Source organism: Silurus aristotelis (genome assembly GCF_946808225.1).
Source record: "Silurus aristotelis genome assembly, chromosome: 2".
NCBI classification, from domain to species: domain Eukaryota; kingdom Metazoa; phylum Chordata; class Actinopteri; order Siluriformes; family Siluridae; genus Silurus; species Silurus aristotelis.
The window spans coordinates 33,576,651-33,861,647 of record NC_139575.1 but is presented as its reverse complement, the minus strand read 5'-3'; the positions used below and the strand labels follow the sequence as shown (position 1 = coordinate 33,861,647).

At 37.1% G+C, this 284,997-nt stretch overlaps 5 protein-coding genes across 5 annotated transcripts; 1 reads left to right on the top strand and 4 right to left on the bottom strand.

The window, feature by feature from the left end:
- Window positions 1–18,315: 18,315 nt before the first annotated feature.
- On the bottom strand, window positions 18,316–36,201 carry cacng1a (calcium channel, voltage-dependent, gamma subunit 1a). The gene is made up of 4 exons (XM_083521904.1): window positions 35,734–36,201; window positions 25,191–25,265; window positions 21,087–21,224; window positions 18,316–20,643 (listed from the first exon to the last, which is right to left on the bottom strand). The coding sequence occupies exons 1-4, from the start codon at window positions 35,966–35,968 to the stop codon at window positions 20,411–20,413; spliced, it is 681 nt and encodes a 226-aa protein (XP_083378030.1). The 5' UTR covers window positions 35,969–36,201; the 3' UTR covers window positions 18,316–20,410.
- A 5,364-nt stretch (window positions 36,202–41,565) lies between these two features.
- On the bottom strand, window positions 41,566–53,210 carry cacng4a (calcium channel, voltage-dependent, gamma subunit 4a). The gene is made up of 4 exons (XM_083522500.1): window positions 52,838–53,210; window positions 44,339–44,422; window positions 42,378–42,518; window positions 41,566–42,222 (listed from the first exon to the last, which is right to left on the bottom strand). The coding sequence occupies exons 1-4, from the start codon at window positions 53,064–53,066 to the stop codon at window positions 41,699–41,701; spliced, it is 978 nt and encodes a 325-aa protein (XP_083378626.1). The 5' UTR covers window positions 53,067–53,210; the 3' UTR covers window positions 41,566–41,698.
- A 14,744-nt stretch (window positions 53,211–67,954) lies between these two features.
- On the bottom strand, window positions 67,955–85,116 carry cacng5a (calcium channel, voltage-dependent, gamma subunit 5a). Its single transcript, XM_083522534.1, has 6 exons — window positions 84,829–85,116; window positions 73,677–73,916; window positions 72,099–72,185; window positions 69,372–69,512; window positions 68,354–68,499; window positions 67,955–68,263 (listed from the first exon to the last, which is right to left on the bottom strand). Exons 2-6 carry the CDS (start codon window positions 73,870–73,872, stop codon window positions 68,012–68,014), a joined length of 822 nt encoding a protein of 273 aa, XP_083378660.1. The 5' UTR covers window positions 73,873–73,916; window positions 84,829–85,116; the 3' UTR covers window positions 67,955–68,011.
- A 10,006-nt stretch (window positions 85,117–95,122) lies between these two features.
- On the bottom strand, window positions 95,123–236,719 carry prkcaa (protein kinase C, alpha, a). Its single transcript, XM_083522404.1, has 17 exons — window positions 236,281–236,719; window positions 234,254–234,285; window positions 185,933–186,015; window positions 145,678–145,789; window positions 145,377–145,505; window positions 133,008–133,164; window positions 132,645–132,779; window positions 132,254–132,347; window positions 126,003–126,143; window positions 125,424–125,597; window positions 123,921–124,012; window positions 122,936–122,998; window positions 121,036–121,174; window positions 113,900–113,980; window positions 111,641–111,748; window positions 104,157–104,297; window positions 95,123–96,537 (listed from the first exon to the last, which is right to left on the bottom strand). Exons 1-17 carry the CDS (start codon window positions 236,439–236,441, stop codon window positions 96,373–96,375), a joined length of 2,007 nt encoding a protein of 668 aa, XP_083378530.1. The 5' UTR covers window positions 236,442–236,719; the 3' UTR covers window positions 95,123–96,372.
- A 4,602-nt stretch (window positions 236,720–241,321) lies between these two features.
- On the top strand, window positions 241,322–252,374 carry LOC310715788 (beta-2-glycoprotein 1-like). Its single transcript, XM_083522488.1, has 8 exons — window positions 241,322–241,485; window positions 243,369–243,545; window positions 244,758–244,854; window positions 246,415–246,491; window positions 246,577–246,765; window positions 247,001–247,180; window positions 250,376–250,573; window positions 252,163–252,374. Exons 1-8 carry the CDS (start codon window positions 241,410–241,412, stop codon window positions 252,228–252,230), a joined length of 1,062 nt encoding a protein of 353 aa, XP_083378614.1. The 5' UTR covers window positions 241,322–241,409; the 3' UTR covers window positions 252,231–252,374.
- Window positions 252,375–284,997: the final 32,623 nt, after the last annotated feature.

Here is a 284,997-nt window from a genome sequence, read left to right as displayed (position 1 = left end):
ATTAAATATTCTTATGTGTCATTCAATATATTCAGAGTTTTCATTCAATATATTCTGCATCCATTCGATATAATCAGCATGTTTATTCAATATATTCAGAATCTTTATTAAATATATTTAGAATTCATTCAATAATTTCATATTTTATATGAATACTACGAACTTTATTTTTGACGGCTTTGCTTAAAAGTAAAAGAAACCTTTAATTTGTGTTAACTTTTAGTTGTCACTCTGAATTGGCATATGCCTCCTCTAGTCTTAACCTCCTGATAGTAAACATTAAAAATTAAGGAAAAAACAAGCTAATAATCTTGTTCAGTGTACTACACACTGTATAAGTCACAGCCTTGTTTGCTTATACTTCTTTCTTGTACCATATATTCTCCTAGTATCTACAGTATATTCTTAAGAAACAAGCAACAAAAAATAATCCTATTTATGTCTGCTTTTGTATCTGTTCATTCAAAATATATTTTTTTACAAATTCAGTTCATAATTTGTCCTGATACAAAATTATAATTAGATGAAGATATTATAAAGGACGGTTTCGTTAACCTTTTGACTCACACAAGTCCATGACTCATACAAGTATTTTGCAAAACAGCGGCATGAGCACGTGTGGGATGTGATTTGAAAGAGAGTGCAGTTCCTCTCATTAATTGAGAGGTGTTGTTTTCCTCCTTCTTCTCCTCTTCCTCCTCCTCTTCCTCCTCCTACTCCTCCTCTTCCTCCCGGGGAAAAGGTTAACGAAATCAGCATCATTGCCAACCCCCTGCATGCACACAGCTCAGACTGGATTTAATGAGATGGGCTTTCAGAGTACTACCACTTCCAATACACACACACACACACACACACACACACACACACACACACACACACACACACACAAACGCACACAACACAATGTTGAAATATTCTCCTAAGTAAAGGTCAGTGAGTGTCCCTCACACAAAACATGCAGTTGCTTGGCAGCTGCACTGGGTTCGGTTTGCAAATAACTGACCGTAAATAATTTTTCCACCATAATGAAGTACGTTTTTAATCAAGGCTTCACAGAGAAATTATCTTTCCTTGGTGGATTCAATCGAGAGCTCTTGTTTGAACGTTTTCATTCATTTCAATAATCTCAATATTCCGCTGGATAATGCGGTTATTTGTTTTTTTATACTTCGAGTGAATTAAATGCAGATGAGATGATGTACCACCCTGGGAAGTGTCCTCTTGATGGTGCAGGTCAACAGTTTTCTTCAAGGGCCCAAACTGGTTCTGTGTCATATCTGAAATTGAAATGTACACCCTTCTGTTCAGATTTGCTTCAACAAAGCTTTCAATAAGGTGTCCATTTTAACAATACCTTTAATTTCTTTCTTTATTTTTTCTTAAATGTTTCTAGAAATTCCATCTATAACATTCTTTCTAAGCAACTCTAACAAGAGGAATCGCACAACTTAATAGGGAAATGTTACATTTGTTACATGACTGATTTATTACGATTTATTCTATACGTTACCTGAGCGTCTGTACATCTTGTTTTCTGTCGCATGCCAGGTACAGAAATGACCTCATAATTTTTTTTCATTTAAAGGAGGAAAAAATGTCTTTGCTGCAATTCATTCAGTGCAGTATATGCTATATGGTGTATAAGTGTTAAAGAAAATTCACTGAAGGGCAGACTGCTGAACCAATTCATTTGTAAAAAAAAAAGGTCTAAAAACATTGTTTGTTTTAGCAACTCTTTATTTGTTTTCTCACCTAGGGAAATTTAACATAATGTTCACAGAAACCTGGCACCCTATATTGATTCACTTTACATTCTGAGCGAAGGAAGCCGTAAATGCCGTCTTTATATACGTCAGTGTATGTCATTATGATGCACATGTCCCAATGTAATTTTATTCAGGAAGCTCAAGAAACAAATAGAGTCTACTTTGGTTTAAACTTCAGGTGGTAGCTTGTGGGAAAAAAAAAAATCATTAGCGGTCAAGCATATCTGGTTTTAACAGCCATTGCTTTTGATCCATCTTTTCCGGACCCAATTTCAAAACACATTCAGCTGCGCCTGGACTTCGCTCATGCCTCACTCGTTTTTTGATGCCAGTCACCTTTCTCTCTGTGGGAAAGCCATTTTGTAGCCGTCCCCGTTTCCTGTGGCCGCAGCGATGTGCCCTCATTATTCCTTCACAGAGCACTGCAATTCTCTCCCCTCCCTACTCTCTCCGCTCTCTCCTGTGGACTTCATTTCATTATTGCATGTTTTCCTTCAGCAAATGAGCTCGCCATAAATTACATACTGCCTTTAAAATTGCATGAAAGCAAACATTGTATAAATAATGCATTATTTCATACACTATGTGCATGTGTAAATTACTGCTGCCATATAGTAATAATACTGGACAAAATATACATTGTGTACTGATTTGCACTCAAATACAGAAGATGAAATGGACGGAACACAAAAAAGAAACCACGTCATCTTATATAACATATATAAAAAATTAAAGATGCTATAGAAATACATTACTGGGATTGGGCAGATAATCAGGTCCAGACCAATACATATAGAGAAAGAGAGCATAATTGTTGGTGTTTTGTTCTCTGGAGCAATATAAAAGGATGTGTCAGTTTGAAGATTATGTTACGACACCTCCAGACAGACAGAGGGCACCCTCTTCTGAGCTTTGAACCCCTTTTTCTACTGCTTTGATTTCCTGTTTGTATTGTATACAAGCACCTTCTATAGTTAAGGACAAAGAAGTATTACATTTACATTTACACTGACGCCATTTAGCACATGCAATTATCCTGAGGACGTACAAAAGTGCTTTCATGACTCTATCAATGAATAAATCAACAGGTTCACTAGGTTGCAAACTTAGGACACCATCAGCCTAATCTTTTTGGGAGGAATTATAGCACTTAAGAAAAAACGACATATCAGAGAAAATAAATGCTAGTAAAAGTGTTTCGGGAAGAGGTAGGTCTTCACTCGTTGTTTAAAGATACTGCGGCAGTGACTCAGCTGTTTGGGTATCTATAGGGAAGTTCACCACCTCAGTGCAAGAACAGAAACGAGTCTTGATTTATACCAATGGTGGGAATATCGTTTTAGGTAATTAGTTCTTTGAATCTTGTTCATCAAAATGAACAAATTCTTCATTTCGTTCCTTTGATTCTTCAATCAAAAAAAATGATTAAATCACTCTTTGAGACGACTCGTTCTTCTGAGTTACATTAAAGCCGGTTTGTCCATGTGAGGCTTCTCTATGTCTGAATTGTCTGGAATGTTTTATGACCTTTTGCTTGGCCTAGTTTTTGTCTCTATCTAGCTTTTTTTCCTCAGTAAATGTTAATCACTGACATTTTCCTGGTATTTTTTGTGTTTTTTGATCACCTCTCTGATTTTGGAGTGTGTCTATGGATGTGTTAATTGATACGACTAATTGTCCTGGTCGGGACCCTGCCTGGTTTGACTTTTCCTTTTGTAAATACACCTTGTCCTAATGGAACCTGACTTTGTTTCTCTGAGCTCTCAGTTACAGTACACAACACATGTGTGGTGTAAGAACATGTTCATTAATATCAACCTACAGTGTTTATATATTCATCTTTAGTACCTGCCTGGGCAGTAAATACAGACACCACCATCAAGCTGCCTGCTACATATTCAATTCATTTCAGTCCTGGTTGAGTCCAAATCAGTTTTGTGATTACTTTAAGGCCATGCCCACACTCATTCATTTTTAATTTGAAAAAATTTTTCTCTCAGTTTTAGCCTTTCACACTGACAGGTCATTTTTATTGAAAGGAAATGGAGGCTTTTGAAAACACATGGCGGATTTGAGTCATGCTATGTGACGGTGCCTTTCCTCGACATTGCCACAAAGTTTCAAAGAGCTAGAAATTAGAAATGATGCCGGTCTAATCGTTTAACGTTTTACTCATGCGCAGTACAGGGACATAAGCATTTTCAGATGTTTTCAGTGTAGATGAGCAACTTTTCAGAAATGATTGAAAATTATAGTGTGAACGCGGAACGTTTTCTGATGAGAACACAGTTTTTAAATGTATCCGGATTAGTGTAAACATAGCCATAGTTTGTTGATTTGCTGCCGCTGGACTCTGGTTCTCTTGTACTGACCTTTTTACCTGAGCATCCTTGATACAATATCAATACTAGTAAAAACTTTTGAAACACTTTCTGATACAATAATTTCTCCCATGGAGCCGTCTTGACCTTTAATTCCACAAATGTCTGCTGCTTTTCCTTCATTTTGGACTAATAAAAGAAACAAGACGTATAACAAGTTTTTTACTTTGTTGTTTGTTTCTCCATATTACTGTTTCTTTAATATATCCTTATAGATTTCAGAACTCTGTTTCTAGATAACTTGCATAAGTTAAATTTGCAGGTTTGTTTCTATCCCTGATACAAGGTTCCCTGGTGGTCTAGTGGTTAGGATGCGGCGCTCTCACCGCTGCAGCCCGGGTTTGATCCCCGGTCAGGAAACCAACCCCAGCCATTAGGGTTGCATATGCCTTTGTGCCGGTCCCAAGCCCGGGTTGCGTTAGGAAGGGCATCCAGCGTAAAAACATGTGCCAAATCAAACTTGCGGCTGGTCCACTGTGGCGACCCCTAATGGGAGAAGCCGAAAGAAAGAAAGTTTCTATCCCTGATACAAAAATATTCCAGAGGAATTACCCCAAATTTTTCTGTTTTTTTTTTTTTTTTATATATACAGTGTTACTTGTTAGCACTGCATGTCATGTACTGTATTATTAAAGAAACTATTTTAAACAAAATTTTTATATTTTGAACAAAAAAGGGCTTTTTTTTACTGAAATCATACCGAAGTTCTTATTTTAATTTCAACAACAATAAGGAGACAAGGAGATACCTTGTGGGTCCTGCTTGTCTTACTCTAAAGAAAACGGGTGTATATTGTGTGTATTGCAAATAAATGCCAAATTGTCCTCTGGAGTAAACTTTAGGAAGTGTTGAGTAAAAAAAATAATCATGAGCAGTCAAGCATATCTGATTTAAAAGTCAATTATGCTTTTCCTTCATTTTCAGCTAATTGCAAGATCAGGACTGAGTATATTTTGCTGTGTGATGTGAAAATACGTGTCATTTAGAAAAACATTATTTCTAACAGCTAATCCTGGCAAATGTACTGTTAACCTTATGAAATGCCTGCTGAAAGCTGATTGCTATGTCTTGTTTTGGATGCTAGAGTCCCCCATTGTCCCCTCACGGCCAGACCAGTCTCACGCCATTTTGCGATAAGTATTTTTGGTGCCCCCGCCAAAGTTTTCATTCTGATGAGGTATTGTTTTTTTTCTCATTTGTTATTGATTTTTTAATCTTCGAACACAAAAACACAACATTTAGGCGGGAGATTTTATCCTTGTTTTTATTGCTTTATATTCGTTAAGCTTTTCGCTTAGGAGGGAAGGAACCGTCAATGGTTCCTTCCAGTCCAAATACAGAAAAACATATTCTCCCGGTTTATTCAAAAAGACTGCGTTAATTTTAGACACACATATTTATTACATTACCCATACCCTAACCCTAACCGTATATTTTCTGCCGTATTCTATGAAATAATTGGGGAAAAAAGATTGCCTTTGACATTTCTGTCAGCATTACCCACTGCCTCGATTGCTATGGAGACTGAGCCAGACAGAGCCAGTCGTGCTAAATGACATGAAAAAAGAGGGAAAATCGTGTCCATGAACACGAATCAATAGATTACAGTTTGTGTCTATATCACGAAATGCTGTGAGACTGTGTTGTGTCTGGTAACTGTCATTGTTGCCACCTGTATCTCAAGTAATGCTGTTGTTGTATCCTCTCTTTTTGCCTCAAGGATCCATTTTTTTTTAGTTTACTTCAAACGAGAATTTTGAAATGAAGTTTTTTTCAGTGACATTTGCCTTTTTATTATTATTATTATTATATATATATATATATACAGTGGGTACGGAAAGTATTCAGACCCCCTTAAATTTTTCACTTTTTGTTATATTGCAGCCATTTGCTAAAATCATTTAAGTTCATTTCTTTTCCTCATGAATGTACACATAGCACCCTATATTGACAGAAAAACACAGAATTGTTGACCTTTTTGCAGATTTATTAAAAAAGAAAAACTGAAATATCACATGGTCCTAAGTATTCAGACCCTTTGCTGTGACACTCATATATTTAACTCAGGTGCTTTCCATTTCTTCTGATCATCCTTGAGATGGTTCTACACCTTCATTTGAGTCCAGAAATTTTTGATTATACTGATTGGACTTGATTAGGAAAGCCACACACCTGTTTATATAAGACCTTACAGATCACAATGCATGTCAGAGCAAATGAGAATCATTAAGGTCAAAGGAACTGCCTGAAGAGCTCAGAGACAGAATTGTGGCAAGGCACAGATCTGGCCAAGGTTCCAAAAAAATTTCTGCTGCACTTAAGGTTCCTAAGAGCACAGTGGCCTCCATAATCCTCAAATGGAAGACGTTTGGGACGACCAGAACCCTTCCTAGAGCTGGCCGTCCGGCCAAACTGAGCTATCGGGGGAGAAGAGCCTTGGTAAGAGAGGTAAAGAAGAACCCAAAGATCACTGTGGCTGAGCTCCAGAGATGCAGTCGGGAGATGGGAGAAAGTTGTAGAAAGTCAACCATCACTGCAGCCCTTCACCAGTGGGGCTTTATAGCAGAGTGGCCCGACGGAAGCCTTTCCTCAGTGCAGGACACATGAAAACCCGCATGGAGTTCTCCAAGATGGTGAGAAATAAGATTCTCTGGTCTGATGAGACCAAGATAGAACTTTTTGGCCTTAATTCTAAGCGGTATGTGTGGAGAAAACCAGGCACTGCTCATCACCTGTCCAGTACAGTCTCAACAATGAAGCATGGTGGTGGCAGCATCATGCTGTGGGGGTGTTTTTCAGCTGCAGGGACAGGACGACTGGTTGCAATCAAGGGAAAGATGAATGCGGCCAAGCACAGGGATATCCTGGACAAAAACCTTCTCCAGAGTGCTCTGGACCTCAGACTGGGCCGAAGGTTTACCTTCCAACAAGACAATGACCCTAAGCACACAGCTAAAATAACGAAGGAGTGGCTTCACAACAACTCTGTGACTGTTCTTGAATGGCCCAGCCAGAGCCCTGACTTAAACCCAATTGAGCATCTCTGGAGAGACCTAAAAATGGCTGTCCACCAACGTTTACCGTCCAACCTGACAGAACTGGAGAGGACCTGCAAGGAGGAATGGCAGAGGATCCCCAAATCCAGGTGTGAAAGACTTGTTGCATCTTTCCCAAAAAGACTCCTGGCTGTATTAGATCAAAAGGGGGCTTCTACTTAATACTGAGCAAAGGGTCTGAATACTTAGGACCATGTGATATTTCAGTTTTTCTTTTTTAATAAATCTGCAACAGTGTCAACAATTCTGTGTTTTTCTGTCAATATAGGGTGCTATGTGTACATTAATGAGAAAAAGAAATGAACTTAAATGATTTTAGCAAATGCCACAAAATAAAAAAGAGTGAAAAATTTAAAGGGGGCTGAATACTTTCCGTACCCACTGTATATATATATATATATATATATATATATATATATATATATATATATATATATATATATATAACATTTTGTTGTACGATGTAACAAGTATGGATGATTGATTGTGTTATTTGTTAAAGGTGCTTGAACCCCAAAAATTGGCACTTCTTTTTGTATTTATTTATCATTCTCATTGTTGTTTTTATTGTTGCCTCTAAAACCTCCTGTTTAGTGATCCTAGGGTGTAATGAGGTTTTTGTTTAATTCAAATAATAAAACTTAATGAACAATAATTATTTTTAATGATGTAATTATTTGGCCCAGCATGCCTCTTTTAAGGGACCTGAAGACCTTGCTACTGGCCATTTTGGCAACTGTACATGTTGAATGATTGGATGTTTATTCAAGCAGCATGGGTTTCAGGAAAAGTAGAAGGTTTTGCTAATTTGTTAGACAAAACTAATCAGAAGTCATCTCTTCACATGGTGTTATTGTATGCAGTAGAGGTTTAACCTGGTACACTGAATATATATAAAAAAAAAAGAATAAAATGAATTGTTAATACAAAAAATTTATATATATATATATATATATATATATATATATATATATATATATATATATATATATATATATATATACTGTATATGTTTAGCATCTCTTTCATTATGTTGTTTTTTTATTAGTTTTACTTTCATGTGTGAAGCTGGTTTTTAAATGTGTGTGAGAGAGAGAGAGAGAAAAAGAGAGAGAGAGATAGAGATAGCTATTGTCACAGACCGTTTGCCTCTGTAAGATCAAACAGCGTGCGTCTACAACCCGTCGAGCAGCTCGATCGGGAGACTGCAGCCCCAAAACATCAATCCGTTCATCCCACTGCCTCAAACTGCTCACACACAACAAGCAGAATATTTAAAGAACTCTTTCTTTTGAAGAACCATGTATTAACATGGCTGAAAAGCATAAAAAATACATTTATTTCTCTGTTATATGCAGATGACAAATCAATTTAAATAGTCACAGCCTGTGTGCTACTGTACTGTACACAAATTAGCAAGTCATTCTTTTTTATTATATTACTCAGGAATATCGAGTTGTCTCAGAGAGTGATTTCGCATTAGCAACGTGTGTCCTACATTAATAGTTTGTATGTTAAAACTGCATAAACACTGCACAGTGAGAAGAACTTATCAGTTCACCTCCTAAGTAAATGAGTCATTTTATTGTCACGTGACTGCCACAAAGGCTCTGTACAGGTAACAACAGAGGTGGGAAGTAACGGAGTACAAATACTTCGTTACTGTACTTAAGTAGATTTTTTTGGTATCAGTACTTTACTCCACTATTTATTTTTCAGACAACTTTTTACTTTTACTCCTTACATTTTTACACAAATATCTGTACTTTTTACTTCTTACATTTTCAAAACAGACTCGCTACTTTAGTTTTAATCCATTAATTTGGTGAATTTTTTTTTTTTTTTTCCCTGCGTGCCAATTTCAGCCGAACAACCGATTTCCTGTCATTTCCTGTCTTTTTCAATCCACTGGTAAATAAAGTCCTGTCTCTCACTCACCACAGATGTAGACTAGTTTATGGAGCTAAGAATCAGCAGGCAGAAGGCAGTAAGAAGTTTAGGGTTAATGTGGATGAGACAGAGGGAGTCAGTGATGTAAACATGACTGAGAACAGACACATTATATGTGTATGTATGTATGTACAGTGGTACCCCGCTTATCGACTTTAATCCGTTCCTTAAAACTGGTCGAAATGCGAAAAGGTCGAAGAGCGAATGTAATTATCCCATAAGAAATAATGGAAAACCAATAATCCGTTCCCGACCTCCACCGATACCCATTTATTAACAATTTTTGCCCTGTTTTTAGCAGTATTAATACTAAATAATACAGGTACATAAAAAATACTCTATATAATTGTTATGCAGCGTAATGAGCGGAGGCAAAGCCGGAGCACAGTTCGCTTTGGTTTAACGAAAACGAGTTTAACACAAACACACACACACACACGCAAATTTCGGTCTAAAAACTGTTTGCTAAGCGAAAAGGTCGATGTCCGAGCCGGTGGATAAGCGGGGTACCACTGTATATGTATATTTGGCTGTAAAAATTAAAAACATTTTAAACGGCACGAAATTTTATTAACGCTATCAATTCAGTGCGCATTTCTGTTTCACCATTTTTATAAAAAATTTAAATACATAAATAAATAACTAAATAAAAAAGAGGCGAAATTTAAACCTTTGGCAAAAAATACATTTATCCACGACGTCCTTTCTTTACTTAGTTCTAAAATAAATAAATAAACTCCAGATGAAAATATTTTTAATCAGTAAACTTTTGTTTTATTTATACGCCAAGTCTCAAATCAAACACCAAAATCCGCCATGATTCACACCATTAACCCTCTAGGTGGCGTTTTGTGGGGTTTTCCCTCATAATGGCGACACAAACTTAAATTACTGTCTTTATTGAACGTACAGATAAAAAAATTACATCATTCAAATCTATAAAATGTCTATAATTTTCTATATATAAGCTTCCTGACTTGACTTGAAGAGGTGCAGTTTCTCCGGTATCACCTCATTAACTGTCCGTGTGGAAACATAGCAAAGGCTCTTAATGATGTCCACACATCTCTGCACTGATATAGCCTTTATATTTAATCACTGTACATATACTTACATATATATCACATGCTGTAAATATGATACATGTTTAACACCTCCAAGCTGCCAGTTTTGGGCACCTGAGCAAGCCCTTAACTCACTACTGCTCATTTAGTAAATGAGATCATTAAGAGTCGCTCGGGATAAACACTCCCAACAGGAAGTGGCTATATCTCGCTATCTTTGTCTCTCTATTTTCTCTATCTAATTGTCTCTGTGCCTCTTTTAGTAAATGTCTCTGTCTCACTGTATATGTCTCTCTCTTGCTGTCTTTCTCACTCTTTGTAAAGCTGTGTCTGTGTCTCTTTGTCTTTGTCTCTGTCTTTCCTGCTTATTTACATGTCTAACAAAGTTTTGAGTTTTGAAGTAATGCCATTAGTGATCTATGATGAAAGACTTCCCTGGTTCGATTCTTACCTCTAGTTTCATATTTAACATTATAAGAAGTTTTTAAAAGCAGAACAATAAAAGGTCATTAAAATTGGTTGCTGGTAAATCATGGTATATCAGTGGTGCAGGTGTTGGAGATGTGGTTCTTGTACCTGAGTCACTTCTCATAGACTTCTGGTTACCGAGAGAATGGAAAGGAAGGAGAAGTTTTGACTTTCTACCATCATGATCCAAGAGAAAACACTGGTCTCCTAACTATAGAAAAGCCAAGAGTCCAATAAGCAAAGACTTGTTTGCCTCTCCTGTGTTGGTGTAATGGTCAGTGAAGTGGTTGCTGCTGTCTGACTCACCTGGTTCGATTCCTACCGCTTAGCTTTCCTTTAAATTGTTTAAAAAGTTTTAAAAAAAGAACCAGAAAAGGTCCTAAAAATCAGGTTCTTGCAGGAGATCCTGTGGCTCAATTGGAAGAGCTTTGCCTCTGGGTTGAGAGGTTGCCGGTTCAAACCCCGGCCAGGGCTCAAAGTTAAGAGTGTGGAAGGTGTCAGGAATGGCTGCGTGGAAGGTTGGATGTGGTTGTGGATTCGGAGGGTGTATCCCAAAGCAGGGGGGCAATATCCGGGCATCTGCCCCCCCAGCATCTGAGAAGCTGAAAACAGGGGGTTATGAAGCAAAAACGTCCAAAAAAGTATCGACTTAGTTTTGCATATATAGGGAAAAATTCTGCAAAAAACCTATCACCCTTACTTTTTCTGAGGCTGTGAAGCAGCAGGTCTTCACAACCTTTGTTCACAGTCAACCAGTCCATTGCTCACCACACACTACTTTCCACACAGCTTACCCAGTGTGGGGACAAGCCAGATTCGAACCAGCAACCTCTGAGCTCAGAGGCAAGGCTTTTATCACAAAGCCATCAAGTCCCACAACACACCTTCTTTTTTTTGGGGGTTTATCCTTCGTTTCATGCTTCAGAGCAAGAAATTCAGACCAGACAGAAACACAGAAAGCAGGATTCGAACCCTGAACCCCACCAACAGCGAAATACCAGTCTTAACCCACTGAACCATTGGGAACGACAGGCTGCGACGATTGTTTAGAGCAGGTCTATCTTTTCTTTCAAACCATCAACATAAGAATATAATGCTAAAGACAGACGTAGGAAGCAAACACATATCATGACTAGCAGAGACAAAGCAGGATTTGAACCCTGATTCACACCATTAGCAAGGCACCAGCATTAACCCACTGAACCATCAGGAAGGACAAGCTAGAAAGCTTGTTTAGAGCAGGTCTATCTTTCTTTTTGAGCCATCAAAACAAGAATATGAAGGTGTAGGAATCAGGAATTTAACCTACCTCATGACTAGCAGACAGAAAGCCAGGTTTGAACCCTGACCACCAACATTAGCAAAGTACCAGCCTTACCCCACTAAGCCATCAGAAAAAACAGGATGGGAAGCTTGATTAGAGCAGGTCTATCATTCTTTTCAAACCATCAACACAAGAATTTAACGATAAAGAAAGATGTAGGAAGCAAATACAGATGTAAGTAGCACAAGTGGAACCTACATTGTAACTAGCAGGAAAAAAGCAGGATTCGAACCATGATCCCCACCACCAGCGAGATACCAACGTTAACCCATTTAACTATCGGTGAGGACAGGCTGGGAAGCTTGTTTAGAGCAGGTCTATCTTTCTTTTTAACCTATTAAAAACAAAAATCTATCGCTAAAGAAAGATGTAGGAAGTGAATCCTGATCGTGACTGGCAGGCAGAAACCAGGATTCGAACCCCGAACCCCACCAAAAGCAAGACACCTGATTTAATCCACTGACCCATCAGGGAAGACAGGCCAGGAAGTTTGTTTAGAGCAGGTCTATCTACCTTTAAACCATCAATACAAGAATATAAAGCCTATAAAGATTCAAACCCTGATCCTCAATATCAAGTCAAGTCAAGTCAAGAGGCTTTTATTGTCATTTCTACTATACACAGTGGTACACAGTACACAGTAAAAACGAGACAACGTTCCTCCTGAACCCTGGAGCTACACTAAACAACAACAAGCTACATAAAGTGCATCGAGTGCAACCTAGTGAGAACAGTGCAGACAAAAAACATTACAGACAGTGCAGACAGAAAACACAAGACAACACAAGACACAAAACCTGAGATAGCGCCAACTAGTAAACCTACTGTATACTCTGAATATACAGTACTGTATAAGGAGAACTGTAAAAACTATACCCGGGACTGAATATAAACAGACACAAGGTAGTGCAAAAAACAGCAGCAGTCAAGAGGTGCAAAAGACAGAATGTAAACAGTGTAGTACGGTAGAGTATAAATAATAATAAATAAATGATGGTGCAATGGGCTGAGATGAGTAATGAGTGTGTGTCGAGTGTTAAGTCTAGGACTTCAGTGAGGCACCAGCCTTAACCCAATGAACCATGGAAGAGATCAGATTGGGAAGCATGTTTAGATGAGGCACCAGCCTTAAAACACTGAGCCACCACTGCTGAAAAGCATGTGTGCTTTTTTGGAGGGTTCATACTTTGTTTCATGCCAGCGCAGTAAGAAAGAAGGCATGTAGGACTGGCTTTGAAACCTTATCACCAGCATGGACTATATTAAGGACCATGTTCAGGCACAAGCCTTAACCCACTGAGCTACCACAGAAGTGCTTTTTTTTCTTTTTTTGGTGGAGTTATCTTTCATTAAAGACCAGGAAATCAAGAAATTAATCCAACAAAGAAAGGACAAAATTGAAATGTTTTTAGAGTGGACAAGGTCCAGAAGTTTTATTTACCAACACAGCAACCAGCACGACCAGGAATCAAACTCTCAAACTCATCTATCTATCTATCTATCTATCTATCTATCTATCTATCTATCTATCTATCTATCTATCTATCTATCTATCTATCTATCTATCTATCTATCTATCTATCTATCTATCTATCTATCTATCTATCTAATATGGTGAGGTCCAGTTAACAGCTAAAACATAAATTAAACAAAATACTTCTGCTGAGAAACCACTTAAGATTAGCATCACACTAATTTCACAACAGGGGTTTTTCTAACACACAGTTAATACAACTCTAATGCTGCACAGGTGTGTGTTCATCATTCCGACGTGTTCCTGGTTCAGACTGCTTAAAAGGCTCACCAGGAAGTGATATGATTTGGCTTTCAGATGAAAACAGCAGCAGTGCACTTTAGAGCTGTGTTTTGACATGCAAGTAGCATGGGCAACCTGAAAAACCATTTAATATCCTTATTAACACCATCGAAATGCAAGAAAATTGAATGATGGAAACGTTTTTTTTGGACACAACTGGCATATATAGCCTGGTGTATGTTGAGGAAGGGGAGGAGGTATCTCAGATCCCTGCTGTTCAACCAACATGCCACTATATTACTTATTAGATACATATATTACTTCTTTAGTCAATCTCATCAATTACTCGGTGCTATACAACAATTAAATTGGTATAGATTAGCACCCCATCAAGTTTTACAATCAAATATAAAAAAAAATCATGAATCCTGTTAGTTCATTATAAATCATTAAATACTTCTGCTAATATTTTAGTTTATGCACCAGCTATATGTGCACTGGAACATGAATTATCCTGAAAAAACTGTAGCATTGCGAATGACTTGATAAGCATACAGGCCCTACCTCAGTAACAATATTACAACATGAAGTAAAGTAATCAATGAGTTGATTTATTTGTTGCCCTAGAGAATTTGAACTCTATATAATTTTTGAACAAAAACATGACAAGGTAAGTGTTAGTGTTAAGACTGGCTTCACACTGGTTCCCTAAACACATTCCTATGTTGTCTGTTCAGTGTCTATAGGATCTTTATGAGTATGTAAGGCACAGGGAATGTCTTTGTTTGGGCTCACACATCTCTGGTTACTATGTCTTCTTAACCAATCAGGGACAGTTTTAGGTCAGGTTTTTTCCAGTGTGTATATAATTTTGTCTGTAATCTGCAATAAACTGAAGAAGAACATTTGCACCATTCTGTGTGCTGTGCGATTCTTCCCTGATTAGAAAAGGCACCACGGGCATCGTAGATAGCATGGGAAACCTCTCCAAGAATCGAGTTTTGTTTGGGCCTGATTAAAATCTAACAGTAAGTTTCACTATTTCAACCACATTCATTTTTCTATAATTAACTAAATGTTCGTTTATAAATCAAATACAATAGCTAACATAAATTGTGTATTTACATAATATTTAATTCTGATTAGTTCATTAGGACATTATGTAGTGTTTGTCACACAGTGTATGCCAGAGGACCCCAACCACCTGCTTATAACCCAATACTGGGCCATGGAAAAACTGGTAGCAACATTCTGGAGAAAATGTCTAAATGTATCTAGATATGACACTGTATTATTTCAATTTATACACAATTTCAGAAAACTTCATATCCACACTTGCAGCAAATTGTTAATATGGGTGTCAAACAAACATCCCTTTAAAGTTTTTTGGAGAAGGAGCTAAGATGGTATGAGGTGAGCCAAAAGATGGTGATAACAAAGAGCTACTCAAGAGGAAAAGAACAAAAAAAAAAAAAATAGACAATTACCGACAATATGACTCACATCTGAAATACAGTTTTATCTCTATATCTCTCTCTATTTTTTATACAGTTCTTTTTTTGGTAAATCATAACATCCACTAAACCTGGGCCATCTTCACAGCAAAGTCAAGCAATTGGAGTGAATTAATGTCAATGTATCCGGCATTACAAGTAAAATTCTTGCTATCAGTAAATATTATGTATTTATAGTATTTTCTTCCTACTTTTTATATACCGAATGATGTTTTCAGGCAAAATGCTGTATTTTGGGCTGAGATTTAGATAAAAAAGACAAATTACTTTTTACATAAAAACATTAAAAATGATACACATTATACACTTCATTATGTCAGTTACATATATGAAATAGCATTTCAAGAAGCAAAGAAAAAAATAACCCACTTGAGTGAATGGTTGGCTGCTTACAGTACTTCCAATTGAAAAATAATTCAGAAACGTTTGAATAATTTCCTTTTATATATTATGATATTATACCATACCTTCCTAGTATTTTTTCCATGATTCATGAAAAAGAATTTTATCCTATTTCCATTTTAACAGTTGCTAATCTCTAAAATGTGTATGTTTATCATTTACACTCCCATCCAACAGATGATTTCCGATTATAATTTTTTTGCTTACTGCCTACTTTTTAAATACCTCAGGTTTTGACAGATCTGGAAAAAAGCAGAATTTTCTATCATGCACATGGTTTAAGAAATTATTTTCAAACTATTTTTTTTTTACGTATTTATATCAACTGATGCATTCAAGGTTATTATAAGATATGTGGTAAAAGAGACATGTGATTGTTTTTAGTAAGAGTTTAATATAGGTGTGTGTTGTATTTTAAAATCCAATGCATGTACTCTAATTTTGAGTTTTGCTTGGCTGCTACCTTGGCCAGGTCTCTCTTATCAAAGAGAGGAACTTCTGGTCAAACAAATGTAAAATAAAATAAAAAATTTATTTATCTAATATAAGTTTTTCATGATCTTTATTTGGATGAATTTTACATGATTTAAAGCCATCAGAGGCCAGAGGTTTCCTGCAGAGACACACAGGCTTTGAAAGTTGGCGGTCTCTCCCTCGGGGAGTGTGAATTACCTGATTCTTGTTCATTGTAATTCCATATAGTCAGGCCCCGGTACTGCCGATTGCGCTGATGTTTGATTCATTGGCCTTTATTATTGTCGTGATTGCGTTCTCTGTGTGTCACTAGGCCCATTGTGAATGGGCGTGATTAGAAATGGGTGAAACCTAAAGAAGAATCACATGACTGCTGACGTCACTAGGCCTATTGTGAATAGGTGTGATTGGAAAAGTGCAAAACCTAAAGAAGAACCACATGACTTTTTTTCTGTGGGTTGGATTTTGTGAAATGCCTCTAAAGAAAAAAAAAAACACATAAGTATTCCCCTTTAAATATTTGTAGTTTTCTCAAAAAGTCATGATTTTGTGTAATTGACCTGTGCCATGTATGAGATTATAAGCCGCACCTGATTTTTAGAGATGTTTGCATTTTATACATTGATTTGTCTATCTTATATCTGAGATTCCATGCACAAATGTATATAAGCGACGTCTCGCTTTCCCAACAATGCATGACCTCTTTTTATCACCACGATGATAAATGACAATTATAACAATCATCTTGTCTATGTACTTAATCTGCTTTCAGACCCCTGGACGTTTCGTTTCTTTGAGGCGGACATGCCAGTTTCAATTAAAATGTCAATCAATTCAAATTTCCCAAGAAAGTTTGTGTAACTTGCACACGCCCAACTTCTTTCACATGCTTGTCAATCTCAGTAATACTAGACGTGTGAATTGTGAGCTTTAACTGAGCAAATCTTTTTGGCATCCACTCTTTTTTAGAAGGGTACATTAAATTGCAAGCAAGCGCATGCTCAAGCAAGCATAATCTGATGTCAATTAAATAGGTCTATGACTTGTATATGGCTAATATTTAATATGCATTTTGCATGAGATTGAATTGAAAAAATAAATGCCAGGGCCGCCTTATGTAAAAATATCCTAGCCAGGCTTTTGTACATATTCCATGAGAAGTTCTATCAGACTGTACGACTGTCAGACTGTTGAAATGAGATCATGAAAATATTTACCTGCTTTGACATCATCAGACAGCATGGAAAGGTAAATACAGACATATATACTTGTGAATACCTGCCAAAAAATTGGCAGATGATTTTTCTGAAAGGAGCTACAGAAATCTGCATCATGCACATGAGCTTAAAAGTATGAACTGTTCCTTTTATGCTTGTCTTAACAAAATATGAAGCACCAAGTATTTCTACTTGAACATGCAAAGCCTATGAAAACTATCCAGAACCTGATTTATTCCAACATATCATTACATAGAAATGGTAATTGTGTGTTATAAAATGACCAAAAGGCAAGTATTAACTTTTCAGAAGCCCATGAACTAATCTATGGTAAGAAAAAAAGCAATATTGTTTAAATCGTCAATCTTCCACTAGAGCCGAATTACACAATAATTTTTCATTTACAGTGGAATTGCACACATCACTTTTCAAACTTTAGGAGCATTAGACGTTTGTCAAGTCTCAGGAAAGCATGATTCTGACCTTGTTCCCATATTTGCTTGTATGGCATTCACCAAGGAACCTTTTCAATTTTACAGTTACTGTCTGACACCACGTACAAATTATTGATGTATGAAACGATACTCTAAAAAAGAATGAACCTGCATGCCAGCTTCTGTATTGAATTGAAATAAAAAGCAGTTGCATAAGAAGTTTTTGATGGGTAAACAGATGTAAAGTTTGAACTTTTAAGTTAATTTTGAACACAGCCTTCTGGATAACAGAGAATAAATGTCAAAATCTAATAAAGGAAGTGTTTTTAGATATGACAAACTCTATAAAAAAATATAGCAAAAAATTAATAAATAAATAATCTTCTTTACTAGCATATATTGAAAATGATATGGATTATGCAGACACAGAATAACCAAGGGATTACTGGTTTCATATAGAGAGAATTATATGAGTTATAAGAAATGATGGAAGAAAGAAAACAGAATTATTTGAAAGAAAAATGCCCCATGGAACAGAAAAAGTCTGATTCCAATGGGCTGCATTTATTTTCCGATAGAAATTCATAACATAGGATGCATACATCAAAAATGTTCACAATGGCAAATACATATTATTTGGTGCATAACTACAATATATCTGAAAACTTTCAGTTTAACCATGCACATAATCAAATGAATGAAAAAAAAGAAGTCTACACTTCTGATTTTCTCTACTTTACTATATTAAACTAATGAGAAAAGACATCTAAAAGAGTCTTCAGTAAGTAATACATGGATTATATATTAATTTCAGTCTGCAGAGGTCATCACACAGCTCTCAGAAAGGATCAGACCAGTTCAGTCTATTTTTCAGAGGAGGAGGAGGGAGATAAATAGAAGTGACAGCAGTTAACTAATAGTAAAAAATATCTACAAGCTTCATGCATGCTACCAGATAATACACTGCACCAAGCCTGGTTAAATGTTGAGTTTAATTAGATAGATTTCAGCAAGAAAATCAGCAAATAGCTTCATACATACAGGAGTGTAAAAAAAATAGTTCATTGCTATTATGTTTTCTATCGCTCACTATCTAATAGTATAACGCATGCATAGATGAGAATATCACTGTGAATATATGAGTTCATTTCGAATGATATTTCATTTTAAGGCACGGATTTCAAATTCAAAGGAGTTAAGAACGTTCCAAAGTGCCTATGTGTGAAGAATACTAAAAATAGTGACCTTCTGAACTGGAAGCATTTAAGATTAGCATTAAATGTGATTGGAAGACTTGCTGGGCAGGTGAGGCTGAATTGGCACTGCAGCTATAGAGAACTAGCCATTCTTTTTAATACTCCAAACTCCAGAAGAGAGAGAAAAAAGATAGCATTTGTGTTCACACCTGCCAGAACTGAAAGCACTCCAAAATTTCTGGCCAGACATTCAGAGGCCATGGCGAACTGCATATTAGCATTCTGTTCAGTGCCCAAAGCAGAGACACAGATCTAGTGTGTCTCAAAACAAGGCTAGCATAGAGGACTTGTACAAACATGTCCACAAATCTGCAACTTGCTATAATCGAGGTGGAAAAAAATAGAAACAGAATGCACAATCACTTTATAGATAAGGTCAGTTTAGTTAATGTTATGTTCAGCATTTAGAATCTTATTGCTTTTAAAAATAAAAAAAAAAGGTCTATGAGTTCCTGACAGCTTTAAAGCTACAGACGGTTTGTATATGTACAGAAAAAACACAGAACACATATGAAAAGCATAAATCTATTCCATCAAGTCAATTGCTTGGCGGTAATATATAGATTTAGACCATGATGGTACAGTTTTCTTTCGTTTTACAAAATTTCCTTAGGTAGAATCGCTGCACGTCAAGGATTTTTACCAACCACAGCCCACAAATTGCGTCCAACTCTTACTGACCTGTTGGTACGACCAGGCAACAATTTCAGCAAAGTCGGGGGTAAATAAATATGAGAAATGATTTAGCATTCCAAAATTTAATAAGAACTTTGACATGCTAATGCATTTTGGGATGATTGGAGCAATGTTTATATTCCGAATTTGATTTGAAGCAATGTTGCCAGAGTAAAAAAGGCATTAAACAGAGTATATCATTTTGTGACAGACAAGGATGAAACCAACATGCTATTACTATGCTAAAGAAGTTGTTTAATCATTTTTAAATATGTATGCCTGTCTATAGTCAAATTAAATCTATACATGTTTGTCTCCTATAGTAAACACGAAATGGAAAACTGCCCAATCCTGCACGGTTAAAATTGCGTAGCAGCTCGTTGCCAATCAAATGCGATTAAACTGAAGGACATGTTCCTTTGACATTAAATACAATCATTGTAGCATGTTTACATGTTACGTTTCATCTTACATCCGTTCTATTATAATAACCATTCATTATTAAGCATCAAACAATGTAATTCAGGGAGGTTCGAATCCCAAAGCCCATTGAACACAATATCAAAAAGAATACTCCAGTATTATGAAAATCCAAATTAGCTGTGTTTCTATGAGCCCCATGATTCCATGCAGCGGTGGCAAAACAATGCAGATTTCTCATAGCCTGGCTTTATCCAATGTGCTCTGGTTCTGCATCCATGCAGGTCTCCCATGGGTTCTTAGGCATTTGGGGCATGGAGAGGACAAGGAGAACGATCCCACTGAGAAAGAGGAAGACGAAGGCCGTGCAGGCGCAGGCAAAAGACCAGGAGTAGTGGTACTCAATCCAGATGGTGTCCTCACTCTCAATCATCCTCTTTACGGACTGCCTCATCACTTCCACCGAAATGATAGCACATACACCTGTGTGCAAAAGAGGGGGATAGTGATAAAGGAGAAAGAGGTAGGAAGTGAAATAATGGGCAATCTCTGACTGAACTTATGCAATAAATGAAAAAATAAAAACGGTGCATTTCTTTTTTTCAAAATTAGAAACTGTGTTGACTGTTAAAATGGACTTGGTACCATCAGGTAATATTATAATACTCAAGGCATTTTGTGTACATTGTGTAAATGTTGTAGTTGCCCAAAAAGACGTTTATTATATACTGTAATTTGAAAGTTAATAAAATTAATAATTCAATTGTCTCCCCTATTTGGGAAAAGCCTTGTGAGTAAAGTTCTCCCATGAAGCTAAGTGCCAAATCTGCACAAAACTTACACCATATGTGTTAATAATTTCAATATTATTTAAAAAATGTAAGAAAATTCATTATGAAAAGATATCCAGACACTTGTTGTCTTACCAGCAAATGCAAAGAACATTCCAGCAGGTTTGTGGAGATAGTCCTTGCCTTTCCTCAGAGATGCCAGAATGCACAGAGATCCCAGAATAATGAAGGCCAGACTGAAAACAGCAATCGCTGCTGCTGAGATGTTGTACTCTAAAATAAAGTCATTAAAATAAAATATGTTTTAAAATGATTCATAATATAATTCATATACAGGTAATTAATTGCTATGAAAAAACACCATATGGCATTATAATGAATAGAAATCTTCATATCCTGGTCAGTAGATCCTGAATTCTTGGATCCCGAAAACATTGAAAACAATGCAAGATTACACCCAACTTGGAATAGCAGGCAATATCAGAGCATCATAAACATCTATTCACACACTCATTCACACGTATAGGGTTAATCCACCTCCTGCTTATTTTCGTGTGGTGGCAGGAAACTAGAGAAACCTGCTTTGAAATGTGGAGAACGTGCTAAAGTCCACACAGACTGTAAACTGAGCTCAGGATATCTGTGGGGCTGCAACACAACTCACTGTGAATCTGAGACCAAATATGACGGGAATGAAATTGTGCTAAAGTTACTGAAAAAATTTTTAGATATCAAAAATTTATCATTGAAGAGTTGATATCAGTTTTTGACTATAAAAAAAACATCGGTTATGCAATGCACGAGTGCGACGTGTCTGGAACGCCACATGGAACGTCTGAACTCCTTTGTTTTCTTGTATCTTTTATGTTACCTTTATTTAATCACGTAACACAAAAACACCTTTTATAAAGGGCATATATACAGTGTTACTAATTACTGCTAATAAATGAATTATAATATGAGTCAAAATTAACAAATATACATGTAATAGCTGTTTATGCCTTTGAAGTCTAAAAGACTAAAATACATTTATGCATGCAACAGACTTCATTACAGAGTGTTTATTACACATTATACATGATAATTACTTATTATGCCTTATTTAACAATTCATAAGTTAAAATAGCTATGAAGTGTAATGCATGGTCATGTATAGGCACTAAACTTATACATTTCCAACTTTATAACCTCGTTATATCGGTAAAGTTGCTTTGGGACAATGTCCATTGTTAAAAGTGCATTGTTAAAACTGAATTGAATTAAATATAAATGTGTTATAAATGTGATATGAATTTTATACTATATATACAAAAATATTGAGCCCATATGACTTTTCCATACATATGTGCTTCATCCCCAACTGTTACCCCAAAGTTAGAAGCACACAACTATATAAAATGTCTTTGTGATTATGGTTTGGTAGAATTAAATATCCCTGTACATAAAGCACACTTCATGAAGATGTAGTTTTCATGGGTTGGGGTGAAAGATCTTAAATAGCCTATAGAGCTTTGGCCTCAACCCTATTGAACACCTTTGGGATGAATCAGAACGTTGCCTACACCCAAATTTCCAAATCTCCACAAGCACACTCCAAAATCTAGTGGAACATCTACCCTGAAGAGTGGAGGTTATTCTAACAGTAAACAGAGACTAAATGTGGAATGGGATGTTTAAAAAGTAGAATCTTATGGTCAGATGTCCACAAACCTTTTGCCATATAGTATAATTCAGTACACATTAACCAAACAGGAACCTAAATACATGATCAGATAAAGCAATATTTATTCAAATATTCCAGATTAAGTCAAATCATACAGTAGGATGACTTTGTGGCTCATGTGCACGAAAAAATGCTGGAAGCACAAACTCTGTCAGATGCTTATGGATCTGTGAAATCAAGAATTCAGATTGAGCATGACAGACACATCGCTTGCTTTAGAGCAATTCTTCCTCTTCAGACCACTGAGGCAGATCCTCAGCAGATTGTATGCGCTTAAGGCACGATCTACGGAATTATTACAGAATGGTGTTTTTTTGTGCTAATTATTACAGCAGCATCTGCCACTTATGGCTACTTAGACAAATCATTTCTTCAGACGACAAGCTTTGCTGTTGCTAACGATATACCGACTGAAGTTCACACACTTTACTGAGATTGATTTTAGTTCACCAAAATAATAACGTGCTGTCTTTATAGTGTAAGTGTTCATTTTTCAGCAGTGAAGGTCCTCTGAGCAGTGCAGTGTAAGCTTTAGGGTGTATTTCCAGCTATATTACAAGTTCAGACGGAATATAACATGCACAAGCGCTGAGAGAATAATAAAATAATCAAGAAGACAGAATGCTATGCTAACTACCAGGCTCAGCCTCATCACCCAGAAAACCCACTAACGCCATTCGCTGAGGCATGAGAATTGTTCATCACACCCCCTGCCACGATCCCCTTAGGGACAGTGTTCAAGATTACAAATTACATCCTGCATTGCAATGTTCACGTGTCTTTTACATGAACAAAACTTACTCTGCATGAATCTATACATTTAAAGTTGTTCAATTTATTAACAGAGTTGAGTTGAATGCATAAAGTAAGGATTTAAATACAGAAATGTTCAGAGGTTTTCTGACCTCAGACTTCATTCCAGACTTTAAGCAGTATTCAGATGATATTGAAGAAATCCAGTGCTCTGTCCGAGTCATGTGATTCCAGTAATGAAGTAAATGTAATTCGTTACTGTACTTAAGCAGCTTTTTTCCACGTGTCTGTGTTAAATGAAGTATTTCCATTTGGGAAGACTTTTAGTTTAACTTCACTACATTATAAAGTCAAATATCTCACTTTTTTTCTCAACGACATTTTTATTTACAGTATGAGTGGATTATAACTGGTCAAACACACAGCAAGTCAACAATCAAACCAGAGCATGTGTTATGTTTTGAACTTGATTTGATTGGCACTTGGTGGTTTCTAATTAGCACAAACATACCGTTCAGCATCAGTTTAACAGCAAGCAGAATATTTTGAGAAGAATAAATGAAAGGAAGAAACTCCCGACTCGAACTTGCCACAACACCTGTGGCCTTATTTGCACGATTTTATTAAAGTAGTTAAAAAAAAAGGTTTTGGGCTAATGACCATTTTAATACATATCAATCAGTGTTTGGCTTATTAATATAATTTTATTAATAGATTGGTGTGCTAAGAGTAACATTTGAGTCTTTTCACATAAATTAATTTGATTAAGCAAAGAGTCTTGTGACAAAAATGATAATACGGTAGATTTTAACTACTGTAGCTCTACTTGAACTCAAGTACATGGTTAGTATTGCAGTTATTTAGAGCACATAATAATTGAATGTCTTGTAATAAAAAATAAATAAAATACAAAAATACAAAATGATAGGACATGCTGGATCACGTGCTATATTGCAAGCTCCTAAATAATGTGTGGAAGATATTCAAACAAAAAGTTGATTACAACTAGGAGTATTCATGCAGCATTACAGTTATTCTAATGCTTGCCATATATTCATTCAAATATCATAGTATTTGTCTATTTTTCTTACATTTAATCTACTTTTTAAAATATAATAAGCTACATTTTATGTTAAATAGCGAAAAAAAAAAATCCTGTTTTCCTTTTCTCTTATTTTCTTTTTATTTATGTTTAAGAGTGGTCTAGATGCATGTCAGATGCTTCTGTGCAAGAAACAAATCTAAGAAGGTACGAACTACAAGCAGACCTCTGTATGTGGTCCTTTGTCCAAGCTAAAGTGCTTCGAAAACCTATTAACCTACAACTAAAAGTCAAGTGCAATGAGAATGATCCTTGCTGGACCCGAGGATCTGAGATCTCCCCTAGTGAGTAAAGAGCATTCTGGAAAACCGGCATGTCAAAAATCGGAGTTATCTCTCCAAAGTGAGCCACTTGTTTCAAGAGTCTACTTGAGTCTGTTGTCAGTCGCAATTGAACACTAGCAATTGGATCGACACTTCAGGTATGAGGATGATTGCTTTGCTTGGAAATGTTCGACTTTATAGAATCATATTCTTTGGATCTTATCTTATCTGTATTGTTTTGACATAACAAAATACGTTAGCTAGACAATTAGCTATAATGACTCATAGATGGGCCACTGTAGATTGAGAACACACTCCCAAACCTTATATTATTAGCCTTCCAGTTCAATGGACATTCGAGTGGATTCGAATCTCCTCTCTCATACAGATATTCTTACCTCTTTGTGTTTTAACCTCGAATATCTCTGAGTCTTGTCCAGGAGTGAAGTGTCTGAAGTAGGAACAGTTGACCTCTGTGAGTAAAAAAATACAAAAGGACAGAAGAACGCTGTTACTGGAGAATTATTACAAACATAAAATGCATAGACATACTGTATGATAGATAGATAGATAGATAGATAGATAGATAGATAGATAGATAGATAGATAGATAGATAGATAGATAGATAGATAGATAGATAGATAGATAGATGTTGTACCTACTGTGGGAGCATGATATAACATTTGAATCTCTGCTAATCTATCTATCTATCTATCTATCTATCTATCTATCTATCTATCTATCTATCTATCTATCTATCTATCTATCTATCTATCTATCTATCTATCTGTCTGTCTGTCTGTCTGTCTGTCTGTCTGTCTGTCTGTCTGTCTGTCTGTCTGTCTGTCTGCTTGCTTATGCACAGGGAAATTGAATGCTACTGCATCCTAGACATCATATAAAATTGTGTGCCTCTAACTTTGTTGTCCTAACACTTTTGTAAAAATATTTAGGGAGTAAACAACTGGTCAGTTTAGACTCCTTTTTTTTTTTTACATACCATGTCATATTGTTCATAATTATGATTTTGATCTTTGTCTTGGTTTTTGCATCTATTTACTGCCTTTTTTCATACAGTTCTAAAAAATATATAACATTATAAAATAATAATGTGATAATTGCATTTAAATTATATATATATATATATATATATATATATATATATATATATATATATATATATATATATATACATATATATATATATATATATATATATATATATATATATATATATATATATATATATAAAAGTATGTATAGTAAAGTGCACCCAGAACTGTCTCTGCCACCTGACCCATATCACATTATCAGTAAGACAACCATTTCAGTTTGCCATGTTTGCTTTCAGTCAAAGCCTTATAAATTGTCTAAATTAAATAAGCAACAAAACATCCAATACCACCATTTCCTGAAGCGTTTCATTCCTATTGCAATACACTGTGTGCTTACACAATTTGTATTTGTTAAAAAAAGAACATAACATCCATTTAAAGTTACATTTAATATTGGGAAACATGCACAAAACAAGTACCTATTATCACTTACGCTATTATAGCTATAAACGTTGTCACACATTTAGAGCTTTACCTCCCTTAACTGAAGACTCCTTCTAAAAATGTGATAATGCCTCAACATGAAAAAAGCATACTCATATCAACAATGGCACAGTACTCACACTGAATGTACTGCTGTCCAAGCACCTGTTCTTGAATATTATTCAACATCTACTGACTAATCAAATTCAGGAATAATTATGCTGTGGTAGAAATAATATCAACTAATGATGTTTGATGCTATTTATATTTGAATGGATAGGATCACACCGATCAAACCAGCACTTATGACTAAGTCTTCTATTTCATAGCTCTATTTTAGGACTCCGCACTCCTCTCAGCTGTAAAATCATGAACATTTTATGCATTTAAACTCTTCAAGAAAGGAAATATGATCCAGTGCAAGACACTGAGACTCTATGAACACCACCAGCACCATGACACTTGGGGAACATTGAACACATAGCAATTTGTACTTGTCAATGCCTTTTAGAGCCCTACCCATACAGACAGTACTCAAGGCTGCTGACAAGTGTTAAACCCACTGCGGCTAAATATTTACCATCTGAAAATGTGATTACAATAGATGTAAGTGGCAAAGTAAGACTGGCAATATTAGCAGAAAATATTAACAAAGTAGGTCCTTTAGTGGAAGTAGGTGAGAGCTGTGCCAAGTACACAACAACTGGTGAGTAAAAATTATTAAAATTATAATATAAATAAATGCAAAAGTCATATTATTAATTTTTAAAACAAATTCTACACTACTCATCTTATTTTATTAGATTTTAACTTTAAGTTTATTTTTAATCGCAAATAATTCTGCTTAATTCTTTGCATTTAGACAAAAACAAGACAATTTAAAGGTTGCTTAAAAAACATAAAAACAGGTTTACAGTATGCTTCTTTATCTACTTTTAGCATGTATTTCATAACCTCAGAATGAGAAATATTAGATTTGGTGTGTTATAATAGCCTCCACTGTTCTGAGAAGATGTTCCACTAGACTTAGTGTGGATGTGAAGATTTGTACTCATTTAGCCAAAGTGTGTTAGTAAAGTCAGGTATTGATGTAGGGTGAGGAGGCCTGGGGTGCACTCAGCATTCAAGTTTATGCCAAATGTGTTCAATAGGGTTGATGTCAGAGCTCTATAGCAGGCTACTCAAGAATTTCCTCTCCCATGTAAACCAGATCTTCATGATGCTGGCTTTGTGCACAGGGGAGTTGTCATGCTGGAACATTTTACGGTCTCTTAGTTTAAGTGAGGAGAAAATATTCAATGCCACCGTGTCCAAAAACATCCTGTACAATTGTGTGCCTCCAATTTTGTGGTTAAGGATATTGCAGGAAAATCTGGGTGTCCCAATACTTTTGTCCCTAATGTGTATATTAAGACAATTTTCAGTATGTGGTGCAAACCAACTTTTCCAACTCTGCCAACCTTGTGTCAGTTAACACAAGTATGAGGCTAAATACACAATTCAGATACATTAGTGTACTTCTGTTGAATATCAGGTCATTTTTTTTTCAAACCCAAACTGATTTAAGAGATGAAGGATTGTACCAGGTAATTATTTTATTTAGATTCCAGACAAATTAATCCATAGCAATAATCATTACTGACTTAAATAAATTTTGTATTTTTTTCTTTTTTACAAACCTGCAGTCAAATTGTCTGTGAACTGCGTTCTTTCATGGATGGTTAAACCAGTTGCAGTTTGCTGTGTAATCGATCTGAGTCCCACAGATTTTCAATGCAGCATGCTGGGTGTGGCAGCAGCTGCCAATGCTATTTTGAACCAAACATTGTAAATCCTGTGTTGCGATTTAATTAATGTTCTTCCCATGTTGTCTAGCACACACATTACATTCATATTTCAAGCTTGTATTTCTATTTAAAGAAACATCTGGGTTTTCATGTCCCTCTTTTTATGGCTTAAGCCATTCTTGCAAATAAATTGTCATTTTTATGTTGTGAGAAAATGTCCCATTCCATACAGTCTTTTGGATTTTCCACTGTTTTTTAGTATTTATCATAAAACATTCTGTTTTTACTTGTTTACCATTCCTGCAATAGATTCCTCAAACACAGTACTGGTACCATCTGGGGAATAGACCTACAGGCAACAAACCGATAAACCCAACAAGGTCAAACTAAGTGCAGAAGTGAATAAGCTGCATGACAGAAAGTCTTGTTTTCCTTCCACACAGAGCACTAAGGTAATAAAATGGACAAAACAAATAATGCCCTGTTTATTGTACCAGGCAAGACAGAACTCTTTTGTAATTATGTAGTCAAATTAATTGACCAAAGTGTCACTGCAGCATGTATTTTAGCAGGTTATTTATTAGCCACCGGGTACTGCTGGTTATTTGGAGCACATGTGGGTGGTAAAATTTTAGGAGCACGTCTGGCTATACAAAGAAATGGCTAAATAAACCATAGCCCAGTTAATGCGTTAATGTTTTATGTGGTGTTGGTTTTAGTGGCCATCTTCAAGGCAGCAAACCATTTTGTTATACACTCACCAAGGCTAAAAATAAATAATAGAGTCTGACCCAAATTTGCGTCTATATTCTGAGGTTTCAGTGGGCTTATTTTGATCTCAGATCAGGCTAAATCTTAAGCCAAGATATGCTAAAAGCGTTTGCACCAACACTGATATCACATTGGTTTTATACTGACTACACATCGGATCAACACTAAGCCTCCTTTGAGCCAGCACTGATCCTTTACTGGCAACCGAATGGTTGAAAAAAGGAGAAAGCTCTAAGTTCCTAATTTGTGTTCCTTTAAAACTGGGTAAATGAGGCACCGACAAGTGCAATGAACCTTTCTGCAGTTCAGTTGAAGCAAAAAACCTGGGTCCTTAACCGTCTTAACACCAGCAAGTAAATATGAGAAGAACTTTAACTCCCAGACTGAAGTCCAGTAAGCCTTGTCATTCCTCAACATCGCCGTTGAATTCGGTATTTTTATAATTTTTTTTGTTTTTCACATCATCTGGATATTTTGCAGTGTATTTTCATTTATTACTAAAGAGAGAAAAGAGATCCACCTGAGTTTCATGCCAAGGCCTAGGGTCTCTTGCTATCTTGCTACTTGAGGCCTAAACCAAGGATTCTTCTGTTTTGCTAGTTCCACCTTAACAAGGAAACGAGAAAGCCCATGTATGCCAAAGAAAAACAGGTACCACCCACCTACGGGAGAGGAGGTTCTTATGTTGTCTGATTTCGGTGCATCAAACTAGGTTTTTCTTCCCGTCTGAACTAGGTATAAAGGTGTATTCTGATCTTTGCACATGACTTCATTGAACCACTGGCATGTTGGGTCTCTGATCCTCTTGACACTTTCATCGCCATTTTCATCAATCCACTGTTATACAGGTTTCTGTTTCTCTAAATCTATGCAGGTTTTCTAAACTCCCTTTGCTAACTAGTTTTCCCAAACGTCCAGGTACTTTTGCTGACTCACTGTAAGTTCCTTGGTCAGGTACCCAGTATCATGGAACTGGTGTCGGTGGTGCCTTGTCAGTGTTCCGTTTGTTTGTTTTTTTTGGTCATTGGTTTTCTTTTCTGCTACCTCTTCTGTGTTACTGTCTCTATCTGATATTTAATTATCTGACAATTATTGTCTGATCGTACATTTTGTTCTGTTAAATTTGACTTTATCGTACCATGTTATATTTTACATTAAAACTCTCTACTTTGAAATGACCCCTGTAATAAACTAGAATAGAATGATTTTTGGTTTGCCCTTTATAAAACTCTAAGCACCCACACTTCAGGCGTTTATACGTTACTGCTGGTATGTTCAGTTGTGGATGTCAGTCAGCATATGTCACCTAAAGCTAAAGCTCAAACTTCTGCTGCATCTCTTGCTGGACCTTTACATAAAATTTTATGACTTTGGCAGACACCCTTATCCAGTGTGTCTTGTAGAAATGCTTTGAAGTCTCCATCAATAAGTACATACTGACACTATTTCACTAGGTCATATGCTAAGAATACCAGTCTGTTGGGGAGATACTGTGATATAGAAAGTAAAGCAACAAACTACACTTTTTTGTTTTAATTAAAGTGCTACTTGAAGTATTTTAAAATCCGGTAGGTATTTAGTCATTGTTTGAAGACCTCCAACTGTTCAGCTGTTCAGACATTTAGAGGAAGTTTATTTCACCACCCAGGTGCCAAAACAGAGAAGAGTCTTGATGCATGCATTCCTTGTACCCCTGCAGACAGCTGACTATTTACACAGTCTAAATTTGGGCTTTGGAATTGTACTGCTCTCATACCCTTGCTGTATGCATTCAAAAATTGCTTAGCACAACCTACCAGAAAGGTTAGAATCAGAACATATCCTGTCACACTTCAGATAGGAAATCATTTATTTGAAACACTTTTGCAATCCAAGTTATTCTGACTGATTGCAGGCCAAGAATTTTTGTCATGTTCTATTAAAAGGTCATTCATTTATCAATTTGTTCATCAGCTTGTTTAAGTGTCGAGGTTCACTACTTTGTTGACGTATTTTACCACATCATACACTATATCATATAACAGGTCAGTTAAAAAGTCTCACAATTCTACTGGTTCAAGAATCAAGAATCTTGAAAAGATTATTAGCTAGGTTTGGGAATTTGTTGGAAATATTTGTTAAAAAAAGCTAATATTCCAATTCACTGTCTATGCTTAAGTACTTTATCGCTATTCTCACAACTAAACACCCAGGGGGGCACCAAGGGCCTTGCTCAAGGGCCCAAGATTGGCAACCTGGTATGGCCATGAATTGAACCACAAACCCAGGATCCAAAGTCCAAAGCCTTTTTTAAACAATGCATGAATTTTAAACGAGTCATGTATGTATGGCATATTTTAGTAACAAAGTAAATATGTTTTATGAATTTTTATGATTTAATCTATTAATCTAATTTATGAATTTATAAATTGTATGATTTAATCTCATCACTATAATTCCTCCACAATTCCAGCAACCATTGTGGTTCACTGCTTCATTGTGGTTTAATACTTCCAAACAAGCAAAGCTTTGGTCTGATTGACCAACTTGCTTGGATTTTTGCCTTTGTGTGTTTTACAACTTGCAATTAATACGCTGTGTTAAGTAATTTCAGTTCAGGCCAAGACTGAATACTTACAAAAGTCTTAAGTAAAGTCATATCTTAGGCAAATTTCTCTTTCACAATGCTGTTATAGCAACACTCTATATCTCTGTACACCCTACTATAGAAGAGTACACAATATGCATTTCCAGGTATTTTTAAAACCATAACAATATTCTAGCAAAAATGTAGTTCTAGGAAACAGTACTTTCTTATATGGCACTGCATAGAATAAATCCAGAAATGTTTACAAAAAAACACTAAGCCACACCCTCTAGACTTTTGGCATATAAGTCACGCATACACTTATAATTAAATTTTGTTCACTAGAGATGATATAGACAATATCATAATATTTTTTATTATTATTCATTTTGTCTATATTGAAAATGCTGATGTGGTTCTCAGATGGCACTATCATCTTTTCTTTATCTGTTCTGATTACCCAGATGAAAGTGTGATTAAGGTGTGCTGTGGGTCTAACCTGGCTGATTTCGTTTTTTAATATGAGGGACAAAACTTCATTCAGGGTCATGGTGGAGCTTTAAGGGTGGAAGCTTTTTTAGGAAAATAAAGTGTCACTTTGGATGTGTATGCAGGACACTGTAGATACACAAAGTTAAAACACTCATACACAAAATTATTCACACTTAGAGGCAATTAGGTGTAGACAATCCAGTCTCATGGATGATTTTGGGAGAAAACCACAAGCCTAGATAACCTATAGTACAGAAACACAAGAAGAACATACAGTGTGAACTGAGCCCATCAAGTCAGGACCTTTAAGGAGGCAACTATCCCTTCAAACCACCAACATACACATATTGTATTGTAGGACGGAGAGGGGCTTAACTTAATTTACAGGCATAATGAAAGACAAATTTGTTTCCTGATTGGCTGGATGTTCTCATAAATGGGAGATTTCTGGGTGCTTTTTTTTTTCTTTCTGAGAATCTGAATATATTGACAGTTTGCACAATGTGAGGAAAACTTCAGACAATTAGGATCCATTAACAGTTCCAGATTCTCATCACTAAAATAACATACGTTTGTTTCATGAAACAAATTTTGACACGTATTACATGAGAAGTGCTGCAGGGGTGTTCGAAATATTGGGATGATTTCCAAGACATGTTTCACATGGTTTATGATTATCACATTATTACAGCAATACATTTGTGACAGTGGCATGTTAGGGCACAAGGGATTGTTCTAGCCAGTGAACATATGGTGTTTAAGCCCTATAAGCCCATCTACAGGGCCACCCATGTTCCAATTATGTGTAATGATGCACCCACTGTGAAACAAACCCTAGAGTATTTTAAGTTGAATTACTGAGATGACCGGGTGGCTAAACTTTTCAAACAAGTCTTGACATCGTCTTTTTTTAAGTAGAAAAGTGTGCATGCTGGTAAAGGAATTTACATGCCTAGCCATAAGGGACACTGGGTTGAAAAGTTAGATTTGGATAATTTGGATAATTTAAACAGAATACACAGCTGAACTCTGGTATTATGTAAAAATGGATACAAATTTACTGTATATATAAAGATGCTGTAATAAGGTTTCACCCTGATTTATAGAGAAATTTTAATCTGTATATGATTTTCTTTCATTTGCTTATATCTTTAAAGTAATGTTTGTTGTAAAGAATACTTTTTTGCTTTTAAGGTCGAAACTGAAAAGAGAGATTGAGTTACTTACAACAGGTGCCTTGGTAGACCTGTTGTCACCTCTAACAAACCCAGTTCAGGCCAGAAGAAACAGAAATAAACAACTTTGTAATCTATAGCTAATAGTAAGTACTTTAATAACTTCAAACTCTATAAAAGACACAAATTCAAAATGGTGTTATTTATTTTATTTTTTTTTTATCATTGTTAGCATGACTGAACACCCAGTTCTACTTCTTACTATACCAAAATTACTCTTGACAGTTTTTTTCAGACATGGTATCTTTTTTCTTGGCTCACCTTTCCTCTCTTTTACATCCTGTCTGTCTCTATTTCCTTCTAGCTTATCTTTTTTCCCCCCTCTATTTGCTCTTTATGTGGCTGTTTCACATGCTTGTCTGGATTTGTGCCTGAGGTAATACAGGGTGAGAATGCAAACAGGCAAGGGAGCGTCTACATCATTTAACTTCTATTCCAGAAGGCACCATGAACCCTTGATGTTTTCTCAGTTAAAGAACATTTGTTGGTGGACCTGTAACTTATAAGACACAATGTAAAACAGTATTTTCACACAGTTGAAACTGTGTTCTTGCTTGTGTTTTCTTCTTTCTTATTGATAAAAATTCATTGTTTACATGCAATTTACATCCACCAGATATAATTTATTAAAACCTGAAAAACATCCAAGATACTCCCAGAAGTCTATAAATAATTGCTATTTATTGTTACTAGCAGGTTCTCAATAAAGACTCATAAAACCCTGTATATTGACACCTGCTTTAAAACCTCTCATTTTGTATAGTGCTATTACAGATATAATCTCTTTCAACAAATGGAGCAATCTCGTTTGACCACATCACATAAACTTTTATCTAATCCAGAAAACTGGATAATTGTAAAGCTCTGGTTATATGTATGATAAGAGAGTGTGCTGCCTGTTAGCAGAAGCCTTTTAGCTCTTCTTTTAGAGGGTTAAAAATAATAGTAAGGTATTTCTGCTAATGGAGGTCATTCAAGAAAGGGATAAATGTAAGGGTAAGGTCACCTGGCTTTGCTAGTGCATTAATGGATATGCTACGGTTTGGAAACTCAAGCCACTTGCTAATTACTGTTTTACTTCGCACAAGCAAACGACTTAGCTCGAGTGGAATGTGGCTAAATGCTGAGAGTATTTGTCCCAGTATCATGTATAGCTTGACAATGTCACATGTGACATGCTAGTCTGTGACTGCATGGATTTTAGACCACCCAAAAAAGCCTATTTGGCTCTTTAGCACACATGAAAGGTTATGCCACAGCATTGCCAACATGTCTGCCGCTTCATCACGGATTAGATATCTCCGACCTGAATAACGATAATAATAAATCACTGACTCAACAACATGCAGACTCGTAAGGAAGCAATAGGTTTAAACATGCTAGCAAATAACTATAAAACACGTGCCCAAAACATGTAGACAGGTCAAAACATGGAAACAGTACTGCTGTAATGAGCAGCCTTGTCACTTTAGCACGAGCACCAAATACTTTTATGATTGCAAGCCACATTGCTGATGCATGTGCGTATTAGCAAATCGCTTACTATGAAATGCTGAATCCCAGATCTAAACCTTTGAACCAAATGTCTGTTAGACATAGATTTACAATCTTTACCCTGTAGTAAAGATTGTAGTAATGTTTGTTGTAAAGAATACTTTTTTGCTAAATTCATTTGAGAAATGGATTGTAGACCTTATTCCTCTATGGTACTAAAATAATTATTAAAGAAATAGTTAAGAGAAAAGGCATTAATACACTCCTTCACTTCATACTTTCTGTAAATCAGGTCATTCATTATTCTTACACATATACTGTATACTTATGTGCTACATCTGGGTACAATTCTTTGTAGACACGTAGCTTCCTCTGCCAAACTAGCTACACAATAAACTAACGTAGCTAGGACTAATAGAAGTTTATCACACCAAAAAATCCTTAGAGTAAATATTTGTCTGATGGGACCTAGCATTCTCTGTAATATTACATAGGCATGCTAATGTACAGGTGATATGTAAATTGGTGCAAAGTTAGCCAAGCAAACAATAAACTCTTAACATGTCTTAGCTGATCCAGGGGGTCTAATAAATGCATTATATTTAACAAATCATTTAGCTAATTGCCAAACGATAGCAATGTTAATATTGATTTAGGTACAGGCAGTCCTGGAGATGGAGATGTGTTCTGATGACTCCATTGTAACTTGAAAACAACAAGTCGAGAGTCTTAAAAAACGGTAATCAGTATATCAGTATTTAATAAGTTAACAAATTATAGTACATAATTTAGCTAAACAGGGCAATGTACAGTGGCATACTGTATAAACTATACAGTATATATGTATGTGGTAGCGGGTGACACGTGCCGGGTCGTGAGTGGAGAGCGGTTCATACGCTATTACATTTGCTTGCCGCGCAAACTTGAATATTTGTACAATTTTGTCATCACATTCGTCATTGTAAGATTTCTAAATCTTAAGTGGAACCATAATAAATGGTGAATGTAAAAAAATAGCAGACATATAACATGATTAACTCACACCAGCAAGACTTACCTCCTGGCAGACTGAGTGGTCCACATCCTTGATTAACAGTCTCTGGATCGTCAATGTAAATGACCTTCTTGCAGAGCCTCCACAATCCGAAGTGGGCTGCCTCACAGGTACTGTTGACCTTGTCTACCTGGTGGCTTAACACAGCCCAGTGATCGGTCACCACTGCTGTAAACATGCACACTATGCCTATCAGGATGACCACATATGTGATCTTCACCTTTGTGCTCTTTTGCATGGCGCCTCACGTTTTTCCTTGTTATCCTGGCGAAAGAAACACAACTGGGCGACCCAGAATCGGCCTTGTGTACGCTCTGGGGATGAGCGAATGGATATAGTCAGCTTGGCCCTAGTGGTCTTTAGTTCGACAGACTTGATGCAGCACTGTGCGTGAGGACTGATTACGAGAGCCAAATGGCAGTGGCATTGATTTACACAGGGCCTTTGAAGCGGCCTGCAGCTGTTGAGATACATCAGGAAAGTTGATGACCGTGCCGGCTGTCTCATACATGCAAGCTTAAGGGAGGGGGACAGGGAATGAACCGAGCTTCTATAAATGTGTGGTGAAACATGGAGTCAGCCAGTTGGCTTCTCACATTTCATAAGCGTGGGCAGGGGTGTGGTTGCCCATGCGAAGTGAACAAACACACAAATAAAAGTGGAAAATCCACCATACGCTATTACGCTATTTAGCTTTATTAATATATTTGTATCTAGATTTAATATCCATAAAATCTTCACTACATGATGTCTCATGAGTCAGAACAATTCCAGTACAATTCCTGTACAAGTTGTGGATTCCCTGCTTAAACCTGAATCATCTTATTTGTTACCAGGGTTTAGTGTGTAATATTTCTTTCATGACTACCTATGGATGTGTTATTTATGTTGTCAAATACATGTGTGAATGTGTGAAATGTGTGAAAATGAGTCTTGAATCATCTCTAGATCGTTACCCTTATTAAATATGCAATGAGTTATTAATAAACATGGCCTTAGACTGTATCTTGGCAAAGAATGTCTTGGGTAAATTACTAAGTTTCTAGAAATGGGAAAATTGGATTGAATTTGGCTCGAGACATATTAAAACCAGCAATGGTGTTTCTTTTGAAGCTTGTTGAAGCGTATATGCTCATTTCCTTATCAAATACCGATACCAATGGTGTCACCATTTGATCCTGTCTCCACATGGATTGCTTCATCACTTTAAATTCAGGAATTTTAAATATAAATACTAAAATATCATGTTGGAATCCTGTAGTTTGTTTCTAGGTGACTCATTCTGTTTACCTATGCATTACACTGACAAGTTTTTCATTGTATTTCTTGCCATGTCTGACTATAGTATAGCAGACATATGGCCCAAAGTCTATGGTAAGTTGTGGCTGCATATGCAGATCGACAAGTGTAAGTAATTTTAATAATATGAAAATCGTTTTATAAAAAATATAAGTGCTCCCTTTAAACTTTCACTTTAAAGTATTTGCCTTCAAATTTACTTAAATATCCAAAGTGTTATGATTTATTATCTCTATAATGTTCCTATTATTGTTTTTTGCTTAAATAATGTTCTTGCTTAATCAACTCAGTTTATGTTAAAAGACTGTAATGTTGCTCTTAGCACACCTATTAATAGAATTATATGAATAAGTCAAAAACTAGTGATATAAATTTAAAATGTCATAGGTTTAAAACCTTCTTTTAAACTACGAAAAAAATCATGCAATAAGGCAAATGGTGTTGTGACAAGTTAGAGTCAGGAGATTCTTTTATCATTTATTACTCTCAAAATGCTATGCTTGTTAATAAACAGATGATGAATTGTATTTTCATGCCAAGTAGATACCACGACGCAGCAATCAAAATAAGTTCAAAACAGAGCGTGCGCTCTACCCTGATTGGGGGCTTGCTGCGTGCTTGACAAGTTTTTATCCACTCATAACTAAAAAGGAACAACTGATATCTGACTAAAAGCTACTTTAGTACAGTAACGAATTACATTTACTTCTTTACTGTCCACCACTGCTTTACAAATTACAAATTTAGAACCTTTGCTTTACAAAGCTGTTCATTCTCACCAAGAAAACAAGTCACCAGTTCCATAGGACAAGGCCCTGGTGGTCTTCCATATAACTGTAATGACTAATGTAATTATTTCAAAACTGTAATGTTGCACCATATAATTTTCGAAATCTTCAACATGCAGGGTTTCTAAACATCCTACTGTACCAATCCTGCCTGCAATACTGAGGCCAGAAAACAATCCTGCTAAAGGGCAAACTGAACGAAAACGTGCCCAGAAATTTAATTTGAAATGTCACAAGGAGTTCTGTAAAGGAGTGTGCTGACTGTTCAGAATATATGGGTATTAAATTAAACCATCTCCAGATCTTTACCCTCATTAAAAATGCAATGTTATTAATAAACATGAATATGCAGAAACTAAAACTGGCCTTAGACTGTGTCTTGGAAAACATGACTTGGGTGATTGACTAAACTAATAGGGGAAACGGTCAAATTGGAGAAAATGTGGGTCTAGACATATCAAAACCATCAACGCTAATCTCTCCAAAGTAGCTTTGGTACAACAAGTAAACTCAGTTGCAGCTTTACAGTATTCCAGATTGCCAGAGTGGTTTCCTTTAAAACGAGTTTTAAGCGTATATGCGCATTTCCTTATCAAATACCAATATCAACGTTCTCCCAATTTGAACCTGTTTCCACATGGATTACTCTGTCACTCAGAATTCAGGAAGATGATTCATAAATACAAAAATATCATCTTTGAATTCTTTAGTTCCTTGCTAGATGCCTTAATCTGTTCACAACAACATTACACTGATGTAGACATGTAGCCCAAAGTTTATGGTGAGTAATAGCTGCATATTCAGATCGACAAGTAATTTGCTGAATTTATGAATAAATGAATTCATTTATGAATTTCATAAATAAAATGATGGAATAAAATCAGGTACTGATGTAGGTGAGGTGAGGAGGCCTGGGGTGCAAGCAGTGTTCTTATTTATCCCAAAGATGTTCAGTAGGGTTGAGGTCAGGGCTCTATAGCAGGCCACTCAAGATCTTCAATTTCAATTATATTTTCATAGATCTGGCATTGAGTACAGGGTCACTGTCATGCTACAGTATCAAAGGTTTGGGTCTCCAAGTTCAAGTGAAAGGAACATTAAATGCTGCAGCATCCAGATACATCCTATACAATTGTGTGCCTCCAAATTTGTGCTAAGAGTTTGGTGAAAAACCAAGTATAGCTGGAAAAGTCAGTTGCCCAGGTGATTTTGTCCATTGCTGTATCTACATTTTTATTCAATGGGGCTAATGTGATTTTCGGCTGGCACCAGTTCAGACAGTTAACAGGTAAAATCTGTCAACATTTTTCCGTCCCTTAAATGTGACTAAAGGTGTATGCATTTTTTTTTCTGTGAGTAAAAACATCTTACAGCTACCAGTTTACTATAGTACTTAATTGATCATAATTCATGTGTCATTATTTAAATTGATCTCAAACAGGCTTCATTCCAGCATCAGACTCAGATAAGTAGTTCAGACGAGGTACTGCATGCTGTGTAACAGATGATAATACAGATTCAATTGAAACATTCATTATTTTCAGACAAATTTATCTCATTCTGCTGGGAACCTGGTGATGAATCGATGGTCAGAGAGATCATAACAATAATATCTTTGTTTTTTTTCTCCTTTTTTATTTACGTTGACTACAGTCAGGAAAAGCAGACAAAATCACACCATAATGCACATATCAAATCTTCCACAAAAAAAATATTATGCACTGTAAATGTGTTATCAATTAACAGAAAGGAGCTGCACTAAATTACAACCATGACCGTGTCTTCTTTCTTTTCTTTTCTTTTTTCTTTTTTTTGCTGTTGCTGTTACACAGTTGTTAAAAAAAAGGTAGTTTAGTAGTTCCAGGAAGAGCTAACAAACTAGAAGGGTGTTGTCATTTGCTGGGTCTCTAGCAAAATGTAGGCTACTTTGGAATCATATGGAGGTGCTGTAGTGTTTATTAACTGTTGCCATGACAATAACTGGTGGGAATAGAAAGATATTTCATCCGGTAATGCCATTACGATATGAGACAATTTCCCAGCATCCACAGAGAAAACAACAACTGTCCATGTTTTGATTGATCACAGCAATAACATTATAACAAATCGACTTCTTGGCAGTTATAACATCACGGCAGCGTCCTCGGTCTAAAAAGTTATCATCAGTAAGTTTTTTTCAGGGCAGACATCTTTGAGAGATGCTGCACTCGACTCAGCGTCGTGTTTTTCAGCACTGAAGTACATTAATTCGCCACCCTGTGGATGCTCTAATGCATTATGGGGTGCTGCTGAATGGACTCTGTGTTGTAAGGCAATCAGGCTTGCTTCATTAGTCAAATGCACCTTTTTTCTAGCATGGTGTGTCAAGACATATAAGCAGCCAACGACACAGCAGGAGCAAATTAGCCACGTGTTCGACCATATGTCCCAACACAAAACGGCAGATTAGAGACTACGACTCGTAGATTCATCAACAGTGCTTCGAGATCGGTCCAAGGAAAAGGATTACAGGTTATTTTTATAGGTTACAGCCAATTACTATTAAATTCCCTGAGCAAAAACTCCACATAATTTACTTTGTGACTTTATTTTTAAGGTTGTTTTCAAATCGAACGGAATGTATAAGACAAAATCCCTTCACATCAGCAGAAGTGTCAAAAAATGTAAACATCAGAAGTAAACAAAATGGCAGTGGTTCAAAGTACAAAATGGCTTCTTTGACTGGCTAAAAAAATCTCCTAAACAAGGGCAAGGACCTGAATAAGCACCTTTCAAGCTTCCCTTTTTTATGCTGTCTCACCCAAAATTCACAAAAGATGTATTGTGGCAAATGATGGCCATGTCTGGACAATCATTGCTGGACACGTCTGAGCTGCGTATGAGAAGGTGCAACAGGACAATTTAATGTTGATATGCATTTTCTTGCATATTGTTTGTTTGTTTGTTTGATTGTTTGAAAAAGTTAAGCTAGATCTGTTTAATGTATAATTGCTAAAGGAATAAACCTTTATTGAGAGTTCCTTTTAACCACATTACCTCCTCTAAGCCACACCTTATCTTACTCTCCCTGCTTAGTTTCTTATATAATACCCTCCCTCTCTCTTTATATCTATATATCTATGTATCTATATATCTATATATCTATATATATCTATAAACCCCACAATAGTAGGTGCATAGGTACTTTTGCAAAACTTTTAGTGTGATGGTCTGGATGTAACGTCCAAAAGTCAAAAGAAGAACAGCTAATATAAAGTTTTGCTTGCTCTTGATTACTCATTTTTTACCCATAGTGATCTGCCAGCTGTCATTTCCATAACTGTTCAATAAAACAGTGAAAAACGAATATGTTTGTATTTCTTTTGTTTTCACATGTTGACATGAAAAGTAGTATCATAGCATATAAACACTTAGGAACCAAGGGTTAGATGATCATGACATCTTTGTATTTTGTGAGAACAAGTGGCTGCAATAAGGACGCTTCACTGACACACACTCTAATCTCTAATGTCGCTGGGGTGGGTTGAAAATCTTTCACTGAGGTGTCCAGTGTGAATTGGCCTTGAGTGTCAAACATAACGACACAAGGATCACATAAAAATACTCAAACAATTCTGAGAGAATATTTCAATATTTCAATATTCATATAAAGTGCATTGAAATATTGCTACTTGGACTCCAGACTGTGCCTATGAATATACAGTATGAAACCCTGAGCCAAAATCTGACTCAGAAAATGCTACAAAGTTCTATTAGTTATCTCTAAATCATGTGTTAAAGAAACATTGCTCCCTCAAATCAATGCTTCAAACTCAGCCTCTGTGATACTTCCCAATGCCACCATGATTATCAGCCATCTTTAACCAGAACTCATGTGCTGTTCAAACAGGCGTGGTCCTGCGGTTAACGCCGTCTTTTGCAGCTTTGGCGAAGCAGTTGTGAACTTGCAGAAAGTTAGGTGGATCTGGGTATGGCCCGAGTGCGCCTCCCGACCTCAGTTGATGCTCTCGACCTAGAGTGTACATAGAGATGTCACCTAGAGGAAGTGCTGACGCCACCATCTTCCGTCCGACTGGCGAGTTGTCGCGAGACGGCTCGGTGGAATGCGAGCTAGAGCGAGAGCGCCGCCTGCGCTGCCGGTAGCTTGGGATCCGCATGTATGGTGACGAAGACGAGGGGCCGCTTTTCAGAAAGTTGCGCCGTTTGACGTGGACCTCCTTGTTTCTCTCAATGTAGATGTTCACAGCGAGGACCCCGATGGCTTCGGCCACGATGAATGACAATGCACCGGAGTAAAAGGACCAACCGTAGTAGTACTGGTACTTCTTGTCTTCGCCTTTCTTGTCGCTGGGGTCACCGGCGTTGCTCGAGATATACACGATGATTCCTATGATGTTGCTCAGACCTGGGAAAAAAAACAAAAACAACACTACATATTTAATATATGGAATACTTTCAAAGCAAAAAGTAATTGTACAATGTAAAAAGCTGACTTTATTGACGCTCAGGCTGTTGGTTGTACTTTTATGAACGTACCACAGAGTTCCTTAAAAGTTTTACCTGCAGCCACAAATAAGATGCCAGCGCTAAGAAGAATGTTGTTCCAGCCACTGTAAACCCGTCCTACAGCCACACACACTCCTCCCAGCAGCAACAGGATAGTGCTCAGGATGGGGAAAAGACTGGATGCTCGCACGATCCCTACCCATACAAATAATCACATCAGATTCTCCAGAGCTGAGCTGATCCATTTCAACCCACTACCATATGGTTCAACAACATCTCATCCAAGATAATTAGATTTCTGATACACCGACCAGGCATAACATTGACATTATAACATTATGACCAGTGAAGTAAATAACAATGAATATCTCTGCTTTATGGCAACTGTTAGTGAGTGGGATATATTAGACATCTAGTGAACATTTTGTCCTCAAAGTTGTTGTGTTAGAAACAGGAAAAATGGGCAAGCTTAAGGATTTGAGTGAGTCTGACGAGGGCCAAATTATGATGTCTAGACGACTGGGTCAGAGCATCTCCAAAACTGCAGCTCTTGTAGGCTTTTCATGGTCTGCAGTGGTCAGAATCTATCAAAAGTGGTCCAAGGAAGTAACAGTGGTGACATAGGCACATTGATGCACGTGGGGAGCGAAGGCCGGTCCGTGTGGTCCAACAGACGAGCTCCTGTAGATCAAATTGCTTAAGAAGTCAATTCTGTTAATGCTTTAAGGGTCAGAACTGTTTTGGCAGCAAAAGGGAAACAACACAATATTAGGCAGGTGGTGATGAATGGTCATAAGGTTATGGCTAAGCAGTGTATTTTATGGTGTAAGGGGCATGAACCTTCTAATTCGTTACATTTAGTACCAACCATGGACAAGTGACATCAGGAGAGAAAAACATCTTTTTTTTTTCTTGTTTGAAATTGCAAATAACTGCAATGAGATTACAAATAAAATTGATTTGCTGTACATTCAAGAAAACAGTCTGGATCAATAGGACAGTATTGTAAAGTAGAAACCAGATCAGATATACACACAGGTCTATACTATGCAGAAATATGGCACTATGTTGGATGTACATAGTGTGTATAGATGTATAATGTATGATTATTAATAATCCTTTTAAAAATCCAAGCTTAACTGTGCTAATCAGGCAACACATTTAATATTAATATAAAGTTAACCCATTGCATTGACTATGTTAGTTGGAATTAATGCAGTAGTTTGTTTGTATTTGTAATATTTAATTGGATTTAAATATTGAATATGTCATTTTTTTCCTTCATGTTTTCAGACTTTTTTCAGAAACACAATTTATATCTGAAAACCCATTTGCTAAGATAATAAAATAAAAAGAAGCAAGCTAAAGATGAATTGAGAGCAGGTATACTGCAAACCCATCCAGAATGGAATCCACCATTTGTCCTGTACTTACTTCATTCATAGAAAGTCACAGCTGTTACACGTAACTAATTCCTATACACACATACATTTTGCAGACTTTTGCATTTTCTTGTTTGTATTTAGATTTGAAATTCTTTGTCCTTTTTTTTTTAATTCTAAATCTTTAAATATGATGTACATACTATTAAAATATCCTAAATGTATACTTAATTTCCTCTGCCAGGTTCCAACTTTCATACTTTGTACAGTATTGACTGTATAGTATTTAAAATTTCTTTCTAAAAGGTCACTGACAACTGAAGATTTCAGAGGTTCATTAACCTTCTCACTCTATACAATTATATGGCCCATTGGTTTTCATACAGTGTCACAAAATCTATATTGTGTCCAGTACATCCCAAAAAAATGAATGACCGGAAATAACTCTGATGTGTCTTGAATTTAAAAATAGAAAAACATTGATTTTTATAAATTCTCTTAATCATGACCTGGTCAAATCAAATTTTCTGCTTATTCATTCATGTCTGTTATGAAAAGAGGTTCATTTACTCCTTCATTGATGTGACTGTGAAAGGAAAAAAATACAATGGAGGGGAAGAAGGGCAGACTTACGCAGGATGTACTCAGAGCTGTCTGTGTCATAGTCATTATCCTCAGGGAAGTGATTGATCCGGTAACAGCTTCCTTTGTTGATTCCTGTGAGTCACATACAGCGGCAATCAGACGCAGTAACCGTGATTCGGCAATAATGTACAATAGTCACACTATCTGCTCTGTCCCAATCCCCCCCCAACTCCACCCCACCCCACCCTTCGCTCCTTAACAACACCAGCATACACTTTATGGCTTCTTTTCTGTACATTCATGGTTGCAATTAACTGGAATGTTCATTCCAGCATGTATCACCTCGTAATGTGAAGCTTTTTATATGGGTGAGGGGGTAATTGTGCTGATTCTAGTAAGCATCCATTGAGTGGCAGTTCCTAATTGATGTGAGAAGTTAGTAGAAAATGGCCAGACAGATTTGAGCTGACAGAAAGGCTACTGTACCTCAAATAATCACTCTTATAAACAGTGGTGAGTAGAAACACCTCAAAAAGCACAACATTGCAAAACCATGGATGGTCTAAAACAGCAGAAGACCACGGCATTCTGGAATGCTTTTTTGCTCAGCACGATTGTAGAGTGTGGTTATTTGGGTTAAAATAGCGCTTCTGGCATCTAAAACCATCACTCTCCTCCTGTTTTTACCAGTCAGGAGTGAACTTTTTCTCTGAAAGTGGCCTGTGTATAAGAAAATGGAGAACAGATACATTTGCATTTGTTTAAATCTGATTCCCAACATAATGTTTTTCAAAAATTTTATATTTTGACCAATCATATTAAAGAAGCCACATTTCCTTACTGCATACTGCATTCAACTAACACTGCTTCCTTCCTGGAAAATTACAATAATGCCTAGCTAGCTGTGTTACACTAGGAACACTGGTTTTCTGGGAAGTCCTTAATGCAGCTGTCATGTTCTACTGATCTAAACTTGCTTAATATTTTAAAATCTGGCTTTAACCTTTTTAGCCCTGATGTGTGCACTCTATAATGCATGTGAGTACATTTAAATTTTCAATTCACCTAGCTTTCTATTCGGTGCTTGCTGTTTCTATATGGCAGTATACGCCATGAAACGAAAGGCAGTACTCGGGTGAAAAGTGTTTTATTAAGGTTTCTGAGCCACAACAAACCTTCACAACAGTTCCAGAGTACCTTAGGGTTGATTTTACAGCCTCTGAAAAAAAACTGTACTGGACTAATAAACACAGTTGCACCAGAATATATGACTTTATGTGTTTCAATAATGTTTCCGACATCGCTTCAAAATCTCCTATAGGTGTTGGGGACGGGTTTTGGTCATTGTAAAGCCTGTAGAAATTTACTGAGCTATCCCATTGGTCCCTGTGGGTGGAGCCATGTTCATTTAATTCTTTTATGGTAAAAAAGGGAATAAAAATAACAAACAAATATAAGGCACTGCTCAGCTCTGAAATCGTTGTTGGATGCGTGACTGTAATTGGTCAGAATGGTGCTGACTACAAAGCATTCTTACTGTTTAATGTGCTAAATAAAATTAATATGAATATATTAATTTATAAATAATAAATATAATATACCGCTCTCCGTGCAGCACGTAAATTCTCACGTAAAAATAAAGAGCAAGTGGCATCAGTGAGAAGCCTCTAGAGGCCGTTGTTGTAATGACAGTGGACAAGAAGCCGGTATGGATTTTTGCTAAGAGCTAATAGTTTCAGCAATTAACCCAAAAGAGATTAATACGTGGACCTACATTGTTCTGCTAATTAGGCTTTACGTTTAATCAAGTGTAGCATGCTAATGCAGGTGAGATGAAACACACAAAACCAAAATAAGTGCTGTCTATTTCTTTAGTTATTCGACAGAGATTGTTGTAGAAACGACTCAAAGTCATGGGTTTTGCTTCCCGAAGGTAATGGCTTTAATTATCAATCAACAAAAACCTGAGCTGGATCAGGTCAGGCTTTGCTGAAGATCAGGCATTCATGAGGTTGAATGAGATCCCTTACCACTCAGATTTTTAGAGAGTTTCAGTATGACGATTATGGTCCTGGACTACATTTCTTATCAGCAAGTGCACCCTCACACGCCATGTCACATGATCTCTGCATCTGTATCACATTTTCTTGCTAATAGCACATGTAAATACATTATATAGTTTGTGTTTGTAGCCACATGACCATTGTATTTTTCAAGCAGGGAAGATGTTTCACTAGATTTTGGAGTGTGCTTGTGGAGATTTGTGCTCATTCAGCCACAAGGGTTTTCATGTTAATCCCATTGGTGTTCAGTAGGGTTGAGGTCAGAGCTCTATAGCAGGACACCTAAGATCTTCCACTCCAATCCATGTATCATGGAGCTCGCTTTGTGCACAGGAGCTTTGTCATGCTGTAACAGGTTTGAATCTTCTAGTTCAAGCGAAGGGAGCATTTAATGCTACCACATCCAAAAACATCTTGTAGAATTGTGTGCTTTCAACTGCAGAACCACATGGCTGGAAAAGTCAGTCGTCCCAATACTTGTGTCCATAAAGTGTAATTCTCACCATTGACAAAATTCTGTCTCTCTCATATCATCAAGCTTTATTAAATCCTACTTTCAACCTGAAATCTCAGGTAAAGATTGGATCGGTTTCCCCGGTAATATCCTGGACTGATGCATGGGTTCAAATCTCTGCTGTTATTAAATAGAACACACGCACTCTCTTTTCCCATCTTTTAAAAACAGATAGCAACAATAATAATGAGTGTTTAAGGAATTCTGATGGCGCACTATATTAATATTAAGGGGATAAACTGGCCATGCGGATGCACCATTTACAAAAAAAAAAAAAAAAAAAGCTGTGCTATTGATAAAGCGCTGACAAACAAATTACAATTGTCAATGAACAAACCTCATTGTCTACGGTCATTTAATAATCTAATAAATGAAATAAAAGTGATTATTGTGAGGTAGAAGAGTATTACACAAGTGTTTTGTGTGTGCAGAAGTAAAAAAAATTAAAAAAATGATTTACCGTACACTCATTTAATTCTCCATTAACAGATGCATCATATATTTTTCTATCCACTTACACTTCTATTCACATTTTCAAAATTTGATCACTTAGCACGGAAGCCCTAAGAGGCTATAAGCTTTTGGACACATTTACATTTGCGGCATTTAGCTGACGTTTTTGTCCAGTGCAACGTACAAAAGTTATTTGAGTCTCGAGCAATGAATAAATCTACACTGGAACGCTAGATTACAAACTTAATATAAATCAGACTATAACTCTTGATTTTTACAAAGCAAACTTGGAAAGTGCTCATTTAAGTGTTTCAGGGAGAGAAAGGTCTTCAACCCTCGCTTAACAGAGAAGAGCCAATCTAATGGACACCTGAAGATTCATATGCGCTTTTTAAACATAATTTTACACATTTAGTTCCCCTAAAGAGAGTTCCACTAGATCGAGTGTGTTTGTAGAGATGATGCTTGTTGTCATTGTGTTTATCAATAAATTTGGTAAATTAAATATCGTTTTTTTTAATAGAACATCTTTTGATCCAATGATTAGTACATATACATATGTACACATACACTACAGTATAGTACACTATAGTACAGTACAATATAGTCTGGTAAATAAAAGAATTGTATTTTACACTATAGTATAGTAAAGTATAGTATAGTACAATATAGTCTGGTAAATGTGGAATGCAGTTAAAGTTTTTATTAAAAGAAACAAGCTGGTTACATTGTTCCACTGTTACCATTATTTTGGAAACTGAAAGCACACACGTTAAGCATACAATGTATAATGAAAGTATAGTTGTCAAAAATGTCGTAGTTTAGTTCATTTTTGTTTACACCTTTTCTGTTTAATGTTTATTGTATCATATACTGTAATAAAAAGGGGAGGGGATTAAAGAATGTAGAATGTAAATTTAGCTGTTTGCTGTAGACAAAAATAATTGAGCATCAATATCAAAGTATCTGTAAAACTGTATTGTGACCATGCTTATTATTTAAATATAAATAAAATGTCATTGTAATTGAATTAATACTAATTGTGTGTGTATGTGTGTAGTAACAGTAGTATTTTAAGGAAAAGTAGTACTGTAAAATAGTTTAATAAAATGAATGTATTTTATAAGTGTAGGCTTGGATCAATTGAAATTCATCTAGATAAATTATTAATTAAAACTCATGCATGTGTGAAACCGGTTTAATCTTTCCATTGGTTTACCATGGTGAACCACACGACTGGCAGATGCTAATAATTCTTGCATGGGGTCCGAAGAAGAGATGCTGAAGTTTCTTTATCAGCGTTACGCACGTTTGGAAATACAAGCAATGAAGCAGCACGACCGGATGCTGCTAGGAAGTAGTGAGTCATTAGAGGGTCGTTAGCGTGAGCATGTTGTGTCAATTACACCATACAACAATCAATTTTATTACAACCCCTGTCTGCACTCTAGGGGAGTTTCCATAGCAATTGGAAACCTGTGGTTGCTGGGCAACAGCATCAACTAGTAGAAAGCCAAGGGGTGAGTGGGGGACTGCAGAATGTTTTGTGGATCTTTGAGGATCTCTTTTGATGTCTGAAAAAAATCAGTAATAATTAATACACTGCCCAAATAATAACAATAATTTATAAAAGAAAGAAATGTAAAGAAATCAATTAAAAACAAATCAAAGATAGCAAAGGAACAATAACATTTTAAAAGTTTGTATAGTATATTAGTGTGGACATTTTATTAGGTATACAGGTATAATAATATTAGCTCCTTTATGAATTACATTATCCATACAAGTGCACAGTTTAAACAATATTTAACATTTATTTATTGACTGTAGTCCACTGAATTGCTGTTTTCTGGTATTTATGTAGAGTCTACATAAATACCAGAAAAAATACCAGGTATCTAAAAACCTCCAAATAATATTACTAATGTATACTGTAGACAATTATTTTTACAATCTAATAACTCTACAGTTATTATTTTTTATTTAAACATATTTCTCTATAAGCAACTTAAACTAAACGATTAACTAGCAACTACAATTTAATTCCAATCCAACTGAGAACATTTTGACAGCCTGTTTGACTATAAAGTAAATTGATCAGGTTTATATATTTATTGTAATATTGCATGTGTATATCAAATAATCTGATCAAAGCTTGTCATTGATGAACTCCCACTTAGCTAGCAAGGTTTTAACCATGTTTACGCAAGCTCTATTTCACTATTTTACCTTCATCCTTATCCGACACAACCACTGCAGGATTAAGGTAAGCAAGATTAAAAATCTATTAAATTCACCTCTATTTGTATAGCACTTTTAACAATGGACATTTTGGAAAGCAGTTTTACAGAAGTAATAGATTGAGAAAACAATTTTTTAATTTATCCCTATAGGTTTATAATCCAAGCAAGCAAGAGGTGACAAAAAAACTCCAGAGGAAGGAAACTTTGTGAAAAACATAATAAGTCTGGATAATTTGCGGAAGATTCTAAATAAGTCCATTCTATAACTGTAATATATGGCCAAAATTCTGCAACACAATTTTTTTAGGTGAAATAAATGTACGGTTTCCTAAACATTGGCATTATAATAAGTATATTATACACAGAAATAACTATGTAAATTATTTTCATTTGAAAAATGTGTACATACTGCATCTCCTGATGGGTTTTTCCAGACCAACACACACATCTGGTCAGTGGTGGTCCTATGGTAGTTCATTGGAGTTAAGAATGTTATCAAAATGTCCAGAGCACAGAGATGAACTGGAGTTATCGAAATGTATATTTACAAGAGACTTGGCCAATGACTGGAGAAGACAAAGCCATGTTTAAAAACAAACACAAGACATTAATATTTTATGTTTCTGTCTGACATTTTGGTCAACTACAAAAAAAACCCCTGTTATCACATGACATGGTTTTTGTAGTGCATTTTTAACAATGAACTTTACATAATGAAGCTTTACATACATAGATTTCGTATTATGCCATAAATTAGCTACTTTGTGTTCATCCCTACTGAGCGAACCAGTGGCATCAGTGGCTCTCTGAGATGCTACACAGAACAAATCGTGAGAGGAACCAGACTCAAATGTGAACTTATCCTCATCTGGGTGACACCAAATGTCCATTATTATAGTTGTTACCTCAACATCATTGTTGAGGTTATCATCAGTTCACTGATAAGTGCTTGTAGGCAAAATTAACTCTGACTCTGGATAATCAATATCCAATTTCTCCAAGTCTTAAAGCTTTAGAATGGCAAACTAACTATAAAAACATTTATTTGTTAAAGTTTTATATACATGTTTTTAAAAAATACACAATAAATATGTATATGTAACAGTATTAGCCCGGGTGTATTTTGGTAGCTAATGTCAGCGAACTTTGCATGAATTATTATAGTTAGATACATGACATGTGCTTAATAAGTGAACTTTTTGAACTTGAGAGGTGCGTGTGCTTGATCAGAAAGGTGTGCAGTATGTTCAAATGTATATTATTATTGCTAAGAAGAAATTAGCATATGAATAGATACATTGAAAGTACAATTGTTGATTCTTTTGCTAACCAGTAAAATGAAAAAAGCTGGAAAAATATGTACAACATGAATTTAAACAATGGTTTAAGACGTGACTGCAGGACGGAATTTTCCTGTTTGGAAAAAGCAGGTTTGTTTTTACTTGACCCTCCGGTTAGTCAGTTTATAGACCACTCCCTACAGACTTTCACTCCGCCCACTGCCAACATGCTCATACTGCAATCTAGTGCTCATAAAAAAATAAAATAAAAAAATAAAAATTAAAAAACAGTATCTACCATTAGTATCATTATGAGCTGGACTTTGTGTGTTTGTGTTGTGTATGGTGTGCACAGAAAAACAGAAACGTTTATTTTTTCGTTCCTCGTCAATGAACAGTTTTTCAGGGTCACAGTGAAGCCACAGTCACCTGAGGAACACTTCATGTGACAGTGTAAGTGTAATGCCAGTCCATTACACAGCATCACACACTTATTTTATTTTAGGTTCATCCGTACATATTAAATGTTCTTTTGGAAAATGCACAGAAATTTACTATCACATGACAGTCGGCAACAATTTTAGCTAGCATTTTTTTTTTATATGTTAACATACAGAAGCATAACTTTTAATTTGCAATAAATCTACATACAAATGCAGTTCACCATTTTGAGAAGCTAAATATCAGCCATATCTATAATGATTGCCAGCTTTCTGACAGTTTAGGCACAACAAACCTTCAAAAACATGTGCTTATGCCTTGAAAGTGAACATCCTTGCTAAGTCCTAGCTAATTTTTTTTCTTGTTTCTGTTCTTCTGGTCTTGTTCTTCATTATGGATCAATGTACTGTAAGCCTATAAACCTGTTGTTTTATGCTGTCCAATATCACAAAAATAAATATGAAAATATACCAAATTGAATTGAATTCTCCGTGAACTATGTCGAATTGAGGAATCTGAGGCAGGCTAAAAATCTTTGCTGGATCTTATCAGCTTCCACCTGACAAATTTCACGAAATCTATATCTTTAGCATCTTTAAGCTAAAATAAACTTTTTTTTTTCGTTTTAAGGAAATCACTTCCGACTTCCTATTTTACTAACATACAGAGAAGTACACAAAATACTTTAAAAAATAAATTTCTAATGAGTTATTGGTTATTTATTAAGATTTCGGTTTGTCCCCTGGTGGTCTAGTGGTTAAGATGCAGCGCTCCCACCGCTGCGACCCGGGTTCGATTCCCGGTCAGGGAACCATCCCCAGCCACTCTTAGTGCCGGTCCCAAGCCTGGATAAATTGGGGAGGGTTGCGTTAGGAAGGGCATCCAGCGTAAAACATGTGCCAAATCAAACGTGCGGAGGATCCGCTGTGGCGACCCCTAACGGGAGAAGCCGAAAAGAAAGTTTTAGTTTTATTAAGATTTCGGTTTGTTTAATAAAAAAGGACAGAATAATCAGGCTCTCTCTGGGTCTGGAGATGGCACCGGGGGGCAGCACTGATGGCTTACAGCTCCAGGATGCCATGTTTTGTACTTGAATTATAGTCTCTGAGGTCCCCTGTTTTCTTTCCAGGTCCCCACAAACATGCAGGAAGAAAGATAGTGTGTGTGTGTGTGTGTGTGTGTGTGTGTGTGTGTGTGTGTGTGTGTGTGTGTGTGTGTGTGTGTGTGTGTGTGTGTGACAGAGAAAGACAATGATGCCATGTGATAGTGACTGGTGTCCCATTGAGGTTGTATTCCCACCTTACACTCATCTACTCACCAGAAAAAAAGTGTTTGCTATATACTTTTGCAGGAGGTGTTTGGTGTGTTTTTATGTTTTTGAGATGGAGCAAATGGAAATTTCAGTCCGTTTTTCTATGTGGTATAGGGGGGGAAAAAAAGCTCTTTACCCATAGACACTATTAAATTCAGAGTGGAAATCTTTGGAATTTTGGAGTTTTCAACCAATCAATGAATCAATCTGTCAATCGATGAATTGCAAAATCCAAAATTACCTTCAATGCAGCAGATCCTCCAGAGTCCAGAGTGGGTCAGGTCTCCTTTTGTCTTTTTGGACTGCAGCAGGTTGTCCGCTTCGTCCGCGCTGCCGTTGGTGGCGTTGCACACGTAGGCGCGCGAGTAGAGCCAGTAGTCCGTGCTGATGGCCACCGTCATGAGGCTGAAGGCGACGAACGCGCCCAGAGCCGTGAGAAGTGTCTGAACGCCGCGGTCACAGCGAGCCATGTCAGCGGACTCATGCTCATCCGGCACGCGCTGGCATCAGCAAGTCCTGGCGCGCGCGTCTGATTCCGCTCCTCCTTGAACCCCGCGGACGCAGAGCGCACGCACGTGCCGAGATCTCAGTCCTCAACCTGCTGCCAAGCTCTCGAAGCGAGCGCGACGGCTCTCGGCGCACGTGCACGGTCCTGTCCGTTCCGTGAAAGTACGGAAGCAAAACTTCTCACCACGGAGAACGACGCTCTCCTCTGCGCGCTCGCGCTCCCGTTTCCGAACACCCTTTTTGCTTTCGCGATCTGCGCGCGCGCTCGAGTGCCGACAAATCGCTTTGCTGATTCGATCCTTTCAGAGTGAGTCCTGCCACTTGACTTCAGGCAGGACGAGCAAGAGTTTTATTATCTGCTGCTCAGTCTTAAACCTTACTGTATGTCCTCGAAAAGACTGGTCCTCCCACTGTCTATTTTACTGGGAACACTGGGGACACATGGAAAGTCATGCACTTAGCAATGTAATCTTGAAGCAAGACAATGCATACACTTATAAATGCATACAAGAAGTAATCTTAAGGATCCCCAGGGATTTCCCAATTCAACACTGAATTTATGAATGAATGAAAAAACAAGTAGACATCATGTGAGCATCAGTAACCCCTCTTTCATTAAAGAGGACAAAAGAGAACAGACAAGAATCTTAACCCGAAAATCATTTGTTACAATGGTAATGAGCAGAAAAGAACTGAATGGTCACTAATTTTTTTAAACAATAATATATGCAATATAATATATAAATATATACATATATATTATACATTTAATATTTGGTATATAATTCCCATGGGTTTATGCTTTACAGTATTACTATATTACTATATTATAATACATTACTATACCCTCCTGGACCAAAAACCTGTATATGCTCAAAATGTCAAAAATGTAAAGCTTTAATGGTTTTAAAATTAAAACAATGATTGTGAAATCATACTAAACAAACTGATAAAGTAACTTATTATGGGATACGTTTTTCCCTTTAATTTCTTTAAATGTTAAAAGAAATCATGTAAATTTCCATTCAGTGTTGATGTTTGGAGTTTGGGAGCGAACTCAGACATTTTACATCAAACATTTGAATCATAGTCATGTTTAAAAAATTTTTGCCCAAGAAGACTGTATAAGTACATTTCAACTTGCTGTGGCAAAAGAAAACAACCAAATGGTGGCACGATTTGAGCTTCCAATTTTGCCCAAGACTGCAGTCTATATAACATTTATTTAATGCTAAAAAAAAAACACAATTATTTTTAATTATTCAGTCGTGGGACTGAACCACTAGACTATCTTGAATGTGTCCTGAGCATTTAGAATTTTAGATTATGTCTATAATTAAATATATCACTGGAGGTTCATGTGGAATTATAAATAATTGCATGAGTAGATTTAATTGCATACCGATCAGTTATGAGAGAAATGTCTCTCCGGCAAGATTAGAGATCTCAAAAAGTATATATTTTTAAAATTTTCTGAATTAGTTTTAGAGTCTACATTACTGTCTTCTGTTTTTTAACCAGTAAATCAGAATTCGGAATATTATTCATTTTCACTTAGGATTTAATGAATATGAATATGAAAGTTTATTTCTGTATTCCAGAGCAGTACATTCGAGGAACCATCCTTTCAAGCATTATCTAACAATGTGAATTCAATAAATAAATTACAAACTTAAAAAAAAACTAAAAAAGAGTCAGATTGGCCAAAACATTTAACAACCCCCTTCTCTGCTACCACAGCAAGCTGCTCCAGCCCCACCTCTCTCTGCACTGCTATCAGCTCACAGCCTACCCACAACACACCTAACCTTTCCCCCATACCCATACAGCCCCCTACAGAAGCCCAGGTGAGAATGGTCTGAGCCTGAAGCTGGGGAAAGTGCCACAGCTGTGAAAGACATCCTGCAAGATACCTGTAGCAAAGATGTTGTGCCCAAAAGACTTTGGGGACTACAGACCAGTAGCACTGACCTCACATCTGATAAAGATGTTGGAGAGTTTGGTGCTTGCTCATCTCCGACCTCTGGTAAGCCCATCAATGGATCCACTTCAGTTTGCCACCAGCCTGGGATTGGAGTGGAAGACGCTGTCACATGCTTTCACACCTGGAAAAGGCTGGGAGCTCAGTGAGAGTCATGTTTTTTTACTTTTCTAGTACTCTTAACACCATCCAACCTGCGCTCCTGAGGGATAAGCTGGTGTACATGTGAGTGGACCATCATCTGTCTAGCTGGATACTGGATTACCTCACAGACCGACTACAGAGAACGGTTCTGGCCTCGTTCCTCTTCACCATCTACACTGCAGAATTCATGTTCAGCTCAGCAACCTGTCACCTGCAGAGGTTCTCTGATGACTCTGTCACTGTCGGCCAGATCACGGATGATGATGACAGGGAGTACAGAAGACTGATCCAGAACTTTGTGGACTGGTGCCAACAGAGATGCCTCCAGATAAATGTGGAGGTACACAAAAGAACAGCTGGTGGATTTCCGTTGGCACAAATGAACTTCACTCTCACCAGGGAAAGGACATTGTGAGAGTGGACTCTTACAAATATATGGGTGTTCATCTGAACAGCAAACTGGACTGGACAGATAATACTGAGGCAATTTACAAAAAAGGAAAGAGCAGATTCTTTTGTCTAAGGAGACAATTTTTTTTTGAGTGCAGGGAGAGCTACTGAAGACCTTTTTTGAGTCTGTGGTGGTCTCTTCTACAGTATGTGCCATCTTCTATGGGGTGGTCTGCTGGTGCAGCAGCATCTCTACTGCAGACAGGAAGAGACCGGACAAGCTGATCAGGAAGGCCAGCTCAGTCCTGGGGATTCCCCTGGACACTGTACAGAAGGTGGAAGAAAGGAGGATGGTAGCTAAACTATCATCATTGTTGGGAAACGACTCTCACCCACTGTATCAATCAATCAATCAATCAATCAATCAATCAATCAATCAATCAATCAATCAATCAATCAATCAATCAATCAATCAATCAATCAATCAATCAATCAATCTCTCTCTCTCTCTCTCTCTCTCTCTCTCTCTCTCTCTCTCTCTCTCTCTCTCTCTCTCTATCTATCTATCTATCTATCTATCTATCTATCTATCTATCTATCTATCTATCTATCTATCTATCTATCTATCAGAGCTGCTCCCAGTAAACAGGTCACCAAAATACACAACTGGGCAATAACAAAGTTTTTGTGCAATAACACTAATTTATATATATTTTTTTGCAATATGTTTGAAAGCGTAACTACTTTTCTTTTTCTTTTGTATTTATACACTGTGATGTATAAACTTGTATTATGTCTCTACTTTTATATATTTTCACATTTCTCTAAATGTGTAAGTCTTTTCACCTGATTGATTCTTTGGTGAGTCTCATATAAAGTGTCAAGAAACACACATTTTACTACTTGAGCCAAAGCCATGGGATGCTATCACACATAAAAAGGCACAGAAAGACAGATACCTTTAGAACAATTACTAGTTTTGCTATGGTTTAAGCTAATTTAGTGATTTATGATTGATTTCAATGCCAGTTTTCTGATGCTAATGGTATTTTATAGTTCACCCAAAGACATCAGTGGACCTCTTTTAAGAAGCCAGCACAATGCCAGTTCTTGATTTTACTTACACCTTTGAGGCTAAATGACCACAAACCTGCACAAGCACACTCCAAAATCTAGTGAAACATATTCTTTAGTGTATTATAACTGCAAATGGTGATTACATGTGGAATAGGATGTCCAAAAAGCACATACCGATGTCATGCACAGGTGTCCTGTGTTTTATTTATATAATGTTTATCATGAATCTAGACAGTCCCAAAATCATCTACCAGGGATATGCATGCGTATATATACAGTATATATAAGACCTAAGGTCAGGATGTAATAATGTGTATTCCGCACATAAGTTTTGTGTCAACAGTAACTGTTTACATCGTCTCACCTTCACCTCGATGCTTAAACCGAAAACAGGAATTTCTATGGCATTACTATTGCAATCTAAACCATAGCCTCATCTCCGGTCCAGAGCTAAACGAGGATGAGGCGCTTAGTGTCTTCAGAATTCTAATGATCGTCTCCCTCCTGCTTCTTTGCCTAGCATTGCACCAGAGAGCAAGCTAGTTTGTAAAATACACAGGGGGATAAAAACCTATAACAGTACTACAAATTAGACCAGAATTAAATATTGTTGGTGTGTATAAGCGCAAATGTGTGAGGTTTTCTTTAAACCTCATTGTTTACACAACCCCTAACAGGTCCTTTTTCTCGACTGCGAGAAAGTAATCAGAGCAGACAGAAAGAGACAGTGACTGCTGTGTCTGCTAACACTCTGAATCGTGTTCCTCGCACAGAGGCCCCCCAGTTCCTGCCACTCTGGATTGCTTCCATGTCCCCAAGGGAAAAAAGCGCCCACACCGCCAAATCAGCCGGGCTCACACAGCTGAGACGCGACGCATCCTTTATAAACTTCCACGCCGGGTGACGTGCATCAGCCTCGTCTGCGATAATATCTGAGAAAATAATGGAAGCTTCAGGCCACGTGTGCTTCACCTCAATATGTACACTAATCTTTTATGGAACGGTGACTCAAATGATTACTGTCAACGCTCCACAGAGAGTCACATCGCATTAGACGGAAATGCTTGGCATGTCTCAGGTCTCCGCAGAAGACACGAGGAGAGGAAGGAGGAGAAGATGGAAATGGCAAGCTATGAATACGAGGGTGTGTTGTTGCTTATTCATTGTTTGATTTCAGAAGTAATTAACATCGGATTGAAACATTTCATATCAGCTTGGATATGAACAGATTTATTGTTCATTTGCCACGACTTTTGGTGTTCATAACTCACATAGTTTGTGAGGAAAAATATGAAACAAGAGGCGTTAACATTGGCCTTAAATAAACTGCGTCAAATAGTTTGCAGATGGTCTCAGAGTTACGATGGTTTAACTTACTATTTTCTTACTATTATCTCACGATGACGATAGCAATACGAAAAAAAAAAAAAAAAAAAACTTTTAAAATTCACATGGCAGCATATATACTGTAGCAGCGTATGCTCCGCCCTGCTACATACTTATATACTATATACTTTATACAGTATGGTAGTGTACGTTGCTCTGTTTTGCTAAATGATGTACTGTAATTTGTTTAATTATTAACAAATTACAGTATTACTCATTGTAATACTTATGGTATTTTTAAGTTTAAATGGGGTCATCAGAACGCATCTACATCGTAAGGTGGGCACAAACTTTTAATATTTTATAAGCATTTGTTTCGAATACAACTTGAATTTTTGCAGTTTTTAAGTTCAAAACTCAACAAAACTGATGATTTGTTCAGCATTAAAACAAAAACATGCTCCTGAGGTACCAGTGACCAGTGTTTCTGCCCCTCTCCTCTGCTCGGATCTGCAAGCTTTGTCTGCCTCTGGATAATGTTTTCTTCAATTGGAGGCCGCTGGGGATGGTTCCACACCAACGGCCTGGGGATCCATGAAATTACTAAGTAACACAGGAGCTTTGAGGATGGATTTGCCACACTGACTCAGGACTACAGTTTGCATTTGATCAGCATCACTGCACACGTCAACATCGTTTAGCTGTAATAAATGGACATTCTGTGTCACCCAGATGAGGAAGGGTTCCCTCTTGAGTCTGGTTCCTCTGAAGGTTTCTTTTGCCACAGTCGCCACCGGGTTGGCTCGTTACAGAAAAGCTTAGACTTATAAAAAAAAACCAATGTAATTAATTCTTTCTTACCACATAATCTGTGTAAAGCTGCTTTGAGACAATGTCCATTGTTAAACCTGCTATACAAATAAAAATGAATTGAATTGAACTGAATTAAATTGATTTGAAATAATCAAATGTTAGACGTAATATTATGTTTACTGTTAGTATACAAACATGGACAAAAGTTTGTGGACACCTGAACTTAGGATTTGTATGTGATTTTTTAAACCTCTCATTCTTCATTCAGTCCCCATTTGCTGTTAGAATAACCTCCACTCTTCTGGGAAGATTTTTCACTAGATTTTGGAGTGTGCTTGTGGAGATTTGTGCCCATTTAGCCAAAAGGGTGTCAATAAACTCAGGCACTAAAGTAGGGTGAGGAGGTCTGGAGTGCAGTCTGAGTTTCAGCATTGCCTCTAACCTTGTGGTAACAGTTTGGAAAATAATGTAGGACTTGGAAGAGTCAAGTGTCCTAATACTTTTTTTCCATATGGTGTATTTAATGTTAACTTGGTTATGCGCTTTAAGTGATTACAAATGCACTGCCGGATTACCTTCTATTGTTATAATCTTCCAAGATCAATCATTATTGATTTGAAATTTGACGTTACAAAGCTCTGAAAGCTCTGGAGAGTCCTTCTACACATTTTCAATAAGCATAAAAAAAAAATCTATAATTATTTTTTAGGACAATTTATATTTTTAAGTACAAATGATATCATATTTTATGATGACCTGCTGTTAAAAATCCATCTGACTAATCAGAATTAAGAATTTCGCATATACGTTGTATACACTTTATAAAATAAATATATAAACACGTCTGTTTTCCAATTTCAGCTAATTATCACGTGGAAATGTGTGTGGAAACAGGAAGAACACAAAACCTGTGCAATTCATGTCAGTTCAAGTTTAGTGGAGAACCTTTTAATATAAATTTGACTAGCATTTTTTTTCTACCAAAGCTAGTAAGAACAACTGTACTTCATAATCTATATGAATTGTTTTTTTTGGACACCAGACAGAAGCAGACAGTTAGTCCCCATTCACTGTTATAATAAGCTCCATTCTTCTGGGACGATGTTCTACCAGATTTTGGAGTGTGCTTGTGGAGATTTCTTTCATTGTCATTCAGCCACAAGAGTGTTAGTAAAATCAGATACTGATGAAGGGTGAGGAGGTCTGGGGTGTAGTAATTTATGTGTGTCAATCATCCATACATTTTGTAATAATTTAATTTATTTTTATATTTTTTGTTCATTTATTAATTTCTTTATTCATCATTTGATTTGTTGTTTGTTCTTTTATTCCTTTATTCATTCATCTATTCAATCATACGTTCTTTCATTCATTCACATTGTTGAATGTGAGCTTTTACTCACAGGCTGAAAATAAAAGATGGCTATGCCTAATGCAACAGACATTTAACAAAATGATAACACTACAGTACATGCCCAGAGTTTCATTCATTCCTTGTAAATGTATATGCAGTGTATGTTAGTCATTAAGTATGGTTAAAGTATGAACTGATTATAAATATAATTTTTTTCTGCAAAAAGTCAATGTTTCTTCCTGCTTCTTTCTTCTACAATACAAAATGAAATATAAACCTGCAGTAGTTCATGTACCAGAACACTAGAGGGACGCAGAGGATCATTTAAAGGCTTTAACTTTCCCTATTTATGGGGAAAGAAATGGACTCACCGAACTGCAAATACAATACACTTAATCCTGCTCATCTGGGGAATTGTAATCAATTTTCAATTAATTTTTAATAGAACTAAGCTATGGTTGTGTCGAGCCAGTTGTGACTTGTTGAGTTTGGTTGAGGTCAGAGCTCTATAACATGCCAGTCAAGATCTTCCAATACAACCCATGTGAACCATATTCTAATGTAGTGCTTTGTGCACAGTGATATTGTCATGCTGGTTCAATTAGAAGGAAATTTTTTGATGCTACTGCAATTAATGCTATTGCAACTTTATGGTAATAGTTTGGGAAAGAACCACTTGAAAAGTCAGTCACAATACTTTTGTTCCTCTTAGTATAGTATAGTATAGTATAGTATAGTATAGTATAGTGTAATAGCATATAGTATAGTATCTTCTTTTTCTTTTGGCTTCTCCTATTAGGGGTCGCCACAGCGGATCATCTGTCTCCATTCCACCCTGTACTCTACATCTGCCTCTTTCACACCAACTACCTGCATGTCTTCCTTCACCACATCCATGAACCTCCTCCTTGGCCTTCCTTTTTTCCTCCTTCCTGGTGGCTCCATCCCCAGCATTCTCCTACCGAAATAACCCATGTCCCTTCTCTGCACATGTCCAAACCATCTCAATCTTGCCTCTCTCACCTTGTCTCCAAAATGTCCCACATGCGCTGTCCCTCTAATAAACTCATTCCTAAAGAGTATAGTATAGTATAATAGAGTATAGAACAGTGTAGTATAGTATAGTATTGTATTGTATAGTATAGTACAGTATAATAGAGTATAGAACAGTGTAATATAGTATTGTATAGTATAGTATAGTACAGTATAATAGAGTATAGTATAGTGTAGTATTGTATAATAGAGTATAGAACAGTGTAGTAAAGTATTGTATAGTATAGTATAGTACAGTATAATAGAGTATAGTATAGTGTAGTATTGTATAATAGAGTATAGAACAGTGTAGTAAAGTATTGTATAGTATAGTATAGTACAGTATAATAGAGTATAGTATAGTGTAGTATTGTATAATAGAGTATAGAACAGTGTAGTAAAGTATTGTATAGTATAGTATAGTACAGTATAATAGAGTATAGTATAGTGTAGTATTGTATAATAGAGTATAGAACAGTGTAGTATAGTATTGTATAGTATAGTATAGTACAGTATAATAGAGTATAGTATAGTGTAGTATTGTATAATAGAGTATAGAACAGTGTAGTATAGTATTGTATAGTATAGTATAGTACAGTATAATAGAGTATAGTATAGTGTAGTATTGTATAATAGAGTATAGAACAGTGTAGTATAGTATTGTATAGTATAGTATAGTACAGTATAATAGAGTATAGTATAGTGTAGTATTGTATAATAGAGTATAGAACAGTGTAGTAAAGTATTGTATAGTATAGTATAGTACAGTATAATAGAGTATAGTATAGTGTAGTATTGTATAATAGAGTATAGAACAGTGTAGTATAGTATTGTATAGTATAGTATAGTACAGTATAATAGAGTATAGTATAGTATAGTGTAGTATTGTATAGTATAGTATAATAGAGTATTGTACAGTATAATAGAGTATAGTATAATATAATAGAGTACAGTGTAGTATAGTACAGTATAATAGAGTATAGTATAGTGTAGTATTATATAATAGAGTATAGCATAGTATAATATAGTACAGTGTAGTATAGTACAGTATAATAGAGTATAGTATAGCGTAGTATTATATAATATAGTATAATATAGTACAGTGTAGTATAGTACAGTATAATAGAGTATAGTATAGTATAGTACAGTATAATAGAGTATAGTATAGTATAGTACAGTATAATAGAGTATAGTATAGTGTAGTATTGTATAATAGAGTATAGAACAGTGTAGTATAGTATTGTATAGTATAGTATAGTATAGTACAGTATAATAGAGTATAGTATAGTGTAGTATTGTATAGTATAGTATAATAGAGTATAGTACAGTATAATAGAGTATAGTATAGTATAATAGAGTATAGTACAGTATAATAGAGTATAGTATAATATAATAGAGTACAGTGTAGGATAGTACAGTATAATAGAGTATAGTATAGTGTAGTATTGTATAGTATAGTATAATAGAGTATAGTACAGTATAATAGAGTATAGTATAGTATAATAGAGTATAGTACAGTATAATAGAGTATAGTATAATATAATAGAGTACAGTGTAGGATAGTACAGTATAATAGAGTATAGTATAGTGTAGTATTATATAATAGAGTATAGCATAGTATAATATAGTACAGTGTAGTATAGTACAGTATAATAGAGTATAGTATAGTATAGTGTAGTATTATATAATAGAGTATGGTATAATATAGTACAGTGTAGTATAGTACAGTATAATATAGTATAGTATAGTATAGCGTAGTATTATATAATAGAGTATAGTATAGTGTAGTATTATATAATAGAGTATAGCATAGTATAATATAGTACAGTGTAGTATAGTACAGTATAATAGAGTATAGTATAGTATAGCGTAGTATTATATAATAGAGTTTGGTATAATATAGTACAGTGTAGTATAGTACAGTATAATATAGTATAGTATAGCGTAGTATTATATAATAGAGTATGGTATAATATAGTACAGTGTAGTATAGTACAGTATAATAGAGTATAGTATAGTATTATATAATAGAGTATAGTATAGTATAGCATTGTACAGTATAGTATAATAGAGTATGGTATAGTATGGTATAGAATAGTATAGTACAGTATAATAGAGTATATTTTATTACCTGATCCTGTAACAAAACTGCTACAGAAATTGCAAGCCATTAAGCCCTTGCTTCCCAATGCGCCTCATGGTGCTGGAGGAATAAAAAATATATATATAGTACAGGGTTATCCAAAAAGAATGAACCGATATCATGATGCATTGCTTCGGTTCTCATGCATCATCATTGAATAAGTCAGTGACAATTTGAAAGAGGAGTTATCTAAGTTGATTGTGAGTATAATACTTGGGACATGGCTGGAGTTTTGTATTTCTTTTCCTTAATAAAGTATTGCGTAATAAAATCGGTTCATTCTTTTTGATTAACCCTGTATAATATAGTACATTATGTTATAGTGTAGTATTGTTTAGTATGGATAGTGATTTGTTAGAAAGTATTAGCTCCCTGTTACTTGGTAAACATGCCTGAAGTAACAACTACTCATATTTTGACAGAATAGTAGTTTTATTTCAGCTCTACTGTACAATAACACACAGAATGGAAACGTGTACAAACACACTACGCTGTACAGCAGGATTGTGTTCACTGCACTCCAGTGTCCAAGGCTAAAACGTGTAAAGCTCACATTTTCTACAGTACATGGCAAATGTATACAGTATCACATGTACAAACATCTGTTTTTTGCTATACACTGACTCAGTAGCTACAGATCTGAACATCCAAAAACAAATTGTTCCATATAAAATGCTCCATTTTATTTACACATTGAACTGAATTCATACAAAAGAAATCTACTGGAAAGAAAAACCAAATACAATATGAGTAATGTGAGAATAAAAAAATTAAATGGTGCATCATGTCCTTACTAACACATGCCACATGGATCATTCACAGCTTAAATATGACCACGTTTGGAGAAAAGGCCATGAATGTTTACATGTGTATAGTCACCTAAAGTGTTTGTTAAGCTGGTAGTCAGGAATCTGAACATCTAAATAAGTGTAGTATTTTTTTATCAATAGGCAGGGAGGCAGAATCTACTCCCTGGACCGATTTGAGTTTTTAAAGGCCCTACAGTTTCTCGCAGATGTTTCTGCTATGCAAATGTAACACAAAGCTTAATGAAAGAAATTAATTAAGAAAAAAAAAAAAGAAAAAGAATAACACAATTTTACACATACCCCAAATTTTGCAAGCACGAAATAAACACTTGCTTCAAATGACTTAAAATATATTTTTATACATAATTTTGCAAATTAGAATATAACTACATTACCATCCATATCATTTCCAGCTTTACAGTTCTGTCTTTAGATTTTAAAAAGCCGGGCTTAAGCGGATTCAAGGGAGATTCAAGTTTATCAATTCTTACGATTCAATGATTTGTTAGCATCATAATCCTTGTAGCTCCAGTAAGGGAATAATAACTTTTATCAAACATTTAGGAAGGGGACCATACTTTAAAACTATTCTTGTGTAACTCGTTAGCTACCAATCCTCACAAGTCAACATATGAATTCCTGAAAATGAAAAGCATGAAGATTTTTGGTTGGACCACATTAGCAGTCAGGTATCTGCAAAAAAGTACATGCTTACATCAAAAAATTGTTAATATTTAAAATGTGTATAAACATAAATCTGCAAATATAAACAACTTATAAAATCAACTGATTTGCACAGACGTGACAATTTCTAAAAAAAAAAAAAAAAAAAAAAAAACCTGTCGAAAAATAGCAAAAGAAGCAGACAAGTTTTGAATCATTTACAGTGCATCCAGAAAGTATTCACAGCGCTTCACTTTTCCCACATTTTGGTATGTTACAGTGTTAATTCAAAATGGTTTCAATTAATGATTTTTCCTCAAAATTCTCCAAACAATACCCCAAAATGATAGAGTGAAAGAAGTTTGTTTGAAATCTTTGCAAATGTATATATATAAAAAAAAAAAAAAAAAAAAATGAAAGAAATCATGTCTATAAGTATTTACAGCTTTTGCTCAATACTTTGTTGAAGCTCCTTTGGCACCAATTACAGCTGTAAGTCTTGGGTTTGATGCTACAAGCTATACACCTATTTTTGGGCAGTTTCTCCCATTTTCCTTTGCAGAACCTCTCAAGTTACATCAGGTAGGATGGGGAGCATCAGTGAAGATGAACCATTTCCCCAGTCTGAGGTCCAGAGCACTGCATATTGCTGCATTCATCTTTCCTCAATCCTGAGAAGTCATCCCTGTAGTTCACTATAGGAATGGCAATGGCAAGTTAATGAGCAGTGCCTGGTTTTCTCCAGACATGATGCTTGGCATTCGGGCCAAAGAGTTCAATCTTTGTTTCAAGAGAATTTCTTTTTTTTTTTTTTACTCCAGGTGGGCCGTCATGTGCCTTTTACTGAGGAGTGGTTCCAGACTAGACACTGTACCATACAGACTTGATTGGTGGAGTGCTGCAGAGATGGTTGTTCTTCTAGAAGGTTCTCCCCTCTCTACAGAGAAGCGCTGGAGCTCTTTCAGAGTGACCATCGGGTTCTTGGTCACCTACCTGACTAAGGCCTTTCTCTCCTGAGTTTTGTCCGGGCAGCCCACACAAGGAAGAGTCCCAGTGGTTCCAAACCTTTTCCATTTACAGATGATGGAGGCCACTGTGCTCATTAGAACAGAATTCCCCAGATCTATGCCTCAATACACCTTTGGACTTGATGGCTTGGTTTGTGTTTTGACATGCACTGTTAACTGTGGGACCTGATATAGACAGGTGTGTGCCTTTCCACTGAATTTACCAAAGGGTGGACTCCAATCCAGTTGTAGAAACATCTCAAGGATAATTGGTAGTAACAGGATGCACCTAAGCTTAATTTTGAGTGTCATGGGAGAGGTTGTGAATACTTATCAAGTCAAGTTTATTTCTATAGCGCGTTGTCATTATGGGGTATTGTTTGTAGAATTTTGAGGAAAATAATGATTTAATCCTTTTTTAAAATAAGGCTGTAACATGATGAAGTACTGTGAATACTTTCCAAGTGCACTGTACGAAAACTGGGTGAAGTCGCACTTTAGTAGGAACTATAGATTTCTTTATTTCTTTATTTACTTTTATATTTTCTGTCTCTCTAAAATATTTCCAATATATTCAGAATCTTATTCTGTGAATTAAATAAACATATTACGCACTTAATTCAAATAATACCATAGAAACTGCAATAATCTGTACATTCGTCCTATAAATATCTGCAGATAAAGAATCTGCTCAGTCACTTTAATACAATCCATCAGACAGGTAAAGTGCAAAAAAACCAAAAAAAACGTTTTAGCTTCAGGGAGTATGTGACAAATAACATTACTGTGACTAATTCAGAAAAGTTTTACAATAAGACCTACAAAGCAAGAGGTAACAGAGTCAAGGCCATGCTGTAGATTTGTAGCTAATACATCACAATCCCTACTTTCTCTGTTCGAGTGGTAGTAAAATACGATCCAATCAGATAACAAAGAGCTGAAGACTCTGTTTCCCGAAACAGACCCGCTCTCATGTGGTCCGCATACATGTTTAAATGTTCAGACATCAATGTTCTGATCTAACTGCACTCTTAAACTCACGCTGGACAACTCAGAAGCTTAGATAACTCATAACAGATGTTGTGTCTGGGATGTTTAGTATTTATTCACAGTTGCCCAGGTATCGTTTAAAAAGAAAATACATTTAATTCATTTATTTGGTATGTAGCTTTGTTGAAGCTTAATGCAGTATTTTTAAGACCTTTGAGTCAGAACATAAAAGAGAAGAAAAACTCTAGCCAGGCTCCAATAAATCTTGAACAAATCAAAATGTGATAATCATAAACTCTTTGTGTGTATCAATGCATTTAATTAGTGAACTAGAAGACCACACATTAAGTTATTTTATGTTATATGTAGCAACCATTTTTCTTCCCAAGCAACCAAAACATGTGGTCTGGAAGGACAAATTATTTTGACTAGAATGGCACCAATAACGTTCTTACAGTAAGTCACGTTCTAGAGGTCTAGGGTCCCCTTAATTAATGACTCTTTAGGGCAGACTCACATGTCCTAGTTTGAGAAACACTCCCAGTTACTGTATTTAGACAATGATGGCTGTATATTGAGATATTTTTAGAGGACAGTCAATTTGTACTCCTAGACAAGCTGCACATTGACTACTCTAACCAAGTTTCCTTTCTATAGCCTGAGAAGATTTACTAAAATGGTTGCTGGAATGTAAGGGGTGTACTCAAGTTTGTAAGACACTGTATATCCTAGCATTTCTCGCCATTCAGAATATAAGAACACTCGTTTTTCCCTTTCTCATAATTCGAACAAACAGTATAGGTACCAGTTTGATATCAATTGTAGTAAGAAATTCTAAAACATAAAGCCTTCTAAAAAACTAAATGTCTCAGAAAAAGGCAAAGGCTCTGTGAACAAATCTGCTAAAAGCTAGCATGACTAAAAGCTATTCTGTAGGACTGAAACAAGAGGCTCACTGGAATAGATAATACCTCTTCTTCTTCTTAAAAAAAAATTGTATACTCATTTCAACTAACTGTGTCAAGTCAACCTTTACTGTGTGTGTGTGTGTGTGTGTGTGTGAGTGAGTGAGTGAGTGAGTGAGTGAGTGAGTGAGTGAGTGAGTGAGTGTGTGTGTGTGTGTGTGTGTGTGTGTGTGTGTGTGTGTGTGTGTGTGTGTGTGTGTGTGAGAGAGCTCGCTTAGCAGGGGGAGGAGGAAATATGCTCAGGACACTTGAGCAAAGCGGGGTAGTTAGAGCTCATCTGAAGCGAGGCTTCGCTGGAGATGTCTGACGGACTGCGTCCTCGTGTCCAGGCGTCCGGGTGAAGAAACTGAGCCGAGTAATCAGAGCAGTTACTGAGACGCGGCCCGTAGAAATTTGAGTGCGGCCGGTACATCTCTTCCGCCGTGTATCGTTTCATGAACAGGTAGACCGACATCACGCCCGCCGCCTGCAGGAACGTCATAGAAATATCAGAGGAAAGCCAGGTTTACTAAACACGAGAATAAATGTAATGAAATGGAGAGCTGAGCTGGGTTACCTCAGTGAGCAGGAAGGAAATGGCAGCGAAGGCGAAAGACCATCCGTATTTGTAGCTGAAGTAGGCTTCGTTTGTCTTAGTTCGGTTTAGCATCTCATCGTTGATGTTGGAGATATATAACACCAGACCAACTACTAGAGACAGACCTGGATTAAAGAAACACCAGAATGATGGTTTGCTCTCTGACACTAGCCTTTTCCCACCAATCACAGCACAGCAAGTCATTACTTGTTAAACAGTTCGCATCCTTTTACTTTATTTTACTAAATGTTGTCCAGGAGAACCTAGTTACTCATTTTCAAGAATATTAAAGAAACTAGCATTATCTGATACATTGTATATTATTTTATAGGACAGTGGCTATTTGACAAATTGATAGCCGATTTTGTTGATCCCACATCATGAAATATGAAACTTACCAATTTAAACTTTTAAATTACAAAAAACTATTCGAAAGGTGTTGAATTGTGAGATGAAAAAAAGGCACTGCTAAAAAAGTAAAAAGAAAGGTTATATACACCAATCAGGCAAACATAATGACTACCTGCCTAATATGTTGGTCCCCCTTTTGCTGCCCAAACAGTTCTGACCCATCGAACATTCACAGCATTAACTTCCTCAGCAATTTGAGATACAGGAGCTCGTCTGTTGGACCGGAAAACACGGGCCAGATTTTCCTCACCACTGTCCTTGGAACACTTTTGATAGATACTGACCACCGCAGACTGGTAACAGCCCACAAGAGCTGCAGTTTTGGAGATGCTCTGACCCAGTCGTCTAGACATCACAATTTGTCAAACTCGCTCAAATCCTCACGCTTGCCCATTTTTCCTGCTTCTAACACATCAACTTTGAGAACAAAATGTCCACTTGCTGCCTAATAAATCCCACCCACTAACAGGTGACATGATAAAGAGATAAATCAGTGTTATTCACTTAATCGTTATGTTATAATGTCATAATGTTATGCCTGATCGGTGTTTGTATGAATACAGGTTTTGTTCGGCTGTTCTGCTACCTGAGAGAATGAAGAAGATTCCGGAGACGAACGCTAGGATGGTGCGGTGGGGTCGGATATGACCGATGTTGCTCAGGACAAAGCCGATGAACATGAAAAACAGACTGACCAGTGGGAACGGCGTGGCCGAGCGGATCATCTCTGGACACACGCAGACACACAGAGGAGGAAACCTACATTATTATTAATGTTTGGCACACTGACAGGCTTGAAAAGGATTTAAAGGGTGAAGTCTTCTTGTGATTGGCACACATAAATGGGAAGAATGGGAGAGCATTAACATACTTTAAATTCATTACATTTAAAGTGAAAATATATATTTTTTACACTTTCAGTGCATATACTTACTTGGGTAAATTTAAGATATTAGTGGCAGTATACTGTGTAGTTTTGTGCACTGGCAGAAAACACATCTAAGCCTTCAGTGGTGTCCTGCCTGAGGCAATCCACCTCTCAAATCCATCATTATCATGCCACGGCTATAGAAACCATCAATATTATACAGAAATGCAGTATAACAGAGCGCTGCACCACAGACAGGTATCTCATGAATGAATGCTAAAGCATGAAACCCAATGCACAATTCAACAAGTCTCCTTTCACCACCTGCAATGCATCATTTCTAGCAGAACATTAATATTAACGAGTAAAAAAACCTCCATGCATTTCATGTATTTCTGCTGTGTATCATGGTTTTCCTGCGGTTTTGAAATGAAGGCAAATTGTGTGTTTTTGTGCCAATTTTACAGGAAAGGATACGCAAACGCACAGTATAAATGGTTCAAAAACATGTTTGACAATTGATTTCCTTGAAATGTCCGTCTTGAAAATGTTCTTGTAAGTATTTGTTAATTTCGTCCCCTTTGTCAGTCGTTGTGGAATGAAAAAAGGGCTATTAAATCCACATAAATGTATTTAAGCTTGTGCAGTTTGCTACAGATGCCGTTGTTATTGTACACCTGCTAGATGGCCCCAGTGCCATCAAATTTGATTGGTAAAAGCAAGTGCTGATTGTGAAGGTTTGTGGCAGATGTCTTTGATTCTGGCAACATGTGATGTAGTGGCCGAAATCTGATTGGACAGAAACCTCAACGTAAACAGACATTCCTTGTACAGCGCACCTGAGGAAAATGCTATGCAATAAAATGTGTCAGTAATTCTGATTCAGAGAAGGTCATGTTGGCCTTTGATATATGCAAATCATTTTCAAAAAAAACAAAGTGGAGTTAAAATTCAGGGACCACCGGGAACGCATGAAGCACTAAAGCTTTAAATCCTAACTGCTCAACTCAGGCACTATGGATAAAAGCATGATCGATGTAATTAATAAGCAAAAAGATATATTTAATGTAGATAAACCTGAGCCTGTATAAATAAGACATGCACTTCTTCATTTATAAATGCACTGTTCAATCTGGCTATTCATGGGTGTCATGATGTACATTGAAATCCCAGTGGAAAATAGTTTTTCATGGATAATGTAGATTACAATTCCTATCTGTGCATGCGAGGAAGTGCACGTAGGCTTAGTGTGTTAACATTTATTATTCTTCAGCCTCAGCGCACAGGTATAAATAGCATTTCCCCTGTGGGCCATGTTACAAAGCTATACATATGTACAGCATGTAAACGGCATCCACACTTATAGCACCACCTGTAGCTTGCTTGAAATAACTTCAGGTCCAACCTGGAGGCATAATTATCATTTGCTGTTATGCTGGATTTAATTATAGTAGGCTTTATTGTGTGGCGTTATCAGGGAAAGAAGAAAGAGCAGGACAATAACTTTGGAAGCAAAGCTATTTACTAGTTAATTGTCAGATTCGCTGACTTACGTTTTATATACATTATCCCACAAAAGTGAGTACACCTTTCACATTTCAGCAACCATTTTATTCTATGTTCCCAATGGACAATACTATAGAAATGAAACTTGGATATATTTTATAGTAATCAACGTGCAGTTTGTATAGCAGTACAGATTAAATGTCCTCTAGAAAAAATTTTACATACAGCCATTACTGTCAAAATAACGTACAACAAAAGTAAGTACACCCTAATTGAACATGTCAAAACTGTGTCCAAAGTGTCAATAATTTGTGTAAGCACTACTGTTATTCAGCACTGCCGTAATCCGCCTGGGTATGGAATTCACCAGAGCTGCACAGGTTGTTGCTGGGATCCTCTTCCACTCCTCTATAATGACATTACGGAGCTGCTGAATTGTAGACCCCGGGTGCTTCTCCACCTTCCGCTTGAGGAAACCCCACAGGTGCTCAATAGGGTTCAGGTCTGGATACATACTTGGTCACACACACTAATTACGATCTATGAGGGTGGTGCAGATGTGGCTGCAGTGAAAGGAGACTTGTTCAATCGTGTTTATTAGGTTTCTGCCTTTAGTTATGGCATTAATTCGCGCTGCATGAGATACCCGTCTGTGATGCTCTGTTATACTGCATTTCTGTATAATATTGATGGTTTCTATTGTCGTGACATTTGTAGAACAGCATGTCTCGGATAAAAAGGCTAATATTAAGGATGATTTGAAAAACTAGCTAAAGGATTATATAGCCCAATATTTCTTATCCAGATCATTAACAGTTATTTACTGAGTACAGCTAATGTTTAGCATGTCGATTGATATGTGTGTGTGTGTTATGTGTATCCTGACTCACTTGAAACACTAAACAACCTTGGCAGGATAAAGCCAGTAGTGGCACTTACTCAGAACACTGACTGTGGACTCGGATGTCATCTGGACATTCATAGGCATGACATACTCGATGGTGAAGCAACGATCCTTCTCTTTTCCTAAAACACAGCATCCAAACAAGTCGCATCACATCAACAATATCTAAACCGGATTGCACTGTTAATCACAATGACTTCTATAAGATGGACATTTCATGTTCCTAGTAAACACTTAGGTTAGGACAATCTCTGAAAATGGAAGCATTTGAAGGCAGAAACGATGCTTCAGTATTATAGCCCATAGCTGCACTAGATTAAGAAAAAAAACGAAATAAATAGAAAGAAAAAAAGAAATGTAGGAGGCCTGGTGGTGAAATGAAATACGGCAATGATTTATAAATGGATTCCATGAACTACAAAATAGATTCATAATGCTTTTGATTGCACCGCACCGGCAGGTGATCAGTTCTTAATTTAAATGATGTGTTGCTTGTTTTACACAGCCAGATGTTCTAAAGGTTAAGGTGGGTTGAGTGCATGTGCGTGTGTGACAAAGTGCAGTCATTACTACAGGTCTAAATGATTTCCTATTACAACAAACTAGACCACTGTGCACACAGGGTTTGCAATAAAAAAAAAACAGTAGACAAACTGCGTAACACTCAAATATATTTTTTCATCAGTCTTTGATTAAGCTCTTGCAGTCTTTGACTTCACGCAGTTTAACTGACTTTAAAAATAAATGGTGGTGCGAATAAAATGCCATAGTTTAAGTAACAGTGATAATTAAGCTCCATTCAAATTGAGCATTTTTTCACCTTATCAGAGTCTTTTAAAGTATAACAATTCACTCTCAAATGAACCATTATTTTGTGTTCAGATTCACTTTTAACAGTTGTTAATGGGAGACCATGAGGTACAATTCGTTTTTTTGCACACAAAGACATAATAAAGAAGATATAATCGGGGAAAAATGAAGCACTAAATCGGTTTCATTAAAACATACTATAATCCTTGTGGTTTTATCACATTCCTTTGGGCACAAGCACAGAACAAGACAGGTGCTTGAGAGTTCTCTGTGTAGGGCTGTGTGGTATTTTATCTAAGAAGAAACTTCACTTGCTGGCCAGATACACAGCACACCAAGATTAGGAATCACAGCTTTAGTAAGTTGTCTTTAAATTTAGTGTTTAAAACCTGGAAACCTTTTAATATTGTACCAACAGACACTTGAGGGACTTATTGAACTGTAGAGGAACATACTATTTCACAGCAGAGTTACAGAGATTGAAAATAAAGCAAAAGGAGAAGATTCAGAAGGATGCCACTGTTTCTTTTGAAGATAAATTGCACAGTGTGCAGTTTAAACAGAAATGAAATGTGAATGTGTTGTTATAGTCTGCGCATCATGTGATGTTTGCCTTGCCATTATGATTTGTTATCTGATAACATTTAGGAGGTGACTGCCTATAGGCTGCACTGTTGACAAAATAAAAATCCTTCCAAAAAATTACCAGCGAAGTGCACTGTGTGAGTTTCATCGGAACGATATATTGTAGATGGAAATGGTGCCAGACCCTGAACAAAGATTAGGTACAAAAACAATCTCACCTGCAAGGAAACAGACTCTCCAGAGGCCTGAGTGGAGAGACATGCGCATCTCACTGCTCTGGTTGAGGGGCATAATGATTCCCTCCTCCAGGTAAAGCCAGTAGTCCGTGCTGACAGCGATTCCCAACAGGCCCAGACTGCACACAGCAAACACGCTGCTTAGCAGCATCAGAGCCTTCCTCCCACACACACTCATCACCTCGGCTCCAGCAGGGGGGCAGCACGTACAGGACCAGGGACCTGCGGCGGAGCATATATACAGAACATGTGAGTCATACTTTTAACAGGCATTAAGTCAGGTCAAGTCAATCACCAAATATGTCTATATCACGATCATTGCTTTCATGAACAACAATATGTAAGACTTTTAATTCACGATTGAAAGGGTACAGTGTGGATGGAGAGGTTTTTTGCCTCATCCACAAAATGTTGCTCGAATCTGATTCAGAGAAACAAATTTAAAAGAGTGCTAAATGTACATTGTGCACACGCATTAAGATTTCGAGACCTCTATTTAGTGCTACATTACCCAGTAAATTGAATCACCTGTGTAGATTATATATGCATTCCTGGGCACTTTACCAGCATTTACTTCTAAATATTGCCTTTATGTTTGTATAAAGGGTTAGGTGGTTCCCACACATCTGTGCTCATAAAACTCTGATGTGTTTGGCTTTAATGGTTTTCCATTCAGTTCAGTTCATCGAGTGTATCCTCTGCTGTCTCTGCGTGGGAATATAAACATTGTTTATGCAAAGTGAACCATGTGGACTTGCTGCTGATGGGTGATGCTTCGTTGCCGGTGCGGTTCAATGGCTTGCCTTGTCTGAGGGAGCTGTGCCTCAATAACCCGCTGACACAGAAAGCTTCGAGTCCATTTATAGACTGATAAATCCTGTAATGTGTATTTTAAAAATAGGTATAATATAGTAGTGGTGTAAAAGAGGTCACCATAAAAGGTTACAAAGAGCATTGTCAAACAGGTCACATCACATTACGCAATATTTTGTCTTTCTGAATATAATTCTGGCTCTAACACCCCCCTTGGCGTGGGTCACAGAGAAACGACAAACACTTCTCTGGGGACTAAAACAACCAGAGCTTGTCTTGGTTTGTGTCTAAGGGTTGAGTCATGTAGTGATAACAGGAATCAAACCTGACATGACCCAATTCGAGCAATTGACCCAAGCATGTCACGCATTTTCGGTAGGCCTTCATGGGCATTTGAGCTCATTAACTGGGAAAAGAGAAAATATTGGCTATGTGTTGAATATTATCAATGTATTATTAATAGTTATCGTGAATATAATGATTATTTTTTTTAATCATGCAAAAGCAGCACATATGTTTGGATATATACACCAATCAGGCAGACATTTATGGTCACCGATCATGCATAAGATTATGAGCACCTGCCTAATATTGTGTTGGTCCCACTTTTGGTGCCAAAACAGTACTGATCTATAAGACATTAACAGCATTAACTTCTTCAGCAATTTGAGCTACAGGAGCTCGTCTGTTGGATCGGATCACACAGGCCATCCTCCTGATGTGCATCACCTTGGCTGCCCCTGTCGCCGGTTCACCATTGTTCCTTTCTTGGACCACTGTTGAGACCACTGCAGACCGGGAACACCCTGCAAGAGCTACAGTTTTGGGGATGCTCTCAGTTCTAGACCCAGTCGTGTAGCCATTACAAATTGTCAAACTTGCTCAAATTCTTACGCTTGCCCATTTTTCAGCATTCTATAATACTTTTACTAGGCTTTCATCTGTGCCATAATACATGGCCCTCTCTAAATATTTAGTTTTTTTGGTCTATCTCAATTTGTACAGCATAAAACTCAATTAGACAAAACAGAAAACTATCGAACATGCTTATTTGGCTTCACCAAACAGTGCAGTAATTAAGAGAGCGGCTGTTGTACATGAACTTGTCCATGTTAGATGATAAATGTAAGATACTATTTAAAATAATGACTGATAATCATCCATAAAAATAAAAAAATTTCCACACACCCCTACCAAACTGGACTATTTAAAGACTTTCTACTGCAGGTGTCAGTCACCATTAAAAAAAAAGAACCCTTGGAAGAACAGGACATAATGAACAGCTATAAGACTTTCAACACAATCTCTTCACAGAAGTCACATTTTGAAGAAAACTGTTAGTTAGATTTCACTGCTGTGACAGCTGACAAGAAGTCACACATAGGTCAAGTGTGCAAACTTCACTTTTGGACTCTGCAGCAGCGGAAAAAACTTATTCTCTGGAGTACAGAATCACACTTCTTTGTCTGCCAGTCCAACAGATCATTCTGTATTTGGCAAATTACTAGAGTGCAACCTGCCTCAGTGTTTGATGGCAACTATAAAGAGTGTTGGAAGAACAATGATCTGCGGCTGTTTTTATATAATTCATGTGAGGCTTGTGATTGCCGGTGATGATAAAACCTAACGACGCAGCAGGCCTAGATGAAACTTAGTGGTTGCAGTTACAACGTGCCAGTTTTTGCGTGCACAAGCCAAGTTCCTTAAAAAAATAATATAAGCTACATAACTTGGGCAGCACGAGGCTGCATGCACAGTCACACGAAGCACCGACTTTCAGAAGTCAGTGTGCCGAAAGGCATAGTCCAGTGTGCATCGGGAGCTGTGCTAATCTGACCACTTGCATCACCATGTCACCATGAGCACCTACGCTACTCGCCAGATTTGGCTCCTGCGGATTTTTCCATTTCCCGAAAATGAAGATTCGTCTCAAAGGTCTCCGTTTTGATACCATTGCTGAAAGTAAGGTCTTAATTAAGACTTGCTCATTAGCTCCAAGGTAGGCAACAGAAGGTTGTGAGCTTTAGAGATTGTGAGTCATCTATTCCCTATACTCTTTATCGCAGGCTATGCTAATCAAATCAAAGCCTCATAACAGAGCATCTTTATAGTGAAACCATGGTGACCATTTGGGGCTGCATAAATCACTGACCAGGTGGGTGTTAGACCACTGAGAGGAAACGGGTTTTTATAGAGCAATGCCAAATGTTGGAAGTTGTTTTTCTGTCTATACAAATGCTATAAACTAAATCGAAGTGACTTTTTAGTCAATGCTCTCTATCTGTGGATATGGGATCTGGCTAGCTGATTGACTTCCTACTTCTCTGTGTGTTTATGTGCGAGGTTTCAGAGTTGAAAGAATGCCACAGCAGATGCAACCACTCATTGCCAAAGAATTTCATTTTAATAAATCGTGCCTATCCTGAATGAACTACACCAAAACCAAATATGTACTGCATTAAAGGTAATGTGTCAAGTAAATATCTTCCCCACTGGTGTCTGCTGTAATCCAATGTTGACTAACAAAGTTTAGTTTTCTCAAGCTCCTGCTACAGTAGCTGTCCACTGCGTTTTGGAGTTAAGTTTCTTCTGTTCATTGCAGTAGTTCATCTTGCTGCCATCTAAAGTGGGTGAAGCTTTCTATTTAAGGCAGTCTGTTTATCTCAAGCATTAACTGATGGCAACAAAACACCCAATTAATCTTAAAATAAAAAGTACTGTAATAGCTTCCTGACACGGACATGCGCATTTCCGAACTTTCTGCATGCTTTGAATGTGTATCTGCACAGCCGAAATCACAAAACATAGCATGGTTCTGAATAGCAAATCAGAGGCATTAGTACTGGCCAGTTCAATGCCCCTTAGGAGGCTGTATTTATATTCAGCATGCTGCTCTTTGTGTTTATGGTCTCATACTGTGGATCACAGTCTCAGTTTGATCTCCCATTCTCTCAGTTCCGGCTCTGTATCTCGGTGCATTAATGTTGCAAAGGCCTTTTTTGTGGAGGCTTTAGAATCCTATGCTATTCTCTCGCTGAATATCAATGCTAGCAGCTTATTATTGACAAATGGGATCCTCACTAAGTGGTTCCAGATGGTTTGTATTTATGTCCTTTAAATCCTACATAGAGGAAGTGGAATATCTGTTTCACTTGTGTTTTACTGTCTGGTTAAAATGTATTCAAAATAATGGTTTACGAAAGCTTTGCACTCCAGAAGCGGTGAAATATTTCATTTGCCTGCAGGTGATGTTTCTTCTATGAAATAGTATGTCTGGTCTTAGTAGACTACAGAGGCAGGTCTGATTCCTGCATGGTATTTAATTACAGAAATGTAGGCAAGAACTGGCCATATTATGATGAGGAATGTAACAGCTTTTCTGCCTTGCTTGTTTCCTCTATGAGCTACACACAAGAAGTCATTTGATGCATGCAGTAAACTATAATCAGGGTGGATGATATGTTTCTATATGACAGGACATTAATGGTTTTGAAATGTTTTGATCAATTGACAGATATTTCAATTACTTATATGATGAAGAATAACAAAAATTTTAACTGAAGTTTAACAATCCATTGTATGAATTTTTAAGGGAGGTGGTAACTCAGTGGTTAAGGCTCTGTGTTACTGAGCAGAAAGTCTGGGTTCAAACCCTGGTCTTGGCAAACTGTTATTCTTGGAGCCCCTAAGAGGCCTTTAACCTCAGTGCTCTAGGAGTGCTGGATCATGGCAGACCATTGCTGGGATCTACAAAGAAAGAATTTCACTGTGCTGTAAAGTACATGTGACAAGTAAAAAAACACCATTTTTAAAGCAGTGATGGTTTACTGGTTAAGGCTCTGGCTTACTGAGCATAAGGTCAGGGGTTCATTCCGCAGCACTGCAAAGCTGCCACTTGTTGGGCCCTTGAGCACAGCACTTAACCCTCTCTACTTCCAATACCATGTATGTCCTTGCATCTGACCTTGCACTGGGATATGTAAAATTGGGGAGGTGGTAGCTCAGTGGTTCAGCCTCTGGGTTACTGATTGGACAGTTGGTGGTTCAAGTCTCTGTGTTGCCAAGCTTCCACACTTGGGCACTGTACCATGGCTGATTTGTGCTTCCTTGAAAAAAGAATGTCACTGTGCTGTAATTTATATGCTCATATTTGTAGACTGGTATGGGTTGATGAATATAGGTGTATCTGTAGCTCCAGAGGTTATATGTCAAAGAACCCTCATCATTCTAATATGAAAGGAATTTGCTCGACTGCTTAAAACCAAAAGAATGACAAAAACTTATAGCAAAAGAAAAACAAAAATATTTTGCTCATTGTTATATGTGTGACATCACAACTATCACTTTGTGGGGGTTGTAATTCAATGTGTTTCTGATGAAGAGAGAGAGAGAGAGAGAGAGAGAGAGAGAAAAAGAGAGAGAGAGAGAGAGAGAGAGAGAGAGAGAGAGAGAGAGAGAGAGAGAGAGAGAGAGAGAGAGAGAGAGAGAGAGAGAGAGAGAGAGAGAGGAGCTCATTTCCACACAGGGTGTGGGTTTTCCTCTCTGGCTCTTGGCCTGCGAAATGGGTCAGGACAATTTCAGGTCAATAAGACACACACACACACACACACACACACACACACACACACACACACACACACACACACACACACACACACACACACACACCAGCTTTAATTAAAAGCACCAAAACTTCAGCAGCTCTGCCCAATTCTCTTTAACCATGTCGATGACGGAAAGAATTCCAAATCTAGAGGAGATGGGAAAATGTTAAGGAAAAAGCCCCAGGGATGCTAAACCTGGAGGTTAATAATGCAAAAACAGGATAAAGCTTCCTGGACAAACAGCTCGGTCTGTTCATAACGTTGTAAATATGTGCCTGGTTATTTTTAGTTAACTCCATGAAGCGCAAAACAGTTTAAGGCTTTGATAATAAGCTTGTTTTGCTCATTTCCTAGAGACAAACAGAGATGAGCTTTTGACCTATTTCCTGGGCCTTTAAATGTAAAGGCAAGCTCCATGCCAACAGCACTATTATTAGTTCTTCAATATGACCAGCGATGGTCGTTTGCATGGTATGTAATTGTATCTGAGGAGACAGAAATGTATTGATACTGGTTATAGAAATGGTTATTTAGACCTCGGCAGGTAATAGGTATCGATCCAATGCTGACTTCAGTTTACAGCAAAAAATAACATTTCTAACTGAAAAAATAAGCTCAATATCACCCAGAGAGCTGCTGGACCCATAGAGATATTGAACCAGCAGCTTGATGATTCTCACCTTTGTGTGATAACACAGAGTTTACTTATGTGTGCTTTGTTGGTCCTATTAGGGGGGAAAAACATGAATCAGAGAGGATGAGAAACAGAGCTGACACTTGAAAAGGTTGCACACATGGTCGCATAATCTTGGAAAGTGTTCATATACTTGAGCTAAACAAAAGCTTGGAAATATCAAGACAGTTCTTGTTTTATTCTTATTAATGTATTTCCTTTAAGTGTTAGCAAAATTCTAAAAAAGGTCCACCAAGTGGTAGCCCTGTGGTTAAAGTGTTGGACTACTGATCGAAAGGTCGTAAAAAAATTGGCAACCTTTAAGCTGAATTTTTATTTTTGGTAAGAGGGCAAAGTCCGCAGGAGCCAAATCTGGCAAGTTGGGTGGATGTGGAAGAGAGATAATACTGTTTCTGGTGAGAAACTCGGTGTTCGGAGCAGTTTGGTGACAGGGTGTTCTAACTTGCTGTCCATGTCGCAGATGTGGTAATGCACATGGTCAGAATAGCACCAGTTGCACAGCTGGTGTACATACGTTGATGTTTTTTGGCACACTGTCTTATGAAGGTTGGTGCTCCCTGTGGCTGTGCGTGCAGCTTTGTGCTGCCATCTGCTGGCATGTTACAAAACTAGTCTCAAACCTTTTTGATACCACCTCGAAGATATTTCCATGAATGCATTCAAAATAATCAGGTTAAATTTATTTCTATTGCAGCTTTTCAAATTTGTAGAAATAAAGGGAATTATGTGTATTTATTCCTGGTGAGCAGCCTGGGTGACTGTGGCAAGGGAAAACCCTTAGATGTTATGAGGAAAAAACCTTGAGAGGAACCAGACTCAAAAGGCGAACATCCTCATTTGGATGATCTCGAGTGTGATTATAAATCATGAAAAACAATACAAAACACAGGTAAGTGAGAACTACAAAGAGCACCAGAGTGTGTGATTATGAGTAATGTCCCTACATAACTCCTGTCCTACAGCCGTATACAGTCAGTTGACATCCAATTTATAAAATAGCTCTACAACTGAGATCATCAGTCATTTATGGTAGTAAATAAAAAAGGCATATTGCAGACACATAAAAACTCTGGTCAGATGAGACAAAAGTCTTTTTTTTTTTAGGTTTAAACCCCAAGCAAAATGTCAGAAAAACATAAGGTAGTAATAATTGGCTGTATAAGTCCATCTCTTATGATGAATCATCGAGGACCTTGTAGAAATCTTGTTTTTTTTTTTTTTAATGCACATAAACTTACACAAAGGTTCACTTTTTAGCACGACAACAACCCAAAGAATACAACCAAGATAATGCTAGCTTGGCTTTGTGACAATGTCCTTGAGTGGCTTGGCCAAAGCCCAGACTTAAAAATCATAGAAAATTGGCAGGAAGAGTAAAAATTGCCAGTTCATGAAAACTTCCCATTCAATCTGACAGAAGCAACAAGAGAAACTGTCCAAATCCAGGTGCACAAAGCTTGGCAAGACTTTGGCAAGCCTAATGAACACTTAGAACCGAAATTGCTTTAAAAGCGACTTTTATAAAGTAGTAATTAATTAATATGGAAATGTACTTTACAGCAAAGTAAACAAGTAATCTATAAGACAATAATTTGCATGAACTGACCTACACAATCACATATGGGTACTGTACATATGTTTATGTGTGAACTTAGAATCTACAGTCACCCTCCTTTCTGTTGCATCTGCCAGTTCCACTGTTAACGTGCATCAGTGTGACTCCTCTGACTTACACACACTCAAACAAATATACAGAGTACATACCAAAATGGCAGGCTGCTTTAAACCATGACATGACTGTCATGAAGATTAATGCTTGAACATCAGTCTAGCTCTTCACTTCACAAACAAGCATCAGTCTTTTACCCACTATGAATATGAAAATATGTCCATGAAACATTTACATGAAATAGAGCTACATCAGACTGAGTGTTATAAATAAATCGATATAACTTTAAAACCAATAGACACAGTTCAATAAAGCAATGAGGAAGACTCATTCATTTTAGTCTACTCGGCAAAAACAATTCCCACTGTGATAAGCTAAGACGCAGGTATAAGTCTCGACAGTAACCCTGATCACACTGTACAATGTCTTTAAACATTTATGAAACAATAAGTATACTTAGTCTTTCTTTCTCTCTCCCTCTCTCTTTCCCTCTCTCTTTCTCTGTTGGGTTAAACCTGCTTCTGTGGTACAAGTGACCAGTTTTCCTGTTCCCTTCTAATTTTCGGACCTGCTGGATTCATCCCAGCGCCCTACCTCTGGACAGAATTCTCATCAATTGGAGTCCAGTCTGCAGCTGGGAATGGTTCCACATCGACAGCCTAAAGATCCATGAAGTTGTCAAGAACGTTGAGGATGGATTTGAAATGTAATTAATATTAAGTTCTGCATTACCTGCATTATTCTGCATTCTCTGCATTTACCTATCACTAAACAGCACACCTCAACAATGATGGAACTGTAATGAATGGATATTCGGTCCCACTCAGATGAGGGTCGGTTTCCTTTTGAGTCTGGTTCCTCTCAAGGTTTCTGCCTCATGTCGTCTTAAGGTATTTTGCCACTGGCTCGCTCATTAGAGATAAATTCAAATTATTAGGAACAAACCTATAGGCACTAAACTTACACTCTTTAACATAATCGTATAACCTTTTTTTATCTGAGTAAAGCTGCTTTTAAACAATGTCTATTGTTAAAAGCGCAATACAAATAAAAGTAAATTGAAATGAATAAGATCAGCACCTGGAAAGCTCTAGAAAGTTGGAGAGCTCTGGCATCTGTATTTCTTTACCATTTTTGTAAATGATGATGATGAAAACTAGAATTCAGAAGAGCTTAAGTAAAGAATGCATCATAAAAACCTTTGATAAGCAGGCAGGGGTGGTGGCAAATACCCAAAGTTCCATTGATTTTAATATTAGTAATTTCTCGTACACACCAATGCATGTTTTCACTGAGCTAAACAGAGACTCCAAGTGCCATTGATGCTACTGTTTTTGATCAATACGACCAAATAATACATGGACACACAAGTGATGATCATACAGTATATATGCTTTGATCTCTCGGTGGAAAAAGACCACCATAGGACCCTGGGAGGGTTATTATTCTGACCACTGGAGTTCCTACAACATAAATGTGGCACAGCACATACTGATGTAATTACCCAGACCAGTTTACTTCATACAATAGGGTTGTTTCTTTCAGATTCTTTAATACTGACTTCTGTTCCAGACCTTGTTACAAATCACCACATTGCTGATAGCACATGGGTGCTACGCTTTTTCTACTCAGTCTATGACATTTGACTCTCCAAAGCTGACAGACAGTGTAGCAAAAAGAAGAAATACTTCTTCGCAAGAAAGCACTTTACAGGCACAGTATACATGTAAATGTACACAACCCTATCTTTCTATAAGCAGATTTTAAACATTGTTCTATATGATATTTTTTCCTACTCATTTTACCATACCACGTACCATGCACTGTATAAACCTGCTTTGACTTTGAGAATTAAAAAAATATGAATATAAGTAGGCTGGGAACAATGCAGTTTTAATTAACAAATATTTGTAAATAGAATTAAGTCAACATCCTTATTTGTCCATTCTTGTATTAGCCCTGCATTTAGTCTCTCATCCTGCATTCAGCTAATTGCACATATATGCCTGAGATGGGATAAACCTAAACAGTTTTGTTTGGCAACTGAAGGTTGCTGAATTTTATTTGTTTATCATCTCATATTCAGTATATTTATAATTTCTGCTTAACTTTGCTGGACCAATGCCATGTCTGCACCAAGTCTAGGTCACTGTCCATGGTGCTGAAATGGATTCATAGGCATACCTTTGGCACTAAAGCCCTTTTGCAAAACATAATCAATAATAGTTTTTATGCTGCATTAGCATGCGTGTAGATAATGGCAGCCTGAGGGGCTTACATCTCCAATATAATCCTCCAAATTTTTTGCTCAAAGGTTTTTGTGACTGCTGAATCTTCACAAATGGAATATATATATATATATATATATATATATATATATATATATATATATATATATATATATATATATACACACTGATCACATTTTATGTTTTATGTTCAAGTTCAACTTTTCCTTAATTGAAAACCTTGAATGAAGTAATATTTAATGATGTTTACATTTTCATATAATCTGTTAATTAGCACAAATATGTATAAGTCTGAATAAGGCTTTTCTTGGGATATTTAGACCTTTTTTATGCATTTATATTTTACAACTTATTTCCAATATAATCTGCCTCACCATGATGCCATGGCAACAAGACCTTCATATCAATGTAAGCACAATGGCCAAACACACACATTATATATATATATATATATATATATATATATATATATATATATATATATATATAAACAAATAATAAAATATATATACCAAACAAAGAAATAAACAGCAACTGGCTGCAACTAGATAAACAAGTGGAATAGCAGCCAGAATTCTTACATCTCCAATATGATCCTCCAAAATAATAAACAAAAGCTTATTTCTACCTGCCTAAACTAATCTTCATGAATGGACTAATATATTCTCTGTGAAATATTTTATTTAATTTGTCAATTAGCATAAATGCACAGAAGTCTGAATATGGATATATGCATTTCTGCAACATATTTCCTATTTAAACTGCCTCATAATGCCATAGCAAAAAAGATGTTAATATCAATGTAAGCACAATGACAATCTCAGTTTCTATACTCTCTCTCTCTCTCTCTCTCTCTCTCTCTCTCTCTCTCTCTCTCTCTCGATAGATAGATAGATTTTCTGTTCAAAAATACTTAAATTGAGTTTTATTGTGCAAAAAAAGTGCAACTAGTTCAAGCTACTTAATATGTATAATTGCATGTGTAATTAAATCATATATAGTGTCATAGTAGATGCAAACGAGATGAAAATCGTTTAACCTGCTAATTAGGTATTAATGCAATACTTCTGCGTGCAGATGAGTATAAACATACAGAATCGCATACCTTCAGTACTGTCGGTCGGAGCGTTTGAAATGCGCGTGTCGTCCCCTCCGCGTGCGCCTTTCACTTGGGTGTTCGCGTGCCGAAATCTAAACAGAAAACGGGAGCGCGCGGCGTCTTCTCCGAGGCGTGTGAACGGAAACTATGGCGAATTTGCGCAGTTCGGGTTTTGTTCATATAATCATTGATAATATTTGTCGAAGTTCTCAAAGCGAAAAACCGTGGAAGTGAAACTGCGTGAAGTTCTACACACTGTGGCACGCACGAGGCGGGGAGTGGAGTGCACGCGCATCGCCTGCACGGCTTTCCTGCCACTTTTTTTTCTTGCTCTCTCAGTGTCACGTGGTTTTAACACTTCTGCCAGTCAGGATAGTTCACATATGAAGGTGTGAGTAAATAAACTGATTGGAAAAGTTGTTAGATGGAAATTGTATTAATAATAATAATAATAATAATAATAATAATAATAATAATAATAATAATAATCAGTGGTAGTGCAATAAACATCTAGTCCTTCAGTGGTACAGTGTCTGTCATATTGATAGTCTGATCATAATGCGTTTCTGTTTCTGTCATAATGACACCACTGCGATAAACCAGTACAGAAGTGCAGTATAACAGAGCACTGCATCACAAACATCACAAGTATCACATGCAGTGAGAATGAATGCCATTAGTACAGCAAGAAACCCAATAAACCCAATTCAACAAATCTGCTTTCACTGCAGTCACATCTACACCACCAGCATACATCATCTCGAGCAGAAGCATCATATTAATCTTATAAAATGACATGAAATACAGTCCAACTTGAGGGATCTAAGACCATGGAAACCCCAGGAATTATGTTTTTTTTCTGATTTGAAAATACCTGATTAGTGTTTTTTGTGTGTTATGCCTTATTAGTGTATGGCTATAAGTACATGATATTTATGAGAGTTAATAAAACATGACATTTTCATGCCGCTCTTTTTTTGTTGTTTAATAATAATAAAACTTTCCTATCCTGTAACACTTTTTTGCATTGTGCCTGTCAAAAACTGCCCAACCACAACACATAATACGTTTCTCACATTTGGGGTGGAAATGTTTTCCCTCACACCTGTCCAAACGTTTTAGTGGATGAAGCAGTTTTAAAGTGAGGTTCTGAGACCTTCAGGGTTTTGTGGAGCATTGCCAAACCACAATAACTTCACTACATCAACATGATGTCAGGTAGCATGGGGGAAAATTGTATGCTTACAAAACTGAAATTTGAGAAAACATATTTCGATTTACATGTGGAGCCTAATATAGTTTAATCAGGTTCAGATTGATGTATGAAATGATCTATTAAACCCATAACACTTTTGGTTCGGTTTTCTACAGCACACGTATTTCATTTGGTTTGAAATTTGAAAGTGCGATTGCGTTCACACCTGCCCAAACAAATCAGACTAAGACCAGATTGATACAAACAGACTACCGACAAGATATATATATATATATATATATATATATATATATATATATATATATATATATATATATATATATATATATATATATATATATATATACACATACACACACACATATATGGTATTGGTGATGATAGTATTGATAATAATGTTATGGGTGGGAAGTAAACAATAGGAAACACTATATCTGATAACAATTGAATAAACAAACAAACTAGTAGCATATTTAACGCCCCTGAGTGGTATCATGTATCCTGTCTAGTTCGTCCATTATTACCAGTTTATCATCAAGTGTCCAATCATGACAATGGTTTGTCTGCAACATAAAATTCAACATGCAAAAAAAATCTTTCAATTTGATCTACAACTGCTTCAGAAAAAATGGTTGTTTACAATATTATAAATAGATAGGTACTGAATAACTTGCTACTTGTCCAATCTAGCAATATTAACTACATACTTGCTGGACTTATTTGACAAATTTGACTGCAGACCTAAACAGTAATGGAAGTTGATACTTGTTTTCTGAAAAAAACAAAAAACAAATGCTAATTGTTTTTATTCTCATTTGCATATTTAAATAAATGCCATACCCTGTATACCTTCATGGGACAGTAGATTACTGACACTTACCAAAGGCTTACTGGAAACTGAAAACAACAATATCTGAACAAACGGTTAAGGATTCCTTTAATGAGTGGCCTACAATAAATATTGTACTAAAGCAGCTCACCAAAGCAGTGAGTGGACCATTATGGTCACACTTTTACTGTACAATTCCTCCTGGTACATAAAAGCATTTTGTTTTAATTAAATATTATTTGCTTTAAATTACAGATTAGACGTGAATGTTTATGTTTCACATTATTTCTATAACATTTTTAGTGCTGACCTTTTTATACTTGACATGAAAGTTTGTATCACAAACAATAATTTCAATCACGGTTTACATAAGTCACATGAAATCTAATTTCTAACACATTTCATGAATGATGTTTTGGATTGTCTGCAGTCCACTGGTCCACCTGAAGAGGTAGTAGCTTACTGTTGAAGGCATTGGATTTTGGCCGTGAAGGTTGTGAGTTCAAGCTGGAGTTCAGTGATGTTCCATAAATGGCTGATTAAAAGTACCGTTATCGATTTATATTACATTTAAAAGATATTTACCCCATGAAAATCCTAAATGATTGTGAAACCTTTAAGCATACTCTCTGACACTTGTCTTTTTTTGGCTTCACACCTATCTATTTATTTTAGTCATACAGACAGCGTATCAAACTGATGATGCAGCATATTCACAAACAGCTAAACATGAATAAATGTATAAATCGTAGGCGGCAGGATATTTGTATCCCCTGGCAATGCAGATTTCAATTTGGGCCATTAGAAACCATCAGAATTATAGCCTTTCTGTCAAAAGATGAGGCCAGTGCTGTAGTGGATATCTATATTTAGAAGTCACTGCTGAGGCAGTAACATATTACCCATGATTTAATACCATATGCTGTGCTAGCAGTTTTTTTGCACATAAATAAATAAATAACAAAAAAAAGGTTCTCTCTTATATTTGCTCTTATAACACAAACTATGCTGTAGTAAAAGGAGGGGATTTAAATATGATTGATCTACTTTAATATTTTTTAGGTTTGTCTCCTCATACTCAGTATTTTTTCTAAAAGATTTGGAATTATTGACTTTTCAGGGTTGGCGTTCCGACAAGAACTTTTCAGCAGTTTCTACATTATTTTGTAATAATTTTTTTCCAACACTACGACAAAAGGGAGTCTGACTGGCAACATAATATAAATTCTCTTGTTTTTTTGTTTTTTTATCCCAGGAGAGGTGGTTGGTTGTGGCCACTTGCTCCTTGAGTTGACTAACCACCCAACTGAGCTTTAATTTTGTTAGTTACTCACATCAAATTCGCTTCTTTCTTCAGATGCAGGACTCCGTGAACCATCTCAGTTGGAGCTTGGCGTCTTTTCTGTACCCTGAAATGACTGAAAATTTGACACTTTAAAACCTATAAGATTTAAAATTCAATATCAAAAATACACATTCTCACACAAATACAGTAATAAAGCGTATAAAAACCTGCAATACTCAGGGATTGACTCTTTTTGTGCTCCCTTTCACAGGCACCAATGTGTATATAAAAGTTTCAAGAGTTGTGAAATGAGTCGCTAAATATTTTAGCACAGTCTGCTGGAATTGTTTGAGAGTTGGCATTTAACATTTTGATCAAAAATCTGGCACCATGTCCAAAAGAATATACATGGCGTATGTGGTAGTTATTATGTATTAAGTAATAAACTGAAAGGTGGGTAATATACAATTGTATGATCTACACTATATACTTTCGGGCATTAGACAAAGACGGCATTTCCTTGCTGAGAAGGTATCTTCTAGATCTGACCTGCTTGCTAGTAAGAAAAGCTTTTAAAATAGAAATGCTGCTTATGTAGCTAGCATGTTGGGATAACACCACTGTAAACCCTCAGCTCTATACCTGGATTAGATTCCCCACATTAGCTTCACCTTAACCTATAAAATCGATTTTCAAAAGTTTTTTAAGGATAAGAACAATTTAAACCTGATAAGTCTTGAGAAAGTTGTGGTGTTACATGGTAGGACAACAGAATCCTTGAGTGATCAATGTTAACATCATTAAATAATTTTTTTTTGAGTTAAATTAAAGTCATAGACTCTTAAAATTACTTTAAATGGTTTAGCATTATAGTTACTCAAATGTCAAAAGCTCTTTGGACATCTCTTAGTTAGCACAAACACATCCACACCTATTTAGTTTATCAGTATTTACTGCTTCTAAGTTGGATTTACACTAGGATTAACACTGTTCATAATCTTCAGGATCTTGTTCAATATGGTTTGTCAAACCATTGATTTATGGCAAGTCAGACAAGCTAAAGATAATGATATACAAAATTAAATGAATAGATAATGATAGTACTGTGTGTACAGAAAAATTTATGAGAAGATATGGTTTTACAGCAGCAGATGTACAGGTGAGGTGATTTATTTAAGGTTTAATTTATTTTATCTGTCACATCAGACAGACTACATTTTGCCAAAACATGGGTGAAATGCCAATTATGATTTGACAATTAATACAATATACAGTATAAAGATTTTCTCAGCAAACTGCCAGCCAAACTATAGTGTTGAAAAAACTAGAAAAAATATTTTAAAGATTTTGTACAAAATTATCAATCAGAGATAGTAAGTTTTACCAAAGTACTGCAAAAAGAAATCTCAGAAAAGTGGCCAAAAAGTTTTTTTGCTGTAAGCGGGATCATAGGATATTAAAAGGTTTTGGGTATCATTAAGCTAGCAAAAATGTAGCTTCAAATTTTGGTTAGTAACATATACATAGAAATAAATAACATAAAAAATGCAAATGTGCTGGAGTACACGGCACTACAGCAGCAATAATAATAATAATAAAAAAACAGACAATAGAAAAACATAATAAATCAATCCACAAATCAATCATATTTAACCTGCACCAATACAGCAATTAAAGAAGGAGTGGTTTAGGGACTTGCTCAAAGGCCCAACAGTGCCAGTTTGGGTCTTGAACCCCTTACTTTCTGATCAGGAATCCAGAGCCTCATCCATCTAGCCACCAATTTCCAATTGATGTTACAATAAATAATTTAGAGGCCCTTCATTGTTTAATAAATGAAGTCAAAGAATCACACCTCATGCAGCCGTAGACAGAATGAATAGAAAGCAGATTCAAAATGGTGTTTTATTTCTCATACTTTATTTGCAGTATCATACATTAGGTACAGATATCAATGGTTATATCTGAAGGTGTGGACTCGGGGAAAGAAAAGGAGGCAAACCAACAGACACAATTACAAATTTTTAATAAAGTGGATCAGGCATCAGTATATACAATCACAGAGAGGTGAGAGTGTTACGTGGCATTTGAACATGCCTTCATCAGAAAGTCAGAGATTAAACCTTAGGCCTTATATTCATCCTGATCATGGAAGTGTTCATGCTGCTTTCTAAAAATATATAAACAGATGAAGACAAAAAAAAAAAAAAGAATAAAAAGGAGAATCTGGTGTGAGAGGATTTTAAACATAAGTAAAAAAAACAAAACAAAAAAACCCCCAAAAAACAAAACCAATCAGAATTAGTGTTTAACTGGGTTCTTCTCTTGAGCTGAAATCCTTTCAGAAGAAATAGTTTTCCATTCCCTGCTTTTGGATAGCTTTTATTTTAAAATCTATTTTTGTAGCAAAAGTTTTTTTTTCTCAATATTCCAAGAAAGTTAATATAAATTGTAATCTATTTAAATATTTTCTCTGATTTATAATATATTCTAAAGTATAAAGTTACTTTTTTTATTAAGTAATACAGTATAAGTGAGATATATAACACCATATTTCATAAGTTGCTCTTTTTTGCACTTTTTGGTGGATGGCAGAATTAGTTTTAAAATCTATTTTTTCATTAAAAGAAATGTTTAGTTGTAAACGAAATAAAAAATGTTTTCGAAAAGTTTTTCATAACTTACATATTTTTAAATGTGTCCTTTTGAGCATTGCTATTTTACATTCTTATTTTTGAAAAAAATTATTGGGACACTTACTTTTAACATTTGACCATTCGAGCAGAATAGATAAAAACACCACTTCTCGCACTTCCTCCAGTTACATCGTCACAAAAAAACGAAAGAAAAAGAGCAGGTTGTCTGACTCATCCTAAAGTGCACTCGAGTTTGCCAGTTAAAAAGTGTTTCGAGAAGCTGTATCAGATTTAGAACAGAAGCGGAATTTCTTTATGTATGGCGGAGACACAGTGTGAGGAGAACAGTGCATGCGGGAACAGGAGAATTAGTATTCAGTATAGGAAACCAAAAAGAAGACAAACATTTTCCCCACACATGCATATACATACACACATGCAGGCATACACACACATACACAATCAGAGGCTGGGGGATGATCTGATCGCTAGGTAAGGCAAGATGGGATTTTTCATCACTTTAAAATAGCAGAACAAGCAAAGCAACAACATTGAAGAAATCAGAAAGCTCACGCCCACGCAGCCTGCACACTCCGCAATGCTATCGGCACTGTGGTGGAATAATTATCCCCTCTGACTCCAGAGGCTTGTTCACACAGAGGAATATGGCTGAAAGTGTCTACCACACACAGTTTGTACATAAACAAACACTTACACGTGGTGGTGGAGAATACAAATGTTAGTGCAACATTGCTATCATCGGGCTCAGTTATCGGCTTGGCACTGCTGAGGGACGACGGCTGACGACCGATGGAGAAAACAAAATTCATATGGTGTACATGTATAACACGTAGGATGATAATAAGATATACGAATATTAATGGTAGGCATGTGCCAATATTTTAAATCATGATAAATGTCTAACATTGTATTACTGTCATCTGCAAGCACAATCTCTTTTTTTCAAGCTAAAATCGAGAAATATGTTTCCTAAAAAGACGTTAAGCCAGACTTTGCTTCTTTCCCAACATGACAGTGAAACACACCTTTAAAGGAAAGTACTATTTACCCTCTTCCACATACTTGAGCTCATACCTGAACATGACTGGCAAGAGACTGACACGGTAAAAATGATACCATCCCTCCCACTTCTATAAGATAATGCTGCTTTTTGAACCGTCAGAATTTGTTCTCCCAAAGATATGGCGAATTATTTTCTGCTGTGCCACTGGACAATAAGAATAGCATGGTTTGTATTATGTTTAGGCAACGTGCAAGCGATTCCATAATTCTACTTTTCCAGGACTACATACTGGGGGAAGAGGCTTAATGAGATAAGAGACATCATTAGCTGGAAAATTAGATTTATATAACTTTGAGGTAATTTTTTATTATCAAAATGTAAAGGCAATTAGAACGGTACAATTTGTGGCATTAGCATAATACAGATAAAACCTAACAAAACTAAGTTCAATACGTGAGCTTGGTGGCAGAGCACATCTTGTTTTTAATTGACAAAAAAAAAAAAAAACTTGTTAAGATTTCGGACAGAGACTACATTTCCTAGCAGCAACACCACTTCCATATCTCGATCACGTGATCATACACCCCTGAATTCAATTAACTGCTGATTTGCTATTTTATATTGTTTACATCATAGTATTCATAGTCCCCCATGGTTGTTGAGAGTCTTGTTCCATGATTCAGGTTGTTCTTTATTTTTTTGTCGCTGTGTTTTGTCTTTCTTTCTTTCTTATTTTTTACTGAGATTTTATACTTTAAAAAAAATTATTCAAAATTATTTGCTTTTACGCCTAAATTCCTCGTTATTACATAAACGAATGATAATAGATGCAGCCCTTCCTGCCCACCCAGCTGAGGATGCTGAAGGTGAAGGAGTCGCTGCCTAGCTAAATTCCTTCTTTGTTAAAATCCCATCAATTCAGAAGCATTTGATTGAAATCCCCAGCACTTTAAATGATAAAGCAAAACAATGTTGGTGTGGAAGTATAAAAACCCCATCATAGTCATACCAATTTACAAGCTACACGAGGAAAATCATTCTTTTCGCAATCTTTCTTATTCTCTAATCATTGTGTGTAGCATCATATCATAATTACTGACAAACAAGTGCCAGTTAATGATTCAAAATAATTTTTTACTGGCATATGAAGGAGCTGTATTTCCAAACTTTTATCAAGTTGACATATTTTCCCAAAGATTGTGCTGAAATCAAGCCTATATTTTATTATTTATCAGATGACGAGAACAAAAAAATTTATAGGTGAAATGGGATTTCATTAGCAAAATGTCAGGGGATCTAAATTACGGTGGCAAAACGGTTAAAAATGTTACAAATTCCCTACGGCCTGGCAGTTTGAAGAATCCACACAATACAAATTAGGTATAAGACCAAAAAAAATTTAACATTTTCTTTTAAGACTTGACAGAAGATAAAAAACATCGTATTACATAAGCTATCATTTTTTATCCCGCCACATTAAGTCCATGCTGTGTGATCTGGAATGCTTTAGTCATCATGCACATTGTGTATATATATATATATATATATATATATATATATATATATATATATATATATATATTATTTATTTCCATGCAGCCTGGAAAAGTCACAGTAACCGCAGGACCACAGCAGCCAATCAGCTCACACTCTACAACCACATATACCATTTACAAACCATATAGCATTTTCCAGACATGTTTGGAAACATACGCAGGGTTTGTTTATTAAGCGTCTGTCATGCTACCTTTTTTTTTTTTTTTTTTTTTTTTAGAAGTTGTGATGTTTGTCAATTACACAAATATGTAACTGTGTTTTTTGTTTTCTTACATTATACATACACTACTGTTCAAAAGTCTGTATTTAAGTCTCCAAAACGTAATAAAATTTTTTAATCTATAAAATAATCCTAAATCTTTTTTTAGAAAACTGAACAACATTATCTGTCTGGAATAACCAACAATAAACTAACTAACTTACTTTTTTTTTTTTTTTTTTTTTTACGATTATTGTGAAATGATTGTTAGTTTTTCCAGATACATAATGTTTTAAAGATGTATTTGTATGTATATTTTAAAGTATGTAATTTTGGACAGTGGCAATTGAAAAGCTCCCTGGTGTTTTGGGACTTCTGCTCTAAAAAAAAAACAATTCCATTATATTAATTTATATTTAATTATACAATATATTTAATAAATGTGCCCCCTCAAAATTCTGTAATCAATATCAAACGAATACATACTCAATAAAAACTTCTGGAAATAAATTTCTGGTGTCTGGTAAATGTAATATCTGTTAACTAAATTGTGTATAAAAAAAAAAAAAAAAACAATTTAATATATATATATATATATATATATATATATATATATATATATATATATATATATATATATATATATATATATATATATATATAAAGAATATAGAGAATAATGAACTCTTGGAAAAAACAAAAAAAATAACTTTTTTCTTATTATTTTGATGGCATCTCATACACATGTCCTTTGTAGCTTTTGTGTTAAAAAGTACATGCTACATGATTGGATCTTAAGGACCACTATTGAACTGTAAATAACTTGTGGAAAAACAGCAATACACACAGCTTTCCATATAATTACAAAATATGCATGTTTAATGCTACCAATGTATCAACAGAAAAATGTTTTTGAATTAAGTTTACTATCGATTTTTTTCTGATGTTTGTGATATTAAAACGTCATGTCATGTGATTACAAACGTTTGAACAGTAGTGCAGTAGAGTAGTTTATATACAGGTCTATAAAAAGCTTTAATTAGCAAGTAAACATTTATAAGGGACATGAAAATCAGGACTAAAAAGGTTCCTAAAGCATTTAGTTTGTTTCCCTAAAGTTAACATCGGCTGATTGAAACTCGTGCAAGGACAGAAACTCGATTGCTCTAGGGAACGTCATAAAAACACATTCAGTTGTTGGTATAAAAATGTTCAAGTCGATACTCACTCTCTCGTTTTGTCTCTCTATCTCTCGCATTTATTTCAATTTTTTTAAATAACCTAAAAGTATTTACAAAATTATTAATACACTGCTGTAAGATTTGATTAAATGATTGCTAGTAGGTCAAAAATTAAAAATTAAAAGAATTGAAAATCAAGGTAGAAAGATGATTTCAGCAAGAATATATATATATATATATATATATATATATATATATATATATATATATATATATATATATATATTGCTCTATAATACTCTGTTGTTATTAGAATTTAGAAGCATGCAACACAGCACTTGCGAAGAAGGATATGCAAACACTTTAAACCGTCTTCATTTATCGGAAATTTCATTAAAAAAAAGCATGGTATGATCCACAAATCCCATAAGAATGACATGTTTGGCAGTTTGTGTTATTGACAATAAGTTCTCTTTTTTTTTAAAGAAAAAAAAAAATGAGGAAGAATTTGTAAGGAAGTCTTTGCATCTCCTTACAAATTCCTGATAATAATATGAATATCTCGATCTGGTTTCACAATTTGTGCACGATTTGTGAAGACTACAAAGATATTAAGCAGCGTCATGTTAGAAATACTAAAACCGAATAACGCTTTTGCTCATTTGAAACCAAAAATCGAAAAAAATAAACTGATCTATAGATATGGTGATACTGAAAACAAACGATAAAATTGATCTATTCAAACCGTCCACAGGAATACTACCATGCCATTCAGTCTGCCTGCCTGTCATTCAGTTCATAAGCTAATTCTCCATCTTGTCTGTGAGGTTTTCTCAGGTGCAGTACTACCTGGTTTAGCTTCTGTGTCAACAATTGGCTTTTATTTATTGGTACCATAAGCATAGGCTTAAATAATTGAAAACAAACCTATTGTATGTTTTCTAAAAATGATCAGATATAGTGATCTAATTTTGGATGGTCGCACCACTTCCAAAATAAAGATTGTTCAAGCGTCAATCAAAGTTCTTGGGTCAATCACACTTCGGATCAGTCAGCAAGACCAGTAAATTATATTTGTGCCAGTTGTGATAAGTATTAGGTCTGATAAAACCTGATTCAAAATTGGATAATTCCATAATGTAGCTCTAGAAATAAGGGTCAATCAGAACTTTTGAAGAAAAAAAACAAATAGCGCAAGTGCTAATCAACAAAACTGGTAACTGACATGTCAGTGGTGAAAAGAATTAGTCTAATAGAACCCTACAATATGCTGTGTATTTGGGGAAACCTGGTTTGGAGAACACTATAACCACTAGAAAGCACAAAAAAAAAAAAAGCGTGACCCAACACAACCTCATATTTCATTCCTTCATGATATTAAAGTGATAAGTTTATAGTAAAAACATTCGTACTCGACAGCAACAAGCCAAGTGCTTTTAGTAGGAACCCTTGGACTGGCCTACAACTAAAATGATGGACAGAATAATTAAAAAATCCTAGAAAAGAGAAAGTAATAAAGAATGGTTGGATTTGAAGTAACAATATTTTGGGAAAAAGACTAAGCATAAGTCATTTGGGCATTGTGTAGATGGAGTTACTCTTAAAGGGAGCCTCGATTCACATTCATACGCTGTTGGTGAGGGACGGGTGGATAAACTGCGGGTTGATGAAGGAGAAGCCGTCAAACTCGGACTGGTCAATGTTTGCGATAACAAGCTCATCTGGAGGAGTGAGCTGAGGCTGTGTGCGCGTGAAGAACTTGTCGAAGTTTTCAGCACCTTTCCCACACTGCAGAGAGAGAGAGAGAGAGAGAGAGAGAGAGAGAGAGAGAGAGAGAGAGAGAGAGAGATCACAGCTCTGTAAAATTACATGCTCAACATAAATTAAATTTACTGTATTTCTCATATAATTTTCTGCATTATTTTTTTTTGTACGTTTGTCCTATAGTGGCACAATGCGATTCTACCACTGTTCTTAATGAGTCATATTCAATTGAATTTATATCACTATTATTTAATTAACATTTTGTATTTTATTATTATTATTATGCATTTTTCTCTCCATCATGTCTGACACCATCCACGACCTCCACATTATTTCTGTGTACTTTATATACCGCATTTTTTAATGGAAACATTCATGTTTAAAACTTAAAATTTAGAGCAGAAGAGAAAGAATTAGTGAAATATAGTGTGAGAGAGAGAGAGAGAGAATGTGAGAGAATGTGAGAGAGGGGGGGCAGAAAGAGAAAGAAGGAAATCTAACGAAAGAGACAGAGTGCAAGAGTAAGGGGAAAAGAAATACAGAGAAAGAGAGAGAAATCTATTGTCAGAGAGTGAACAAGAGTGAGGGGAGAGAGAGAAAGAGAGTGTAGAAAAGTGAGTTGGAAAGAAACAGAGAGCTGATAAGAGATAGCAAGAGAAAGGGAGAAAAGAAAGCTGGCAAAAGAGAAAGAGAGAGAGAGAGAGAAAGAGAAAGAGAGAGAGAAAGAGAAAGAGAAAGAGAGAGAGAGAGAGAGAGAGAGAGAGAGAGAGAGAGAGAGAGAGAGAGAGAGAAATGAGGAGCAGGTGTGAGTCAAAAAGACTAATATGTACTTTTAGACACAAATTAAAAAAGTTGAAAAAGAAATTGGAAAAATAATATGCACACATACGTATATAAATTGATTAAAAATGTAGAATATTATCGAATAATTTTCTTAATTATTTGTCTCTTTCTCTCTCTTACTCTCGCTTTGTTCTAACAAACACAGAGGAAGTACGGTAGCCATCTTGGCGTCATGGTAACCATCATTCACTCAAAAGTACAACTAGTAGAAAACAATTAGACAAAATATACAAATAAGGTCAGACCAGATGCCATCCTGAACCTCCTCATATAATATAAAAATAAACATATCACGTTTTCAGCTTAAAGCACTTCATCTTTAGCATCTCTCGTTTCTAAATTTAGATCAATAAGCGACAGAGCTACAAACACTGCACTGTTCTCCTGATGGCTACAGTTTGCAAATGACACATTACATGCTTCATCTCTTTTCACCTGGAGTCTAATACATTAGCGTGAGCTACACGTCTGCCAGCAGAGGCTCAGGTGCGGTGAGCAACGTGCCAGTCATTTGTGAAGCTCATGTCTGACACAATTCCTCCAAACTCAACATAATCATGCAATTTGCGTTATTGCATACTGTACAGTTTATACTGTGGATTTGGGGCAGCTCACAATTGCACGTACCTCATCAAAGATCGTGGCACAAATCAAGTTAGACTTGCATGAAAGTGCATGGATCTTTTGTCTAGACCCCTTTTGCCACAATTTTGCTCTTTCAGTTTGAGTGACACAGTGGGCGTTTTTGATAATATTGATCTCTCCATAGACCTGTGTGTCCAAATTATCTATGTTTAAAAAAAAACTAATAAATATACAGTAGGTCACAGGTAAAAAGTGACAGCTTTATCCAAACCCATACTGAAGAACCCTTTTCTTCGTAACAGACTCTTTCAGGTTAATCATACATTGAGGCCATGGAGGTAAAGTGTATTGACTATAGTTTTCATGCTTTTTAGCATGATCAATTCTTTTCTTCTGAGTCAATCCACTTTTTATATGAAATGCAATATCATGATTTCTTTTCCTGTGTAGATTTCTTAAGTTAATACGAATGTCTGGTCACCATTTCATGTGAATCGCTGCATTGGAACTGTATTTGATATTATACAATAAATTGGTTATGTCTAATTAAATCCCCCAATGTAAATCCACAAAGGCTTTTAATTGTTAATAACAATATTATAATAATTTGGGAGAAAAATATTTTCTGTAACCCATGGCCATATACATCGTAATACTATATTAGAAATAACATATTTCTTCTATTGTCTGAATAAAAATAAGTAGTTTTACAGAAGAAAAACACAAGCAAACAACACAAAATCACAACACAGCAGAGAATCCCAGGTGAAACACTCTCTCTCACTCTCTCTCTCACTCTCTCTCTCTCTCTCTCTCTCTCTCTCTCTCTCTCTCTCTCTCTCTCTTGTCCTCTAAAGGAAAAGTTAGAATGGGAGTTGGTTAGGAAGGGTAAAAAGAAGAACAGACTGAATGCAAGACGCAAGAAAAAGACGACAATAACTGAGATGCCGTTTTCTTTGTCAAGCTGCCAGACTCTATAAGATGTGAAACTGGAGACGAGACAGAAATAGCCAACGCTTTCCTTTTCCTTCCTTCCTCCCTTTCTGCATCCATGACAACAGATGGGAATGAAAGTGCTTGGCAAAAAAAAAAAAAAAAAAAAAAAAAAGCCTTAGAGCTGAAGTTGTTTCTAAGAACTGGATGTGAAAATTATTCCAAATAATAAGGTTTCAACAACCTCATTGAGATGTGGAAGCTAAAGAAACTGACCTGAATCGGTCGCCTTGTGTTAGGCTCTTCAGAAATAAAAGTGAAAAATGAAAGAAGGACTGAGGTGTTAAAAGAATGAAAAGTCTAGGTTTAAATCTATATGTAAAAATTATTTTTTTCAATCGTAAAATTTTTTTTTAAAAACGCAATCTTTATATATTCAACCTACAAAAGAAAACCAACATCCAAAATTCCCGTTTGAATATGTTTAGTTAATATCAGAGCTGCCCAAACTAGGGCCTGTCATGCCATATACAAGACTCATCTCCATAGTATACTGACTTTATCAGAAGGTTGGCTGTAGCCCAAATCTGAAAAACCTTTACAAAATAAGGAGCAGCTTAATGGATTACATTAGAGGTTACTGCTATTACAGACACATGACTGCATTGCTTACTGCCTGAATAGTTGTATTGGGCATTGAACTCTGTTGTAGTATCTTCTTTTTCTTCTTTCAGCTGCTCCCATTAGGGGTCACCACAGCGGATCATCCGTCTCCATACCACCCTGTCCTCTACATCTGCCTCTTTCACACCAACCACCTGCATGTCCTCCCTCACCACATCCATGAACCTCCTTCTTGGCCTTCCTCTTTTCCTTCTACCTGGTGGCTCCATCCTCAGCATTCTCCTACCAATATAACTCATGTCCCTCCGCCCTCACCTTGTCACCAAAACATCCTACATGCGCTGTCCCTCTAATAAACTCATTTCTAATCCTGTCTATCATCGTCACTCCCAACGAAGACCTCAACATCTTCAGCTCTGCTACCTCCAGCTCCACCTCCTGTCTTTTACTCAATGCCACTGTCTCTAATCCATACATCACCACAGGTCTCACCACAGTCCTATAAACTTTCCCTTTCACTCTCGCAGATACTCTTCTATCACAAATCACTCCACCCTGCCTGCACTTTTTTCTTCACTTCTCTTCACAGGTTGTGCAACTGTATTGAACTAATATCTTATCATTCTCTACACCCTGGGACCATATTTTCCCCCCCACAATAAACAAAAACAACAAAAAAACCCCAAAAAACATTATTATTTCTGGAAATTTAAAAAGAAGCAAAACCACCAAACAACACTAAATATGATGAAATGGTTTGGAGTGGAAGATCTTGAGTGGCTTGCTATAGAGCTCTAACCTCTGCCCTACTGATCACCTTTGGGATGAATTGGAATGTTGACTGCACTCCAGGCCTCCTTATAATACATTAGCACCTGACCTTACTAATACTCTTGAGGGTGAACGAGCACAAATCTCCATAATCACACTTATTTAGTGGAACATATCCACAGAAGAGTGGAGGTTATTTTAACTGCAAATGGGGAATAAATGTGGAATGGGATGTTCAAAAAGCAAATATGACTCTTAAGGTCAGATGTCCACCATTTCTTTGTCTATATATTGTATGTAGCCTGATGACTAGCATAAAGCAAAGCTTTGACCTAATTTCAACCCAGCTTCCTCATTCTCATCCACATCTAGAGGCATCCAGCTAACCACGTCAAGGACACTCGAACCTGATTTGTATGATAAATGACTTCATCTCCATTAAATAGTTATTCTGTGTAAGAGATTTCTTTAATAGTCTGGGAAAGCAAACAAAAAAATAAATACACAACTGCTTTCCCCACAAGTGAAGAAAAAAGATTCAGATTTATTAGGACATTAAAAACCAACCACTTTAGCTTCACAGAGAAGCGTCCATTAATGTGTACTGAAAGATGTCAATGGAAAATGACTCATCAGAAAGCTAATATAAGACGAAGACATACTGTTACCATGACCATGAACAGCTGAACAGAACTGAACTTTTACATGGGGACAATGACCAGATAAATATACAATATCATCAAAAATATGTGGACACCTGATCATAAGATTTATACAGTATGTGATTTTTTAACATCAAATTCCAAATTTTTTGTAATAACCTTCACTCTTTCAGCTAAATGTTTGGAGAAACAAACTGTCCAGATGCCTGGAGTGTGTAAAGCTGTTGCTCATGCTAAGGCAGGACTTTCAAATGAAAATCTAATAATAGTTTGTACATTTGTATATTTGGTTAATCAAATAATCAAAAGGTACATGCATGTGCTTCCGAACGTACATATCATCAAAAAACACAAATTATTTCTTCATCATGGCACCTGTTAGTGGGTGGGATATATCAGGCAGCAAGTGAACATTTTGTTCTAAAAGTTGATGTGTTAAAAGCAGGACAAATGGGCAAGCATTAGGATTTGAGCGAATTTGACAAATTGTTATGTCTAGACGTCTGGGTCAGAGCATCTCCTAAACTGCAGCTCTTGTGGGCTGTTCCCAGTCTGCAGTGGTCAGTATCTATTAAAAATGCTCTAAGGAGGGAACAATGTTGTTATGTTGCAGCCTGATACTATATTGTTTAAAGGTGATTATTTTTCTCATTAATCTACACTCAGTACTCCATAATGACAAAGTGAAAACAGAATTCTAGGAAGTTCTGTGATTTTTTTGTTTTTTATAAAAAAAACTGAAATTTCACATGCACATAAGTATTCAGACTCATGCATACTTATTTACTTAGTATGTACTTATTAATATTTAGTACTTAGTTAAAGCTCCTTCGGCAGCAAAATAAAACAAAAAATACTGACGTTGGTGTGAATACTTTCTGAATGCACTGTATATGTGTGTGTGTGTGTGTGTGTTTGTGTGTGTGTTGTTTTACTCACATCTTTTGACTCCTTAATAATCAACCGATTTATATTTATTATAAAACCCAATAATATACATAAATGATTAATGCACTCTACTACCACTCCATCTGAGAGTCAAAAATAAAATGAGGTCGTATTGAGTTGAAATAGATTTGGGTTCTGATCCAGCTCTCATTTCTTCAAGAAACACACACACGCACACAAACACACACACATGACTGAACCACAAAACTTTCCTGGGAGGAAGAAATCTGTTACCCAGCATTCACACTAAAAAGTGACAAGAGATCATTTCGATTCTATGCCAGTTTGCTTGGTTGAGCAGCAAATCAAACTGAGGTCTTTTTGTTTTTATGCAAACAATAAAGGATTTAAAATAATTACCATTATAAATTTGTTAGGAAAATTGTAACCATATTGTATATTTTTTCAATTCAATAAATTCATTGTTACTTTATTATAAATTCTTAGGAATTTTATTCCTCTATTTCAAAAATTTACAAATAAAAAAATAGTGTTTATATAATAACACTAATAAATATCATTTATAATTTGATAATTTATATAACATATTTTGTTTAATTTTTAAGCTGAAAAAAATATATATACATTAGGCATTGAATTCTGTTATAACATTAAATGGGATTGTTTTTTTATATTTATATTGTACTATTTATATATATTTTATATTTATACTACCGTATTTTCCGGACTATAAGCCGCTACTTTTTTCGCCACGCTTTGAACCCTGCGGCTTAAACAACGAAGCGGGTTTTTCCTGGTTTCACAAACTTCAAGCCAAAAAACTGAGCCCCATAACATTAGACCAATGAAATTGCCGAATGGGTTCAGGTGAACCAATGAAATTCTTTATATTAAACCGCGCTCCCACTGAATCGAGCCGTACCACATCATAAATATGGATGATGTTCCTCTGACGTTTGACCTGCCGCTCACTCGGACTGTCTACAGAAAATTCGAATCATTCGTCACGCTGAAAACAACCGGGCATGAAAACACACTTCACCTGTGTTCTGAGCTGCACGGCATCAGGAGAAAAGCTTCACCGATGGTGATTTTTAAACGCACGACGATGCCAAAAGTTAAACTCCAGAGAGAAATAGTTGTGAAAGGAAGGAGGAAGACAGTGAACAATGACTTTCTTGGTAGGCTACTGTTTAGATACAAGCCGTGTAATAGACAGTCTTTCGTTAAAGCCTGTGTAAAGTTCATTAGTTTCAATGTAGACAGGTGCGGCTTATGTGCAAAATAAAAATCTTTGTCAAATTCAGTGGGTGGGGCTTATATTTGGGTGCGCTTAATAGTCCAGAAATTACGGTAATTGTAAGTTATATAGGTTACTGTTTTCAAGCAGAGTCATGTTTTCTATTTATTTATTTTAATCTTATAAAGTAATAAATGAGAATAACCATGACAATAATTCATAATATATGATTATTCATATATACATTATACAGTATATACTGATACTCCAGATTGCACTATATTTATTGCACATACTGTATATAATAGCCTCTTTATTTTGCATTCTCAATATCATTTTGCACATATGTGTATAACCTTTGAATAAACTCTGTATACAATATCTCTAGTTTGGTTTTTGATCCTTCATAGAAAACAGATTGGCAACTCTGCTTTGTATTTGTAATTTATTAAATATGTATTTCCCTTCATTTGTATCTGTTTTTTCCTCATTTCTTTTGTATGTCACAGACTATTCAATGAAAACAATTCTCTGCTTTTTGTATGGTGTGTGGTTATGTATGTAAATTTGTCACTGTATATTGCATGTAAAGCAGAGGTTCGGGTTGGTCATCGCCAAGCCTTTCTATAATACAGCAGACGTCTGAAAACAATGACGATAATGTCTGTGTCATCACTCAGTGAGGAAAAAAAAATGTGTGCTGAACTCCAGGCGATAGTTTTGCTGATGTTCCTGACTAAAGTGAGCTCTGTACGGAGTCTTTATAAGAAATCAGGTCAGTAAGACCCATAATTTACACTTCACCCCATTTTGGCATGGCTGGCTTTTGTTCTTTGATTGCTGCATTTGTCACTAAGACAGATGCTTATGGACCAACAATCTCTGACCACAGACCCATACAGACTGCTTCCAGGAGCACACAGACATACACACACTTGACAAATTTGACTCTTTCGCCATGTTACCTTTATTAAATCAATTTGTTTTTGCAGAATTCAAAAAGAAGTGTGTGTTACAATGATATTTAAGCTGTAATTACTGTAATGTACATTAATGTGTGGGTTTGTTCTACTTACCACTTTGGGCTTGAATGGAGGCTGAACCTCTCTGTTCTCCAGTCGCTCCCAGTCGATGCGGCGGAAGAACGCATGCTCACGCACGTCCCGATCCCCCTCTGATCCACAGCCTAGACGCTTGGAAGGGTGCTTTGTCATTAGCTGAAATAAGGTACAGTTTATCAAAGACATGTTTTTTCTCATACACACACATAAATAGACAAATGTTTGTGGACACCTGACCAATATATTAGTACAGTATGTGCTTTTGAGCATTTCTTTCCACATCTGCTGTTATAATAACCTTCAGTCTTCTGCCAAGTTGTCTCACAAGATCTTAGAGTGTGCTTGTGGAAATTTGTGATCATTCAGCCACAAAGGTGTTGGTAAAGTCAAGTACTACTGTACGATGAGAAGGCCTGGGGGCAGTCAGCGTTCCAAGTTTAATAGGGTTAAATTAGAGCTCTATAGCAGGCTACTCAAGATATACCACTCCAGCCCATGTAAACCATATCTTCACGAAGCTGGTTTTGTGCATTGTCATGCTGGAACAGGTTTGGGTCTCCTTTTTATGCTCCCACATTGAAAGACATCCCATACGAATTGGGGAAGAACCACATATGGCTGAAAAAGTCAGGTGTCCCAATACGTTTGTCCATATATGTATACAGTAGATACCTTATATGATCAAAGCAAATGGAAATGACAAGAAATGAGGACTGGAGTAATAGATGGCACACATATCGCCAGAAATTCACCCTTTTCAGAGAAAGATGTTTACCATATATAGTGATTTAAAGGCTTTTTTTTCTTTATTTGTGTGGCTGTGAAAGAGTAGGGTAATACAATGTGCCAGACTGATCAGCTTCTATTGCATGCACGCGTGCCGACTTTTCAGTGTGTAATTCCAGTACAGAATTCCCAGGAAACAAAACAAACAGAAACAGAGCTCGTACCGCGATATGAAGCCATAAAACTACCGCCTAAAAATAAATTACTGTGCTTTTGCCTCTCAGAATATTGCAGTAAGGTTTCTGAGGGACGAAAGCTCTTAGAGGGGAGTGATTGCATCATCTGAATAAACAAACAAGCACATACAGGGAGCGAGGACGTGTAACGTCCGATTTTTCATCATAAAGCAGCAGCACTTGCATTAGCGGAGTACAATTTCTACACAAAACCTCAGTGATTCAAGAGAACAGAACAGCACAGAAACGTATGTGAGGTTATACTGAGTAACCCTTACAAGTCACCTATAATTTGGTGTTAATACAATGGTCTGTCTGATTTTGATTGGCTGAGAGATGTGTTCAACCCATCGCTTGCACAGGTAGCTCAGGTCAGTTGAAGCAATATTCTAAATTCATGTGCTGCTGTAACCATAGTAACCTACAATTAGAGTTACATACAGCTATTATAAAGATTTCCTAACTACTGTACTGAGATATTTTACCTACACTATATGGACAAAAGTACTGGGACAACTGGTCTTTCCTGCCATATGTTGTTTTTCTTCAAACTGACTACCAGGTAAAGGCAATGCCCCTGTGCAGTAAATGAGTGCATGGTCTGGAGAGGGAGATCTTGAGTGGTCTGCTATAGAGCTCTATTCTAAACAATATTGAACACCTTTGGGATGAATTGGAACGCTGACTGCACGCCAGAACTCTTACATCAGTACCTGACTTTAACACTTGCATCCATCCATGGTTCTTTGCATCCATCATGTATGGAATTCATGTATTGCAAACCTAGCTGTGGAAAAATCTTTAGACATATAAGTGTTGTTAAGTTCTATAATTCAGATTTGTCTGATAAAGTAGTTACAGGTTTCCATTAATGCATCTGTTCAAATATTACAGTTTTTTTAATAGCAATGAACATATTGGTGTGTAAGGCAGATCTTGAACATAAAAATAAAAAAAAAGTCAATAATGAATACATTCTTTATTTATAATAGATTATAATTGTATTCGATTATCATAATAATAAATATAAAGATATCTGAAAGGAGATTCCAGTAGGAAAATCTTCTAGATGGAGTCTGTGTGAGATTGGGTTTTGCGGTTTCCTGTTATGACAAAACATACATTGTGGAACATTCGATGTAACTATAAACAGTTAGAACATATACAGAATTAATCTTTGATAAACAAAAAAGTTAAATTATTGCTAAATCATCAATGTATAGAAGAGGACTAAAAATATATATACATAGGATGTGCATGAAACATCGTTTTAGAAACAGTAACTTTACTTAACACCACCCTGTTAATTTACTTTACTTCCTACAGTATATATAAATTATAAATTATATATATATATCATAATGGCCTACTATTAAACAAACTGCCAACCAGCTGTAAGAGCAGTGTAACAGGCAAAAACATCTACCGCTCTCTATCTCCTGCAGTCTTTTCTTTTCTTCCTCCGTGTGCCTGACACTGCTGTTAAACCCAGCCTGATAGCTGAGATAATTCACAGTTATTTTCTCAGTCTGCATTGAGTCTCGTGTTTAAAAGCAGAGCTGAAAATGGAGTTCTCCAGCTGAGTGCACACAGACATACACAATGCCTTAATCAGGCATCAGTCAGAGCACTGCATGCAGTAGAAGTCAATGTATATAAAGCCCCGCGGAGTCAAAGGGAGAACAGATATTAATAAAATGAGCACATGCATGATAATATATGATATATATGGCAAAAGTCACGTTTGGTGTCCTGATGATTTACACCCTAATTACTTAAAAACGTTTACACGAATATTGTGTCCTTATGCTCTATGTTAATGATAATTAAACACACATTTGCATCCACATTTGTTCGTGCCCATGATGATTAAAACATTAAAAAGTATTAATTTAAGGTACATTTAGAACAGATAAAAAGGTGCGATTAAGTTGCGATTAATCACGAGTTAACTCATGGCTATCATGGATTTATCACGATTTATAATATTTAATATAAACCTAAATTAACAATAAAAAGTGTTACTTTTTTTTTTTTTTTTTTTAACTCTTTACTCTAGAATTTTTACTCTTTTCATTTTTCTCTTTAAAATTCGGTCACATGCCTCGTTTCATACTCCAGCCAGCACTTCCTTATTATACAAAAGCTACTAACTGAGGAGGGTGAAGGCTAACACATGCCTTCTTCAAAACAAATGAGGCAAACCTAAAACATTTTTATTTTTTTCAAACTACTGCTCATTTTGTATTATGATCTTGTGTAATACCAAAAAGAAAGAAGTGATCTACTCTCATGTGCATGCACCAGGCAGACCAGACAGAGTCCATTGGCTAGTGTCTGTGTTTTTAGTAAAAAATTTCCGAACATACTGTAGAATTTGTATTCATTGGAATAGGACGACATGAGTTTAAAAAAATTGAGAAAAACATTCAAATGGATGATCGACATATAAAAACAACCTCATTTCAAAATGCAACATATTCTCCATCAGACCAACCATTAAATAAAAACTAGAATAATTAAATGTTTACCACTTAGTTTTAGGCAGTATATTACTGAAAACACTGCTGATAAATGAAACGGATGACATTATAGAGTTATGGCTCGGCACTTAAAGATGACTACAAAGTTCAAATTCCAAGGACTGCGACTGTTGAGTTCTTTTAAAGCACTTAAGCTGTGCTCTGATATGTGCTTGGACTGGATTCGGCCTCATTTGTAAGTCGATTTGAATAAAAGCGCCTGCCAAATTAATTGATAAAATGTCTCGCTTGCTCTTAAAACCCCTCCAAGCAAAAATAATGGAAGTGACTACCAGGCATGAGCTCAAGGTAATAATTTAACTGGACAAATTCAAATGTGCTGTTAGATCTGCATATTAAATTCATAGTATGGCTCCAAAACAAATTCATATTAAATAAGTGCTATAAATGGGCAATTAATTTTTTATTAGAGATGGGTGCTGGAACAGAACCCAAGGTTTAATTCTTAAATAAAAGGAACTCTGAGGTTCAGTCAGCATGCTAATTTATCAAAGATGTTCAATAGGCTTGAGGTCAGAGCTTAATAGAAAGCCAAAGAATGGAACAACATGATTTTTAAGTAAAAGAAAAATGTAATGCTAGCACATACAAAGACATCCTATACAATATGCTTTTGTCCATGTAGTGTAGTTTTAGACATCTAAATAATTTTGGAATGTTCCCTTCAGAGTATTTGGAACACCTACATTATTTACGTAGAACTGAATTAAAAATGTATGCATAAATACAATCGTCTGGAAAAAAAATGCCTATTATCAGAATCCTAGTGTTCATATGTGTTCCAAACCCATCCATCCGAGTCTCTGACAGACCCACATCTGTGTGAAAAGCCTGCATGAACTGTGTTTTTGTGCTGAAGGGACACAGCAAGAACTCCAGGTAAAAACACATCTGGTTTTTTTGTAGTTGTTTTGAAAAATGCTCTTTGCAGAACAAAGACCAGCATGTACCATTTTGATACACACGACTCAACATCAGTATGAATCCATATCTGAGGCAAAATCGATGAGTTGAGTTCTCCCGTACTTTCTCCAACGGCTTGCACGAGGCCGTGTTTTTTTTGGGTCAGGCTTCTAACAGCCAATATGTATCCATTATTGCAGCTGGACTCAGAAGAACTGTGCAGCATGAGCACACGCTCGGCATTAATGGCTCCAAATGAGCGAAAACAGATGAACTTTATGACATCTTGGTAAGTAGGTAGTGACAGAATGCACGAGTTAGGAGAAAAACAAGAAGAGAGAGGAGGAATATCAAAGTAAAGAGAAATCTGACTGTAGATTTACTAAACATTAAAAGGTAGTGTGATGTGGTCTGACATGAAGGTGACGTTACTGTTACCACCTGAGGATTTTTTTTTAATAATGGCAAGTCCTGAAACGATTCATTTTACCAAATACAGTATATTAAATTTTTCCCTTCATTACATAACATGTTTTACCCTTTATTAAGGTCAATAATTTTTTTTTTTACATAAGCTATCGCAGATATAAACAGTTATTCCCTCACCAATGTTTTCACGCTTAATTTTGAATTATAATTATAATTTATTAGAATTAAGTATTAGGAGCTGTAAAGCATAAGGCACTCGGTCCTGAAGACTTAACTGTGGTGGAAAACCTACAGCTTCACCTCTAACTTTGTAGAACAAAGTGCTGATACTGGAGGCACCATTCCAAGGATGTTAAATAACCATGTCCTTATAAAAAGTCATATCAACTTACAGTACATACAATTTAAATACATTGTTCCTTGTGACAACCAGCATGTTAATGTAAATGTATGATATTCCTTGCAGATGGAACTACTTCCAGAACTACAATCTTTTCGACAACTTCTGAACAATCAGATTTGAGAATTCAACAATAATTTCATTTACTATTTATTACAATTATTTTTAGAGTTCTTCTAAAGGAGAAAATCGATTGGTTGCGATGAAAGACGTAGAGAATTAAGGTGTTTCAAACACTCTAACCCCTGAGCTAGAAGTCTTTCAGCTTGTCATACTAAAACACCCACATCCTGAATGTTTACCTGACAAGTCAGGAATGATGCTTTCAGCACTTACTGCCGAGGCACCAACATTGTTGTGAAGAAAATCCTAGCAAGTATAGCGGGCATAGCAGGCCACGTGTCAGCAGATGTAAGGATTTCATAGTAACAAAAAATTATTGACTGCAATCTTTCAAACTGATTGAAATTATAAGCAACCAAATACAGAATTCACATAAGAATTATGTGTAGTGAAAGATACACTATATGGACAACATTTTGTGAACACCTGGCCATTAGATTCATATAAATTTTTTTTTAACATCTCATTTAACATTTAGTGAAGTGCTCATTCAGCCACAAGAACATAAGTAAAGTCAGGTACTGATGTTGGGTGAGGAGGCCTGGGGTGCAGATAAGAGCATTTATAGCATGGCACTCAAGAGCTTACATTCCAACCCTTTGTGCCCAGGAACAGGTTTAGTTTTCCTAGTTCATGTGAATGTAAAATTGAATGCTACTGCATCCAAAGACATTGTATACAATTGTGTGCCTCCAACTTTGTAGTAACAGTTTGGGAAATTACCATACAGTATATGTCAAGGCTGCTGTCCCAATACATTTATCCATATAGTGTATTTATTGTTGTTAAATCAAATAATAATTCAATTTATGCAAAATAAAAAGGCCATATTTATCATTTTTCTACACATTCCACCCATTTAAATTTTGTTTAAAAATCCACTCAGACCCAACCAGATTTATTTTTGTAAGACAGAGTTATCAAGGGATACCACTGAGTTGCACAGTATGATAATTAGACATGGTGTGATTCTGGGAAGAGGCCAAGCTCAAACTGGCTAAAAAAAGCTTTTAATGATCTTCACAATAAATCATTTGTAAGAAAATGAGCAAGTGTAAAACAAACACACTCCAGAGACTCTCCTATGCGACCATTTGCTTATTTACTTTTGCTACAGTGAGGAAAAAGCTACGGCAGGGACATTTCCTTAAATAGTCACATTGTATGCAAAAGTAAAATCATGAGAGGAATCTCTTCAAAGGTCCTGAAGGATCTTACTCATTACTTGACTTTCCTCCAAGCTTGACTCCATGCTCATAAAGGGAACCAGGATTTATAGAGTAGAAACATTTTTTTTCCACTGATTCTTTGTTAAAACCAGGAGTATATGTATTACATTAATCAGAAAATATTAAAAGTATAACTCGCCTTCTAGTTTTTTTTTTTATTGGCCCCCATGACTGAGGTCCATGACAGCAACTGTCCTTTTCCACAGAATTTTATTTGCGTTCTATTCTGAAAGCTCTAGGATTCAAAAAAGCGTAGTTTTCATGCGGCTCCCACGTGGCCATGTGGCCAAAAATAGCAAAAGGTTTTCTTTAAAAAGTATGTGTTGAGATAGGAAATGGCGTATACACTAACCAAGAAGCAGGTATCTATTAAATAAAGAATCGAAATACCACAATCTAAGGGCGTTTAGTACCAAGTAAGTGCCATTTACTACCACAATTTTGTACATTACGAGTTTTCTGATTTTCCTGATTGTGATCCGATTTGTGAAAACATGAGTTACTAATTTTACAGTCTGTGGATCAGGAAATTTTCTCCAACTGTTTCATCACGCCCAAGTTCTAATAATTCATTGCTATATTTGGCTAATAAAGATCTACGTATATTGTATGTGTTTAGTTTTTGCTGGCTAGGCAAAAAAAAAAAAAATCAATGCAGAAAATCTGATATATGCTGAGCTTCCAGTTTTTTACACACTATACAGTACATACAATCCATGGCTATATTTTTATCAAGATTGATTTCTGTGTACCGTGCATCAACGTGTAGGTACAGTATACACAGTAACTACTAAATGCAGACCTTTTGTAAGTAGTTCTCAATGTTTTCTAGTCTAAATTCCATATGAACATGTTTAAACACGTACTGAGGAATGAATAAAACAAAGTGCATGTGTGTTGTTGCACTCACTCCTTTGCAGATGGACACGGCTTCTTTGGACAAGGATTTAGGGTAGGACACGTTGTGCTCCATGATGGACTGGAAGAGCTCGTCCTCGTCTTCACCGTCGAAAGGTGGCTAAAAAAGGACAAAATGAAAAACTATTTACAAAAGGCAATTCAATGCAAAGCAATTTGCAGAATAGCTCAAATTTGTTTTGAGATAAAATGAAATAAAAAAGTACAAATCACTGTTGCAAGAAAGGAACAAAACCCTCGTACAGTAAATGCAAGAAAACTATGAACTTCAGGGATGTACTATTATATGCATTATATCACCCTATTTGTTGATCTATGTTCTGTAAAATAGCACCGCTATTCATGTTTTATTACTTAAAAACAATTTATAGATTTGAAATTATAACTCATATAACCTTATAAATATCCCATTAAAAGATTACCTACATGCAGCCTAGAAAACATACCCCTGTCCTTTTCATGATACTATGATAAAATACTTTGTGGTTGAAAAGAGCCATTAGCCGTGTGTGTAAAAGGAAAAAACAGAGCGAGAGAGAGCATTGATGTTTCAACAATGAAAGGTGACGTAGAGGTTATTAGGTAGAGCAGCATTCATTCTAAAAATATCCCATGTCACATATAGCTCTGTGTGTATGGAAGTAATCAATAGAAAGTACTGATTAAGTATACAGCATTGTATGGGCACCAAAAATAGTCAAATGGAAGTGAAAGACACACTAGATTGGGATTACAAACCTGTTTCTAAATATAGGAAATACGGTTCTCTTTGTTGCAGGTCAGCATTTAGGTTTGAGAACATGAACGTCCAGGGTTAATTTATTATAACAATTTTTGCAGACGTAACATCTTGATGCTGACTTTGATTTGCCTCAGTCAATAAGATTTTTTTTTCTGAAAAGCCAGTCTTAGTAGTATCAATAAAAAAGAAAAGACAAAACAATAAGGTAAAAATAGACAAATACAAAAACATGCTGCTGAAGACGATCTCAACTCAATCTACAGATTCTGTAAAAAGTGAGGTAAACTACTTGCTGTGACAAAGTGTATACTGAAAAATGGCGTAAATTCATGGTGTAAATGTATATCGCCTCCACCCAAAATACATAACATACTGTACATCAACAAGATCCTACATATAATATCTGAATGTAGATCTAATTTATAAAAATGCCAACACCAAAAATATCCCTGTTTAACCTCACCTACACCCAAAATATCCCTGTTTAGCATCACCTACACCCAAAATATCCTGCCTTAACATCACTTTTACCCAAAATATCCATGTCCAACATCACCTATATTTAAAATAGTTCTACCCAATATCATTTACACCAAAAATATCCCTGTCCAAAACCACCTACACCCAAATAAACATAGTTACCTTCATCTACACCCAAATTGGACCTTCTCAATGTCAATTACAATATATACGACCAATTTTTCATAAAAAAAGAACGATAATAAAATCAAATAAAGCTGTGTATTCATCACAGATATCATAGATAATACCAATGTTAATTATGAATATCCTATGACAGTCAATTTACACCAACCGGGCATAACATTATGGCCACCTGCGTAATATTGTGTTGGTCCACCAAAACAGTTCGAGCATTAACAGCATTAACGTCCTCAGCAGTTTGAGCTACAGGGGCCCGTCTGTTGGATTGGACGATGGCCTCGGGTGCCCGTGACCCTCTATACCACTGTTCCTTTATTGGACCACTTTTGATAGATACTGACCACTGCAGTCCCGGTACAGGCCACAAGAGCTGCGGTCTAGGAGATGCTCTGAACCAGTCTTCTGGCCAAAGTCTAGCATGGTCTGCTCAAGTCTTACGTTTGCCCCTTTTTCCTGTTTCTAACACATAACTTTGAGGACAAAATGTTTACTTGCTGCCTAATATATCCCACTCACTAACAGGTGCCATGATAAAGAGATAATCAGAGTTTACGATTCATAATGTTTTAATGTCATAATGTTATACCTGATCTGTGCATAATTATTTATTCCTGAGGAAATGGTTCGGGTGTTATTCGCATACGTGAGGTACTTTGAAGCAATCACTCATTAGGGTTGCATGTTTGATTTGAAAAATACAGTACAAGAATGTTCATGGTAAAAGATTTTATACAACTTTCAATTCATAAATGAATAAATGGCTGTTATTAAAATAAAACGTTCACCGAACACTCCTTCCAAATGATGAACATGTGGTGAGTGGTACTTTTGGAAGTTTTGTCTTACCTGTCCAGCCAGCATCTCGTATAGCAGTACACCGTATGCCCACCAATCCACAGAGCGCCCGTATGGCTGGTACGCAATGATCTGCACACACAAAATATACAGAATCTCTATGTACTTATGGTTTAACAAAATAACACGATAATAAGATGACACCAGACTACACTTGTCTTTACTAGTTATTGTTTTCTGCCTTTTCAGCAAAGAGGTCCTTATTTCAATTTTATCATCTGCTCAAGCACACAATCACATCATGTATACATTACTTAAGCAGGCTCCAAATGAACTTGCACACTTACAATTATAAGTAAATGCATTCTGTAACGGAAAGATCCCTTTAAAAGTGATTAAAGAATTCATAAACATATCAAACATGAAAGTACTGGATCAAAATAGACCACAGAGAGTGAGCAGAAAAAACTACATCATCAGAAATGGAAACTCTCCTGGATATGCTTTTGTACAGAATAATGAGGAAAATAGTCTAGATAACAAGCTTTTTGAAGTATCTTGAAGGACCTGATACAGTGCTTCTGGAGAGAATTAATATACCCCTGTTCAACATCACCTTCACCCAAAACAACCCTGCCCATCATCACCTAAACCCAAAAAAGCCCTGTCCAACATCATCTACACTTAATATACCCCTGTTTAACATCACCTTTACCCAAAACAACCCTGCCCATCATCTCCTACACCCAACATAGACCTGCCCAACATCATCTACACTTAATATACCCCTGTTCAACATCACCTTTACCCAAAACAACCCTGCCCATCATCACCTACACCCAAAATTGACCCGCCCAACATCATCTACACTTAATATACCCCTGTTCAACATCACCTTTACCCAAAACAACCCTGCCCATCATCACGTAAATCCAAAATAGACCCGCCCAACATCATCTACACTTAATATACCCCTGTTCAACATCACCTTTACCCAAAACAACCCTGCCCATCATCACGTAAATCCAAAATAGACCCGCCCAACATCATCTACACTTAATATACCCCTGTTCAACATCAGCTTCACCAAAAACAACCCTGCCCATTATCACCTAAATCCAAAATAGCCCTGCCCAACATCATCTACACCTAATATACCCCTTTTCAACATCAGCTTCACCCAAAACAACCCTGCCCATCATCACCTACACCCAAAATAGACCTGCCCAACATCATCTACACTTAATATACCCCTGTTCAACATCACCTTTACCCAAAACAACCCTGCCCATCATCACCTACACCCAAAATAGACCTGCCCAACATCATCTACACTTAATATACCCCTGTTCAACATCACCTTTACCCAAAACAACCCTGCCCATCATCACCTACACCCAAAATAGACCTGCCCAACATCATCTACACTTAATATACCCCTGTTCAACATCACCTTTACCCAAAACAACCCTGCCCATCATCACCTACACCCAAAATAGACCTGCCCAACATCATCTACACTTAATATACCCCTGTTCAACATCACCTTTACCCAAAACAACCCTGCCCATCATCACGCAAATCCAAAATAGCCCTGCCCAAAATCATCTACACTTAATATACCCCTGTTCAACATCACCTTTACCCAAAACAACCCTGCCCATCATCACCTAAATCCAAAATAGCCCTGCCCAACATCATCTACACTTAATATACCCCTGTTTAACATCACCTTTACCCAAAACAACCCTGCCCATCATCACCTACACCCAAAATAGACCTGCCCAACATCATTTACAGCTAAAATAGCCTTGCCCACCATCATCTACACCAAAAACACCCCGTCCCAACATCACCTACACTCAAAATAGCCCCACCCATCATCACCTATACCTTAAATATCAATATCCCTTATGACCTACAACCAAAACAGCTATCAACATATGCCTATTGTATGCTATGTGATCACTTATTAGATCAATTTTACATTTATTTTCTGACTCCCACTTGCTTTACAAGGCAGACCTCAATGTGTGGCACTAAAGGGCATTCGACTTAACCGTCACTACACAACCCCGGTAGATTAACATGAACTGGTTATCTAATATTGTCCAGAATAAAAACAAAACATACTTAGATTGCCTGCCTATACTACCCACAGCTGGAATCAACTCACTAAAGATCAGTTATGTTCCCAGACTTTGTTCCCAGAAAAGGAAAAAATCTCTCTCTTTTTTTGAAACCTTTCATCAAAACCGCAGGCTCTGTGCTACAATCCTGTATCTGTTTTGCTTTTTCTTTCTAATCATCGTGACCTCTTTTTATCACTATCTTTTATATATTTAAATTGTATTTTTATTTTTTGTCATCTCCCGTATGTTTTATGTAAAAACACACCACAAACTCGCTTTATCATTAACGTCCGCTTTTGCTGCTTGCCATTCAAATGTTCTGGGCGTTGAGCCAGAGCACAACGAGTAGCTTTGTAAGCCTCTGAAAGAACAGAAAAAGTGAACTTTGCTTTTTAAAGCCAACGATGGCAATTATCCAAGCGGCCTCGGAAGACGCTCTTCTGTCACACCGGTTTAGACACTTTTTAGGCATGTCGTGTTTTCGTTATAAAATGCTTCCTTTCTCCGAACCAAAACACCTGCATTTAAAACATCTTCGAGGTTTAACAAGGTTAACACTGGAAATAAATGAGTTTGAGCAGAAAAACGGTGACAAAACTGCTCAAATTTATAAAATAAACACAATTTTTCTGAAATTCACAAAATATATTTTGCCAAAACATTTATTAGCTTGTGTATAGTAAATAAAGAAGCTATTACTCTCCTTAAAGTCTGTTTAGCTACTCTGTATTTTGAGACATAAAAGTAGCAGGTGACGATCTTCACTTGCTTCACATTGTTCTGGAAGAAAGTTGCATTTTTCAGTCAGATGTGAAAAAACGCTGGTGATGCAGTAAAATTCAAAAGAGATAATAATGGCATCCTGGCGACTTCCAGACAGTGGAACTCGAATCGGCTTGATTTTTCATTATTATTTTTGGGTTCCAGTGTCGAATTTAATTTATTTCTTCATATCTGGTGTATTCAACAATACAATAAAATCACGAATGGCTCTGAAGCTGTATGCAACATTGTGCATCTTACTGTCCATGTAGGGAATTAAACCTTTCTGATTAGAACATTAACTGGCTTTTTTCCTGGACTTACAGCTGTGTTATATGTTGTCTGCAATTAAATGTAATGGTGTGTGTGTGTGTGTGAAGAAAAGCATTGAAGCACTGAATGGTCATAGGGGTGTATATTTTTATAAAATGTCATATTCCTCTATTACTCCAACATACAATGTTCTAACAAAAGGTTTGGCTTATATATTTATCTTTAAATAATTTATTTCAATAATGAATTAACTAATGATTTATTTTTGTAAGTTCAGATGTGACATTGCTAATGCTCTATTAACCATTCATATAGCTTCTAAAGCACTATTCCTCTAACATCTGTCATTTCAGTGCTATTTTTCTAGTTTTAAGTTGTCTTTGGAAAAAAAAAAAGCTACAGTGCTCTGGACTAGATTGGTGAAAAAGCAAATAGACACTAATAGAGTGTATCTCAAGGACTCAAAAGAAGAAGATCGATGCTCTGCTCAGCCTCAGGTCTTGTCCATCTGTCAGCAACATGACAGCTCAAGGAATAAACATGCCGTGGAGATCCACATAGGACCCCATCTGTCAATATGTTGAATAAAAAACTTCTTATGAAGACGCTTTACACTTTGAACCCACATCAGCGTTTTGGTTTTTGTTTCAGAAGACAAGCTATCGATCAGTAATGAATCATAACACGGCTGAAGGAGTCATAATCATGCACGAATGGTACGTAGATTACCGAGCGTGTTAAATTGGTGCCCTAGTCGCTTGATCAGACATGATTCTATGTGACACGCAAAGACCTTCCTGTCAAGTCGCTGCTGGACATGTGTGCGTAGGTGATGCCGAACAGAAGAGAAAGAAAAACAGATGAAGAGGGGGTTTTAAACAAGAGATCTGAGTTGGCTTCAGAAAGAGCTGCATGAAGAAGACATGAATCTACAACTGTGGGCAAATTTAAAAAAAAATGTGTGTGTAGAAGCCGGTAAACAGAACAAAAAGGGAAACAGATAAAGGATGGGTTTTAATTAAGAGATCTGACTTCAAATAGTTCATAAAGAAGACAGATCTAAGTGAGCAAATTTGAAGAAAATGTTCTTTGAGTGCTCTGAAAAAAATAACATTGGTGTTAACCATGCTGTAGATTTGGTCCTGCTTGGATTGACAAACCTAAACTTTCAATGTCTTATAATAAAACCTTTGTCGATCCATGCTTGTTGTCTTGAGCTCTTCTGCTTGCTTCATGCTCTATGTTCCAAGTTTTGGATATTGTTTCTTTGTCTCATTGTTTCGGATTTTTTGTTTATTTTTGTCATTTTGCATCGCAAAGAAACAAATCCTCATTTGCCCTTTCACATAATTACCTCACAAAAACGCAAGTTAAGCCTATGTACAAATGCTAATTAGCTGAGAATGTAAAATGGGAGGTGCAGTGGCTAATAAGCAATTTATAAGTTGTGTCTTAAATTTGAAAAAAATTGTTATGAGTGAACGAAGTGGATAAATTTCGTTATAACTGATTTTTTTAATACATCTAAAGAAATTGGAGCTACTAAAAGTATGTAAAATTATAATATAATAAATATATAGTATATTATTATAAAGTATATTTTATAATTATAAATTACATGTATGAACAAAAATAGCACTGAATATTAACATACATAGCTTCAATCCAGATTCACTATATGGACAATAAGATTCAAATATGCTTTTTGAACATGCCATTCGACATTTAGTCCCTATCTGATGTTATAATAATCTCCACTTTTCTGAGAAGATGTTCCACTCGATTTTGGAGTGTGATCATAAAGATTTGTCGCAAGGGTGTTAGTAAAGTCAGGTTTCTCTATCACTCTATAGCAGGCCACTCAAGATCTTCCAGTCTAACCCATGTAAACTATATCTTCATGGGGCTTTCTTTGTGTATAGGGGCATTGCCATGCTGGAGCAGGTTTAGGTCTTCTACCATAATTTAAGTGAAAAGAAAATGTAATGCTACAGCATTCAAGAACATCCTATACAATTGTGTGCCTCTAACTTTGTGTAACAGTTTGACAAAGAAGCACACATGGCTGGAAAAGTCAGGTGTCCCAATACATTTGTGCATAGAGTGTATACTCAGTTGGAAAAATTACATTCTATACTTTTAGAGAATGACCAGGAACCTAACGTAATCATGTATTATTATTATTATTATTATTAATATATATATATATATATATATATATATATATATATATATATATATATATATATATATATATATATATATATATATGAACCAATAAAGTACAGTTCAACTCACAATTTGTATATTCTCTTAATGAAATACATTTTCTACTTCAGGGCTGCTGGATAAACATGGAACATATGATTTACTCTGTATACAGGACACAACACCAACCAGGAAAGAAATAAAGCTGTGTCTTCTGGAAAACAGGACTGAAAGTTGCTGAAACTGCATCTTCTCAAATCAATACCAAACCATGTGAGGAACAAACTTTTCACTTAAACATGCATCCTCAGGGAAATTTGAAAGAGACGTGTGAGACGTGGACCTGAACATGCATGGAAGGTGTGTGTGTGTGTGTGTGTGTGTGTGTGTGTGTGTGTGTGTGTGTGAGAGAGAGAGAGATACTGTAGGTACAGAGGTACATAAAAAATACTTCATGTTTCCTTCTCCTTCCCTCACCCAGAATTCCATATGGCTCACATGGCTAGAAGGCAAATTAAGTGTCTTTGTGGCCTGTCACACTACATCATGTGACAGTTCTGGATCATACAGCTCAGAATACAGTAGAATGGGAGGGCGTTAATGTAGGATTCTGTACATCATTGTGATGAAACACAAACACACCACATAGCAGGGTACAATGAAGCAAACACCAAACACCAGCAACCCCCCCCCCCCTTTATTTAACAATGCAGGCCGGTTAATGTGCGGAATAAATAAACCTCTATCGAACTAAGACTGACAGTAAAAAAATACATGTAGCAAATCCAATAACCTTCAGTTCACTTGATGATGATTAACCTGAAACAATGCCAGATGCTTTGGTTTTCTGTTTGTATGTGTGTGTGTGTGTGTGTGTGTGTGTGTGTGTGTGTGTGTGTGTGTGTGTTCAGCTCAGACAATATGTGGTGAGAAGTTTGAGAACGTTGGTGTCTTTATCTTGTGCGTCTGTCAGTGTAGATAAAGCTCATTCACTTCCTTCTTCACTCATTTACTCACTGGCTTCCTCACTTGGACATTCACATAATCACTCACCTGGGTGTATCCTTCACTTACTCAGTCCTCACTCATTTATTCACTGGCATCACTTTTTCTGATCAGTGACTTACTTGTACACTCATTCATTCAATTGCATTACCCTAAGATTCATTTACTCGTTTTCACTGCAATGCTCTTATTCACTGACTCACTCATATTAGTGATTTACATCACCCACTCACTTATATCACTCATTCACATGCACTCACTCACCCACTCTTTTATTTTACTCATTCACTCACCCATACATTCACTTACAACTATCACCCATACATTCATTCACTCGTCTACTCACTCAAACTCACTCGTTCACTGACATGACTCATTCATACACTCGCAGTGTATGCACATAATCACTCACTCACTCACTCACTCACTCACTCACTCACTCACTCACTCACTCACTCACCCAAAATCAGTCGTCTACTCACTTATCTGCTCACTTACTTACTAATGCACTCTCTCATTGATTCACTCACACGTGCAGTGTATATCTTGTAATACACCATAGGCCAGTACAAAGTAGGAGGGGCATTGAAGGCTACATACCATCTTTCCATGTCGAAATTACATTTAATATTTGAAAATGTTGACAATAAATAGAAAACCTGGCGTATACTAAATCACAAATCAATCCTCTGCATTAGGATGTCGTTTCGATTATCCTGGAAAACATCTCTATTTACAACCATGTAAAATATGTCAATGCAATGATTTGAGACCCACAGTAGTGAAGAATGATTCTAGGTCCCTTACCTCTGGTGCGATGTAGTCGGGTGTTCCACAGAATGTGCGGGTTGATACTCCATCATATATGCTCTCCTTACACATGCCAAAGTCTGCAATCTTGATGTGTCCCTCAGCGTCCAGCATCACATTGTCCAGTTTCAGGTCTCTGAAAGAACAATCACATACATAGTCATTTACACAGAGCAGTATCACAACTAGCTTATTTATGTTACAAGATGTAATGCAATGCAGCTTATTCGTAGTTTAAAAATTTTACTATTTGCTATGTTTATGTTGGTGAAAATAAATAAACGTGATTTTAAGTAAGTAATTAGCCATCATTACCAGCAAATGTTAAAAAAAATCTATGAATATGACAAATGTTTCTCAGTAAACGTGATTCTGTCTCGAAATTACAAACAAGCGATGATTAGCAGAATTCAACCATGAAAATGCACTAATGTGACTGAACATCCTCTCAAAAACTATGTATGACTGTTTTATGTTAACTAACTGAAATATATGTAACTCAATGTAACTCAATAGCAGAGATATAAAATATATGAAAAAATTTCCTCTAAAAAAAAAAAATGCACTGAGTCTTTTTTAGCATGACTAACTAGATCACATTAGCAGTGATTATTATGAAAATGTATGAACACTTCACAGAATTCCCAATAAGTCTTGTGAAACTGTCTCATTATGGTAAACATGCTAGCGTTAGAAATTATGAGTAGAATATTTTCAGAAACTCGCAAAATCTTCTCAGAAATTCTGACTTTATCTTGATAGTGAAATAGCTAGCATGAAAAAAAGTGAGTATGAATATTAATAAATAATTAATTTTAAAAAAATCCTGTCAGAATGTAGTAATAATAAGAAAAATCCTGTCAGAATGTAGTAATAATAAGAAAAATCCTGTCAGAATGGACCATAACAAAGAATTGGACACAATGAGCAGTGACAATTCTGGATATTTCTTAATAGATTTTGGTCAGAAATCTATTTAAATGGGGTAAAAAATCTCTTTATATAACTAGCAAACAATAACAGTGAAGAAAAATGTACAGTATAACTGTGTTAAATTCCTCACAGAAATCTGGTTAAACTGTTTTATGATAGCTAACTAGCAAAAATTATTTTTTCTATGAATCCGGTCATCCTGTCTCATAATAATCAACTAGCTAACAACAACAGTTGCCAATAAACATATATTTACTATAAAACATGTATTTTAATCTTAAATTCCCTTTCAGAAATCTGGTCAGATTGTCTCTTTAATGCTAGCATGAACAAAAATGATTATTAATATAAAGGCTTTGACTGAGTCTCTCAGTGCATCTGCTAGAAAATAAAACAAGAAGTAATGAAATCATGCAGTAAATTAAGAAAAAGGTTTTTGAACGAGTGCATAGAGGACATCCAATGTGAATCTGCTAAAAGGCTTAATAAATCTCTCTCTTTTTCTGGCTATGTAGAGACAGACGTGCATATTTTTGCTGAGGTACAGTATGTGTGTAACAGGGTGTGTATGCGTGCTCTATTTCTCTTGGTCTACTGAGCATATGGGAATTAAAAAAGAGCTGAAATGAGCAGAACAGCTGTACCAGGAGACACAGATCGCACACATAACACACATACATACAGAGTGTTCAGAATGATGGAGAATCACAGCTGGGAAAAACGGCATTAAAGCTAAAGAGGCTTTACTGCCACAAGTATGGCACATGACATTTAAGTTAGACAGAGAGTAAATGCTGGAACTGGTGGTTGCAATCATGTATATACAGGGAGCGCTGTGTCTTTTTACCACCCAAAATCTGATACAGATATGTTTTTTTCGCTCAGCTACAATAATGCAAGTGGGTGGAAATTCAAACATAAAAACACACAGTAGCAACACACGACTATGTGCATGCTTTGTCACCTGTATATTATTCCCTTCTTGTGCAAGAAGAACAGCCCGACAGCGATCTCTGCTGCGTAAAACCTGTAATCACACACACACACACACACACACACACACACACACACACACACAGCAATCAGCTTTTCTGCAAAGAATGACCTGAGGTAATCACGGCCAATCAGCAGGCTTCATGAGTTATGAATATGACATAAATACGTTATATAAACGTAAAAAAAAAATGCCTGTTTAGGCTTTTATTTAATAACTAAATGCTAACTATTGCACAAAGTAGGTAGTCCTAAAAATTGATAATATAAGTAAAATATTAATTTATATTTATGTTTTTTTAACAATTTATTTACAAAGTATATCTGCCTTAATAGAGCACATGCTTAATATATATATATATATATATATATATATATATATATATATATATATATATATATATATATATATATATATATATATATATACATACATACACACACAATTTCTCATTTGCTCTTATAAAGACCTCGACTCCTCTGGGAAGATGTTGCACTAGATTTTAGAGTGTGCTGGTGGAGATTTGTGCTCATTTCGTTAGTAAGATCATGTAGAGTGACGACACCTGGAGTGTGTTTATCAGAAACGTGTTCAGTAGGGTTGAGTTTAGAGCTCTGTAGCAGGTCACTCAAGATCTTTTTCTCAAACCCATGTAGCCCATAACTTCTTGGGGCTTACTTTGGCCACAGGTGCATTGTCACGCTTGAACAGGTTTGGGTCTCCTAGTTCAAGTGAATCTCATGCTACCGGCCCCAAAGACAATATACAGTTGTGTGCTTCCAACTTTGAAAAACAATGACATATTCCTGGAAAATTCAGATGTCCCAATAATTTTGTCCATATAGTGTTATTCAAAACAGGGATCAAGAAAATATTGGTGGTCAAGCGATTCGCATATTACATTGCAGTCCATGTTTAAAACAGGATCAAGAAGTCAAAAATGCACACAGCTTACACTGCCTGAGGCTCCTTAAATTTGCCCACTTGCTGAATGTGATACATGAGATCTCCACCATTGACGTACTCCATCACAAAATACAGACGGTCCTAAAAAAGAAAAGAAGAAGAGGAAGTCATCTTGGCAGGCGTAGCAGGGACCAGCTGTTAATGGAAGAAGTACTAGCGTAGAAAGAGTGTGTTATGGAATGAATGTGTGCACCTGTGTGTGGTTACTAATTAAGTATAGTTAAAAGCCGCTTTAGCTCTTTTAATACTGCCATAACCCTACAATAAGAATAATCTTAACTGCCAAATTCAGAAAATTTAACTCTTCCCTTTTCCATCATGCTCAACACACCCATGTGATTATGGTGATCAGTATGAAATGAAATTCTAGATCATTATAGACCATTCTGGAGGAACGTATTTAATGAAAACCCAAATCATGCCTACACTGCGAGCTTATTTCAATCGCCGGCGATAATCAGGACGATTAAATGTGCTTTTCGAAAACAATTTGGCAGAGAAGAGGTTTGTTTTGGAGAGACCAGACATCATCATCCTTATCATCATGCTTTAATTTGAAGCAAAGCTGAAGGCTGCAGTGAGTGACAGATGGAGAGGCACAACACAAACGCCTACATCTAGACGTCCACAGATTCTCACTCTTCAGTAAAAAGATTCAATATTTAAAATGTCTTTGTCCAGGTAGGAAATATGTGTAAAAACAAAAAATTGTGATTGTGTTAATAAACACTATTTACACCAATCAGGCATAACATTATGACCACCTGCCTAATATTGGGTAGGTCCCCCTTTTGCTGCCAAAACACTTCTGAGCCGTAGATTTAACAACATTAACTTCAGCAATTTGAGCTACAGAAGCTTGTCTGTTGGATCGGACCACAGCCTTCTCTCTCTCTTTGCGTGAATCAATGAGCCTCGGCCGCCCGTGACCCTGTCGCCGGTTCACCACTGTTTCTTTTTGGAGCGCGTTTGATAAATACTGAGCACTGCAGACTGGAAACATGCCCCGAGAGCTGCAGTTTTGAAGATGTCCTGACCCAGTCGTCTAGCCATCAGAATTTGGCACTTCAAAGTTTGCTCAAATGCTTATGCCGCCTATTTCTCCTGCTTCTAACACATTAACTTTGAGGGAGAAAATGTTCACTTGCTGCCTAATATATCTCCCTCTCACTAACAGGTGCCATGATGAAGAGATAATCAGTGTTAGTCACTCACCAGTCATAATGTTATGCCTGGTGTATGATGCAGTGGGCTCTGGGTCTGGCGTGACAGTTCTTATCCATGATTTCTTTTCAAAACTACACTTAGACCTTCACCACTGATGACTTGTCAGGTCTTACTAATAGATCCCAGGCAGGACTTTTACCCCTCAGATCTCGAACAGAATGCCTATTCAAGCTTTTACCCAAATATCCTGTGCATTCCTTACCTGCAATACACCAGATAATCAGATCTTTGGCCACAGATTATTGGCTCTCTGTTGAAACCTTACCACAGTCTGGAAGCAGGAGTGAAGCTGGGTAAGAAACGGGGGTTTGTCCTGTTGTGCCAACACCCTTTTCTCCACCATGGTGCACTCCACATCATCATCCTGGATCACGACATCTTTCTTTAGAATCTTTATCGCATACAGTTCTTCTGTGTTCTTCATTTCTGCTAGCATCACCTGAAGCAAAAAAACGCAATGTGGTGCTCAGAGTACATAGGGACTGTCACATTTGAAGACATACCAGACCAGAAGCAAAGACAAGACAAAAGTAATGAAATCTGGTTTATCTGATATCCACAGATCATAGAAAAACTCGAGCTTGTATTTAATGATTGCATCAGAGTCTGGTGCTAATTACTTCAAAACTCTTTTTCCCAGAGGAACCTAAGATTTCTGCTGGCTGCGGAGAAGCAAATCTGTATATAGCTAGTTCATGCCCTTACTATGCTGACTAATTCTTTTCTGTTATAAATAAAATCTCTCCCCATACACTTGTTTATATTTAAAAAATAACTTTTTTTTGTGAAAAATATACTGTAAATCAGCTCTTTTTTTGAGCATGCTTTTATTGTTTGTACCAACCTTCCCGAAGCTCCCCTTCCCCAACACGGCCAGAAAGTTAAAGTCGGTGAGCCTAACATGGTCCAAATTAGTGGAGGGCAAACTGGTCCTGTTGTCATCAATAGGGGTGGTGGCCTTCTTACCAGGACCAAACTTGGCTTTCTGCATGCAAAAATACAAAGAAAAATAAAGGTAGAGTAATAAGCTGAATCTACAAATCATCTTGATGGAAAATAGTCACCTCGAGTCATGCTTGATCTAGTAAAAGACAGGATTAGACAACTTGCAAATTCTGGCACACGGACTTAACCTGTGTTTGCAACATGCCCTTGCAGACATCCATAGACAGCTGGGATATTTGTAAAGGTACGGCAGATGATCAATAGTGGACGAAGAACACAAACCGTGTATTTGTGTTGAAATAAATGATGATAAAAAAATTATGTTTTATGATACAAAATAAACTGAATGATATCAATGAGTCAAACACTGATTGATGTCTATTAAAGTTATGCAAATGAGGCCAGAGTTTTTTTTGGCGAGTTCGAGTCAGGAGTTTCTTCCATCGTTTATTCCTCTCAAAATGTCCTGCTTGCTGTTGAACTGATGCTGAACTGTACGTTCTTGCTAAATACACACCACAAAGCGGCAATCGAAAGAAAACTCTCGACCCTGATTGGTGGCTTGCTGCGGTTACTTTTTTATCCACTTAATAAAAAGCAACAAATTATTTAGCAAAATGTAGTTGAGTAAAGTATACTTAAGTGCAGCGACGAATGACATTTACTTTGTTACTGTCCACCACCGCCGAAAATAAAAGAAGATTCATTAAATGGGAAGTGATGATGGAGCAGTTGAAGGACGAAAGACAAGCTGAATTAAAATGATTTTTAATCCCAATTCTTTCCATTCTAGATGAGTCTACCAAATGTATCTAGTTTTCATAATGTCATGTCAAGAGCAATTGAACATACTTGAAAGAAAGTCTTATGCAGATCTCTCTCTGACCAAGCAAACTCCAGAAGTCAAAACTGTAGTGTTCAGGTTAAAGTGGGACCTCAGAGTTAAAACATTGAGCTTCTGATTGAAAGATTGTAAGTTCAAAACCCTGTGCCACTACTGAATCTATTCAACTGCACATTTGTATAAATATGATGATTGTTAAGGTGCTCTGAATAAGGGCATCTGCCAAATGCCCTAAACGTCATGTAAATCCAAGCACTTTTATTGGTCGTGTTTACATTTACATTAAAACCATAGGATGTTGGCTTAGGCTTCAACAAATGGAAAAGCCCACAACGAGCATGTTTGAAACACTTCAACTTAAGGGTTAATCTGAGCAAACACAAAGTTTTGGATGCAAAAACACTACTTGTTGAGGTGTACTATAACACTGCTTGACAGGCAAAACACTTGCTTTCTGGGTTCACCCTTCATCCAGGAGGTTTTAAAGTGAAAGCTTGAACCGCAAACATCTCCGCATCAACACCCAGCCTTACCATGAGACTCTCCTTGGATGGGACACACTGATGGACTCAAGAACTTTGGAAAAGTTCAGGTGGATACATCTGTGGCCTGCTAATGAATTCTACACAGCAACCTACTATTCAACTGAATGTTATTTTACTGTCATTTTCATGACTTCACCTTTAGGTTATTGCAGATCTTTTAAGATAATTAATTGCCTAAATCTGAACTTTCCTCTGATTCCAAATGAGGGCAGGTTCGGAAAACCTTCCTCAATCCTTTCCTAAAGTCAGACTGTAAACCCTACACCTCTGCTTGACGTATTGACTTTTTTTATATTCCTAATACTGTCTCCTAACACACATTCACGAATAATTGTGTAATGCTGTATATTTCTACGGATGGTCTACATGTCGTCGCTGGAACACCTTAACGCCGCACCATAAGTCGGTCACCAGTGGATTCGGCGCTGTGAATGGTAGCAGGCAAAGAAACGAACCTGTCAGTTGAAAGCCGTTTACACACAATGCCATTAAATAGCGTATCGGTAAACACGGTCATCAACGTGCCGTTGTGCCTCGAAGCCGCCTGTGTTTTAGCGCTGAGGAAAACATTGCCCGAGCAATCGCTGCTCTTTAACGTCGACATGCAGAACGATTTTATGGATTCAATGGTTGTGAAATATCTTCTTTTTTTTTCAGAGCAATGCAAAGCTCCAGAGACCATGCAGAACTGCAAACAGCCACAAACAAAACACTATGACACGACAGCATGAAACTGTCGATCAGCTTGGAAATCGTCACACCGTTTTTGGACTTGTCTTAGCTTTAGCTCATTCCCAGTCACATCTACGAAGCTTGAAAGCTTTTTGTTTAGTAAAGCATTTAAAGCAGAGCTTGTACTCTAAATGCTGTCATGATGCAGGTCAGGCTGACTTCCAACCCACGACCAAGCTCTCTCTCTCTCTCTCTCTCTCTCTCTCTCTCTCTCTCTCTCTCTCTCTCTCTCTCTCTCTCTCTTCTCTCTCACCTTTTTGAGATCTCCTTTTGTTTTATCCTGCAATCACAGGACAGTGATAAGCAGATAAACCCCCACACACATGCACAAATATATAAACTCACAATTTGTTTATACAAATAAAATGCATGAACTTCCAAGAAGCTTAAAAAATGTTGCTATTTGAATTTAATGTGTTGTACATGTGTGTAATATGTTGAAGATTTAGGCCCAAAAGCTTTAGAAGGAAATAAGGACTAAAGCGTAACATTTATTATAGAATGCTGTGCTTTTTAATCACTTTATAGTTACATTCAAATTTACTGCAATCATGGACCTTATGTTTTCGCACCATCTGCTCACAAATGCACTTTGGGATGTTACCATGCAACCGGATGATTGTACGGTCCTCTTTTATAGTGGAAAACATTGACAATGTAGACTCTCATAAATTTTGTTGAGACCTCCTGCTTATTGTTTAACGTAACTTATGTGCAAATCCCTGTGAAGAAGTTGTTAATATAAAAACTGACCAATTGCAATCAAGACATGAAGCCAAGTTTACAATTGAGCCTTTCTACATTGTTTAGCATCAAACAATGCAAATGCTGACATCTAGTGGACAATTGAATAATCTCTTACCATGGTAGCAAAATCTTTTTATCCACAAACTCTGTGTAGATCTCAAACTCTCTCTCATTATTTGACTTCAAAAGAGGCAGTTCACGATGGGATGGATGTAAAGCATGTGCTTTCCCACACATTATTTTTTATTTTTTATATTAGTTCTAGATTTCTAAAAGAGGTTTTACTTGAGTAAAGTAACCACCAGGGTGCGGAACAAAGGCTGTTCCTAGTGTCTGAGAAATGCTCATATCTTTTATTCAGTTAGAAATTTCAGTCCATAACTGAGCAAGGAAAACTGAAAGGAAGCGTTGCATGAGTTGTCCTTGGTAATGAGCATATTGCTTCGAAACTGAAACTGGCTCAATATTTCTCATTTACTAGATCTAGACAGTCAATTCAGATAATTAAGCATGTTTTTGGTTTTTTTTGCACAGAAATCATTTTCTGCACTTCTTCCCCCTAACCGTACTGAAATTGAACCAAGCCGTGACTTAAAAACTTGTGTATGTACGGAACCTTGAATTTTGTGTACCGTTATAACACCAACTTCTCAATTTCATCTATATATCTATAAATATATATATATATATATACATATACATACACTGAAATTGAGAACTATAGTAATACAGTATCTCTGGTTAATAAGCCCTTTAACGAAATAGCTATTGTACAGTGTACTGTCACAATGTGTGCTTGTCTATGTGTGTGTATGGGTGGGTGGGTGGTGGGGGGGGGGGGGGGGGGGTCAAAAGAAGGTAATGTACAAATGTGTGCTTGAAAAGAAAGTACAGGGACTGCAGTGTTGCCATGGAAACAGGCAGTCAAGAAAACACACACCCTTAAGGCCCATTCAGCCAACACTAAAACCTTGAAACATGTCGAAGTTAAAGACAGACTGGCTGCTCTTTCTGGGCTCCGATGCGGCAAAGCGATTAGCCAGTAGTCATTTTCCCAGTGTTGTGGTCAGATCCTGTACATTCAAGAGGCTCTTCGGGTGGTAGAATCTTTTCATGTAACACGTGAACCAAATGTTAAGTTCCTACAATCTTTTTTTTGTTGTAAGGGTTTGAGCATGTTGTTTTAAAAACCTCACAAATATTACTGAAAATCCAAGGCAATTCTTTGAGAAGCAGCATACTGCAACGTGTAATGAAGCATCATTGATATGTGTGTGCGTGTGCACCTAGAGAGCCATAGTGATGACACCCCCCCCCCCCCTCCAATCAGACCTGGCCATTAGAGTGCATAGTGGTGAAGCCCTTTATTGCAAGTTCCCCCATGTGGATAAACATTATGATGCTCAGTGCAGATGGGGTCTACTAATCTGCAGAAAGATGCTCCACACAGTACCTTAGCTTCGTTTCGGAGCCTGTTCGCATGCGCGCAATTAAACCCGACAAAAACGCAACACATTATTCCAAACACAAAAACCTGACATTATTTCCCACTGCACTTGCTGCTCTTCAGTAATCCTATAATAAGGTGCGTTTGTATGTGTGTATGCACCTAAAGGGGTATTGACATAAATGTTTTATTCTTCTACCATTTAAGTGGCATTTTCCACCTCCAGAGCCTTCATCAGATCTTCTCCACTGTGAAGGCACTCAAGAGAGCCGCTCAAACATTTAAGTGCCATAGAGGCATGCTGGAGATTTTTTCCCACCTTATTGACTCTAATTGTGTTGTGATAGAAGAGTATCTGCGAGAGTGAAAGATCTCTTCAAGCCCACTCCAAAATCTAGTGGAACATCTTCCCATAAGAGTGAAGGTCTTTATTAGAAATTAGGGACTGAAAGAGAAATTGTATGTTCAGAAAGCACATATGAATCTTATAGCGTATATGTCAGATGACTTTACTAACAATCTACTAAAATCTAGTGGAACATCTTCCCAGAAGAGTGGAGGTCTTTATAACAGCAAATGAGAACTAAATGTGGAATGCGAAGTGCGTAAAGCACATACTGTACGAATGTTAAAGTCAGGAGTTTACAAACTTGTGTAAGTCAGGTAACGTGTATATTGTAGATGTAGGGTGAGGAGGCCTGGGGTGACGTCAGCATCCCAAAGGTCTTCAATAGGGTTAAGGTCATAGCTCTGTAGCATATAGAAGAAGATCATGTAGAAGATCTTCTATTCCAACCCATGTCAACCATATCTTCATAGATTCAATGCTGGAACAGGTTCCAGTCTCCTAGTTTTTCCAAATAAAAAATTGACTTCTACCACATCCAAAGACATCCGTGGGCATTCCAGTTTGTGCTAACAATTTGGGGAAGAAACTCATAACTGATAAAGCCAGGTGTCTCCATCATACCCACATAGTGTATCAATACGTGCTATAACAGACCTGGTGTTTACTTCATGTATTCTGAATAAAAGTATTCGGAGTATTGACTCATTTATAGCTCACGCTGTAAGACGAGAAAGCTATTATACCTAGAAATGGAATGACGCGCATTGTGTTTGACACGGCGCTCGCCTAACTCTCAGCCCTCGCCGTTTCTAGATAATACCTGCATTTATCTTCACGTTTAATAAGCCAACTTCTTCGCCAATGTTTATACCACGTTGATGAAATATTAAATGCATTGTCATCGTTCAACATCGCCGGGGAAATAAAACGACGCTTTTTCAATGACGACGTGTTACGCCGAGCTCGCGTGACTGATGGGCTTATTTAGCGTCGCCTTTACAGACCGTGAAAGATGATCATGGCTGCCGTCAAACGTCCTCAAGGAACTCAGACGGGATAAATGACTCCTTTTTCCCCCTTTCAAGTTCAGTGACAAAGGAGTGACAAAAAAAAAAAAAAAGCGAAGAGCAGTTATATACAAATGGATGGAAAGTGAAAGAAGAAGAATGCTCTGGATGCTCTATTATTATAACAGTATTTACTTTCCCAGCCGTATGTTGTCCTTCCACATATGTGATAGAAGATTCCTTTTAACTAGAAAACCAAACCTGTTTTAATGCAACAATGACACTGCACAAAAAGTCAGCTGTATGAAAATATGCTTTACATGGGTTAGATCTTGAGTAGCCTGCTATAGAGCTTGAACCCAAATAAACCTTTGGGATAAATTGGAAGGCTGACTGCACTCCAGGTCTCCTCACCTCACCTACATCAGTACCTACATTTAATCATTTTATATATTCAAGCTAGTGCAATCAGATCTCACCTCAAACTTCTCCCTGAGCTCCACGTTCCCGTCATCTTCTTCTGAGATTGGCACGTTGTAATACTCGCCCTCTTCCTCATTCAACATTTTAAACCTAGTACAAACACACACACACACACACACACACACACACATATCGACATCATAAATATTGCATATTACAATTGTTTCAGACTCTCAGCCACCTACACACTTAATCAAAACTAATGAGGCTGAGATGCAAAATTATCAGGCTTGATTATAGGAAGGATCAGGGAGGGACACACACACACACACACACACACACACACACACACACACACACACACACACACACACACACACACACACACACACACACACACACACACACACACACACACACACACACACACACAAACAAAATCCTCACCAGCCACATGCTGGACACTTTATAAGCTCAGATACGCCAAAGGACATAGAACCCATGAAGTCATTCCTGGTGGTTCTGTCCCAATCCCAAACCTCCACTGAAAGCCTGCGGTCCTTATCTGTGGGTTTCAGTTTACTACAAACACACACAAACAAATACACACACACACAATTCACGTGTGTTACATTAAATAATTTGCACACAAAACATTTTTGATTGAGTCTTTAATACAGTAGAATAGATGCGAAGTCCATGTCTGCGGTTCACTTTGGGACATTACTAGTGTTCTGAATAGATTCATGCCGGATGTGACACGTTTTTACTACATTTATGTCTCGTTGGTGTGTTTTGTTTTTCACTTACAAGTTGAAGGACTCGTTCCAGGTGGGGTTGAGCGAGGAGCGGATAGTCCTGGTCTTCTGCTTGGTCTCGTTTTTTGGGTCGGGGATGAGCTTGAGCTTCACGTACGGGTCGGACAAGCCATTGGGGTCCATCGGGATCAGGTTCCTAGCCTCGCCCACTGCAAAAGGTCAACATGTGACAAAGTCTATGTCGCACCAGGAGACAAAGAATATATAACCCTACTAAATATAACCCTACTTTAGTTTATCTAATCAACTCAAATCGAAGCCTTTCAAAGATGTTTTTTTTTTTTTACATAGAATAAGTTGAGTAAAAGACAGGAGTTGGAGCTGGAGGTAGCAGAGCTGAAGATGTTGAGGTTTTCGTTGGGAGTGATGAGGATGGACAGGATTAGAAATTACTTAGAGGGACAGCGCATGTAGGACGTTTTGGAGACAAGGTGAGGGAGGCGAGATCGAGATGGTTTGGACATGTGCAGAGGAGGAACATGGGATACATCGGTAGTAGAATGCCGAGGATGGAGCTGTAGAGGACAGGGGGTACGGAGATGGATGATCCGCTGTGGCGACCCCTAATGGTAGCAGCCGTAAGAAGAAGACTCGGACAAATATACTGGGAGATTAATTTCTGTAAAACATGCAGTATATGACTACATTCGAATCGATTCACATTGCCGGCTTTACTGTTTTGAAAGGATTGGATTCTAAAATGAATTTTAATGAATGAAAAGACTAAAATGAATAAAATATGCAAAACAACATGCATCATTATTCCTGGACTCTGTGGCTTTACTCATGTCCAGTTCTTCCAGCTCTAGTGTTTGCTTGGTTCAAGCCCTTACAACTCTAGTTCTGGGTTTTCACCAGCACTTACAGCTTTTGTTCTTAGTTATAAAAAGGCTTAGAACTGTGGTTCTTTGTTATACCTAATCCTTTCAGCCCAGCCTTTACTACACTGGTTCTTGGTTGTGTCCTGAATTTATATCTTTAGCTCTTGTTTAAACCAAAGCCTTACAGCTCTAGTTGTTAGATCAGTCTTTACAGCTTTACTCTTGGTGATAAATACTCGTCAGAGCAGAGGTTCGTAGCAGCAACCAACATCTACAGCTCTTATATTTGAAACTGGGCAGCCTGTACAGCTCTATTTCTTGGTCACCTACCGTTAAACGCTTGATAAATTGGTTATGCCAATATTGTGCAATATTAAATCCAAATGACGTGATCCAAAGCAGGTCATATTCTTTGCCAACTAAGCCATTTACTATAAACTAGCACAAATGCATCAACTCTCAAAAAGTAGAAAAGGTTATACTCTCAACGAAAGACAAGCTCCAAGATGTCAGAAGCTAATATCTCCTTCTGCTTTAATTTCTGATTGTGAAGAACTGTAAGTTAGAAAACGCTGATACATTGCAGTCAGGAAAGCAAATTGTTCAAATGTAATGGATAAACAGCTAATTAAATAAAATACAATTTCCTGGGCAGCTGTTCTTAATGTACATTTTGTTTGGTTAGTGCACACAAACTATTGCTAGCAGGATCACATGCTTGGTATACAAATACAAATAATGCACACAAGGCGGTTGCACACACGCCTACATTTTAGATGCAGAATGCTTAATGTCAGGTAACATCCTATTCTATAACACAGAACGCAAGAGGAAACACAGGCCTCATTTACAAGAACAAACCTGACTGGAAACACTACAAGTGCAAGAAGAGCATTAGGACCTGCTTACAAAACCAATGTACACCTCATGGCACCACGTTTTTTGTTACACAATTTGAAATTACAAAATGTCCAGGTAGAATGTCCTAAAAGCTAAAAGACTGCCTTAGGACATGTAGCGCACTTTACACAGTCGTCTGCCTGAACCCACACAAAGGTTAGTTTTGAATATTTAAAACTTCACACTGAAAATGGCTAAATGCAAAGCAGTGGTGCCCTGTTAGCCTTTGTTATGCCTGCGAAGCACAAACCAGGACATGTGGAATGCGAAATGCACACACATACTGTAAGTGGGAATAATGAGTGCGATGAGCGCAGTGATGACCCTGTGGTTAAGGCTTTGAGTTTAAATCCCACCACCACCGAGCTGCCATTAGGAGGTTTATGAGCGAGGCACTTAACATTGGAAAAGCTTCAGTCATATCAATGTAAATGTACAGGGTGCAAACAAGTACTACTACGCTGTAGCAGGGCTTGCGAACATGACACGATGTCACTGCTTAAAATCACAACTTTAGAACCAGAATTCATCAGAATTAGAACCAGAACACTTTATCGATCCACTAAGGAAATTGGTGGGTTTCTCACAGTAATATATATATATACATACATTAAGTGAAATGAAATGTGTAGCAGCAGTGAAACATGGCGGAGAAGTCTGACTACTGTACAATGATACAGTAGGTAATGCATGACATTGTGGACGGATGTAGTGTAGCTTTGTTTCAGTTCTAGATTATGTACAGTCTTTCCAGTTCTTGGACACGTCCAGTCTTTTTTGTGCTTTTTGTTCTAACTTTTGTTTAGTCCCAGTATTTACATTTGAATTCTTGGTCAAGGTTTCTGCAGCTGGATAATTCTATTCTTTATTTCATTTTAAGATCTATTTATAGTCACAGTCTTTACTCATAATTCTTAGTAGGTTTCAGTCATTGAAGAGCTCATTTTAGTTAGTCACAGTATTTACATTCTAGCTCTTGATTAATCTACAGTAGTAAAGGTGCTACTAAGTTAGTCCCAGTCTTTAAGTCTTTAGAACTCTGAATCCTGGTTATTCTTTTTCTACAGATACTAGAATCCTGGTTAGATTCCTCAGTCTATAGGGCTCCAATTCTAAATTAGTCTCAGTCTGGAACTATCTAATTCCTGGTCAGTTTTAGACTTTAATACTCAATTTCCTGGTTGTTGTCAGTCTTTACAGCTCTCACTATTGGTTAATCTCAGTATGTATGGCTCTACTTTAGGGTTAGTCTCAGTCTATAGGCCAGGTTCGGCATTAGTTTTCTTAGGCTTTTGGTTAGTTTTAGTACTTAAGGCCCTACTTTTTGTTGCATCCCAGTCTGTAAGGATTTATCTCTTGGTTAAGTTCCTAAGTCTTTGTTATAGCCAGTATTTAAGTTCTAATTCTTAGTCTCAGCTGTCATGACACCTGCTATTACTATAATGTATAATGTTTAATACTCTAATTCCTTGATTATACCTTTAAACCTCTTTACAGTAGGCCTACTGTAATTGTTAGCTTAACACATTAATTCATGGTGATTCTTAGTACTTACTGTGTGATGAACAATGGGTTACATAATCTTGAAACATTCTCGTAGTCCACCTTTAGATCCTTTTGAAAAATTGAACAAATAAACTAACAAGCTAAAATCACACAACGACAGTATTATAAAATTGATTGTGTATTAAATACACCACTTGCAAAGATCAGCTTGTGTTGGCGGTTGTTAAACAGCACCTTTTCTCTTTTACATCCATACATTGGATATACACTATGCACGGAGTTAAAATAAAGATGCACCAGTATCTGGAAATTGAGCTGTAAGAAATCAGTATGTACACTTGTACTGCAGAATTAACACACTGGATATGTGGAGCAATAGCAATTTAATGTAGCAGTTTATTGCAATACTCAGAAGCTAAAATTTCCTCCAACACTACAAAATAGTTTTACTCCTCATAGTAAACTAGTGACATGGGAATGAAGTGTGACATGACACCCGTCTTTACAAACCTATAAATGCAAACGCACAGTCACATCGACCAACCCATACTGTATTTAAATCACCATGCAAACGAAATGGTTTTGTCTCACACTTTTGCCATTATTTGACCAACAGGAGGAGCTCCATCCCTCCATTTCGTTACAAGAGCTTCATTCAGGACAAAGACCACTCTCTTCCCAGCAGGTTTTTCTTTTTTGCACTCCCTCTATCTGAGCCAGTCCAGGCAGATCATAAATTCAAATTTGTGGACAAATGCAGCTATCAGACGATTCCTAGCAAGCATGATATTGGCTTTTTGACAAATGCACAAGATATTCTTTCTTTTTTTAAAACTGTGCAAATTACAAAACTCCATCATGAGTGTTTATGTGCATACTAAAAAGTCAGGCTTAATTTTTTTTTTACATGGGCTGCTTTCTATCTACATCACCCTCTAACACACCCTCAAACTGTACCCCAAACTTTAGCCTGAAATGTATTGTATAATAAAGTCAACCCTTAAGCAAGGAAGAATATGCATTTCAAGTCCGACAAACAAACAGCTCAAAATGTAAAGAGAAAAGCCTACTGAATCTCCAGAGACCCATTTCTGAAATGTTTGTCATCCTACTCGTCTAAAAATGTCTTAGAAACTCGTCACTAAGCCAACTTTCTGAAAGTCATGTACCCATGCCATAGCCTGTGACCAAAAAGAGCTCGATGTCTTGCCCGGAGGCTTAAAAGGGAACTCATAAACATGCATTAAAATGTAAAAATGTTTAGTTTAAACAGAATCCGAGTGCTCATACGGTGCAGCGAAATGCAAATTTGAACAAACATACTTATAGACAAGCACGGTTCCTGGTAATGTGTGATATGTGTGTACTTAACTAACAGCAGGAAATACATCAGCATTATGAGGTGAGAAGAGCTACACTCAGGGACTCGGAGCTGCACTCAGAAACTTCAAAACATGACGACTCGATGACTTTTAAACCTCTCTGAATGCACCGTAGATCAATTAACTTTGTAAAAAAAAAAAAATAAATAATGAAAAAAATAATAATAATAATAATAGGTTGGGTTTTTTTTAAATAAAAATCTAATGCTCAGTGGTTATGGGAAAACATTTATGAATTTGAAGCAAAATTAAATTGTATATCTTGAAGATTATACACTAGAAAGCAATATAATCTGGACAGTGGACAATAGGGGTATAGGGTATGAAGTCCATAGACACTATGTGCAACAGGATACATGAATTGCTAACATTAATGCACGTTAATTATATTATTATTATTATTATTATTATTATTTATAATTAATTTTCAAATTTCTGACTATATACAAATCTTATAAGTGGGTGGAGGTGGGAGCTTCATTGTTAAAGCGTTGGACTCTGAATCCAAAGGTTGTTCAAATCCCAGCCTCCCCAAGGTGCTACTCTTGGGCCCCTAAAGTTTTTTGAATAAGATAACTGTAAGTATGTCTGAATAAGGATGTCTGACAAAAACCTTAAATGTAAATGTCATAAGTGGTATAACCAGGTGTTTGGGCTCCATTCCATTGTTAGTTACAGCTGTAAGGAGACTAACTTTTGATTATCATTGAAAGGAAAAGATCTTATTTGGAACATTAACAGATAGTGGTAGACGTGGGGTCTTTTTTTGTGCTTACAGTAAATTAGAAAACTTAGTAATTGTAAAAATGGCCAACTAACACTATCCCAGAAGATGCAAGCAAACTTGACAAAATTATTAGAACACGACTTTTTCAGCCATATTCGGTTTGTTACCATAATTGAATAAAATGTTTTTGGATTAAATCTTCCCTTCACTTGAACCAGCAGATCCAAACCTGTTCCAGCATCAAAATGTCCCTGTGCACAAAGCCAGCTCAATGAAGTAATGGCTTCTTTGTGTTGGAGTGAAACATCGTGATTGACCTGATATATGAAGCTCGGACCTCAAACCTATCAAACACTTTTGGGATGAACTGGAACGTTGACTGCATCCCAGATCTGCTCACCTCACCTACATCACTACCTGACTTTACTGACACCCTTGTTGCTGAATGACAATGACACAAATCTCAACAAGCACACTTCAAAAATCTAATGGAACATCTTCCCAGAAGAGTGGAGGTTATTATAACAGCAAATGGGGACTAAATGTGGAACGGGATGCTCAAAAAGAATATATGAATCTTACAATCAGGTGACAAACTTTTGTGCATGTACTGTGTATCATGACACTAAATATATGTAAAGGAAATATACAAATACAGAAAGATACATACAGACAGACAGACATACAGACAGATAGATAGATGAAGGCAGCAAGATAAAAATCAGCGAGACAGAATGAGTTGCTGAAGTACTACAAGCTGCAAAGATGCAGCCAACTCATGTAGTGTCAAAGCTGTTGAAAATGCTGCACACAAGAACGAACAACTGGAGCATTCAACAAGAACCCAAGACACGGCAGGAGAATCAGCACAAACTACAGCCTCTTGAATGAGCCTTTATTCTAATGTTTACTGTAAAACAAGGCACGCTTGTTGGCTGTCCGTAGGTGTGCTGTTTTGGTGTGTGTGTGTGTGTGTGTGTGTGTGTGTGTGTGTGTTTGCGAACGTGTGCAGCAGAATGTGACCCCATGCCGCACTTTAATATGCTCGAACCCTGTTAAGATTCGTGGGATTTTTTTGCACTTTGGAATGCGGTCATGTGGCCCACATTTGTGTAGCATGTTTTATGTTGTATCTCATATTAAACTCATTGTTTTGTAGCGAAGGACAATTTGTCATTCGTGGAGAGCGTGAAGTCATCGGGAGATGGGCGACAGATGCAAGCGAGGAAGCAAGAAAGAACATAAGTACCCATGAATGTGTAAAAAAAGCATGTATATGTGTGGTACTGCTTTAGCAGCTGGATAGATTCATGAAAGAAGTCTGGCAATTTAACATTTCACTTGAGAGGACAGAGTTCGCCAAATCTCCGCGAGATGCTTCGACCTCACTTGATCCCGCGGAGGAATGTCGAAAGCCGTGTTCTTCAAAGGAAATGAAATTGGTGTAAAGAGCAGCCATTGGAAAGCTTGTGTGTGTGTGTGTGTGTGTGTGTGTGTGTGTGTGTGTGTGTGGTCTAAGAGACAGAGAGCGCAGGAGTTTCCCGAAAACACCATCAACCAGCGGTGCAAGCTTCACTTTAGATACTCCTGGGTTATTGCTCTCTTAAGCTTTCGGGAAATATTTTGATCACATAACAGCATGAATCTGCTGCTCACTTTGAGCCTTCGAATGATATTGCTTGTGTATCGTACCTTTGCAAGTGACCAGAGCAAGAAAGGGAAGCAGATTCAGGCCAGTTGTGTGTGTGTGGTTCTCACATTGTGGTTCTAAATATAACAGGTTCACATACACTAGTAGAGTTATTGCAATTTTGTATATATATGTGTGTGTGTGTGTGTGTATATATACTTTAGATATTAAGAGTTCACTTACACTAGTACAGTACTTGTATTTGTGTGTGTGTGTGTGTGTGTGTGTGTGTGTGTGTGTGTGTGTGTGTGTGTGTGTGCCTGTCTGTCTCTTAAATCGTAGCTCTAAATATTAATAGATTACCTAAACTAGAACAGTACTTGTATTGTGTGTGTGTGTGTGTGTTTGTCTGTGTGTGTGTGTTTCTTAAATCGTGGCTCTAAATATTAAATACAATAGTACAGTAATTGTAAGTTTGTGTGTGTGTGTGTGTGTGTGTGTGTGTGTGTGTGTGTGTGTGTGTGTGTGTGTGTATACAGTATGTGCTTTGAATATTAAGAGTTCACTTACACTAGTAGAGTAATTGTAGTGTGTGTGTGTGTGTGTGTGTGTGAGAGTGTATATACAGTATGTGCTTTAAAAGAGTTTATTACACTAATACAGTACTTGTATTCTGTTAAAATACACCATATGGACCACCATAAGGTTTGTGGACACACGACCATCAGATGTAAAGCATATCTTCATGGAGCTGGCTTTGTGTACAGGGGTTTAGGTCTCCAAGTTCAAATGAAGAAAAAATTAAATAATACTGCATCCAAAGACTCCTTATACAATTGTGTGGCTCCAATTTTGTGCTAACAGTTTGGGGAGGGACGAAGTCAGGAGCCCCAATACTTTTCCCCATATACAGTCGTGTGACTGGGATCACACATTTTTCTTCATATGTTTGATTTGAGCATTTAATGAAAATCTTGACCCCTATCTGCAGGATGTTATTCATTGTCCTGCTGCAACGTGATTGGCTGCTTCTATAATTGCATGAATGTTCCTAATAAATTGGCCAGTAAAGTGTCTGACATTTTGCTAGTAAATGAAATAGTGTATAGGCAATATACCCTGAGATCCCAGCAATAGTAAAAAACATGCTTTGTCAACAAGTACACTGATGACAGTACACACACACACACACACACACACACACACACACACACACACACACACACACACACACACACACACAAACAAACAAACAAACACACACAGTTTGACTGGTCTATTCTTACATTCATCAGTTTGACATGTTGCTAATGGCATTTTGTCCCCCAGTCTGCAAATGTCAGTCACACTAAATCACACCACACAGCGGTTTGTGTGTGTGTGTGTGTGTGTGTGTGTGTGTGTGTGTGTGTGTGTGTGTGTGTGTGTGTGTGTCTCTTTGTGTGCGCTTGTATTGTGAAATAAACATTAAAAGGGTTTTGAAACAGCTATGATTTGCTATAGTACAACATAGTAAACAAAACACATTCCTGAAATAACAGTGCACTGTGTTTTTGTGTGTGTGTTTGGTGTGTGTGTGTGTCTGTGTGTGTGTGTGCATGCGTGTGTGTTTGTGTCCTCTAAATAGTGCAATAAGTTCAGATACACTGTGTGAATTGTATGTAGTGCACACACACACACACACACACACACACACACACACACACACACACACACACACACACACACACACACACACACACACACACACAGTATGCATCACCAGAGGGAAAGACACTGATGGCCTTACACTGTTTACTCAACTCCAGTCCAATACTGTGTGTTTGTGTGTGTGCATATGTGTGTGTTTGTGTGTGTATATGTGTGTGTTTGTGTCTAATTCTGGCTTAAAATCTTACAATGAGCCCTGTTACACTGTGTGTGTATTGTGTGTGTACACTCTTTGTATGTGTATGTGTGTGTGTGTGTGCGTGCGTGTGTATGTTAGCCCCAATGCCGGATGCCTATTGACATAATTTTATACATAAAATTGTTCTCCTTAGGGCACTACATGAAAACGCACACACGCACACAAAAGTGGAGTAAACTGTGTAAGGTCAGCAGTGTCTTCTATGACCTTATAATTTCCCCTCTGGTGATATGTGAGTTTGTGTGTGTGTGTTTCTTAAATCGTGGCTCTAAATATTAAATACAATAGTACAGTAATTGTAACTTTGTGTGTGTGTGTGTGTGTGTATATACAGTATGTGCTTTGAATATTAAGAGTTCACTTACACTAGTAGAGTAATTGTAGTGTGTGTGTGTGTGTGTGTGTGTGTGTGTGTGTGTGTGTGTGTGTGTGTGTGTGTGTGTGTGTAATAGGGGAATAAGACTGGTTTAGTAAAAATGTATAGAAAGAAAAAGTACAGAGCTGGATTCAATGCTGTAATACAGAATGTGAAGACAACACTCATCAAGATGTAAGCTGTACTCTACTGTATACTTGAGTCAGAATGTTGATCTTCAAACGTACACGAGTTTCTGCAGACAAATTGCACGCAAACGTTTTCTTCTCCAGAGACTAGGCCGGTACTACGGCAGCATTGTATTTGCATGTAAAAAAATACAAACAATTCAAGATTACGTGATCAAAGTCGCAGAAATATGAGAATAAAGTCGTAATATATTATAAATATAATATTTTTTGAAAAGAAAGTTGCTTGCTGTTGTTCAACTACTTCAGAGTTCGATTTCTTTGATCATCATCCTATTAGTCTCATAAGAAACAGCATATCCACTTGGAATAGCATGCAGTTGTAACCACTGATATCCTCAGCGTCGACCACTGGTCACCATTTCCGACTGCACACAAGAGACATTTTCCTCAAAGTGTGTCTGAATATTTCTTCTGAATAAATTCTTAAATTAAGACAAAGAATTTCCTAATTGCTAAAACCGAAAGTCGGATTTAACCAAATGCTCAACAACTTTATTCTTGGAATATTTCGACTTTATTCTCATAATTTCGACTTTATCCTCAAAATAATTCCCGTGCTGCTACGAGATCTCGTAATCTTTGACTTTTGTTCTTTTTTTTACATGACACTTAAACGGTGTGGTACGAGCCACGGAAGATAAACCTGAAACAAAAAAAGCCTTCGTGACCGAGGTATTTCGTTCATCCATGAATGACACCTCGTGCTTTTTTACCTCTGTCTATTTATACTGAATGTTTGCGTGACAAGTGACTTCCTGTAATCGCTTACATTAAGAACGGCTGCTCAATCATACATAAATTAAAAAATACATAAATAAAAAATTTTTGTATAGGAAAATGTTAATACCTTCAACTCCTTCCAGGAAAAATAAAAGTATATAGAAAAAGAAAATTTTTTATAAAATAATGTCATCATTTCTGAGAATATTTCAGAAATTATTACCATTGCAAAATTCACTATATGGACAAAAGATTGACAACCAACCATAAGATTTGTGTCCCAATTTGCTGTTATAATAGTGTTGTTATAATAGGGTGTTAGTAAAATCAGGTTCTGAGGTAAATGAGCTGAGGAGGCCTGGGGTACAGTCAGAGTTTATGTTCATCCAATAAGTGTTTAACAGGGTCAAGGTCAGTGTTCTATAGCAGGCCAATCAAGATCTTCCAATGCAAACCCTGTTAACCATATCGTCATGGAGTAAGGCCTTTAACCCCATAACTACTCAGTTGTGATAATAAGATAAAATTATATAAATGTAAATGGTAACAGTTTGGGCAAAAAACACATATGGCTGAAAATGTCAGGTGTCCCAATAATTATGGCCAAATAGTGTACATTGTAAATTCTTTAGGGATGTCATAAAATATTGAAATATCGATTATTGGGCTTCTTTGAGACTTCCCAGGTATAGGAATACACTGCAGCAGTGAGTATTATATTTGGGAAGTAAGAATACAAATGAATAATCATCACCACAAAAAAAAAATTCACGATACCTGAAAAAAGCTTCGATCCTCTGGCTAGTAAAATTTATTTGTAACATTTTCAGGTATGTAACGTGAATGTGAGTGAAAATATTTTACAGACACTATATTCTGTGTTTAAAACAATTCTGCCCATATTTGAACGTATATTGTGTGTAATGTGTGTCTAATTAGAAGGATCTACAGGTCAGAGAGTCCTACCGATCGATTCCGCTTTAAACACAAACGCACACAAACGCGCACACACACACACAAACACACACACACACACACACACACACTCACACTCACACTCACACACACACTCACACACACACACACACACACACACACACACACACACACACACACACACACACTACTCTGGAGGGTTTTTATCCCCGGATTTTCCTAAAGGCTTTAAGTTGGATCTCATCAGTATTTTATTTTTCTATTTGGGGGTTTTTTCATCTGTTTTTGTTTTTTTCAGTGGTTTGTTGTGTCTGGGTGCATCTGGGAGACAACAACCATTTACAAGGAGAAACTTTTTGTAGTTTAAAAAAAAAAAACCAAATAATTCATTACTATTTGAGAACAATTTGTTATAATACTTAAAGTGAAAATCTTAAAATTATTTTTTCTATTACTGTTGCACAAATTACAACATTCTATCTCATGTTGCCTTTCTGCCCTGTTATGGTCACTTTTCAATTAATAACCTTCTGTGTTTACCTTATACTGTATTATTTGTCACATTTGTCACTGTATGTTGCACTTTTGCAATATTATGGGCTGTATATAGCTGTCAATCGATTATAATATTCACGATTAATCGCACAATTGTCATAGGTTACCTTGTGATTAATCGCAACTTAATCAAATATGGACGCTTTATACAAATGTATGTTTATTATTAGTGAAACCGGACTCAACATAGACCATGGAGACAAAATCATGTAAATGGTATAAAGTAATTATGGTGTTTTGAATTACGTAAATCATCAGGGCAGCAAACGGAACTTTTGCTATGTTTCCACACGGACAGTTTTAATTGACGGATGTGTGCATCATGGGAGGATTTTGCTTGAATTGAGACTTAGGGAATCATCGGTGGAGTTTTTATATATATATATATATATATATATATATATATATATATATATATATATATATATATATATATATATATATATATTTAAATTAAGAATGGACAAAGTGAATATTTCCCTGCACAATGCCAATAAAGTTGAATCTAAATCTATAATCTAAATCTGCTACCTATTAATTACATGACACATTGTTGTGAACCATGTTAGTTTCTTTCATCACTTATGTTATAGCAGCTGTAAACAGATGTGTGAGCTGCAGGTATAAGAGATGCGTTCTTTTTTTATAGAAGTAATAAATGCTGTTATAGATAATTATGTTATAGATACGTTTTTTCTCAGCTCTGACCTGTAACATGTAGCTCTTCTCCTCTCACGTCAATCTTCAGGAAGATTCGCCCCCGCCGTTCCGTGTGGTCTGTCCCGCACAGGCTTGGCACATTGAGGACACACTGCTTATGGACGTTCATGTCGCATGCTGCACACACACACACACACACACACACACACACACACACACACACACACACACACACACACACACACACACACACACACACACACACACACACACACAGTTAGGACTGCCTTAGCTTAGGTTTTCAATTGGAGTTCATTTTCAAAAGGGAATAAACAGATATTGTACTCACTATCGCATTTCATGCCCTGGTGGATGAGGCCATACAGCAGCGAGCCGCAGTGATCGCAAAACGTCGGGCTGCCATACGTGTGGATCTTAAATTTGTGCTTGCTTCTCGGATCCTGCAAAGACAAGGAGTTTGTTTGTATTTCTTTTCCGATAACAGTACAAACTGAAAAAGTGCTTTACTGCTTTTATACCAATAACAAACACTAGCAATTTTTTATCTATTTCTCGTTGCATTTAATGTCAAGGACGTCCAGAAAATAAGTTCTTGTTCTCATTCGATTCTCCTTAATGGTGTTTAAGACCAAAAATATAAAGTTGCAAAGAAACTAAAAAGTCCTCTATCCTTAAGATATTCAAAAAACATACTGACTGTTTCAAAGCACTGATACTGGAGACTCTAACTGCATTAACAATACCTACACACGTACATCAGCCCTGCTGTTATCGGAATTGAAACATCAACATCTCTGGGTGGCAAAAATTGCAAGCAAAACATCACAAAGCCAATCAACAAGCATATGTAAGGTTGTGTATGTGGAAGCGGGTTACGCTGTCCTCCGACACAGCTGGAATGTGTAAAACTCAACAAAGTGCTGAAACCCGCGACACCTTCCAAGGAAAGTAAAACTACAAAAAAAATACAAATTTCTTTTAAAATTTTATTTATTAATTTTTTTTAATTAAAAGAAGAAATTGTATATTTTACAAATTAATACTATTGCAAAATGTATTATTTTTACAAAAGTTTGTGGACATCCGTGGATTCGTGTGTGGTTTTTGATGACCCCATTACATTTTTGATCCCCATTTGCTGTTATAATAAGCTCCACTCTTCTGAGATGATGTTCCACAAGTCTGCTTGTAGAGATTTGGGCTCATTTAGGCACAAGGGCATCAGTAAATTCAGATACTGATGTATTTGAGGTAAGAAGGCCTGGGGTACATCAATACAATCAATAAGCATCTCTGAGGGTGTGTATGTAAAAGAATGTTCTTTTTCCAGAGTGTGTTATACAGCAGCTCTGAAAATATGCCGCTGGCCTGGCATTTAGTATTTTTTTTAGAAGAAGTGGGTGTTAGCCTTAATTCTCGACAAGAGTTAGCTAGAATTATTATAAAATACTAAATTACTATTTTGTCTTTTAAATACGCAACCAACAATAATTTTAATATCGATCCCAAGGGTGTCCAATCTTAATCCAAAGGTGCAGGTGTGTGTGCATTTTTTCATTCCAACAAAGTCTTTTGAAATCCAAGACCAACTATATAAACTTATAAATATTACAATCAATCAAAATGATTCTAGGTGAAATTATACATTGAACATGATTATAATACATAAGGTAGACATAACTGGAATAAAATCCTGCACCCCCACTTGCATCTTTGTAGTTGTCAGGTTAATGCCAAAGAACTACACTTCCCAGCAGCCAGTGCACAGAGTCACATGTTGGGTGTGGCACTTGAGTCACAATAATTAGCACTTGCATATAGTCTCACTGTTTACTGCACCATTTTTCTTTGTTGTTAAAGTTAACTGTCAACTATGTTGATTTTTCAAGGTTATGATCTTTCTTTTTATAATTTGAACATTGGCACATAAGTGAAAACAGAATATCTGCGGTATTCCCACTCATCTATTACTTGATAGTGGATAAAACTGGACATGCCCGGAATTATACACTCGTGGCATAGGAGAAAAGAAACACCTTTAAGTAACAGCATAATGTCAAGAACATGTCAAGAGCAATATGTCCTACAATATGACTACATGGTACATCAAAATTAAAGTCAAATTGTCTCCAATGGTGCTTAAGGCAGCAAGTGCATCTGTGGGTAAGGCGCAGAGTCAGAGAAATGATATTTATACATTAAAAGCAGAAAGATTATAAAGGATTATTCCTGTTGTCAAGTCTACACTCTCAATTCCATTTTATTTGCCTTCAAGGGGATAAACATGGGTGAGGGAAAATGACAATCAGTTCTCTCAACTGTTGTTTGAACGCTGAGTCAGGAATGTGAGTAGGTGTGGCTATGTAATACACACACCGATCAGGCATAACATTATGACCACCTGTCTAATATTGTGTTGGTCCACCTTTTGCTGCTGAAACAGTCTTGACCCATCAAGTATTAACAGCGTTAACTTCCACAGCAGTTTGAGCTACAGGAGCTCGTCTGTTGGATCGGACCACACGGACCAGCCTTCGCTCCCCAAGTGCATTAATGAGCCTCAGCCACCTGTGACCTGTCGCCGGTTCACCACTGGTCCTTCCTTGGACCACTTATTTGGATTCTGGACACTAGAGACCGGGAACATCCCACAAGAGCTGCAGTTTTGGAGATGCTCTGACCCAGTTGTCTAAACATCACAATTCATCAAACTTGAATCCTTGCACAATTTTCCTGCTTCTAACACATGAACTTTGAGGACAAAATGTTCGCAAAGTGTTTTATAGCCGCTTTATCACAAAAATTTATTCAATAGATAAAAGGCCTAAAGAAAACAGGTTATTAGTGCAAAGCTTTTCAAATGTAATCCTGGTGCAATAGCAATTAACCTTTAACTTTGTATACGATCCATAATTAATGTTGCTGTACAAGTGTGTGTGAGTGTTTATGTGTGTGTGTGTGTGTGTGTGTGTGTTTGTTTGTTTGTGTGTGTGTGCATGTGTGTCTTCTGACCTGTTGTGAAATAAATGTCTGTTTCGATCTAATTTTGGTTACTTAAAAAATGTAAATAAAATAGTAAATGGTATTTATTTATTTACTTATTTGTTTGTTCATTCATATATTCGTTTGTTAATTAATTTTTTAATGACCAGATATGGGCAAAAATCTGCTAATAGGATGTGACATGCTTATATTTTAAATTTAGTACTATATTCTACAGGACTATAGCACTGAATGACCTGCTGATTTATTTTCAAAAGGGTCAGAACACACGCACGCACGCACGCACGCACGCACGCACGCACACACACACACACACACACACACACACTGTACACCCAGGCTGCTTATATGACTAGGAACTAGGACCCAGAAAATGATCTATGGCTTGTTTTTATCATTTTAATGAGTAACCACAATAAAGATAAAATACACTAACTGCAGAACAGCCTAAAGGAAAACAGCTTTTTGCACTGTAATCACAGAGACATTCGTGAAGCTGTTTATGCAAAAAGTAACGTGTTGCTTCACCTCAGTGTCATATCGCATCCCGATAACTAATTGCTTTACACCATGTTGAACAATATCATTTTTCCAAATCGTGTCACATCAGGGCAGGGAATTCAGCGCCTGTGCCAGACGCGGCACCTCACCCCGGCGTGCTAGAGCCCTCCCTCAGGCTTCCTTCCCTAATAAGTACATCAATTATGTACGAATGTGATTTATATTTCATAGGCTCTTCTGAGGGGCTGCCAGTGACTCCTATAGCATGCAGGTAAAAGCAACCAGATTTTCTGCTCATGTTTATCATGACATGCTTTTTGCTGTGTGTGTTTATGTGTGGGGTTGTGTAAGGTTTTAAGTGTGAACCCCCCCCAACACACACACACACACACACACACACACACAGTGGTATCAGTCCGCGAGGAAAACACAACGTTGAGGGGGGAAACGTTGCTCCTTTGCGAGACAGTGAGTCATCACTTTCCTGAAGGAAGACAGGCCCTAATTAGCACTTTGCCATTTTTATCGCCGTCAAGACACAGAGACAGATTCTGCTTTCAGTACACGAAAACACACACACACACACACACATAGGGTCAGGAGGCATAACTGTAACTCACAAAGCCACATACAGTAAAGCTCTGCTGTGTGTGTATGTGTGTGTGTGTGTGTGTGTGTGTGTGTGTGTGTGTGCGTGTGCGTGTGCGTGTGTGTTGAGACATTGAAAACAGTGAAAGATTCAGTGAAGGACAACAGTCATTTATCTAACATGCTTCTAATATTCATTTCCACATAAGGTGCATTAAATGCAACTCCCTTTTCCTGCCCATGTTCACAAAACAGTTACTACAGAGTTGTAGGCACACAATTATATAGTATAGGATGTCATGGATGCAGTGGTATTGAATCGTCCCTCCACATATCATCAACCATGATATGCTTTACATGGGTTGGATTGGAAGATCTTCATTGGCCTGCTATAGAGCTCCTATGATGAACTGGAACGCTGACTGCACCCCAAGCATCCGCACCTCACCTACATCAATATCTGACTTTATTAATGCTTTTGTGTCAGAATGACCACAAATCTCCTCAAACACACTCCAAATTCTAGTTATTATCTAAGGTTATTATAACAGCAAATTAGGACTTAATTTGGTATGGAATGTGTAAAAAGCACACAAATTTTATGGTAAGGTGTCCACAAACTTTTGCTTATATAGTGTATTATGCAATAGTATTTATTTCTGAAATATGTTTTTTTCCCCTTTTAATTATTCTCCGAAAAAACCTTTATTTTTCAAAAATTCTTCGTTTTTGTGTCATTTTACTTTTCCTGATAGGTGTTGCAGGTTTCAGCATGTAATTATCACAGTACTTTGTGAATTCGTAAAAACTTGCACATTTCTAATTTTACCAAATCATCTCCTAACTAATATCACACTCATATTAGATGTTTATTTCAATTGTTGCTTTGTGGTCTTCCGTCTGCATTTTCTATCCCATTGGTGTTTCTATCCCATGACTGCTTAAGTTTAAGTTTAACTGCTTTGGCAACCCTTTAGGTGTGAACCAAACCAAACAAATATGTAACTACACTTCCTAATCAAAACAAGCCACTGATGATTTCACCTTTTGTTTTTTTGTCTCCAAAATGTCAGGTACTTTCCTGGTATGAATATTGCTGTAACATTGAAATTGAAGTCATCAACTAAACTCATACAAGACTATAAATTTGTGCTGAAGCCAAACTCACGGTGCGACTTGTGTAACTTCCAGTTTACAAAGCAAAGGTTTCAACATTTAACTGTTTATTTGGTGGATACGTGTCAGATTATGTGTCGTACTTTGGTGTGTTTTTACAGCTGTAGCCACAGTGTGTGTTGTACATCTGAGACTTCTAACTGTCATGGTTTTACAGAGTAGAGGGATTTTTTCTCTGTTGGTCATAGATGATGCATTTATCCAGGATCAGTATCCTAAAACCAAACATTTCCAGCAATTCTGGTTTGAAAAACATACATGGGGTATAGGAATATTTTCAGCTGTATAGTCAGGAACTGCTTGTTGCCAGTGGCAATTTCGAGGCGTCAGCTGGATAGTGGATTTCTGTATTTTTTGCACTAATAATAATAATAATAATAATAAAAAAATAGAAAACTGTGTTAGGTTGAAATTAACTGTTAAATGCTCTACTTGACATTTTTTTGCTTTCATTTATTCCAGAATCTATACAAAAAAAGCTTTATAATTGAATGAATAGAATGTCATGGTAGAATGGATTGCGGATGTTAAATGGAATGGACTAGAATGCAATGTAAGTAGTAGCATAAGATTTTCCCTTCACTTTGACTAGGAGACCAAAACCTGTTTCAGCATGATTGAATCCAGCATCCATTGCAATGCCCCTGTGCACAAAGCAAGCCGCATAGAGATATGGTTTACATGGAAGATCTTAAGTAGGCTGCTGTAAAGCTCTGACCTCAACCCTACTGAATATCTACGGCATGAATTGAAATACCGACTGCACCTTAGTTGGCTCCCAACCCCGCATCAGAACCTGACTTTACTATTGCCCTTGCAGCTGAATAATTACAAATCTTCGTAAGAACACTCCAAAATCTAGAGAAACATCTTCGCAGAAGAGTGGAGGTTATTATAACAGCAAATTGTGGAATTAGATGTTTAAAATTATGGTTAGGTGTCCTCAAACTTTAGACTGTATAGTGTATTTTGGTCGCCTTTGCTTGTGTGTGTACGTGTACGTACAGCGCTATGTAAATATGCAGTTTTGTTAACTACGTGGGCAAACAAAGTGAAACTTTAGCCACTTAGCCTCACCACAGGCCAAGTTTCCATTGCAAACTAGCTATGGTCAGATGACTTTATTTACAATAGAGGAAACAATGGAAAAGTATTTTATGTGCTGGTAAATTTTCCCAAACGTCAGTTTGTGGAAAATATTCAGGGCAAAATGGATTTAAAGTGAAAAGCTTTTATAAGCGTTATTGTTATTGAGATAAGGCTATTTTATTATTTAGCAAGTCTAATTCTGATCAAACATATTATACATAGCAGATTATTTCTAATATTATAAACATAATCTTAAATGGGTTGCTCACAAGTGATTTTATTTAGTTCTTTGTTTGTTTAGAAGCACTTTAGGTGATGTTTTGGGTATTTGAGTCTCAATTTTCTTTCACATTTCAAAGACTTCATTTACAAACAGGGCTGCATATCACAAATTAAATGGTGTATTTTTTAGTAACTGAGTTGCATTCAAATTATTCAAATTCAGAGACATTATGTGCTATTTTCCAATTTATTTCAATTTACTTTCACTTCAACTCATTTCACGTCATTTTAATCCCATTCGCTTTAAATCACTTCAGTCCTGAGATGCTGCATTAATATGGTATTTACCAAAAGGAACAGAAACTTCTACGTCTATCCACCTCTTCTAAACCAATGATGCACCAGGGGTACATAAGGTATGCTGGTAAATGTGTGTGAGCAATGCTGCTGATGTGAACTTTTTTTCTAAACATACAGATAATTATGAATTAAAAAAAACTATAATATAGGCACAATCAAGGCTTGGGGTCAGAAAAAAAAAATTCACAATGTCCCTTTGCGTCTAATTAAATAAAATATTTCAAGGCAATGTTTTAAATAATTAAAATGATTTAAATTGACTCAATTTAATGACACAATGATTTAAATGAATACCTCAAACTTTACTAACTTTGAATAAGTTAATTAGTTACACCATGAATTTATGGGAAAGAGTAGTGGAAGCCAGGCTGAAAGAAGAGGTGACCATCTGTAAGCAGCAGTATGGTTTCATGCCGAGGAAGAGCACCACAGGCGCATTATTTGCTTTGAGAATGTTGATGGAGAAGTATAGAGAAGGTCAGAAGGAGTTGCATTGTGTGTTTGTGGATTTAGAGAAAGCGTACGACAGGGTGCCGAGAGAGGAGTTGTGGTATTGTATGAGGAAGTCAGGTGTGTCAGAGAAGTATGTGAGGGTGGTGCAGGACATGTATGAGGACAGTGTGACAGCAGTGAAGTGTGCAGTAGGAACAACAGACTGGTTCAAGGTGGAGGTTAGACTGCATCAAGGATCGGCTCTGAGCCCTTTCCTGTTTGCAGTGGTGATGGACAGGTTGACGGACGAGGTCAGACAGGAGTCTCCGTAGACTATGATGTTCACAAATGAAATTGTGATTTGTGGTGAGAGTAGGGAGCAGGTTGAGAAGAGCCTGGAGAGGTGAAGGTACATGCTGGAGAGAAGGGGAATGTAAGTTAGAAGAAGTAAGACAGAGTACATGTGTGTGTGTAAATGAGAGGGAGGGCAGTGGAGTGGTGCGGTTGCAGGGAGAAGACGTGGAGAAGGTGGAGGAGTTCAGGTACCTGGGGTCAACAGTGCAAAGTAATGGAGAGTGTGTTAGAGAAGTGAAGAAAAGAGTGCAGGCAGGGTGGAGTGGGTGGAGAAGAGTGATAGCAGGAGTGATTTGTTATAGAAGAGTATCTGCAAGAGTGACTGTGGTGAGACCTGCGATGTTGTATGGTTTAGAGACAGTGGCACTGAGTAAAAGCCAGGAGGTGGAGCTGGAGGTAGCAGAACTAAAGATGTTTAGGTTCTCGTTGGGAGTGACGACATAGACAGGATTAGAAATGAGTTTATTAGAGGGACATCGCATGTAGGACATTTTGGAGACAAAGTGAGAGGTGAGATTGAGATGGTTTGGACATGTTCAGAGGAGGAACATGGGGTATATCGGTAGAAGAATGCTGAGGATGGAGCCACCAGGAAGGAGGAAAAGAGAAAGACTAAGGAGGAGGTTTATGGATTTGGTGAGGGAAGACATGCAGATAGTTGGTTTGAAGAGGCAGATGTAGAGGACAGGGGGGTATGGAGACGGATGATCCACTGTGGTGATCCCATTAGGGGATTTGTTACTTAATTTAATGAAACCATTAAATACTTAATCAACATCTGTAAATCGTATTGCCTGTGAGGGCTTGATTTATAAGATGAATAATATTATGCCAATGTTTTTCACATTTATTTAATATGCGTTCCTGTTAAAAATACTTTGATGTAGATTAAACTTTTTTGTTTATCTTGTCCTAAGGCTTTGCATATTCCTGCATCTGGCTGTCAGTCATCTAAGAGCATGAGCTCGTTCAGCTTTATACAGATGTCGAAATAATGCAAAGTCTCATTGAGATCTGAAGATTGGCTTCAGTTTTGCCTTCTGCTAATTTATCTAGCAAGGTTTGAGAATTTCAACATCCCTTTTTAATATCTTATATGTTTCTGGGAAGAGGCAATGGTGTGCATTAATGTATTAATAGCATGCTAAGCTTTAGTCTCCTCTGGGAGCTGCAGAGTGAGCCAACAGAGCTGCTAGTCGTTAATGCTTACAGTTATTCAGTGTTAATGCATTAGGTTTTCCTATAAGCACGATCTAATTGCTTTTATTGATTACTACCGACCTTGTGAACTGAAGCTTTGGGATTATTAGCAAAGTTACACCCAACAAAATAAAAGCCACACATGCTAACATTGTCGTTACATCGTCGTAGCCTAATGTGTTTTGGCTTTTTTTCCACTTTAAGACTGTGTCTGGTTTAATTGCTTCGTATCCTTTCGAGTCTCAAAATGAACAGGCCTTAATTAGCTGTGTTTGTGTGTTTGTGTTGTGTGTGTGTGTGTGTGTGTGTGTGTGTGTGTGTGTGTGTGTGTGTGTGTGTGTGTGTGTGTGTGTGTGTGTGTGGGGAGTCAGAGCCAGCTGTACTTAGTCACGGACACCCACACACAGCTGATGCTAAAGATTAAACTCATGCTCTTCATTATTTTCCTCATGCTACACTCTTGCTCTTCTCCTCCTTTCCACTAAACTTCACTTTACTTCAATATCATTCAATGCATTTTAATTCTAATGAATTACATTAAGTTCACTGCAGTTCAATTTAATTCATTTAAATTCATTTTAATTCACTTCAATTCACTTTATTCACTTTAATTAAATTTACATCATTTTAATTCAGTGCACTTCAATTCAATTCACTGCAGTTCAATTCAATTCACTTAATTCACTTTAATTCAATTCAATTGACTTTACTTAAATTCAATTTGAATGACTTCAATTCACTTACATTCAGTACAATTCAATTCAATTCAATTCACTTCACTTCAATTCGTTGTTTTTTGCATAGTGCATTTAACAATAGACATTGTCCCAAAGTAGCTTTAAAAAATAAAATTGATTGCATTTCAGAGGTGCATTTTCAGATCATGAACCAGTCCTATATGCTCATCCCTAATGAGCAAGCCAGTGACCACAGTGGCAGGGAAACACTTCCTGAGATAGTACAATGAAGAAAACTTTAGAGACTTAAAAAGAAGCCCATCCTCATCTGGGTGACCCTAAATGCCATTTATTATAGTTCATTGTTGAGGTTGTCAATTGTTAAATGTTAGAGACTTGAACGTAAAAGTGTGGATGGCAGTTGTAGCACTTAATCACGGTAACAAACTGTTTATAATAAATTCAGTCCAAAATCTATCTTTATGGTTGTTGAGTTTAACCTTTAACCTCAATCCAGCCTGTTCATGTGGAAGCATCCTCAGCTGCAGAGACTGGTTTCTATTTGAAAGACTATATTACCTGTTCACCTTGAGCCACATCGCTCTGCTTTTCTTTCCTCTTTACTTCCTTTTCTACCTCTAGCAAGATGAAAAGCAGAAGAGACGGCGATCTGGCAGAACACAAGGTCTCCTTCGCCCAGAGGGCAGAATGCTACTGACTAGCACGCCATGGAAGAAAAGTTCCCATGATGACCAGAGGCACTAAATCTACCTTTAATAGGTATAAAAATGAGTACTTTACTGATTCTCCGTCTCTATTGTTAGCATGGTACATTCAACATATTGCAAAAAGATCAACACAATTTTAAAGAATATTGTATAATCAAATGATCAGGAATAACTTTATGACCACCTGCCTAATATAGGGTTGGTCCCCCCTTTTGATGCCAAAACAGTCCTGTCCCATCGAGCATTAACACCATTACCTATTAAAGTAATTGGAGCTGCATGAGGTCATCTGTTGGATCGGACCACACGGGCCAGCCTTTGTTTCCCACGTGCATCAGTGAACCTTGGCCTCCCATGACCCTGTCACCAATTCACCACCTTCTTTGGACCACTTTTGATAGATTACTAATAACTACTGCAGACATCCCATGAGAGCTGCAGTTTTGAAGATGCTCTGACCCAGTTGTCTAGCCATCACAATTTGGCCTTTGTCAAACTCGCTCAAATCCTCATATATGCCATTTTTTCCTTAAACATATATTAAATAAATTGCATTCGGTCTGCATCATCTACTCCTGTAAGAAAGTCGAGTTCAACCTGAGTTCAGATCAGACCCACTTAGTCTCATCTGATCCATTCCTATGCAAGTTCTGTTTTCTAAATGCTCATTGCAATTCCAGATGTTCTTTTAAACAGCATTGAGAGACCAATTTAGGCCGAAAGACTCTTTTAGAACAAACGGTCAACGGGATAAATTCACAGTAGGCCGCTGTGGAAAAATAAAAATTCACTCCAGGATCAATCTCGAACAAATGTGTTTACTGTAAAGAGTGCACGGTCAGGAGGGAAACGCCGTATTGGCGACCGAATGCTGACCTGAGAGAACGAGCCTTAGCTGCTGCGTGTCCCTGTGGCCTCTGCATTCATTACAGAACGTAAGTGGGTCTTAAACATGATGCACAGATCCAGACAAGTTTAGTGCTTCAGGGAAAACTGGAAGAGAAACTTTCTCTGGATGATTCATGCTTGGGTGGATTTTTACTGCAAAAAACTCATCAAAGTGTGAAAATAGAAGTAATAGAAAAACAAAAATATATACACATGCTTTGGCAGGATTCAACACAAGCAGTAAACTAATGTGAGTCAACATGGACTTGGGAAATTATGGTGTGAAAAGCAATATTTCCAGCCATATGTCATTTTTATAGACCCTAACCATTGTGCGACTCAGCACAACAACCAAAACAACAACAACCACCACAACAGCAGTCAATGGCATATGTCTGTCTCTATACTAAGATGACTAAGCAGGGACTTAGACTAGCATGGACAAAGTGCTGAGGTTTTTTATATCTTTGTAAACATTCAGACCAAATACTGTAAAATAAAATTATGAAAAAGAAACCCACAGAACCTTAACCTCATCTACTAACTTGTAGAAAATGTTAATGTAATGTAAGTGGCTCTAGATGAGGGCGTATGCCAAAGTGAAAAAATTTAAATGCAGAAAATATATATTGTAAATGAATGATGTAATATATATATATATATATATATATATATATATATATATATATATATATATATATATATATATATATATATATATATATATATATATATATATATATATATATATATATATAAATAAGGAACATCATATATTAGACTATAAGACTCAAATGTTCTTTTAAATATCCCATTTTATATTTACTTGTTTTCTCCCATTCCACATTTACAGGTGTCCCAATACTTTTGTCCACATCATGTCAACATTTTTACTATTCATCTTTATTTTTTTTTTTGTGATGAATAAAGTCATCTATCTATATATCTATTAATCTATGTCTGTCTTTCTGTCTATCTAGCTAGCTAGCCAGCTAGCCAAATAGTTAGTAAGCTAGTTAACCAGCTAGCTGTAAAGATGATGACTTTGCATTTTGTTTACATTTGTTTCACATTTACATTTGACTCTTTTATCTAAAATTGACTTGAGTCAATTAAGTGACCCAGCGTAGAATAAATCCACAGCGTTAGTTGGTGTTGCTCGAGATTTTCATTGTCAGATTCCTAAAGAAAATGAAATTGACGTCACGTTTGCTATACACTTTTATTAATATTTCACAGGAGATGAAAGCAATGCTATAATTCTGGATGAGTTGGATGGCAAACAACTGAGCAGAACTGAGCAGCTTAAAGCAAAGAGGGCAACGGCGGCTCCCTGGCATCCAGCAGATCTGACCTTAAACTCACCCAGGTGTTAGCACTCGTAACTACTGAGCTCTCTGTGCTTCAACAGAAAGAAAGAAAGAAAGAAAGAAAGAAAGAAAGAAAGAAAGAAAGAAAGAAAGAAAGAAAGAAAGAAAGAAAGAAAGAAAGAAAGAAAGAAAGAAAAAAAAACGGAAGACGACGTCTTTATGACCCCCGCCCCCACACCCTCCTTCATGTTGCCACAGTAAATAATCAGTCACATGTTTTCAGATGTGTTTGGTCCGCAGTAGTTTAGTGGTTAAGGCAGTGGACTTTTTTTTTGGAAAGTCGGGAGATAAAAAAATCCCAGCCTCACCAAGCTCCCACTCCTGGGTCCCTGAGCAAGGCCCTTATCCACTGCAGTGCTCAGTTGTAAAACAAATGGAAGACAAATGGAAGTTGCTCTGGATAAGGGCTTCTGCCAAATGCTGTAAATGTAAATCTTCAGTCCATTGTCTAGGCTCTGCTTTTACTAAGCCCTCTATTCCATCCTCAGCTCTCAGTATCCAAATATTTCATTATTCCTAAGCATCGGTTCCCTGTGTAACCCTCTGGCTTATATCCACGATTTCATTCAATAAAAAAAAAAAAAACGAGAGAGCAACACTAACAAAAACGACTCCAGCAGGGCTCAAGGCGTCCTTTCTGTGCAGAAACAGTAAAGTAATTACAGGAGAACAGACATAATGATCTGTATGTACGCTGTGATTCCGCCTCTGACTCGGTGCTGAGGAATACACCAGATCAAATATAGTGTAGGATAATGTATATTATAAATGTGGCAAAGGCAACTTTTGCAACTGCCAAGTATGTTGTACATCAGCTAGTTATCTCTTTCTCAACCTCTATTACCACACACACACACACACACACACACACACACACACACACACAGGCTTGACAGGCACCACAGGTGGCCATGGCTGTCAGACAGAGAAAAGTGCACGTGTGTGTGTGTGTGTGTGTGTGTGTGTGTGTGTGTGTGTGTGTGTGTGTGTGTGTGTGTGTGTGTGTGTGACTAAAGATAGCCCCATTTCAGCTACAGGCTATGATGACACATGCATTGAAAATGTGGAAAAAACACATCCTGGCTTTCATCAAACAAATGATAAAAAATGATGAGCTGGACTCTGTGATGAGGTTTTCTCAAACACACACACACACCCACACACACCCACACACACCCACACACACCCACACACACCCACACACACACACAGCTGTGCCTGTTAGTTACACTGAAGAAGGCGTGGCCTATGTAATCTCTGTGCCTGTTAGTTACACTGAAGAAGGTGTGGCCTGTGTAAACTTTGTAACTGTTAGTTACACTAAAGAAGGCGTGGCCTATGTAAACTCTGTGCCTGTTAGTTACACTGAAGAAGGCGTGGCCTATGTAATCTTTGTGCCTGTTAGTTACACTAAAGAAGGCATGGCCTATGTAAGATCTGTGCCTGTTAGTTACACTGAAGAAGGCGTGGCCTATGTAAGCTCTGTGCCTGTTAGTTACACTGAAGAAGGCGTGGCCTATGTAAGCTCTGTGCCTGTTAGTTACACTGAAGAAGGCGTGGCCTATGTAAGCTCTGTGCCTTTTAGTTACACTCAAGAAGGCGTGGCCTATGTAAGCTCTGTGCCTGTTAGTTACACTAAAGAAGGCGTGGCCTATGTAAGCTCTGTGCCTGTTAGTTACAATGAAGAAGGCGTGGCCTATGTAAGATCTGTGCCTGTTAGTTACACTGAAGAAGGCATGGTTTATGAGATATCTGTGCTTGTCAGTTACATTAAAGCAGGCGTGGCCTATGTAAGCTCTGTGCCTGTTAGTTACACTAAAGAAGGCGTGGCCTATGTAAGCTCTGTGCCTGTTAGTTACACTGAAGAAGGCGTGGCCTATGTAAGCTCTGTGCCTGTTAGTTACACCGAAGAAGGCATGGTTTATAAGATATCTGTGCTTGTCAGTTACATTGAAGCAGGCGTTGCCTGTGTGATCTCTGTGTCTATCAGTTTTACTGAAGAAGGCGTGGCCTATGTAAGCTCTGTGCCTGCCAATTCCACTGAAAGAGGTCCCATAGGCCACGCATCCTTCAGTAGTTTACACTACCAATGAGTATGTATACACTGTACACACAGCTGATCGTAACTTTGTGTCATCCTCAACAACAAGACAAACGCGATTTCTATTACAGCACCTGTGGCACTTATACTATTAGCATTATGCTAACATCTAAAGGCCCAAGTGCCTGCTGATAGCCTTTGAAGCTTCTCAAGGCTATTTATTTTCGTTAACACAACAAACGCTGCTGTCTTTTAAATCAGATCACACACACACACACACACACACACACACACACACACACACACACACACACACACACACACACACACACACACACACACACAATCCCACATAAAACATCCCTTTGTCTGTGGCATAATACGGTTCACCTGGTCCAAAGGACGGCGTCAAAAGCAAAAGGAAATCCGTGATAACATGTGACGAGCAGGTGCACAACCCACAACGCTGCTCCCGTTTGTTCAACCACCTTCCATTTGCATATTCAGAAACAAGAACAGCTTCACACATCATGCATTAGTCATTATCAGCTCTCTTTAATATTCATTGTTTCACACTCACTTTCCGGCCTTGACGAGATCGTCCACTCGCACAGGACAGCGCGACGCCGTTATATAACAAAGCGGCAGGCGGCAGTACGTGTCCGCCTTCGGATAAGGTTTCGAAAAGACACAATGGAGTACACAAGTGGACAATTTTACAACTTGAACAACAGAATTGGGAGAAATGGCGGCCCGCAATTTCCAAACATTTGAACCGAACACAAAGTTTGGAACGGCGAGGAAATCGGGAACGGAGTAGAACTAGATAAAAATCGAACTTACGAATTGTTTTAAATGCGAGAAAACGCATGAGTTTAAATCACAGTCACACCAAACTGCCAATCCTGGGCCCCTGAGCAAGGCCCTTAACCCCAAAGCTGCTTAGTTGTATGAATGCGATAAATGTAAGTTGCTCTGGATGAGTGTCTACCAAATGCCATACAGTAAATGTAAAAAAAAAAAAAAAAAAGAGAGAAATTTGCAAATGCTAAAGAAGTTTCCGGAACCAGACCAGAAACAAGTAGGTTGTATGAAACAGAGTGGGCTGAAGTGCTTAAATTTCTGGAGAATTCAAGTCATGCTAGTCACGATGCAATCAATTAGACGAACATTTTATTTTGGCATGAACACGATTAATGAATGCAGTTACCACTTCAACTCCCGTCCGGGATGAGTCAAGTACCACATCTTTCTAAAGCAGGATTTCTCAACCAGACCATGTTAACCATTTAATCAGTTTGACAGATCCTCCTCAAAGGATTTCTTTTATAACATGAATCCTTTGTTAATAATCCACTTCAGGTCTAAGAGTAATATTTAGGTTCTTTATTGGAGACACAGAGCCAATAAACGTCGACGTTCAAGTTGACGTTATTTATAGACGTGTTTGCTAGAGTTTGGATCAAACTCATTTATGTCATGTAAAGTGAGGCCAGGAGGGTCTACGGGCATGAAAGAAACGACCTTTATTTCATATAAATATTAGGGGTGTCAAAATCGACCCGTTGATGCAATTTCATTTCGATGCCACAAATTTGATCTACGTGCGATTAATGCAGCACGCATTTCTGTTTGACCGTTTTCATTACAAATAAAATTCAATAAATAGAAAAGAGGCAAAATAAAAACCTGCAATGCAACACACATTTATTCACAATGTCCTTTTTTTTACTCAGATATTTAAAAAAAAAAGTATCATTATTTTTTTTTTTTAATCACAAACTTTTGTTGTACTGATGCGCCAAGTCAAGCACCAAAATCCACCATGATGCGCACATCCGGCAATTAAAAGCGTCCGTGTGGAAACATAGCAAAAGTTTCGTTTGCCGTCCTGATGATTGACATAATTTCAAACACCATAATTACTTTAAAAAATTTACAAGGATATTTTGTCTTTATGCTCTATGTTGAGTTTGGTTTTACTAATAATGAACCAACATTTGCATAAAGCATCTATATTTGTTGCGATTAATCACTAATGACAACCATATAATTAATCGCGATTAATCGAATGACAGCCCTAATATATATCCAGAACAGTGAAGTCCAAAACGTTATACACAAACAGAAATAAATACACACATAAGACCAAAAAAATGGATACAGCTGTGGACAAAAAGGCATGTGAAGACTTTCATTCAAAAGATTTTATAGGATGCCTTTGGAGGCAGTGGCATGAAATTTGAACTAGGAGACCCAAACCAGCTCCAGCATGACAATACGCCTGTGCACAAAGCCGGCTCCATGAAGATATGGTTTACATGGGTTTAAGTGGAAGATCTCGAGTGGCCTGCTATAGAGCGATGACCTCAACACTACTGAAAATTTTTTTAATGAATTAGAATGTTGCCTGCACCTCAGGCCTCCACAACAGTATATGACTGTCACCGAAGGAGCACAGATCTCCAAAAGCTTAATCCAAAATCCAGGTGAACATCTTTCCTGAAGAGTTTTTATAACAGCGATTGGAGACTGAAGTTCGTATGTTCATAAAGCATAGATGAATCTTATAATTAGGTGTCCCAAACTTATGTCAATATGGTGTATATTTAGTAATGAGGTCATGTGACGTGTTTGACTTAAAACAAACAAGATGAAGGGAAATGTCATAAAACAAACAAGATGAAGGGAAATGTCATAAAACAAACAAGATGAAGGGAAATGTCATAAAACAAACAAGATGAAGGGAAATGTCATAAAACAAACAAGATGAAGGGAAATGTCATAAAACAAACAAGATGAAGGGAAATGTCATAAAACAAACAAGATGAAGGGAAATGTCATAAAACAAACAAGATGAAGGGAAATGTCATAAAACAAACAAGATGAAGGGAAATGTCATAAAACATGGATGGATGGATGGATGGATGGATGGATGGATGGATGGATGGATGGATGGATGGATGGATGGATGGATGGATGGATGGATGGATGGATGGATGGATGGATGGATGGATGGATGGATAGATAGATAGATAGATAGATAGATAGATAGATAGATAGATAGATAGATAGATAGATAGATAGATAGATAGAATTTCCAGATAAATTCTCTCAAGTGTTCAAGAAGTCAGAGACACAATCTTATGCCGAGTTTTAAGATGGTAGTCAGATCCTGGAGAGAAGAAAAAAAAAAACTTGTTCCAGTAGAGCTTCACTTCTCCAGACACAATAATCAGAGATAAGTGACAGAGACGGAGAAAGAAACGACTGAGAACTGAAAAAAGGGGGTGGAGGGGTAACATCAGGAGAGGCATGATTTAACTTTCGCCCTGATGTGGCTAGACAAGTGCAGCTCGGTGTTCCATGGGCGTTCAGAGCTGCACTGAAATTGGCCGGAAAATTGATCTCTAAAAATAACAGTGTTGAGAATATCAGACTGTCCTGGAAGAAACGGATAATGACTCGAGCGTAAGGCAAATGCGACAACTCGTCCACTCCTCACCCAGAGAGACTTCTACCAGTAGCGTCGCGCGTCACGTCATCTACGGCCAGCTGTCGATTGTACTCGCATACAAAAATGTTCTATAAACAAGAAAGAAACAGGGAATTAAGCCACTGCAGGCTATCATGCTAGCTGCCTAGCATGGTTTTGTACATTCTGGTTAAAGATGCATTCATTCTTTTCAGATGACAAGAAGAGTTTCAATATTGACTCTTGCATTGAATTGAAATTGCTATGTGGCAAACATAGCAATTTCAGATAAACACACTTTGAAACTCCTTGGACCACTTTTTAAGGTACCTACTGCTGGATCACTGTACAAGACTTCCCATTCTGGACCATCGCTCATAATGTCAAAATCGTTCAGATTATTACACACTTGCCCACTTTTCCTGCTTTCAACACCTCAATTTTAAGAACTTCAAGAACTAATGCTGATATGCTGATTCATTTCCCCCACCCCTCGACTGCTGCCACTCTGATGAGATCTAATGAGAATCAATGTTATTCATGTCACCTGTCAGGGGTTTACAATGTGAAAGTATAAACCCCCCCAAAAAAAATGAACGGAGAGAATTGCACTTGGATTCAGATTGCAACTCAGGAGCATAGACAGGAATATTTGGACAGCTGTTACAAACATAACTGATTACTGATGATGATGATGATGATGTCCTGAAGCTATTCAGCAACTTCCTCTTAGCGGGACATTCATTGTGTAAACAAATTCCCACTTAGCTAGCATGGGTTTAGACATATTCATGCAGACTGTCTGTTAAACTTTTATACAGATGCTTTTCTGCCCATTATAATTGTAAAGAATATATTATTCAGACTGAGTATTAAACCTTAATACAGCTGTTTGGTGTTCTGATACAATGTTTTCTGCTCAACACAGTAAAAAATAATTTTTTTTTAATCCAGACTAATTGCAAACCTTATGCAGATATGACACACAGCTCTGATATGCCTGGATGAAAAGAATATTTCCTTTATATCAGACTGACTCAAAACCTTAATACAGATGTTTAGTGTTCTGTTATGCTTTTCTGCTCAACACAGATGTAAAGAGTGTTTTGTTAATCAGATTGAATGTCAAACCTTAATACAGATGTTTAATGCTCTGATATGCTTTTCTGCCCACCACAATGTGAGTGCTTTTCAAGTCCTTTGTTTCCTTTCATCCAGAACTGTTTTTTTTTTCCCTTTCCATTCTCCATAAACCCTAGAGACAGTTAAGATTGTGTAGAAAATCTAGAAAAAGCATAAAAAGATGCTTGATGAAAACTTGGCAAAATCAAGCTCTTTGCATGATTTTAACACATTGTGTGCTGATCACATGGTTGCTTGTTTTTGAATAGACCAAGAATTTATAATAATAATTTAAAACTTGGAAAATGAACTTTTTTCTTTATATACACTGTCGAACTCAACCTTCCCAAATGGACCAAAAAGCATCAATTTCGCTCTTAAATGAACTAAATTGTATCGAAGTGGCCTAAAAGCCCAATTACTTTTACCAATGTGTTCAAAATTGCTGATCTCAGACTGGATTCAGCTCCGAAAGTAAGTCCGAAAAGGCGATTTTTTTTTTTTTAAAGCATTGTCTTAGTGATAAAATGAGTAAACGTACCACAGAACACGTGCTCCTACTACATAAGACATTCAGGAAATAGAGCTAAATCTCGAATAGGGCTACAATACATGAAAAATGGTTTCTGTATAAAGTGTGGCCTGGGTGACAAAAATGGCACACCTTTAAAAGTTGTCATGGCTAAGGTGAGCCACTAATGAGCTCTGTGGCAGCAAGGGCGCAGGTGTCTGTACGCCGCAACCTTCTCCTGCTAAACCCCCGACCATGCGCTGACATTTTCCCTGCAGAGCCCCTCTGCCTCGGCTCAGTAACACACACACCGACGCATCGCATCACTTCCTCCGGCTGGTCGCCCACGGCGATGAGGCTTCCACTGTCGAGCGATTCAGCCCATCGCATCTCTGCGCAGTAATGCCACTTCCTGATCGAAATGATCACAAGCCGAAGTAGCTGGTGGTAGTAGCGTCACACGTCAAAGTAGCAGTGTCAGAATGGAGTATCGGTAATAATTCAGGAAACGATCATCATCAAAACTTCGTTTATTTCGGTGCATTATATATTTGTAATGAATTCATTCTCAAATAGGAAACTGTGGTATGAATAGATTAATAGAATCGATATATATATAGATTAGATTAGATATAGATATAAATATGATCAGTTTATAGATGAATAGATTTCTACAATACCATGGCTCTGGCAATAATTCCAGCTGTATTAAATAATTATAGTATAATATATTGTATTAGTAGTAGTGGTGCTGTTATTACTATTAATATGATTAATGCACCTATTTGGATGCCATCACATCTATGTAAAATTGTTTGGTTGAAATTTGCCTACATTTTTTATTTGTCTTTAGTCACATTAAAGGAAGGAGTCTCCAGTGTCAGTGCTTTTGAAGGAGAAAGAAAGCTGCATTCCACTTCAGAGCAATAACAGTAAAGTCTATTACATCAGTATCTGTTTCCATATCACTCTGTCCTCTACATTTCCCTTTTTCAAACCAACCACCTGCATGTCTTTCCTCACCACATCCATAAACCTCCCCCTTGAACTTCCTCTTTTCCTCCTGCCTGGCAGCTTCATCCTCAGCATTCTTTTTACCCCTTGTGTACTACACACACCTTCCTCTTTATACCCCATGTCCCTTCTCTGCACATGACCGAACTATCTCAATCGAGCCCCTCTCATACAGGAATTTGTTTAGATTTGATTTAGAAAAAATGCAGTATGATAAGATCTGTTGTTACTTAATAATCAACTAGTAGATTTATTACAAAGTCTTTAACTTCTAATTTTAGCCATTTTACGAATGATTTCCAAATGAGCATGCAGCTGAATTTAAAAAGTATCCTGTAATATGGGACCTAAAACAGGACCTTATGGGACATGGAACATATCTAATTTTGTTTTGGGGATTTTTTGCTGTATCGTGGGTATTTTGCGGTATATAGGTAGTATTGTTAAGAGTTATTTTTGGTATGTTTGCGATAAATTGAGCATTTTCTAGCCTAAAAAATTGAGCATTCAAAAGAGCTGTATTGCTCTTCTTTGGTGTGCGGTACATTCATTTCATCTTCATCATCTTCATCATCATTAGTACTGCACACTGAATTCATCATCATCTTCATCATTCAAGTTGTATCTTTACTGGTGAGTACCCATATAGAATTTTTTTATGTTAAAATTACGTAGGTTTAAGAATATTGAAAGTGTTTAAGAGCAGAGGGAAGGTTTATAAGAGTGTCTGAGTGGTCTATAAAGCCTTAAGATATACAGGTATTCTGTATACTGTACCGAATACATATTAGGTTGCCATTTCGTGGATTTTTGCCTACGTTTCAGACCCCCCGTGAGGGATTACTGTATAAGGGTTGAGCTGTATCAAACTTGGATAGAAGGCGTGGACAAAAGTGATTTCAATGTATTTTTTTCTCTCAGCAAAGGTGGTAAGAGCAATAAAATATTATACTTAAGTAAGTTCAAGTAAGTTACTGAAGTTTCTTCAATAAAACTTTTCTTACGTGCACCTGAAGTTGCCGGTCGAAAAAGTAGCTTATTTAAAATTTACTCTGAGAAAATGTCTTTCAAAAAGGATAAGGTGATATAAATTTAAAGGAACACCTTTACAAATTAATGTGCAATGATAAAAAAAAAAAACACACCATTTGAGTCCAATGCTAGTTTTGCCTTTTTGCTGCAAATAAAAATCTGTTGTAATGTCATTTATTATAATAAGAAAAATCGCAAATGCAAATTTAGAATTCAGACAGTAAGCGCACACATTAAACAACTTTTTCTTGTGTTTAGCGCCGTCGTTCTCCCGCCCATCAATCACTCAAAGCAGTAATTTCTGCAATTTTTTTCTCATTGCATTATTTTTACTTCAACAAGTAGAAGTTCACAAAAAAAAATACTCAATTACAGTAACGAGAGTAAATGTAATTCTCATCAGAGTCACCCTGACTCTGATGAGTTATTAGCACATTACATACATCCCTCTGTTTTCAACTAAAGGAGCAAGCATCAGTCACGAAACAAATTCCCATAATAAATTGACTGGATAAAGCATAAATAATTTAAAACAGATAACCATCCCTGAGTAATACAGGATTGAAGACCGAATGCAAAAATACTCAACAACTCTATTCAACAGGTTTAACAGTGACCTTCATCTCCTCACTTTTTTAACGATCTGAGCCCATCCTCAGACGCAGGAGACGAGACGCTTGCTAAGCTTGCCAATGTCTGTTTTTTTAAACCCCACACTTAATGCTGGATCAGACGGCATTAAGGAGTCGAGCAGATTTTCTTATTCTGAACATAATGGGGCCAATCAATGAGACTGTAAATATGGAGTTGTGAGCAAATACTGTCGGAAAGGAACATGATCTGCCATCTGAATGCTGTATTGGAAAGGCAAAGAACTTGGAGACGAGCCATGCTGAGACATAAGGACATGGTGGTTCAAACCACTATGAAATCTGACAAGCAAACACACACAGACACACGCGAGCTAATTAAGAGGACATTTAAATAGTCCTCAACCGAGATAGCATTCTTTCACCCGTAAAGCCACATGCAAATTAGTGTTAGGTTTATGCCTCAGGGCTACGTTTCCCACTGCACCGTCACATTTCATACCAGGTCACTTTCAAGAGCACATTGCCTTGTAATTAGCACTTGTATAAAGACTCATCTCACACTCTCATCTCAACTTTCCTGTTGTTTGTCTTCGCATTGGTGTTGTTGTCCTCGTTCCTCATACTCGGGTTATAAAAACAATAAACACATCTGCACTCGCATCTGCCGTCTGCTTCATTATGAGACAGTAAAATGCTCTGACTGCATTCCTGAGACACAAGAGGAAGGCCAAAGAGGAGGTTTATGGATGTGGTGAGGGAAGACATGCAGGTGGTTGGGGTGAAAGAGGCAGATGTAGAGGACAGGGGTTTTGGGGACGGATGATCCGCTGTGGTGACCCCTAATGGGAGAAGTCGAAAGAGGAAGAAGACTACCACCACCGTGCTTCTTTTACTAGGACAAAGCCATTAAGTTCAGACTTTAGACCAGACATGTAATTTCCAACAATTTTCAACATGGACCTGGCAGAGTGTGGGGTCTATTGATGCCATGCGAACAGCTTTAACAGTTTGAGATCCAACTTTTTTTTTAGCATTTTCACAAACCTCTTGTGTGCTTTTCTGACTAATTCCCTTTATACTCAGGCTTGGGTTTTCGGGGGACAGCCAAGTCATGGCAAAGTTGCAGTTGTGACCAAATTCCATCTATTTTAATTAAATGTAGTAATTTAAAAACGTATTATTATATGATCTGTTTGTTTTTTTTAAACCTAACTATTGTTTTTTTACAGCATTTTTGATGATGCTGTCAGGACTCCCAGAAAAAACATATCTCCCCTACACACTTCAATCTCTAATAAGTTCAAAGAGGGGTAAATATTAATCCAAAAGGGACTGTACATAATCAATATTTATCTCATGATAAAACTCGTGTCAAAATTATTTGTGATTTCCGTTTTCTCCTTGAAGAATTGATGTTTTTTCCATTACTGCAACAAAGAACAGTCTCACAAATATGACCTTGTACCTGAACTCAGGTGTCATCAGGTGGGTTACCGATGCCGCAACAGGGTTTGTTATGTGAACCTCGCTCATCCGAGTAAATCCTACAACACTACCGAGTTAGAAAAAGCAGTATAATATTATAATACAGTAATATTAATAGTAATAGCGTGGTGGTGGAAGTAGTCGTATTAGTAGTAGTTTTAGTAGTGGTGATAGTAGTGGTAGTAAGAGAGTATGAAAAAACATTTCCAAGAAAAAACTTTGAGCTGCATATCTTTTGGTGGATATTAAAGCGCTTAAGGCAAAATAAGGGCGAGTCTGTGGGGAACATAAAGCAGCAATCCTCCAGGTAATAAAAACCCCTTTCATGAGCAAGTACAAATCATAGGAAAGAATAAGGCTGAAGGTGGAGCATCATGATTTAAAGCAATGGGAATCCAAAATAACAGGGTTTGGTTTAGGGATGATTCATTTTAATGTGGCACATCCTGGTTCTTAAATACAGAAAAAAAAAGAGGAAGAAAATGTGACCCACTGTAGTGATGAATAATTCATGAACGTGTCATTAATTTTGTACAAATCTTTTATACTTATACTGTATCTCAGGACGAACAAGTTGTCTCAGCAAATTATTTTTTTCATTTTGCACATATAGCTAGCGGAAACGATTTGTTCACTTCTTGAGTCATTCGTTTCTGTTTTCTATATGGAGCAAATGACCCGCACTAGAGAAAAGCCTCGGAAGGTAAACGATTCATTTTTGAGCGACAGAACTGTTGCAGTTTTCATGCTACATGCAAACGACGCTGAGCGAATCACTCGGTTAAGTAGCGAAACATTTCGGTGATTTTTGATGGAATTTTGAGGGAGGAGATGGAGGAATCTGGCTACAGACAACTCAAAGGTTTGACTTAATTCAGCTCAAATTGAACGAAATGACCCGAATAAATATTCGTAGATTTTTCTGAACAAGATTCAAAGATCCGTGTCAGGAAAATGACTCGACTTTCCCATTAATAGAGTAAAGTAGAGACAAAGCAAAAATACAGAAAGACTGAAAGAGAGAATGAGAAGAGAGGCAAAGAGAGAGAAAGAGAGTGAGAAAGAGAGAAAGAAAGAGAGAGGGAAAGAGAGAGAGTTTGTAGTAGGATAAATAGAAAGGTCAGACTGAGTCACACTGCAACAAGAAGACTCAAGTGATTCTGTCATCTCTCCCTGGAGCTCTGTGGCCATCCAAAGGCATGCATTTACAGAGATCAGAAGGTCACAACCGCTTTGGGATAAAAAAGATACAAATCTGTATTGTGCCTGAGAGAAGAGAGGAATAGTTCCATGGCTCTTGCCATCCATAGTTTTATGGATAAACATTTAGGCTAATAAAAAATAATTTACGTGATGTATAAAAATTCGTGTAAACAAATACGAAATACCACAATGTGTACTTGGGTTCATAATAACTGACAAAAGCTAACACAAGCCTATTAATGAAGGTTACTTAAAATAATGTGTGCTAATATTGATAAATGTTTTAACTCTGACTGAAATGCATGGCTAACATTGCTTAGCTATCTGTCAAAGACAATAAAAGTTTTGAAATAAAATAAAAATAATATCACTTTGGCTATGGCTAATAATCATTGGAGTTGGCTAACACTGCCTTATATGACTCAGACAAGAGAGTGTTTTAAAAAACAACAACAAGAAATGCTAATATGGCTATGTGTGCTGAGAGGAGTTTTCAAGCACTGTCTGTGAGACTAAGACATGGAAAGCTAATTAGATTTTGTAACAAACTTAAGCTGTTTGATTAGAACATTAAGCTGAAATTAGCATTCAAGGGTGAAATTAAAGCAGAGCTAATCGGTAAAAAAAAACAAAAACAAAAAAAAAAGCGGGAAATGAGCTAGCGTTATAAGCTGTTGAAAGCCTGTTGCTGAGACAGTGGATCTGGTCATTTAGATTCTGTTCTGTTTAGTCCATCCATTCCGTTTTACATAAAGAGCTGCTTGGGCCACGTAGCCTCATGATTTCTCCAGAGGCGCCCAGGTTTACTTTAATACAATTCTGTCCAGCTGAGTGGCAAATGTGCAAACGGCTTATTGCGGCCCATCGACGACGGTTATGACACGCGCCTGGGAAAAATGCAGAGTGTGTAAAGGCACGTAGTGAATATGAAACTGTTAATTCATCCACCAATCTGATGATGAGGAGTAAAAATAAACAAATAAACAAATAAATAACCGAACAACAGCCAGGGTTTTACTCGCTGTACCTTCTAGTCAGTCAATTTTCATTTTAGAAAGAGAATATGTGAAATTTGTATTGTATTTTTTATATTTTATTTATTTATTTATAATTTATTTCCGAACACTCCAGAGACAAACTACAGAAAAACAAGTCATTTTTCCCATTTCTCCATTAATGCACAGGAAAAAAAACGTAGGAAATATGAAACTTGCTTGGTTTTTATGTCTAATTGCAGTCTGTATAGGTAGTTTTTATTCGAGTTTCATTATAAGTAGATATCGATACAATAAAAAAACGATGTAAAATTGCTCATACCTAATGAAAAAACATGATACTTATTAGGTAGCGCAACAACCTATACACAATAACAAGCCCTGCCCACTGCAGTTCCTGCAATTAGACATTAAAATTAAGTATTTTTCTGTTTTAATTTCCCTTCGGTTTTTTTTGTGCATACACAAAGAAACAGGGAAATAACTTGTTTTTCCATAGTATGGTTCTGGAGTATTAGAAAAAAAAAAAAAAAAAAGAAAAAAAAAAAAAAAAGAAAAAAACGAATGGTCCTTTCAAATTTCTAAAATTACAATTAAATAAACAATAGGACCGATTTCGATAAATACACACTACGTGAAAAAAAAATTAAAGAAAAAACGGGTCACTCTGTTAGATTTATTTTCCATTAGATTCATCTCTTAGAGGCAAGTGTAAAGTTTTTCCAATTGTCTACATGATATGAGTAATCTCTTGGTCTCGATAAAAGGAAATGGTGCATGTTTGGTGCAGTCTCTACACTAGGTTACAAGCTGTAAGAGTTTCTGTTTGCTGGGATCAGCACCGACATCACCGACATCTTCCAGATCCGTCACGCAGCTCTGTAGGGAGGGTAATGGATTGATAATAGAATCAACAAGGCGTAGAGACCTTCGATTAGCAAACACGGTTTGGAGGGAGGGAGGGAGAGAGGGAGAGAGAGAGAGAGAGAGAGAGAGAGAGAGAGAGAGAGAGATTGATGGAGAAGAATCACAATAAATTCTGTTATAGTGTAATAGTGTAACCCTGGTACAAGGATAATGATTGTTGTGGTTTGCTTATACACACATTTAATTAACACAAACATATTAGTTACAGTGTGAAACCAATGGACTGCCCCACCATGACGAGTAGATCATTTGAAGAAGATAGTCAACATTGGGTTAGGGTTAGTTGGTTAGGTTAGTTAGGTTAATGATATGGTACCACCAGTACCACCTGACACTCATACTTTTCTTATAACTGCAAGTGTTTTATTCCCGTTTTTCTGTTGTTCCTACTTTTTTATCCATTTGTAGTTGAAGGTTGCATTAGAACTTGGGCCTCAAGTCCACAAGACCGTATTTTTTTACGTAGCACTCACCCATATCCAATCTTTGCATCACCCACCTCTCTTTCTTTCTCAATCAAAGGCATATAGTTACATAAACACAAAGCCCTCCAACCTGAAGACTCTAAGCTGGTGAGAGATTTACCTCTGAAATGGTGCAAACCTCTAGCACTGGTTTTTCCTTCCAAAAAGCACTCAACTTCATCATATCTATGAGCAGACCCCTTAAATCAGTTGCCATGTGCCTGCTGATCCGGTTCTTACTAAAGAAGCAAAAACAATAAAAGAAATGCATTGATGGATTGAACTGGTGTTTGTGCTGCTGTTGTGGTAGGAACTTCTTAATCAAAACCAATCAGCATTATGAATTAAACAGGGTGCTTTTTTAATTCAATTTAGAACTCGATCAGCTCTGACTGGTTTTAAAATCTCACCATGTTTTGTTCCATGTAAATAAGTTATGTTAGTGTCTGTGTCATCTTTGATATGGTTCTCTCTCCACCATCTTCCTTTCTTTGCACTTTCCAATGGTTGCATCATCAAAACAGATTCTGCTATTGAGCTGCTTTTATAACTGCAGGTGGACAAGGATAGACGTCTGGAAGAGGATAGTACACGGTGATGTGTTTCCCTTGAAGTCGCTGCTGTTCTAGTGACTGTGGCAGCACTGTGAGTTGTGTGGAGGCTCCAGTCTTGTCTTACAATGTTGAAGGGAATCCAGGGTACCAGTGTCTCTTTGGTGGAATATTTGACTTTGCGAGGGAAGTTTACTTTTTGGTTCTTCTTTGGTGGAATATTTGACTTTGCGAGGGAAGTTTACTTTTTGTTTTTTTGTCCTACAGCAATACTAAAGATTGTGTTGGTGTGATATTGATTTACTGTGCAATGTTTAGATTCCAAAACGATTTCTAAAGCATTTAGAACAGTTCAATTTACATTTATGGCATTGGGCAGATGCCCTTATTCAGTGCTTTGAGGTAAATACATTCAGACTCTGGTTTATTAGGACACAGAACATTTTGGAAACTGAAATACGCTGTAGGGAGTTTATAGTTAAACAAGCTATTTTTTTCTCGCTGTCTTGTTCGAGTGCCAGAACAGAGAAGTCTTAAGCTTGCCTTGAGTCTTGATGCATGTTTTCCATCACTGTTCACGTTTCAAACAGAAACAAAACGCTGTAGCTTGTGTCACACTAAACCACAGTGTAGGTATTTAACATTTGTATACAGCCACAAACTATCATTAGCTGATTCATTTTATACCACAGTCTGACCTAATACACGATTTTGATTGGCTACAAAGTGCGAGTTCAAACCGTCCAATGCAAATGCTGATCTGGTCATTTCAGTCACTGCTTTGTGTTAGTGTACTAAATTATGAAAAAGGGTAACTGTAGTAACAGTTGTCTTAATGATATCACTGAGCTAAATGACTGATTTTGAATGTCATTTCATTCACATGGTGTATAAAGTGATTTTGATCGACTGGAGAAGAAAATGTTGCCGTTATTTCTTTTCAAAATCTGAATCTAGTTTGCTAGTTTCTAATATACACTTTGCAGCATTGTTAGCCTACTTGTTCTAGACCTGTGGTCAAAAATATATCCTAAAAATTGATATCTAACAAGGAATTCTTTTCTCGAGCAATGCCGTGCTACGTTTTTATGCTAATTCCAAAATTTGGGAATTATTTCCTGAATTACTTTTCCTCTGATTAAAAAGCTGCTCGATTGATGGAGTTCGATTATTGCCATGACACAGTGAGTAAGACAGTTTGTCAATGGCTTTTGTGTGATTTATTTTTTTATCCCTGGAAAAACATGACTGTTCGGTGCGTCTTCTCCTGTTTGCATAGGGGTGCCAGTTTCTCGACAGGAACAGCAGGATGAGAACGTGTGAACGGTTAGCGGCGAAAACAGATAATGAGGCTGCTAACAGGGGAGCAATGTGAGAATATGTTCTGTCATAATGTTCTGCAGCTGGTGAGAAAACGGGACTCACAACAGCACTCGCTTTGTTTTACGTGTCAGGTGGCACACGGGGCATCAGTGCCACGGTGTCAGTCCAAACAAACTGCGCTACAGGCTTTTGTTTTGCCATGGAGGTGTGGCTGGAGGGTTCAGCCCTGATTGATTAAGTAGTGTGATTAAGATTACAATGAGTGGGTATCTGTAATCAATGGGCCTCCTAAAAAGGACAAGAGGACAAGAGTCCTGCAGAGAATTCTGACCTCAGCCCCAGTGAACACTTTTGAGCACAGACTGCACCACAGGAATCCTCAGCCTACACTGGTATCTGGTTTTGTATCTGACCACAGCCATTCCCAGATTATAGTGAAACACCTCCATAGAAAGAATGTCAAAAGGGAAAAGGGAAAATGCAAAAGGGAGAATGAATCTGGAACGGAACATTCAAAAAAGCATGAGTTTGATGGTCAGATGTCCACAAACTTTTGACCATACAATGCTAAGTAAAAAAAAAAAAAAAAAAGGGTTTCAAAGTAAAAAAAAAAAAAAAAAAAAAAAAAAAAAAAAAAAAAAAAACATGGCAGAAACAATTTATCGAGATGCTAAAATGTAATTTCGAGCCTGTCATTAATTTATTATATTTGAGTTCAGACATGAAAATTCTGCCTCCTCATACCTCCTAAGTCTCGAGTACAATACACGGCCATGGTGCCAACAACTGCCATGAGTCATAGTCCAATTTGTATTTTTTTACAGTCTTTTGAGTAAATGGTTGGCACAGAAAACCAAGAAGTCTTGGAAAGAACTCTAATGCCCTCACCTCCTAGAAAAAAAAAAAGCTGTAAATCTGCTTCGAGACAATGTCAGTTGTGAAAAGCGCTATAGAAATAAACTGGACTTGACTTGACGGATGTTTTTTTAGGCTGCACAGAGCAGAGTCCAGGGCTTGGAAAGTGTTTTCATTTTTTTAGAATAGTTTTTTTACAAAGGTGAAATTATGAATTGCCAGCAGTATAAAGGATTCCTGCATCAACTTAATAAAATCATATGCAAATAAAATTAAGGATGTGCTGGATCATATCGGTAGGAGAATGCTATGGAAGGAGGAAAAAAGGAAGGCCGAGGAGGAAGTTTATGGATGTGGTGATGGAAGACATTGAGGTAGTAGAGGACAGGGGGGGTATGTAGAAGAAGAATGATCCACTGTGGGGACCCCTAATGATTGACTGCAGTGATGTAATGGTAAAGAATGTAACGTTATTGATAATGTAAATCATTCAGTTTTTTAATGTAATGGCAGAGGTGGAAAGAGTAATTAAATATTCTGTACTGGTATATAAACAAAATTTTATTAAGTACCAGTTACCAGTCTAAAAATCTTCCTAAAAGTAAAAAAGTTAATTTAAAATTAACGAACGGTGGGTTTTGGGGATTCTATTGTAGCTCAAAAAGGACGAGCAGATATAATTCTTGATCTAGTTGGTTTTTAAATGAACACCTTTACAAATGATATTGTAATAACAAAAACTAAATCAATAAAATAAACCAAAAAAAAACCCACACTAAAGTCCTAAAAAAAAGAAAAATCTCCTGTTCTAATTAAATTTATGTCAATGTGAGAAAACGCAAAAAAAAAAAAAAAAAAAGCTGCTTCTGCATCACTGGCGTCGGTTTTTTTCCGTCTCCATTTTTCTTTCTTTTGAGTTTAGCGCGTTTGTTTTCCAGCCATCGATCAGTGCAATAGTTACTGAGGCAAGAAGAATTTCTTTCCCTTTGCATTATTTAGATTTTTCACTCGGTAATGAATATGATTTAAAACTGAGTTAAGTACAATTAAACAAAGCATCAGTAAAATATAATTTTAAAAAACTTCAAAAATTAGAACACTAAAAACTACTCAATTACAGTAACGTGAGTAAATGTAATTCGTTACTTTCCACCTCTGTATAATATTGATGTAATTTATTGAGCAAATGGGCAAAAGTGAAACAACCGCACTCCTGAGACTCTCCTGTGCCACCATTTGCTCGGGAAATAGGAAATAAATAGGATGACCATTCAAATGTTGGATGTCTAATTCAAAAAGGTCTGTTCTCAGAAAACTCCTTATCATCTGAAAGCTCAGCAACATTGAATGAAACAACAAAGACACTTGATTTTCTGTCAGGTCTATGGACCTGACACACAGACACACACAGACACACACAGACACACACAGACACACACAGACACACACAGACACACACAGACACACACACACTCTTGCCACCTATTTAAAGGACATACATTTATTCCTAGAAGCACTATATCAGTGATATTTTGTGTAACTCTCTAACTATATCAAGACTACAACTGACGTATGATTTGCTGTTAAGACACTTAAAAACCTCATTGTTAAATACTACTGAAAAGTCCAAGTCTGGAAACCTGTACTCAAGCCATTTTCTATTTACACTACATGGACAAAAGTTTTGCATACCTGCCATAAGATTCTTATGTGAGGGCAATTCGTTCCGAAGGTGTTCAGTAGGTGTAGGAAAGCCTTTCCCTTTGAATTACCATCCTTCACCACTAGGGGAAGATTCACAGTTCACCATTCATGATCTACACTGGTTCGCCTTTCCACTACATCCTCAGGAGTTTTAAGGGATGGAAGAACTGGCCACTCTGATTAAGCTTCTAGTGCGAACGATGGGCCTTGCCTAGACCTGTTTTAATCGTCGGCCGTGTTTCTATGCGAGTCTAAGTATCGCCATTCATGACGATCAGTTAGGTCTTAGATTTCCGCTATCCTGGTCCCTACGAAGACTTTGAAACTGCAAGATTCAGATCTTATCCATGAAAGAACTGTGGTCGAATCAAACCATAGGACAACTTGGCTGATCTCCAGAGTGAGTTCATTTTTGAGCACTTTTGATAGTTGTGCACCAATAAGTGCTGTAAGGAAGGTTGAGGTCAGAGCTCTATAACAGACAGCTCAATATCTTCCAATCGATGTAAACTCTATCTTCACAGAGCTGGCTTTTTGCGCTGATTATGCTGGAAAAATCTTTGGATCTTCTAGTTCATTTAAAAAGAAAACCTAATGCTACCACATCCAAAAACATCCTATACTTTTGTGTGCATCCAACTATGTGGTAGCAATTTAAGGAAAACAAATCGCATATGGCTGGAAAGGCCAGGTGTCTCAATGCACCTTATAGTGTATATCTGAAGAAATGGCAACCTCTCTCTAAATACACCTAACATTCTACACATAAATACTGCCATATCTTTTCGAATTAAATTGCTCGATAAGTGCAAACCTCTCAGCCCCAAGCATCACCGTGGATATTTTAAACCCACCGTCAAAAGCCTGTTTAAAATATAAAAGCACTATATACTCGTTCCAGTTTTAAAGAGTGCTCTTTGTAGGCAAATGTCTACCTGTTTCGAATGGTACATACTGTATATTCTAGTACGAAAGGTGTCATTAAACACACAATCTTCAGTCTCACATTGTTAAACTGCACCTCGGGAACCAGTTGAGTTATAGCCTGTGGTGAGTTTCTGGGCAGTTCGGCAGAACATTACTTAAAGGCAAACATTTATATTTACATAGATAAATAGCATTTAATTGAGGCATGACATGTGAGATAAGTCACTCCTTTAAACACAGATACTATACGTTACTTTACATTAAGTCGGCTAGAAAAAGTCAACAACAACGAATTACTATATATATATATATATATATATATATATATATATATATATATATATATATATACACACATACACACACACACACCATACACACACACACACACACACACACACACACACACACACACACACACACACACAGCTGAGGGGTTAAGAGGAGCCCAGGATTGGCAGCGCTGTTAAGGCTGAGATTTCAAACACATGTTCTGACCTTCTATTATAAACTTCTATGAACCTTTACAAGATGTAGCTATGAACAAATAAACGTTTTTCATTATTTACATTTTAAATAAATTCAAAAGTCTCAATAGTAACAAATCACTGTTTGTTTATGCGTGGCAATAATTCCAGTTGATAGATTCCAGTGAAAAAACCTGGTCCGTAAGAAACTGACATGTAAATGTAATAATAATCCAGTAAATAAAAAAAGTACATTTTCATTCATTAATTAGGTAAAGATTGTAATCATCTGCGTATTTTGCAGTATAAGAGGAATAAAACACTTCGGAGCATGGTGTTATAGCAAAAGAATGCTAGTGAATTGATTATCGTCTTCTAAATCCTATTCTGCTGTGTTATATATTGATTATTAAGCATGAAAAAATTGCAATTTGCACATACAAATAAAGCAAATGGCTAGTATATAGTATAGTATATAGTATATAGCTAGTGATTAAGTGAGTTTTAATGACTCAGTCTAAGAAAGCACAACTGCAGTTACACATAATGACTTCTGATAACAAAATTTGGACTATTGAAATGTTAAGCTGAAATATTCAACAAATTGCACTGGTCTCAAATACATCATCTCTCCATGATATATCACATTTACAGTATGTGTAAATGCTGAACCCTGCGAGCCAACTAGCCAATGCAACTTCTTCATCTTCCCACACTTATCTTAAATCTTACTCGTTTTTCCTCAGTCTCTCATGTATACATGTTTATACACTACAGAGACAAAAGTATTGGGATGCCTGACTTTTCCAGCCATTTGGGGTTCTTTCTCAAACTGTTTCCCTTTATTCAAACTAGGAGACCCAAATCTGTTCCAGCATGACAGTGCACAATGCGAGCTCCATGAAGATATGGTTTACATCGGTTGGATTGAAAGATTTCGTTATAGAGCTATTAAAAAACTTTAACAAATCTCCACAAGCCCACTGTAAAATCTTGAAGAACATCTTCCCAAACAAATTAAGATTATTCTCAGCATGTGGGGACTAAATGTATAATGGAATGTGTGACAAGCATATAGAATCTCATAGAAACACAATTGCTTCAAGATGAAGCTTAATAGACAGTCAGTTGTTTCTGCGTTGTAAGATGAGCTTGGTTTATAAGAGTAGATTATCGATTGGCTATCTTTAACATCGCCAATGAAACTCAATTCCTCCTGTGAAACACACTGGAGCACATTATAGCCAAGGACTGTACAGAACAAGACTTTTTGCTATTGTTATGTCAATCTCTAGTAAAAAACATTCCAATTGGCTGCTCCTTATTAAAACTATAAACATGAATAAAGGTGTTGAAGTCATCTGTTATATTAACGGCTAGCTACAATGTACAATTGGGTTCAAATCAGAGCTCTATAACAGACCACCCTTCCAACCCATGTAAATCAAATCTTCATTTAGCTGGCTTTGAGTACACTGGCATTGTCATGCTGGCACAGGTTTAGGTCAAAACAGTACCTCAAACCTTTTTTTTTTTTTTAACAGTTTAGGGGGAAACCACATATAGTCCATACACTGTATTTTACAATAATAACTAATAAGGAAGTACTATATGAACAAAAGTATTAGATCACCTGACCTTTCCTGCCATATGTGGTTCTTCTCCAAACTGTTACCACAAAGCTGGAGGCACTTAATTAAATCGGATGTTTTTTGGATGCGGTATAATCAAATTTGGCGTTCACTTGAACTTGGAAATCCAAACCTGTTCCAGCATGGCAATGTCCCAGTGCACATAGCCAGCTTCATGAAGATATGGTTGACATTGTTTGGAGAGGAAGATCTCAAGTGGCGTGCTATAGAGCTCTGATCTATAAGCGCAATTCTAAGCGCAAACTGGTACTAAATGTGGAATGTGATGCTCAAAAAGCACAGGTGTCTACAAACTATTGGCAAATGTGTTCTATATACTTTGGACACACACTTGAGAAGAACAAAACACAGAAATACAATAGAGTGCCTACATCTTCAGTGATTTGCTTAAATGAATGAGGTCATTCATTTCCAATGTCAGAATATGCACAACAATGCTTAATAAACCATTTCCTTGCTTATAATTGCTGTGCATTTTCCATTTGGTTTTGGTTTGGTAGGCAGGTGCTGCAACCCGCTTGCACAACACACTCGATATTGCAAAATATCGTCACCCTGGTGGGAGGAGGTTACCGAGGTAGGCAGCATTTTTTTAAGCTGTGCATGTGTTTCTCAGATATGAGTTCAAATTTGAATATACTGTATACTGTAAGAACGATGTCGGATTGATTTTTGGAATCTGATTAATAAAAAGGTGTCAATTAATACTCAATTAGAGCAGTTCTGAAAAGTGCTGACTCCACCAGAAATCCCAGGATTGTACTTTGCACTTAAGCTAAGTAGCAATTTACAAGGGACTTGTATGGTAGACACTCCACATATACATTACAATTGTTGACATGGTGGTTTTCTTAAGAAGTCTCTAGTGTCAGCCATATGTAACTCTCTGATGAAAAAGTCTCTCAACTGGTGCAAGAAAAAAATTTTTCGCTATCATTTGGAGATCACAAACACAAAGCATGATGATGTCAAAGAAGTCTATGATGGGTGACAAGAAACTCAAAACTAGAAAATTGCCTGTGTTTTTCTGTGTGGGTGGGTAAAGTTTCAACTTGATGATCATACCTCGGATTTACATCTTAAGCTACAATAACGTGATGGTCTACACTTTCTGACCTGTCAATCATAGTAACACAAACCGATCATCAGAGGGTTGAGATCATGAGAGGGTTCCTGTTTTCTTTAGGACAAAAAGGGGAAAACTGTTTATAACTGTCTGAGATCCTCCAGAACTGCTCGACTGGCACCACCTTCTTTAAAAATGAGAAGTAAGTATACTTTAAAGCTCTTCTCTGTTCTGGCCCCGAGGTGGTGGAATTAACTTCCTCTAGATGTCCGTACAGCGGAGTCGCTGGCTATCTTCAAGCGACGGTTGAAGACCTTCCCTGTTCCTGAAACACTTTCCAAGTTTGCTTTGTAGAATTCATGAGTTATATTTATAGGAAGTTTGTAATGTAGTGTACCAGTGTAGATTTATTCATTGCTAGAGATTCAAAGCACTTCTGTACGTCACTCTGGACAATGGCGTCTGCTAAATGCCGCAAATGTAAATGTAAATGTTATAACTGCTATAATGTAAGAGGTACAGTAACATTTGAGGTAACACAGCTTGTTAAATGAATCAAACATGTCAGATAGTGTAAGAGGAAAAAAATACTTTGGAACATGGATATAAAGAATAACGCATCACACCAGCCAGTCATTAATTATTTTTTTATATCAGCATATCCCATTGTATTTTATTACTTACTTATTACTGATATATTTGCTAAATAGAAATGATCTACAGTACTTACTATAGACAATGCATTAACTATAATATGTATGAATATTTAATATATAGTTTGTTCAATACAAAATTTCATGCAGGCTATTAAAGCTGATAAAGATTGATGCTCATTTGTGTCAATGCTTACTGACAGTTTAATCATTTTACAAGCTCATGCAGCTGTCACTGCATGATGAAGTCCAACCCTACTGAGCAGTGCTTCATCAGGCTAGTAAAATGTCTTAGTAATATCCATGCATTGCCAGAAAAGCAGTGAGCTCAGTGAACAGTGGCTATAAGGGGATAATATAAAATGATTAATGACTGGGTGGAAGCAGTGAAACTCTAATTCAAACATTAAAAGACTAAACCCAAGGGGTTATAAATCAGAGTTTCAGACAGAATGGAGCCGTGGGCGACAAGCGCTAATAAAAGGAATATGGACCCTGTGTGTCAGCAGATTGAGGGTTAAACTGTAGAGTCGCTAAATATAAAACATGGAGTATGCAGTTCCTCAGGTTACACCTGACACGGGTAAGGATACTGAGTGCTGCTTAACGTTTAGAGAACTGGGGAACACCACATACACACCAATAGTCTGGGTTGAGTTTCCTACTTCTAGGGTGTGTCTATATCAAGCATTACATCATTAAAGAGACAGAGAGAAAGCGAGAGAGAGGCCTTGAACCCTGTGATTAGGTTTTCATTGTTACACTACTCTTAACCACTGCACTGAAATTAATATGACACTGTGGATAGATGGATAGATGGATAGATAGACTGAAATTAATCAATTAAATACAATAAAATAAATATCCAACCAGCCAACCAACGAACCAGCCAATACACTGATCTATTAACCACTACAGCCAAAAATATATACCGTTTCCTATTACAGAGTGAAGTGGTGATGTAATTGGAAGCATTGCTCTCTCATGTAGTTCAGACAGTACACACACATGTATATATACATAAACACATATATACAACAGTATATATATTTATTTTTGTGTGCATTAGCACCTGAAGATATCTGTTGTATCCTGTAGTATTTGTACTCTCATGCATACCTTGAGCACTGAAGTCTAAATAGTCAACCTTTGCCCTTTTAAGCACAAGTCTAAATGCCTGAATATGTGTACAAGCTAAATATTTACTTCCTATTTTGTCGATACAGCATAAGGTTTATCTGTGTAACTGTATGTATTAAATGACTCAGGATTTCACTGTGCTTCTGATCACCATCACTGTACCCCAAAACATCGTTTATCTGCTATTAATAGACATTCACTGCAACCCAGATGAGTCTCGAGTCTGGTTCCTTTCAAGATTTCTTCCTTATGCCATCTCGGAAAGCTTTTCCTTGCCAGAGTCGCTACCGGCTTGCTCATCAGGGACAAATTTACACTTATGAAGAACATCATTTTCATTTTTATCACCACATTATCTGTGTAAAGTTGCTTTAAAACAATGTTCATTGTTAAAAGCGCTATACAAATAAAAATGAATTGACATGGCAAGTTACTTTATATACACTATATAGACAAAAGTTTATATATTTTTGTCTATACTGTAAAATATGATATTTCCCCAAATATGTCTGTGGATGAGGTAGAATTAAATTTTCCCTTCACTTGAACTGAGTATAATAAAATAAACTCAGAATGATAACATCATCAATTGAACTTGGAAACCCAAACCTGTCCCAGTGCACAATTCCAGTTTGTTGGAGCATGGGCATGGTTTGGAAAGGAAGATCTTGAGTGACCTGCTATAGAGCTCTGATCTAGGTACTGATGTAGGTGAGGAGGCCAATTCATCCCAAAGGTTTTATTGGCCTCCTCACGTACATCAGTACCTAGCTTTACTAAGGCCTGTGTCTCTGAATGAGCACAAATCTTCACAACAACAATCCGAAATCGAGTGGAACATCTTCCTAGAAGAGTGGAGATAATTACAACAGCGAATAGCGAATAAACGTGGGGAGATATTTAAAAATACATTCAAATTTTTGGTCAGGCGTCAACAATATAGTGTCCATACATTGGTTATTCAGTCAACAATATGCTGTCTATAGAAGAGTATATTGCATAGAGTAATGTTGCCTATAATGCCTGATGGTCGATATCCCTGGAGTACAAATTATTCCTAATGGACTACTTCCCACAGCCCAGCTACCATAAATCAGAGCTACATCAATACAAGGCCTGATCCACCAATCAGATTATTATATTCCTTCGAATTTGTAATAAAACTATCGGGATAAAATTTTTGCATTGTAGCTTAGATTGAAATATGAAACTATTTTAAAACACATTTGAAATCAAGTGGTGGCAGTTGTGTTTTTTTTTGCCTTAAAAAGGCTAATCTTTCGAACATTGAAATATAAATTGAATGTGTGAAACCAAAATAAAAATTATGAAATTCCCACTATTTTTGGATCACTGAGCACTTTTGTGGTGTCATACATACTTCACAGTAGTGTTTAATAGCTCATATAAATAGTAGGCACTCTATGCTTTAAGGACTTGCAGCATTTTGGAAGTAGATATTTTTTACCTAGCATAGTAGTTTTATTGTGGAAATTCTATATACTGTATACAATACGGTATGTACAATACAAAAGCCTTAGTTGTGCTGTCTGATTTATCCCTCTATAAACATTACAGTAGAAAGGTATGAATTGTTTGCTCAACAAAATGTGCTCACAACCCTCCCCTTTAGAGTTTCCCAGCACAGCAGTAACTGAACATGAACTCATGATACTCCACATACAGAAACCCAACACTGAACAATAAAATAATATTTGTTTTTTGTTATACGATTCAAAAATCTGTTCAATTTTTCCATTTTGCTGAAAGATACTGAGTGAAAGGTTTAAAAAAATGGATAGATTAGCCATGATTTTTTTTTTTATTTACTTGATAAATTCATTGATTTTGAATCATCTACACCTGAGTATAAACCCAAAGTTGAACTCTGTTCTCAAAAGAGATTTATTCTACGTTTTATTATTATTAGAATACTATGCATTAATGTGAAATAATAATAATACATTGTTTTTACCAGATTATTATTATTTTTACTGCAATTTTAGATGCCTGGTTGTTATAAAATTTACTAAATGTCAATTTATGTACCTGAATATTGCAAAGTTAAATGAAAATCTCATTATTGTGATAGAATTTTTATATTTGCACAAATATATCCCGTGAAAAACTACAAGTCCTCATTCGCGAAAAAGCAAATGAAGCGATAAAACTTCAGATGTGTACATTTTAAATGCTTAGGTTAAAATATACACTATGTTGATCTATGAAAATGCTAAATTAGGTTTCGTGTGGCCTAATATTCCAATAATTGTAACTTATTTCCGCTGTCTGAGATAAAGGAGAACCAAACACAGAGTAGGCAGGGATTCCTGGGCTTTTTCTCAATCTTAGCACCGCCCGCTGTCCATCCTTCATGTAAGGCATCAATTCATGTAGACACTGGAAAGTGTCCAATTGGTACAACTTTGTACTGCATATCATGCACACAAGGGGCTGACATGAAAATAAAGAACTTTGATTGACTGAAGTTCCCAGTGCGTGTGGGAACTTTGAAACCCCACGGAATGAACGTTGTGTTTTGATAACAGCTCACATCATTACATCATCCACTGCTTTCACCTCCTACAACTTTTAAAAGTGCGGCTGACAACGGACTTTTATACAAAATGCCTTGTTTTTCTGGAACTTAGTGTACTACGCATCATTTTTAATGCATGTTTACTTCCTGTACGTAGCTCGTTTAGAACCACGTATGCGGTAACTCCTGCGCTGATATCCCCCAGATACTGCTGATAAAGGGGGAGTGGTGCATGTCAGTACGTGCGTGTACTCACATCTGTGTCGGGTCCTTTGTCCGCTCCGGGGCAGGAGAATGTGACGAACTCATGGCAGCGCTTGTGGACCACAAAACAGCACACTGGAAGCAGCACACACACACACACATACAAACACACAAAAACACAGTGAGTCACAATTAGGTCAGGTGGCAATTTAAAATACATTTATAAATACAGCTTCCGGAACCAAACAGGAAAAAAACGTGTGAAGTGTTCCTCTGTGACGTGAATGTAGCTTAAATATTTAATCAAACTCTTCGTTTGACTCATCAGCTTTCTTTTTCACCACCAACACCACAAACTTTAAACAATATCCTGATCCTGAGAGGAGTGTGTGATCCAGGAACTGCATGATCATTTTGTCCAGGGTTTGTATAAATGCACTAATTAGTAATTTTACTCAAACTGATTCAAGTATGTAAAGGTTATGGCATATTCACTGCAGGAAATTGAAATCTCAAAATTCTCCCAGCATACATTCTACCTCCTTGTCTTGATTGGTTTCATGTTGTTTACAGAACCCGGTGTCTCAACATTTACCTCAGAGCATAATTTGATTGGTACATATTCTATTCGAACTTTAACTGCACAGTAAAGGTGCATTTGTAAAAACGTTTTTGTCACTGAATTATACACTGTATACAATTATCATTATAATTGGGAAGTAGCCTTTAACCCTCTCTGCTCCAGGGGTGTTGAATCGTGGATGACCCTCACCCTGACCCCAGCTTTCAAAACAGTTGGGATATGCAAAGAATGAATTGCACTGTGCTCTAATGTATATGTGACAAATAATAGCATCTTTCTTTCTTTTTTATTAGCAAATGAGTATAAACTCTCTAGTATAAACTACGTATTCTCGGAGCTATCGTGCTAAACCGTAAAACTTAAGAACTGTCTGCTTTTTCCGTAACCAGAATCAGCCACATGGAGAAAACCATTTCGCTTTTCAGGTGCTTTTGTATCCCAAATTGCTGTCTGATAGGAAAAAGGATTGACGTTAAATTAGAAAGTTTCTTTCTATTTATAACATTGCGTGTCACAAGGTCATGGCTGGTTCTCCAGCTGGATCCTTATTAAATATGTGGAATTTTTCATGTTCATCCTGTGCCTGTGAGTATGAAGGTAGGTAGATTGGTTGACTCAAAAATGAAGTGTGTGTGTGAATGTTTGATGCCCTGAGAGAGTGCATTCTCATATCCTCCAAAGTGTTCCCTAGATCGGTAATAAATTAGAACATTTTCAATAAACGCGAATAAAATTCCTACAGAACTTATTCGATGTCTCTAATGGAGTGTTTATATGCTTTTACCACTGTTATGAACACAAAAAATGGCTTCAATATGACCATATGCTAAAAGAAAGTGAACTTCTGTTTACTATGTAGTGAATTTTTAGAAGATATCTGAAGATACAAAGTTGCTTGTGTTACTTAAAAAGTCACTGGAAGAATAATTATTCATATGCTGGTACTAACTATGACCATATGAATCCAGCAGAGCATTTAAAAGTTAAAGGTGTTGTTAAAAGGTCTAAAGGCTCCTGGTGCTCTGAATTAAGCCTAATAACCTTCTGGACACCAACTGTGAGCAAGAATTTTTATTTTAATGCAAAATATTATTTCCGCAGGGAAAGATTTTCATATGACAGAAACAAATGGGATTATTTTCATATGCCGTATCCACACGTTGTAGGTCTGTGTTGTTTTGTTTATACCACAGTGATGTGGCATTGATTACAATGCTCAACATAAAAAGAACATATTGTTCATTTTAATGGTTTTAAAGTTAGATGTAGAACTTGTCCTAGTGGTCCTAGTTTGTTTTCCATCTTCCTTTTCAATTTCCATGTAAATGTACATGTAAATGTTAAGTTCATGTAAAGCATCACCATTACACACTCTCTCTCTCTCTCTCTCTCTCTCTCTCTCTCTCTCTCTCTCTCTCTCTCTCTCTATCTCTCTCTCTCTCTCTCTCTCTCTCTCTCTCTCTCTCTCACTCTTTCTCACGGACAAGTCAAAACTGCATAGCAACAGCAAATAGCAAGTAGCTGATTGGCCATTAGATGATGGAAAGCTTTTTGTGGTAATGATTTAGCTGATTCAAATCAATTCAATTTCATTTGTATAGCACTTAATAGTCAATTTGTATAGCACTTAACAATGGTCATTGTCCCAAAGCACATTTACACAATAAAGCAGATAAATTTCAGCATCAAAAATTTGTCCTCCCTGTAAGATCCCTAATGAGCGAGCTAGTGGAGACATGCATGATGTGATTAGAAAAAACCTTGAGAAGCCTGAAAAATAAAACTGTTTAGTTCCTGTACTGAAGGCTAATTCATAATCTACAGGAATTATGCAAACTAGCATAGGACACAAAATTCATAAAATTAGCTTTATACATGTATAAAAAAAGAAGTACCTCACACATGGTAAATACAAGGTAATAAAGCAATTCTTAACTAATAATAATAATTGTAAAAACCTACATCTTAACAATTTATTACATCACACACCACCTACCCATCAGCAAAACTACTTGCTTTCAAGTTAACAAGCTAAGAAGTTTAGTCACATGTTATGTTATGCAGCATAGCTAGAAACATATTAACTGACTAGCATGGCTGTTAGTGATCCTTTATTCTGGCTATATGGTTTAAACAGTCCAAGTGACTTGTTATGACCTCCTCCAGATCTTCCTACACTTAATTAATGGCTCAGGTGACATTGAGCTGCCTTCATTTATTTTTTTTTATCAATGCTTATTAAGTTTACGTTTTCCTCACAGCAGCTACGAGATAACAGGGACATCTCTGTCACTCATCCTTTATGGAATAATACAATACTTCATTTTCTTGAAGCGTACCACTTCAAAAGAGAAAAAGTGACAGACAAAGCTCATGGGGGATGAACATGTCTATGTGCTGAAAATGAAAGATTTCAAAAATAGCTCTTATTCAGTACGCAATTCCTTCTGGACTTCTTTTCACCCCTTTTTTCACACGCATGGAACATATAACATGAATGCATTCTTATGCCCTGGAACCTTAAAAAATATATTCTAAAAGTAAGTTTCGTTTGTTAAAAAAAAAAAAAAAAAAAAAAAGAAGAAGGAAAAGCAAAGCCATACCTTTTTATTAACCTTACCTAATAACTAATGACTTAATTGGCACATTAGAATTGAAAGCTACAAAAAAAATTATTTAAAAAAAGTATATATATTATATATAATATTTTTCAGAAAAAAACCATACAGACAAACATTCACTTTACGGACTTTCACAGATATGAACAAACCTGTCCTCAATCTGAAATTTGTTCGGAGTAAAAAAAATAAAAAAAAATGTTGTTACTTAATACAAAATATTGTATACAGTATTTCCATTATTTCGATTTGTTTTAGTATATTCTATTGTTTTTTTGATAGTATTTATAGCTCTTACATCATTAGAAGATATGCGTAAACAGTAACAAACACAGTAACAACTTGCGAAAAATTCATGGTACGAACAATCATTCGGATCGTAACTACTCATTACAAATGTGCTGAGGTAAAAAGCATCTCAGAAACCACACCAATGAAGCAGATGAGCTAAAATGCGAGAGATGCATACCGGGTTTCCACACCAGTCTACCAAAAACAGGAATCTGAGGTGACAGCGGGCATGGATTTATTGCAACTGGATGTCATGTATTTAATCACAAGTGTGGTAATGGTGTATACAATAAGCGAGTTATACAGTAGGATAATTCATGGTAGTAAACTTGCTAGTTCTTTCATGCCTTCTGTTACTGCATTCATACAAAAACTATACAGATTTACAGCCCAAATTTTGACATTTAATCAAAACGTTCATTTACAAATCATTTTGCTGAGACAAATTTTGCGTGTGAGGTAAACATGTGTTTATTTAGTTACATTATACATTATATTATATACATTATTTGTTAGCTACTTTAGCCTCAGAGCTCCAGTACAAATTTGGCAAAGCAACCTTCAGAAAGAAAATACATCTCGTCTGATTGACATCATTTAGAGCAAAAGAGTTAATTATCATTTTTTTCAAGAGCATTAACAACATGCTACTAAGCAACTGGACGTGTTCGGAGTTCAAACAAAAACCGGCTGCATTTTTAGCCGCCAGGAGCTTCAATTTGCTCTCTGCAGACACAACAGGCTACAATCAATCATGATAATCCAATGAGAAGCTGATCTCCATAAAAGAGAAAGAAAGAAAATGTCTTTTCCCTCCACCTGCAGGATGGAAGTATATGATTAGGCGCTATATATGAAAAGCAATAATGTACTTTTGAAATGCACGTGCTGCTATGAAAGCAGTAAATCTTAGAACATCTCATCAAGTCATGCCCTCAACTGTCTGTTTATCTTATAGAGGTTTTTTAATAGTTTCATTTTAAACCTTTATCTATTTTTTTTTTCCACAAAGAAGGAATCTGTAAAAAAGGAGAAGGGGAAGAGACATCTGCCGTTTTTTAAATCCAGTTGCTTTCTTTACTGATATTAACACATGAGTAAACATACACACCTGAGCAAACACACTTGTATCCTGGATCAGGCTGCAGAACAAGTTAAAGTTATTTAATTAAAATACACACACACACACACACACACACACACACACACACACACACACACAGTGCTGAACGATATCGGCTAAAACAAAGACATAGCGTTTAACCTTAAACACCCTTGTGGCCTTTTGAAAAACAAATAGTAATAGAACGCATAAATGAACAACATTAATAAAGAGACGAGACGAGACGAGAAGAGAAGAGAAGAGAAGTCACCATTACTGCAAAATGTACAGCTACAGGGTTCGAAACACACGAGCGCAGGCAAACACACTTACACAATCTATGTGGCATTTCCAATCAAATGCAGAGTTTTTGGATTGGGGAGGGGGATTGCTGGGGGACTTGGAGGTGAGGCAACCCATTACCAAGGGAACACAGTACAGCTACAGATGACATAATCAAACAATTCAAGCATGGTGCATCATGAGAGTCTGGAGGTGCATCATAAAGTCTACAGCTGCGGTAGGCAGCATTTCCTTAGCACCATCGACGCCTGTTTTTTGAAAAATGTTTCTAATATGTTTGAAGGATGTTATCGCCCCTGGCTATATTTTTAAGTATGCAATTTATAGGGGGGGGTTCAGGTTTTTACATAAAATCTGATCTAATAAATCTGCAGTGTGCTCCTTCACATGTAAGAACCCTACCATTTCTACCAACTTCAGCAACAGATGTCCATAGAAATCATGAGCTTGTTTTCCTCTTTACTCTGCTTTTTTGTCAGTGTTATGAACACATTTTAGGGGAAAGGAGATATTGTCTGAAACCATTTTAGAAAGTAAAAGATTATAATATTTTTTCTAAGATAAAAAAAGTCATCTTTGGTCATTGCAACATAGACAATGTACAATAAGTTCTATCAAGAACACAAATGGAATCTGTGATTGGTCTTTGGAAACAAAAGAGATCCATGATTGGCCATTGGAAATATTAGTGATCCATGATTGGTCTTTGGAAACAATAGTGACCTATGACTGGCTATTACGAACAATAGTGATCTGTGATTGTTGGAACAATGTCAGTGGTTAGAAACAATGTTGACTAGTCATCAGTGATTGGTCATTGGAAACAATAGCGGTCTATAACTGATTGAAAACAAAAGCGATTGGCAACATTAGTAATAAGAAGGGGTGCAAGTTTAATAATAGCAATAAAAAATGCATTAAAAACATATTAAGTGGCAGACCGCGAGGCAGAGACCGTTTGTTTAGTCTCTGCCTCGCGGTCTGCCACTTAATATGTTTCTTGAGGGAACTCAGAATTTAACTATGTTCCGCATGTGAAAATGATTGCCGAAAGCCCTGTACTGGGAAATTTCGGTACAAATATGTGTACCATTACATCCCTAAAAATAAGTAAAATTTTTTATTTTTTTTTAAAACAATGGTGAAACAGAAATAGTCAATGGGTGATTGGTATCTGGAAACACAAGCTCATGCAATTGAATCCCATTTAAATTTTATAAACTGGAAATGTAATCAACTGAACCTTTTCTATAAAGTTATATAACCAAAAAATAAAAAAAATAAAAAATCAACCAACTGCTAAAAGTTAGATTTGTTATTTTTTATTTCCAAATTAGCAACACTGCTCTTTGTAAATTGCCAAGGGATTCGCTCCATTCATAGCCCATACAGTTCCAGTTTAAATTCTAAAAGGCCAGACTTCTCCAACTGGAAAATGTGGCACTTCTTTATGGCCAAGGCCTGACTATCATCTTGAAATATTTAAAGATGGAAATATTTTTTTTTGTGGAAAATTCCAGGGATTTAATTGTCCCTTAACTGTCTAGCGCTCTGTGGTAAAAGTACCCAGCCTTTTTTCAGTTGAAAGGCTAATGACTCATCAGGTCCAATTTCTTTTGGCAAAGACTGAGGTGCCACTTAACTCTCAAATGAACCTAAAGTATTAATCTACTGTAATAAAGTAAGTAGAAAGTGAAAAGATTGTTTTTTTTATATTATAATAAGATCAGGCCACTATGCTAGCTATGTGCTACAGCACTGACATAAACTCATTATATTAAGTACAACATCATCATGTTTGAAATAATAAACCCCAGAGACCATGCTGAAAAAAACAAAAACAATAGAATCTCTTATGAACGTTTGTAAAAATTTTCAATGGTTTTAATAAGAATTGCATTGGGTTTAATAGAAACTGTAATGCTTGGCATGGGTCTCTATAGGTTTTGTTTTCTACAGTATGTCATGTGTCATGTGTGATACAATGTAAGATCAAGCAACATGTGTGGTAGATCACATGTTGGTATTTACTGGAGACCAATAGAGACCATCAGGATATCATTAGGCATCCAGATTCTGGATGTTTCTTTGGTTTTTATGTTTTGATGATGCATACAAAGTGGATTTAAAGGTTAATAGCTGATGTTTTGAGAGGTTATTTGTAGTGGAAACCATTAAAATGTCTGTGATGGGTTTCACGAGAGCTTTTACCACAACTATAACAAGAGGTCATAGAATAGTTCAAAGGCAGTGAATAGAGACAACAACAAAATGGGAAAAACATTGCCAGAGGGCATAACATTAACACCTGAGGAAAATATAGACAACGACAAACTTAACCTTTAGAAAAAAAAGCTTGAATTGCAAAAGAGAAGACAAAATGGCTGAGGGAGCAACGAAGAGTTTAAATAAGGAAGCTGGAAACAAGGATGCGGTTGGCACTAATTACAGAAGGCATCAGTAATTAATCTGACAAGGAAGATTAGGACAAAGGCCTAGTTTAAGTGTACAGAAAGAGAAGTTGAGCTATGTGGGAAAAACTCCCAAATCCCTGTGTACCATAGCAATAAAAAGAAACATGTATTCGAACATGTTATAAAAACGGGATTAATTAACACTGCCTGTCCAATCGAGGCCAAGAATTCGTCAGCGTTGTGGTATAAATAAAAATGTAATGGCCTGTTTTGAGGGATATAAACAAATATGAGTTTATTGCGTGTTCTTTATAGCATGCTCTTCTCCATCTCTGTCTCTCTGCTTTTCTGTGATATGGGGGGGAAAGAAGAATTTCATTGTGTTATAATGTAGATGTGACAAATAAAGGCCTCTTATTCTAATTCAATATCAGTATTAATGTTGATGCATCCTTGGTTTCAACTCTTCCCTTTTAGATTCATACACAACAAGAACGCATTAAAAATATGAGTAACCCTGATGAAGAAATATTCATTACCATAGCTCTAACCCTGCAAATACATTTTATCAGCACAGTTTCACAGCTCATTAAATTAGCTCATAAATTAGTCTGTATCTTTGTTCAATTAATCTGTATCTTACCAATCACTCACTCACAAGGCTCCGTTGTTCCAATTACACCTCCACACACACACACACACACACACACACACACACACACACACACACACACACACACACACACACGCACACACACACACACTTGTAACTGAGATGTCACTTCTACCTACTCATGTTTCCTGGAGTTTGTCCAGTTTAAAATGTTCTGACTAATCATCTCAGAATGTTTGCAACTGCAAAAAATGAATTGCTTGTAGAAAAATAAATACAATTTGAAAATAATAATTAATAAGAAAACAACAGTGTTTTAAATGTATTTATTAATTTATTTAAAAATGATATCATTTATTTTGAGTTTTTAAAAACAAATGGTATTAATTATTTAATATAATTTTTTCTTTTTCTTAAATTTTTTATTACATTGAAAAAAAAATAATAAAAAAATTAATACCATTTGCATAAAAAATTTAAATAAATTAATAAATACGTTTAAAACACTGTTTTCTTATTAATTATTATTTTATATTATATATTTTCTATTATATGATAATACGTCTTTTCTGCTTTCTGGTAATCTATGGAATCATTTTCAACTAATTTACTTATATTAAAAATTCAATTATCTTGTATCTTCAATAATCTTGGTATTTTTCCTTTTTTTTGCTGTGTGTATATACACACTATATTTCCAAAAGTATTGGGTCACCTGGTCATAAATACAGTATGTGATTTTTGAGCATTGCATTCCACATTTAGTCCCAATTCACTTTTATATTTCCCTCCACTCTTTTGGGAAAACGTGACACTAGATTTTGGAGTGTGCTTATGGATATTTCTGATTATCAACCACAAGGGTTTTTTACAAAAGGCAGGTACTGATGTAGGTGATGAGCTCTGGGGTGGAGTCAGCATTCCAATTCATCCCAAAGGTGTTCAGTAGTGATGAGATCAGAGCTCTATAGCAGGCCACTTGAGATCTTCCTCTCTAAAGCATGTAAACCAGATCTTCAAGGAGCTCACTTTGTGCACAGGGGCATCACTATGCTGGAACAGGTTTGGGATTCCAAGTTCAAGTGAATGCAAATTCTTTTTACAGCGCATCTAAAAACGTCCTGTACAACTGAGTGCCTCCAGTTTTGTGGTAACAGTTTTTTTTTCCCACACCACATTTATTAATGCCTGATCTCTCCATTGTCTCCGGAAAAATCTGTTAAATGCATTTAAATAACAACACCCATGTTAGGAAGGATGGAGCCTCCTGCAAGATCTGAGTCACAGTTACATAATCGTCTTTCCTCTCTTTATTACTCATCCCGGTGTTTATTATAGCGAAAAACAAAGGCTAGGATTTTTAGGAGACCCTTCTGTCCGTTCCTGCTTCACAGCGCAGTGTGAGTTCTCACCCAGAGTTAGACATATGACGTTGAGACCCCCCACATCAACGGCTTTTACAGACGCATGCATGACTAATTCACTGATCTAGAATCTGTTTCGTCAAATTCCATTATTAATCGCAGGGATTTTAAAAAACGCTCCTGGTGGTCACATGGAATACATACAATTCCTGGGACTGTCAGTGTTTGCTGACTTTATCACTGTGTGACATGAATACAGCAATTTATATAATTATACACATCAGGCATGTTTACAGAATAATATATGATCTCTTTCTATTGTTATTGCAGGTACTGGAAAGTATGATCACTGTATATATTGGCTGTGCTTGTTCTTGGGACTTATGATAAGTCTTGCTTTCAATTTAAGAAACTTTAATGCGCAGACAAAAGAAGGTTATTGAAGAAGGTCTGAAATATAAAAAATATGACTGACACATCATTTGACGTTTAGTATAATGATAATTCTTATGTCCTGTTCCTCGCTGATTCTTAAACCACTATTACTAAAAAACTTTCTTTCGGCTTTTCCCATTAGGGGTCGCCACAGCGGATCATCCGTATTCATAATCCGCATGTTTGATTTGGCACATGTTTTTACGCTGGATGCCCTTCCTAAAGCAACCCTCCCCATTTATCCGGGCTTGGGACCAGCACTAAGAGTGCACTGGCTTGTGCAACCCTAATGGCTGGGGTTGGTTCCCTGACTGGGGATTGAACCCGGGGCCGCAGCGGTGAGAGCGCCGCATCCTAACCACTAGACCACCAGGGAACCTTCTTAAACTACTATTACTATATATGCAAAATTTTGTGAACACCACAAACGATTGATATGTGCAATTTGAACATTACATTCGACATTTAGTGTCCATTTGCAGTTATAATAACCTCCACTCTTCCAGGAAGATGTTTGTGGAGGTTATTGCTCATTCAATCACAAGGGTTCCAATTCATCTGAGAAGTGTTCAGTAGGGTTGAGGTCAAAGCTCTAAAGAAGGCCGCTCAAGATCTTCCACTAAAACCCATATAAACCATAATCTTCATTGAGCTGGCTTTGTACACAGGAGCAGTGTTATGCTGGAACTGGTTTTAGATCTCTTGCTTCAAGTAAAGGACAAAACATGTATAGCTATGGCAGCCAAAGGCATCCCATGTGATTTGAAACCTTTTGTCGTAACACTTTAGGAAGAATCAGGTGCTCTGGACTCTGGAGTTATTGACTAATATTGCACAAATGTGCACTGAATCACTGGTTTAAATATTTAGAACCACCGTCCCTCACGCGGGGAAATGTCACTCCTACAGTCCGAATCGATGAAATAAATATCATGATTGCTAAGAACACAAGAGAACAGGAACACAAGGTGTAACAATTTGACATGGAGAACGTAGAGAGGACTCGTGCCGTACGGCACGGAGTAAACAAGATCTATAAACCGCAGCGGAGTAAAACAGGACGAACATGAGCTACAGAGAGGACTGATAATTTGCTTTCCTGAGAGGCTAACATAATTGCGGTGGGCGAGTGGGAACCTCGGGACACACTCGCACAAGCTCGACTAGCAGGGTGAGATTGGTGGCCAATGCACATCTCTTTCCTCTGTCTGAGAAAGGATGTAATTAGATCTGCTATTTCTGGCAAAGAGAGAAAGAGAGAGAGAGAGAGAGAGAGAGAGAGAGAGAGAGAGAGAGAGAGAGAGAGAGAGAGAGAGAGAGAGAGAGAGGGAAGCATGGGTCTACAGCTGCTTGATAATCAACTAAAATCTTAAAGCCGCAGGCAAACGTAACCTGTGACCACTTTGTAATGAGGTTTATGTTGCTTTTCCGACCACACAGCTATCTAAAGTTAAAAGTATCTTTCAGAATAAATTGGACAGGATAATAATGGGCAAATAATGCATATATAAAAACTTGCAAAAAAATCTTCTAACTAACCCTTACCATTAGTTCTTTCATTTATGTTGGTTGATACCCACAGAATTGAATGTCTTGAATTTTAAATGTGCTTGAACAGATGTTAATCAAACTTGCTCCTCATATTACAAACACACATTTATGCAGCATTCATATCCATCCGATATGCAAATTCAGCAGAATTTTTTTTTTTCCCGGAGGCTTCAAATAACATTCATGTTTATAGATGAAATAATAATCTAATATTTAATTCATGATCAATTATTTCCCATTCACATTCCTAAATTATTTTGCTGTTAGCATCATTTTTTTCTCGTTTAAGTAAAAAATAGAAAAATAAATCAAAATTTGGAAGTGAAAGTTTTGTAAAAAAAAATATTTTTTGATTTATTTTTTTAATTTATTTGGAACTTGTTTGTTTATTCTAATTTATATCTATCTATAATGTGTGTGTGTGTGTGTGTGTGTGTGTGTGTGTGTGTGTGTGTGTGTGTGTGTGTGTGTCTCATTATTTTACTAAAAACTATTATTTCCTCTCTGTTGTTTTGCTAGCAGTGTGTTAGCAAACAGCTAGCATGATACAAATCTGTGTCACAGAAATATAAAAACCTTTGTGATATTTTATATATTTTCCACATTTTTTTTATTTATTAATTTTGAAATAAATACATTACAAAAAACATGAAATGAATGTGAATCACTCTTTGGTGTTCAACATGGCCCTGATTTGCACTTTGACCCTTGCATGCTTCCCTGAATCTTGTATAGAGAGCATCTGTTTGCCTTCCTGAATCCATTAAAAAGATCTCTTAATGTGTGTGAGTGTGTGTGTGTTTTTGTTTGGGGAAAAAACCCAAACATTGTCAGTGTTTGCATTTTAAACCTTCGGGAAATTGCATTGCCAAAATGTCTCCAAGTAAAAGGCAAAGTCTGATGAACTTTTGGCACAAAAGCTAATTCTGTGATTTGAAGGTATGTGTTGAGAACATTACACTTGGTCCCACCCAGAAAGTATTTGTGTATGAACAACTTCATCTGCTATAAATATTCCGCTTTGTATTATAGCCATATGCTGTCTAACACGTATGGTTCGTCTCAGTTAGCTCAAACGAGTCAGTGAGGTTTTTCTATTGTTTTTTCCCCCCAAACGTTTTTCCCCACACTTTAACCTCTAAAAGTTCTACTACTTTTTTCCATGACTACATCACATATACTCCATATTCTACATTCACTATATTCTATTCTATCATACAGTGTATATTCTATTTTTAGCATTCAAATTTCTATTTTCAACGTTTCAACATACATTTTGGTGTATTATATTTCATTATATAAATTGTATTTAATTCTATTCTATACTCTTCTTGCAATTTTCCAATTCTTAATTTTTCCAATTTATATCACAGGCCAGTCGTTAAAAATTTTTGCAGTCGACACATCATACAAACATAGAGGACACGTACTCCGACTCCTGACACACACCCACACCCTCTGGGTCCCTCATAATCTCTAGTGACCCACTCTCTCACACGCAGTCTTACACACCATTCACTGTACGTCCACACTTATCCTGATTTATGAAATCGGCTTTTTCGTCTAAAACACTGTCCACACTATCGTTTTCGGTCATTTCATAAAAATTGCTCTTTCCCTCTAAAATGTAACAAAAGAAAAAAAAAAAAAAAAACAAGTCCACCTGCATTATTTCCGGTTGCCATAAATTTACTTCACGACTCTTTGAAATGTCGCGGCGATGTCGAGAAAAGGCACCTCGAGAGTTTTTTAAATGAGCCGCTGGCGAATATAGTCTGTTTTAATGAGACGTGCCAAAACAAATCTGCCGAAACATTGGACAGCTGCAACGACGGCATCCCGCTGAGGACATTGCTCACCCCCACAGTAAGGACGAGCTCACAAAACTCACAATAACAACAAAATTGTAAAATTGTCATCCGCCATTTTGGCTGAATTAATCACATGATTTAAAATGCACGTCGTTTCCGAAAGCCTCCTTTCAAAGTCCACCTTGTGCGGTGAAAATGGCGTTTTTCTAATGTATCCACTGTGAAGAGCGTTTTTTAAAAAGATACGTTTTCATTGACTAAAAACACCGTCAAATTGTGGACGGAAAACGGAGAGAAAAATGCGTTTTTAACCAAAAAAAAACGTATTAGTGTGGACATGTTCCTTGTTCACAAACTGATTCGTTCATTCGCTCGTGTTGTGAAATTCAGTGAGCCGTGTTGGATGCCTCTTTGGGACATCCTAGACCACTCACTGTGCACTGAAATTCACACCAAAGTGTGATTGAACAAATTACTTTGTGCTGAGTATAAGATTGAGAGTCTTGTAAATAGTGTCGCAGTGTATGAGAGAGTGTGTCTCGTTGCTAATACCTTTCCTCAATTACTATAAGAAAAAGCCAGAACAGAAAAGTGTGTGTTAGGAGGTTTAAGGTTTTAGGGTTGTGTATGTGAATATTTACTTTTGAACTGGCTCCATTTGATGAGAACCTGCAAATCGGGCACATACATGTGCTTCAAAGTACTTTTTTAAATCTCTTTATTTCTTTCCAACACCATACGTGTGAATGTAAATGGTAAGGACCCTGACCAAGACAGTTACATTTAAATGTATGGCATTTAGCAGACGCACTTGTCCAGAGTGACGTACAAAAGTGTTTTGAGTCTCGTTCAATGAATAAATCTACACTGGTACGCTACCAGTGACACTACATGACCTAGAGCACATTAGGAGAATGAAATTCTGGTAAAGATAACTATGTACTGGAAAAGCTCAATTTTTCTGCTGACTCACCGTAAAAACCTCTAAACAAATAATTCCAATATTTCCATTTTATATAGTAGGTAATTTTTTGTCATGGTGTTTCAAGTAAGACTGAAAGTTCATTATCATTAATCTCTTAAAACTATATATACATTAAATTACGTATACATTTTGGAAAGTAAACCTTTGAAAGCTACAGTACTTTAAACAGGATCAAGCTACTTACATTTCAAGCTGAGAGGCTTCAGAAAATATGACTATGTCACTGCCAGTAAGGGAATCAATGCCTCTTCATTTTAATATATATTTTTTTAGAGTGCATTGGAAGGTTTTTTTGTTATTAAAATTGCCTTTAATTTGTCTAATTCTTTCACCATTGCCCTGACTTCTGTCTTAAGGAGCTGAATGAGGAATGCACTAATTTACTAATTCACAGAGTGGGAGGGGCCAACAGAGGTCAAAAAGTAAAAAATGTCTTTTGCCTATCCATCCCTTCAAAATGAAGACTGTGCTGGCCAGTACAGCCACCGTTACATCCCTGAAACCGCCTTGGACAGAATGTATCGCAGCAGCAGCAGCCAAGAGTCAGACACACACTGAGCAATTGTCCAAACTGAAACGAGTCCTCAGAGCTGACATTTCAGAACCTGTTATGTCTACAGACAAAGGGACTTATTAAAACTTAGTATAAGACCCCTGAGGATGGCCGACGCCTCAGTTTAACCTCAATTACGAAACAATACACAATATGAACAAAAGTACTGTCTTTTTCAGACGTTTATGGTTTTTCCACAAACTGCCCACAATTGTACTGGATGTCTTCGATGCAGTTGATTTACATTTTCCCTTCCCTTGAGTCAACTAGTAGACTCAAACCTGTTCCACCATGACGATGCCCCTGTGCACAAAGCCAGCTCCATGACTTACATAGATCCTACATGGAATGGAGTTAAAGACCTTGAGTGGTCTGTTATAGAGCTCCACCTTAGCGAATACCTTTGAGATGAATGCCGACTGCACCCCAGGCCTCCTCACCCTACACCAGTATCTAAATTCACTCATGCCTTATGGTTGAATGAGCACAAATCTAGTAGAACATCTTTCCAAAAGAGTGGAGGTTATTTGAACAGTAAATGGGGACTAAATATGGAATGGGATGTTGGGATATAGTGTTATATGTACAGTGTATTAGTTAACATCAAAATATTAATGTATTATAACAAAAATAAATATTATCCTTTAATTTTTCTTGCAGCCGGAGGTTGCAGTTGTCAGAGCTACTGCTGTAAAAAATTTTTTAATAAATAAACAATATCTCCTGACCAATCAGAATCAAGAGTTCAACAGCACTGTGGTAAAATGCTGACTATCACTCGTGAAGGAGACTGTCCAGCTGATATGGCGCCTCACTGTTAGCACGATGACAAATGTGACACACTCCCATACACACACACACAAACAGCAACAGTGGTCGGTCCCATAGCAAACACTCCTGAGTCAGCATTTAGGTTATCTACTCTTATCTCCTTTTCTAGGGTAACCACCCAAGTAATAAATAACCTACCAAACCACTGCTCACATACCATCCAATCTACTGTACATATCACAAAGTGTTTTCATAATGAGAGCAATTTCCTTTAAAAGGCATTACATTTGCACCATTTGGAAGACAAAGTATCTTATAGTTATGAAAGCACATTTATCTAATTTGTCTTATATAATTGTTCATTGGCCCAGCAGTAGGTCTGATTAGTAGTTAATGGCATAACTACTGAGTTACAACTGCCCCGACATAAATCAGGTGACTGAGCTACCACTGCCTCAACATAAATCAGGTGAAAAAGGTCAGTTTAAACCAGTTTAAACCAGCACCATTATGCTTAAACTAGAGACTGTTGTTTCTGAAAAACAACAATTCTGACAGTCATAGTAACAGACATCACATTTTTATTGTAAGCATATAATTATTGGTTACAAAAGAAATGAACGCCTCAAAAACATTTATATATAACATATAACATCTATGATATTAGAATTTCATTGTGATGCCAAACACCAGCCATTTAGAAACATATAGTTGCAATTAAATTATAGCTAATTGCCTTATCAAATCTGTGTGCATGTCAGACAAAGAAATGCAAGTTGCATCTCTAAAGATAAGAAAAAACTGATGCAATGCAATGCATCAAACCCATTGATGTTTAAAGCTATAGATTAGCCTAGATTGCCAAATCCCAATGATGACAAGACAAGCAATGAATCTAGGGGTAATGAGGGTGAAGCTTCTCCAGCTCATCAACTTCCTCCTCCAGTTTTTTTAGTAGACTAAAGCAATCAATAGTAAGGCGCTTCCTAAATAAACATTCGGTGCTAAGACGCTCCATCTCCACTGTGGCCCAACACAGAGCATTATCAGCCATCTTCATCATTCCCACCCTGGCCAAAGTCTAACGACACCATAAAAATAGTTCCTGATCAAATAGAAACCAAGAACAGATGCTGTTGAACTGTGCAGTATGGCCTGAATAAACATGTAAAAAGAAACCAGTGTAGTTGGTAAAAATTAATTACGGGCACAAATTGGTGAGTCTAATGCCAGCAAGTTCAATCAACCCCTCCCCAGGGATTCCATTTGATTTTATAACACTAGGCTTATAACGGGAAAAAGATTGTTATTCCGCAAGCTCTATTCATCGTGACTGAAAACTCATCAGCAATTGACCTCAATGAAAAAAAGTTCTCAGAGTTCAATTTCTCAGGGACATAAAAAAACTGTTAAAATAAAAAAACACCACAGTGCCTCTCAGGTAGCGCTGTGTCTAAATGTCGGGGAAAGGAACGCGGAAAAGGGCGAGAATGGGGGGGATACGTTAGGTTAAAAATGACCTTTGTAATTCAGGCGAGAAGATATCACCATCACAAGTGGAGGAGAAGAAAACGGCAGTGGCGGACAGGTCTACACAAAGAGCCGACGCGCCAAAGAGCAACCCCCTCCGGTGTCACCCGCATAAAGGTCCAGGTTTTTGTTCACCTGATAATCAAAGTACACGGATAATTGGAGAATTTGACAGCAGACACAATGTACTGCAGAAAAGAACGAGGAAAAAATAGTGCAATGCCTTTGAAACTAAGAGTAAGTAAGTAAGTGAATAACACCCTTTTCCAAAGAGTACAGCATTAAGGACATACCTGTGTATGGGGTGTTAGATACTCTGGAATGTGTACTGTATGCCTATAGGCTTGGCTTTCTAGAATGGGATGTAAAATTGGCGCATACACCGATGTAGATAAGACACTTATGTAGTCCACACTGGATTATAAAGAGATCACTTGGCATCAGGGCATCACCACTCTAGTTTATCAATAAGACCTCCAAACTCCATAAAGTGTTAGATTATACTGGCTCTTATGTAGCCAAGTCGAGATGTGACAGCGTTGTAGTAACAGAATGAATGACTTGTTAGTGTAATGTGGCTGGGATTTACTAAAACCACCACAAACTTAATTTTTTTTTTCAGCAATACATCACAAATTGTTTTAATCCTCTTACAGCACAACAACCTTCCACTGCAATGTTTGTAAAAAAAAAAAATAATCTCATTTTGTAACCACTCATAATCACATAATATGTCAATCAAATAAGGTACGTAGTTACTGATACTGGTTACATTCATGTTACCAGATTAGCTAGAGTATATGTAAGTAGGGAAACGACGTCTGCCAATCTATGAACTGTTTGAAGGGTTAAAAACATGGGTTTGGGTTTTGTGCCATTTTTTGGCATATAAGAAAACGAATATTATGATTACAATATTACTTCTACACTATTTAAATCCACAGGAGATACAAGGATACAAAAGACAACAATAAAATATAACAATTTTCCAAAACAACCCATTTTTAGCAGGCTTGCTTGGGTCAGGTAGTGACATGACCCTTCTGACCTCAACTGCTTTACTCGCTTGATGGAACTGGTACTGATTACTGGGTGATCCAAGCACGTAATGTCCCGAGCTGACCCAATAATGACATCATGAGAGCAGAACTGAGAGGTTTCCCATGGATTCGAATAGCCGCCAGGCCTGGACTGTAAATCCCCCCTCCACACTCTCAACCACCCCAAAGACCACTAGCAGCAAAAGCAAACAAATACTAAAAAACAATATTAAACTTGTGATTTTAGCTGCATAATACTAACAAATATGAATTTGGTTTTGTGTCTAACATCTCATTAATTAGCATATGGGTTTCATCAGCCAATTCAAACTATGAGTAAAATGATTCAGTGCAGAGTGAAGGCTACTCTTGATGTTCTATACCAGCTGTTGTACACGGTCATATTGTTAACATTAAAACTTGGCTTTAGAAAAAAAGAACATGGTAAAAAATTGTAACAAAAAAAGGCAAATGGATGATAATTGTAACTGTATAAGTAAAGTATGTCGTGGGTTAATTCAGACTTTTTTAATTCGAATGATTTTTAGGGCATCTAGCAAAAAAAAAAAAAAAATTCTAAACAAAAATGGGGGAAAATAATAGTTTTACTAAAAAACTGAATATACTTTTGGATAAAACACAATGCATGGTTGGAAAGTGGTAAGTTCCAGCTAAACCAAGCTGCCACTGCTGGGCCCTTGGGCAAGGCCCTTAACCCTAAACTGTTGAGCTGTATAAATGAGAAGATATTGCTCTAGATAAGGTTGTCAACCAAATAGCATAAATGTAAATGTATGTGATCACTAAACCAATCATAAAGACCACACTCCCAAATGGTTTCTTTCGGATGACAAGACCAACCGTTAATTTTTATCAAATCTGCACAAAGCATAAGCAACTGCTACAAGAAGCCAATGTACAATCTTTACATACTGAAAGTACATGCATTTCCGGCAGTCAAATTTATTCCTATTTGTTTTAACCTTATTTTGCTTGCCTTGAAATAGCTACGGCCTGTAGTTTCCCTGTGTTTTCTGTATTGCCATATTGAAGGTTTACGTCAATGGTTAATACTTCTAATCATGATGATAGGTGGTATTTGATACTCATAATAGAACATTTTATAGATATAAAGTATATAATATAGTGTGTGTGTGTGTGTTAGCTTTATATTTCTTATAACCAAACTAGAGTTTTTCAATTGTAAGTTTGTTTAAATTGTAAAATATATATATATATATATATATAAAATTTTGGTGTATACAAAGCATCATTATTGCTCAAGCTCATATCCACGGTACTTACTGTCCCAGTTTAAAATGTGAGGTAAGCTAAATGTATTAACAACCAAGAAGAGCCACTCAATATGTTCTTTATGTTTCAATGGAAATTATTTCAACACTTAATATTCTTAAATAACTTAGTCAGCAATAATGATGAATATTTGGAAGCACCTCACATGGACTGTGCCAGTGGTTCGTTAGTGGACGAAACGAGCGGTAAGACTACACCTGTAGCTGATGAGACCAACCGGTGCGCTCTGTTTCACTCCGGCGATGCCAATAAAAAAGGAGAAAGACAACAGCCTCAGGGGGATAGAGATGCACCAAGCAGAGGAGAGCGGAAGGGTCTCCAGACGGTGACGGCGCGCCGGTGGCAAGTGTAATCGGGCGGGCGTCGAGAGGAAGGCATGCCGATCCGTGAGTGGGTTGCGGCGGATGATGAGGAAAGATGCCTGGAACCGTGAGAGTGTGGGTGAGCCCCGGTGTGAATATTGAAGAGGAAAGTGCTGGGTTTAAAGAGAACCCAACAATCTGCTTGATGAACTATTGCCTGTCTGTCTTTCTTCCAGCCCATGACCAAGAAAGCAAAACAAGCACACTGTAACCTGCGGAAATGATGAGTCCTATAAAGCTTTTAAAAAGTGCCAGAATTATTATTATTGCATGTACATGAAGTAAATCCCCAGACATCAGGTCATGTCTACTAAAGCCTTAGTAATGAAACTTCCTTCAGTCCATGATCTACACTCTCACACTCCTGGGCCTGTCACTAAATTATCAACTCGGGATCAATTAAACTGGAAGCACCGCAAGGGTTCCATTCAGTCGCCTCACTGGCAGGCTCAAAAATTCATTTCCAGGGTTCTCCATCAGGCCCGTAAAACCGTTCAATCAGAGAGATATACGCCGAGCACACCGCTGACTCTCTGAACCACTTATCACTCATGTGACTGATGATTTAATCGCGATTAGCCGTAATGCCAAGCCGTGCCAATATTTAACCCCGTATTGGGAAAGCATTCTAACTGTGGAATGGATGAGATTCGTGCCGAAAGTGTCCGCTTTCTGGCGTATATGCTGTATTAACTTATATAGAATATATCATTCGATTGGCTTTTTCCACTCCGTGTATTGCTGATCGCAAAAAACAGAACTAAAACTAAGCTAAAACTGGTGTTGAGTTCACTACATGGTTAGCAATGTGATCATTCATGATTTTCTACTTTATACTGTACCCCAAACGAAAAGCATTTGCATATTCACATTTGCAGAGGTAATCACACCAATCAGTTACACACGCTGCAGGTGGTGAGCTCTATGCCAAGGCTCTAAAAGTAGCACCAATAGCATGAAGGCTTGTTGGCTACAATCCAACAGTGTGCAGCTGAGCTCTTCATCCAGCAATGCTCTATCTAACAGTCTCTCCTGCAAACATGTATCCTAACAAGAGGCCTGGGAAAACTGGGCATATACTCTTGCACAAACACCTATAAAAGGGTGTAGTTCTCTCTCTCTCTCTCTCTCTCTCTCTCTCTCTCTCTCTCTCTCTCTCTCTCTCTCTTTCTCTCTCTCAAGAGAGGAGAATTCCAAAGATTTAAAAGAGCACATTTATTTTTACTCCTATTTCGATTCCTGAGGTCAGGAGCATGGTGGGAGAATTGCCTGGTCAAAGCAAAGGTCTGTCCAATAAATACACCATGTCTCCCTGAGGGGTTTGGGGTAGGGGTTCCAAAAAGGAAAATAATGCAGCCAAATATAACAAGCACATGTCTATGTGTTTAATACAAGTGGATATTTGTGTTCTAAAGGCATCCAGAATGTGGTTATATATGAAGTATTTCGACCAAAAGGATTTTACGGTCAACCATAAACCATTCTTTCAATGAACTGAGATTTTACACCTTCCAATTTTGATGACAAAGACCTTGTGCACAAAGCCAGCCCCATGAAAATTTGCTTTATAACGAGTTGCCTGCTGTAGAACTCTGACCCCAACCCTATTAAACATCTTTGGGATTAAAAAGGCACACTGCCGGCACCCCAGACATTAGTACCTGCCTTTACTAAGGCTATTGTAAATATCCGTATTATCCGAGCAACTTTGGATGACATTCCTTTGCATGACACCACAGCAATAAAAAAAAGAGCAAAAGGAAAATGCATTTTCATTGAATTGACGACAAAAACATTCGCATTTCATGCCTCATTACACACGTTTGTTTGATGGACAGCTAACATCCCTCTGCCATTAGGAATATGTTGAATACTTATGACACATTTGAAGCATTTAGGAAATTTCCGCATTTTAAACACAGCGGTGCTCCTTCGTCATTATAAACAGCAGGCGCCATGGCGAGTACAGCAAGATACATAAAGAGTGTTTTTTTTTATTTTTTTATTTACGTTGGGATCTGGTAGTCAACCGATTAAACTGGGATTACCATAGGAAAGATGATGACGATGATTATTCAAAGCAAGACGAGTCTCAGTTTTATACCCCCTAATCTTAGTAAATACCCCCAGTCCTCCTCACACATTTTTTTTAGGCAAATTCCACATTTTGCACATGACAAAACTAAAACTGCTATGAAAAAAAAATCTATTTTACACTGTAATGAACATGACCTGATCTCTCAATGAGTGTGCTTTTAGGTAGGCAATGATGAGTGGGCTTTTTATTTATTTATTTTATTTGTAATTTTTTGCAATGGCGATGGGCCTTTAATTTTGTTACTCTTCGAAAAGTTGTATGTAAAAAAACGTGCAAAAAGTTTAGGGATCACTATAACCCTACTGCTTGTGTATTTTTCGCTAATAAATTATCAAGGAAATAAATTTTTTGCTTTTAGTGACAAACAAAACTGCATAAAAGGATTTTTTTTTTTCCTTTAAAAAATAAATAAATAAATAAATAAATAAAGATGCAATTTAACCACTGGTACGGTTCGGCTATCATAGACACTCTCTTTATTTATTTGGGGTAATCTTTAAATGTTTATCAGAGTCAGCACTGTGGTTAGAACACAGGCAGCCAACTTAACCTACCATAATTCATAATAAAAATACAAGAAAAGTGACAAGGGACCAAACCAGGAAGCACAAAGAGTTACAAAAATGAAAACAGGGAGACGTTATGAATAGAAAAAGACCCAAGGCTGGAAATTGGTGACTTACCCTCCTTCCTTTTACATGATGGTATATCCACTACAGAACACAGACAAAGGTTTATAGACAACCAGACTGTTATATAAATATCTCATTCCACATTCAGTTTGCTGTTATAATAACCTTCACACTTCCGGGAAGATGTTCCACTAGATATTGGAGTGTGTTTTTCTAGAGATTTGTGCTCATTTAGTCACTAGTGTACAATCAGGTACTGATGTAGGTGAGGTGAGAAGGTGCAGTCAGCTTTCCAATTCATCCCAAAGCTGTTTTATAGGGTTGAGGTTAAAGCTGTATAGGAGGCTACTAATGATCTTCCACTCCAAACTCCACTCCAAAAATCTTTATAAATGTAACTTTGGGTCTCCTGGTTCAAATGAAGGATAATTTTAATGCTAGGCTCCGAATTTTGTGGTAACAGTTTGTGGATGTACTACATCCGTTTGTACCACATACATAAGTGTGTTTGAAATTGGAATAATGTTAACATTAACATTACTTAAAGCTTTACATACATGAGTCTCCTTATAAGAAAATTGATATATAATCAACGTAAACATAACCAAAGATTGATTTTTTTTGGCTGTTTAATGAAATATGAGAATGTTTAACTTCATCCATAGTTTAGAACTTAATTCAAAGTTCTAAAAGGGAACCACAGACCAGAGAATAACAAGTGTTACGCTACAATTGATCTATAAGTATCCATAATGTTTGGAAAGACTTGGCAACATTATTTGTATTTTTTTGCATGTTGATACTGTAGCTCATCTTTTCAACTTAAAAGCGCTTTGATTACATTCAACTTTATTCAGATTTGCAGCTAACGTGACCAAAAAACAGATTTCTTATGTAAATGCTCCTGCAAACAAATTTACAACTAAATATCTACTTTAAACAAAAGCCTGTGTCTTGTATACACACAAATGTACATAACAGTGAAATGCACTCAGTCCCACTATATTAAATATGGTAAAGACTTAACTGGTCAATGGGGCTGTATTTTTGTTTGGCTTGCTGTATATTTAGATAAGAAAGATAAGGCAACAGATATCAGATCAGAAACCGACACGTTTGTTTGATGAACAGCTAACTTCCCCCTGCCATATGGAATATGTTGAAAACTTCTGACACGTTTGAAGCATTTTGGATGTTTCCGCATTTTAAGCACAGCGGTGCTCCTTCGTCATTATGAAGAGCTTGCACCATGCTGAAAAGTGAGTACAGCGAGATTTACTCTGTTTATATAGATAAAGAGCGTGTTTTTACGTTTTGTTTTACGGGGGTTTTTTACGTTTATGTTGAAACAGATATCTAAAAGATATCAAAAACTTTCCCCTGAAATATATTCACATTTATGGCATTTGCCAGATGCCCTTATCCCGAATGATCTTTTTTGTGCAAGTTCAGGGTAAAGGACCTTTCTCAAGGGCCCAGGAGCGCCAGCTTGATGGTCGGGATTTGTATCCATGACCTTCTGACCTCCTGGATGTCACAGTGTCACAGTGTTCCGTTTATGGCTTCTTTACTCTTTAACATCCCTCAAAGTGTCTCGTAATAGAAGCGAAGAACGGACGTGTAAGCAGATCAATTCAATTTGTGCAACTATAAAAAGAAACAAAAAACACTAAATAACAAACATGAAAAAAAACTATCAAAAAAAGTAAGCTTAAAAAACATGAACCTCAACAATCATGGAGGGACAAAGACAAGTGCTGGGTATGGAACCACTATCTCCTACATAGTGCACTATATCGAGTGTCAGCCATTCTGTAGTGGTGTCCGAATTCAACTTCATTCCCACAGCTTATACCCACAATGCACTCTGATTTCCAGCATACACTTAACATACATTTACTAGTGGACTATTTTTCGATACTGCAACACAATATGGAGCGAAAGAAAATGAATAATGGTGGATGGTAACATCGAAGGCGGCAACTTTTATAGCCAAAATGAACAAGTCCATTTTGTTAAAGTCAGCTTGAGGACACGGACAAGACATTTTCTATACACGATGTATGTGCGAATACTTGTTTATTTTCGTTGGTTGTTATGTTTTTTAAACAGATCAATCAAATAGTAGAGTATAGATAATTTTTAGATTTTTTTATAAAAATAAAAAAATCGTACATTCGTTAAAAAGCTGAAAAGAATAGTGAACAATGAGGCGATATAAAAGTGCCAATTATTAACAAACGTGAATTGGGTGCAACCCGTGACTACAGGTAGGTGCATTGGTTTCTGCGAGAGACACACAGTTCTGTGCTTCAACAGACGTCTTTTACTGACCAAGGAAATGATAAAAATGTAGCAAAGCGGTGTTCGCTTTCCGACAACCGCTTATGCTGTGGAGCTTTCGCTCCTATTCAGGCCCCTGACGCACACACTACACTATTCAATCTCAGTTTCGTCAGTTCTTTTCAGTCTGAATCCAACTTTAGTTTAAGTGGACAGTTAGTAAGAAGAAAGGTATTGGGTCTATAGTGATTCAGCAAGAGTCGAGAGAAATGGTTATCGAATAACGCTTAATAGCGCGAGTTAATCTTGGCTTCGCTGTGGCATCTTCTACACCCACAGTCTGCAGAGTTTTCCATTCAAATGTGTGTGTGTGTGTGTGTGTGTGTGTGTGTGTGTGTGCGCGCACTCTCACACTGCACAGCTCTTTCAGTTGGTGCCCAGAAAACAACTACAATCACGCGAAACTGTATGACTCACTGCTAACGTCACGTTCAATGCCACAAGTCTATTCAGAGTGAATTCGACCCATAAAGACAGGCTGCTATAGAGAACTTAAAGCGTCGAAGGTCATCCTCAGCAATGTGTCTGCAACTTTGCCGGCTCCAAGCAGGCGGCTGCTGTCTTTTTGTCAGTGACTGTGTAGCCCGGGTCTTTGCATGCAAGTTTGAGGTTCAAATCCGTAATCATCCCACATTTAGTCCACATTTGCTGTTATAATAACTTTCTGGGAAGGTTTTCTGTGGAATTTTTACTAGATTTTGGAGTGTGTGTATGTGGAGATTTCTGTTTATCAGCCACAAGAGTGTTGATAAAGTCAGGTACTGATGTAGTTCCAATTCATCAAAGGTGTTTAATAGGGCTGAGGTCAGAACTCTATAGCAGGCCCAATTAAGATCATCCACTCAATCCCATGTAAACTATATCTTCATGAAGTTGTCATCTTGGAACAGCTTTGGGTCTGCTAGTTCAAGTGAAGGGAAAACGGAATGCTACTACATCCGAAGACATCCTATACAATTGTCCGCCTCCAACTTTGTGGTAACAGTTTGGAGGATAACCATATATGGTTCGAAAAAGGTCGGGAGTCTACAATAAAGTGTGATATATGAAATATTAAAATCTTACCACGGGAAATGTTTTTTTCTAATCAGAGCGTATGCATACCAGACCAGCCAATAGTTTCCAAATCATCCTAAAGGTGTTCAGTAGGGTTGAGGTCAGATCTCTACAGCAGGATCTTTCTTTCTTAACCATGTAAAGCATGGAACAGGTTTGGGTTCAAGTGAACACAAGATTTTATTATCCAAAGACTATCAGATTATGCGCCTTTAGCTTTGTGGTAACAGTTTTGAAAAGAACCACATATAGCAGAAAAAAGTGAGGTAATTTTGTCTCTATAGTGTATGTTTGTTTGAGTGGATCCAAAAACGGGGGACGTCCCTTCTACAAAGGCATACTGCAGTGATTTAAAAACAACCTCTTGCTCTCCAGTATGTGCCCATTTTATTTCTTCCTCAGGAAGCGGAAGTGACTGCACCCATTACACCAGTGTAACTTAACATCGGATTTTCTTTCAGTCTGAGGTTCGTCCACAATACACACAGGCAGCTTGTCATGAAACCCCTTCAGCACAAAGCGCCTCTCGCTGACACTAATGACCAGCATATTATCACTTGACCTAATGTTATAATTGACACTGTGCATGAAAACGGTTGCAAATTACCCGCAAGTGCAAAATCTCGCCCACTTACAAGGAAGCATGCGTGGGGGGGGGGGGGGGGGGTTCTGCTTCCATTTATCCGATTATTTCCGTTACCAGCCTTTCCACAAAGTGCTGCGGCGGCACGATTATGCACATGCACATTACACCCGGACCCACACTCCTACCGTCTTGGTTTTTAACGAGGAAAAATACGGACTCTTCAGATCAGATAATAACAGCCTAAAAGCGACTCTGAATGATTATGGACGGCTTATGCGTTTGTTTAGAGGGCAGTACATTAGTGTTCTTGATGAGTCTTGTTCACCGCAAGTTTAAAGTGCAAGGCTTGAAATCATACTGAATGTCTACACGGTACTGCATTGCTTGAAATATTTATCACTGACTTTCTATTGAAAACTGTGGTAGAAATTCATGGCATATTGAATCTTCTATCCATGAGACATCGGTCACATGATGTTCACAAATGTTTGTAGAGAAACGGGGAAACGTCTTCATACCGAGCTTAAATTTTTCCAGTCTCCAGCATTCACATACTTATAAATGGAAGTCGATGGAAAGAAAATTGCAGTATCATTGCCCTATTCGTCTGTTTCAAGAAAGCGTGGCCTGTCTGCTTATCAATCTGAACATAGGGGCTACAAGTGTGCCATACGCTACTGTCCATGATATGCAAGTGCAATTCATTCCCATACAAATTTGTCATCAGTCTTTCACTGCTGACGTTTCTGTTTGATGATTTGACTCATTATTTAGTTTATATACTGTTTTGGTTCATATTTTATGATTTCAGATTTTTCACTATTTAAATGTAATATGCTTAAATGTTGCATGTACACTGACCATGCATAATATTAACCAACATATAAAGAAAACACTGTACAGTGCGTTTCTTTTTTTTTTTTTTTTTTAAGAGTAAGATCTAAAAAAATTTTATATTTTTTTTACATCTTTTTTTTTTATATATTTGTATTTGCATTTTGTTGCAATATGGCAATTAAATGCACTAAATGGGTTTAGTTTTCACAGATATTCTTGTATGCAATTTCAGCAATAAAATGTTCCTTTTTCTAAAAAGGAAAAAAAAATACTTGTCTCATTTTAAGAGACCAGTCATTTTGTCTTTAATAAAGAAAAAGTACTTCTTATCTGATTACTCGATTAATCGGTAGAATACTCGATTACAAAAATAAGCGAGCGCGACAGCCCTAGTGACGATATACAGTATAGCCACGATGAAAATCTTGTCTGTGTACATTACGGAGCTCGATTAAATTTCACTTGATTGCACTTTGAAGTGCTTGTGTGTTCCAATCTGTATATTTCTTCCCTTGAACGCTAAATTGTATGTACCATCCTTATAAAGAAATGTGTCTTTGACATTTATCAGATGGGGTGCGACTGCCATTTACTTCAGGTTTAGAGTTTTAAGGAGAAGATGCTTTCCTTTTGTGTTCTTATAACAACATTCGTATTCAAAACCAATAGATTCTGTTGTCTTTTTAATGTTCTATACAAAATGTGAAACATCTATTGTACTATAATGTAGTGGAGGACTTCCTATTACATGCACAACATTTATAAATATTTAATCTGCCTCCTTCTTCGGGTGGGAAACAAATTTCCAATAAATGGGACTGTTGAAACAATAATACTGTTGCGTATATTGACACACACATTATAATTCAAATTACAAGTTCGTGGGAATTTATGAACAATTTCGAGATGCTCTCCAAAGCTAAAGAGAGAGAGAAAGCTAGAGAGAGAAAAAAGATCCCAGGTGACAGCACACATAACATGCTCAAGAGACTGTAGCTCCAGTGCCTGGTCTCTGTCTCGAAATAATTGCTAAATTGGCAAGAGCAGGCCATCCTTATGATAATACTACAAAGTTAAGTGACAGACAGAACTAATATCTGTGTGCCATGGAGTGGTCAGGATTCAGACAGAAGGAAAGCAATAAGGGGATAGAGATGAGAATAGGGGAAAGAGAAGGGAGAAGACAAAATCGAGACACAAAAGGATACTTAAAAAGGGCAGATGAGAAGAAATAGATGCAAACTGGTGTGAAACAGAGAAACATATAGACACAGACCTGTCAACACCTGACCTGTTTTATCTGCCAATCTATAGGACATTAAGTGTAATCTTATTAAACAGCCTAAGGGGATGTGAATGCAAGCAAACACACACATATATACACACACAGATCCAGAGCAACTTACAGTAATCTAAAAGTAATCAATAGCGTTTACATTCAAATCCCCAGGGAACCTGCATGATTGCTCTTTAGTTCAGTTAATGGTGCTGTCATTAGAGACATGACAAACAAAATATGTATAATTAGCTTCGGGCAAATGTTTGACAGATGTTATTAAAAAATATTATGGCTAATGGAAGCTCCTTACTGGCAGTTATAGGAAAAGATATAGGCTTGATTAAAGCATTATTATTATTATTATTATTATTATTATTATTATTATATAATGCATATTCAATCATGTTCCATGCATATGCATGAAGTCCTGCTGAACATTATGATTGTGTAAATTCTTGCACTTGTTAATTCCAAACACTTCGAGTTCTCGGTTCTCTGATCTTTTGGGCCTGTTAGAACTGTGAATGGAGGAAAAAAACAATTTCTGGTTGATTAAAATTATTTTTGAGTTTTTTTTTTTATAGTTTGTTCACCAAAAAACACAATATTCACGATTCGGTTGCGGTTTAGTACAATTTCAGTGCGATTAGGGGGAAGAAATGCAAAACATTAAATCATTCCTTCCATCCTTCATTCATTCACTCCCTCAATATGCGGAATTGTCAGGATCTTTTATACCGCTAAAGAATCCATAAGGCTAGCTGCTAGCCACTTCCTGGTTAGGGGCTAATGCTAGCACTATAGATTTCTTAGCGTTTTCATGCATGTGCAAAAACAGTGACACTGCGCTAACTCTAGTTTCTTTTTTTTTTGTACCTCTGCCATTGTTGCATATGTTTTTAAGTTAGTTACTAGGAGACCCAAACTTGTTCCAGCATGACAGTTCCAATGTGTGCAAAGCCAATAAATATATGGTTTGCTTGGGTTGGAGTGGAAGATCTTGAGTGGCCTCTCCAAGTTTAACTCTGAGCTCAATCCTTCTAAAAATGTTTGGGATGAATTTTAATTCTGACTGCAGCCCAGGCCTCCTCACCCTACATCAATACCAAACTTTACTAACACCCTTGTGACTTGTGTCTGAATAACCACAAAGCTCCAAAATCTAGTGAAACATCTTCCAAAATGTGTGGAGGTTATAAAAACGGCAAATAGGGAACATTTGGAATAAGATGTTCAAAAAGCACATACCAAACTTATAGTCAGGTGTCCCCAAACTTGAGAGTCCATAGAAAATATCTTGAATCAAAACTATGCATTTATACAAAAGGCTTACAAACTAGAAAAGAAGACCACCTAGCATGTAAAAGACAAACTATCCAGTTAGGACAAAGTGAATATGATTATATATTATGTAGGTTTAAGCAAACCTAACAGTTGCTTCAGTACTAAAAAAACCTAAATAAACAAATGATCAACTAGCAAACAACGAACCGTGTGCACAAACAATTCCTCTGATGATCCTCTTGCGGTAAATTTTGAATGCTATACGGAAAAAAAAGCCAGATATCCAACTTGCAAGATCGTATACTGTTATTCCTTTATGTTATGAACACCCCACATCTGATTATGTAATGTTTTGTCTATTACACTGCTTGAAATTCGGTCCTTTAACCACTAACAGCCTGTTAGTGGATATGGGCTATGCTAGGTCTGGGATTTAAAAGCAAAGTCATTAGCACACACCTTTAATGGTGAGCCAGCACTCAGTGGTATCACTTAAACAGTCATAAACACTGTTCAGAGCTTCCCTCTGGAGTAATGCGTTACAATAGGGGATATAGACTGAGATTTCGAAAGTGCCCCCCTTTACCTAGTCACTGTAGTCTTGACTTTTCCATGTTAGCAAACGTAATAATCCTGTAAAAGAAAAAAGGATAATTCTGTTGCTTTTTTATGATCTGTGGTTTCATGCTTCTGAATAAAAAGCTCTGATTCGCAGTAATGCATCGTTCACTACCAGTAAACATGCCAGACGCAAACTGATCTATATAGCAAACAGCACCGTGAACAATATACTACACGTGTAATCTTTCCACTGTAGTTTGTTGGCAGAACTTAGTCAATTCTATCAAACCTATACAATCATCACTTTCATGAAATAGATATTACTACGGCTGCAATAATTGCAAGCTCATCAGAATAGCCAAAAATATTATACCAGTTTGTGTTTCAGGTTACCTTGTTTGTGTAATCCTTCCAATTTAGTATTTTATAGTATTACTTTGTTTCCAATCCTGCTATTGGTGTGCTACATTACTGTATTAACCTATTCTCTGTTAGTCCTCCATTCGTGGAGTACATACAAGTCTAACCTTTTTTCATTTTTTATCACCGATATTTGCTTCCAAAGTAGCAGCATTTTCGCACTGATTAATTTTCATGGCCCAAAAAAACAGCTCCTTTACAGTACAACCATGACTAATGACTCACAATACTGGCTCTGGGGGCAACATTGCAACTTTGCATTGTAATCGTTTTGGGTGGAGTTTCAGGTCTCATTCTCACACTAAATCTCCTGGCACACCTGACCTCTGTACACACACACACACACACACACACACACACACACACACACACACACACACACACACAGGGATTTGGCACAGAGTGTGAGTACTCTGTAGGCTTTGTGTGGTGGTCTTTATTATCAGTCCAGAGCCCCTCATTAATGAAAACATTAGAGTCCGTGTGAGAGCTTAGCACTTGCTTTTCTGGCCCGTTCTATCCGTCATGCCACATGCCTCGAATTAAACCTGAAACTGACTCCTAGTTCTGCCCCCTAGAAAACCATAAAGATTTGATTTTGTACTGTTAAGCAATGGATGTTAAAGCCAGGCTGGTTTGTAATGCTGATATTGCAAAAAAGCTCGAATATCACTCTTACAGTGCAGCCTGAATAAAGATAGCACTGAACTCACAGGTTCAACATAGCACTCACTGCTGATTTACACACCTCGGCCTTATGCAACTTCACACTAATTCTGCATATGCAGTGGTCAATATTGCAGCAGGTATAAAGGTAGCCCCTGTGTGGCAGACTTATGCAAACAAATCGACAAAATTTAGGGCTCAATTATTAAAATTATTTTGAAATTTCACGTAAAATTGCGGAATTGCATTTGTCACATATCTAATTAGTTTGCCTAATTTTGCAGGGCTTTCGGGGAAAGCAAGATAGACCAAAAAACTTATAGGAAATTGTTTTTATGGAGTTACGTTGAAATAATAAAATTTATGAATACAAAATTATTATTAATTATAAAATGAAGTTAAATGTTAATTCAGTACAGTACCGTATACATAAAATAGCATTTTTGTGGTGGCGTCTGTTTATCGCAGAAGGTTTCGGAACGTAACCACGGGGGATTACTGTATTATTATACTTAACCTTATTAACCTTTTAAAGTAAAATTTTAAGAAAATTTTAAATTTAACTCCACTTGTTATGTGGTATTCAATACAACAGACAATTCCAACTTCTACACATTCACATTTATAGAGAGTATAAGGACCAACCAAGTATGATCACTACGGTCATGAGGTATAAATATCAGTTTATTATATAATAAAATACTGTACACAGATATTATACACACAATACACTGTATAGAAAAAGGTACTGGGACACCTGACTTTTCCAACTATATGTGGTTCTTCCCAAAACTGTTACCACAAAGTTGGTTTGTTGTTTGTTGAACCCAAAGTTAAATGGGCCCAGTTCTACTCCATGAAGTTCTACTCCATGTGGTTTACATGGTTTGAAGTCATAGATCTTGACTGGCCTGCTATAGCGCTCTGAATTCATCCCAACTAAACACATCTGGGATGAATTGGAAGACTGAATTGAAACCACAAATGTTTGTCAGAGAAAAAAGTCTGAAACAGACAGAGAGAGAGAGAGAGAGAGAGAGAGGGGGGGGGGGTATTTTACAGTATGCATCAGTGTTAATGGCTGAAATCCTAAACCGCACTTCCCTATTCCCTACATGTGTATCTGCAATTCTCAGCAGCCTGATCTAATGGAAGGATTCCCTGGATTAAGTGCAGATCCGAGGAACCTAAACTGCGATGAATCAACAGTTAGCAATCAGCAGTTCAGACGAAAACCGTGGCGTTGACGCAACTGTAGTACAGCACTGTGGATTCTGTCTGTGCATGAATGACTAGCAGATGTACTGGACAAGTCCACTTATAGGTTTAAAAACAATAGAGACAATTTTCCAGTCTTCTTTGCTCATATTTACAGTGCCAAGGGTACAAAGCACTGTAGCCAGAAGAAGGTCTTGTTTGCAAGTCATGGTTTGTGAATTATAAAACCAAATTTAGCCGGTTTATGAGAATCTACAAGAGAATCTCATTTTGTGAACCTTGTTTCTTATTTTCTTTTATTTAGATAAGTCACACAGAGTCTGTGTGCAAACACTACCTATGAAGCAGGCTTGAGATCACATGCAACAATTGCCCTCATCCTAACATGCACACTCACAATTGCAAATTATTGTTGCCATCGCCTGAGGTTTTAAAGAGGAAAATAAAAGGGGTTTCCAGATACAGTGAAACCTCGGAGCTCGTGAGGGTTAGGGACCAAGACCGGTCGTGAGTTCCGAATTTTCGCGACCTTTTGATACGCCCCTTCCAACCCAGTAAAAACCCAAAGAACACTATACGAAATCGATTTAAATGAGTAAATAACACTATTTCACTCCTTAACACTTAATTATTAGACTATTTTAACAATACTTTATGTAAATTAACAGCAATTACAATGCTTAATTAAAATAAATAAAGTACAGGTACAGTAAAGTATGCAGTAGAGAAGTACAGTATAATAATACATAATAAAAATAGTTTTAAAGCATTTTTTAGACAATTTTAATGAGATAAACCTTGATTAGAAATGTTAAAACTAGCGTTTTGAGCAGCTCGCGGTTGCTCATGAGCCGATCTGAATGAGAGTCGCCGGTCGGAATGAAAGTCGCGAGCATGCGAGGTTGCGAGCGCTGAGGCCGCGAGCTCCGAGGTTCCACTGTACATTTGTGATTTACAGAGAGTAATAAAAACCAATAATCCGCTTTTGTGATGGGTGTAGATTGTTAGTATTTAGTCTTAAACGTGATTAGCTGTCAGTTCGTGTATACAATGTAGCTAATTTTGTCTACCGTAAAGCAGCCAACACGTCGTTTTCCAAAAAAGGTCTATTTGGATACAATAGAACAAAGGCAAAATAAGAAACAGAAACAAGATCAGGCAACTAGGAAAATAAGATACAAAACATGGAAGAAAAACAGCTTGCTATTTGGCAGTGACCTGAACAAATAGCTTTGCAGCGAAACAGCGGAACCAAAGATGTGTTTATACGCAAACGGAAAAAAATTTCAATGGAAAAACTATTCGAACTCAATGACCAATGATAAGAAAGCAGTAGAGACATAAACACACATGGCTGAGTTCAAGAACGATAATGTTTGCATACTTGGCTAGCGTGAGGGATGCTAATCTCTGACAGATACCTATCGTATCATAATAACAACTGATTCACAAGTCTGATGTCCAGAACTACAGATGAGCTCTACTACTAGCAAGGCAGAACAATACATTTTGTATGTTTTAAATTTAAATTTTTCTTTTGCTGAATTATGAGTTTTGATTTTCCAACAAATTTGTTGTCAACTTGAAGAGGGGTCCTGATGTTTCTAACATGATCGAGTACTTCTTAGATTTTTCATGGAAATCAGTAAATCTCTTATTGATAAGGTTTGATTTTCATTGTGAACTTAAATTCTGGTGTCCAATGCAACAGTCTGTGTTGTTTTAACAGTACAGCAATGAAAGAAACCCATGTGCCTGGTTACATATGTCAGGAAAGAGACATGTCAACAAAGTAAGTTGAGTTATAATATACATTTAAATAAAATAAAATAAAAAAAACGACTAATGGCGGAGGGGGAGTGGTGGCTCCAGCGGTTAAGGCGCTGGGTTGCAGATCGGAAGGTCTGGGGTTCAAGCCCCGGTATCGCCAAGCTCCCACTCTTGGGCCCTTGAGCAAGGCCCTTAACCCTCTATGCTCCGGGGGTCCCTTACGAGGGAAATATCAAGGTCCGTGACGTCGGAGTGACGTGGGGCCGCCTTCCCGTGGGCTCACCACCTGCAGGAGGGACCGTAAGGGACGGTGCTGTGAGGATTGGGCAGCAGTCGAAGGCGGGGGCCTGCTTAGACTGCTGCCCCCGCGACCCGAATTACGGATAAGCGGAAGAAAATGAATGAATGAATGAATGACTAATGGCTAAAGCTCCAAGGTGGTTAAACTGCTAAATTAGCATAATTATCATGCACTTCGCTCATTGTTTTCAGACTTCTTTTCTCGTCCTCATCCTCACTTCTTCTAGTTATAATTTAGAGCAGAAATTATCAGAGCAAAATGTATTCGCTGTAATAATCGCAGTATAATGACTGTGCTAATGCTCCAATCTGCCATCCTGTGTAAGTGTGCATGTGTTTATGTCTCTCTTTTCCACTCTCTCTTGGTCTCTCTCTCCCCCTTTCCATCTCTCCTGTTAAGTACATCAAATAAACAGCATTCACTACCAGAGTTCTCACACAGCATGTGTGACAAAGTCCAGATACACAGTTTACGTGCACATGAAAGCCCCATGAGATAGAGAGGAAGAGAGAATGAGAGAGCAAGAAAGAAAGAGAGAGAGAGAGAGAGAGAGAGAGAGAGAGAGAGAGAGAGAGAGAGAGAGGGAAACAGAGAGAAAGCATGCGAGTTACAACAGAAGGGCCTGTCTTTCAGGTCAGAAAGGAAATTACAAGAAACATTATGCAACACACGGACCTTTGGGCCTTAATAATATCACTGAGCAAAGTCCATCTAACAGTCAACTATGAGAGAAGTGAGAGCTCAGCAGTACAGGTTATGAGATCAAATCCCAGGACGGTCTGAGAAAGCGCACACACTGAACGAAAAGGTGCAACAGCAAATTTGCTCATTTACAATTATTATAGCATTATAACAGAGCTGTAATAAGTAAATGGCATAGACAATGGCTAGAGAAATTGCGTCGTCCTTTTGCAAAATTTCAAAATCATCACAGTTTATTACATTTATTGCACAAGTCTGCCAATTTTAAACCATTTTTACTGCACTTTTTAATTGTATTTAATCTTTTTCTTTCATCTTAGCCAGTCATTCAATCGGGTTAAGAAAGACTTAATAAACATGACGGCAGAAGGACAGTATCAGCACGCTGGCAAACAAAATATCGTAGATAGGCTTCATTCGAAAGCACAAAACAGGCAAACTGATTTTAAACCGCTTGGTAACTGACAGACAAACACAACTTGTACTACTTTGCAGTAAGTTGAATGAAACAAAATCCTTTTAAAATGTGGCTGTGAGTGAGTGTGTAATTGGAAACAGGTGTGATTAATCAGTGCAGTCAGTCACTGCAAGTGTGTGTTGGGAGTTGGAGTCCAGGAGGCCATTATCGAAGGCCATGCGGTCTAATTGAAAATTGAGTTGTGGCAGTGATAATGCTTATTTATTCATATATATATTTTATTACTTAAATTTCAAAACAAATGCTGTTATTGGTAAATAAAAGTAATAAATTACATTTTTGAAAAGTGCTCTTTTTTAAAAAAAAACGTATTAAATACAAGTAAAAAAGTACTTGCTTTAGAATGGACTGAATTAGTTACCCAATAGCTAGGTTGTATCGTACTTGCCGATAACCGATAAATCAACTAATAGTTATTAAATTTGATATCGGATAAAAATAATAAAGCACTCCATGTCAAATAGTACCGAAAAAAAAAAGGGAAAAATAATCATAAAAATGTGCTGAATGAAATAAATGTGAATATATTCATTACCAAATCCAATTATATAATTAATAAATGATAAATAATAAATCTTATGTAGCGCTCTCCGTGCAGCACGCCGTCTCAGGTGTTAAAAAAAAAAAAAGGGTGGCGTCATTGATTCGCCTCTAGAGGGGGCTCTTATTATGACAGCGGATTGGAAAAATCAAATCAACGATTAGTGTTGATTAATCGGCAAAAGAGATTCATCGGTTGACTTCTAGATTAAAGAAGAAAAACTTTTATGCGAATCTTATTTCAATAATTTATGCAATTCAGTAAAATCAGGAACAGTAAAAAAGCAGCGGTTTAAACAGGATTAGGCAGATCCAGTACATCTGTGCAGTGAAATGAAGAAATCCTAGACTAAAACCTGTTGTGCTGACATTAATACGCTGACCATGTAAGAGATGTTGCGACACAAATAGCATCGATACTCTTTAATTACATATCAGAACGTTCCTGGTCAGCACCAAGGCCTTTACCTGTCACCTCACACATTAGCATCATACTATTGTACATGCTCTACATGTTCACTGGTCCTGCTGGGATTTCTCCGAATTCTCTAAGCAACAATGAGGAAAAAACACTAAGATTTGTTTGCCATACAGTTTGAGGAACATTTTGACTCTGGGATTTCCAGTGTGGGTAATGCTGTGACTCCTCACTAACCTTGAGAATAAGAACCCAAGAACAAAGAGCCGTTACGTTACGTCCAAAATGGCGACATTTTCTCCAGGAAAGTTTCAATCTGTTGCTATTTTATTGTATTGTTGATTCTATTGTGCTTCAAACCTCCTGTTCATCAATTCAACTAAAGGTCTGCAGTCAGCTACCTGCAGTGCAAAAGCATCTGGAGTCCCAAACAATGTAATTCGGTCCAAATGCTTCTCACCAGGATTGAATGATTCGTTCTCATCCTAAACACTGTGGGCAGATTATCACGCTGTGAGCAACTCTGCATTGTAAATAGTGACTTGTGCTCGCAAATGAAAGAACTGTAACTGTAATAAGGCTCCCAGTTTCTTGGTTTTTCTATTGGCTTTTAGGGTCTACAATTTCCTTGTAGATCCTTTGTGATTAAAATGTACATTTACATTAACGTTTGCGGCATTTAGCAGAAGCCCTTGTCCAAAGCGACGTACAAAAGTGCTTAGAGTCTCTAACAATGAATAAATCTACAATGGTACTCTAGATTACAAACTAAATATAAATATAACTCTTGAATTCTACAAAGCGAACTTGGAAATTGCAATTCAAATAATTATCATAATTATGTTCGAATCTATAAGTTAGATCATGGCTAAAAGAGTAATTATAATTTTATATTTGAAACATTTCCTTTTTTTTGCTTAGTATTAATTATATGATTTTAGTTGCCCTATTACAAATATTACTGTTGCCCTATTACATTACAATCTTTTAATCAAATAAAAAAAAAAAAATTATTTTGCTTTTTAAAAATACTAAGAAATAGGGTTGAGGTTTAGCATAGAATTAGCAAATACGCTAAACATGGTAAGATAGAAAAATTCATATAATTATAATTAGTAAATAAAAATGTATTGTATAACGATAAACGATAAAATATTAACTGCCATGCTTTATTTTATATATATATATATATATATATATATATATATATATATATATATATATATAAATAAATAAAATATTAACTGCCATGCTTTATTTTATATATATATATATATATATATATATATATATATGTATATATAAATGATTCTTTTTTTAAATGAGAAATACAAAAGAATTGTACTCTCGGTTCTTCCCATTATCAGCAGGAAATGCATGTTGTGACTTCCTGTTGAACTTAAATGTGTTCATGTATCAGGATTGAATGGTCACGAAACTAAAATGTACTTTTATTTTATTTTTCTGATTCTTTATTGGCGGAACCAAGGAAAATAAATTCACACATTAACGCAAAAAAAGTGAAGTACTTTTATGAAGATATTTATGATTTTTTATGATGTAGTTGAGCTTTTATCCCCAAATGCTTTCTTTTTTTTTAAATACTGTAGTGGTGTTGTGTTATTTATCTGAAACCTGCACACAACTTGTTATGAAGGACACAAATTCTGCTTAATGGATGCCAGGAGGAGTCTGTTATTTTATTTATTTATGCTGTGTAATTCTGCTAGGTCAGTAACTGCTGCTTTTTGACTCTGCACTGGTAACATCTGTCCCCAGGCAGTGCTAGAAGTGCAGATCCAGATGTGCTGCCACATGGACAGGGAGACTTTATGCTGTAAGCGGTTTTCCAGCACTGAAAGCAATCATATTTGACTCATAGCACTAATCTTTATCAGGGATATAATCTCATGGAGTAGTGGGCGGAATGATGGCTGATGCCGTGGTATACTTTTACGTGGAAAAATTTCAGTTGACACATAAAAAATTCAGGTGATCAGAATAAGTAAAAAACAAAAAACATTCATAAATACTGGGAATCTAATGACTGTGTAGTGGAAGCTCTATGGTCGATCTGGAAGCTACATCTGTTAAGATCATTAGTCTAAATATGTGCTGAGTAAGATAATGGTCAGTGGTGTCATGTGTGCCAATGCAAGGCAGAGAAATGCAAAGCAACAAAGTTTTGTATTGTATTCTTATAACAGTATATCCATCAGTGCCTCTTTCAATTATGCTACAGTTGCTATTTGCAACTTTTATCTAGTTACACTGGATAGACAAAAGGATTGGGATAACTGACTTTTCCGGGTCATATGTGGTTCTTCTCCTAACTGTTACCACTACACAATTGGATAGGATGCCTTCGGATGCTGTAGCATAACATTGGTCCTTCACTTGAACTAGTAGACCCAATGTGTTCAAGCATGACATTGCACCTGTGCACAAAGCTAGCTCCATGAACATATCATTCACATTGGTTGGAGTGGAAGCTCTTGAGTGGCCTGCTGTAAACCTTTGGGATGAATTGACCGGTGACTGCATCATTACCTGCCATTACCAACACTCTAGTGGCTGAATGACCACAAATCTCCAGAAGCACACTTCAATCACTTCAACATCTATCCAGAAGCGTAGAGGTTATTATTATAGCAAATGGAAACCAAATATGGAACGGGATGTTCACAAAGCACATACGAATCTTATTGCAAGGTGTTTACGACCTTTCGTCAATGTAGTGTCGATATCGCGTTGTTCGAAGTTAGTTCTTGTTATCGCTTCTGTTGCAACAGCTACACTTGGTCCTTCACTCGCGCTGACATTGCAGTGTCAGAAAGCTTAAAGCGCTAAATCGTTTCTGATTTTTACAAAAATACTGGAGACTGCTTCCAAAAAAACGTAAAACTTCACCACATCAGCAATTGCAAACTTTCAAATGAAATTGATTTGTGGACCATCATACATACAATTACATGTATATAGTGTTAATATAGCACCTAAAATGTTTATATCCATTTAGATATAGGGAAAGGCAAAGGATTAGACCTGGCCCTCATGTAATTTCTATCCATGCTGGATCTTTTACTGTTTAAGAAACTGCGATAAACAGCAACATAGAAACGTGACATAAATGTCACATTCATTTTATAAATATTTAACGTGAACAATCCCAAAAATATCACTCAGTAGAGGGATTTATAGTACTGCAAATTATACAGCATTAGAAATGTTTGCCCATGACACCAATTAGTAATTTCAGTATGCACAGAAAGCTAGAGAGAAAAGAGAGAGAGAGAGAGAGAGAGAGAGAGAGAGAGAGAGAGAGAGAGAGAGAGAGAGAGAGAGAGAGAGTGTGTAAAGACAGCCTTTGCGGGATTAATAATTCAGTCCTAGTACCAGGGCGCCATCCATGTGATGCATTACTGTCTGAAAAAGCCAAATTTACTGCTGGATTTGTGTCTCATTAAAGAAATACTCCACAGCTTTTCAACCAAATCCACTACATCTGTCTTGTATGTACGATTACAGCAGACGGGGAGTTTAAGACGTTTCCCTGTGCAGACAAAACAACTGCTGTTGAAAACCAACACCTAAGACGCAATTTCTTCAACAAACAACAAGACAGTCATAACTACACAAACCCAAGCTCCAAACAACGATGGCCTTTAAGTAAATCCAGTACACTTAGTTTTGAGTTTGTCACAAAGACGTGAGAGATTGTACAAAAATAGTTCAAGAAATTCAAGAAAGAATTCTGTAAAAAAATATATATAGTCATTAACTTTCCGTGTAAAACGTCAAGACCATCGTTCAAAAAAGACCATCAAAAAAGACCATCGCTTCAAAAAAGTGTTGAAATGGGATACGTTTTCTGATTAGAGACTTTTTTCATTGGAGTTTTTAGTGTCAGAGCTTTGTAATAATCTGTAGGGAAAGCTGTAATTTTAAGTCTGTCTAAGACAGACAGACAGACAGACAGACAGACAGACAGACAGACAGACAGACAGACAGACAGACAGACAGACAGACAGACAGACAGACAGACAGACAGAATGTATAAACTCTAAACTAAATAAAGTTGAACATGAACACTGAATGTGTAGTTCTTTAGATTAAAAGAAAGGTTTTTCGAAATTGCTCTGGAAATAAAACAAATGAACAGTTTTGGAGCCGTAATTAGAAACATTATCACAATTTTGACTGGTCACATAAGAACACAACACACCAGCACATAAATGGTCAAATATCTGCAACAGCAAAACTGTTATTGTCCCCAACATTCATATGTATTAATGTGATTTAAATAGGCATTTTTGTTGTTGTTGTTGTTGTTTTTTTTTTTACATAAATTTAATTCAAACTCACTGTTGGAACTTTAGTGATCGTAATAAATTACAAAACTAAAAATATTTTCTTCTCTGGACCCGTGAAATGATTCCTAAGTGTGCCGCAATATTTGCTTATTTAAAAAAAAGGCCAATTGGATATCTAAAAAATCATAAAAATATGAAAATCTAGAAATTCAACATTCAAATAATATCATATAATAAATTCCTGCTAAATACGATGCTTTGGTCATAATCAATAGTATCTCATTTCCCTTAAGATCTCAGAGCTGTCTGTGAGGATATACTGGTCTGCCGTTTCCAAATAAAAAGGTGAAAGAAAATAAACCCTGTGCCCTTTCTTCTGGTGCCACAGAGGACAACAAGCAGAGGAATATATAAATACAAACTAGCTGATTAGAATAGTAAGCAGGATGCCGCTAAACTGACCAGCTCATCTGAATTCTGTAGAGGCCATCTTTGATATTCCAGCCTAGTGGTCTTTTCCCATTTTTAACAAACCCTCCACCTCACCTCATCCCTTACCTCTTTTTCACCCGGTATCCCATAGTGGCAAATATATTGCTCACACATAGCCATGAGTCATGAACCACTTCAAAATGTTTTTATTTAATTTTTTTAATCGTGAAATCTGCCAAATTTATGCAGTCATCTTCAACTCTCCAGCCACTGATCTAAAGTCAAGATGTCAGGGTCGATCTGAAAAAAGATTCTCCTGAGGAACATAATACAACAGGATCCAGAAAAAAAAGGAAAAACAAAAAAAACGTGCGTGTAAATATCTGCCATTATAACCAGTTTAGCATCAGACTTCATTTGAGTTTGGATTAAAACCCCAAAACAATTTGCTTGAAGAACATTCCTCATAATATCTCTCACAAGTCGCTGTGCAAATTTTACATACAGTTCAACAGAAATCATAATTTCTACACTTCTAACAGGTTCAGGTAATGATTAATGATAAACAAACATCCCTCAAACGTTTCTTTAGTGGAGGATAAAAGAAAAGACCAAGCAAAACAGAGAAAAAGGGAAAGAAGAACACAGTCGTTACATAATACCACTCGTATTTAAAAACGGTTTAATCTCTATGGTAGTTCACATACTCCAAACCCTATATGGGGGTTGTACACACATATAGGGTGTGTACAACCCCCTATATGAATATGAAATTCAAATAGTTTCATATTGTTTAATATTCTTCCTCCAGTTTATAGTTTTAAGGCTGACGGTAGCCTCAACCACAATTATGAGAAAAAAGTAAATTAGAACTGGCTGTCTCATTCTAAAACTGGATTTGTAGAAAATCAAAACTAGCAGATATCCTGGATCATTTTGTGGCAAAAGTAATTGAACCCCTAGCGGACCATGAAAGTTTTACTCCTCTCACGTCAATGCTGAAGCGACGTTGATTGACAGGTGCCAGGACAAAGTTGGAAACTCAGAACAGGGATTATGGATGAGTGCTGTTCCTTTTCTGCCGTCTTATCTGCCTTATTCTCTGGTAGTTCCTTGCCTAAGCTTCCCAGTCTGCACTGAATCTTTAATAAACTTTCGTATTGATATATCAGGAGAAACAAACCTCATTTATGTTTATATTGTTTTCTAGAGGTGCCATGTGCCTATGGACATGAGTTTCACGAAACCAAACCAAAATCGTCAACAAACAGACTTCCACCTGAGGGAACGTGCAATCTGACTGATACTGATATCTGAGAGTCAGAGTCAATGCTACTCTCAAAGAAAATGAATCAGTTCAACAGCATAAAAAGATATAGAATAAAAAAAAATAAACAAACACTATGTCAAACCACCACTGGAATAGATTTGTAGTTATTAAACACACACATGACTATTTATGTCATATTCAGTGGTTGTGGCTCTGGGTTGGGTGGCTCATAAGGTCAGCGGTTCAAGCCCTGAGCAAGGCACTTAACCCAATCTGCTCCAATGAAGCCATACAATGGCCTAACCATGTGCTCTGATCTTTGCTTCCTGACAAGCTGGGATATGCAAAAACTGGGTGGTGGGCCATTGCTTAAGGCTCTTTGCTAAGGGTTGCCGATCAGAAGGTTGGGGGTTCAAGCCCCGGTATCGGCAAGGTGCCACTACTGGGGCTTGCTCCTCCTAACCCCGGCGCTCTGACCCCAGCTCCTAACATTGATGTACAAAGTTACTGTAACAAGTATAAAGCACCAATTAATCTATATATCGGAGCTGACTTGTTATATGAAAAGTCACTGAGTAACACATTTGGGAAACAGATGTTTAGTTAAATGACTTCCTATTGAAACTGGTACCTTGAAAAGATGTTGCTATTAAGACCTGAGGAAGTATCCTAATGACTCTGTGACCTGGTGAACCTGCATTTTTAACTCTTGTCTGCAAAATGCTGTAAAGGCATAAAACTTTATATATACACTAGACAGTTTAATCCATATATAAAGATGTAATAGTTCATGCTCTGTCTACATGTAATCTACATGTATGTTCCAAAACAGCAGAAGCCTCAGGTAAAAAAATAAATGTAATGAACATTTTTGGTGAAGTCAGGATCCAAGAAGGACACACAGCATTCATTGTATCTGCTAACCCTGATCCTGTCAATCAAATCTCTGTAAGTTGTGTAGCATCACACTACTGAGAGTCTCCATGCTGAAACAGTTTTCCATTATGTTAAAGGCTTTAGCCCTGAGAACTTGTTTTAAAAAGTATAGTTTTATAAAATATTACTACAGTAGTTTTTTTTGTCTATTTCGTTTTTTAATCTCTGTTTTATTCAAGTTTTTATTTCATTTTCAAAAAAAGTTTAAGCTCCAATATTTAGTTTCAGTTTCCAGTCTCTAAAATAACGCCTTGTTTTTTGAATGTGGATTTGACAGGGAAGGTCAAATGATTGCACAAGATTAGCTAATATTCAACAAGCTATAAAAATCACTCCCTGACAGATTTAGCTGTTGTGATATTTATTACAGATTGATATTACGATTCAACATGCAGTATGAAACATTTAAATCCATTAGCCTAATACTTCAAAAAGCGTCTAAAACTGAAAAAAATGACAGTTCATTACTACTCACCATACACATGTCAAAGATTTCGGTTTGAATAAATACAAAATATAGACAAAGTACTGACTATAAGGTTCTGGAGACACTCTTCTGGTTAGATGTTCCACTAGATTTAAGAGTGTGCTTGTTGAGATTTTTGCTTTTTCTTCCCCAGGGCTTTGAGTAAAGTCAGGGATTGATATAAGGTGAGGAGGCCTAGGGTGCAGTCACCATTCCAATTCATCCCAAATGTGTTCAGTAGGGTTTAGGTCAGAGCTCTATAGCAGGCCACACAAGATCATCTACTTCAATCCATGTAAAGCATATTATCAGAGAGGAATTGTAATTCTGGAACAGATTTACATCTCCTAGTTCCAGTTAAGGGAAAATGTAATGCGACCACATGCAAAGACATCCCATACAAATGTGTGTCTCCAGCTTTGTGTTAACAGTTCAGGAAAGAAACACACATGGTTGAAAAAGTCAGGTGTCCCAAAATGTTTGTCCATGTGAGAAAAACTTTCATACATTTAGATTTTAGCCAGGTCAGCACACTTCAACAATTAAAATATGAGAAAAAAGGGTTTTATTCTCTAAAAAGCTGGTTAGTTTTGTACTGCACATGGACAGTTTGTGTTTCTTTGGAAATCTTAAATTTGTTCTTTTCTTTCAGTTAACCTTGCTTGGTAACCATGACAACCTCTAACTAATGTTGTACTATTAACTTTAATAAAAAAAAATAAAAAATAAAAAATAAGAAACTCCCAAAGAAGTTTTAATTGGTAACAGGAACCCTGTTTCACATACGCTCCACAACCTGGCAAATTGCTGATACAACATCGCAGGTCTCACCACAGTCCTATAAAATTTCCCTTTCACTCTTGCAGATACTCTTCCATCACAAATCACTCCTGCTATCACTCTTCTCCACCCACTCCACCTAGCCTGCACTCTTTTCTTCACTTCTCTAACAGACTCTCCATTACTTTGCACTGTTGACCCCAGGTAACTCCTCTACCTTCTCCACCTCTTATTTCTGCAACCGCATCACTCCACTGCCCTCCTCCTCATTCACACACATGTACTCTGTCTTTCTCCTACCGACTTTCATTCCCCTTCTTTCCAGCGTGCACCTCCACCTCTCCAGGCTCTTCTCAACCTGCTCTCTACTCTCACCACAAATCACAATATCATCCGCAAACATCATAGTCCACGGAGACTCCTGTCTGACCTCGTCCGTCAACCTGTCCATCACCACTGCAAACAGGAAAGAAAAATATTTTCCTATAGTACACTATATACATATGGTAACGGTTGAGTCCTTACTTAGGATATTACCTTAGTATTGAATTGTATACACCGATCTGTTTATGATTGTTTTATTCAGATTATATTAGCATTCATAATTGGGAATATAAATAGTATGACCCTGCTCTTAGAAAAAAATAAGTTGACCTTATATTGCTTGCCATATATGACTACTACAAAAGAGTAGTCAGATTTCTGCCTACCGTTCCTATGCAGCTTCCCTTCACTAGAAATGAGTGATATTAGGACATCACTGACACACTAACTGAAGTATTGCTTTCTTCTCACCAGGGATCCCACTTGTTACACTAATGTATGTTGTCACAGGATTAGAGAACAACATACACTCTCTCATACACACACACACACACACACGCACACAGTATAGTCACGCCCCAACAATAGTTGCCATAGACATGGACTCCTGACCTTTCATGAGATCTACAAATTTATTATATCTGCTTTCACTCCATACCAGACTTTTCAGTTTCACTCTAAAGACGAAAATGCTAACCTGCCAAGACTCCATTCACGACTGCAATCACACACTAAGCCCCCAGTAATTACAAATCATTCACCCATTCTTTACGTTTTATGAAGTGCAAGCCTTGTTCCTGGCTTCCCTGGGATCAACATTGGTTGCTGTGTTGCTGTGAGGCAAAATAACCTTTGATGTGTCCACCTTGAGTTGAAACTGTAATTCAAATTAGAGTCTTAGCTAATTCTAAAACAGAGAAGCAAACTCCAGAACTTTATCACTTCATCAACAAATCATTTAAAAAGTATTAAACTGATTATATCCGAGCTAATTTACAAACTTTTCAGGTAATTCTAACATTCGTGACCCAAATCTCTGAGCTAATTCTGAAACATTGGAGCTAATTATGAAACCTCTGGGCTAATTCTGAAATATCTGTGCTAAATCTAAAATATATGAGTTAATTATAAAAGCTGTGGGCTAATTCTAAAATATCTGAGGTATTCTAAAATATATGAGCTAATTAGAAAACCTCTTGGCTAATGCTGAAATATCTGTGCTAAATCTAAAATACATGCACTAATCATAAAAGCACTTAGGCTAATTCTGAAATATTTCAGCTAAATCAAAGATTTTTAAGCTAATTTTAAAAGCTTTGAGATAATTCTCACACTAATGGGCTAATTCGAAAATGTCTGAGAGAATTTCAAAACCCCCGAGGTCATTTGCAAACATCTGGAACCAATTCCTAAACCCCTGATTACATTTGTGAACTTCCAACGCTAGAACATCTGTGCTAATTCAAAATCAATTAGATCTAATTTTACCAGTTGGAATTTTAATTGCAGTCATGAAGTCGAGTTCATATATAACAATTCAAGACTGAGGACATTCCGAGGAATTGTTTCAGATGTTACTCTGGCTCGAGGTGTTCTACACTAAAAGACTTCACAACACCACATTAGATATAGCTAGCTGTTTATCCCCAGTCTTGCTAGCTCAGCTTTCACAGGTACCAGCCAGTGTTCTCGTGCTTTTAACATCTTGTCATTTCTCAAAAGCACATTTTGCAGTGATACAACACTCCGATATGTCCGAAAGCTGTGTGATAATTCAGAAAGATTTATATACAAAATGAATTTTACATAAGATATATAGTTGCAGCTAATGTTGTGGAACAACTATGAACCAAGTTAGTTACTGTTTCCACTTAAACAGCTTAAACAGCTCAAATCAGCCTACACTAAAAAGCTCAAATCAGCCACTCCCTGACATTCTATAGATATTCAACATACAAATCCCTAATGATTGAGCCGTTACTATAGAAAAAATCTGAATTATAAGCCTAGCAATGGTCATATTAATTCTTCCCAGTGACACAATTTTTTTTTTTTATTCTGTTCACCAAAGTGATTGCCAAGATTCATTCAATGATTTGTTTATTCAGTCACAATTTCTTTAAATATTACTAAATTTTGATTTGAGAACTACTGAACTGTACTAAAATGTTTAATGGCTGTATCATGATTTCTGGTCGTTTCATTGAAATTCTATTGAAGCTCTGCGTTTGCAAGCAGCAGGGCGAAACTATTACACCTTTGTAATGTGCTGAACTTAAATTGTTGTGGCCAGTGTCAACATTTTACACCACCTAATAAAATGTTAAATATACACAAGATCGTTCCCCATTGTTGCATGTGTAAATAGTAACAATGAATGGCAATCTGTCAAACACAGGTGAGCACACACTCGCACGCTCGCTCACTCTCTTACTGACACACACCCAGAACAGATCACATTACACACTGAACAGTTTAAAAACCAGTTACATCGCTGTATTACACAGCAATGTGCTAGACTACTACGTTTGTCTTATGCTTCTAAATAGATGTTCCTGAGAAATAAAGCATCTGAAAAACAGCCACAAAGGTCCAACTGACTCAATAAAGTATCCTTAATCTTCAGAACCTGCTTTATCGTGGAGAATCCAGGAATCCCAGAAACTCTGGGTACAACCTGAATGGGATGCGAGTCCATCATAAAACACCCTAGACACATACATTCCTACATTCATTCCCAATTCGGAGTAATTTAGAGTCTATAGACCACCTAGGCATGTTTTTCAAGAGGTTGGAGAAAACCAGAGAAGTTGTTACAGAGTGATGCAAAGATTCTCATTCAGCATGAAATTTCCTGAAATTCCAACAGTTTATAGCCGAACACTTTCCAGGAGCAAGCGATGACCTAGACAGTGCCTCGCTTCCAGACTCGCACATGTGGACTGATGTTTATGCATGTGTATTGTTGTGGCTGTCTGCTGGATTTGGGTTTGGGAAATAATCTGTCCATATTTCGGTCTTACCTTGGCACTGGAATCCCTGCTTTCCAAAGCCCCTGCATGAGAGAGAGAGAGAGAGAGAGAGAGAGAGAGAGAGAGAGAGAGAGAGAGAGAGAGAGAGAGAGAGAGAGAGAGAGAGAGAGAAAGTAAAAGAAAAATAGTTAAATAGTGAAAAAGAAAGCAAAGCATTAGACAATTAGATCTTCCAAATCATTTAATGGGCTTTTAGTGATCAGTTATCTTCCCTGCCACAAGCAATCCAAGTCGATTAAAAAGACGCTGCAGTACAAAATGAACGATGTAAATATTTGATATCTGATACGCCTCACATATCTGATGTGCTACACTGTTTTCTTGATGCACCAGCAAGAGATCTTTCACTACTCTCACAGTACTCATACAGTCCTCACACACACACACACACACACACACACACACACCTGAAGCGTTATCTCCGCTCATTACACATCTTTTGGTAGATGGATATGCCATTAATGTTAACATGGTGGAATGATTAATTCATCTCAATGTAGAGATTCAAGCCTGAGAAAAACAACAGTGTGAAGAAAAAAAAAAAAGGACTGTGATGAACTGCAAAACTTTACATGACAATTCCAATTTACGGAGAATGTGAATGCAGCACTCTGGTCACATCACACACACGGAAAAAACAGAGCAGGGGATGGTAACGTTTTTAGTGCTTTGAGTTTTCCTAGAAATCAGAGGTTATGGGAAATGGTCCAAAGAAAATTGTTATGATGATGATGATGATGATGATGATAATGAGGGTTATAATGATGTAAGGCTGGGTGTGTGGAACATTCGGGATGTGCAGTGTCCCTGGAAAGAGGTACATAGAAGACACAGAACCATCCTGATAATGAGCCAATTTTCCTAGATACCACAATGCATGCAACACTGAAAACGGCCGGAAAACACAGAACACCCAGAACCGATGATATGCACAATCTCGCTGGAATGGAATTTTCAGGAGAATGATCATTCCCATAATGCACATCATACATGTACTTAACATTTAAATGTTTTTGATGCTAAGCATGTACTTAACATCAAAACCCATAATGGATTAAATACTAAAAATGCCCGAAATAAATCCTGAACCCACGGAATGTCCTTCGTCACTGGAATGGAATATATGGAATAGTGGAAATGCCCAAGAATACAAGGGACACATGGAATAAACAGTATGAAGGAAACATCTGGAGCACACAAACTGCCAGAACCACTCTGCCAATTTACACACAAGATCATACTGCATGTGAGTCACAAAACATCCGGCGCACTATGGAACGTCCACAACTCACACCTACAGAAACAATATCAAAGTGATCCTGGAATGGGATATATGGAATACTGAAAATTCCTAGAGGATACATCATATACGGAAAATACAGATGTGCTAAACTCCAACCACCACAACGCATGAAAATACCCACAGAAAATGTTCAGAGTCACCGCATATGGAATATGCAAAACACCTGAAGGAAACATCTGGAGTACATAAAAATCCCAGTGTCAACCTGACAATTTACACACAAAACACCACAATGCATGCAACGCTGAAAATAACCAGACATTCAATACAACATCCAGAACCCACACTTACAGAATCCAAGGTGGTCCTGTCATTGAATATTCGGAATACTAAAAGTCCCAAGAACATCCTGAACATATGGAATATGTAAAACTCTGGAGCACTTCAAATGCAATAAATGTGATTATGGAGCACTCAGGATAGAAAGCACAAAACACTTAGGACACTGAATGCACAATGTGCACAGGAATGGGATACTACAAGGAATAATGAAAATTCCCAGCACTTACAGAACTTTGAAAAGACAATGCACTGTTTAGAGGTTTACAGGAAATCTCAAAGCAATAACACATCTAACATTGTTCCTGGTCATTTTCAAAAAAAGTTTGCTCCAAACAAAAACAAAAGTGCATGCTTCCACCCTGAGATCTGTTTTCCAGGAGTTTTCCAGGAAGCACAGGAGAGAGAAGTCGTGCAGGGATTTGGTTTTACTGACCAGATGAAGTCGGTGCAGTGGCTGCAGAAAGTCGGCTGCTTGAAAAACCTCGCGGTAAATTTGTGGTTCTTCACTTCGTGGACGTTCTTCTGCCTCAACGCCCCTTTCCGGGCGAATCGGTTCGCCACGTCCGATGAGGACGAGTCGCTGACATCAGCCATGGCACCGTGGAAATCGCCAACAAAATAAAGTATTGAGTTAAAACACACGATTCCTCGTGCAGCTGAAAGAAAGTTGCGTGCGTGAACACGTGTGTGTGTGTGTGTGTGTGTGTGCCCGAGTGCGTGCGCGCGTGTGTTTCCAAGGGTTTTATTTTTTTATTTTTTAACGCAACAGGCTTTCGCCGAGATTCCGGACTCTCGCGCGCGCCGTCGCTACTTCGTACAGCGGTGACAGCTCGCGCCTCTAAACCCTCTGCTTCCTTAGAGCTCGTGGTGACGTCACTTTGGGCCGCACTTCAATGGGAGGGTTGGCGAGCGCGCGCGCGGCCGGGCGCGCGTGCAGGGAGCGACATCCGGCGGCCGGAGAGCGGCGGCACAAAGGCGGCTGTGCACGAAGGAGCACGCGGCAACTACTAAACTACTACTACTAAACTACTGTCAGAAAGTACTACTACTACTACTACTACTAATAATAATAATAAAAATAATAATAATAATAATGTAGAACATTGGGTTAATGTTCTGTTATGTTTAAGAAGCATTTGTATAAATGGGTGTCCGTAGTGATGACGTCAGACGTATGCGTAAGTATTGATGGTGGAATAGGAAAAAGCACATTTGAACATTATGGATGAACAAGGTTCTCAATAATAATAATACTATAATTAATAATAATTATAAATCCACAAATAAGAAAAACAATACCACGACTATATCCCTTACTTCTACTAATACAACTGCAAATAAAATCATCATCATCATCATCACCACCACCAACTAGGCCTTTAGTGGTGTCCTGCCTTATTCAACTTATTTTCTTAAAACCATCATCATGATGCAACATCCATTGAAACCCTCAATATTATACAGAACACAATTCAACAAGTCTTTTTTTACTTCAGCCACATACTGCACACATCATCTTTAGCAGAAGCATAAATATTAACTTCATTAAAAAAAAGTGTGCATTACGGTTTTCCTGGGGATGTGAAATGAAGGCAAATTGTGTGTTTTTTGTGCAAATTTTACTGGAAAGAAAACACAAAAGAATAAACGGAACATTTACGTTTAACAACTGCTTTTGAATTGTTTTGGCTGAATGAATCTTACGATGTCCAGCTTTCCTTAAAAAGTCTGCCTTGTGAATGTCTTTGTAAGTATATCTGCAACCAAATACATTTCTCCTGCTCTGTTAGTCATTGTGGAATGAAATAAACAACTATTGATACCCTTTGAATATATTTGAGTTTGTGCAGTTTGCTACGGATGCAGTTTGCGAGCTCTGTTTAGTGCGCTCTCTGACCATCCAATCAAAGGATGGAAAAATGGCGAGGTGTTTCTATATATATACAGTGCTATTTTGCAAGTTCTCCAACTTGGAAATCATGGAGGGGTCTGAAATTGTCATCGTAGGTGCATGTCCACTGTGAGAGACATAATCTAAAAAAAAAAATCCAGAAATCACAATATATGATTTTTAAACTATTTATTTGTATGATACAGCTGCAAATAAGTATTTGAACACCTGAGAAAGTCGATGTTAATATTTGGTACAGTAGCCTTTGTTTGCAATTACAGAGGTCAAACGTTTCCTGTAGTTTTTCACCAGGTTTGCACACACTGCTGGAGGGATTTTGGCCCACTTCTCCACACAGATCTTCTATAGATCAGTCAGGTTTCTGGCCTGTCCCTGAGAAACACAGAGTTTGTGCTCCCTCCAAAGATTCTTTATTGGGTTTAGGTCTGGAGACTGGCTAGGCCACACCAGAACCTTGATATGCTTCTTACAGAGCCACTCCTTGGTTATCCTGGCTGTGTGCTTCGGGTCATTGTCATGTTGGAAGACCCAGCCTCGACCCATCTTCAATGCTCTAACTGAGGGAAGGAGGTTGTTCCCCAAAATCTCGCAATACATGGCCCCGGTCATCCTCTCCTTAATACAGTGCAGTCGCCCTGTCCCATGTGCAGAAAAACACCCCCAAAGCATGATGCTACCCATAATGCTTCACAGTAGGGATGGTGATCTTGGGATGGTACTCATCATTCTTCTTCCTCCAAACACGTTTAGTGGAATTATGACCTAAAAGTTCTATTTTGGTCTCATCTGACCACATGACTTTCTCCCATGACTCCTCTGGATCATCCAAATGGTCATTGGCAAACTTAAGACGTGCCTGGACATGTGCTGGTTTAAGCAGGGGAAGCTTCCGTGCATGCATGATTTCAAACCATGACGTCTTAGTGTATTACCAACAGTAACCTTGAAAACGGTGGTCCCAGCTCTTTTCAGGTCATTGACCAGCTCCTCCCTTGTAGTTCTGGGCTGATTTCTCCCCTTCCTTAGGATCATTGAGACCCCACGAGGTGAGATCTTGCATGGAGCCCCAGTCCGAGGGAGATTGACAGTCATGTTTATCTTCTTCCATTTTCTAATGATTGCTCCAACAGTGGACCTTTTTTCACCAAGCTGCTTGGCAATTTCCCCGTAGCCCTTTCCAGCCTTGTGGAGGTGTACAATTTTGTCTCTAGTGTCTTTGGACAGCTCTTTGGTCTTGGCCATGTTAGTAGTTGGATTCTTACTGATTGAATGGGGTGGACAGGTGTCTTTTTTTTTAATAACATTTTTAGTATTTGTGATAAGAATTGAAAGGATATACAGCTATTCAGCAAATCAGAAATTAGACCCTTAGGTTGTTGACCCTATGAACAACAAAAACAAAAAAAAACTATACTTACTGGTCAATTTATTAGGAACACATGCACACTTGGATCTGTTGTCTCCTGACAGAAATTTCCAAGTCAGCAGATTCGCATTGTATTTCAGATCTCAGATTCAGTTTCTTAAAATTAAAACTCAACTCTTTCATAGTTTCCTTTGCTGATGCACAGCTTCTTATCATGATACTCCCAGCTCTGTAGCTTACTGTAGGCATCACGTGGTTGAGATCATACACACGACCATTTCTGGATGGAGTTCTCTTCAATTGAAGTCCACTCTGCACCGCTGAGGAGCCATGAAATTACAGAGCAACATGTGAACTTTAAGGATGGATTTGGTCTGCAGTTAATGTTAACAGTCAGCCAATGGCACAGGACCACACGTTGCATTTAATCAGTTTTTTAATCACTCAACAACAATAAACTGTAATGAATGGACGTTTGGTGCCAAAAAGATGAGGATGGTTCCCCTTTTGAGTCTGCTTCCTATCAAGGTTTCTTGATCATGCCATCTCAGGAAGTTTTTCTTTACCACAGTCTGGTTGCACGTATGAATGCTGTTCATAGACTTTAGTTCAGCATTCAACAAAATCAATCTCTTAGCTCCTGATTAAGAAGCTGAGCCTACAGGGCCGGAACACATCCCTCTGCAACTGGATCCTGGACTTCCTGACTGGGAGACCTCAGTCAGTCTGGATCTAGAACAGCATTTCCAGCACCACCACAATGAGCACTGGGGCCCCTTCAGGGATGTGTGCTCAGCCCATTACTGTTTACTTTGCTTACTCACAACTGTGTAGCAATGCACAGCTCGAATCACATCATCAAGTCCGCAGATGTCATGACTGTGGTGGGTCTCATCAGAACGAACGACGAGTCAGCGTACAGAGAGAAGGAGAAACAGTTATCAGACTGGTGTAGAGCCAACAACCGTTGACAAAACCAAAGAGATGGTTGTTGACTTTAGGAGAGCACAGAGCAACCATTCTCCACTGATCATTGATGGATCATTCGTCGATATCATCAAGAGCACCTGATCCTTTGGTCTATATCTGGCGGAAAACTTTCCCTAGTCACTCAACACCAGCTCTATCACCAAAAAAGCCCAGCAGCGCCTCTATTTTCTGAGAAGGCTGAAGAAAGCCCATTTCCCTCCCCCATTCTAACCATATTCTACAGAGGGACCATCGAGAGCATCCTGAGCAGCTGCATCCCTGCCTGGTTTGGGAACTGCACTGTCTCGGATCGCAAGACCCTACAGAGGATAGTGAGAGCAGCTGAGGAGATCATCTGAGTCTCTCTCCCCTCTATCACGAACATTTACACCTCATGCTACATCCACAAAGCCAACATAAATAGTGGATGTTCTTGTTAAAAAAAACAACAGGAAGTTAGCTTTGGATTGCAAGTAATATGGACAGTTCTGATATACTGGTTCAAGAGAACAATTGCCACACTCAAGTGTCCACGTAACCTCAGCAATGATGAAATTATAATAGATGAATATTTTGTGTCACCCAGATGAAGATGGGTTCCCTGTCAAGACTGGATCCTCTAGAGGTTTCTTGCCCATATATTTGTAAGGAGCTTTTTTTTATTACTTTTGCCTCTGGTTCACTAATTAGAGCTAAACTTATTAAGTTATAGGGACAAATTTGTGAATTTTAAATTGATATTGTTCATTTATTCCTATACAGCTGCTTTGTGACAATGTCGTTGTTTAAAAAAAAGTGCTATACAAACAACATTTCATTTAGTTGAATTAGACAACTGGAACTGAAAGAGTTTTGAAAACAGGAATTTGGAATGGGTGGAGTGTCAAAGTTAAATTTCTACACTAAACAAATCTCTTGTTCTGACCTTTGAGCTCAGGAGAGATTTGCCATTTGCAACTAGCGACCAGAACACGCAAATAACAAATAACAGTTCAATAGCTCCATTGAAAAAGAAAACATGAATACTAAACACCTGGGCCCTGCTTAATAATCTTTTATTCACACTTGGAACTCGAACAAAAAGAAATGGGTTTTCCTGGTATGAGCAGTTTTAAACAGATATATAATTACAAGACTCAGAAGAGGAGGATGGGAGTGGACAAACAGTCAGAAGGTCAGAGATTTGTGAATGTGGGTAAATGACGATGACCCCATTTCCCATCAACTCCCCCAATTTGTTTAACAATAATCTTTGCGAACAGGCCAGAATTGTGAATTGTGAGTATAAGTGAACCAAAAAGAGTACAAAATCAGGATGAGGCCAGCTTTTCAGTGGTTGCTGTTGCTTACTTGTCAAGCCTGTCTGCTGAACCCTGCAACAACTGAAAATGGTAAAGTAAAGCATTACCTTCATGTTTTTTTATACATTTCTAGAATGTTCTGTGTGGTGTTATCTATAAGGTAATTGGTTTTTGTTTTGTTTTATAGATTTGTTATACAGTTTTATTAACCAAGTAAATAAAGGAGACCAAATGTATAGTTAGCAGCTCTTGCGTCTGATAAATAATGTTACATTGGCTCTGAAATTAGCATTACAAACAGTTTTCAAGGAATCTTGAAGAAATGCATTACAAATGAATCCCTGAGATGAAACAAGGAAGGAACTTTAAGAGGAACCTGACTCAAAAGAGAACCCATTCCTTTCATAAATGAATAACATAGTGTGATCTTTATACAAGTAATCACAGTAGCAGTCCTTGTCTACATATATATATATATATATATATATATATAGTATTTATTTAAGAATATCTATGGAAGTATATATATATATATATATATATATATATATATATATATATATATATATATACTTCCTGCTTATCAGTAAGTTGTGTAAAGATACACAAGAACTGTAGATCACACAACTGGTGCAACACTGGTGTCATTTTTGTATAACTGTATACCTCATAATTGTTTAGATCTGAATATATTGAGTCCACTGTGCTCTCTGTATTTTGTAAAGGCTTCATAGTTTGAGATTGTTATTGCAATAGATGCTTATTTCATTGATGCACATTCCCACAACTTAACACTGCTTATAAACACTACACTGTACATGAACATGTCCCCATACAGTACATTTTAATTGTTTTTAATTACAATAATTTGTTTTACTGTTGCACAACTGCATCGTATACAGTATTATTGAAATATATACAGTATTGCTTCTTTGCACTCCTATAATACGCTTATAGTATATTTGTATATGTATATTTTTTTTTTTTTATGACCTTTATTTATATACGGTGCTATTTGCACTTCTGGTTAGATGCTAATTGCATTTCGTTTGCCCTGTTCTTGTTCTCTGCACAATGAAAATAAAGTTTAATCTAATCTAATCTAATCTAAAAATTGTTAAATATTTGCCTCCCTACTCCCGCTAGTTTTAATTAAATGATAACACTAATTTATTTATAATTGTCAAATTAGTACATGATTAATATAGTTATATGGAAAAGTTATAATTGCATGTCCTTTTCTATCTTCCTGATAAAACGTTCATGGCACTAACCTACTATTACAGGTTTGCACAAAACTAAACACTCAGAACTGGTATTAAGAAAACAGGTTCAAAAGCAGACTTTTTTGTTCTGCCTTCATGGTACATGGTCTTGCATCCATCATTGGTTAAACAAACCTCTGTTCAAAATGTCTGATTGTCACATTTGTCTTCACTAGAGTAGACAAAATTAGAAACTAGTCTTCATCATTAAGATTTTAGCCTTTTATGGGCACAAACTTTCTTTCGGCTTCTCCGGTTAGGGGTCGCCACAGCGGACCATCCGCATGTTTGATTTGGCACGTTTTTACGCTGGATGCCCTTCCTAATGCAACCCTCCCCATTTATCCGTGCTTGGGACCGGCACTAAGGCTTGTGCAACCTTAATGGCTGGGGTTGGATCACTGACCGAGGATCGAACCCGGGCCGCAGCGGTGAGAGCGTTGCATCCTAACCACTAGACCACCAGGGAACCTATCCTTTTATGGGCACAAATCTGTGTAATAGTAATAGGAGTTGGCAGTAATATAAGCATAGACTTCATAGTTCTAAGGGGTCATATTAACATTCTGTAAGTATTAAAATGTTCTATGCAATTTATGTCATTTCCTGAGTTTGAGAGTCAGTATGTCCAGGTGATCCTGCACTTTAATCCATATTGAATATATTTATTTAGCATTTTGTGTGTTGTGTATGTTCTGTATGTTCCAGTGTGCCCTCGGCCTCTTCCAGAGGACAACACAGAACTGATCGGAGGTCAGCTATTTTTCGAGCCAGGAACAGAGGTTTCACTGTCTTGCAGCCAGGGCTACTCGCACTCCGGGGGGTCACGCAAAATAACCTGCAAAAAGAACGGAGAGTGGACCGAGCGCTTCCTTCAGTGCTCCCGTAAGATCTAAACACAAACATATAGTGATCTGAGAATTGATCTTATTTTGAAAAAAGTATCAAACTTTGCTGTAGCTTAATGGAAGCAGCCATTTTTTATACAATTTGCCATCATTTTTTCACCAAAGACTTTATAGATTGTGTACATAGAGAAATCTATCATAAGCATTTTTTTGTAAAACATTTAACAACTATGGCTATACCTATGAGTATTTAATACACTACAGGTATACTGTATTGCTGTTATCTGTATCTGTTTCTGTCAAACGCTTCAACTATCCATGCCTGGATTTAAACTCAAAGTAAGCACAGCCTAAGTCAAAAAGTTGTTTGGACACAAAAGTCATGCTGCATCACATGACCATGTAACACACTCAGAGGATATCCTATACAATTGTGTCTCCAAATCTGTAGTAACAGTTAAGGGAAGAACCGCATGTGGCAGGTGTGACAAAACTTTAGTCCTCATAGTGTATATTCATAGATATGCGGATGTTTTTGATAAAGAGTTGTTTATAATGGGATATTTATCTCCTGTGTCAGCACTTTTTAACAGTCAGTGTCCAACATAAGAAAATTAAATTAGATTTGAAAAAAATACATTTAGGCAGAGAGAAGCTGGTAAAGAAACTCAAATTGTTTATAGCTACAGATTATAACTATAACTATAAGTGGGTAAAAAAAAAAAGTGCAATAACTAATGTAGAAATTGAAAAATCGATGTAAATTTTAATTTTAAAAAAGTGAACTCAAAGGAATTGGAACACCACAACCTGTTTGATTATTTTTCTATCAACAATGATTTGAACCTTTCTTTAAATGATAAATATGTTAAAAATGATAAAACCTTTCTATTTGAATGATAGATCGTTAAATATTTTAATATGACAGAACGCACACATGTGAAACACACAATAATTAAAACCTTCGATCCTGCTCTTATGGTGTACTTATATTCGGCCTGGATGTGTTTACTTTTCAAGACGTGTGTAAACACGGACAGTTTGTGTTTCTTCCATTGCCGACACACTCACAAAAGCCCAAGTGGTTTTCAGGTCAACAGTATGGAGCATGCTTTGATTTCCTACACGCAACAGCACTTTTATGTAAGCATTAATCAGTACAAAGGCATTAAATGAGTAGCATGCATGCACCACACATGCACACATTCCCATGATGTGAGTTTTATTATTCTGTAATGTTCCCATACAGCAAAGCGGTGTTCGGTTCCTGAATCGCCCAAGAACGGAAAAGCAGAGTTCGACAAGATCGTTTACAAAAGCGTCATTACATTTAACTGCAACAACGGGTGACTGCATTTCACTTTATCTATTGCTTCACATCATCCTAAAATACTTGCATGTATTTATTTAGCTTTTCTTATCCATCATTTGGATTTCACTTCATGTAGAGTATTGACATTGGACCTCTTTGAGTGTTTAAATGATTTAGCATAGTGCAGCTGGTGTTGGATGATGATCTGAGATGTTGAGCTATTTTATGAGTTGCTCAATAGCTCCTGGTTTCATAACCTCAAATGACTGTATAAGACTGTAGAAAGAACATTACTCATAATTTTACATTCCAGTGTTCATGTTAGTTCTCACTCTCCAATGTTTTGTATTGTTTTATAGATTTATAATCACACTCTTGATGTCACTCAAATGAGTCTGGTTCCTCTGAAGGTTTCTTCCTCATAACATCTAAGGGTGTTGCACATCGCTTACCTTAAATCTTAAATTCTGTAAAGCTGCTTTGAGACAATGTCCGTTGTGAAAAGCGCTATAGAAATAAACATGACTTGACTACTAATGCATAGAAGTCTTAAAACTCAAGGGAAAAAAAAAACATTTAAATAAAACGTCTTTGAAACAGGTACAGTGATAGAGATCTAGATGTCATATCGCACGTTGTTAAAATAAATATTACGATATTTTCGTAAACCATATGTATCATACACCCCTAGGTGAGTGTGTTACAGGTACAGTGTTAGAGAGACAGATGAAGTGAGAGTGCGTTGTACATGTACAGTGAAAGATACAGTACAAAGATTGATGAGGTGGGAGTATGTTACAGGTACAGTGATAGAGTGATAGATGAATTGAGAGCATAGTAGAGGTACAGTAAAAGAGTGAACGGGAGAGAGGAGGGTCTTAAGCATGAATGTGTGGTTGAGTTTTAGCAGTTGGAGTTGTGGACATTTCCTTAATGTAAGTCTACAAGAGTCTTTTGGAGTTTTATTGTCTGTTGTGAAAAAAACAAAACAAAACAAAAACCCCAGATATTTGGTGCATATAATTTCAAAGATGTAATAGGTATAAAAGTCCAATTGATTTTATAGAAGTCAGTGGAGATATATCTCACTTTCATAATGGAAATAAGCATTTCAATTAGTCTGGTACGCTAAGCCAGATCTGGCTAAAGGTAAGTGATAAATTTGGTACATTATATAATGTTTAACTTATACAGTAAGTACAGAGCTCCTTGCAGAATGCAGAGTACAGTAAATAGTAGTATTCAGTATATGTGCATGTAGCATAGCTTAAAACTGTAGGAGGAGTAGGATTTAGGTATTCTGGGGTCTATGAAGGAGAAGAAACAGCAAGAACGGTTTGCTGAAAGCCAACATTTCAATATTTATTTTCCACAAGTTGGGGTTCGGGTGCGTCTGTATTACTGAAAGTTATTATTATTAATAATAAATAATATAAATCATTATTAAAATATTTGACATACAATCGATTCCATTATCTAGAAAAAGAACCGCCATCTTGACTTAGCTACCTTTTTTGAACAGAACAATATGCAACGATTTGGTCTTGTCAATATGTACATATCATCACTCTCTTTTTTATTTGTGTTTTTTAAGATACAACCTGGTTGGAGCCAATTCCAGCACATGCTTACACACAGGCCAATGGAGTGACCCTACCCCACAGTGTGAACGTATGCCAACAGTCTAATCACCACCAGAACCAACTGAAACCTCTGATCACTGTCTAATCATTGTTTTGTTTTTTTTCACCCCCAGCTGTTCTGTGTGGTCTTCCACATATTCCACCTAATGCCAAAATTGTGTACGACAAGCAGTTCACGGGATATACAGTACCTTTCGGTTTTGGAGGAAAATACGAGTGTTTTCCTCCCATGGCTGCCATTGGTGAACTAAGAGCTACGTGCACTGCAGATGGCACGTGGACGGATCCACCGGAGTGCATATGTGAGTGTAAAACAATTCAAACTGCATGATGTTTAATAAAAAATAATGAAGTATTTCTGATTAGACATCACACCACAGCACTGTGGAATTCTCAAATCTGATTGGTTTTCTATGACAGGTTTGCTGTAATCCAAATTTAATTTTTCTTCTGAAACCAATAATTTGACAACATATCAATTTATATTTCACCAAACCTTCAATCACCCTTTAAACACTTTTTTTCCCTTATGTTCAGTGGTAACATGTCCTGCACCCATCCTTATAGAGAATGGCTTTCTGTCATTTGCGGAATCACGGGAGTATGGGTACAAAGAAAAAGTCAAATATGGCTGTACCCACCCCTACATCCTTGATGGACTTGCCGAAGTTGAATGTCAAGAAACTGGCTCATGGTCCAAAATTCCTACATGTAAAGGTACCTTCTAATTCACACACACCTCCTCCATTAACACTACACACTACAGGTATAATGCAGTGCTGATCCTGTATCTGGTACACACTCCAAATATCCATATCTGGATCAGGATTTAAACTTGAAGTAGGCAAAACCTAAGCCAAAGTATACGTTTTAGGCATATGAAGTCATGCTGTGCCACATGACCGAATAACACACTCAGGGAAAAGTGTTGGCCAATTTACATATACATGACGCATGCTCACAATTGGCTGGCGTCACTGTGATTGATAAAAGCAATTAGGGTATGTCCACTGTGGCAGCGGGGGCGTGGCCGAGCGCCGGTTTGTAAAAGGATGGCGAGTACAAATGAATGTTCTCTTTCTTACAGTGATCAGTGGGAGCAAATAAAGAGGAGCAAGTGTGTGTGCCGGAGAGAGTGTGTGCCGGAGAGAGTGTGTCCACGAGCGTGTGACTAAAGCAATGATCGATTAAATAAACCAATTTGTTCGGAACTGGTTCTGTCCTGAGTGGTTTTCCTTCCCCTAACCCATCAGCTCTCCCACATCCACGTACTCTCTGTTCTTTATTTTGTTGTTTTGTTCGCTTCCTGAAATACACTATATGGACAAAAATATGTGCTTTCTGATCATCCCATTCCACATTTAGTCATTTTTGTGCTCATTTAGCCACAAGGGTGTTAGTAAAGTCAGGTATGATGTAAGGTGAGAAGGCCTGAGGTGCAGTCAGCATTCCAATTAATCCCTAAGGTGTTCATTAGGATTAGGATCAGAGGTCTATAGCAGGCTACTCAAGATCATGGAAGATGTAAGACATATCTTCATAAAGCTTGTTTACAATGACATTTTCATGCTGGAACAGGTTTGGGATTCCGAGTTCAAGTGAATGGAAAATGTAATACTACAGCATAAATTTACATCCTATACAATTGTGTGCCTTTAGCTTTGTGTTAACTGTTTGCAGAAGAACCATATATTGTAGGAAAAGTTCATATCATGCATAAACTAACTAGCTGCGTAATGCAGATCAAAGATTTGCCAACTTTTTGAGTTTTTGTGTCCAGTCTAAATGAACATTTCAATGGTGCCTTTCTGAATACATCATTCAAACGAACAGATATAACACAGGAAAATTACTTATTAAAAATATGCATAAAATAAAATAACACACATTTTTTAACCCTCGTTAGAGACTGGGATACTGATGGATAAAACAAACAAATAACAACATTCACAAAAGCTTGTTCATATTATTTTTCCATTAACGTTGAGTAAAAACAAAATGTTTAAGATGCGAGAAGTGGAAGATTATTATATTTTAAATAGTTTTTTTCACCCTATTGCCATACAGGACAAAAACTATGAAAGTACAAAAGGGTGCCAGGGTGCAAACCAGGATAGAAAGCGTGATTAACAAGGTTTCAAACAACGTGCCATGGAGATGTGCCACTGACTTAACATAAGTTTCAGGGTTTTTACTGATGAACAAAAACCATACAAGAGAAGAGGCAAAAAATCCGAAAGGGCAAATGGTAAATATCCACAAAAATCTTTTAAAAAGTAAAGGAAAGCATCTTAAAATGAAAACACAAAATCTGCCTTAAAAACAGGGAAAAACGTTCAAACACGGTATTCTCTAGGAAAAGGTAGAGCAAAGCAAAATGGATGCAAAAACTTACAAACAGCTAGGCAGGAAACACTAGGAAAAAAATGGCATGAGGGGCAGACCAGATATTCAAAGACCAGAAGTAAAAAAACAGATAGGAGTGGAATTTAACAGCATTTTGGAAAGAAGTAAATAAACTCATTGAGAACATCGCGTGAGCAAAAATGATAGAAAGACACAAAATGGCGAAACACCGACAAGTGCTAATCAACTGTAGTGTGATTCAGGTGCAGTGTCAGTGAGATGAAGTGGCTGATGGGAAATAATCCAGTATCCTCAGTCCATAAACCGGAGATAATAAATGAATTCGCCTTAAAAAATATTGTAAAACTTCATCGTTCATAAATGAACATTCTCAAATTCGATTCATAGCAATACTGTAAGTGTTGGATTCTTTTCCAGAATCCTAAACATTTCCTGGTAGAAAGAAAACTTTGAAAAATAATTTGCTTGTTTATTTAATCACATTAAGCTAGAAAGCTTTCCAGAATATTCTATAGAGCATCTCGTTTAGAGGTTCTGCGAATCGCTAAGTCTATTTTTTTTCAGCCCTTCCAGTAAAAACCACGCCCACATCTGGTTTACATACAAATAGGAAAATAGATATGAATATTTTAAACCCCTAAACAAATCCAGATACAGAAACGGATAATTGAAAAAAGAAAGAAAAAAAGATGATCCTAAATCATTTGAACCACATCGCATAACAAACAGCAAGTAAATCAGTCCAGTACTGACGTGCTTGACATCTATTGCAACACAAAGAAAAATACAAACTAGTCAAATCTTTGATTCTGTGTTTATAGTGTCATTAGGCCTGTATTTGCTTCCATGCACATCTGTAAACACAGATTTCATTCTTTTTTTCATTCTAGAACAAAATTAATTTTTCAGCCATTCATTTTATTTGATTTCTTTCAAAATCTGGTTTACAGAAGGCAATCAGAAATCCCTAGCTGTGCACCACATGTTCCATGGTGTGAGTTTCTGTATAATTACAGACATCAGATCAATCAGATCAGTGTGTGGAAGCCTTTCACCCTTTGGACCCTATCTGATTTCTCATTTAGGGGAATCCCACAATAAGTTCTCTGTTCTCAAATATACATTACATGGCCAAAAGATTGTGGAGACTTGACCATATCTGTAGGTGCTTTTTGAACATCCCATGTATAGTGTTTATAATATTTTGCATAAAATGTTTTCCTTATAGTACAAAACAAATAAGAAAACTAACATTTCAGAATGGCATTGAGACAGAGAGGAAGACAATGATGTACACTGTGTTGCAGGAGGATTGATATCTGGATAAAAATAAACAAAAAAAATATATAAAATTATGAATTAAATAAATAAATTGAGTGAACCAGTTGGTCAAATAAATAAATAAATACATAAATTAGCATAAATGTATATTATATATAAAAAAATCCTTATCATCATTAACTGATTTTCTGAGGGATTAAAACAGGTGTATTCATAATTAAGCTTTGAAACTTGACCTTTTTTTTCTCTTACGCCCTCTGCCAGCTCCTTGCACGGTTGCCATTACAAGGGGACGCGTTGTATACAGAGGTTCAAAGATGTGGATTGCAGACTTCAAACCCAACCAGGTGCCACACTCTGAGCAGGTCACTGTGTACTGTTTGGACCAGGAGAAAGACTGCGGTTACCCTGTAAACATGCGCTGTGACGACGGAGAAATGCCCATCCCTGCCTGCTACACGGGTGCGTAGAACGTTATAGAACCTGCCGAATGCACTTTACATTTCGAGGAGCACATTTATCCGAAAGCCACTTTCGAATCCAAGCCCAAAGCTTTAAAGGAAAGTTTGGCATGAAGGACTTTTCCATTCATTTTCATAAGTTGACTCCATTGTTTGACTTTGGTTAAACCTCACTTCCTGCCTACTTAAAAAGAGTGATGCAGCGGTGATTTAGTCTGTTTGAGTACTGCATGCAATTTCTGGTATTAGCGCCACACTGTTTATCATTTCATTACTTGCTAAATGATCTATGATCTTACTCAGGTACAACCACATCACTGTCTCTACCTGCATCATGAAGATTTCCTCTGAATTATAATTTCTGGAATAAATACATGCTCATGATCAAATGTTAATGGGTAACCAGTACACCCATACTATGCCCAGTTTAAGATTCACTGCCTCTTTGTTGTATAATAATAATAATATATGAACCTTCACTCTAGATTTTAATATTATCCTTTAAATATTCAGTCTAAACACTGCAAAAAAACAACTAAAAACTAGCTACAAATTAGGGTGTTACCTTTTTACTTCCGCCTGCAAGCATGTATGTTTACCTCCAATGTCTACAGTATGATTGACAGTATAATTGACAGTATGATTGACAGTATGCCTCTTCTACCTATAGCAAGAACACAAATTACACCGATCAGGCACACCATTAAGACCAGTGGACCACTAATTATCTCTCCATCATGGCACCTGTTTGTGTGTGGGATATTATTAGACAGCAACTAAACATTTTATCCTCAAAGTTGATGTAAATGCAGGAAAATGTGCAAGCAGTAAGGATTTGAGCGAGTTTGACAAATTGTGACGGCTAGACGACTGGGTCAGACCCTCTCCGAAACTGCAGCTCTCGTGTGCTGTTCTAAATCTATCAACTAGAAAAGTGATCCAAAGGAAGGAACAGTGGTGAACTGGCGACATGTGAGGCCGAGACTCACTGATGCAACAAACGAGCTACTGTATAGAATAGCTTTTATTTGTCACATAACATTACAGCACAGTGAAATGCTTTCTTTGCATATCCCAGATTGCTCAGAAATTGGGGTCAGAGCACAGGGTCAGCCACGGTAATGGCGCCCCCTGGAGCAGATAGGGTTAAGTGCCATGAACCCCCTGCACTTATAATCAATAACCCAGAGCCGTAACCACTGACCCACCATTAAATACTGTAGCTCGAAAAGCAAAAGGGGGACTAACACAATATCAGGCAGGTGGTCATAAAGTTATGCCTGATCGGTGTGTAGGACCATGTGAAGCTAGGAAGAATTTCAATGAAGGAAATGATAGCTCATTAGTGAAATCAGTGAAAATCCGTTAGCAGTGCTTGAGTTTGAGCTTAGATAGGTGGAGATAATCGTAAATGATTCTGGATAAGAGCATCTGCTATTAATAGTCAAATATCTAATTTGCCTACTGTATAAATACAGAAGACTCCTGTATGAAGGCTTGATGTTTCCCATGTGTATGAATTTGGACAAACTCTAACTGGTGTTTTGTGTTCTGTGATGTCCAGAGTTAATGGTTTAATTTTTTTTTTAGAACCTGATTCCGTCACATACAGTATTAGACCAGGATCACTTCCGTCAGAGATCAAGCAATGCTCATGATCATGGAAAGAACAGTGGAGGAAGTCTTCTTGAAGAAAACCTACAGGCTTTGAGAAATGCTCTTCTACAGGTTGCAATGCTCGTTTTCACATGTAGAGACGTGTGAAAAGAAAACGCCATACAAATAAAGTGTTTGTGTTTTAAATGAATCCATGTTGTCATATGGAATATTTTAAATATAATTCTGGTTTGTCACATTTAAATGAACACAGTTGCCTTTTGGACTTTCATTGAAATAAAAATGATACCAGTTCAGTATGTTTATTTAAAAAAAATATATTTTAGCACACTGGTGAATAAGAAGAATAAAACACAATCACATTATCAAGAAATGATCACCTTCACTTCTTAGATTTGGATCAGATTGGATTGGATTGGATTTGAAATGAAGAAGATTCAATTGTTCAAAATCAAAGCCTACAAATATATAAACCTGTACCCCATGTTATAGGGTGTTTTACTGGTACCTTATATAAGATTAATGAGTTAAAGGCAGATTTTACATCTTTAACTTTATATCCATAAACTTTTTAGTTATTTAGCAGTTTGTAGTGGTGTTTATGATGCTGTATATGACAGAACATATACACACACACACACACACACACACACACACACACACACACACACACCCGCATATTCAAACCAATTGTTTTCATTTCCTTTATTAGAATATTCTCCAAAAAGTAAATGAATGGAGGACTGAAGAGAAGAAAAAAAGACTAAAGAGAAGAGAACACATGAAAACAGAAGAGAAAAGAAGATAATATATATATATATATATATATATATATATATATATATATATATATATATATATATATATATATATATATATATATATATATATTAAAAAGAGAAATAAGGAATTAGAATATATAAGTATAAAAAGAACACATAACAAGAAAAAGAATACATTTTGTGCTTTTAAAGAAATTATTCATTACATTTTGTAATCGAAAAGATTTTAATTGCATTACTATCATAAACGCGTTCCGAAGTAATCGTCAGTTTACAATGTGGCCACAAGATGGCGCCAGTGGTTTTACTAAACATTAATATCAACCCGCAGAAATGGCGCCGCTTAGTGGAAACTTCTGTAAATCTGCCTTGGAAAAATTTATTTGCAGCTAATAAAATGTAATAATTTAAATTTAACAAATGAAAATTAAAAATGTTCCTGTAAGGTTCTTATATTTATTTAAAATATTCAATCATTAATTCTTCTTTAATTAAAAAAATATATTTTTTATTTTGTAGTCCCAAAGTGCACAGACTACATATTAAAATGTAATGTTTCTGAGTGAACTTGTTTCCAGAATTTTAGGTTCGAGTTCATCCTAAACCTCTGATCCTAAACCCACTACAGCTTCACTCCGAAAACCTTCTTACAGCTGCTGTGAAAAAGCACCTTTTCCTTTAAAATTTTTCATTTTTTGTGCATTTGTTTCACACTTAAATGATTCAGATCTTCAAGTACATTTTTTATATTACACAAAAATAACCTGAGTAAATATAAAATGCAGTTTTAAAATGACAATTATCAGTTTAAAAACTGCACTTTGTATTTACTTTTGCAATTTGCCTAATGATCTGAATTATTTACAGTGTGACAAATGTGCGAAAAAAACAAACAAATAATAATAATAATAAATTTCACATTACTGTACTTTCGCTTAAATGGAAGAACAGTCACATGTTAATTAATTACGTTAATTTGTAATTTTGTTTACATTCTATGAGCCAATTAATTGAATTCATTTTCATTTGACATTTTTTATTGCATTAATATCTTTTATTTAATATATAGGGTTTTTTTTTTGTCAGTTTTTGTCTTGTTGCACTCTAATAGATAAAATTGTGTGTTGTTGCAAATGCAATGTGGTTATGCATTAAAGCATACTTTTAATTTATTTAATTTATTTTATTTTTATTTTACTTTTTTAAACCTAAAAGCTCTCCATTGAAATAAAGGTGATATAGCAAGCAAATTTCTATTCATTAAATTCTTTTTGTTGAAGAAGTCTATGGAGCCCAGACTTATTTTAGACTTAACCACGTCAATGATCTTTTTCGAATGTATAAATATGTAATGGTTAAAAAAAAACTAAAAAAAATTCTACATATAATTTGTACCACAACATTACGTCCCACCTGGAAGACACGGCATTTGCTTTCTTAGTTAAATTGTCATTAAAGATGCTGCACCATACAAAGGCCTTTTAGACATTCTGGATTCTGCCGATGTTGCAGCAAGAGTAATGGATGTCTCGGGTTTCCAAAAATTTTAGGCTGGACTGTGTGTTTCATTTTGTATTTGAACAAATGTGTCAGAAGAGAGGAGAGGAGAGGAGAGGAGAGGAGAGGAGAGGAGAAGAGAAGAGAAGAGAAGAGAAGAGAAGAGAAGAGAAGAGAAGAGAAGAGAAGAGAAGAGAAGGTGCCATGGCGCCACTAACATGTAATTTTGCATTTAATTTTCAATTCCAAGCTAACATGACAATAGTAAAAAAAACATTCTTTTGCCTTCTCCCATTAGGGGGCGCCAAAGCGGATCATCCGCATGTTTAATTTGGCACGTTTTTACACTGGATGCCCCTCCTAATGCAACCCTCCCCATTTACCCCGGCTTGGGACCGGCACTAAGAGTGGCTGGGGTTGGTTTCCTGACCGGGGATCGAACCCGGGCCGCAGTGGTGAGAGCACCGCATCCTAACCACTAGACCACCAGGGAACCCCTAACATGACAATAGTAAAGTAGCTAAATAATGTAGATGAAATCATAGATGCGACGCAGTAAGTTTTGGGGGTTAAGTCGGAGCCAAGACAGATGTGAGTCTGGCAATGCTGATATGTGGGAGCAGTTTTATACACCCAGTGTTGTTTAAAGACAAAATACAGTTGTATTTGATGCAGCAACACTGAACATTGCTGTAATGCTACAACTCAAATTGCTGAAATAAATACACTCCTATCGGTTTTCATCTCATCCAAACGAGCGTTTAAAGAAATACAGGAAGACCCATGGCCAAAAAAAAGAAACAAGGAACTCCCTAATAACAAGCTGTTAGTATAGAGCAAGATCCATTCCTGTGAGTTGGTACATGTCCTTGAGCTCATTTGACTGGATGAACACTAGAGAAAGACTGAACTAGTAGTATAGGTTTAAATGTTTTGTATATATTTTTATACACATTTTTAAAAAAAGATCAACTTGATTAGGTAGCTTTATAAAAAGTTTTGCATATAAAAAGTTGAAAATAATTTGCTTTTTCTCATTTGTTTATCTCGTTTAAGCCCAGGTCACATGATTTTTCCCGAACTGTATATTTCCCAATATGTCTTTTGGACCGACTCACTGATAAACCACGGGCCTGCTGCTCCTCAGCTTTGGCATTCTTCAGGTGTTTCCAGCTGCATGCTTTGAAGTGGACGAAACTCCTCTGAGGGTAGGAATGTGTTTGGACTTCCTAAAGCACAAACACAGAAGTTTGTTAGCTGTCTAATTTGTCCAATGTGTCTAATGTGTGTGGCAGGATGATGCAGTGCAGTTGAGGAGATGAATTTATCAGACAGGAGAAGCATTTCTTTTGGTGTGGTGCTATTTTTAAGAGTATCCAGCAAGGAGGCTGGGAGAAGGCAAATATTTGGCGCACTCTTTCTCTATCTGTCCCTATCTGGCTGAGGGTCAGTCCTGGGTACACAGCTGGCATCCTTCTGAGCAGTGTTTATAATCAAACAAGTTTCCAGAATTGCAGAGACACCTGGGAAAATAGCAACATCCTCAGAGCAAAAGGCTTTGAAGTCCACCGGAATCATCTGCTCTCGCCTGAAACGGCTCAACAAACAACATCTCAGCCATGCAATGTTTCCTCGACCATCCCAATACATGCACCATTAGGTGCACTTGGACACACACTATTAGATACACTTACCTTGTAGCTATATTCGGTGGCCAGTTTGATGAGGTATGATGTACCATATAAGTAAACTGTCTGTGTGTGTGTGTGTGTGTGTGTGTGTGTGTGTGTGTGTGTGTGTGTGTGTGTGTGTGTGTGTGTGTGTGTACTGTACATGTTTTAATGGCAGAGCAGGTATCACTGAAGCTCAAAGCTGCAGGGTCCGAGTTTTGATCCTCATGCCCCTGGTTCTTGTTAGAGTTTCTTACATTCATGGAAATTCTGATGTTCATATGGATGACTTCAAAATGGATCAAAAATCCCATAAGGTTAATTGGTGTCAAAATTGTAGATGCTTTAGTTGAGTAAAATTCATTTTTTAACTACAAAGCACTTTTTTTTACAACAGACAGATCCCCAATTAGCATATGGCAACGAAAAACTCCATGAAAAAACTCCAAAAAGACTTGTGGAGCCCAGAGAACCCTGAAAAAAATATATATATTAATTAATTATTATTTAAGGAAAAATTGTCAACAGATCAGCATCAGGTGTGATGGTGGAAGCAATGAGGTGTGGCTGAACTGCCCTAGGTTTCACACAGACATCATGCTGTAAAGCTTTAACTAAAATGTGTGGGGTTGAAGAGTAATTTAGATATTGGATGGTCAAACCATGAGACTGGATTGACAACATGCATCATTATTGTCAATAGAACATGGAGTGCAGGAGGGCAGTCAATGTTGAAACAGCTATACTTACAGCAAAGTTACTTCCAAATCGTGAAACCAGACATGGATTACTTGTGTAAAAAAAACTGGTGTAATTATGGAGCAAAAGGTTATAGTGAGGAGATTTAACTTGCCATGTCATATCTGGATGAACATGCAGTGATCATGGGTGATTATTACTTGTGTTTCATTCAAAAACTGTATATCGAATCACTCCAAGCCAAGTTCCTCAATTGTGGTGCTTGAGAAATGACTTATTTTGCAGCCGTGAAGGAGTGTAATTGGATGAAGCTATTATAAAATATGCCCAATAATGAACAATATTGGGGGTTGAGTCAGAATGAGAGCAGTACTGAGTCTGTATAAACTGGGATGCGGGGTTTAGAATCTATAACTAAAAATACCTAAAGAATCTAACTTGTGAGCTATATTGACAAAGCGGGACTTGATGATCATGAAAGATTATATGAAAGTGTGAGACATTCATTCAGTTTGGATGCAAGTTTTACTGTTTCAATAAGAGAAGAAAGGGGCGGAGCCATGATATTGGCACTTTAAAGACATGAAATACTGTATAATCCCAATGAATATAAATCTATAATGAGTGATCATAACCTTGCACAAAAGTCGTGCTTTTTTTTTTTTTTTTTTTTTTTAGTCTCAGCATTTAACAAAATATAAATAAGAAAAGATAATGGATATATCTTTATATCTAAAAGAATACTTATTGAAAAACACTTATAATACTTGTTAAACAGTATTTTTGTCATGTCTTGAATTATTGTTTACGAACTTAATGAATGGACTCTCAAAGAATGATTTATTCATTTTTACTGGACACACGTGCGCAAAGACGATAGATAGATAGATAGATAGATAGATAGATAGATAGATAGATAGATAGATAGATAGATAGATAGATAGATAGATAGATAGATAGACAGACAGACAGACAGACAGACAGACAGACAGACAGACAGACAGACAGACAGACAGACAGACAGACAGACAGACAGACAGATGTAGTGCAGATGTATGTAGTAGTGCAGATGTATGTAAGGCACAATATGTGTAGAGAAAGTGGGGTATAAAAAATACAATATGTAATATGAAAATTGTATGTATAAAAATAGTGTTTATACAGTGATCTAACGGTGTAGTGTAGAGTCGATGTACACTGGGTAATGTCTCCTGCTGTTCGATTTTCGAAAGCCCACAATCTTTAATCTTCGTGGCATTGAGGTTCAGGTTGTTTGTGGTACACCATGCTGTCACGCTTCGGATCGCTTCCGTGTTGGCCAATTTGTGGTTGTTTCTGATCTGGCTGACCATGATGGTGTCATCTGCCAGTGGGCTCAGAACACAGCCCTGTGGAATGCCAATGTTCAGAATAAGGGTTGAGGATACCTGTTTGCCCAATCTAACAAATTGAGATCTGTTGGTGAGAAAATCCTTCAAGAATTCTTCCTTATATTGTCTTAGTGAGTTTCTTTTCTTTGCCACAGTCAAGTCTGACTCGCTCATTAAGGATACATTTCTAGGGATTTAATCTATTACTTTTTTGTAATGCTGGTTTTTTTGTCAATGTGAAGATACAACACAGGTCCTGAATACACACCTGAACACATTTCAAACAAGTATGACACATAGAACTGGCCTTAACATGCTAAAAACCCAGTTAAAATTCTAAACACACTGTATATATTGATTACATACAATAGACATACAAAAGCCCCTTAATGAGACATCGAAGGCGTACACAAACTATGTAAATAGAGGCATGCTTATCAGAGATCTGGGCATCCGAAATGAAGACATCAATGTTTTAAAGCCTTTTCCCCCATTTTTCATTACACTTTCGCAACCCTTCTAACTTTTCAACTTCTAGCTCGAGATCAATTGAGCTCTTTTACACATAGTTTCGGCTTAATCTAGTCAAAATCCAGCTTTTACAATAACAAGAGGAAGCCAAGGTCTGAACTCGGAGATCCTCACTCGGAGGCCCATCTTCTGCCGACTCCCTGGTGCAGCACGGACTCTTTGAACACTTCAACAGACATCTTAAAATGTATCTTTAAAAAGGATGGATTTTTCTCCCCTCCTTTTCCTCTACCTAACTCTCTCACATTCTAACATATGAATCAGTGCACCAAATGATGCAACACACACCCCCAGGCCTCCAGATACTCAGATACCATCACATACATACACACATACACACCACACTCCTTTTCCTTATGTCTTACTACTTTTTTATTAAAACCATCGATCTAACACACACCACGCTCCTGACATTTGTTCCGGTGAGGATTTAGTGTGTTAATGCAAGGATCAATATGGAGTAAGATCATGCCTCTTTTCTTTTCTTACTTCTTTATTCGTGCCTTCTTCTTTTTTTTTTTTTCTCTGGGTTTTAGATATTGGAAAAAGAACAGAACAGTTTTACAGGACAGGTGCTCCCTATTTTTAATGCAGACAGAAGAGGAAAAGACAGACAGGGGTAAGACATATGGGAACATCACTCTGTCTATAGCATCCCACATGTCTCCCTTGGGTTCAGGGGGCCTCTTTTTTTTTTTTTTTTACACTCCAGCAGCGTGAAAACGGAAACACCTGACGCAAAGGCGCCCATTCTCATGGTTGGAAATGCTGTAAAAATTCTATAGGTTCTATCTATAGTACTGTATATAGACAAAGATTTGTGGATACTTAACTGACACCTATATACCTTTGATTGTTCAAACTGTTGCAACAAATATGAAAACACTTAATTTCATATATTTATTATGAATTTTTTAGTTATCATTTCTGAAGATAAGTAACACCAAGTGTCAGGTTAAGTAATGATATAGATAGCAGCTCATCAATTCATCTGAAACCATTGTGCACCTCTAAGTTCACTACATGAAACAGTTTTTTTTTTGTTGTTGTTCGTTTGCCTTTTATTGGGTCCAAATTTTTCGAACTGAAAATATTTTCGAATTTGTTTATTCCATATTCAATGAAACACAGCCCTTTTAATAATGCTCATTGTCCCAAAGCAGCTATACAGACATAAAGCTTGTAATTGTTATTGTTAGAATTAATAATTAATTGTTAGAATTAATTAATTAATATGTTAGTGTTTAAGTTCAGCCCATAAGTTTATCGCTAAGGAGCGAGCCGGTGGTGACTGTTTGAGATTGTATGAAGAAGAAACAGATGAGAACAGATTTAAAATGGAATCCGTCCTCATCTTGGTCGTGCCTAATGTAAATTTATTAGGGTTTTTATCATTGCTGAGGTGTACTGTTCAGTGCTAGCCATTTAAATGCTGAACTCTTCATGCCTAAGGCATTGTAGCAGACTGCTTAGTCCAAATCTATCCTTATAATCTACATAAATCTTAGATTTGTAATATTTCTATAGTATCGATTGTGATTTAAGACTAGAACTGGGCCCTGGGATTTTTATGTCCTGAGAAACCATCTAGCTGGCATTCACAGCACTAACATTACATGAATTTTCTTTGCCTGTTATTAGTTTTATAAATGATGAACTTTTATTATAAAGTACAGAAGTAATGCCATGGTAGCGAGCTGCCAATTGTATCTTGTGATGATTTTTTTTTGTTTTGACTTAAAAAAAAATTTACTTACATTAAAACTTACATTAGCGAACTGGTTCATACAGACTGGGTTAAAATGTTTCAAATCTAGAATCTCTCAGGGGTTACCTCATGTTAACTTAGTGTCTATCTATCCTTGTGAAGAACTTATTATAAGTTAAAAATCCTCCTAAAAATCTTTGAGGTTCTCTAATGGCAACCATCTGTCCATCTTTACTCGTGAAGCTTTTTTTATTTTTTTATTACGAGCTAAAAATCCTATCAGAGGCTACTTCAAGTTAGCTAGATGTGTATCTATAAAATAGAAGTTAATAGTCTTTTTATTAAACCTCTGAAATGTTCATTCATGTCAGTGTGCTGGCAAACAAAAATGCATCCCCATTCAGACCTGCTTTTTATTAATAAATATGGACTCAATGACCTGCCCACATTTCCATATGTGCTCTGAGATACACAAACAAACCTCATGTCCAAGTGCAATACACCAACATGCAATTCTGCTTATAATAAATAGCTCAAAGCAATAAGAAAAGTCTACATGTGATTACACAACTGTTTGCATATTGGTGTAGTGGAAACAGGTCAGTTTCTAAAAAACAAAAAGAAAAAGAATGAAAGAAGGGGGTGCTGGAAAGGGAGTAGTTGCTCAGGGAAAAAAAAAAAGAAAGAGGGAGCTGGAAATGGGTTAGCTGTGCAGCCCTGAGCCCTTACATACGTAACTGTACTTGGAAGGGATTCTGCCTGTGTCACATAAACGAATGAGTATGCTGAAAGGCAAATTCATTCCAAGCAGACTACATATGATAAATGCCAAAATGACATACACAGACGTAAGGAAATAGATGGTGGTTTAAAGACGAATCTTTGAATTCCATATGGTCGCAAACCACATGTCGAGCATATGTTATGTAAATTTGCATGTTCACTACGTAGACAAAACTACTGAGACACCTGAATTTTCCAGTAATATGCCGTTCTTGCCCAACTGTTACCACAAAATTGGAGCCACACAATTGTATAGAATGTTTTTGAATGCAGTAACATTCAATTTTCCTTTCATACTTCCCCTCTCAAAACTCTTCCAGTATATCAAGGACTCCATGAAGATATGGAAATTGAAGTTTTTGAGTGGCCTCCTTTAAAGATCTGACCTCAATCCTATAAAACACCTTTGACTTGATTTGGAATGCTGACTAGCCCCCAGGACTTCTCCTCCTGCATCAGTAATTCACTCTACTAACGCCCTTGTGGCTAAATGAGCACATCTCCACAGCCACACTCCAAAATCTTGTGGAACATAGTAGAACAAAGTAGTAGAAAACCTGAAATATACCATACATACTTGAAGTAAAAGTTGTCAGATTCTATCAAGTGTTATCAGTTTAAAATATTTATTATGGCAATAAAAAATTTGACCCAGCCTAATGTGCAAAGGCTACAACATCTTCAATGAATCGGATACAATTAAAGTAGATTTCAACTTGAATTGAACTGAAATGCTATCAGAAGTCAATGCTCCTTTTTTTCTGTTCCCATGTGTTTCCCATTCAACTAAACTGGCTTTATCTCCAGGCGCATTTTATTCATATTACATCTGATTGCTAAGACTAAATGAAAAATGATGGGAAAATGAAAACCGATGCACACAGAGCTGCTCTTTTCACCAAAAAAAAAATCTTAATTTTAAGTGTTTGGCCATACACTACTTGCGTTTCTGCCCTTCAAAGTGATCCACTTATCAATCACGTCATTCAATCACTAATAGTTCAAACGCATTGTTAATGATGAGAGCATAGTGTAACATGACTTCAACTGAATGACTCATACACATGAAGTGAGTGTGTGTGTGTGTGTGTGTGTGTGTGTGTGTGTGTGTGTGTGTGTGTGTGTGTGTGTGTGTGTGTGTGTGCTGGTTACAGGTGCTACTGTTCTATAAGTCTACTGCTAACCAACATCTGGAGGTCATATCCGCCCACCAGACATCCTGAGCTTAGACGTTCTTATGATTAACAGTGTGCAGTGATCAAGTACATGCGCACATGTGGGGATTTATACACCTCACGATCCGCTGGAAAGATTATACTGTACATACGTAAACGTACATACATCATGCAGGGAAGAAAATTGGGAAGAATGACTGGGTTTTGTTTAGACGTTGTCAGAATGGAATTCCTGATTGAAAAGATACTATTGTGATTTCTATACTCTTTCGGTAAATATCCTGTTTAATGCTCAGTTAGTTTTATATATGCAAAAATATAATCAATTTATAGTTACATTGAATGTTAAATAGCATTCCACTAAACAAGAGCACACGCAAGGCCCTTTGTCCTCAAGCCTTTTCCCTGTGTAAAAATTTTACTACTTTTTTTTTACCAGTTTTGCCACTGTGTTAGGAAGACTGACACAAAAATTGCTTAAATAATATGCATACGTTATATAGAAACAAAAATATTCATCATACTTATTTAAAAAAAAAATTATTTAATGCCTTTCCATCACCATACAACTGCAATAGAATGTTGGTTAATTTTGATATTAATAAGACGATTATTGTAACCAATAGCGATGCCACAACTTCGTAATGACAGCGTTATGTATGCATTCTCTGACTCTTAATCACATCCTAGAAATCTGACATAACAGAAATACACAGAGCTGTAAACAGTCGTCACGCCGTAATGCAAATCAGCCCAGAAAGTCATAACACAAACATGTGTCAAACCCAAATCGATGTTGGTTAACTTCAGCCTTAAAATGGACCCAAGTAGATTTCATTTTACAGCTGATGCTTATTAGAAAAAGAGCTTTGTGAATGTTTACGCAGATTGATGTCAGATGTCATGACGGGCTTTCCAGGTGTCACATCGTGTGATATATGATCAGATATTGAGAAATATTACTGCATGTACTGTCGTAACCTATTCCACATGTGCTGTACTATTCCAAAACAGAACCATGTACATGGATGATTTCTATATCGTGATCAGTTTGCATTGGTTTTCTTAGATGAACGCTCACTGTTCTCATGCCATCTTTCCACCTCAATCCTTCTGCCATAATTCATTTTTTTTTTTAATCCTTCTGCTTTCATTACTCTCTCTTTCTGTTTTTTACTAGCCTTTTCTTTATCCAGTGTGTGTGTGTGTGTGTGTGTGTGTGTGTGTGTGTGTGTGTGTGTGTGTGTGTGTGTGTGTGTGTGTCTGTGCGCGCGTCCGTGTGTGCTCATGTGAGATACTCTGTTTAGGATTATAGCTTTATGACGTACAGCGAAGCCCTGCTGTGAGAATCTGAGTGTGTCTACTCGCTATTAAACTCCTTAATCAGGCGTTTCTGTCTGCTAACAGGTCCCTTATGAGCACACGTCAGCTAGCAAGGTGAATCCTGATGACTCCATTCACTGAGAATTATTTCTATCACTGTGGTTGTGTAACTTTTTCTCTTCACAATAACCTTCACAATTATCCTAGCTCGCTAGCTATCTACGATGTTTCTCTAAGCCTTTTTAACTCATCACACAAATTTGTAATCTTTATAAAACTGGACAATCTTTGACCAAGCTAGTCAGCATGCTAAAATGAGGTAGCCTCTGAGTAATAAAATTCAACAAAAATGCAATCAAAGGTATCCAGCTGACTTAGATGAGGATTTCTTAATTAAGAAAGAATAATATGAATAATTAATTAACTTAAAATAATTTTAAAAGCATTTTTACAAGTAATGCTAGCCAACAAACTTACATGAGGAGACCTGACAGGATTTCATTTAAACTCATAAAGCACAAGGTAACAATGTAATCTGAAAGGTTTCTTTGAACATTATTTTAAATATTATAATAAAAGTATATTTACTGGCAAAGTTAGTTATCTAGCTAACATGAGGCATCTAGCTAATGATAGTCAGCTAGTTAAAATGAGGCAATCAGAAAGGATTTCCTAATGGACTTTAAATTTATTTAAAAAAGCATAATCTTCACTGTGAAGCTAGTCAGCTACATAACAATGTAAATTAATAGGATTTCTGAAGGGATTGTGAAAGCTAGTTAGCTAGTTAACATAAGGCAATCTCAGGGTTATGTCTGGGAAGATTTTTAGCTTTTAAAAAAAAGGCATATAATCTTTACTGACAATGCAAATTATCTAGCTAGCACAAGATACTTGTTATGGCTTACACATTAATTTGCAAAAATATCTATTTTGATATGGAACAGTAGGACAGAAACAAAAAAAATTATACTGCCTTTACTGGCTCACTTTCATTTAAGTGTAAAACTCCTTAGGTCACAGTCTGTCCTTGTCTCTTTTGTGAATATGGTTCACTGAGGACATACGACTGTTTTTTTATTCCTTTCTGCTCTTTTTCATGCTATACACCTTGAACTACTTTTTGCCTATAATGTTGAGATCCAATAAAAATCCCCAGCAGCCATGTTCTAATAAACATGTACACCATATCTAATGGAACGTCCATGTAAGTGAATCAGTCTTTGTTAAGCAATTCCAGTCAAATTGTCCCAGAGTGGGTAAAAAGATTGAGTTAGAATAAAGACCTGCCTGGAGCTAGAAGATCTCCATCATGACAGCTCTTTCTTTCTCTATATATATCTTCAGTTACTCTTTTCTCAGCATTCTCTGGGGATCTTGTCAAAATGTACATTTATTGCTGATTAACACACAGTGATTTATAAAGAGTGCAGACTTGAAATGTAGGGATCAGAATCTATTTATGGCGTCGACGTACAGCACTTGAACTGTTCTTGATCTGAGTCAATATGTATTGAGTAACAATATTACACTGAAGATTGCACAGTATGATTCATAATATGATTATGATTGGTCAGAAGGTGGCTTCAGCTGCTTTGTTGCTAATTGTTAATTCTGTAGTAACAATGAACACAAGGATTTGTATGGAGGAGGGTACATATATTGTAAGGCGAATAATAAACAAATAATTGCTTTTTTTGTTGTAGACCACGGAAAATTGTTCATATATCAACTCAAAGCTTTTTTGTGTCAGCAATTTTAGTCACAAACTGGACTGGACAGATAATACAGAAGTAATTTAGAAGAAAGGACAGAGCAGACGCTTTCTGCTGAGGAGACTAAGGTCTTTTGGAGTGCATGGAACTGTGACTTAAGGAGCTTTTGACTCTTAGCATCTCTACTGCAGACAGGAAGAGATTGGACAAGATGACCAGGTAGGCCAACTTAATCCTGGGGATGCCCCTGGACACAGTACTCATCTCATCTCATCTCATCTCATCTCATCTCATCTCAACTCAACTCAACTCAACTCAACTCAACTCAACTCAACTCTTATTTTATCTTATCTTACAATTGTAGCAATTTGTAAAATTTTTTTAAATGTTGTAAATATACCTTTACTCCACATCACACCATTCTGTCTCTGATTTTTTCTTTCTATAAAAGATCCTAATCCTGATACTGACCTTCTATAACACTTTGTTCTGTTATAGCTATTTTAAAAAGAGAAGCCACAATGTGCAAGCATTCAATAAGTAATATACACACACACACACACACACACACACACACACACACACACACACACACACACACACACACAATATGCCACAAGTATATGCCACACAATAATACATTTTAATAATAATAACTGTTAATGATATATTTTTTTTTAATCCAAATGCCAACATTTACACCTGTGGAGGAGGGAAATCCCTCTATTGTTAAGAATGCTTTTCCCGAGTACGCAAATGGCCGTTGAAAAAGTGAAGGACACTTTTATTTTTATTCATGTTGTTCTATTGAAATAGAGGCATGAGATCATTGAGTGAGAGAGAAATTAAGAGAGAGAGAAAGAGAGAAGGTAAGAAGTGTTACTCTGCTTTCCAAATTTGCCAATTGGCAACCTGACACTTCCTTTTTAGGGTGTGTGTGTGTGTGTGTGCGTGTGTGTGTGTGTATTTGTGTGAGTATGTGTGTGCGTACGTTGATGGTAAGTAAGAGGTTAGAGTGACAAAGTGGTGACAGTCTTCTTCCTCTAAACGATGGTCTGCCAACTGTCAGCAACACACACACACACACACACACACACACACACACACACAGAAAGACACTACTCACTCATTTACAATTCCTTCTTTTATCTATTCCAAACAACATACTCAGGCTTCAAAGCATATCAGTAAAAGCCTTCTTCCTCTTTTTCCTCTCCTCTATACACAAATCTGCAGACCCGCTTGGCGCCATTGTCCTGCTCTAGCCCGCTTTCCCAGTGGACTGGTCTACCTCACACCCTCCTTACATAGAAAGAGACAGAGAAACAGAGAGAGAGCGAGAGAGAGAGAGAAAGAGAGAGAAAAAGAGAGAGAGAAAAAGAGAGAGACATGTTCTTCTGATCAACACTAGCCTTGGCACTCATATCCGCTCTTTGATGCTATTGTTAGTTTTGGCCTAAAGTGACAATGATGACATTACAAGGTTCTTATAACTGCATTACTGCCCTTTTTAAATCGAACTAACACACAACGTTTTCTATGGTTACTGCAGTGGGAATGAATTTATGCAACTGGATGTTTATAGCTGCAACAATGTAAGTGATAGCATTAACTATGTTTTGGTGGATGCTACACAGTGATGGACGAAGTACACAAACCATGTACTTAAGTTAAAGTAAAGATACAGTAGGTAAAATATGACTCGAGTAAAAGTGCTCTATTTAAACTTTTACTTGAGTAAAGCTACAAAAGTATTTGCCCTTCATTGTATTTGAGTATTCAACGTTCCCATTATAATTTTTGTCACATGACTCTTTGCTTAATCAACTGAGTTTATGTTAAAAGACTCTAATGCTACTCTTATCACAACAGTATATTTATTGAATGATATTAATTAGTCAATCACAGATATCTATTAAAAGTTTTCATGAGCCCAAAACTACTTTTTTTTAAAAAGCACACAAATAAGGCCACTGGTGTTGGAGTCAGGAGATTCTACCATCATTTATTGCTCTCAAAATGTGCTTCTTGCTGTTCAACTGATGCTGAACTGTATGTTCGTGCTAAGTAGATACCACCAAGCGGCAATCAAAGCAATCAAAACAGAGCGTGCACTCGACCCTGATTGGCGTCTTACTCCGTGTTTGACCGGTTTTTATCTGCTCATAAATAAAAAGAAATAACTGATTTTACAAAATGAAGTTGAATAAAAAAAAATAATAGACTTTGAAATGTAGTGAAGTTAAAATCTTCCAAAGTACAGATACGCAAAAAAGCTACATAGGAACAGTAACGAATTACATTTACTTCCTTTGTTTCCACCACTAATGCTAGACAGAATTAAAGCTAAATAAATATTTAAAGAATTGTTACAAGTTGTCACAAGTTGGCTGTGAGATGGAGGAGAAAGAAAGATTCTGGAGTGAATTAGATGAAGTGGTAGATGGTGTACCTAGGAAAGAACGATTAGTGATTGGGGCAGACTTTAATGGGCATGTAGGTGAAGGGAACAGAGGTGATGAGGAGGTGATGGGTAGGTATGGTTTTAAGGAGAGGAATGTGGAAGGGCAGATGGTGGTAGATTTTGCTAAAAGGATGGAAATGGCAGTGGTGAACACGTATTTTAAGAAGAAGGAGGATCATAGGGTGACGTATAAGAGTGGAGGAAGGTGCACACAGGTGGATTATCTTCTGTGTAGGAGATGCAACCTGAAGGAGATTGGAGACTGTAAGGTGTTGGCGGGGGACAGTGTAGCTAGACAGCATCGGATGGTGGTCTGTAGGATGGTTTTGAAGGCGAAGAAGAAGAGGAGGAAAGTAAGGTTTGAAAGAAGAATAAGATGGTGGAAACTGAAGGAGGAAGAGTGTAGTGTGAGGTTCAGGGAAGAGGTCAGACAGGGGCTTGGTGGTGGTGAAGAGGTGCCGGATGATTGGGCAACTACTGCAGGAGTGATGAGGGAGGCAGCTAGAAAAGTACTTGGTGTGACATCTGGAAATAGAAAGCAAGACAAGGAGACGTGGTGGTGGAATGAGGAAGTGCAGGAGAGCATTAGGGGAAAGAGATTGGCAAAACAGAAGTGGGATCGACAGAGTGATGAGAAAAGTAGGCAGGAGTACAAGGAGATGCGGCAGCAGGTTAAAAGGGATGTGGCGAAAGCCAAGGAAAAGGCATATGAGGAACTGTATAAGAGGTTGGACACTAAGGAAGGAGAAAAGGATTTATACCGATTGGCCAAGCAGAGGGACCGAGCTGGGAAGGATGTACTGCAAGTTAGAGCAATAAAGGATGGAGAGGGAAATGTGTTGACTAGTGAGGAGAGTGTGTTGAGAAGATGGAGGGAGTATTTTGAGCAGCTGATGAATGAGGAAAATCAGAGAGAGAGAAGGTTGGAGGATGTGGAGTTGGTGAAGCAGGATGTAGATAGGATTAGTAAGGAGAAAGTGAGAGCAGCGATTAAGAGGATGAAGAATGGAAAGTCGGTTGGACCAGATGACATACCGGTAGAAGCGTGGAGATGTTTAGGAGAGATGGCAGTGGAGTTTTTAACCAGATTGTTTAACAGGATTCTGGAAGGGGAGAGGATGCCTGAGGAATGGAGAAGGAGTGTGCTGGTACCGATCTTTAAGAATAAGGGAGATGTGCAGACCTGCAGTAACTACAGGGGAATTAAGTTGATCAGTCACACCATGAAGTTATGGGAAAGAGTAGTGGAAGCCAGGCTGAGAGAAGAGGTGACCATCTGTGAGCAACAGTATGGTTTCATGCCGAGGAAGAGCACCACAGATGCCTTATTTGCTTTGAGGATGTTGATGGAGAAGTATAGAGAAGGACAGAAGGAGCTGCATTGTGTATTTGTGGATTTAGAGAAAGCGTACGACAGGGTGCCGAGAGAGGAGTTGTGGTATTGTATGAGGAAGTCAGGTGTGTCAGAGAAGTATGTGAGGGTGGTGCAGGACATGTATGGGAACAGTGTGACGGCAGTAAAGTGTGCAGTAGGTACGACAGACTGGTTCAGGGTGAAGGTTGGACTGCATCAAGGATCGGCCCTGAGCCCTTTCCTGTTTGCAGTGGTGATGGACAGGTTGACGGACGAGGTCAGACAGGAGTCTCCCTGGACTATGATGTTTGCAGATGATATTGTGATTTGTGGTGAGAGTAGAGAGCAGGTTGAGAAGAGCCTGGAGAGGTGGAGATATGCGCTGGAGAGAAGGGGAATGAAAGTCAGTAGGAGTAAGACAGAGTACATGTGTGTGAATGAGAGGGAGGGCAGTGGAGTGATGCGGTTGCAGGGAGAAGAGGTGGAGAAGGTGGAGGAGTTCAGGTACCTGGGGTCAACAGTGCAAAGTAATGGAGAGTGTGTTAGGGAAGTAAAGAAAGAGTGCAGGCAGGGTGGAGTGGGTGGAGAAGAGTGACAGGAGTGATTTGTGATAGAAGAGTATCTGCAAGAATGAAAGGGAAAGTTTATAGGACTGTGGTGAGACCTGCGATGTTGTATGGATTAGAGACAGTGGCATTGAGTAAAAGACAGGAGGTGGAGCTGGAGGTAGCAGAGCTGAAGATGTTGAGGTTTTCGTTGGGAGTGACGAGGATGGACATGATTCGAAATGAGTTTATTAGAGGGACAGCACATGTAGGATGTTTTGGTGACAAGGTGAGGGAGGCGAGATTGAGATGGTATGGACATGTGCAGAGAAGGGACATGAATTATATTGGTAGAAAAATGCTGAAGATGGAGCCACCAGGTAGGAGGAAAAGAGGAAGGCCAAGGAGGAGGTTCATGGATGTGGTGAGGGAAGACATGCAGGTAGTTGGTGTAAAAGAGGCAGATATAGAGGACAGGGTGGTATGGAGACGGATGATCCGCTGTGGCGACCCCTAATGGGAGCAGCCGAAAGAAGAAGAAGAAGAAATATTGAAAGAATTGTGCATTATTCGCAATTTTAAGTCTTAAAGATCAAAGATTTGTACACTTCTGGTCTTGGTGTGATTGGAAATAATATCTGCGCCTCAGATTGCAGATTGTAGCAGTGATTCTCACTCTACATCATGCCAGGTCATTTTTAACAGCATATTGCATAGTTTTATTCCTTACCTTCTCAAGTCACATACTCTATATAAACAAACGTTTGTGGACACCTGACCAGAAAATTTGTATTTGCTTTTTGAGCATCCCATTTCAAATGTAATCCCTATTTGCTGTTATAATAATCTCCAAGGCTCCACTAGATTTTGGAGTGGGGTTGTGGAGATTTTGCTCATTTAGCCACAAGGGCATTAGTAAAATCAGATATTGATGTATGCCAATTTATCCCAAAGGTGTTCAATAGGGTTAAAGTCAGAGCTCTATAGCAGAACACTCAAGATGTTTCACTCCAACCTGTGTACACCACATGCTCATGGAACTGGCTTTGTGCACATCAGCATTGTCATGCTGGGACAGGCTTGGCTCTCCTTTTTGAAGTAAGAGAAAAATGTAATGTTAGCACATTTAAGGACATCCTATACAATTGTGTGCCTCCGACTTTGTAGTTTGGGGAAGAACCGAATATGGTTTTAAAAGTCAGATGTCACAATACTTTTGTCCATATAGTGTAGATCTACAAAAACCTTAGCCAGGAAACATACAAATGTCCTCTCTCAGCCCACATGTGTGGTGTCTGAGGTTTCTGTTTTAAGCTTTGCTGGACCTACATGGTTATGTAGCTATGAAGAAAGGAGAGCTTACAGGCTCAAGTTTATTATCATGCAAACTGCAGGCTCAAATTATCACATGTTGGCCTCAGGCCACAACGAGTTGCTCAGTAATGTCTCTTATGTGGTTTGTGACTTCAATTAAAAAAATAGACAAAAAGATGTTGCCTGACTAAAACACTCACAATGCACATTTTGAAACTAGAAGCGATGTCTTTCTTAAGACATGTTGCGGATTGGTTACGCATTTAGTTTTATCTTTTCTTTCTCTCTCAAATGCTCTCTCTCTCGCTCTCTCTCTCTAACACACAATATCTTTCGATTCTGGCTACAAACAATATTATTGAGGTTTGTTTAATAATTTGTTTATTTTAGAAAAAAAAAATTGTATAACATTTTCAATTGCTACAATAATTGAATAAATTCCAAATCATTTGTACACACATTCATATTGAGTGAATTTTGCTGTGAACACAACAAGCGCACATAAGATCTGAATGAACCGCATGCATAAATTCTAAACCCTATGTCTCAGTTTAAACAAACTCTCATTCCGACTCAACACCAAGTCTCATTCTATAGGAAACATGTTCTTTCAGTAGCTCTAACCAATGACAGGCTCCTTTACAGCCATCAATCATGTTTTTACATCGACATAAAATAAAAAATGTCAATACATAGAAGAAAGGAAGAACAATTTGTCCACCAATTTGCCAGGGAACACTGATTTGTTCATGATTGAAATATATGCAAATATATGCAAAGTACATACTGTATATTGCATTCATGTACATTTTTGGATTACACAGATATAGAAATACATGTGAGGTACTTGTATATATATGCCACATATATTTAAAATATTATGTATATATATTTCATAATTTCTCTATTAAATAAATGGTCAAAATGTTTCATTTTCAAACATTTATTGTTGCTTCAGGAGACTAATACAACAGCAGGACACGGAACCAAATGTAACATTAAACATAATGTAACAAAACTGTTACATTGCAACATTTCACATTTTCAAAGTAACATTGTCTTTGCAAATCTTTGCATGGTAAAGTTATCAATGTGCACTTTCTCCTGATCTGCATCTTTAAACACTGCATTTGAGCACTAGCAGTCAATCAATTCTACATTAACATTGATGTGACATTCGTTTCACATAGTATCTAATTCCATAACTCAACATGAGGTACCTCATATATTATGTTGTACTTTAATGTATCATGACTGGTGTTACACAATATATTAAAGTATATGCATTTTACATATGCATAGAAACATTAGATACTAAGTTAAAAACATGTTTTCCACATGTTTGTACATATATTTTATTATATATGTTTCAAGTAAACAATAGAACTACAAATATGTTTATATATGTTCACATATATTAAGTATAATTTTATATATATGTTTATATATGGCCATAAAACAGATTTCTGTATGGGCCTCTTCATAAATCTTATCTTCTCTATTAAAAAAAAAACCTTTTGGCTCCTTTTGTGTTTAAAATATTCCTTTAGAAAACATTTCTTTATGGAAACCATGTTTCATGCAATCCTGTCATAATGGAGACACCTACAAAAAACAAGATATATGCATGCCCACACACACACACACACACACACACACACACAAACACACACACACAAACACACAAACACACTCTACCATTCTCAGTGTTTGTGACTGCACTGTACTCTGTACACTGCTCAAAATGACTTAATTAGCATTCCTGTGTGTGTAAGTGTGTGTGTGTAAATGTGTGTGTGTGTGTGTGTGTGTGTGTGTGTGTGTGTGTGTGTGTGTGTGTGTGTGTGTGTGTGTGTGTAAATAGTTCACACAGGCCAGATGTCGTTTGAAGTTCACACATCACTACTTTGTAGCTGACAACAAATAGCACACTTTTAATCCACGCTGGACATTTGATGTTTTCAGATGTGATGCTTCTCCATTTTTTTTTCTTTTTTGCTGCTTTCACCATAGCCAGAGGGAAAAAGACAAACTTTTCTCTTTCCATCTCTCTCTAATCCCACAGGACATCAAACTCCACAAGGGTCAGTCTCACTGATGCTGATTCTAAAGCTCTCTACAAAGGGCACTACATAGATAGAGGCCAAACAGGAAGCAATTTGGCTTCTAATTTTGTTTGATATGCCTAAAACAGGAGCTGAAACAAGATGTGGCCTGATGCAGAGATCCAAAAACTCTAATAAAAAGCTACAGACAAGACTTTCATCTGAGTGTAATGAGTGTACCTATATATAGTACAATTACTTATCAGACTGTTACAAGTTTGAATCCCAGGGCTGGAAAATACACTATATTGCCAAAAGTTTGTGGACACCTGGTCATTCAGACAAAGTGGTGTTCGTAAAGTCAGGTACTGATGTAGGTGAAGTGAGGAGGCCTGGAGTGCAGTCAGTGTTCCAATTCATTTTAAATGTGTTCAATAGGCTTAAGGTCAGAGCTCTATAGCAGGGGATCTTCCACTTCAACCAATGCAAAGCATATCTTCATGGAGCTGGCTTTGTGCACAGGAGCATTGTCATTCTGGAACAGGTTTGGGTCTCCCATTTCAAGTGAAGGGAAAATGTCATGCTACTACATCCAGAGACACTGTATACAATTGTGTACCTTCATCTTTGTAATAACAGTTTGGGAAAGAACCACATATGGCTGAGAATGTCCCAATACCTTTGTCCATATAATGTACATATGGGACCCCATTTAAAAATGTTTAACCCTGCTTTATATTTGGTGTTGTAAACTCTGCCTCCTCCATTATTTTTTAATAACTTTTGTGTGTTATTGTTTGCACACTGCATTCATTAAAGTATGCAACGCAAAAATGTGAAAGAGGAACGATAGGGGGTTAGAAATGTGTTATGATGTCAAAGGTCATTGGTCAGGACCTTTCCTGCAATGATATGGTGAGGATGAGGCTGGATTTCTGTAATCTTCTGATCTGACAGCACTGTTTCTTCTGGTAACGGTTTGAGTGGGGAGAAGTGAAAAATAATGCAAGATAACACTTGGAGAAAGGTACCACTGCAAAATTTCCAAGATTTTGCAATAATAGGAGATAAGGAGAGAAAGAGAGAAAAGAAAAGAAAAGAAAGAGAGAGAGAGAGAGAGAAAACATTAAAAGGCCTATGACTTCCAGGTGGTGAGCCATCACATCCTACACAGATGGTGCTGCAGATTAGCAGAATGAGAAACAGAATGCGGACGTGGAAGGTCAAAAAGCAGATAAATCAGCACAAACCTCTTTTGAAGCATGGAGGCCAAGTCCTCCAGAACAAACAAAAATTTCCAGACCTAGATAAGAGAAATTTTAAACATGAAGTTTACGCAAGTCTCTTTCAGATGATGCTAAAATCAACTGTTGCTATGCTGCTGAAAAAAATGAGACCACCTTGGATTTGGAAAGCATGCTGCTATTCTGATAGAGGCCTCTTTGCCTGTCAGTTGCAATGAAGGCGGTTTGACCTCTATGTGTTCAGTTTGAAAATGGTGTGGCCTCAGTGTCAATCTCAGTGAAGGAAGCATGGCATTTGTGGCATCTTGCAATGAAGGAAGTGTTGCTGCATGCCTGTCAGGCTCAGTGAAAAAAGACATGGCCGCTATTAGCTCCAGAAAATTGGGTGTGGTCCATGTGCTTCTTAGTCCAAGTAAAAAATATTTGGCCTCTGTTAATATTAATAAATTAAGTTAATTAAAATAGGTGCCAGCACCAGGAAAAAGATCTATCTAATTAGATTGTAAGTCTTAATTAAATAGGTTTGTCCCCAGGCAGTCCTATTGAAAGAGGTGTCACATCACTGCCTCTCAGTCCCAGTGAGAGAGGAGTGGCTCTTGTCAATCAAAGTGAAAGAGGTGTGGCCTCTGTGCCTCTCATTACTAGTAAAAAAAAGGTGTGGCCTCTGTCAGTCTCAAGGAATGAAGAATTAGTAAAAAAAATAGAGTGGCAGTTCAATCCCAGTGAAGCCTGTGCCAGTAAATGTGGTGTGGCCTCAGTCAATCCCAGTAAAAGAGGTGTGGCCTCTGTCAATCCCAGTGAAAAGGTCTGGCCTTTGCCTGTCCAGTAAAAGTGGTGTGGCCTTAGTTAGTCATGGTAAAAGAGGTGTGGTCTCTGTTAACCCCAGTGAAAAAGGTCTGGCCTTTGCCTGTCTCAGTAAAAGAGGCGTGGCCTCGGTCAATCTCAGTGAAAAAGGTGTGGCCTCTGTTTGTCCCATTGAAAGAGCTGTGATCTCTGTCAATCCAAGTGAAAAAGGTATGCCCTCTTTCTGTCTGGATGATAGAGATGTGGCCTCTGTCAATAACAGTAAAAAAAAAAGGTGTGGCCTCTGCCTGTGATCAGTAACATGACCTTAGGCTTTGTATACTCTTAGAGGCATGTTCTCATGTCCTGCTGGGTTTTCTACAGATTCCACAGGTCACCTCATATGCTTCTTGTAAAAACATGCAGGTAGCTGGAGTTATATGAATATGCTTGATGCCCTGTGATGGCCTGGAGTCCCATCTTATATGTTTTCCCTCACACCCAGTGTTCCCAGTATAGGCTTTGAATCCAATGTGGCTCTGACCAAGAGTAAGATGTTAATGAATGAATAAGCTAGGGAACAAAAACATTTAAGACAGATGACTTTCTGTATAATAATTAAAATAGAATTATTTTTTTTTGTTGCTAGTTTTTGCTTTCGTAAAATAGAATTAAAACATGTTTGGGCCTGTTGTTATTTAAATGGCCAACTTTCATGTAAACATTTGTGGTGGGGAATTATTGTTCACTGTTTGTGTCCATGTTCTTCCTGTATCCTTGAGGGTTTCCTCCACTCGAAACGTGTAGAACAGAAGTTGTCTAAACCTAATCTAAAATAATAAGCAACAATCAATAAGTCTAAACATTGGTGTTCTTCATATTAGATCACCTTTCCGTAAGATGTTTTCATCCTCCCCATTTCCTTTTTATGAACCAAGGCCTTTCTTTTGTGCATATCACTGAAAAAGGCTACCAGCTGTTTTTTTTTTTTTTTTGCCCGGTGCCTCCTGAGGAGCATCTGAAACCATTTAAATCAAACCCAGTCACAGTTTCCACGAGACATTATAGGCATTCCAGCAGCTCCATGCTCCATGCTGGCCTGCCGAGCTCTGTGGGGGGGGAAAGAAGAGGATGAAGACGATGAAGAGGACTAGGAGAGCACAAATATTCGGCCCTTTCGAGCTCCCTACCGATGCTTTCAATGAGCAGAGATGCTGGGAGAGCCTTCAGGGTCCAGCCCTTCCCTGTGCGCCGATAAGACGATGCCCTTTTTTAGTCTCTTTGTATACCTTCTGGCTAAAAAGAGGAACAGAGAGGCCAAGGGAGGGAGGAAGAGGAGAAAAGGAGAGAAAAGATGAATCAGAAGGCACGGCACGGGCTGGCGCACCCCCACGGTGAGGCGTTCACTCAAAAGTCAGCGTGAAAACAATGTGAAGAAAAAGTGGAAGGAGAAAAAAAAACGTGAAGAGAAAGAGAACAGCATGAGACGCTGGCTGCATGACAGCGATGGATTAACGTTTGTAAACGACGTGAAGGAGGGCGTTTAGAAGCTCTGCAGCACATGTTCAAATATGAACTCATAAATCCTACATCCTACATTATATCGCGTATTTCTTCCTCTTAAAACGTCTTTTAAAGGAGTGTGATTTAGCACACGCTCACCTGGGACACGCCACCCTGTGGCGCTGAACTCTAACGCTAATCTAACCCACCTGACGCAAATATTCAGATGCTCCTGAAGACACTCATTAGCCAGATCGTGTTTGTTAGGCTTCGGCTGGATGCAGTCTCCATAGGGCACTAGGAGTCCAGCAGTAGGGTCAGACATGACTCTTTAAAATACTTCTGTGCGGGGGCAGGCTATTAAATCTCTAGGCAGCTAACTATGCTAAGAATGAAGCCTTCAAACTAAGCACAAGGGTGCTGACTAGCAATTATTCTGTAAAGGTCTCTACAGATAAGTGTTTATAGTATGGCAACAGTAGCCTCCTATGGGCATCAGAAGAGGGCAAATAGCATTACACTCTAAAAACAGCCTTTCATAACAACTTAGTTGCTCTGATGTCCCAACAGACACCTCTAGTACTCCTCAATTACACCTGAACAAGGTTTTTCCTGACACTGAAAAAACCGCATTGCTCGAAATTACACCACTGAACTCCAACATGGGTATTTGTGCCATTCATTTCCACTGACAACCAGGACACTCAATATCAGTTAGTAAAACGTCATCGCCAACGTGGCCCGTCATTCAAAGACATTGCCCTCCACACAGTGCCTTCTGGTCAGCGTCTCCTGGCGCCGAGTCTTCTGGCGCAGGATGCACATGTGGTGCTATTGACCATGATTAAGAACAGGACGGGTCAAAAAGTCACACTGCGGGCGCGCTGCAACAACTGCTGGACACTGGCTCTTGGTTTCTGGGGCCAAGTTTAGGCAAACACACGACGCAGACTACAGCCCTTCATACAGGAAGGGAGGTCCGTCCCTGGTGGTCTGCTGTCAGATCATCTTTCACTGGACAAAAAGCACAAGAAGGGACGAGAGATCCACGCATGCTGTGGGAGACCGTGTTAACCAACCCTCTCTACACACACACACACACACACACACACACACACACACACACACACACACACACACACACACACACACACACAAACACTTTTCGGTCCAGGCTTCCTACAGCTGTTCTGAACAAGTGTCAAATTGATCTATAGATTTAAAGTGTATAGTTTTTATAGAAACGCTGATTCAAATTTCTAAATATTAATACCTCTGTATAAGCAAAATTAAAAAAACATACATTTTTATTTAGTTTATTAAATCATCATGCAAAAAAAATTATAAAATGTTAAAACTCAATGCATGTACTGCTCTAGTCTGTGTACCATACGTACATAAAATAAGAAGAAATACAAAATACTTTTAAAAATAATTATGTTAATAAAGTATTAACTAATTTAACAGAAGAGGAATCCAAATAAAAAAATCCAAATCCAAATATTTGGCTTTCAGTTCTTACTTTTGCACACTTGCACAGGGATTTTATAGGATCAGTGTCTTTTTATAGTTTATAATCTAAATAAATGCAGGTGCTACAGATCATCAAATTCATATGTAGGTTGAAACAGTAATAAAGTCCATGTTCTGAACTGATAAAAAAATAAAGTTACAAATATTTGGCTGTAGCAAAAAGCAGGTTGCCTAAGGGCTGGAGAACAATACAATAATAATTATCTGCAGGCAACAGTGAAGCATGGTGGAGGTTTCCTGCAAGTTTGGGGCTGCATTTCTGCAAATGGAGTTTTGGTCAGGATTATTGGTGTCCTCAATACTGAGCAATACATCATGCAATACCATCATGGAGGCGTCTGACAGTGACACAAAACATGCAACCAATATCATTAAGAGCTATCTTCAGTGTAGAGAAAAACAAGCAGTCCTGGAAGTAATAGTTTTGGCCTCTTTTCAGAGTCCCGCTCTCAATGCCATCGGGTCTGTCTTGGATTAAATGAAGAGAGAGAAGGATTTGAGCCAGCCTATATTCACCTATATCTCTGGTTAGTTTTTCAAGATGTTTGAAACAACCTACTTGCCAAGTTCCTCCAAACTTTTATTTTTGGTAACATTCCTACTTAAAATTTTTTATCTATATATACAGTTCTGGGTTTTTTTTAATTATCAAGTGAAGTGCACTTTTTGTTATTTCAGTCAAACTATTATTATTACACATATGTATAAACTATGTAATTATGAACTAAAAAACTTTCCCTAGCTGAAGGTAATTAGAATGAGTTAAAGTACCGTTCTGTCATCAATCGAGAGAAGTATAAAATGGAAAAAAGTGCAGTATTTACAAATAGGATTTCACAGTTTTGAGGTCACCAATAGGAATTGTAGGAAGATACAGGCATTCTTTGAATCATACAACCATTTTAACACACATAAAAACCTTTGCTCTCTAAGGGGTTCCACATAGAACCATACAGAGTACTTTTTGGTGAAGAACCCCGAAGAACCTCTTTTTAAGGAGTGAATAGGGAATTATGTATCTCCCCCTTCGTGCACCTAGATCCTCCAGCACTTCAATCATTCCTACAATGACTCTTGCATTTTCTTTTCTTTTTTCCCGTCTTTTTTAAACAATTGTTTACATGTACAAAGCCTCGAACCCAGCAGAACATGTGCACAATCCCCTTGTTTTCATTGCAGGACTGCTGGATTATGTAGGAGACTTTAATCAGTTTTTTTTTTGTGTTGAAACGAATGATCCAGGCCTCAGGATGATTGAGACGTGGATAAAACAGCTTTCCCCTTTCGTCTCTGTGGATAATAAACAGCCACAGTGATCTACCAATCACTTCATTACATCCAGGTTTGGGTGCCCCACTCACTCTCTCTTTCTCGCTCTCTCTTTCTCGCTCTGTCTGTCTGTCTGTCTGTCTGTCTCTCTGTCTCTCTCTCTCTCTCTCTCTCTCTCTCTCTCTCTCTCTCTCTCTCTATATATATATATATATATATATATATATATATATATATATATATATATATATATATATATATGTATACATTTTTTTTCTCTGGTTTTTTCTCTTTCTCTCTGATGTTTCTTGAGGTTCATTCCATCCTTGCCATGCTGATTTATTCATGCTTTCCTTTGTCAACCCCTTTCCACAGTTTCGGACCCGCAAGATATAGGGTTTTTTATATATATAGTTGTTGTTTGCTGCTCTCATCTTGAGAATTGTGATTGTTATTTCCCAAATGAATGCATGTGTTCATTTACATACAGCACAGCAAGAAGCTACAAAGCTGCCAGAGGCTGCCAGGGCCTCCTTGTTCTCATTGCCTCTCTTTCTCTCTCTCTCTCTCTCTCTCTCGCTTTTTCTCTTGGGACAGCGATTGAAAAAAATTTTTTATTTTAGATTCTAAGTCGATGAATATTTTTCAGACTTGCAATCTCTCCCTCTTTCACTCTCTCTCTATCTCTATCTTTCTCTCTTTTTCTCTCTCTGTCTTTCTCTCTCCGTGATTCATTGATCTGCCTTTGGTTTAGTTCTCATGCCGTTTGGGTGAGTTCATCCTGCATGAGTCTTTCTTCATCCTGCGCAACAGAAGGAACAAATTCTACACGTGATCGCGTTCGTGCTCCATATGTTCCCGCTCTCGCTACGCATCTCCTACACACCCAGTTCACATGCCATGATCAGTCCTACACTGTGTACACACTGTAATAATAGAACACAATGGAATCACAGTTTCCCTGCTCTCAGTTTAGGATTGAAACGGTACAGCAAAGTACAAACTGACACAAAATACACAAAACCTACTCACATAGTATTTGAAATAAAGCCGAAGAAACCGGTATGCTTAGAAAAACCTGAGAGAAGAATTGAATAAAAAAGAAATAACATTATCCTAACTTTGAATTTTTAACAAATTATCATAACAGGAAGTTCAAGGGTAATGATAACAGGTGCACCTGGATACAATACTAAGTAAAGGATACAAAACTAGAACATTAGTAATAACGGGTCATGAAATAGACAAATGTATTGGGACACCTGACTTTTCTACCTGGTTCTTCCCCAAACAGTTACCACAAATTTGTATTTGATGTCATAGTAGAACTATAAGACCCAAACCAGCAAGAGAATGTCCCTGTGCAAAATCAGCTATAGGACTATATAGTGTACATGGGTTGAGAAGAAGATCTTCAGTGGCCTGCTATAGAGCTTTGACCTCGACCTTTGGGACGATATGGAATGCTGACTGCTCCCCAGGCCACCTTATGCTACATCAGTATCACCATTGTGGCTGAATGAACACAAATCTCCACAAGCACACTCTAAAATCTCTTCCCAGAGGAGTGAAGGTTATCATAACAGCAAATGGGTCTAAATGTGGAATGGGATGTACGAAAAGCACATCGTATCAGATCTAATGTTGTCCACAAACTATATGTTTTGCTACATAATGACTTACACCATTCACATTACATTAACAAACTGCACGTTTTATATCTCTTGGTGCGATAATGATATCTCCTTCACATAAAACCCCAGCACATCCACCCTTCTGTTCAACTCTTTTCTGCTCTCACAAGAAGTGGTGGCATTTTTGCTACTTTCGTCATTCTTTTGCTCCTTTTAAACATTCTTTTTTTTCCCGCATCAGAGCCTCAAACAGCCTTTGTGTCCATCTCAGCCCTGGGGGGAGTTGCATCATGAGGCAGATTAATAATTACAGAGGACATATGCAATCTTTGAGTCTTTGATGGAGGACATTAGAAAGAGACCAATAAAAATACTAGTCTAGATAAAAAATGAAAAACATTCACTGTCAATAAGGAAATGTCCTTATTAATAATAGTCAATCAGACAGACAGACAGACAGACAGACAGACAGACAGACAGATAGACAGACAGACCGACAGACTTATAATCTCCCAACCACAGTCTTTCCAGACTCCAGTTCAGAGCTGAATTTCATAGATTTTTTTACCCTGTAACCTGAGAACTATTATCTACAACATATTGTATAAACCAGTGTTGTAGCTCTGCAGTGTAGATAAACAATCCAATTTGATTTGACAGAAGAGCTTTTACACAAGCACAGGGTTAAAATGAGACCATTGTTTAAATGTGTGTATATGTTAAATGCTCGATAAACTGCGTCCAACGTGTTAGACCAACTGTGACGCTTGCAGTGATCTGTGTATGCGTAACATTTTGTATAAATTACATCATGTAAAATTTTATCTCGACTTATCCAGATATAAAAAGCATGTGTCTGTGTCATCTGTGACACTAAGGCCACTCAGATCTAGTTGGATACACTAAAAAAAGACAAAAAATTAATAATAATAATAATAATTATCATTATTATTTTACAAAGGTCAGTATCATGCAACAGAGGTAAAGACGAATGCAAATGCAAATATATTTAATATAATAACAAAGATATTGCTAATGTGGCAAGGTAGAAGGATCAGGTGATCAGTAATCAAAACAATGCAGGCAAAACTCAAATCCAAAGAAATGAGGTGACAAAGCGAGATGAAAAAAAAAAGAATTGTAAGATATACTTTGAATTACTTGTATAACTGTAGCATAGTCTAACTTTTTCTGACTACTGTTTCACTACTGCTACACATTTTGTACAATATACTTCAAAAATTGGAAATGCTTTAATTGTACAGCATCTTAACTTAATATATAACTTGAAAATATTGTAAGTTGAGGTAGTATACTGTAATTGGTTAAAAATGTAACCAATTACAATGGATCATTTAGCAAAAAAGAGCAATTTACAGTACCGTAATGTACAAACTTTACAGTTTATATGTACGTGGCAGCGGGCGTGTTGACGAGCACCTATGCGTGTGCATAGACGAGGACTGGTTTGTAAATGAAGGGCGGAGCTGGATGCGCTCTATTTCATTGTCTGGCAACGTGAATAAAAAGGTGAGAGAAAAAAAAAGCTAAAATTGGGCTTAGAATTAAGCAAGAGGAAGGCATTTAACATGGGGGCAGGGTCCCAATGTATCGTACCGCATATATTCTGCTACGTTGCCCGACACACGAAAAAGGCAATATTTTTAAGTTTTTGTTGTTTTACTAAAATCATCGTAAGATCGAAAATTCTTAAGATGAACCATCGTGATTTGGGGACATCAATAAAGTATTCTGATTCTGAAATACATGAATTTAAACCACGTAAATGTTTACTGAGTGCTATGCAACTGGGAAAGTGCACACATTCTGCTTATATATGGTGTGGGTGTCACTGGGATCAGGTGTGTGTAATTAGAACTCTGCAGCATGCTGGTGGACTGTTGTGCTCTGGATTGTAGTCTGACTGCGCCGTGTTATGAAAAGGAAAGATTCTCCAGGGTTTGAAAGACAGTCAGGCTTTGGCTAATAATACGATCAACTACAACACGTCTATTTGAGGTAAACAAAAAGTCAACCATTTATAATTATATAACAAGATGCAAGCAGGATGACTTTGTTCAACACTATCAAGTGCTGTTTCCTTGATAATCATGTGAGACTACACAAATCGATCATGCCTTCACTAATTAATTTCTCTCAGTATGGAATTTGACCTTGCTGTTACACCTACACATAAACATGAGGTAAAAGCCAAAGTGAAGACATCTCACAAGTCAGCCGTGTCAGAACTCGGATTCCTGCACTCCCCCATCTCCGTTTCAGAATCCTCAACACATTTATGCCATAAAAAGGATTTTTTTTTTCCTAAATGTTCTTGGCATTATGACAGGCTAGCCACATTTTTTTGCAAATATGCAAGCGTTCGTGCTCTCCTGAAGAAATTAGGGAGGAACCGTATGGCTGAGCCGTCATCTTTAATTAATAATATCAAGAATCCTGGTGTTTGAAGGCCGAGTCAAAAGCGCAGTTCGTTTCAATCGATTTGCCCTTTCACAGATTGACACGCGAGGCTCTTGGAGATATACCATGGCGATGCCATGTGAAGACTCCCGACACCGCCTCTGCGTTTCACAACAAGCACCGGCAGAGACAGCACGCCATTTCTTGAGGCTCAGATCGAGACCTTTGTCCAGTGTCCAGCATGTTTCGAGAGCATAATAGGACGCGGTCAGCGATTCCTGGCACTGCCATTTTACGGATGCTGACTCACAGAAGACAGCAAATTACAGTAAGTGACTGTACGTGAAGACCACATCAAAGCGTTCCACAGAACCATTACACACACACCCACACACTGCCTGTCATTACTCAATTATTCCATAGGGCTTCCTCCAATCTCAATAAGTCACGCTGACGATGATGACGAGGATTTCTCTTTATTAGAGCATTAAGGAGACTGCATGTTTAAAAAAAAAAGGAAGAATGCCAGTTCTAGTACTTCCTACACACAAATTGCATAGCACCCCCCTCCTACACACACACTGCCCTGAGGCCTGCCATGCTGCTAATGATATCATGAAATGGATTGCTCCTTATTATTTCTTGGGTTTACGTTGGCCCTTGACATGCTGACAGAGCACAGAACAGCGAACAAGTTTTCTGCGGGTTCGAAGGTGAATGTGTCGATTGGACCAGCAGGTGTAACCAGTGCACTGTTCTATGTCAGTGACAGCTGGATGACCCCATGTTCAACACTATGAGCATTGTTGCTGGCTCGCTGCTAGTTGTGCAGAAATTGAATCAACTTGTTTGCCATAATTTGTGTCACAGAAATTCTTCCATCGTGTTACTTAGGTCAAGTGATGACATCTCTGAGAAGTCAACACAGTCCATACTATTGTTTTTTAGGAACTACTGGAGAAAGTGGAGGGTTCAATTTCGTTCGTGAAGTGTACATCACCAAACAAGATTACCAGGTGCAGAAAACAAACAAACAAAAAAACAACAACACTTGGCACAAGGTTTGAATGAAAAATGATTGGCACGACTTCACAATGAATATCAGTTTGAGTTTGTTTATATTCTATGTAAAAGGGAAATCACTTTTCAGTAAAAGTGGACTTCGTCGAAATGCAATGCCCCAAGCTTTCTTGGTCTCTGACAAAAAGCACAAGAAAACACGCCAGTATGATCAAAGTGGTGGTTTAAATGTCGGCCAGAAATCGGCTGTTGATCATCTAAGTGTCTGATATTGTAAAAGCATTGATCTCATTAATGGCATATGGCAGACACCTTTATTCAGAGTGGCTTACATGTATCTAATTCCTACAACTGCGCAGCTATGGGGTTAAGGGCCTTGCTCAGGGGCCCAGGAGTAGCAGCTTGTTGGGTTTGGGACTTGAACTC

Excerpts from the sequence above, each read along its gene's own strand:
- cacng5a (XM_083522534.1), bottom strand. The coding sequence starts at position 73,872 with ATGAGTGTGTGTGGGAGGAAGGCTCTGATGCTGCTAAGCAGCGTGTTT. Across the intron at positions 68,500-69,371 it reads AATCTTCTTCATTCTCTCAG|GTCTGTCTCTAGTAGTTGGT; the intron begins GTAGCAGAACAG and ends TCTTTAATCCAG. Across the intron at positions 68,264-68,353 it reads TTTCCTTCCTGCTCACTGAG|GCGGCGGGCGTGATGTCGGT; the intron begins GTAACCCAGCTC and ends ACGTTCCTGCAG.
- prkcaa (XM_083522404.1), bottom strand. The coding sequence starts at position 236,441 with ATGGCTGATGTCAGCGACTCGTCCTCATCGGACGTGGCGAACCGATTC. Across the intron at positions 126,144-132,253 it reads AGCTCAGGGAGAAGTTTGAG|AAAGCCAAGTTTGGTCCTGG; the intron begins GTGAGATCTGAT and ends TTTTGCATGCAG. Across the intron at positions 125,598-126,002 it reads GGAAGGGGAGCTTCGGGAAG|GTGATGCTAGCAGAAATGAA; the intron begins GTTGGTACAAAC and ends TTTTTGCTTCAG.
- LOC310715788 (XM_083522488.1), top strand. The coding sequence starts at position 241,410 with ATGAGGCCAGCTTTTCAGTGGTTGCTGTTGCTTACTTGTCAAGCCTGT. Across the intron at positions 246,766-247,000 it reads GGATCCACCGGAGTGCATAT|TGGTAACATGTCCTGCACCC; the intron begins GTGAGTGTAAAA and ends CCTTATGTTCAG. Across the intron at positions 247,181-250,375 it reads CAAAATTCCTACATGTAAAG|CTCCTTGCACGGTTGCCATT; the intron begins GTACCTTCTAAT and ends GCCCTCTGCCAG.
- cacng4a (XM_083522500.1), bottom strand. The coding sequence starts at position 53,066 with ATGGCTCGCTGTGACCGCGGCGTTCAGACACTTCTCACGGCTCTGGGC. Across the intron at positions 44,423-52,837 it reads GAGGATCTGCTGCATTGAAG|GAATCAACAAAGGAAGCTGT; the intron begins GTAATTTTGGAT and ends TGTGACTCACAG. Across the intron at positions 42,223-42,377 it reads CATCTTATTTGTGGCTGCAG|GTCTGAGCAACATCATAGGA; the intron begins GTAAAACTTTTA and ends TTTTTTTCCCAG.
- cacng1a (XM_083521904.1), bottom strand. The coding sequence starts at position 35,968 with ATGCAAAAGAGCACAAAGGTGAAGATCACATATGTGGTCATCCTGATA. Across the intron at positions 25,266-35,733 it reads ACCACTCAGTCTGCCAGGAG|AGGTCAACTGTTCCTACTTC; the intron begins GTAAGTCTTGCT and ends TTTTACTCACAG. Across the intron at positions 20,644-21,086 it reads AATGTTCTTTGCATTTGCTG|GTGTATGTGCTATCATTTCG; the intron begins GTAAGACAACAA and ends TTTTGCACACAG.